Genomic DNA, 288,358 nt, shown 5'->3' with positions numbered 1-288,358 from the left:
AAACTTAGGGCTGCCGATCTTACATGCTTCTTTGCATCACGGATGACATCGACATCATTGGTGTTGATCGCAGGGTAGTAGAAGAGACATTCATGTCTTTCAAACGAGCCTGTTGAATAAACAATTCTTCTTTAAAAAGGCAGGTTGCGAGAATCAGATTGACTATGAACTCAGGCTGACATTGGAAGGCTGATAAAAGGATTCAAAGAGTATAGAATACAATGTTGCAGTCTTTTAATTTTAAAATTAATGACTCTAGCACTATAATAGCTGCAGTTAGTAATGGTTGTATACCAGAAAAACAGAGGCTTTGAATTGGCACACCGAAAAGTTTAGCTGTTCAAAGTTAATCGAAATTTTAAACTACTGTTAAGTTAGTTTAATAACCACTGTAAGAAACCAGTCTACATCTGATTGACCACTTGAAATATATAAATTATCTAATAGGTTGAGCAAGAAGTTGAAGGAAGGTAGTTTAGAAAAACGTGGAGTCAGGATATTTTGGCATTTGAAATGTGAATCAAATGAGGTTAAGTCACCGGGAAACTCTAAGCTTGCTCATATGTATCTATACCACACTTTTATCAACTTTCTTCCTTCAACTCCTTGCTCTCCCTTGAGCACTATGGCTCTTAATATTGAAAAATATTTCACACCTTCCAGTCCCTTTTATGTTAAAACATAAAAAAAGAAAACTGACTCAGTCTTAGTCGTTAATAAAATATAAAAAAAATTAAAAAGGTTGAGTTTTCATAAATTCATTATTTTTCTGGGCAGTATCTTCCAATACCGTTCAATGGAACGCAGGTCGGAGATATGAGCTTTTAGGCAAAATTGAAATTTTAGCTTTTGAGCAGCTCCAAAATTGCCGACGCATGATAAACAGATACTAATCTGGCAAAAACATTGCATTCGATACCCAGATAAAACCGAACAACTTCTGCTGCCACATGAACAGATCGCTTGCCACACTAACACTTTTATTGGCGAATTTTTTCTAGCGTTATCTGGAACCTCGTTCTTTTGCACAATGTAATAAAATAGCGAACCTGGCATTTGAAGAAATCTACATCCTGTTATTTTTAACTCTTTTTTTCCCGTAAGTCTTTAGTTGCTCCTCTTTTTAATAAGTAAGTAAGTAAGTCTTAAGTTGCTCCTCTTTTTATTGTTTTTGCATTGTCTTTATGCTAAAATCAAATTTCTTAGCAATATCGCGAACAAAAAGCGTCCTGCTTGCTGTTAATTTTGTTTTGTGCGTTGCACGGATCAGTAACTTGGCCCATGCCAAGCTAAAACACTGCTTAAGACCAATTACAGTGGGCAGTGATTGTAATAGTGATATTTATTGTTCCGTTCAAATATGTGCGGGTGTAGGGACTTCACGATCATCATGTATCATCGCGATGGGCTCGAGCGTTTGTACGTTATCGTGTTCGATCGCATGAGCGTTTTCATGCCGCTTGTGCGTGTATAAATTCTATTTTATAATCATGTGTCTAGGGGACGGGTATAGCGTAGTTGGTGAATCTTTTGGCTTGTACGCAGCTCACCTGGATTCGATTCTCAACCCCGCACATAGGGTCAAAGATTATTACAAAAGAGATTTCCCTAACCCTCAAGAAGTCAAATGATCCTTAGGTTAAAATCTCTATAATTAAAATAAAAAAACATGTGTCTATTCGCACATTCGCGTGTTCTTGTATGGATGCGCTAACTAACGGCATGGGCCTAAGCTGCTAAGGATGAGAGTAGGAACTTCCGAACCTCCGTATCATACCTCCGTATCACTAGAGTTACCGGTCATGTCGCCGTGGAACGTGTTGTGTAGTGGATAAAAGCGATATTTTGATGATTGGTCCAACTAAAGTGTGTCTAGGCTACTCGTGCCGAGGGTAAAGACTACTGGACGTGACCGATCTATGATCACGCGAACGGTGGGTTAATGCTTGCGTTCGCGTTTGTAAATTTCTAACTGCTAAAACGTTCACTTAATTACCGGGGTGTTTTATGTTGGCGAGAACGCTGGCGTAAGTATGCGTGAATGATTGCATTTGCATGTTCGTGTTTGTGACCAGGTTTGTGTTATCGCAAAGGCCATGACCGTTTGTACGTTTAGAATGAGAGAGATAGTGAGTGCATATGAGAAAAAATGCAGTGCTAATATGAGTCTGATCCCTTGTAACAAGTGAGGTTTTATGGTAGTTTTAAAGCCACTCATAAAACTTAGATTGTACTTGTAGCATGTAGGATTAAAGATGCAAAGAGAATAAGTAGAAATGTATAAATAGGCCGATATTATTTTAGTTAACATAAGTAGTGAAAAAGTATACTAATAGAAGCCAATAAAAGTAGACTAGTGAAGTAGAAGAAAAAAAAAATGAAACACAAATTCAAACCAGGGGCTTACTGAGAAATTCAGTTTGGTGGGGGGTTCAGTAAAAATCGACGATTTTTCGAAAATGCTAGAATTTGATAAGACTTTAAAAAACAGTCCGCAAGCAAAAATAATCAATAAAAAACAGCTTTCAAACCTCCATAAATAACTTGCTTGTATAAAGTTTTGAAATTTAAAATATATGCACTTTTGAAGAATAAATGCTCGAAATCTTTTCTCAAGATTAAAATGACATGATTCCGAAACTGTCATCTATGAAGGTTTAAAATTTCCCAAAATAAACCAGCAAATATAATAATAATTTTAGTATTTAATTCCACTAGAAGTAACAGTGGAGAATTAACTCTTTAAAAAATAGTAAGAGACTTCGTGTCTTTATTTATTTTTTTTTTCCATACGTTTATTTGACACGGCATTTGCAAAAGCTTTTTACGCCAGTTTCTTTTTTTTACATAGCACGTTACAAAAATCCTTAAGACTAATTTTAACTATACTAGTACTTTGTCTAAAACTAACACTGAAATCACTTTATTGTTTGCTTTTTTCCTTACATTGTTGTATTTCATAATGATCTAGTATTTTCGGGTGTATTTATTTACTTTTTTTTCTGTTATTGTCTAAATTTAAAAACTAAATATTCTAGGACACTTTAATTGGTGAATGATTAGCCTTGGATGAGAGTATGAGGAGATGAATTTAATTAAATTTTGACAGACGCTGTTTTTAGAAAATGATAGATAAGTTCCATGTATAGAGGATCGCGATACGCCAGGATGTCTCTAACAGGAACATGGATTGGTCTTCCTCGGACTTGTAAAGAATCTACTAATTGTGATCTGGCTTCACGATATTCAGTGCAGGACCAAACAACATGCTCAATGTCATGGTAACCTTCTCCACAAGCACAATGATTACCCTCAGCGAGCCCAATACGACGGAGATGCGCATCTAAAGTATAATGATTGGACATGAGCCTAGACATCACACGGATGAAGTCCCGACTTACATCCAATCCTTTGAACCATGCCTTCGTTGATACTTTAGGGATAATTGAGTGTAGCCATCGTCCCATATCTCCATTGTCCCAAGATGTTTGCCAACTAGCAAGTGTCCTCTGTCGAGAAGCGCTATAAAATTCATTGTAAGCGATGGGTCTTTCATATATTTCACCATCTAGTGCACCAATCTTGGCTAAATTATCAGCTTTCTCATTTCCCGCAATAGAGCAATGGGCGGGGAGCCACACTAGGGTAAATTTATAACATTTTCTTGTCAGGTTACTCAGAGATTCTCGTATCTTCCCCAAAAAGAATGGATCGTGATTATCAATCCTCTTTGAGCGTAGAGCTGCAATTGTGCTGAGACTATCAGTGAGGATAAAGTAATGGTTCGGGGGTAAAGTATTAATTATTTGAAAACTATAGTGAACTGCTGCTAGTTCCGCTATATAAACAGAGGCGGGTTCTGCAAGTTTGAGAGAAATTGAAAAATTATTGTTGAAAATACCGAAACCAGTGGCCTCACTGATTCGTGACCCATCAGTGTAAAACATTTTAAGGCAGTCTATGTGTTGATATTTACTTGTGAATATCTTAGGGATCTCCCGCGAGCGTAGATGATCCGGAATTCCACGAATCTCTGCTTGCATGGACGTGTCAAAGAATAAAGTGGAATCAGGAATATCTAGTATATTGACGTATGTGGGAACATACCTAGCAGGCGTTATTTCTTGTGACATGTGATTGAAATACACTGTCATGAATCTGGTTTGGGGTTGAAGCTCGACAAGTCTTTCAAAATTTTCAATTACCAGTGGGTTCATAACCTCACATCGAATAAGTAAACGAGAAGAGAGATCCCAGAATCGGTCTTTTAAAGGAAGAACTCCCGCTAGTACTTCAAGACTCATTGTATGGGTCGACTGCATGCAACCTAAGGCAATTCGTAAACAGCGATACTGTATCCGTTCCAGTTTAATAATGTGAGTGTTCGCTGCTGAACGGAAACAGATGCACCCATATTCCATTACTGAAAGTATTGTTGTTTGATACAATCTTATCATGTCACTTGGATGAGAACCCCACCATGATCCAATTATTGTTCGCAGAAAATTTATCCTTTGTTGGCATTTCGTTATTAGATACCTAATGTGGCCTCCCCATGTGCCTTTAGAATCGAACCAAATTCCAAGGTATTTAAAAGTCAGGACTTGGGCTATCGTTCTACCAACCAACTGAAGCTGAAGCTGAGCTGGATCACGCTTCCTTGAGAAAACGACCAACTCTGTTTTCTCCGTAGAGAAATCGATGCCCAGCTTTAAAGCCCAAATTGATAAATTATCCAAGCTATCTTGCAATGGTTGTTGTAAATTTATAGCTTTTGGTCCTGTGGCAGAAACCACCCCATCATCTGCAAGTTGTCTTAAAGTGCATGGGCTGACAATACAATTATCAATGTCATTCACGTAAAAATTATAGAGAAGGGGGCTTAGACAAGAGCCTTGTGGGAGGCCCATGTAACTTATTCTGAATGTCGCCAAATCGCCATATGAAAAATGCATGTGCTTTTCTGACAATAAATTGTATAAATAATTATTTAATATCGGTGAAAGACCACATTGATGTAGCTTCTCCGAGAGAACATCAATGGAGACTGAGTCGAATGCTCCTTTTATGTCTAAGAACACAGACGCCATTTGTTCTTTTTTTGCGTAAGCGAGTTGGATTTCTGACGAAAGTAGCGCCAGACAATCATTCGTTCCCTTTCCCCTCCGAAAACCAAACTGGGTATCTGATAGCAAGCCGTTCGCCTCAACCAAATTGTCGAGACGTCGTAGGATAATTTTTTCCAACAATTTCCTGATGCAGGATAGCATTGCAATCGGTCGATACGAGTTATGGTCGGAGGCTGGCTTTCCCGGTTTTGGAATAGCGATAACTCTCACTTGTCTCCAGTCGTGCGGGACAATGTTCTGCTCAAGAAGCTTATTGAATAAATTCAACAAGCGTCTTTTTGCTAGGTCAGGCAGATTCTTCACCAAGTTGAATTTAATTCTGTCTAGTCCCGGAGCATTATTGTTGCATGAGAGGAGTGCAATTGAGAATTCCATCATTGTCAAAGGCGAATCTATGAAATCGTTACTTGTGGGAGCATCGCGAGTGATTTTCTGCGCAGGAGCAGAATCGGGACAAATTTTCTTGGCAAAATTAAATATCCAACGATTCGAAAAATCTTCGCTTTCATTAGTCACGTTTCGATTCCTCATTCTTCTGGCTGTGTTCCAAAGAGTACTCATTGATGTTTCTCTTGACAAGCCATTAACGAAGTGTCTCCAATAACTAGATTTTTTGGCACGACGTATACTGTCAAATTTGTTTTGCAAAATGAAATAATTTTCAAAGTTCTCACGTATACCCCCTTTCTGTTTCATAATTTCTTTGTAGGCAACTTGTTTAGCTTCATATGCATCAGAGCACTCTTTGTCCCACCAAGGATTAGGGGGCCGTCTATTTATTGTCATTCCAGGATTGCATTTCGTTTGGGCTTGTTCTGCTGCTTCAATAATTAAACCCGCTAAGAATTCATATTCTTCGGTAGGGGGTAGCTCTTCTGTCGAAGCAAGAGAAGTGGAAATTAATGTTTCGTATGTTTTCCAATCAATATTTCGTGTTAAGTCATAAGGAACATTGATTGAATTCGTAAGGCCTAATTCACTGTTAATTGAAACAACGATTGGCAAATGATCGCTACCGTGAGGATCAGGTACAACCTTCCACGTGCAATCTAACCGAAGTGATGTCGAGCACAGAGATAGATCTAATGCACTTGGACGTGCAGGAGGTCTGGGGATGCGTGTTGTTTCGCCAGTATTTAAAACTGTCATATTAAATTCGTCACATACATTGTATATCAAAGAGGATCGATTATCATTGTAGAGGGAACCCCACAATACTCCGTGCGAGTTGAAGTCTCCCAGTATCAGACGCGGAGCAGCCATGGATTCCACTACCTCAAAAATTTGACGTTGTCCAATTTGAACTTTGGGAGGTATATATATAGAAGCGATAGACATGTCTTTACCTTTAATGTTCGTTTGGACAGCTACAGCCTCAATGCCCGCAAACAAGGGGATGTTAATTCTATAGAAAGAATAGCACTTTTTAATTCCTAGAAGCACTCCTCCATACGGGGTGTCTCGGTCTAGGCGAATAATGTTGAAATCATTTAAGTTGAAATTAATGTTTGAGGTAAGCCATGTTTCACATAGAGCAAAAGCATCGCATTTTAAATTATGCAGTAAAATTTTTAAGGAATCAATTTTAGGTATGATACTTCTGCAATTCCACTGTAAAACAGTGATGGAATCTTTCATTGGAGGAGGTGAATTACCCATTGAAAGATACAATCGCTGCAAGGATGGGCCATTGAGCAATCAGCTGCTCTAAAAATGTTCTAATTGTTGGGAGGAAAGCTGAAAGTATACTCTTTAGTGGTTCAGAAATATTGAATGCTTTAAAAATCCAATCAACAATTTCAGAAAATTTCAATAATCCTACCCCCGGCTGAGGCTCAGAGGAAGTCGAAATTTTATTATTTCCAGTAATGGTGTTCTGTTTGGATTGTACGTTCCCAAAACCGGGCGGAATTGATTTCGGTTTTGAATCGGAATTTTTCGGTTTTGGGCGCAGTTTATCTATTGGTGGAGAAATTTTAAGGCCCTTTCTTGGCAGCTTGGGAAAAGAAGACTGTTTTCTTTTTCTGGAATTTCCGGGTAAAACAAATGATATACCTTCGCACGCTCCGTCAGAGTCAGACTGTTCCGAAAATAGAGATGTGTAAGTGTTTTCCAAGAAGATGGGTTTAGGGGTAGCATTTTTCAACATTTCTGCATAGGAGCGCTTAGACCTCTCCTTCAAGGATCGTTTAATTTTATCCTCACGCAATTTATAAATGGGGCATGCAGGGAGCTCATGTGAGTTTTCTCCGCACATTAAACATTTTTCTGAATTTTCATTGCATATATCCTCTTGATGAGAACCCCCACATTTGCCACACCGTGCCTTATTGGAACAGTAAGTGGCTGTGTGGCCAAGCTGTTTGCAATTAAGGCAATTCATTACACGAGGAATAAAAAGGCGAACAGGGAGACGAATCTTATCGATAATGACATAGTTGGGCAGCGCAGACCCAGCGAAAGTCACTCGAAATGAGTCAGACAGTCGATAAACTTTTTTATCTCCTTCGTGTGATACTGAATGCAATTGCTTGCATTCAAGTATTTTTACGTCTTTAAGTATGGTGTCTTTGAAACGACCAACCCCATGCTTAATTATGTCATCAACAGTCAAACTCGATTCTGTGATGACCCCATCAATTTCAATTTCCTTTGAAGGAATATACGCTCTATACTCACGCGTAAAAAGCTCGCAAGAAGCAATTGCATTGGCTTGTTTGAGACTACCAACGACAATGCGTATTTTATCTTTATTGACTTTGACGATCTCTTTTACATCCGAGAATCGCGAAGTCAAATCTTTAGAAATTTGAATAATATTTAGCGCCTTTACTTTACGCCTAATAAATACAATCCATGGTCCCGTTGACGACTCTGGGTAAATTTTAATTCTAGTCGGATTTACATTTTCAGCATAAGGTTTAGGGGGAGGGTCTGTTACTCGTTCTCCCATCTCTTCATCCATTTTACCTAGCAAGAAAAACTATCACAAAAAGGAATGAAAAATATACCTGTTATACCTGTAGAACACACCTCATGTGTTACGTTGTAAACTCGGTGCCCGTTGTTTGACAATGTGACACTTGCTGTCCTTCTTCGTCGCGTTGCTTCTTCAGTAGAGAAATAGGCCTACCTGCAACACTTCAAAACTCTCTCCGGTTAAGCTGCTCGTCGGTATCACCACCACAAGCGCGCTCTCTCCGTTTCCACCGCCGCGGTAAACAAATGTGGCTACCTGTGGCTTGCTGCGAAAATCCCACTGTCGATGCGGCACTTTTCGGTGCCACTTGTTTTCCTTATTCGTCGTACCACTTCTGCGGTAGACGAATAGAGCAAATGAGTCTACCTGTGACGCTTCCCCTCTCGTCGATTAGAATTGCCCGACGACACCAATACAATATATTTTTTCTGTGTGTACAGGCACGATCACTGTCGATTTCTGCCACCGCGGTAGGCAAATTCGTCTACCCGCGGTTTGCTGTCAAAACACCGAGGATGTCGTTGACCACGCCTCCGACGTATCAACTGTCGACTCACACTTAACAAACTGGTCTCTCTCTCTCCCACAAAAACGCATACAGCGTCTCGCACTCCGTCACTCTCTCGAGAACAAAACCTTCCACCTGGAGGCACAACCGTCTCGGCCGGTTGCAAAAACTGTTATGACTTCGTGTCTTTAGCAAAGTGTTTGAGAATGTGAATTTTATTGCGTATGAAGAAACAAAAGATATTTCTCATATATAGTAATTTCAGAATAACTTGTTTTAAAAGTTTTCTTTCATAAATAGCCTAATACATTTCGATACCCTAAACGGATGGATTCTTCATGTCTTCACGAAAGTTGTTTGTAATAGCACTCTCGAAAACTTCATTGAAGAATTTACATCCCGAGCTTAAGTTGTTTGAAAAGTTAATTCTCAGTAGCTGCTTCTAGGAGGATTTAACGCCAATTTGCTGTTTTACGTTTTAAAATATTTCGAAGATGCTAAATTTCAGTGAGCAGTTCTATGTTTCATAGGCATTCAACCTATTCGAACTTCTCTTTCCATTCGAATAATCCATATTCCGGTACCGTCCTTCACAAGTGAGTTCAATATAATTGAAACCCCGAGGTTTAGAGTTTGTTTCAGAAATAGGGAATTAGTTTCTATTGGAGTTGGAGAGTGCAGATATTTTATACGATATTAATATGATGTGACAACTAGGAGAATAATTGGTAAAATGAACATGTTAAGCAAAGTCATTATTTTCTAACTAATAATTGATTGAGTAACTACAATTACTTCATATGTTTCTTATTTGAACTTATTTTTGTACATATTTGGTGAAAATACTTCGTCATAAACACATTTTCTCAAAAATTACTATTGATTTCAAAACATGTACAAAAACGAGTGTGGGTAAAATAAACATCTTCTGGTGACCTGCAACATTTCCTTTATGTATGCAATTCTTAGCGTTGGCAGAGCATTTTTCGAGCAATGCTGATGTTCCAGCGGATCAAGAGCATTGCATACACACAGGGCATTTTGTAGACAAAAAAACTTGTCTCGAAAAAATTGAATTTTCATGACGTAATATTAACCATTTTACAATCCTACTGTATCGAAACACATCTACAGACTTGGTTTAAGCATAGGTATTTAAACTGTTAGGATCTGTTGGAGAACGGTGAAGATATAACAACTTGAAGTTAGCGTTCCGACTAATTTTGAGGCTTGGTACTTAGAGTGGCAAGATGGTTCATATTGCCCCAACTACAACCTGTTCATTTTACCCCCTAAGATAATTTATCAGACTTCCGGTGAACATCGAAAAGTGTGTACCTGTGTACAAAACTTCGTGCACGCGTGCAACCTCGAACAAGCTTCGTCTCGATGTACAGGCTCACGAACCCAAGCGAACGATGTATGAACTCGATTTCAAACATCCGTGTACGTAAACCGGGTGCGTACACGAGAACGATTCGCACAAGGCAAAAAGAATCAACGCTAGTGATGATGAGAGTGTGAAAGAGGTAACTGGTGCTACGAACCTATGTGTGAACTCTTAAAGAAGACCAGCTGTCGATTTATTAGATTATTCCAATTCAAATTGTGGTGCTGGTAAAGCTGAACATAATTTTTCCTACGCATATTACTAAGCGATCAATTCTTAAACATGCTCAAAAAGGTTTCTTGAGCCATAGTATGACCACCAGAACCAGAGCGAACATAGGATCCCATTCATTATAATACTTAAATAATAGATCCGCAATGTATTGACCAGACAATTCTTATTATTATAATATAAAATTTAATTAGTCACCCTCAATACATTTCTATTTAATATAATCAGATCCGTTTTAATGGGGGCTTAAACCCCCAAACACCTCCGCCCTCCTTTGCTACGCCGCTGAATCAAACTACTTGAACTATCTAAATTGCAGCAAATGATATTTTTTTACCATTAATGACAATTGCATTCTATTAGTAATTTGTCATACTATGCTGACCGGGAATGGATGATTCCCGTTCGTGGCTACATTAATCGAACCTTGATTTATCCAATCCGATTTTCCCGAATGAATCGAATCGAATGCGTGAATTGAACACCGGAAAAAAGGGACCAACGAATCCTACGAGGGAGAAACTGCATGCGAAATAATAAATTATCCACTATTCTCTCATATACGCCAGTTCTGCATCAATTCCCTCACCCAGTTGTCACAAGTACTCAGACGAACACTAATGGGCACATTTTACATTTCTTTAGTGGTTGATCGTTAGTTTTGGCATATATTGGCGAATCAATATTGTCTCATTTATCACAATATTAAATGTTAGAAAGCAATATTATAACACATTGCATACTAGTATAGTTTCGAAAAGTCTTTAACAAATTTTGATTTTTTTCTAAACGTTGTCAAGATAGATAATATATTTTGAGGCATGTATAAAAATATATAGCTAAATTAAAGATTACAATGTTTTTGATTTTGGGGTTTTGTTCTAGTTACACATCTGTGCGCAGTTACTGGCAGTAGTGTGTGTGTGTGTGTGAACCACTATCATGAGCAATGTCGTATATACAGGTCTGGCGAAGATGGCACTTACATAAGGGGTGTGAGTGAACACAGTATAAATCGACTTGCGTTCGTCATAGCGGTCGTTCCACTCCCATTGAATCGTGTGACCGCTATGACGTCGTCCCGTTGTGCTTCTGGATTGTTTACAAATTTTTGGTTGCCAACACTAACAAAACGTGTGTTCTGCCACACCTATATATACCGCATTGTACCATGAGTCGTTTTCATTACATTACTTGAACTTCACTCCAACAGCTGGCTACTTCAGCAGCTCTCATCCGGATTCCGTTGGTTCTCAGCCAGATATCGAAAACAAAGAAAGGAAGTAAGTACATACGCAAATCGATTGAACGATCTGATATCCGCTCCGCGTGGTTGTTACTTTCCGCAGCTGTAAGTAAAACTGGCCGGGGCAGCTGACAGTGTACACCAAATTGGTCAGATTTCAATCTGTATGCGTCAATCGTCATAGGAAACTCAGCAACTCGTTTTGGTAACGTCTGTTGAATAATTCAGTGCCTCACTTTTGCCAATGGGTTTCGGTAGATGGATCGCTGACTACCGCGCAATTCCGTACACTACAGATGAGTTCCATTCGGGCGTGAGTTAGTTATCCACCTCACCCTTTGGTCACGGTATACTCCTCTTACGTTAGCGCTATCACCCCCTACGCATGGTCATAACAATGATATTCGCGAACGAACAAAATTACCATGCACTATGTTAGGAAAGACATTGCTTATGCAAGACATGTGCCAAGATTTGATTTCTGCTCAGCCAGTACAGAGTGCTTCCTGTTTTGTCCTGTATGAGACCCGCAAGATTTCGCGAACAAAGCAAATAGATTCGCCTCCAACTTGGTCGCAATTGATGGAAAATTAGGAATTCTACCAGCTCGTCACGCCTCATATCAGGTTGTCAACATTACGGCATTTCAAGAGGCTCAACCTCGAAACATGTAGCCCAGATTGTATCCTTATGTAATTAGTCTACGGGTAAGGCCAATCACCCTCCGATGGATAGATCCACTTATCACTTTATTGCAACACAGTAAAATATTGACGATAACGGGTGTTCAGGAACGCCATAAATTCAAATCGATACTACTGATTAGCTTCCGGGTTTGCTTCAGTTTTCCAGACATATGCAGCCCGGGTGCCACCCGCGTGTCAAATTCAAGGGTTTTTTTGTACCACAGCGGTTGAAAAAAATTAGCTTGTTCCAAAATCGCTCAGCAAGTGTCCAACTTAAATTATGTGGAAATTGATCATTATTAATAATTACTGTTTCTTTCAAATCGCAAGTTGCCAAACAGGTTGAATTATATGGCGATTGACTTGTCGATTAATGGATCTATGCATTTATACATTCAATCAATAGAATTGAGCATTCACCCGGTCATCGAGTCGCTGAAACTAATTGTCCAGCTCATATATGAAATGCTATAATTTACGCTCTGAACGTCCGTGCATCGATCGACGTCGCCGCCGTCTCACATTCTCGTCCCCCGCACTCCCACGCAGAACGCGGCGCCGACGTCGCCGCCGCACCAACCGGAGCGTAATCGGCTAGATTTGGTGCATGATTTTCCGCAATTATTTCACCTTGCGTTTTAGAACTGCGGCACGTGCTGGCTGGATTGAGATTTCCAGCAGCGGGCTAATTATCGTTTAAGCTGTGATCCGCAAACTTCTCGCCCGTCGGTCGGCCATGGATGGTGGGGGAGGCGGTGGTGATGGAGGATAATTTCCTGCATAATGATTTGTATTCAGTGCGTTCCGACGAAATTGATTAATGCGGTAGTAAAATAGTGTTTGACTAGGGACGGCTGTGTTTCCTGCTTGAGACACGTGTAAGCTCATTTGCGAGCGAAAATTCAAAACTTCCAGTGTATGCTGATCAATATAAGGAGAGAGATAGAGAAACACGTCGATAATAATAACTGTTGTCGGTTGAAGTATAATTCGATCAATAGGGCAACTCATGTCATAGTCTCTGTCGAATGCTTGTTTATTATCGCTTCGCTGTGTCGAGCCTCATAAGCTACACCGGCAAGTGCAATCTTCGTGTCGAATTTTCCGACAAGGCTGCGGGGAATTTATTTCGGAGAGCGGCAAAACCGGCTGACGCAATCGATGAGATTATCGACATCCGCTAGTAGAACATAAAATCTATCTTTTCACGCGAGTTTGCGATAAATAGAGTCTCACTTGCAGAGCGGTGTCAAACAATAGTATCATTTCGTCAGAGGAGCAGTAGGATACACGAAGAACGGCACGTGCAGGGCAAAGCTAAAAATTCAAAGAAAATATAGCTTTCGTGATATTGAAACTGGTCGGAATTCTTGGTGTAGAGTTCCAACCAAATTGATTTTTTACCACATCTGATTATATTACGAATTCATCCTTACGAGTTGCGGCTTAGCTTTATCCCTGCCCTCCAAAAGTCCTATTTTGCACTTGAACCAAATTATTTAATGACGACTTCTTCGTCATTTACCGATTAACAAACCACATAACTGAAGCCATAAAAATTTATCAATATGTTGAGCACAAGTTGATGCATGACTACATGATACACTATTAGTGAGATAGTACCTATTAAAGCGATATAGTGACCATAGATATTGCTGTTAGCACTCCACCACAATAAAAATTTCGATTTTAATAATCCTGTTGACTAGGAAGGAAGACGGTCACCTGAGGAAATAAGAATAAGCATAAGCATAAGAGATCGCCCGTAGTTGCTACTCCGTTACATGTTGCTACTAAAAACCGAGGAATCCTCTGCATCTCCACATGTATCACGGGAAGTGGAGAGTTGTTAGTAAGTGTACCAATAGGGTTTAGGGACAAAATGTCGAAAGACAAAAGGTCGAATGGACAAAAAGTCGAAATGGACAAACGGTCGAAATGAACAAAAGGTCGAAAGGGACAAAAGATCGAAAGGGACAAAACGTCGACAGAGACAAAACGTCGAAAGGGAGAAAACGTCGAAAGGGACAAAACATCGAAAGGGACAAAACGTCGAAATGGACAAAACATCGAAAAGATGCAATATTGAAAGGCATTAAACTTAAGGGACCTTTTCACGCGGTTTCTTATTCCATCGCAGTATTTCTTAACATAGTGTTTTAATTAGAATCATAACTGAATGTAAACAACCAAGACGATCAATTACTGTTTTTTACTGTCTGTTACTTTTCAATTGCATTTCATTTAATAACCATGTATTTCTATTTGCTTAGTTCGTTTCTGTGTTGTGATTAAAGTAGTAGACCATTCCTTTTTATTTTTGCCTTCTCTGACTACTATTAACTGTGTACTATTCTGTTTTCATGGTGATTTGGGTCCTTTGAATTAGTTCGGAAATCTGCGATAACTGCTTCTTGGTATCTATCATTCATCAGCCGTTTCATACGCTGCTATACTCTCTTCAAGTAATATCTCCTCAACTTTGAAACTTGCGCCGGTCTTGGCAGTTTTTAAATTTAAAAATAATCTGAATAAAGCTATATTTTTGAAACTACTGAAAATCAAGTTTTGTTTTTTTTGTGTTTCGAATTCATCTCGTCAGTAACTAGCACCATCTGGGTGTCTAGTTAGACGATGTATCTAAACTAGTACCCAGATTAGCACTAGTTAGACACAAAAAATTCCAAACAGTTCACACGACATATGTGAACGCCTAAAGCCACATGTCCCAAGGGATGTCTCGGGAAGCAAATATAGCTCTGGTTTGCTGACGAGAAAGCGAAGACGAACTCTTGTCTTTTGGTTCAAGAAACCTAGTCTAACTAGACACCCAGATGGTGCTAGTTACTGACGAGATGAATTCGAAACACAAACAAAAAAAAACAAAACTTGATTAAAATTAGGTCTTGTGCCCTTAACGCGCAAAACGGTTTAGTCCAATTTTTATTGCATAATACCAGGCGTTTGGTTTCTTGAACCAAAAGACAAGAGTTCGTCTTCGCTTTCTCGTCAGCAAACCAGAGCTATATTTGCTTCCCGAGACATCACTTGGGACATGTGGCTTTAGGCGTTCACATATGTCGTGTGAACTGTTTGGAATTTTTTTGTGTCTAACTAGTGCTAATCTGGGTACTAGTTTAGATACATCGTCTAACTAGACACCCAGATGGTGCTAGTTACTGACGAGATGAATTCGAAACACAAAAAAAACAAAACTTAATTAAAATAAGGTCTTGTGCCCTTAACGCGCAAAACGGTTTAGTCCAATTTTTATTGCATACTGAAAATCGATTTTAACTTATATGTTAATGTTAAACAAATAATGAATTCTACCATGAACTTTAATTTTGCTATAAAAATTTTAAATCATGAAAGACAATGATTTGAATTTTTATTGGTGTTTTTCCTTCTTTATAACATGAGCTGTTCCTTATATGATGATTGATCTACCAATTATATTCCTTTCTCAGTGATGATTTGCGATTTGGGGTTGAACACATTGTTGATCGCCTGTCACAATTAACTGTACAGAAAATAGTACTGAAATTTTCAATAGTGCCAGGCACAAAATATGTTCTATGAAGCTAGGACGGAACTGCTTTAAAGTTGATTGTATAGCCAGCGTAATGTGGTGTAACCGCATAACCGAGGCCAAGGAACCGAAGCGGCGCAACGCCGCTAAGGATCCGCTGGACGAGGTGGCCGCAGACCCGCAGTCGGAAGCGGCGGCCCCTCGCAAGCAAACCTGTGATCCACTCGTTTGCCCGGCTTACTCAACCATAGGGTCGATAAATTAGTTTAGATCCATACGACAGCACACGAAGTAAAGCGATGTGGCGTAGCCACATTAGGCGGCAGTTTTGATATATTCATTTAGTTTACTCTTCTGCTTTAAAAATGATAAACTAACTATGATTGGTATGCGACATTTTTATTCTATATATATTATTGCTAAACGATTTTTGTTTCACTATAATATACAGAGAAACATAGAATTCTAAATATAATATAAACTATTTTCCTAAGAATAAATGATATTTTCAAAAATACAAATTCACGTTGTTTGAAGTGTAGCCTGCAGGATATAGCTACTGGTTTAACGTTTCTCAATTCACTGAACAAGCGCTTTAAGCGCCACCTCTTACGAGGACCACTTGTCACGTTCAAGGTTGCCCGACCAGAAATCCAACCTCAAGGCGGGTAAGCTTGGCTAAATTTTGGGGGAAACGAAGCGGCAGACCCAAAAGCCAAAGGGTACTCCGTCTCACGGAATGACACCAAGCAATAATTAAAAGATCGCGACTAGACTACTGGTTATCATCACAGGCAGAGTCCCCAATAGCTACCAATAATAAGTCAGCTTCCGAAACAAGAGTGGCTGTTAGGCTGTTCACTTCACTTCACTGTCACGTCACTGTCACGACTGCTGGTACCGCGTTGCTAGCACCAATTTTGATGAAAGCTATTCGAAACCGATGCGGCTGTTTTGCGCTGCCTTGCGCGAGGGTGTTGTTAAGGTCCTAGCTTGGAGTTCGGTAACTGGTGGTAGTGTCGGATCTCCGCACAGCGTACCAGAAACAAAATACGGATGCAACGATCCGGCGGACGGCGTTTTGGTGGTGCCGCCTTACGTACGTGGCGGTGCGTCTTTGTCCGCACTGCGTATCGCCTGTAAGTCCACAATCCGCGCTATAGCAAACTGAAAACGACATGGAGAAAAAACGTCGTTTGGCTTGTACGCAAGCAGAACATTTGTTCTAGCCGCCCGGTATTCACACTTCATCTTAGGAGATGGAAGAAGTGAACAGCCTATATTTACAACAGGGAACTGGAGTTTCTGAATTGGAAGCTATTTGAACTCTGATACACGCGATTGCTACAGAACATTGGCAATCCTTTAAAATTTTATCCATAAATATATTGGCTATGATATTTGATTTTTAGTTCCTAGAAGAATACTTTTTAAATAATTTAATTTATAAAATTTGGTTTCGACTTTAAATTTATCCGACCTTTCGTCTTTCGACTTTTTGTCCTTTCAACCTTTTGTATTTTCGACCATTTGTCTTTCGACCTTTTGTCTTTTCGACCTTTTGTCTTTCGACCTTTTGTCCTTTCGACTTTTTGTATTTTCGACCTTTTGTCCTTTCGACCTTTTGTCTCTTCGACCTTTTGTCATAGATTCGCCAATAGCGTTATCATGTAATAATTACTCTGGCAGCCGGCTGCCGAGAATATGGGAAATTTATCATTTGTTGTATCAATACTATTAGCAAAATAAGCAACTTAAATCCGAATAGCCAGCTGTAAGGAGCCCTGCTTATATTTTTTAATAATATTCAATCACGCAACGAATTTTTTCGTGGTTTCTATCGTGTCGGTGCTGATTTTACCCGGCGATCGTTTGAATAAAATGCAGAATCTTATATAGAAGGTATTTGCCTGCGTATTTATTTTTTCTGTGTCGAGTACTATTCTTGTAGATAGTTGGAATTATAGATGTATACTGATTTCTTAGTAAGAGGGGCTTTTATTAATATTAAACTTTATTAAGAAGTATGAAAACAGGAATTTATTAAGAAGTGTTTAGTTTTTGGTTCTTTTTAAATTCTGGGTAGCCGGCTAACGAGCGTAGCCTGTTTTTTAAACAAAAGCAATTTCACTATTTATTGCGACATTATTTAGACTAATTTCGCTATTCCTTCTCTACGATATATTTTTGGGTTGCACACTACCGAGTGATAACACGTTATACAGACAAATTGTTATGATAAATCAGCGAAAGTATTTTCTATTTTCCATATCGGATTGTTTGTGAAATACACGTATACGAACGATTATATCGAACATTGAAGGGAAATACAAAGGATCGTAAATCTGATGCACGGAACATGTTACCAATAACGGAACTTGAAATTAATTTTATTAAAACAGACGCGGCGAATTTTCAATACGTATTGACCCGCGATCATCGATACCAGACAAATCAAAGTCCCATTGGAACCAACCTCCGAACAACTATTCGTTTTTGCTATATTGTCTTCTCGGCTAGATCCGTTTGCACCCTCTCATTCTGCCACTATCGGCAGAAGGCCGACAGCACCCAGTTGTCGCCGGTCTAAGGACCAAATGTTATCAATAGACCTAGACTCGCGTGGAGGCGTGACATAGAATTGAAAGCTAACCAATGAACATGACAGCAAAACACTCATTCTTCGTGCTGACATAACTGAAGGTAATTGCCAACCGGTCCCCGATCCCTCTCACGAATTGTCAATTCTCAAACCCTTTTCCCTATACACATTAAATGCTCTGTGGATCAGTTCTCCCGTTGGGAAAACAAACCCTAAACAAAGATAGAAATTAGTTTGTACTGTACTGTACTGTACTGTACTGTACTGTACTGTACTGTACTGTACTGTACTGTACTGTACTGTACTGTACTGTACTGTACTGTACTGTACTGTACTGTACTGTACTGTACTGTACTGTACTGTACTGTACTGTACTGTACTGTACTGTACTGTACTGTACTGTACTGTACTGTACTGTACTGTACTGTACTGTACTGTACTGTACTGTACTGTACTGTACTGTACTGTACTGTACTGTACTGTACTGTACTGTACTGTACTGTACTGTACTGTACTGTACTGTACTGTACTGTACTGTACTGTACTGTACTGTACTGTACTGTACTGTACTGTACTGTACTGTACTGTACTGTACTGTACTGTACTGTACTGTACTGTACTGTACTGTACTGTACTGTACTGTACTGTACTGTACTGTACTGTACTGTACTGTACTGTACTGTACTGTACTGTACTGTACTGTACTGTACTGTACTGTACTGTACTGTACTGTACTGTACTGTACTGTACTGTACTGTACTGTACTGTACTGTATTGTGTTGTGTTGTATTGTATTGTATTGTATTGGAATTGTTGTAATTTTTTGAATGGCATTGTTTATCGAATCGAAAAGGTATTAGTTTTGTACGCCAAACTGAGAAGAAATTACATGAGGTTTCACTGAAATTGGCAGTTTAGCTCTCAGTCACTCCGACGGAGAGATCACCGGCGGTTAAATTTCTCGATTTCTCGAACAGGGGGTTTAAACCCCCCAAGACCCTCCGACTCCTTGCGCAGGGGCCTGCAGTTTGTCAAGACCAGTCTGGAGACAACGACCAGAAGGGTTTCGTCATAGCAGGACTCAAAGCAATACAGAATCATGAACCAATCTGCAGTAGTAAGTGTCAATGAGTTATTGTGTTGCTTTGGAGAATACACTGACGATCGACTTGTTCATGATATTGTTCTTCAATTCGACAATGTTTCAGATGAAGACAGCCTTTTTGGAGTAGATTGAAAAGTACTGCGTGAACTAGCACTACCCAAAATCCTTGAAGAACAGCATGAACAGTAATGGTATCATATTGCTTCCTTGTGGCGCCGTTGGAGTGTTGCTAAATTGCAAAGCAGCGTGAAGGCCAACTTGCTTACATATAACTTTTCCGCGCAAATGCGAACGCAGACTGTCAGTAAACTCCCAGGATGCACCAACACGTAAAATAATAACTATTCGATAGTTCCGACGAATGTCGCCTTCAAATTGATGTTCATTGATATAGGCATTATTTCCAATTCCACAAAATGTATATTGACGTGAAATAAAGAACATTGCCGCTGATATTGTCAGCACCGATTTGTGATGGAAAGCTTATGTTTCATGGTACACATATCAATCCATGCAACTGCCTGAATTTCCGTCGAATCGAAAATAATTGGACCACAATCAAAAGAAAGTTATAGAAAATTGCAAATACGACATACGATGCTGCACAAAGGGCTCGATGTTGGAAACAAATTGTCACTGGTGTAACCAACCCATTGTATGGTATATGATGATAGAAATTTCATTAAAAGTCCGCGATTTCATCCGAATATCGTAAACTTTTTACCTGTAAGTACCATCATTTAGACTAAATTACATTCTGCTTACGTCGAATCGATCTAGTATTATGTACCCGGATACTAAATCGATCCGACATTTTTGATTTGACCAAGAAGTTCTATGCAGAACATCAAATTCGTTGCGTTACCTTGCGATATCGCGAACGTATTCCCGTTTTCTGGGGTGTAGTTCTTACTTGTTCTCTTGCCATGCAACAATAACGCTCCATAGTTTGCAAAATTTGATCAAGTTCAAGTTTCAAGAGAGAGCTTTCGACTCGGTTACTATCAATGTTGTTACTAAGATGCTGCACCTTTAGCCGATTTTAAACATGTGTTTACACTAATTTGTATCTTTAAACCACGTGCATCTTTCGTATGACGAATCTATAACTTTGCCATTCAGCTATTTTCCATATTAACTTTTGAATAGGGCTAATAAGATTTGTAAACAAACTTTTGTTTTGCTGATTTCTTTTTATTTCTTATAATTTCAATACAGAAAACATTTCAAATTGATTCTAACGAGGGTAAAAATGTTGATTCATGCGTATTTTTCTTGAAATTCAGCTCGGCAGCAGAATAATGAGCAAAATAAGTTTGTTTACAAAAATCTCATTAGCCCTTTTGAAGAATTACTATTGTATTGATAGATATACAGGGCATGTATTAAGCTACCTTCTCTGCAAGTTGTACCTGAATGATGTAGATAAATTACTTGTCAATTTCAAATAATTCATTTGTTTCGTTTTGGACGTAATTGCCAATGCCTTATTTAAGACTTTTTGGTGGTATGCAATGAAGAAAAGAGATGGAAATAGTGAGTGAAGTGGAAGCAATTATCTCCCCCAAAGGCAGGATTCGAACCCGCGATCTTTGGGACTCCGGCCCAATACACTAACCCTTATGCTACCCCTGGGATATAATGACATCCGTAAGTTGGATGCATTAGAAAATGTCATTTTGCCTCAAACAAATTTTCTGTGCTTCTGACTAGATGACGCTACAAGTTTACAAAACACGCATATAAGGCGTTCAGCTGCCAAATTTCCGAACAACTTGAGAGACAATTTAATCTGATTCTCATGGCACATGCTTTGACTAAGGGTATGAATCAGCTTATAAATCTTTGCGAAAAGTTCTCCAGGCTTACAAAAGTTGTGCAAAACGTACATCTTCATTAGGTTTCTTGAGCACGTTCCACATTCATCCCGAAAACATCTGGTCTCTTTATTCTATATGCTAACATCAATTTTAGTTCAGCAAATTCTTAAATGTTTGCTATCAGACGATTTCTAGATTTTAAAGTACGAAATTACATGCAACAAAAAAAAACGATGAATGGTATGAACTGGGACATGATTTGTACGAATTGCGAGATTGTTACAAAGAAACAAAGGATCTGACATATAACAAGGCGAATAAATTACATGTAAAATCCGATCAAAAGAATAAAGTAGAACGCGAGCTCCGCTAATCCTAAACACATGTTGTTTACCAGGACCATCCATCAGTGACATACCTTTGAGCGTTTGCCATTTCCTTTTATGGCATTTAAAACGTTAGGAAGCCCCAAAAGCATTGCATTATTTGCGCGTCAACTTCGGTCCAGTGCAGTGTCGAACTTTCCTGTCATATTATATGGGTAGTAAAGTAATACTCGTTTGCAATTGTGATTCATGTCACGTGACGAAGAAGTCCATTGGAAAGCAGGAGTTATGTGCTCATGAAAAATTTATATAGGCATTTGGACTACTGAACAGCCGAAATTTTCGCTAAAGTGCACACGCTTCTAGATGCAATCCAATTAATCAGTGCAGTGTTTTCGCGAAAAATCAGAGCAGTACCTATAGGTACTCAAAACTAGGACGTAACACCTCAACCTCTGCAAATTCTAATCCTATTATGAATACCCTGGTTGATGCAATCCAACGGAAAATGAATCAGCAATTAGCACGTATAGTGCAGTGCTACCATGTACAAGGCCGAGCACCAAAATCTGGTAAAGTCGATGGTAAAATGCAGAACAATACCCGGTTTGTTTGTTTCTCTTCTTCGACCTAATTGACCCGTTACCGTTTAAATACATTGCACTGTTCCTGACCGGCATGTGAACAGTTCGTGCTTGCTTTCTTCAGCGGATTAGTCGCCCCCTCATTTTTTTGCTGGCCTGAAGTAAACAAAATTGTTCGCCACGCTATTCTCGCCGAATCGTCGCTGAAAGCAATTTCATCCATCAACCGGACGGAACGACGACGATCACAAAAACGACGCCCAGTGAACGTACCCCTCATTCGTGACCTGATCATGGCTGAACAGTAAACAAACACTGCGTAAATCATTGGCTGGGGTAAGATGGGTGTGCTTGTCCCAGGCCATTCGGTACACAAATGTTACTGAATAGCAGTCGTGCGAAAGCATATTTACAAATATAGCGCACTTTCGAAGACGAAGACGAGATGAGTTTCGGCGAAAACGGGTCAGCGCTTCTGGGATGGTCGCTGCCGGGAGCGACACTGATCTGAATAGGTTCCCCAGTGTGTGTTCGTGTCGGCTAATGCTTCGCAGTGGTGATAATTGCTTTGGAAAACACCAGGCAACGTGTCGAGCAATGTGCTAAAATAACCATTTGAAGTGCATACAATGAAATCGAAAGTTTGTTGGAAACTATTGAAGAATACGAGCAGGGGCCTGGGTGACGAGCCCATTTTGACCATATTTCTATTGTCACCATATCCATTTGAAGCCGTTGGTTAGAGCAGTGTCTGTCATCTTTGTTCATCGCATTGAGTCAAATGGTAGCGCAACAATAGGGGCACTCGATTCGAGTTTTTGTTGCGCTCAAACACGAAAATTTCACTGTTTTCAGCGCATTTGTGTTATTGTATTGGTTTCGTAACAACGATGCAAAGCTGTTGATGTCAATTTTTAGGTATTTAATTGATTTTAGGCCGAGAAATTAATGAATTAGTGAAGCACCCTGCTTAGTATGGTGAAAATAGTCACTTTACCATATATCTTTTCGGTAGGGTCATTAAGCTATATATAGTTTTCCGTTCCATTCGATAAATTTTGGGTCCAATATACATAATATAACATTATTTCGAAAAAAACCTGTTTTAATCCACCTAGCGGTGCAATTGTGCCTTTCTCATTTCTCTAAACTATGGCACGGAGGCTTTTTATGTTCAACATAATTGTGGAAATGTCCATTACATTCTTAGTACACTTTGCACTTATACACAATGGCATGCCAGCCACGAACTTGATGAGCTACGTGTCGACGGTGAAACACTTGAAACAAAAAAATATCATACTCCATTAGCCTAATCATCATTAGATCAATGTTATCTGCTTGCTAACTCATTTTGTCATGCGGGGGTGGGTATGTGAGGAGGGCAAAAGTCCCATGAACGAACGACTCCCCAGCTTAAATTGGTATGCTTTGTGATACAGTGGTGGTTTAAAGATGATGGGGTTGAAAGGGAGGGGTATGAGGGCTGGATGGGGTGGTGGTCTGAGGGGTGATTTAAGGAGATTTTTAAAGGAGGGGCGCGAACAGTAGAGGGGGGGGGGGGTGTAATCCCTCTCCGTAAACCATCAACTACGCCCCTGTTAAAATCCAGAAACCCTAAACGAGTCGAAAAAAAATTTAGGTTGACATTTTTCAGAGTGATTGCATAACCTTTCTATATGAGAAAGGCAAAAATGTGCCAAAATCCAAAAAAGTGAATCGTAGTCAAATTTTTTTTTCGAGTTTGCATCAAATCTCGACGTTTCATGCACCTTGAACACATTTAGCATCAAAAATAAAAATTCTATTTTTAATTTTTCCTATAGTTTATATGAGAAATTTCTGTGTGGCCGCACTCTGAAACCCGTAATTCCGGAACCAGTATTCCGATCGATCCAAAATTCAATAGCAGCCGATGGGAAGGTTGCACCTTTCATTTGAGACTAAGTTTGGGCAAATCGATCCAGCCATCTCTGAGAAAAATGAGTGACATTATTTGACACATACGCACATACATACACACACACATACACACACACATACACACACACATACACACACACATACATACATACACACACACACATACAGACTTTTTCCGATCTCGACGAACTGAGTCGAATGGGATATGACACTCGGCCCTCCGGGCCGGGATTAGGTTGACGTTTTTCAGAGTGATTGCATAACCTTTCTATATGAGAAAGGCAAAAAATCGTTGTAATGCGTAAAAACGATTTTTTTGTTTTTTAAAATAAATCTTATGTAAACTTGGCAACCATACATAGGAAAACTGCGGTTGTTTATATCTGGCCTATCAGGACAACACCCAAAATGAAAAAAACTTTATGCAATGGATGGTGTTAATGTCAAATAAAAATAAACCTGCGGGAAACCCGGGAAAACATGCCTTAATTTTTTCTGACAGGGCTTCATTTGTCGTGAAATTCGATATGTCAAATCCTTCCTATAGTGTCAAATCCAGACTGTCAACATATTTCTTTACTTTAAATTTTAATATTATTTTCACGTTTCCTGAGTTGGAAAAAACATTGTTGCAATCGCGAAAATCAGCTTTATCGCTGTAAGTAATAAAAAAAGACTTTTTTTTCTCATTTAATGACCCAATTCAACAATCCATTACAAAATAACGAAAAATGAAATTTTAAAAAACTTTTTTTTCTTTACTGAAGGCCAAAAATCTCTATTTATAGTTCACTCGAAGGCATCAACCGTTGTTTGTGAATGACCCCTTCAAACCTTTTTTTGTCATAACTTCTTAAATATCGTAGATAAAACTTCAGAATATTACAGAAAATTGTTTTTCTTGTCAAGATACGCACCTTTTCAGAATAGATCATTGGTTTACCTCTTGCACCCGAGAAGTTATTGGGTAATTTTTGATAAAATTACCGAATGTTTCAAGAGTAACAACTGGAATTAGCAGTGCTACACAAACACTATAAAACTTTAATTGACATTTGAAAAGTTATATCAATGAATTGGCTTTTAAGGGGTCTTCAGCAAAGTTGTTGACAAAAGATTGCTCTACAACTTTGCTAAAGACATATTTTTTACAAAAGAACATAACATAGCATACCGTTGGAAAGGTCATTTCCTCTTTCTTTCCAGAACACTCAAAAAATTCAAAATCGGTTGAAAAATGTCAAGGTTTTGAGGAACAGCCGAACCACATGTACGTACGCGGTGTTCGTACACACAAGTTTTTGATACTAGTTTTCTCTTTCTCTCACTCATCATCACTAGCATTTTCTCGTTTTGTTCTGAATGTATCTTTCTTGTGAACGCACCCGGAGTACGCACACGATGTTTAAACCTAAGTTTGCACATCGTTCGCTTGGGTTCGATGTTCGAGGCAAACCTGTACACAAAAGCAAAGCATGTTTGATGTTCAACGCGTGCACGAAATTTTGTACATGGGTGCAAACGTTTCGATGTTCATGGGAAGTCTGCCTACAACCTTTAATAGTCCACTTTAAAAGTACATTTTTTTTGCAGCACCGTGTTATGATATAAATGTAGCGGCAACTAAATAACTGTCATTGGCGAACCCTTTTTGTCCGCTGCGAACTCATTTGAAGCAGTATATCGACTAAAAGAGCCGAGAATAAGATGATGTTCATGGTAGTCGCATTTTTTAAAATCTTTATGTTACGTATCGTGATAATTTATTCAATAGTTTACTGTCAACTATGCGGAGTAATGCGATTGATTCGCAGCTCATGATTTTAGGAGATTTGTCGTATGAACCAATTCACAACCCCGAAAACCAGGTCAGTATCAACCTGTTATGAATCATGAATCAGTTCATGTATGAATGATATTAAAAATATTTGATGTGCTTCATGAATAATGTTTTTGCATTTCTCATATAAAGAAAGGCTATGCTCACTCCAAAAATCAATTTTTCTACCGAGACCCAGAGGGCCGTGTGTCATATACCGTTCGATTTAGTTCGTCGAGATCGCCAAATGTCTGTTTGTATATGTATGTGTTTTTTACAGAGCTTTAAAAAAGTTTCAAGATAACCCTGAGATGGGAAAAATCCCCCGACCCCAACCACTGCTTTTGAACAGAACCTGATTCCTTCCCGGCACTACCTTACGGCATTACTTCGGGGGGGTGGGGAACCCCCTGCATGTGCGTAGCATTCACTCTAATTCAACTACTTAGTAGTTAGTTCCTTCAGCAGGGTTTCAGCACCCCTCCTCGACACACCACAAGTTCTCCACCATCCGCACAGATTGGAAATTTCTGCATGGCTGTCGAAAAGCAGGTTGTGAGTCGAGACTAGTACTCCTCTCCTACGAAGACAATCTGGGCGGCAAACTTCAGATTGTCAAATTCACCGAGCCCTTCGGTTCCCTTGTGCCATTCAGCACCACGACTCGGCTCCCTTGTGCCAGTTACAACCGCAACTCCCTTTCGCATCATTCAGCGCCATTTACTCGTTCAGCTCCCGACTTGTTCGCGAACTACTCGGTCTAGTCCCCGACGGTGGACCTTGCCTACTCAGACGGAGAATTTCTCGGCGAGAGAAGTTCTCCGAAAACCAAGCCAACCTACCAGATGTCGAGGTCAGTTCGGCAATTCCGGTGGAACATGGCGTCCGGTTCGCTGGTGCCCCGACGACCCGCGACTGGTGGTGTCTAATCGCGGTCTACTCAGTCTAGTCCCCGGCGGTGAATCTAGCTTACGTTCCCCGGCGAAGGAAGTTCTCCCGATACCGTTTCTTCATTGGTTTTAGCACCACAATTTCTTTAGCCTTTTGGCTCCCTCTCGTTCCATTTCGCTAAACTTCCCCGATGATCCGTTCAGCTCCCGGCCTTACTTGTTTGCAAACTACTCAATCTAGTCCCCGACGATGGATCTAGCCTACTCCGACGGAAAATTCCTCGGCGGGAGAGGATCCCCTAAAGCCGAGCGGTATATTCCTCCCGATACTGATGTTCATTTCCGTAAGTCATTTAGCTTCCCGCTTCGTCCCGATCTACTCCATCTAGTCCCCGGCGGTGGACCTAGCCTACTTAACAGGCCAGCCAGAAGGTGCTGAGGTCCATCCAGCGATTCCGTGTGGAGCGTAACTTACGGTTCACTGGCGCCCCAGCGACCCGCTGCTAGCTATTCGACGCGGTCTACTCGGTCTAATCCTTGGAGGTGGAGTTACTCACGAACTCCCTACTGTCGAGGTCGATCCGGCGATTCCGGTCAAGCCTGACGTCCCGTTCACTGGCGCCCCGACGACCCAAACCCGGTCCTACATCGCGTACTACTCAACTGGTCCCCGGCGCTGGGCCTAGTCTACACTGTCAGAGAATTCCCGGCGGCAGAGTTTCTCTCGAATCTCCATTTGTTGATTCACAGCGGCTTTCAAACCAGTGGCACTACTTTGTTGGTCACTTCGCCACTTCCACTTCGCACCAGGAATACCCCTTCGAACTTCTTCGAACCTAGTGCATTCAAATACCACGTGTTTCGATGTCCCTTGCACATCTACATACTCCGGGCAAAGGGGTGACGAAGCATGTCCAAACCGATGTAGTTACTTCCGGAAGCATCCGTGCCCGGACATAAAATGAGTCAAATGGAAGTTCACCACTCCATGCTTCCTATGCACCCAAGCCGACACATTTAGGATGAGTCGGTGGGCCCACCTTCCTTTCTCTGCGTTGTCCCACTCCTGCTGCCATTTAACCAACGCGTCCGCTCGGACCAGTCTTCTTGCATTACGTGCATTTCTCCGCTGATAGCATTCCACGTCCTCGATCAGAGTGATGCAGATGGGGATCATTCCGGCGATAACGCATACTGCCTACGACGGTATTGTTCTGTAAGCACTCGCGACTCATACGGCCATCAGCCGGACTGGCCTGTTCAGCTTTTCAAGGTTCCGCTTGGTTTTAGCGCAGCACCCCAGCCAGGAACCCCATATCGGAGTATCGATGACGAAGCAGCAGATAGCAGACGTCTCGTGCTGCTTTTCTGGCCGCCGATGTTTGGCATGATCCTTGCTATTGCGTTCGTTGCCTTTGCCGACTTTTGACAGGCAGGGTTGTTGAAGCTCAACCGGTCGTCGATTATCACTCCCAATTGCTTCAGTGCATGCTTCGATGCAATCACGTGCCCTCCGACGTCGATCTGCATCCGCTGAACCGCTTTGCAGTTACTGACCAACAACACCTCCGTCTTGTGGTGAGCTATTTACAGCTTGACCCCGTTCATCCAGCTCTCGATCGCGTCTATTGTCTCCGTCACCGACACCTCCACTTCTTCAAGTGTCTCACTCATCACCGTTCATGACACGTCGTCACAAGACCCCATCGTACATCCCTTTCCAAAGAGTTGGATCGAGAATGGATCCCTGAGGAACGCCCGCTGTGCCTCGCATTGACTTCTGGCCTTCGCTGGTCTCGTACAGCAGTACTCTGCTCTGAAAGTAGCTCTTCAGGATCTGGAACCCTCATTCTATGCAACGATGGCTTCCCAGCTGATACTGTTGAACGCGTTCTTCACATCTATCGTGACCACAGCGCAGTATCGATCTCCTCTTCGCTTCTGTTTAGATGACTTTTCAGCACCCTCGAGCATTGTCCGAACTGTCGATGATCCTTTGTGTAATCCGAACTGCAACTGGATAGTCCTTGCTCACCTTTCGTGAATTTCGTCAACCTGTTAAGGATGATCCTTTCCCGGAGTTTTCGAAGTGTATCCAGCAGACATATGGGCCTGTACGAGGCCGGATCGCCAGGTGGCTTCCATGCTTTTGGCAGCAACACCAGCTTTTGGATCTTCCACATTTCGGGGAAGTTGCTTTCATTTAGGCACTTCTGCATCACTATCCTGAACGTGTCCGGATATGCCAGGATCGCAGCTTTCAGCAGCACGTTTGGTATTTCATTCAGGCTTTGATTTCAGGCGCTTCGATGCTTCTGCGAGCTCGTCGTTAGTTACTTGCTGATCTGTGTTTGTTCCTTCTTCTTCGCCGTACGGTGTCGGTGGCCATATAGTTGGATCGTGCTTCGAGAAAAGACCCTCGACGATTATCTTCAGCTTGCTCGGGGTACATTTCGGCTGGCATCGTCGGGCCCTTCATGTTCGCCATCACGACACGGTATGCGTCACCCCAAGGATTAGCGTCTACTTCTCTGCATAGCTCCTTGTGGCAATCTGACTTGCTAAGTCTGATATCCCGTTTTAAAGCGAAGCTTCCCGAAACGCTGCCTTACGCTCTTCTCTATCTGGCTCCGACATTGCTCTTTGAGTCCGCCTTCTGGCTCTGAGACAAACAGCGCGTAGCGTACTAAGTGGCTCGTTCCACTAGTAAGCTGGACGCCGTTTATTGAGTGGTTCCAGTTGTCGCGGCATTGTGGCGTCACAAGCCGCCACAATCCTTCTTGTTAGGTCAGCCGGATCCACGTTCTCGGTCCCGCCGTTCGGCCGAAGTGCCTCAACGAAGAGGTCTTTGTTGAAGGTTTTCGTCTTCCACTTTTGCTCACCGGTCATCCTTCTCCGTACTGCAGCAGGATTCCGTTGGCCGATACGGTAGCGAATGGCCGGGTGGCCACTATGCGTATACGTTTCGCATACTCTCCAATCCATGTTCGCCATCAGTGAAGGACTACAGAATGTGACGTCGATGATGGACTCCCTCCCGTCTCTCCGAAATGTGCTAACAGAACCTTCATTGCACAATCATACGTCTAACTTCGCTAGAGCTTCCTACAGGATACACCCTCTTGTGTTGTTTACTCTACAGCCCCACTCCACGGCCCAGGCGTTGAAGTCACCACCAATGACTACCGGCTTTCGATCAATTAACTGCTCCGTTAACTGCTCCACAATTTAGGCTAAACTGCTCGGCTGTCCACCTTGGAGGAGCATAACAGCTGCACACGAAGACACCGTTGATTTTGGCGATTACGGAGCCATCGTATAAGAGTTCTATCACTTCTTGAATGGGAAATCTTCCCATAACCTGTATCGACATCACACATTGTTACTGTCGTAGACTACCATAAAAGTTGCTGTGCGGTGTCACAGAGATTCAGATTTATCTGGGTAATCTCCATTACCGTTGGCCTGCAATCGCCTTCTTATAGGCAGGGCATTTAAGGCCACCGTCTTGTGGTCATTTCCGTCCGCTATGCAAAGCAAGCACTTCGGTCTCTGCGTGCAGTCTCTCGCAAGATGACCCGTCTCCCCGCATTTCCAACATATTCCGGATCTATCCGGGCCTTTGCAAGATCCTGCCAAATGTCAAAAACCCAAACACTTGAAGCATTTCTCCGGTTGTTTATTCATTCGTGGGGTGGTTCTCGGTGGGCATCTCGACTATCCGACCGTAACATAGCCTACCTCCAGTGCCTTATCGACAGCGGTTATCGGTAAATGAATTATCGCTGCGTTCCCTTCTTAAACCGGATCGTCATGTGCACCTTGGCCAGGTTACACTGTTGCTTCAGTGTGCCTTTCAGCTCGTCTTCCGTTGTGATTTTATCAAGGTCATTGCACACAGTCACCATCTGCGGGTTTAGGGCTTTAACTTCTGCCTTGTCACCCATCGAATTGGTGATAGTCTTCAACTCGAAGAGCATTTCTCCTCTTTGGGTACGCCTGATTCTTACCACATTTTCCCCAAATCTCTCTGACTTTCTTGAGTAGCGCTGCATACGTCGCCGCGTCATTTGCTTTGACGAGCACGGCTTCTTTCTTTGGTATCTTCTGACGAGCCGAAGGTTTTACTTTTCTCCTCTGTTCTACTTTTTTCTCTTCCTCCTGCTTTTGCTGTTTCCCGTATTTCTTCTTCCGACCTACAACAGTACTCCTGCTTTCTCCCTGTTGGGTGACGATCTTTCCTTCGCCAACCACAGCGTCTTCGAGTGTCTGCCTCTTGTGCCCGCCTATTCTTCCTGGCGAGGTCCTTGTGCTCTTTAGAGTCGCGGAAACTGGCGTGTTCCCCACTCAAATCTGCCTCTCCTTCCGCTGCTTCGGGAGGGGGGGGGGGGTCTAGGAAGATAGTAGCCTTAGCCGACGCCAATGTTCGCTCAGCTACATCCGCTCTCCACGTTGCCGTGTCGTACTTGTTCACGGCAGACATCTCCTTGATGTCCTTATGGACATTGTTTCTCACATCCACAAACTTGTGGAGCTCCTCTACCAGGGACTTCGCTGTCACTACTCTGGCCTTCTGTGGGGTGTAATTCATCCCACTCTGCTGTGGCTGTTTGAACGTACCCGGAGACCTGCCAAGGTTTTGTTAGGACGGAGTCCCTTGAGGCAGCTTTTGTTCCACGGAAAACCAATCTATTTGACCTCCTCATTGGACAAACTGTTCCTAGTCCATGGTGTTTCAATGAAGGTTGTTAATGGATTGATCAGGTAACATACCTGAAAAATTGTTATTATAACATTGATTTAGATTAATCAGCATCAGTTGTATTTTTCTTCAAACAAAACAATATTAGGAAAAAATCGCTATATCGCTCTAAAAATATTAACAATCAGTTCTATTGGATGTTGTTCTAAAACAAAAGTAAAGTTTCCTTGGTATGAAAGCTGTAAACTATTCGACCATGTGTTTAGTATCTCTTATCTTATCATGCATCATTTGATTCATTACTGATGATATACCATTTTGCGATGTTTTTGGAATATAATAGTTTTCATTTGAACAACTAACGCTCTTGGGTTTGCCAGAATCGACTACCATTTCTGTAGTTTTAATTCATTCTTGATGATGTAACTGTTCTATAAATATAATTGAAAAAGACCCGCACGAAGAAATTCGTATGTTAAAGATTCCACAACCGTCTCTGTTTTCTTCTTATCCCCATTCACTATTTAGTTCCGACACAAATAACCACAACCAGTGTTGCCACAATTAAATCTGTACCGGGAGTTGAAAAATCTTTTCTATCTGTACTCTTCTATCGAAAAATCTGTACCGGATTCTGTACCCAAACAATAACAAGGTTGTTTAAAAAAATCATTTTGCTTATAAATATTTTTCATTCGGGGATGTCAAACCAGATATTCTGAACGGTTGTTTTATTTGACCTGGAATTCCGCTAGAAACCAGTTGGAATTCCGGATGAATTTGATTGGATAATGTCAATATCAGCTCCAGCTCAAATTCTCGCTGCCACTTTGTTTGCAACCACAGGTGGCCCACAGAGTGGCGTCGACAAGCTGAGATGGGGCTGGTAATATCAATAAGATGCGGAAAACCTGCTTGCAGGAGTTCAATGGAGTAGATCAGAGTAAACGTATGCACTCCGAGAAGATTCGCTCGGCTTTCATTAGACATCATCCCTTTGTTTTGCTGGAAGCAGGTTTCTCGCATATTGCATTCTAATGTCAGCTTCAGTTCAAGCTCAATCAGGACCAGCTCCACTTCAGATTCTTGCCATTACTGCTTCCTAACTCAACGTTTACCTGCTGTTTACTGGTATGCATCGCACGGTTAATTTTTTACCTTGCTGTCATGTAAAAAAATCTGTACCAATCTGTACTTTTTTACAAAAATCTGTAATCTGTACCGTACAGAATCTGTATCAAAAATACTTCAAAAATCTGTACCTTTCTAGATAAATCTGTACTTGTGGCATCACTGACCACAACCAAATTCTCCAACGTTGCTACTTCGTTAAATGAAACCTTCCGGAATCACGTCACACATCAATCAGTATTCCAATTCATCGCATCTAAACGATGTGTCATGTTTCCGCCAGCACCACAACCATCGAGTTCCTAAACACCAGAGAAACGCAGCAGCACCACATAATGGTATAGAAAAAACCACAATGGGAGTATCTGGGACGAGACGCCTTCCTTCCTTTCTAACATGTATGTATATGAACAGTTGGGTAACTTCAAAAGAATGAGCCCCCTTTTCTCACTTAGATGCGGTCGAGGCTAATTTCGGCCAAATGTGCCAGGCTGGTACATCCGAGAGACACCGAACAGTCATGATTTTGGATAATATATGTACCACTGGCAGGCGACAGCCTAACGGGAGAGAGCATATTGGGTGGAATGGAACAAAGTGTGGCCACAACCGGCTGCTGTTTCCCAAAGGAATTTTAAATACGTTCTACCTGTTTTCCCGTTGCATAACAGCTTCCAGAAGCAGCACTTTATGCGACAGTCAAAGCCCATAGAAGGACTTTGAGCGACAGCCAAGAAGGGATGTTTCTTGATAGGCCTGACACTAGCGATCCGTTGAACGAGCAAAGAGCTAGACCATACCAAGGACGTCACCGTGCAAAATCCCATTATATTTCCCTTGTTAGATTTTAATCCCTTCAGTTCAGCGGGCTGCTCACATACAGCGGTTGTCCGTGTACTGGAAAACATAACAACGGAAAACTACCAAATCCTTGTTTTTTTCATTCAAGAATGTAGCATCCTCGCGATTCTCAGAGATAGCTTGTCCTCGTGATTGACCCAATTTTTGGCCCCGGATGAAAGAGAGCAATTTCCCACACAGTCACATCAGTGTGAATGGCAGTAGAAGAGAGACAACGAGAGCGGTCAGAAGTGCAAAGGGATTGTACTGAAGCTTGCCCGTACGGTAACAACCAACGTCAACAGGATGCACTACCTACCGATGTGAAGGATGAGGGAAGGTAAAAGCTCAATTTCATTCAGATGTAAAGTTACTCGGAAAATTGAGCTGCAGTGATGCCGGAATTGGATAAGTTTGGTAAGAAAAAATTGTTACGTAAATTATTATTACACCACAGTTATTTTTAGAATCTTCCAAACATTCAGTGCGAGAATAGTGAAAGAAATGTCAATGAATGAAAATTATCTAGATTCCTCTAGTTATTGTATTGAGAAATTAAGAATTCTCGACAAACATATGATTACGGCCTAAAAGCCAACTGTCAAAATCCACTTTGAATGGAAATTCCGGACAAACCGTTACTAGTCGAACACAGTTCACAACAGTTTATGAAAGAGATGAAATTTCTCTTTCGTTTACTACCAGCATCTGTGATTGGCGTGTAACGGTTTGTCCTGAATTTCCATTCAAAGTGGATTTTGACAGTTGGTTTTTAGGCCGTAATCATATGTTTGTCGAGAATTGCTCTGTCTCAGCATACAATATCTTTCTATATATGTATTTTCATCATAGTAAACTTTTTTTAGATTAAAAATTTCATGTCCATTTATTTTCTACAGATGAAAAAAATTGGCATGTATTAATTTGTCCTTGATATTTTCAAAGAGTTCTCTGTATGTATAATTGTATTATCGCATTGTGCTTTATACTACAAGGTAAGATAAGAGGGAATAGGTTGGTTCACCCGCATTCTCATCACAAAACACTATTTGAGTTACCCGGAAAGTAGTTCTTCTATGTGTACTCTGTAATCGATTCCATTTCTAAAACATGAATCTTCTTATGCCAAATCATGTAACTTGATCCCGATTTTCCAATTGTCCATGTATATGAAGATCTTTATCTATTTACATGGATCTATCTGCGGCTTTCGCCAAAATCAATCATGATATCGCAGTAGCGAAGCTAGGTAAACTCGGTATTCATGGACAACTTCTGCACTGGTTTCGTTCCTACCACGATGGAATCATCATTCTTCGCTACATGTGGCATCCTACAAGGAAGCCATCTCGGTCCAGTAATATTCCTGCTCTACTTTAATGACGTGAATACCACATTACAAGGACACCGCCTTTCTTTCGCCGACGACATGAAAATTTTTCGACAAATACGGGATAAAACCGATGCCGAGCTTCTTCAGAGGGAACTGGAGAGCTCTAGTAAGTGGTGAGACCTAAACAGAATGGTTTTAAACCCGAGTAAATGCTAAATCGTTACGTTCACGTGGAAACGCCATCCGATTCATTTTAACTACCATTTCTTCAAGACACTTTCACATCAAGGATCTCGGAATCATCATGGCTTTTGCACTAACGTCCAAACCACATACTTTATACATGGTAGATAAGGCATCAAGACAGCTTGAGTTCATATTCCGAACAGCGAAAAGCTTCAGGGACGAATAATGTCTTAAATCGCATTATTGCGCGTTGATCCACTCAACGTTAGAATATTGTTCTGCTGTTTGAAATCCGTACTACCAGAATGGGATTGACAGAACCGAGGATGTCCAACGCCGGTTCATTTGCTTTGCCCTTCGAAATCTCCCATGGCGAAATGGATTCCACTTGCCGAGCTGTGAAAACTGTTGCCAGTTAATACGACTCGACACACTCAGCATTCGGAGGGACTGCTCTCGAGCCCTATCCGTCTCGGAATTGATCTCTGCCAGAGTGGATTGCACTACATATCTAGAACCGGACTTCAGCGAGTTTTCAATAGAGTTGTCACAGGATTCGACATCCACTGGACTAGAAATACGATTAAAAATAAGTTTTGGTCTATCCTTAAGTGTAACTAGGCTAAGAACCACCATTGGGGAGCAGGGGGTTTGTTGGTGTGGATACAACAAATAAACAAATTAGTTTCTAGTTAGCAGTCTGATTGTATTTTAGAATCGAATATCGAAGGCTGTTTATTGGGTTTGATTGCAGTAGGATTATTTTTCATAGCGGATTCGGTGGATGACATTTCACAATATGTCATGATTACATGGCACATAAGCGTTTGACTAAGATGGGTGCACGACGTTATTTGCTTATAGATCATATCTTCCTCTCATTTTGCATGAAATGCTAGACAGGAAGTAATAGGTTTGATAAGCTACTTTTTACAACACATTTAGGCCGTTGGGAATGCTTGGGAAACAGATCCAAGTATTCTTCATACCGGATTGCATTTCCCTTTATTTTGACATAAATTGTTTGATGTTCTTTAATTTAGTGCACGATGCTAAGTCGTGTAGACGTACTTCGATTTTATGGTTATCCATATTTGTTTATTTGTTTATTTGTATATGAAGCATTCATCTGACATATATTGTCTTAATGAATAAAAAACTTAAAACTAATTGTCACGAACAACATTAAAAAGGTCAAGTAGTCGCTGATGAAAGACCTTGGACGACACATTAAAATCGAATAGTTCTGCAAATTCGTTGAACCGCGTGCAAGCACTGAACACTCTCAAACCTCGCAATCCAATTAGCATGGTGAGGACACCATACAACAGCGTTGTATTCCAGCAATGAGCGTACAAGTGAACAGTACAATGATCGTAAGCATAGAGGGTCTCGAAATTCTGCTGCAATTTTGAAGATAAACCCCAATTGTCGGTTTGCTTTTGACAGGATATCGTCGTAGTGAAGTCAAAAGTCATTTCACGGTCCAGAGTGACGCCAAGATCTTTAATGTGCTCTACTCGTGTAAGAGGGCTTCGGCCATCTTCATTTCCGATGGAAAGAAATAATGCTGCATTTTGCGATACTTAAACACATAAAGTTCTTTTTGCACCATACCTCGAACATATGCAGCATATTCTGTAGCTCAAAGCAGTCTGAAAGGCACTTTATGGTTTTGAAAATTTTCCTGTCATCCGCATAAAAGAAGCGACAGCCCGGTGGAAGCAGCGTGGATACGTCGTTTATAAAAAGCGAGAACAGCAACGGACCGAGGTTACTACCTTGTGGAACTCCGGATCGGTTTGAGAAAGATTCTGATGTTTTCGATCCAATTTGAACTTGTACAGAACGGTTCGTCAACTATGACCTGAACCACGCCACAGCCATCGCTGATATACCGAGCAGTTCCAGTTTTTTAAGGAGAATCCCATGATCCACTCGATCAAATGCCGCCTTCAGATCCATATACGTCGCATCGATTTGCCATCCTGAATCCATAGTCCGTAGGCAGTTCAAGGTAAACTGCATAAGATTAATAGATACTGAGCGTTTTGGAAAAAAGCCATGCTGTTCACTATCTATATAACTCTTACAGCGAATGAACAGAGTATCGTTCACAATTATTTCGAACAGTTTTGAGCAGGCGCACAGAGTAGTTATTCCTCAATAATTGGAAATATTACGCTGGTCGCCTTTTTTGAAAACTGGGAACAAGTGGGAAAGCTTCCAGCGTGTAGGGAACTCACTTTGCTGAACCGAGAGATTGAACAGCCTAGCCAGTGGATTACAAAGAGCGACTGCACAGCGCTTTAGCACCGACGACGGAATACCACCAGGACCAGCCGCAAACGATAGATTCAATTTGTGCATAGCAGACGCTACCATGTCTTCTATACAGTATTGGAAAAACTAAATCATACACACACATATTTTCCTTCCTCGTGATCAATATCTCAGTCGGTTTTAATATTAGCAGTATAGTTTCATGGGAATCCTATAGAATTTTTTTTACATGAACATTTTGCATAAGAATTTGATATGAAAAATATGCGATATTACATGACTTCCTCAATATATATTTATTTATCATAAAGATATCTTATATTGATATGGACAAAATAAAACAAACAAATGATGTTTTGTGTTTCAATAACTTTTATCATTTTATTTTAAATTTTTCAATATTTGGTGTGTCCACCCTTAGCTTTCAACGCTGTTTCTAATCGTCTTGGTATACTTTCGACGTGGTTTTGAGATGTTCTGAATCAATTTCGTCCCATGCTGTCATGATAGCTTCAAGGTATGAATTTTTGTTGGAAACTGTCGTCTTGCCCTCTTGTCCATCCAAATAACCTCATAAATTTTCGATTGGGTTCGGGTCAGAGGTGGTGCGGGCCATTCAAGCATTTTGATCCGGTTCGATTTGAAAAACGCAGTACTTTCCTTCGCAGCATGTTTCGGATCATTGTCTTATTCAAAAATAGAATTGGTTTCTAAACCAGTTTTTCAAAAGTGAAACCTCCAAATTCTCATAAAGCAGAACAGACTTATATCAAGGGGATTATGACACTTCAGTAGTCATTATTTCCTTGATATAAGCTAAGCTTCCGACCATGCGAAAGATACCCACACCATGATGTTTCCAACTCCATGCTTAATCGTTCTTTGAATATAATCTTGCTTAAGTGTATCGCCAGAATTTCTCCAAACTCTCGATCGAAGCTTTTGTCCGAATAGCTTAAATTTACTTTCGTCCATCCATAAAACTCCTTTCCAAAAGTCTACAGACATACCAGCGTATTTTTCGGAAAATTCCAACCGCTTCTTTCCAAATTCGTTTCCTAATGAATGTTCGGTTAGATGCAAAAAAGCTGTTTAGTCCACTTTCGGTAAGCCGTCGACGAACAGTACGTCCACCAATGCTAAGATCCAAGGATTCAACAGTATTCCTCGACGAAATTTTGGATTTTTTTTTTAACCAATCGAACAATTCTGACATCATCACAATGCGTCATCAAGCTATGACGTCCTTTTCCGGATAAATTTGTCACAATTCCTTCTGTCTAGTATTTTTTTTCCAAATATACTGCACAGCGCCTAGAGAATAGAATATTTTTTCGCAATTTCGGGGGAAAAATATCTTTTTTACGGTATCACCAAACTACTTACAACGAGTGGAATCAACTTTCCAGACATGTTCGACGCATAAAACGGCACCAACTTCAAAAAATCAAGTAAACACTACACAGAAAACTTGCATTACCCAGCAATAGGTAATCTTAAATCTGTGCATCCTACTTCCTCCAACGAAAAACGAAAGAGGGTGAGAAATTCATAAGTTTTTCACATGAAACCCATATGAGATCTGTTATTGATTCTATAAAATTATATTTTGTTTTCATAAATGTTACTTTTGTGAAAAGTTCATAATAGTTTCTTATGACTTCAGTACTGGTCTGGACGGCCAACCAGGAGCTAATAGTTTCAGAAGTGAGATTTTAAGTCAAATTGCAACAAAATTTTAAATAATTGTTTTTTATGTTATTCAATAAATTACTGTGAGCATTGAATCAGTTTACATGGTTATGATTTTTACAGAAGATATCCCATTATTTGAAAAGAAATATGTTGTCTGATGCGTATTATATAATTATCAAAATCATTTGAGAAGTAACAATCATTATCATTCAGTTGTCAAATCCAGTTTCCCAGTTGTCTAAGCCCAGTTTCCCAGGAAATATTGACTAAGCGTTGCTCATTATGCACAAATTTTATTATTTAATGAGTTTTTTTTTCAATCTTCTGAAGGGATCTACACTTGGTGGTTCATTTGTCCCGAATTGAGTTCTACAAGATGACCACACGAATGGACTCATGATAAATGACGTTCATTTTTGACAATTCTCGGTGGTTTGTTTACTTTGTCAGTTGCATGAGTTCGAGTGCAAAGGGTGCCCATCTGTTACATTCAAACTCACGTAACTCCCATGTAAACAAACCACCGAGAATTGTCAAACAAGGTTCAACCGGCTCATCTTGTGGGGTTAAATCGGTTGGTGTAAAACCAACCAAGGTTGATTTTTACTATTGATTTTTTGTCTACTAAAAATACTCGAAAAATGTCAGTCATCTTCTATTTTTATATAAATGCACAATAATACCCATAAATAAAAAAACTTATGGTATTCATTCGAACATTGTGATGAATTTCATAAGACTGTTCTATGGAAATCATTATTTCTACTAAGTTTTCTGCTTATAATTGTCAGCAATTTTCATAAATGGGCACCTATGGCGTTCATTCGGACATTTTCATAAATTTCATAAGACTGTCTTATGAAAATAATAAGAGATGGATTTGGAAAACTTCCCCTCCAAATCATAAGACAGACTAATCTATTTAAAATCCTTATGTCTGAAAGTCATAAGACATTTTTATGGAAATTCAATGTAAATTTTGCTCGGTTTAGGTAATGGATTTTAAGTGTGTACATCTCTCCGGTTACCAAAACTGTCAAAGCTTACAGTGATGCCAAAATTTCAGAATTGCTCTAATTGGTTTTATCGTAAAATGTGAGTTTGGAAGTGTATGATTTATTTTGACCAACTTATAAAGAACAATTATATTTATAATAATTGGCAGTAGAATTTTTCGATTAATGACAAATTTTTAGTGTACTGTTTTCAACTGCAAAAAATGCCAAAACTTTTTCATACATGACGTCATGCTTAGTAAATAAATAGAGAGGATATGTACGAAAATACATTTTTAGAGTAGAATTAGAATATATTGGCTCAAATGGTACGTTCCGTATGTAGTCGGGGATTTGAGGTTTAAATTTGTCCAATACAGTATACAGGAATCTTGGTTTAAACGTCCGACGTCCGCAGTGTATGATGATGACGATGATGGTCCCATCTTATACTCCCACACAGTTGTGAACTGAAGGATTTATCTAAAAGATAATTAATATTTTGACTCATGACAAAACAAGTTAACAAAAAAACGGACAATTTGCAGACATAGATTCAAAATATTCCGCAAACAACCAGGGTCCATCAAGAACATTCCCATTCCGGGAAGATACTCGATAGAATCGTGAATTGAACCAATTCATTTCACCTGCTACGGTGGGAAGTGACGACGATAGTGGCAGTGCAGCACCCATTCGAGTTATATCATGCACATCAACCCCTTTTTTGAAACTTTCCTACCACTAACTCAAGGCAATCAAGGGATTTTCCAATCCGGAAAAATCCCAGATTAATCAGGAATTGAGCCCGATCTCTTGTTCCATCAGAGGGGCTCATCAAGGCCCATACTCAACGGATTAACTCCTTTATTACCACTATCACAACAATAACCGAGATTATGTCTAATGCTAGTTTATTTAAAGTCCATCGAAATTGTGATTTTCCGTTGTACTGGTACTTTCATTTTCTGTAGATTGCCCATTTAGTTGTGCATCGGCGTACACGATACTGTTGAGTTTGTCCAGTGGATAAGTAACAAAGTGCTAGGTACTTTTTGATTTCAAACTGACGCTAGAAAGAGTATTAAAAATCAAGGATGACTGTTTTATGTTTGTTGAAATCATAGCTCTTTATGGCATCCTTTATAGTGTTGATGATTTAATGATCGATTCTGGTCTACTGCAAGTCTGTCGAATTTTTTGTTCTCAGCGCAGTCTAAGCATAAGGGGTGTTATGCTTCCGTATAAGGGGTGCTATGTCACGATAGTTATATTTTTACTACTCCGACACCGTTGTGAATGTTGGTAGCAGCACACGAAGGCATGCGGTTGTACCTCGTTTTACTATCCACCGCATACGTTGGAATCTTGACTGTAACCTTAATCATACTCAATATAGTTTTTCCTATAGTTCCAATCGATATTTTCAGCTACAATTGTCCCTCGATCACATATATAATTGAAATGAGCGATTTCAAAAAATGGGACTGCCTTCGATCAGAAGTTTTTAGTAAATACTTAGTAACTTCCATAATTAGGTGATAGAAAAGGGGTTTAGGTCCAACATTCGAAAAACAAATGGTCGAAAGACATAAGGTCGAATGGACAAAAGTTCGAAAAAATAATCTTATGCTGTACTGTGTACAAACGGATCTGCGCAAAGTACATGAAAGGTCCGAATTACGCTAGCCCTGTACCAATTCGGACCACCCTTTTCTTTTCGATTTTTTGCAATAGAAATGAATTGCCATTTTGACCTAAGTAATAGTGGATAGTCTCGCCCAAAACAGGATTTTAAAAAAAATTATGCGACATCCAAAATCACGATTATGCACTTGATTTAATTAATTGTTATTGACAACGAAATTTTTTTTTCGGCTTACACATTTTTCAAAAAAGCACTCCGAAGCAACAATCGCTCCTACCACACGCACACGAAAAATGAGAACCGCAATCTTTTGTGAGACAGAACAGAGCTACATGACAGCCATGAAAATGATACGCAGCCATGAAAATATATACGCTTTTCATAATATTACCATAGCTGAATTGGCCAGCGGTCCGCATTGCCCCACTTCCCCCTAATATACAGACAAAAAATAATCCGCAGTATATTACAGTATTTTATTTGAACATTGCCAATACTTTCAAGTTTTATCTATGAATATATTAGCTATAATATTTGATTTTTCCTTCCTTGACGGGTAGTTTTAAATTTTTTAAACTAAGTGTTAAAAATTTAGGTTTGACTTTAAATTTATCCGAACTTTTGTCTTTCGATTTCTGTATTTCGACATTTTATCTTTCGACCTTATGTTCTTTCAACTTTTTGTCTTTCGACCTTTTGTCTTTTCGACGTTTTGTACAAGCCATTTGACTTTCGATTTTTTGTCTTTTCGACCTTTTGTCTTTCGACCTTTTGGCAAAGATTTCTAGCAAACGAACCAAATCAAAATCGAATGAATCATTTTTTAAATATATTTTTCTATCAAAAAGATTCAAATAAATATAAAAAGAAAATAAAAATGTCACCATTTTACTAGCCTAAAATACATCAAGGGATGATAAAAAGGTCCTTCACTATACTGCCTATAATCGCAAGTCAGTCCCATGTAGATAGGGAATCCCATAGAACATGAGACTGACTTGCGGTTATGGGCATTATAGGTATTTCATTTTGATTTTCACTCGTAGATTTGTTAAGGTTGCACAGAGAACGAGCAAAAATCGAAAATGAAAAAAGCAGTTTTTTCCACACCGTGTTAAGATCTTCATAAAAATCAATCAGCTTATGCAGAATGTTCTTACAGTACTGCTGATTAATTTTTATGAAGACTAAACACACGGTTTGGAAAAACAACTGCTTTTTTCGTTTTCGATTTTTGACCATTCTCTGTTCAACTTTAAGCTTACCCAGGTAACCAATAAGCATGCTGAATGCGTCTTAGCGGCTACTTGATAAGCACTTAAGTCGTTTTAAATGCTATTTAAAAGTCGCTTTTGGCAAAATATACGGCTACATTACTGCTATGCTATGAAAATGCTTTTTTACTACTGTTGTGCATTCAGAATGCTGCTTACTGGCAAGAAGTTTTTAAACAGTTTTTCAAATGCTGATTAACAACAGTTATGCATAACGAATGCTAGCATACTGCAAGAAGCATCCGGAATGCAAATTTTACGCTACTTTACTGCATACACTAATGCTTGTTGGTTACCTGGGTATTGTCATCCTTTACGTATTACAATCCCAGCAATTTTCTTGGCCTGACCAACAGTGTACACCAGCAAACTTATCGTTTAAAATAAAATTACAACCTGTAAATAACTTCTACACTGTCCGTCTAACAATATCCTTTACAGTGAAGACCCGTTTTTATCAGCCCCTTAGCGAATTTTAAGCTGATAAATCAGGAATCAGAATATATTGGCTCAAATGGCACGTTCCCCGTACATAGTCTGGGATTTGTGCCTCTTTGTCTTTTTAATTAACCGAAGCTCTTAAAATATTCTTCTTTGGTCCTTAGATATAGCCTTGCAACCTTTTCTGATTATTTACATTAAGTTCCCCTTAAGGGAGACCAGTGCAAAATCTAAAAAAAAATATTTTTATGTTTTGCATTTTTCGGATCTCTAAGATACGAAATATATGCCCAAAAAAGGATTTACTCGAATTTAATTTGGTTCGTTTTCTAGAGCCCATCAAACTACCAACTATCACTTTTCATATGAAGCTGATAAAATCGGGTCAGAAAGCTGATAAAATTGGGGGCAGATAAAATCGGGTGCTGATGAAATCGGGTCTCCATTGTACTTCATAACATCATAAGCGTCTCAAAATAGTGCTAACGACCTGCGACCAAATATTTTTAATCACCTATTTATTGCAACAGAAACCACAAAATCATTCTCAAAAGGTTTCTGACATCCCTGATCAGCAGGTCATTTCCCTGAGTAAAGGCAGCTAGTGAATTCTCACGACAGAGTGTAACGACTATTTAGACTACAGTTTCACGGAGTTTCTGACATTGAGAAATATCTTAAAAACAAACGTATTTTGTCAACATATCAAATTATAATCAGAAAATTGTATAGCTCTGCATTTATTTACAGCTCTCCTATCTGTTTAAACCAAATCGATAAATAAATAAATCGAGACACACGATATCTAGCAGCCCTTCCATGCTGGAGCCGCTCTCTTACTCTCTCGCGCGAACTGGCAACGAGCGAAGGAAAACATTGAAATCGAGACTTCTGAACCGGACTCATGTAAAGGACCAACACGGTGGGTAGAAAACCAACAACAAAAAGTGCACTGCAGATAAAGAGTGAAACGACCAGAAAAGACAGAGTTCAATTGAAACACAAACAGATTCGCACACATACATACACACACGAACACATTCACCCAATTCGATCAAGTTATGTAAAGAATCCTACTGATTACCTTTAAAATTTATCCATACATCAATGCTGTTGTCATATGTCAGGATCAACCGTGTCCGCTGCTTCAGTCACTCGAGGAATGATCTTTACTCTCTCCACTTCGTTATGATTTTCACTCGAATGTGCACCAAGATATTTAACAACAAACAGAAGGACGAGTAAAAATAAACAATTCGCGTTCTTTGATAGATATTTTTAGCACATCAACAGCAGGGATCTATTTCGCAGCACTTTTGCTTAGCTTTTGATTTTTCCTTTGTTTTCTTGGGCGGCTGTGATGAAAAATTAATATTTTCACTTTCCTTAGATCCGAACTCAAGCTCTCGAAAAGGCAGCAGATCAAAGGCGCTTTGTTCTACTCTTCTTTAGGCGTATTCTGTGGGTTCACGTACGTCACCCGCGAACCTTGCTGTACATCGGGCAAAGCAACATATACCTGTATCTAGATTGACCCGAGCGATTTTCCTCGCACTTTATCGGCAAGCACCAGATTCGATTTTTCACTGTTATGTATGCTGTTTCTTCAATTAAACTTTCATGGGTTTTCAGCACAAGCACATCTGCGCGAAACTCGTTGCAATTTTCGTGATCTTTGAGCTTCTTCTCGTTCAAAAGTCGACCCACCAAGCGAGTAATTGCCCCCCGGAAATCAAAACCAACAAAACAACACACACTTGTGATTTGGAAGTTAGACCTTGCTGGGAGAAAACAAAAATTCTACGCAATTACGAACTGACAATCGCCGACCGTACGTCCCGTGTGTGTCTTTCTATAAAAGCAGACAGCAGTGAACTGCTGCGATAGCTGCTGGTTGTGGCGTTAGCAGAAGTGTTGCAGGCAGGCAGGCAGACAGACAGGCAGAGATGCCTACCATGGTCCGACAGAGAGAGAGAGAGAGAGAGAGAGAGAGAGAGAGAGCGAGAGTCGCACAATCTCAGCTAGTTCTGTCAAAACCGTCAAAACGCTGTGCGAAGATGCGAATCAAAACAGAACGGTCGATAGGGAGAGCTTACGGGCGAAAAGTTTCGCCGAAAGGCAACCGAGATGGCGAACGGTTGGAGTCTTCAATGAAAATTGTTGAGGAAATTGGCTCAGAATAGTAGGGATGATCAAATGTGTTCTATTTCTTTTTTCAAGCTTTTTGTCTCACAGATGGTACGGGGTTAAAATATTTATTTTTCGAGACAGACTTTCTTTACTAGTTACTAATTTGGGTTTTTCAGAATATTATTTTTCAGTTTTCAAAAATTTTGTCTTTCCGTGTTTCCATCTATCGGTCGTTCTGATTTCGGGTTTTGGTAGTATAGTTCCGTGTTTTGACATTAAAAATGTTTTACTCCACTATCTGGGGCTAGGTGTCATTCTAAAATCTAAACTATATCTCATGTAACGAAACTATGTAAGGTTTGCACGCTTCCCGAATAGAAATGTACAGTAACAAAACCATGATTTTCACTGTGACAGTACAGTAATTTTACAATAATTTACAGTAAGTTTTAGTGTTATGATACAATACAAAAACAATAAACTTTAACGTTTTTACAGTAAATTTCAATGTAAAATAGACTTTTACAGTGAAAAAGGGGGGTGGTTATGTATCTTAACATTAAAAAAATCAATTTTTCTCCATACATTTTTTTCTCGAAAACAGTAAAATTTAATGTGAATGCACTGTATCAGTTTTTTGCTGAACAGTGAAATTTATTGTTACATGAAATTTTATTGCAAATCTACTGTGAAAACTTGGCATCGAACAACGTTGAAACAGTAATAACTATAATATTTATTGTTTTATGATTGTTTGTAGGGTAAATGCTATTGTAAAATTCTATCCGGGTTATAACTCCGATAGATGGATTTTAATCATTCATACACCAACCAATTCAGAAACACCTAACTTAAATATTGGTAATAATTTAATATCTCCCCAATAAAAGTAGACTTTTGGAAATTGGAAAGTTCATGAAAAACGGAAAAATTACTATTCGTGAGGCAGATTTCTCAGACACAGCCGTCATTAGAGGGCACCTTAGTGCAATGTACTGGATACTAAGGTGTGGCAATGCTGTATTGCTCTCTCGCTCAATTTCTGTAACTTTATTACGTAATAAAGTTCAACTCCATATATTTTCCATATATCTGCTGTCCACGTGCTTTACATAGATCGAGCGAGAGAGCAATAGCTTGCCACACCTTAGTATCAACCCTCATTGACCTTAGTGGCTCAATCAAACATGAAAAGTCATAAATAGAAGCGACGCATGTCCGTTTAAATCAGTTGTTACTAATATCCCATACGAGCAACATCGTCTCCGGGTGATGTAATAAGCGCTATCGATTTTCGGCAACGTTGGCATTTGCACACACTCGCACCTAAGTGACTAAACCATATACGGTTAGTTTATAAATAGAGGTGAGTACACGGTTGAATCAGTTTTTGTTCTTTTTGATTTTTCGGGCACCAGCACGGTGTCACAGAATGATTTGCAAAGTGGGTGGCATGGGTATTTTGGATTTAATTCCATAGCTGGAAAATGTCATGGTTATGACCAGTCATCTGATGACTGGTCGCATGTTTGCTCGTGACATGTACAAGTTGCGGATTCTTGCGACATGTGACACAAGCGCGTGTACTATGACACGATACATTTTCCCCGTGACATGTCATAAAATTTATACATGTTTCAAAACAAAACTGGTTTGTCAAGTGGCTGTACATTTACTGAACTGTGACATGTATGTTCGTTTGCGAACGGTCGCGACAATAGAAAAACAGGTTCGCTTGTTATGTGACATGTCGACAATGAACCGGTATTGAAAATGGGTAAAATATTGAATACCGTACTTTGGCGGATAATTGGAAATATAGAAAATGAGATAATTGTAGATAATTTAACATTTCACAAATAAATATTGTTTGTTATTGCGGTTTAGAGGTGTTCAAAGTCAATAGTTTTACACATTTTAAACGCACATTGGGAAGTATATGCGTCAAAATCGAAAAATTTTCAACTTTTCACAGATAAACATTGTTTGTTATTGCGAGTTAAGAGGTGTTGAAAATCAATAGTTTTAGTAATTTTAAACGCACATATTGTGTCAAAATCGAAAATTTTTCAACTTTTCACAGATAAACATTGTTTGTTATTGCGAGTTACGAGGAGTTGAAAATCAATAGTTTTAGACATTTTAAACGCACACTGGGAAGTAAATGCGTCAAAATTGAAAAAATTTCTACTTTTCACAAAACAATATTGTTATTACGAGTTACGAGGTGGTGAAATAGTTTTGGACATTTTAAATAGAGGTATGCGACGCGCCGCCGATTTCAGGTAAAACGGGCCGGAACTTGTATCAACAGATCATGTCAATTGATTGATCAAACTGGAGTAACATATGTGATGAATAGTATCATAATAGTAAGATCTTACTATTAGATGAAGTATATGAGTTTATGACTTCCCAACTACGTTGATGTAATTCAGAAAATGATTCTGAAAAGTACTTTCGAAGATTTCAAGTCTCCGTGTTGAACATATTCTTTACTGTGATATTTAGGGTTTAAATGTAATGTAAATTTGCAGTGTTGGCAAAAACAATAAATTTCTGCGATAAATTTAGCCATTCAACTTAAAATCGTGATACCATTTTCATTAGAAAATAAATATTAGAAAGCTACTCTTTTCGGCAATGTTACTCTAGATTCTATTCCTTCCTGCTTTTTCAATGAGTTTAAGTAAAATGCTCTACATTTGTGATTGACGCCCTGCATTAGTGCCTGTATAGTCGTTTCCAGTACGCTTTCTGAGTTTTTTACACTTCTTCATCGTTTCTTTTTCGTCCTCTCTTTGGCCTTTCGATGTTCGAGCTCAATGATGGCCAATAGATTTCGATTGGATGGAGTTCAGGACAGTTTGGTGGCTTCATGGCACAAAACCCATCGAATTATCTGCATACAACTCCTGTAAGGTTGTGCAATAGCGGTATGCCGAAAAATTAGGCCAAAACAGCTGTTTTTGATCGTGCTGCCCTCATTCAGCCGTTTTTCGTGACAAACAGTTTTATAAATCTCATATTTCATGAAGCTTTTGGTCACGAAGTCGTCGTCAACACAAGACGGAAGGCGAATAACAAGGATAGATCCGAAAAGCGAAAGCTCTTCAAGGGACGAAACAAAGGTGAAGCACTCGTAGTCAAAGTTAAGAAAATCAGGTACCGGAGAGATGATCCTGGAATTGAAAAAGAATCCAAAGTCAAACAAATCTGCTTATAACGAGCTCATCGAGAAAGCCATGGGCGAAGCGGTGGAAAAGAGTCTTGTGCCCGTAGGCAATCATCCAATGTAAGGATCTGGATGAAGTATCTTCGGGAGAAGAGTTAAGAGAGGCGCTGAACGAGCAGTACGAGCTTGCAGAAGAGCATCCGCTTCACCAACTCAAGTGGGAGTAGTTTATTCGAGGCCTTTGCAAAGCTGAACGTAGATGTTGCAAACGATGGTTCAACCAGAACCTACCACCGGAGAGGTCGTCAATCAATTATTGATGTTACCTTCTGCAGCCCCGGGCTAGCAGGAAGTTTGAATTGGAGAGTGTGCGATCCGGTAGATTATCGGAAGCAGTACACAGTCGGAAGCGCGTGTGACCTAATCAAACGAACGGAGGTGAAAACAACGAAGTTCGACAAGACAGTCCTCGTTGAAGCGTTGAGGTGTGAGTGTACTTCAGTGTAGATGAAGTGATAACAGTATTAGCAAGAATGTATGGTGCAACCATGCTAAGAGAGGGTAAACCAAGCTGCAGTCGCCACCCAGCCTGCTGGTGGAACTCGGCAATTGTTGACCTACGTGCATGTTGCCATCGAGCCCGCAGGAAAATTCAGAGAGCCCGCATTGTCGCTGAAAGAGCAGATCTAAGACCAGCGCATAAGGCGGCAAGATACACACATAACATGGAAATCAAGCTCAGTAAGCAAATCTGCCAAAGAGAGCTTTACCGCAATGCCAATTCAAATCCGTGGAGCGATGCCTATAGAGTTGCAGTGGCGAATATAAAAACCGGCAGTACCACCAGATAGGTGCCCGGAGAGGATGAAAGTCATCGTAGAAGCGCTATTTCCGCAGCATAAACCACGCCATATGTGACTCAGTATGACTACAAAGAAGAATCTCGGGTAACCATTGAGAAGCTAATAGTGGTAGCAAAAGCCTTGAGAATCAAGAAGGCCCCCCGGGGCCAGGCGTTATCCCCAACGTGATTCTGGAAACAGCAATCCTAACGAACCCAGATATGTTCAGGACTGCGTTGAAAAACTATATCGACGATGGTAACTTCCCCAATATCTAGAAGCCACGAAAGCTGGTGTGGTTGTTACCGAAGCCAGGGAAGCCCCCTGGAGATCCTTCAACATACAAGCCGATATGCCTGCTGGATACAGCCGGCAAGGTGCATAAAAGAGTAATCCTTAACAGGCTTACAACATACACTGAGCGAGAGAATGGCCTATCCAATATGCAGTTCGGCTACCGGAAAGATATGCCATATGGATGCCATACGACGAATGGTCGTGGAAGCTATGAAGGTTGCGCAGAAGTAAAAGAGAAGAGGAAACCGCTACTCCGGAGTGGTTATGCCGGACGAAAGAAACGCCGATAGTTGGATTATAATCGCCGAATCGCTACAAAGACTGAGAGCTTCAAAGTACCTCTGTAGGATTCTGTGGAGCTACTTTCAGAACCGGCAACTGATCTACGAAACTGACGCCGTAAAAAGAAGTGTAACCAAAACAGCGGGCGCTCCACAAGGCTCCAGACTTGGTCCAACTCTTTGAAATGCCACGTACAACGCAGTGCTGAGCCTCCCTAGAAGCGTGGAGATTTTCGGTTTTGCAGACGACATGATGCTCCTAGCGATCGGCCAATCACTGGAAGAAGTAGAAGTACTCACCTCGGATGCGATAGATGCTATGGAAGACTGGATGCGTGAGAAGAAACCGGCGCGTTAGCTCACCACAAACCGAGATGGTTTGGATAAGGAACCGAAATCCAGTGCAGCAGGGGAGAATTTCTGTCCGAGAGTGTACAATCAACTCAAAGCGGGAAGTTAGTCAACTGGGAGTGATGATAGACGATGACCACGCATGCGGGAGGGCCGTAAAAGTGATTTCGGTACTACCTCGGATCACACCCAACAATTCGGCGATCAGCAGTAGTTAAATGCGACTACTGGCGAGTGTCTCCACAATGGTGCTCAAATACGCAGGACTTGCATGGGTGACGGCACTGCAGACGAAGAGGAACACATCTCGACTGAACAGAACGTTCAGGCTGATACTCATGCGACTGCCTAGTGCGTGTCGAACTATCTCGTCAGAGGCAGCCTACCAGATAGCTGAAATCTTGTAAACGTTCTGTTCGAAGAAGATAGCGAGTGTTATAAGGATCGAGGAGCGGGAGGACTCCGTGAACGAGCCCGACGTGATACCTTAAGCAAGTGGCAACACCGGTGTGATTACACTGTAAACGACAAATCGACTAATTCCATTCCTGTCGGCGTTAGTGAACAGACCGCACGGCGAAGCGAACTTCCACGTGACATAGTTCTTGTTAGCTTTAACAGGTTCGACCACGCGAGATCGCCGTTTTGCGTCAACAACAACAATATTTTCCAAAAAATGTGTGCAGGCGACGGAACGAGATGAACAGTCGGTTAGAGGAGCAGGGTTCAGAGTTATCTTCTTTGTTCAAAGTCCCTTAATCTGGCACACGATGGATACAATCGGTAGTATAGCCTAACTACTGAACGTGTGCTAGGTCGCAGTAAAAGCTATACCATTAAATAAAAACACACAAGCACACACGCAGACATTTTTCGAGCTCGACGAACTGAGTCGAATGGTATAAGAGACTTAGCCCTCCGGGCCTCGATAATGATGTCGTTTTTCAGAGTGTGTAAGTAGCGGTTTGGCCACTACTCGGGTTCTTTTTTGCCCGGTTGACCCTTCCTTTCAGGGCGGCCTAGGTGCTCCTATCGGAATTTCGGAATGTCGAATGTAAACAAACAAAAAGGGGAAAATCAAATGAACTAAATTTACCGACTTTTATTCTCCCACCCTCTACGGCTGCTGATGCTGAATGTACTGCTGTCGTTGGCGGAATGGCGGATGGCCTCTGCTGCGTTCGACTGGCCGGGAATAAAACACCCAATTTCTATCGATTTTAGAGGTCTGCTCAGGCAGCGGTCCTTGACAATTAGCGGGAGGTGAGATTTGCTCTTTTGTTGAAACCTCCATAGCGACGGGGCGAATAATTGCCGTGTCCACTTACTCCTCGTGAATGGCCCAGGTAGGCACCGCCGTGATCTACCTCAGGAAGAACCTTTGTTCGCCCTGCTTCGTTCTACTTGTCGATTAACTGTGGAGGAGAGCTCGTTCGGCTGATCCTCCACAGTGATAACGGTACTAGTGTCACTTGGGTCCTTTTTATTTAGCCGGGGAAGCGAGTGGCTCCTTGGCGGTTAGCTTCTCGTTTCGGCAACCCCTACCAGGACTTTTCACGAATGCCCGGACCACACACCGACACTTTTGACGGATTTAATTTTCCGTCACATGCGCGCACTGAACTTCTGTTACGGTGGCGGGAATAAATTTCGAACATCTGTTCGTGGCTGTGATCCGTCACATTTCAAAATCGATAGACGCTTTCCAACTCGTCTAAAACAAACCAGCAACCGCACCGCCGCATAGCTGTCAACGCCGATGCACAGCATATTCAGCACACTTTTCACGGCAAGAGGAAAGTGGTAACCTATCTAAACCCTATGTTAATCATACAAATTCACGCAACAAAAATTATCTAACCTATCTGCACGAACAAAATCGTTCTCAAACGCGAAACTATACAAAGAATTACAATTTAAACGTAAACGGTACGAAACAGCGGTGAGAACTATGTTACGTAAACAATACACTCTGCGGAGAGAGTGTGCAAAAACAGGTATATTTCCACCCAGTGCTAAATTGTTTCCCGACGGGTTATAAGTGATTGCATAGTGCATAGTCTATCTATCCAGCTTTTTACGTGCCATAATGGCGGTCTAAATTCTTCAGTTCGTAATACGTTTAAGGCTCAAGTTACCTCAAGGCTTGGTAGTATGCGTAAGAAAAATTGTGTTCAGCTTTGCCACCGGATTATCCATTTAAACCTTTTTAAAACTCTAAAAGAAGAATATCAGTCGATTTATTAGATCATCACGATTCAATTCATGCAAAATACCTGCTGGAAAAACCATCGGCTTAGCTGGATGGTGCTTTTGAAAAAGTGGCTGTGATTTTTTATCACACTACCACAACGAGCTGGGGTACGCAACACAACTGCGCAATGAAAAAACCACAGCCACTTTTTCAAAAGCACCATTTAGCTAAGCCGATGGTTTTTCCAGCAGGTATTTTGCATGAATTGAATCGTGATGATCTAATGAATCGACTGATATTCTTCTTTTAGAGTTTTAAAAAGGTTTAAATGGATAATCCGGTTGCAAAGCTGAACACAAATTTTCCTACGCACACTACCAAGCGTTCAATTCTAACACATGCTTGAAAAAGGTAACTTGAACCTTAATGGCCCTTTTTTGACAATAATCGTTTACGTCAACCTCCCAGCGAGATTAAGTCATCCTACGTTAGTCCAATGCGTTGGATGTTTATTCAATGAACGCCCGACATCTTCAACTGGGCGTTGCTGTCAAACTGGCGTAAACGGTTATTGTCAAAAAGGGCAATTAACGTATTACGAACTGAACAATTTAGACCGGCATTATGGCACGTAAAAGGCTGGATAGAAGAAAGGCAAAACTTGAAATGAATATAAAACGCCTCGTGGTTACGTTATATGAGAATAGTGTCTTCTGCAAAGTGGATCCTTTATATCTAGGCCTTCGACTAGTTGCATTGACGTAGCTCGGAGCTTCTACGCTAGGGTAGCGATCCATCCAAATGTTTAACAAGGAATGATGGATGTCTTCGAAGGTGTTTCAGACAATGCTCTTCTGAGCAACTCTTCCGTCTTAAAAGTTTTGAGATAATGTGTCTTTCTCGAAAAATAATTTCAATTGTTGATTTTTTCCCATAACTTACTTAGTTTCAGTGCAATAGTATTGCTTTATTCTACATTTTTCCTCTCTAGAGACCACTTCAATGTATCATTTACACCACTTAAACCCAACAAACCTACTTTCTAAAAAAATTAAATATGAAGTAGAGAATCGGATATATTATTACCAACGACACGACCTGACACTTAGTGAAATTTATCGAAGAAAAAGTGTGCGAGTCATTTACTGCCATTTACCAGTACATTTAGTGACCCCTCGATGTGGTCAAAAAAAATAGTTTTCCAGCAGCACTTTCTTGTTTTGATTTTGAGTTGCTGTGTATGCTATTAGGTTTTACACCGACCGACGTAACCCCACAAAATGAGCCGGATGAACTTCGTTTGACAATTCTCGGTGGTTTGTTTACATGGAAGTTACGTGAGTTCGAATGTAATAGATGAGCACCCGTTGCACCCGCACTCACGCAACTGACAAGGTAAACAAACCACCGAGAATTGTCAAAAATGAACTTTATTCACCATGAGTTCATTCGTGTCGTCATCTTGTAGAACTCAATTGAATACTTTACGCTGACGTCACAAATGAACTGAGTGTTCATTTTTGACAGTTCGCTTGTACTGTTTACATGGACTTAGAAAAATTCTTTGCGATTTTCTTCGAGCGAATCTAGTCGTCCACAAATTTTTCTAAGTCCATGTAAACAGTACAAGCGAACTGTCAAGAAAAGTGAGGTTAACTGTGCCAGTAAATAACCTAATAGCAACCTTGTTTTGTTTATGTAAACAAGCAGTATGAATAAAAATCAGAAAAAAGAGGAAACACTTTTCCAACAAATATTCGAGTGAGTGCGAATTTGCTGAACTGGCCCTACTTCGGTGAAAAATCACACGTGTCGGAACATGTGGGAATAGCCGGTTCATTTGCAACCAATTTGTGACGGTGCTAACGACACAGGTGTTTGGTGGGCTATTTCGATCAACGCGGGAGATTTAATGACTGCATTGCAAGTCAGTTCGTACTTTTAATTGTTTAATATACAACTGAAAAAGCTGTTATCTTTTTAGGATTTCGAACGTTCTTTGACTCGAGGCCCGCTTTCATGACCCGTGGAATGACCGCCAGTGCTCGAATATGAGTTCCTTTCAGTAAGATGGATCAGAAACTAATTCGCATCACTCCCGAATCTCAGGTGAGGGGAGAAATTTAATTCGAAAGCGTATCTTTCATAAGACCAGAACCAGCGAGCGGAGCCCTTGCGTGGTCTTCTGGTCCCCAGGTATGCGTTCCAACAGAAGTTGTAAAACGTCCCGCTGACATAAGCTGGATAACTATGTAACTTCAGATAATTACATACCTACTGACTTGTCAAAGCAGTTTGGGTTAAAAAGCATTGAGACTGACGCCCCTTGCAGACCCCCAGCCTTACTATTTCTGCATCCAATAGACACCGAGGGCGAAATATACCGATGAAAAATGGAGCAGAATAAACACATCAGATGGAAAGATTTTATTTAATTTTACTTTAATCTCTAAGTACTGATATACGAGATGCAGTTTTGGAATGCTAGTGTCTAGTCGTGTCGTTGGTAAGAATTTTCGTTCTCCGGAACCTGCAACGGTTGTAGGAATGAAAAACGGTAATCCTTCGCAGTCTCCATCACTCGAGGTCAGCTAAATAAGGTAATGACGTGAAAGTTCTTTATTCCATGTAAAACTTAAACCAATGTTATCGCTTCCAGAAAAAGAAAACTAGAAGGATGAAGAATTAACTCGTACTCGTTCCGTTAGCCGAGGCAGCAGTCCTAATGCTAGAACCCACACTTCGGAAATCAGTAAGAATGGCGTTCCCTCGTCGTCCAAGATACAGGACTATGCGACGTTGTCGGAGTTGGAATTGCAAAGGGCGGCTTGCCTATCGCAACTGAACGAATAATTGGACGAGTGCTCCCAGTTAGTACTGACGGTTAACTTTCCCTCAGCGAGTCACAGAAGACAGTGATGCAGTAGCAAGTTAGAGGTACAAAATTGTATCTATTTGAACCACAGATGAAAAATATAAGCGGTTTATCAACAGTGAATGATGTACCTAGTCTATTTAAAAGTATCCAAAAATTCCACAGTTGAAGTACGATTATTATTAATTAAAATTAATATTGAATTTTTTAAGCTTGCATTTTATACGAATTTGAAAATACACGAAGGAAATAATCATGGTTATATTTTATGTTCGAACAAATAATAAAATCATGTCGAAGAAAAATTCTTCCATTCAAATTGGTAACTATTTGCTTTGTTTTCACAATGTATGCAGAAGGAGCTTCCTTTTTGCCTTTCTTATCGTTTTTAGCTAGAATGGCAACTTCTACCTAGATGGGTTTGGGAATATCGACGGTCTGTCGCAACATACTCCCCCCAAAACCTATGGTTTTCAGTTGCACTACGTTGTGGCCAAATGTATGATGGTGATCAGGTTCTGTAGGTTGTTGAAGGACGTTATGAAGACGATCTTGGTGCGATTCCTTCATTGTTGGTTGTAGACAATACACTTGGCACTTGGAAAGCAATTTCGCCAGAGCACTTGCATTAGATTGAACACACTCCAAGGCGGTGCAAATGGTAGAGCCGTTCCACAATCCTGGTGCAAGCTCGAAAGCGTAAAAATAGTGCACTCCACTACACCAGAGCCCTGCATTGAAAACGGCAATACATAACTGTGGTTCATTCGCCCATACGGAGCCAATTCGATCAATTTTCGTCATTATTTTCTATCTTACAATCGACTTGATTCACTTCACCAATGGCATGAAGATTGGCAAACGAAAAAAAATAGGGTAGTCATCAGCCAAAAAGTAATTTTTTATCCATCACATTTAGAGCAAGCATTACTCCAATTTTATTGTATATTCTATTAACAGTATAATAATTTTACTTACATTCGAGCCAGCCTAATAGTATAGAGAGATGACGCCGGCGTGAGTGGCGTACTCCCAAATCGTGTTCATTAACAAACTCACATTCTACTAACTGATCAGCCTCAACCTCATTCTGAAAGCGTTCATATTTTTCCTTTCAATGTATTGTAACTCGTTTTTCCTATATTGTATTATCCGTTTAATTTGCTTTATTGATCACTATGCTGGGATACTGATGAAATACCGAGTCATCGTACATTGTACACTAACCTGGCGACCACATCGGTTGCTTTTTTCGCCCGTGTTAGCCTCACAAATATTTGAAGGAACAATCTGCGAAGACTGTTGCATGTATGTACAACAATGCGTTAGGTAAAATTTTATAAGTTCTTTCTAATCGGAGTTCTTCGGAAACCGGACTGATAGCAGTGGGAAAACAGAGTTGGACAACCGCGGGTACAATATTTATTCATCTTGCATCATGCCAGATTAGGAACTATCCGCTTATCATCGCGGGGAACTGGAAAATCGTATACCAGCTACAATGTTTGTGAGGCAACCAACATTTTTTTCCACTTTAAATACTTTATTTTTGTCCTACAAAGGAAAAAGTAGGATATAAACGATGAAATAGATTTATAATTATTCGGATACTTACCATATGCTATCGGTTTATTTTGTTTTCACTCCCTTAACAACGATAACAACGGCGTCTAGACAACGGCTAACAAACTCGTAAGTGTTGCTAGTTTCGTGCGTTTTCTAATCAAATGTCAAATTTGACAGTACCAGTTACCTGAGTCACTGAGGGGTAGTCAAATTCGTGATACACTTTCTAAATGCAAGTGTCTAGTCGTGTCGTTGTTATTACTCTAGCTCCATTATATTTTTGTTTGTAATAGCATCTTTGGGTTTGCTAGAAACTAACTAAGACATTTCGTCGCTGTTGTGCTATCTTATGACAAACGCCATTTTGGGGTGAACTGAGTTAGATATGCCATGTTACTAAGTTTTAAAATCTCCATAAAGTCGTGTTTTCAGAATTTTGAAATTCTGCTGGGTTACTGAGATATAGCGAAACACGATTATGACATGCGCCAATTTCTCGAGTGATCGAGTTCTGCTATCTTATGACAAAGAAAAAAGAGACAACATTCTTAGTTTGTTGGCGTGCTATAAGCCGAAAAGCTTATAGCAAGCCAACAGATGTCTCTGATGACATAGGTAATTCCTATGCAGATCAACCATAAGCATCCCGATCAGAACATCATAACAGAAAGCTGTCAACTTTATATCTCATGTTGATATAAATTACTCGCTGTGTTATCTTTATGATATACCGATCAGAAATGCAAGAAAGCTTATATCAAGATTATATTTTCTGGTGCTATCATTGGATTAATAATATGATATTAATGTACGCATACAACGATGATGTTACAGTAAGTTATATATTCTTTCACAATTATCTTTGAACGCTAACGGTTACACAAATGACAGTATATTTGCTTATACACTGAGGTCTCTTTTTATGCGTCGTAATTCAACTTTTTAAAGCGAATTTTCTAAGTTTTTGATTTTGTTGATTTGGATTTTCAAAATTTCGCGTTTTGAGTGTGGACAAGTTGTAGATGCGATTAGACGGAGACAGTGGCGGATCCAGGGGGAGGGTTTTGGGGGTCCGGACCCCCCCCCCCCGAAATTTTTTTAACATCTTGATAATTTTCAAAAAAGTTTCTTTTTTAAATTCATTCTAGGTTCAAAATCTTTGCAAACCAGATTCGATTACCAAAACTGATTTTAATTAAATGAGGATATTACATATTACGTATTGTACAATGAACATTTTAAAGTCGAAATTTTGGACCCCCTCCGAAATTTTTTTCTGGATCCGCTCCTGGTCGGAGAACTTGTCAGTGAGGTGTTTGATTGACTTACTTGGTTACAGTTGGATTTAGAGATGAAATTGCCTATTTTCTGAGACACTCGTCTGACACATAACTTCGAGTAGGAGGCGTATGATTTAAATGTTAAAGCCATTATCATAACAAGCTTTGGAATCGTGAAGTTATCAAAGAACTTTTCTAAAGATTATAATTTTCCTATAAAATTTATTTCGAAGAATATGCAGGAAGTATCAAGCAGTCCAGATGAAATAAAGATACGCGAATTGAAATCAAGAAGCATTTTAAAACTAGTTTTCATGGCTTAGTCTAATGAGTATATAATTAATTTTCTTTAATGCAAAAATATTGTTAATTTCCTCCTTAAAATTTAATCAAATTTGGAAAAAATGTGTAACAGAAAAAACATGAAATATTCAAGAATCCGTCCCATCGAACAAACATCAACAATTTCTCGAATTTTCTCATAAATCTGTTATATTCGCAGTTGATAGATATAACTTCTGTGAAAAATTTGCATTTCTAGCAATTTATTGGGTGCGAAATAATTGTACTGGTTTGTTTAGTCTTCCCCTTATCAAAAATGCCAATAACAAATCCCCAAAAGAAACTTATTTTGAAACCTGAAAACACATTTGTTGCTTTGAATCTATGCGGAATCCTAAATAAGATTTCTCGTATTCTCCGTAAAATAATGTACGTAAAATATCCGTTCAATGTTACCATGTTGCATCGACATTATTTTTAAAAACGACGTAAAACACGTTAACGTACAAGAGAAGCGTCGTTGGTTCATGCTGGAAACTTCCCCATCAAACTCAGAATACCCCGGTTCAAAGCGGCAATGTCGACAAATAATAATCTGCATGTCATATATTCACAATAACAATCAGCCAGCAGGTATGCAATCATTTGGCAATGCTATAAAAGCTTTTGATGCATGAAGCTTTTTGCTCCCAAAGAAAAAGCGCCTTAATATATGCTTTATTTTTCTCGTATTCTATTTTTAGACGTGCACGCTAAAATCGTTGATATTATACAATAAGTAATACAAGCTATGTTGGGGTCAATTATGCTATCTCATGTTGTTATGATCGTGTTATATTGCTATCAACGTTTGTTATAAATGTGATATTCGTAGAGAATTTTTTGTTAGAATTTTTGTTATTTTAACACCTAACGGTTTCTGCTTTATAACAAAATTTGATAGGAAATTTTTCGTAACAAAATATCAGCATGAGTTATAATTGTGTTATTTCCTCCTGGTCGGGTATTGGCTTGTGGTAACATACGGTATCTCATTCATTTTCGAGCGCTTAGTCGAAACAAGTGTTTTGTCTCTAGTCCGTGTATACAAAGAATATGGCTAATCTGCGTTCAAGGTTATCTTACGCATTCTCCGCCTCGTCGAGGTTTCAGTTTTGTGTTTCTTTTCTGACTACCGTTAACCGGCCAGTGATCAGTGAAGCAGAGTTTTGCTAGTAAGCCGTCTGGATACCGTTATATACACAAGCTAAGTACCGTTATTGTTTTACGTTTTCCCTTTTTGGTTCTCATACTAACATGCACTGGGCAAAAATGATTTCCCCTGACGATGGTGGATGTCGAAACAAAATCGGCTTCCCGGTTCAAAGTATATCCAAGCTCGGCCACTGGACGACTCTTCGTAGCAGTTGTGGGAAATGCGGTGTGCATCATGCGGATGATTCCTGTGTAAGGGATGTCGAAAACTGTCTCTACTGTGGGGGAAAACCACATGATCTCCTGGCATGTCCCGCGTACAATCAGCGTGAGGAGAATCTTATGCGGTCCCTTCAGGGACGCTCTAAGCGATCTTATGCAGAAATGCTAAAGATAGCTACGCCATCAGCTCCTAGTAACAACCATACTAACTTGTCTGCTGACGAAGGAAAGTGTGATGAACCCCAGCAGAGAACATCTTCTGCTGTGCTTATAAGCAATAGAAAAAGGAGGAACATTTCCTCTCCCAAGCTTCGTCGTAGAGGTTTTTCAAGGTCCCATGAAAGTAATTACTCGAGGAAGTACTGGTGCAAGACCGAAGCAAGTCCCGGTTCCGGTCTCAGAAACCTGAGCTCAGAAAAGGAGTTCCCAACACTTCCTGGAACGCCAAAAATCCCAAGTGTTCCCATATCTCAGCTAGAGAAGGAAACTAGCGCTGGCTTAATTAATTTCTCTGACATTGTGGACCGTATTCTTACAGCATTAATATTTCTGACTCTCCTGAAAGCATCTTGATAACTGTCTCCCCGCAGTAAAAATATGTTTGATGCAGGTCCCTGCGAAATGGCCCCTCTTTTCAGCGATTGTATCCTTTGATGGCTAATTCATCGAACCAGGTCACGGATCTGGTCACTGTTCTCAGGTGGAATCGCAAAAGCATTATCTTGAAATTGGATTCTTTAAAAATTAATATAAATAATATGAAATGCGATGCTTTTGCATTGTGCGAAACATAGCTTACTCCAGAAATAAACCTCAACTTCCACGATTTTAATATTATTTCTAGTTACCAACAGTATGCGATGTTATAAACACGAATGAAGAGTTTGACTAAAGCAAAGAACTGTAGTTATTGGTGCCGGTTCGTTGGCGGATTAACAAGGGAAACATCGATGAGTAACATTTCTAGTTTTATAGCACACTTCAAGTGCAATGTAAGTTTTATTAAGGAAAGGCAGAATTAAGGGTCAGGAATGCAATCATCTGTGACCTGATTGATTGTTTACTACTTGACCGGTGAGGTAGTAATGTATTGCATTGTTGGCAGCGTCCATTTGATGAATGCGAACGGTAACTGAAAATACTCATTTGTGTTTTGTAGTTGTGTCATGTGAAATTCCTCCACAAGAGTTAGGATCAGGCCGTTCCCAATATATGAGCTCGAATAAGAAGCCACCAATATATAGGCCTTTTCAAGACCGTCTCGTTGAGTGAAAGTTGATAGTTTTTTGGATTTGAATAGTGAAATTGTTGAATGTAACTCCAGCTCCGAACCTGTCGTATACGCATCGTTAAATGAATTCAAATGGAAACCGAAAGCATTCCTTGGAGAGTTTCGAATGGCTATTACCGGCGTAAGTTAGTAACGGTAATTCCATTTGCATTGAAATTTTCAAAACAAGCGAAAATAAAAGTAGTAAAGGTTTTGAATTGAAGGAAGAAATACCAATTTAAATACCAATAAAAATTTGGATCAGAAAAGTTACCTGCTTTGGAATAAAACCACAGACTAACAGACATAACACTATGAGGAAATTTCAAAATATCGATTTGCCAAATTAACTAGAACACTAGCGCTATCTTTTATACGCGGTCCCTACCACTAATTTGCAAAAGGGTCATCCCTTAGGCTCGGGAACAATTTTTCACTGGTTCACTGGTGGTCTATCCCCCGTATGCTTGCGCATATACCAGTAGCGCCATAATCTCAAATGCGGCCACAGTCCCAACTAAAAATTTATTTAAAATGATCGTTAAAGCAGGCGAAGAATTGTTTTCGACTGTTATGTCTGTTAGTCTGTGGTAAAACACTTCTACCATTTCTATTTTCCTTCTTCAACCTGTAAGTCGGACAATCTGATTCATCACTTCGTTTCCTGTTTACAAAACTCCAATGACGAGTCAAAATGCATTTCTCAAAAACCAACAATAGCCAAACAAATTTTATCAATTAGTTTTATTTCAGTTTCATAATTGTTCATATAACAGTAAATATCAATAAGTGCCAAATATTTTTCTTACAATTTTCACCTTATTTAGATTTATAATTTTCGTTCTTATGCTAAAATTACGTTTTTTGTGTTTTTTTGCCTTTTTTCTGACTTTTTCATACCGTTTTTTGTTGTTTTGTTTGCCTTTCAACTTACTTTCTGCCGAATTATTTTACAATTTTGATAGATCTGTTACTATAAAAATTATATTCCTTAGGTACAAAAATCATCGCACGTGACTTGAAAACAGTTAAAATCAATTCGTCCAAACCAAAAGGTGGAATTTCATAAACACACAATTTTTCTCCGTTGGTTTGACAACAGCGTGCACACTTACTGCTTACTCTCCAATCAGCCCAATCGTTTTATTTTGGTTTTTACTCTTTTTCTTTAAATAATTGTGCCTAAATAACAGTTATTTTTCTTTCATTTGCCTAAATTGCATTTATTATTTTTGTTCGTTTTACGTCCAAGTCGTTATTGGATTTACCGCGTCTTTTCAGTTTAGTTTTCTTAATATTTTTCACTCATTACATTTTTTGTGTTTTGCGTGTGTGTGTGTTTTTTTCACTTCTGCCAAAGTGTATCTTTTACATATTATTTACTGCTAACTTACCAAAACTCTCGTCTCTATTTACAAACGGCGATACGGTCTAGAACAAAGTATAAATCAAAACGAAAGAATTCAAAAATGTCAACTGAGCTTCGACAAAAAAACCTGAAATTACTTTGATTATAATATTAACAGTACAAGTTGATATCACATATCGAAAAATTACATTTTACAAATATTTACTGTCCATTTGCTCTTCTTCTGTTCTCGGCTTTGTGACTGTCCACCTACGGTACGGTCGTTCCACAAGTGACCGTCAGTTAATAAACCAATCCTTAGACCGCTTTTGTTGCGTGTCTTTTGTTTCTCTTTATCATTCATTCATTAGTGTTTACAATGCAATACTAATTCTATTTTTTCATCCATTGTGTAGTTCAAGATGACTTTTGTTTTACTTGTTTTGTTTGTTTCAATTTGTTTTGTTTCGTTTAATGTATATGAAATTCAATAGATTACCCTGTTTTATTCATTCCGTTTTTTTTTTCATTTGATGAGCAGCTGTTTAATTTGTCGTTTTGTAGAAACAGATAATGTAAACAAAACCGTGTCAAACGGATAAACGGGGTGGTGCGCTGATTAGGGGGGAGGGGTCATATGGTTTGCTATTATAGTAGTTCCTGTTGTTTGCGGTTGAAGTCCGATTGTCTATTGCTGCAAATGGTTTGCTGAGGTTGTCGGGAGAAGATTAGCAATTGTTTCAACGGAGGTGAACGAGAAAATAACCATTATGTGGAACGGAATTCGGGTTCGTTTCCTGAAGAAGCAACACACAACAGGGTGCGCTGAAACGAAACTTCTAAACAACGGAAGTTTTGTTCCTATTATTGTAACTACGTTATTTTGTACATGTGGTTTACAGAATTATTTAATTTAGCCTATTACTTTACTTGTTCACTTTCCAATTTGGAATATGACGTTTCAAGACCTGTTTCGTTTAAGATTTTAATTTGTTCGTCCATCGTCGTGGATGAAGCAGATTTTAAATTTGGTGCACTGTTTACGCATTTGCACAAACCAATACAGCTTATCCGTTATCTTGTGTTTGTTCTGTTTTGATTAGATTCTGAGATAATTTGAACAGAGTGACATCTAGATCTCAAATCGTATACTAGGCAAAAAACATTTCTGTCGGTGAGATTTTCTACACGAAACGAAGTGAGGTTCGACGTTTTATCGTTAACAAAAAAAACTTCACTAACTTGGCTTCTTGGTTAGTTGGTTTCACGACACTCAGTTGTAGATTATTTTTTTGTACATCGCTTAATGTTATAATTTTCTTTGTTTGCTCTTTATAAATTGAATTTACAGCCGAAACAAACCGCTGAAACGTTTTTTTGCAAAATGACGTGCAGAAAATACCAGAAGTTGAAATTTGATAATCGTGCAAAAAGTTAACAAAATGATATAAGGTAGATGTTCTACATTCATACTGCCATGTTGAAAACTTTCCCCTTTTTTCAGCGTTAATTAATGCACTATTGTTTAAACTGTGGTTGCAGTAATTGTATATCGGTTGTTGTGTTTCACTGTAAATAATAAAAATATATGGTTTGGCTCTATTGGTAAGTTTCTGATTTATCACTGACGTCTGGCCGCCTCTGTCTTATGCTTCTGGTAGTGTATTTATTTTAATGTCCTTGGCGTTTGAAATAATCCTGACACTCTGTAGTTATTAGGACCTGGCACACAAACTAATAACAAAATGCTTCCATGTCTATTGTAGTTGTTGTTATGTATAAAATCGTTAATCGTTTAAATAAAGTGTCCTTGCATTCTAGGAGATCTATTGCATAGCTTCTATCTCGTTCAGTTCTTTCCAATTTGTTTTGCAAACCATTTTAGCCTTTAAAGGCCGTTTGTATTATCCTATTATATATTATTAGCGATTATCCTGTTATTTGTTGAATTTTTAAACATGAACAATTATTTTTTTATAAACTAAACAGAAAATTTTCGATCCGTGGGATGGGTTTGAAATGTTCTGGGGATAGTTTATTATATGCCTCACTATGTGTGCTACGTTCCGGTGACAAAATTAACCATTACCTTTGACAGATATCTTAGACCTTATCGGGGCTGTAATTTATGACGAATAACGCCATGACACTAGCGCGTGAAATCACTTCGAAGTACTTTTATAACTTGAATCGCAAGTGGCATCATGACCGATTATTTTCGAATAACTGCATTAAACTATCGAAAATCGATATTTTTATGGTTTTCGCGAGTTCGATGAAAGAACTAATATTAAAAAAAATTCTTTGGATTTTAGTATAATAATTCCCTAAAAGCTCAGCAAACCGGTCTCGATGTACGATCTCAATATTCACCAAAAATGTCAGGTCGAACAAAAGTAAATACAATTCACCAAAAATGCCAGGTCGAACAAAGATAAATACAGTTTAATACATCAAAACAGAAATTCAAAATGTGATTTGCGTGTGTATGCGTCAAATTCATGCGAGAAACTAGCTGCCAACTAAACAACGGCATTTATTCGACAGGAGTGCAAAATAAACGCCAAAAAGGATGGCTCACAATGTCCTTCTCTTAATTTCGATTCCAATATTTCTCAGAATTCTGATGGAATCTCTCTTAGGATTCCATTAAAATTTGAATTTCGGAAGCTCATTTTTTGATACTTTACTAATGTGTTGAATACTTCAGATTATACCGTTCATGTAATCCGCTCTAATTTTAGGGAACAGATTTCTCCATTTTGTGTTAGTTTCAGTTAATCAGATAGACACAATTCATGGTAAGTTTTTCTTAGACGGAATATTTGGCAATCTTTTATGAAAGACTACCGCGTGTACTTGCCCGCACAGCAAGTTGAGACCGACGGTGCGACCACCGATTCGAGTTTGTTATGCAAGGGACCTACTGAAGAACGGGGTTGGCTGTGTGACAATTGCGCGGAGAATCGCAAGAATGACTCATGCATTTGTTGCATTAGGTATGCTAAAAAGTATGCCTATTCTGGGCCGAGCTCATATGGTAAATTATGATAAATTTAAAGTATCCGCTTAAAATACGCTCTAAGCACTCTTTCGCAGAAACACTAAAAAGATTATGCTTTCTTGGTACAGGAAGAGGGTCACTCTGACGGTCCTCCTGTGTGGATATTTTTTTCTGCGTCTGAAACCCACAAGCAGATGGGATTCCTTGAAAAAGACGGCTTAAAATTTTCTCTTGGCTTGGCGTCAAACATAACAGCTAGATGAAACTCTGATACAAAGCCTTAGCAAACAGTCCCTGGTCTTAGAAGTTTGAGATCAAAAAAATAGTTTCCAGCGCTCCCAGGAACACCAAAAATCTCATGTGACATTTCAAACAAATTGATTCTCAGTGTAGTGTCCTCTGTCTTATGTGTACCTGAAATGGCACTGGTTCTACGTTAGACACCGGCAACGACTTCAATTCTCATGGTACGGCATGGGATTATCTTCTCGTCGGTCTAGTAATTGATTTAGTTTACTCCATGATCTTTGCCACAGTTTTTCAAAGCTGGTCATTACCTCATATTTATCCTATTTGTGTTTGTATGAAGCTGAGAAAACGAGCCATAAAATTTTCAATAATTTTCGCTATTTTTAATTTGAAGTTTCTGCAGGTGAAATTTTTATTGCCGTGTAACTGAAATACGTTCGTTATGTGTTCGTTTATCCACATTACATTTGAGAACTTTATTATGAGTAAATCTGCATGGAACTGACAAGTCCGCGACGTGGTCTTTGGTAGTGTCTCAGCTTCGCGCATCCTTAATGTTTACACAGTGGCGGCGCTAGGCTTTTTGCCGCTCGGGGCAAAAACTTAAATTTGCCGCCTCTTAAATATTTCTGACTAACCAAACTATCTCATCAATGCAGTTTTCCGCGTATGTTGATGAAAATTGTTACAAAATAGTTAACAACAAGGATTACTTTGAAATTTATCTATTTTTTTTACACTGAATGTATTCGTTTTATGAAAACTAATTAAACAGAAATGAGATTTGCTCAAAACATTACTTGATGTTAAGATTCTTTGAAACTTGGTAGCGTCGCTATGAATTTCATTTGTTGGCAAATTTTTCATAAACACTTTATAATCTTGCCATTTTCTCGATAAAACATATATTGCACCTAAAAATAATGTATTGGGTTTTTTTGAATTCAACTTTCAATAAAGAAATGGATATATAGTACAAAAGCCCGGACCAAATTAAAAGGGCGGAACTCCCTTTGTTTTTTATCAATTTGGAATCAACAGAATAAAACGCATTCAAACTTGACCAAGTAGCCTTGTATCAGCATTACGTATTAATCACGGTGAGTAAAGTGAGGCTACAACTCTGTTCATAAGATCGCACTTGTGTTGTGTCCGACAGCTTACTCTTTTGCAGATTTTAATTCATGAAATTCCAGTACTCTTTCCCAAATTGAAAATCTGCAACTTAGTTACATCTTTGAATAATATCAAACATAACTTTTGGGGGGAAAAAACAGTGATCGGGGGCTTTTGGATTTCTTTAACCCAGTAACAGGCCGGCCGGGTACCCGCAAAACCGAAATACTCATAACTAGTGCATTTTTTATCCAATCTGGACACATTAGGATGTTTTAAATTCCGGAACTCAACCACTTTTAGAATCTGTAAAAATGCATCTGGTTCCCGGATATTCGAATTCCAATACTGGGAATTCCAATACTGGGAATTCCAATACTGTATTATAATATAATTGACCCTGCAACTCTCTTTTCGAAGCAGGTACCTGCAAGGCCGTGAGTGACCGTTTCGAGGTCAAATCGTTGTAAAATCCCGTAAAAATAAGAAAAAACCTTCCGAGACAATTCCAAGAATTTTGATACCTATAGAATTTTATTAGAATTTACAAATTGTTTCTCAGTACTAGAATATCCTTCCGGGAAACCGGATTAGCGGGAACCAGATGCATTCGCCGGGTTCAATTTCACTGATTCTAAAAATGGATGAATTCCTGAATTCAAAACATCCAAAAGTGATCTTAATCGATTAAAAATTGACATAGCTAAAAATATTTGAATTTTCGGGTACCCGGGTACCCTGTCAGCCTGTTTTCTTTATGTTGGACACACAACGGATAATATGTGGGCTACCGTCACCTTCTGTAGCGAAATGAGAAGCCTCCGACCAGATAGGAGGTTTGTGCAGGTGTAACAAGCCGTCCGGAAACACAGCTTTGCGTACGGATCGGATCAATTAAGTCATGTTACGAAAAAATAGTGCTATTGGCAATTTGGAACTGTAAGTCGCTTGGCTTCCAGGGGATCGACCGAATTCTGCACGACGAGCTGTAAACTCGACACTTCAGAACAGAAGGTGTGCAAAAGCGGGCATCGAGCAGCCACATTCTATCTGAGCATCGAGCTGGGTTTTATAGTGCTGGACAAGATTCGCCCACGCTTGATCAAGTAACAGCGAGAGAATGTGTGTAGTGAGGAGCAAAAGCCCGTTTCTTCAACTACCGTATCATCAACGTTCACTGCCCACACAAAGCGAGACTAGTGAACGATAATGATGCATTTTTGGCCAGACCAGAAGCTGTAACTACAGCTGATTCGACTACAGTTTTTAGGAGAAATAACAGAGGCGCCTAACGTTTATCGCGATTAATGAACAATGATAATCTCTAATAAATAATTAAATTATGTTGAGCAGCGTATGCCGCTCCCAATTTTTGCCGCTCGGGGCGGCTGCCCCATTCGCCCCCTCTCCCGTTAGCGCCGCCACTGTGTTTACATCAGTTTTCTATTTCAGCTCGACTTTCGTACAATAATTGAGTGTGTACCTGAAATGGCACTGACTTATTTTATAGTAAAAGATCCTCACTCATTTTATATAGCAGATCAAGATTCCAACGCCCCCCCAGGGTTGACGCGCTTGACGCTGGTGGCCTAAGACGATTTCGCTAGATTTTCAGAACAGCGTGCACTCAATGCACTAGCGCGACTGCCGGAAGGTTAAAGCCACTTTTGTTAAATCGATTAAAAAAAGTTAAAGTATGTCGAGACGTTCGGAAGAATTATTGCAAAATGTCTTGTTTACAACTTTGTGGAAGACACCTAATTTCTATCTCCTTCCGTTGAAAAGTTAGTGTTAGCGCCTTCTATGCGGTTAAATGTGGAACTAAAATATTCTAACCAAAATATGACTCATTATTTACTATAATTCTTCTGAACCCACCATTGAACTAAACCGATTACTTCACAAAAATGTTTAGTTCGTGCGAATTGAGTACTGATACATAACCATGCACTCCTAGGCCCCGTGCAAAACTGGCTTAGACATCACTTCGTTAAAAGTTTAATAACTTCTTTTATCAAAGCCAGATTGACTAGCAGTCTTCGACAAAGTTGTAGGTAGATATTATCTTTCTTATTTTCGCTTACATTAATAATACGATACATACAGTGCCACCTAGTGGCAAAAATTCGAGCTAGTGGGTTTTTTCCATGTAAGCCAGAAGATACTGCAACCACAATATTCACGGATTTCTTCTTGGTACTTCCTGCGCTACACCAACTTATCCCAACTATCCGTCAAATCCATTCCGGAACCGGTTCGAAATCCTGTATGCATTCAGTATGGAATCTGGCTCAAAGAAAATAACCAATTCTGACTCAATCGGTTGATGCATTTGAGCTGGAATACATACTGAATCCACTCAGAAGTCCGAACCGGTTCCGGAATGGTTTGACTGGGTAGAGGTATAACCACTGTCAATTCAGTCGAACTCAGCCACTAAAAAAAAAACATGCCGACAGTACGCACCAGGTGGAGATATACCAACTACCTTAAAAATGTTAACGATTTTTACACAAGTTGAATGCTGAAGATGGACGTCTGTTCTCTGTGCCCACCACGTTCACTCCAATCACGGGCCTGCACAACAATATATGGCATAAAAGCCGAACAACCCTCAGCCCCGCACTGGAACGGCCATCCCGGCCAGGATACCTGGACTCAACCCTCCCACTGGAGGGCCCTCTGCCACTCCCGGATCGGGTGTTGGAAAGGCTTCCCGCGGACGCAAACCACCATATACCAACTGACCCCCGTATATACCAGAAATTTCTCGTAAACCCTAAATAAACAAACAAACAACTTAATTCAAATGCAAATGCAAACCAATGGATAGACTTGATACAAGATTCATAATTGCTAATTAAAAGGTTTTGCAGCATATGAGTAGCAACAGAAGTTTTGGTGTAGCTCAAACAATCATTGAATATTTATCATTTTTCTATTTCGCAGAATCTCTTTTGAAGCAGAATTCAAACGTTTCAATATAGGGCTCCCGTTTCAAAATTTTCTGCCGGCATTTCACCCGATTTTTTAAACGTGAATATCTGCCGTTGTACTGAACGAAAAAATAAGATTATTACGCTATCTGATTGGAAATATGTACAAAAAAATTGTATCCAAATCTATAGGATGTACAATTACCAAAAATAGCGGAAATTATGGATTTTATGAAAGTAGTAATTATCTGATCCTTGATTGGTCGGTACAATTCAACCAAGTAGCGAGCGTTGCTGGGAATCGATAGTTTGTATTCTGACGTTGTAAGCGTAGCAGCTTCTGCGTTTCAAGTCAGCTCGCATTCTTCGGTGGTAGGTAATACACCACCATGACTGCCGCCGGGCGCTGATAGAATTTCATTCTAATGATGCACTGGCATGTCAGTTTCATGCACAGAAGATACAACGATGACACACCACACCACAGAAGAAGCAGAAAGTTCTTTCGTTTGAAGCTGAATAAAGAGGTTGGCGGTGGGGTGGTTTGGTGCGAGAGAGCCGCGCTCTGCTGCGCTTTACATTATATGTGGCGTCAGGTGCGTGTACAAATAAATTCAACACGGCGCGCGTTCCAGAGTGCACTGCGGTGTATACATTTAAGTGTGAACTTTTGGTTCGTTTTCTTCTGGCAAGCGGTAGTGCGGGTGTGACTGACGATTGGATAAGCACTGGTTGTTTCGTTGTGTAAAGGAGATGGTGTTGGCTTAATGGATGCTTATGTTATGACTTTCTGTTTAAGACTTGATACGAGTTACTTCGTAAAGCTTATTTACGAGTTTATTTGGCTTTTGTACATTACCCGGGGAAACATAAAATATTCGGTTCTCGGGGAAAACTGGGTAAAGGTTTTACGTATCATGAATGTTTAAACACAGTTCAATAACGATTCGTATAACCAGATTAATTGTATAACAGGTTTATGCATGGCGGGATTTTTACATCCACCTTAAGGCCGGTTTAGTTTATATGCGGCTAGATGACGCAATGTGCATTTACGTATTATCGCAACTCAACAAATGAAAAGCTCCATTGAAAGTAATGTTCTAGTACTGCAGAGTTTTTGCGAAATTCCACTCTAAGAAACCTGCTTGGTTAAGTTTAGAATATATTATTATTTAAAAATAGATGTGGTGAAACGCGCCCATTAAGGAAATATGATCATAGCTTAGCTATAGAGAGGGGGAGAATTTAATAAATATCATTCATCTAACATTTTCCCTTGTAATCGCAATCGTAACGCTTTGCAATATGTTCAAAAACATGTAAAATATGCAATGTCTCAACATCATTATAAATTACACTTTTAAAAACGGGCAGGGCAAAACGAACTTGTGCAAGGGTAAACTTTGCCACACCAAGGAGTTATAATTCACTACAACAACAGGACAGAAAGCTCGTTGGACAAACACTTAATCATCAGAATCGGCATCTCACCCGCAATTTTGATGCGGAATCTATCCCAATTGTAGGGGAGAGATGCCACACGACGACATTTTTCTCTGAAATTTTGGATGATTGTACTCATGATCAGAATGCCTTCTAAAAGGCCCCAGATATTCAACCGATACATGATTTGCCAAATAAAAATCGAACAATTGAAAAAAACGAAATTTTAATGTAATACTGAAAATTTTTCGATGCTTCGTGATGCAACTGGATGCACATAATCAATAATAAAATTTTCGTGAGTTAATAATGATTATTTTACATCTCCAGTGTTGTAATTCTTCGAAAGACAATCTCACAATATCATATTACCGTATAAAAGTGACCCCATACACGAGATACAGAGAGCGCGACATCTCTCCCGAAATTACCCTATTAGGGTACGATTTTCTCCATTCACAGTTTTGCAGGCATTTCAAAATATTTACAGACTTTTTAAAATTCCGCTGCAGATATGACACAAAAGTACCTGGCATCCCTGCAGAGAATGGAAATATCTGTCCATGTGCCCAGCCCAAAGTCCTTATATAGGAAGGTCCTAGCATGCGTCAAAAAAAAAACTGCCGCTGTACTCGTATATGTGACAGTTTCTGCGGCGATTGATAGCGTCTACGTTATCAATACCACGTTTTAATAGCTGTTCACTACCACTAACAGTCTTGACGCGTGCTAGAACCTTGTTAAGAGGGACTTCGGATCCGGCCATCACACTTAAGTTTACTAGGCGCGCGGGAAAGTTTCGTTTGGATTGAATTGTTTTATGGATGTTACAACAGCCATGCTTACTAGAGTGACAGGAAAAAATGACCCCTATCGGCCCACCCCTGAGTCGATTCCTAGTCCCACCAATAATACCTGCATCAAATTTGAAGCTAATCGGACAAGTCTAACTACCGGACCAACGTGCTTGAAGTTTGTATGGGATTTTTCATCAATTTACATGGAACCACTAGTTGGTATTTTCGCCGATAGGTGGCACTGTATGCATCGTATTATCACTGTAAGTGAAAATAAGATAAATAATTTAGTTGGCTACAACTGTGTCGAAGACTGCTAGTCAATCGCGGGACTAGAGTACTGATACACATCCATGCACTGCTAGGCCCTATGCAAAACTGACTCACGCATCACTTCGTTAAATGTTTAATAACTTCTTTTAACAAAGCCGGATTGATTAACAGTCTTCGACAAAGTTGTTGACAATTAAAATATCTTTCTTAATTTCACTTATAGTGATAGTACAATGCATACAGTGCCACCTAACGAAAATACGTGGGTTTTCTCCATGTAAACTGTTGAAAAATCCCATACAAACTTCAGGCACGTTGGTCCGGTAGTTAGACTTGTCCGATTAGCTTCAAATTTAGTGCAAGTACTTCTGGTGGGATTAGGAATCGACTCAGGGTTGGGCCGATTGAGTTTTCAACAATTCATCATTTTTCTGGGCAGTTTAATGCTTACCTGCGCAAACAAGAACTCGTAAACCGCAAATTCTCGTACCATTCGTTGCACCATTCTTTTTTTACGTTGTCGAGTTTGTTTGTTCGAAACCATTCGAAATTTAAATTTCAGAATATTTTCCTGCGGTAAGTTTGCTTCGGTTTATGTTTTATGTTGACGCTGATTTTCTTACAATCATTAAATAAAAACTGCTTTAATAAAATAGGAAATTATTGGTTGTACTTTTAACATCCACTATTTATGAACAACAGACTCAAACCCACCCACCGGATCGACCATTCGAACACAAAACAGTGTCTATTGCGCTGGAAACAAAAACCCCTATTTGGCTTCTATTGTAAGTTTGCTGGTTTTGATTCGCAGGTAATCCAGTTGTATACCAATATTTGTAACTATGTGTGTATGTGGTATGGTTGAGGAACTATTGTTTTGTGGTTTCATTTTGCTTCCGTTTCCTTTTCTCTGCTTCGCGTTTAGGACAGAAGCCGCAGAATTGTAAGTAGAAATGTCAAAATTCAACAAACCAACCTGTTTGCGTTATTCTGTAAAATATAGTCTATTGTTTTCATCTGTAGTTTCGCTTTTAGTTTATTCTGCAAGTTTTCAATTATAAATCTTCTGCTTAACTTTTTGCATCTTGTCTTATTAATAGCTTGAGGTACTGAAACAGATCGGCTGTCGATGAGTAAAAGTAAACAAGGTAAACGGAAAGGCAAACGCCTAAATGTAGTCATTTGACGAAAGCTTTGCTCAATCTGTTTGCCCTACTAGCCGCCAATAAGTTCTAATAGCGTTCTAATAACTCAAGGATTCTGGCTTGCAAACCGATGTATGTCCTGACTGGTTCCGTCAGTACTAGTAACCTATGTAATGCGAGTTAAAATTAGTTCCATTCAGTTTTACTTATTACTGCGATTTTTGTTTTGGTTTTTTTTCGTTTTGGTTAGATGCTATCTAGCCTCACGTCATTCTCTAATGTTACACTGTTACGACTCTAACACGGTCGAACCTGTTCATCTTTATTTTTTCTTCTGCTGTTTGTTTTTACTCCGTTTGTTGTTCTGGTTGGTATTGAATACATAAAAAAATAAAGTTTTAAGATTGGCCTTTCAACTTACGCTTGGCTGTTTGGATGTGTCAATCTTACTTAACGAAATAACGGAACAAAAACAGGGCTTGTTCAGTCTTTCATTGATTCTGGCTGTTGGGTGTACGTGTGGGATCGTGAAATAAAATAGAAATAAAACAGAAAAAGAAAATAATTTCATGTAAAAATTGCTGTATTTATTTGATTAATACTGTATCGTTTGTTGGTTCCCGTTGCTTCTTCTTGGAAGTACGCTGGTGTGCGGAAAACTAAAATATACAACATATATATAAAAAATACCATTCTAGAGTTTGTATGTGTAGACCGAAAATAATACTAAATAACTATTAGAAGGAGAGGGGCGTGGATTGCCGGTAAAATAAAGTCTAGCTTTAACAAAAATAGAAATTATACTACTCAAAATAAAATACTGTGTGCATAACTGCTCTCGCGATAACAGCACTATGATTCACTTAGTTATGATTTATAAATAAATTAGCTATTGTAGTAGTATTTATGTGTCTGTTTACCACCTCTATTTTTTTCTGTTTTGCTGTATACTCACTTAGATCTGTTGTGTTGCATTCTGCTTAGTTCACTGTAAATGGATTTTAAAACTTATACTTTAACTTATATACTCAGGAAGCACGTTTGTTCATCTCTTAATTAGTAGTTCTATTGTTTTGTTTGTATTCCATCTGAAGGACTGCACAGTTTTGTTTTTGCTGAAGAAAAATCATAACATCTCGCTCGGTCAGTTTAGCTGAGTTTGTATCATTTGCATTCGTTTGGCTCTCGCAAGTAGAATGGAAAAAAAACCTAATTTGTATCCCATAAAGCACCATCTCGCAGAACTAATTCGCGTCGTGTTCCGGAAAAAAAACTTATCATAAACTAATTGCTGTGATTCTAATTGTATTCACACTCTCGTCGTCTTATCAATTTTCAAATATAAATATTGCCCCGAATTTGTTTGCGTGTGTGCTACTTATTAGAAGCTTATCAGAAAATAAAATAGTTTTCAACTTAGTAGGATAGAATTTGCGTTAAAATAAAATATTGCATTTGTTCTACTATAACATTGCTTTAAATAATGATTCAACTAATATACTCAAAATATAAAACAAACATATTTAGGAATCGTTCAAATAAAAACCCTAACACTATCACGTTCGTTTGTTGCTCGGTTCATCTAGCTTTCGTTTCGTTAGGTGGTGAAGCTTTTTGCAGCCGCCGAACGAAGCTTTATCGACGAACAGCGGCTATCGTTAGCCGAGACGCCAACCGAGTCGCCGCTTGACGTGTTCGTCTTTTGTTTTTTTCTTCTCGTCAATATCACACAGCCGAAGATAGTTTTTGAATTGCTTACGCTCTTTCACTTCCATTCTCTCGCAGTTGTTCATTATTTCGGTTTTACCTTACACTCGCTCGTTTCCCGCACTTTCTCAACCTACCCACTTGGGATACCGTGGCATTGCCTTGAGGCGGTCAAGAAAGTATAAATATTAGTCCTGTCCGTTCTGGTGGTAGATTTCCCTTCGACTGTCGCCCGGATGACCACCCGGTCCACTATCAGTCCGGTCAGACCCGGAAATGGACGATCGGTTCAGTGCCAGTGGCTGCGGGTAGTCATCATCCATGGACTGCTTGGATCGGTCACTTTTGCAGTCCTCGTCGATGCCCATCGCCAGCTGATGATGTGGCCCATGTCGGTCCGGTGGCAGCAGATTCAGCATACTCAGCGGGAGACCAGGAAAACCACCGGGGAAATCGGGATAGAATCCCGGCGGGAACGGGTTGAACAGGGGATTAGGGCTTCCCAGGAGGTCCGGCTCCGAAGACGCCGAGCGAGGTCCACGCTGATCCGATCCACCACCGGTTCGTCCCTCGTTCGGTCCACCGTTACCCGGATGGTGAGGCATATCCTTATCGGAACCATCCTTTTTATCTTTGTTGTTGTTATTGTTCATGCCCATCTGAAGCAGTTCAATCGGTGGACCGCTTATGCAATCCTTCCGCAGCTGCTCCAGTTTCAAGCTCTTGCCATATTTGCCCCGGACGTACATCAGCAGGGAATTGTACGGGATGCCAAAGATCCGCGATGCCTGGCTGGTGGTCATTTTTTTGTTCCACACATGCTGCAGGGCTTCCGTTAGTTCCGCGTTCGTCCATGATCGGGGTGGACCTCCGCGTGGAGCCGAGTGCTGTCCTTTCGGTCGATTCACTGTGGATTGAAGAGAGAGAGAGGAAAAATGATTAGATGAGTTGCCTTTCGATTCGAAGGGTATGATTAGACAGGTCAGTAGAGCCAAGGAGAGCGGGGTCATCGTCATTGGAGGGAATGAATCACGATCGCATAGCCCTCCCGCTGCCTGGGTTGGTCTTGAGTGAGGCTGATATTTTTTCTCCTAACATGCAAAGCGATGATTATCGCTGACTATGGCCGAGAAGATTTGATTTCAACCAGTTTGAAATAATCGTAAGATTGAGAAGAACTAAGAAACTATACTCCGATGTAGGTTACTGACTGTTGGTGAAAACATCATGGGAAATGATATCTTTGCAGGGGTGATTGATTGTGTGGCAAAATATTGTATTGCTACCAGTTTTCTTCTGAGACGACGAATCCAATGTAGCAGCGTATGAATTGTGCTCTGATAATCAAGTGCGTTCAAGTGTGCTCAGTGTTTATGTTTTATATATTTAGTGAATCTGTCAATCTGTCAATTTGTCAATCTGTCAGTCTGTCAATCTGTCAATCTGTCAATCTGTCAATCTGTCAATCTGTCAATCAATCTGTCAATCTGTCAATTTGTCAATTTGTCAGTTTGTCAATCTGTCAATCTGTCAGTGGCGGATCCAGGGGGAGGGTCTTGGGGGTCCGGACCCCCTCCGAAAATTTTAAACTTGTTGAGAAATTTTGAATTAGTTTAAATTTTATATTAGTTTCAAACTTAGAATCATTTCAAACCAAATTTGATCACAAATACTGATTTTCATTAAATGAGGTTTTGACGCATAACGTATTGTACAACGTTCATTCCAAAATAAAAATTTCGGACCCCTCCCGAAATTTTTTTCTGGATCCGCTCCTGCAATCTGTCAATCAGTCAATCTGTCAATCTGTCAATTTAAGAATCTGTCAATCTGTCGATTTGTCAATGTCAATTTGTCAAACTGTCAATTTGAGAATTTGTCAATTTGTCTATCAATTTTTTAATCTTTCAATTTGTAAAGATTCGAATCGACATGTTAAATTAAAAATTTTACGGAAAATTCCGAAGCAAATCGATTGACGCCAGTCAGCTGAACCAACTCGAGACAAATTTCTATAAAAACGATTTAAACGCAGCAGCCAAAGGTTATCATCCGAAATTAAATTACAACCACGATGCGATCTAACCAATTCTGCCATTTGAACCGTACCAGCTTCGCAAAACCCTGCCCGTCGACCCCTCGCAATAATTAATACGATCAACTAATTCGATGCTTGTTCATCCTAATTGGACAATTTGACTACTTTCTTTCGATGATGCTGCTGTTGCTGGCTGCTGCGCGGGTTGCGGGAGTCGATACCCCGCTCCGGCCACCCCGAACCCAGTTGGACCGAAACGAGGAAGATAAAAGGCATTCCTGCAGCATTTGACTGTTCGCCGTCCGGGTCCGACGATCGGCGGGAAGCCACGAGCGGCGGAGAGTGAGAAGATAAAAAATCACTCCGGTTCCTCCCCCAAACAATTGAAAAGTTTCTTCGAGTCACGACTTTTGGCTCGCTTTTTTTTACTTCTACTACGATCACTACTACTACCACTACTACTACTACTACTACTACTACTACTGATGCTGGGGCTGTTACGACCGGCGTGGACTCTGTCTCTTCCAAAGGCATAACGACCGATGACTGCATAAACGGGGAGATGAATCGAGAAACGAGCAGGAAAAAAAGCCAAACGAAACATGAAAAATCTCTTATATCGCGACCGGCAAGATACGACCGACTGGGGCGAGCCTGGCCCAGGTGGAATCGGTGGGTTCGGTAGACGCATCATATGTACACGCCGGGGCTTGTTTGTTTCAGAAGTTGATGTTTGTTCTCGAATATGAGGGATAATTTGTCGCGCTGCGTGCTACCTCCGGTTCTGGGGTATTAATCTTCGGTGGGAGAGCTCTGGTCCAGTACGTGGGCTCGTGCCCGACAATGGCACGCAGTTTACACCTTCTACTGGTGCACGGAGTGGAGATGAGGCTAATAAGAGCAGACATCGAGGGACTTGATTGATTGGAAATATTTATTCAATTAGTGATTGTCGTTTTTTGGATCATTGCAAAATCATCAGAGAAAAATGTCTGAGTCATTTGAAAATTATATGGGAATCACCTGTAATTAAGCATAATAGTAACATTAATAAAAAATCATTTAAAAATTACTGGAGAATATTAAAAAAATTAAAATCGCTATGTTTGAAGCCACATTTACGCGTTAAGGGCACCATACTGTGGAATTTGCATTTCCATTTAGTCTCATCAGAATCCTACACTAATGTAGTCACATGACTAAGCTCAGGCCGGATTGACGCTTGTTTCAAAAACAGACTATTCATGAGCCAACCCCTAGTCAAGCGTGATGTGCCGCAAGAAAAGGAGTTCATTTCTAATCTGATGAGCTTCCACTAGTTCTCATGAGTTTAAAAATGAACTAGTTTTCATTCTATAATTAAATAATAACTGTGAAAATTTCATTGCAAAATACTGAAATTTAAAAGTCGGACAGCTAATCTCCGGAGGCGCCTCATCGAAAACTAGTTTTGCAGTGTACATCATAAGTCAAATTATATTGAACCAATCGTTTTGAAAAGTTGCACAGATCTTTTCACAGGTAGAATAGCTTTTGTTTTTAGCGCAATTTTTGAATTTTTCATAATACTTTGAAGCCAAAAGTACGACGTTCTCTAAAAAATTATTACCGTATTATTGAGAAAAAATAATACTAAGTATTTTGCTTCTATAATTACCTGGACAATGATGAGAAGAAGACTGTGCAAAATTTTGGGAAACCACGAGATTTTCAGAATTTTGCTATGAAAATTCAGGGAAATATTGTTAAAATGTTGCATTATTGTAAGGAAGTGCCCCTCCCTTAGCATACATGTACAGAATTTGCCTTAAAATTTGCTTTTCATCAGATAAATTGAAGCGATTTAGTAGTACATTTACATAATGTGGTGCAGTTATTTAGTTTTTGCACTTATGAAGGTATTTTCCTAAAGATTCTTAGTTCAGATGAATACTTTCAGAAATTCTCAAAAAAATGCCATCTTCCTCAATGAATTATTTGTTGGTAACTGATAAGTTTTAGCCTTGCTTAAGGGATTCCATTCTAATGAGGAGTTTATTGTTCCACATTTTTTCACAACCCGAAAACACTTTCTCAATTAATCTACGGTATTCAATCCGCCGGCAAACATTCAACTCTACGTTTCCACAACAATATGTAATCTGTACCGTACAGAATATGTACGAATACTATTTGAAAGAACATTTACAGAAAAATCTGGGGCCAGATTACGAATTTGAATCGTTTTTCCCATTGTATAAAATAAACCTTTCGTTTCGAGTTGCGCAATGTCAACCCTTTACTTGTGACTATTAAATTGGTCTTATTGTGCTGGCTGTTTATATGGGGGTACTAGCTGTTGTCCGCATATCGTGAATCTCCGTTTAACTTCAGCCAATGCAACACTGAAGTTGGTTTGGTTTGTACTGCATGCTGTATCACCAGTGTGGTGATGCAGCATGCAGTGCAAACCAAGCCAACTTCAGTGTTGCATTGGCTGAAGTTAAACGGAGATTCACGCTATGCGGACAACATCTAGTACCCCCGTATAAACAGCCAGCACAATAGGACCAATTTAATACCAAAAACGGCAGTGATTCGTAAGTGCAAGAGACAAAGAAGAACATCTTATCGCCGGCACCAAGACAGTTTTAACGATGATGACATGGGCGTGATCCACAATACGAGAGAAGTGGATGATCCCCATGACACAGTAGGCGAGCTAACAAATGTTTCCCTGCCGCGAAAGATGGTCTCCGCGCTCATTAGCAAGTTACGTGTTTGCGATCAGATGTATCAAAACTAGGAATTAAAAAAGGTAAGTTAGGCCTGAGATACAGCTTGTCCGCTGTTTCTTTTGGACACTTTTCTTTTATTTGTTTTTGAAATATTTCACGTACTGCTGGAAAGTTTCACCAATCATACTCAAGCTCCAGTTTGTTATGTGGTACATGGTACATGGTACATGGTACATGGTACATGGTACATGGTACATGGTACATGGTACATGGTACATGGTACATGGTACATGGTACATGGTACATGGTACATGGTACATGGTACATGGTACATGGTACATGGTACATGGTACATGGTACATGGTACATGGTACATGGTACATGGTACATGGTACATGGTACATGGTACATGGTACATGGTACATGGTACATGGTACATGGTACATGGTACATGGTACATGGTACATGGTACATGGTACATGGTACATGGTACATGGTACATGGTACATGGTACATGGTACATGGTACATGGTACATGGTACATGGTACATGGTACATGGTACATGGTACATGGTACATGGTACATGGTACATGGTACATGGTACATGGTACATGGTACATGGTACATGGTACATGGTACGTGGTACATGGTACATGGTACATGGTACATGGTACATGGTACATGGTACATGGTACATGGTACATGGTACATGGTACATGGTACATGGTACATGGTACATGGTACATGGTACATGGTAGCAGGCCCGATGAGAGGGGGAGGCAGCCAGGGCAATTGCCCTGGGGCCCGGGTCGTATTTGGGGGCCCGAGATTTTACCCGGAAGATGGGCGAACACGTCCGGTATTCATAGAAGAGCTATAAAAATAGCAATAGTAAATTATTTGTAATCATTCGCCTTATTAAATTGTTATATGATGAATGCATCAAAAATGGAAACTTTATTTGATAGTTGACATTTGTTAAAACAAACGTTCTTAAGGAATTTGTCTACTTTGTGTACAAGTTTAAAAAACGAGTTTTTTGTTTGAATCGACGGAATACACTACAAAATATTGAGAAGCTAATTTAAAGTATTTTCGAAGAAAGCAATAGAGCGTCAAAGAGAAATGCGAGCGCACGGACAAACGCCCGTCCTCTTCTACGTTCGCTTCTTTGCGGGTGGTGCCGGTTGTTGGCATGGAGATACTGGGCGTGATTGTTGTTTAGTGAATATTTGTTCCGTCAATTTCACCATATTAGACATACCGTGCTGATTATGTTCCAGGCCATCAATCAAGCAGAAGTGTTTGTTTCGCGAAACGAAATATATCCGCTTACTGGTTAAATACAAACTCTAATTCCATCCGGGGGTTGGAATTCCTGCTATTGTAGCACCTGCAGATCGTTCAGCATCCTTCCGGGGGTGCAGAATGCTCTGTTTTAATTGTTTTGTGTCGTTACACATGTAACCATAAGTACTAATTTAAAAATCTAGATAAGCTATGTTAGCATTTCCATTGCTAACTAGCCGTATACAAGTATTTTTAACGCTTCACTGCACCTAAAATGTAATCTAGCACTTTATCGACATACAGAACATCGACATCATGCTAAAGAGCTTTTGAAGATAAATGCTATGAAGCTTTTATAGAAAACTCTAAGGGCTAATATAGAATCTTCTTATAGTGCTTTGAGACACCGAACAGTAACAAATATACGTATGCGTTCAAAAGTCACCTAAACTCGTATAATGAATGATGATGCAATAAACTTAAAATCAAAATGCAAATTCTGCACGATTTTTCGAAAAAATGCAATTGCAAATATAATCCACAATAGACGTTTGCGTAATTTAAACCAAACATCTAGGTAGAAATTGGATTAAACCAAGTATACATGCAAATTCTTCCATCCCATTTCTAGAGGAGGGGTGGGTGCGTTATCGAAAGCTATTTTTTTCTTTTGCGGCGTCGATAAAAAGGGAAGAGTTATTTTTAAAAAAAACACGGCTCTATGTTAACCCACCGGCACTCCCGCCGTTGTATTTAGTGCAACACCTTGAGAAACTCTAGCGAAATCTTCTTTCAGCACCAGTGGCTGCTCATTCGAGGAGCCATTCGCGCGAGTGCCGAGGGTTAACATTGCTAACATCCGTTAAGGTGCTTCTGAACTATTTCTATTCTGGCACACTATTCCGCTTTTTCCGACACTAAGTGTGCTTTAATGATCTCTATAGAACTATGAATCCGTAAAGAATATGTTCTGTTTGCGAATATAGAACATATCTAAAGCCATTAAATAATGCTTCGTGGTCTCTTGGGTATATTCATTACTCCTAACCTTACCACTTCCCCAATCCTTCCCATCAGGGAAATCATGAAAAGACGATTCATGGCAAGGCACAAATCTCCGATCAACATGGGGAACGTGCCAGTTGAACTAGATACTACTGATTCATGATTCCTGAGTACCCGTAAATTGAAAAACTCGTAGCTATGGCAATTTCACCCGACTTGGATACCACGGAATAAGAAGCTGTCAAAATTCTTCTGTCTGGCACGCTATCCATGGATGTGGCAATATAAGTCAACCGAAGACTAATAGAAACCACGGACTCACGAGTTTCCCATGGCTGAAGGGGTACTAACTCATACTGAACTAGAGGGCTTAGGTTTAAAAGGGCCCGGCAATAATACAAGCCTTGGGGCCCGACGCGGCTCTCGACGGCCCTGCATGGTACATGTTAACATGTTAACATTCTTGTACAATTTGGTAAAATGGCGTTGGAACAAGTCGACGTACGCAAATGATTTCTTTACGAAGCCCATAACAAAATGCTATCAAAACAATATCCCCCTTGTTACTTCTTATGATTTTCTGTTTTTTTTTGCTAAGGCATTGCAATAGAAATTTCATATTGTGACAAATCTAAAAGTAAGCTCAGATGCCAAATTTCATGTCATTTGGACAATTTTAGACTCCCGCCCACTTCGCTTGAAGTTTTTGACAATGACACTATGGGGAAATATGGGGGGGGAATATATTAAATGCTATAACTATTGAAGTAACATTCGGAAATTACTGTTTATATTTTATGTTAAAGGAAACATTCTTAGTACTTGAACGAAGATTTAGTCTCTCGAAAAATACGAAAAATTGAGGGTTTCAGGCATTTTGTCGCCAAAGCTTCTTATTTTTAATTACTTTACTGCTCTATGCTGTGAATCAAACATATTCTGCAGTTTTTCTAATGTGAACTCTTGCGTCCATTGTCCGAATACAAGAAATTGAGGTTCTAGAGCGTTTTGGAATTCATATTAAATTTTCCCATTTTCAACATATCTCCATTTTTTCAGTCAAGTTTCATAAAATGTACCCTGTTGGATATGTAATATTCTCAGAAACGAAATAAACATAGATTCATTACCGGTAAAATTAATAAAAAATAGATTTTTTGACATTTAGTCTCGATTCAACATTGTTATCATTAAATTACATATATCAACTCCATTTAACAATTAATTATTATTTAACATACTACTTATAGTGTAAATTCGCAGGGGTTGGAGATAGCGTAATTGGTAAATCGATTGCCTTGTACGCTGCTCACCTGGGTTCAATTCCCAACCCCGCATATAGGGTTAGAGACTTTGCTAAAGAGATTTCTTTAACCCGACAGAGAGGCGATTGACTCTGAGGTTAAAACCTCTATAATTAAAATAAAAAGTGTAAATTAGCTTCATTTATGGCAAAATAAAGAAGTTGGGGTATTGGGCCCTTTAATGGAAAAAAATGTGGTTTGTGGATCAAATGTCAAAAAATCTGATGTCTCTAAATTTTAATGCTAATTTATTATGTTTTAATTTTATTCCTGGGATTTTCCACGTTCAACAAGATTCATTTTATGAAAATTGATAGAGGAATTATAAAGATATACGCGCGAGAAAATGATAAAATTTATTATGAATCACAAAAAAAAACCCAACAGCTCGTAGTCGGACAAAGGTCACGAATAATTCGTTCGATTTTTGAGATTTTTTACATTAAAAAAGCTGCAAAATATGTATAATTTGCTGCACAGCGCAGAAAAATTATTAAAAATAGGGGATTTTGGGAACAAAATTACACAGCACCCAACTTTCCCAGTTTTTTTTCGAGAAACGGAAATATCTAATTTTTCGAGTGCTACTTCAAAAGTTATGGCATTTAATCTATTTTTCCACCATATTTTCGAAATGTAGCTTCAAAGGGCAGAAAATAAAAATCTGTTGTAAAAACATTGAAACAGAGGCATGAATTGAAGACAAACAAAATGAAAAAGGAGTACAATTGTGAGGATAATCAAAATTTCAGTCAGAAAAGTGCCTTTTAAAAAGCTTAGTCCCTGCTTTTACAAAAAAAATCAACTGTTTTTGGATCTGTATTTTTATACTGCAATGCAAAAGTATGCCTTTGTCGAGTATTAGAGGACAAAGAAACTGTCTAAATTCTACAACAAGTATTTAGTTTGGCAAACCATATGCGGTTGTAGTCACAAATCCGAAAGATTTAGCTGCTGTTGATAGTACTAGTCCCTACTAGTACTATCAACAGCTACCATTCATCGAAAGTTACGACACTCCAGGTCTGTTTTGCTCTGCCTTGCTCCCTGGTCACTATGCAAATTCCATCTGAAATAGTATAATGTGCAAGGGGCATAATACGTGTCAAAACAATCAATCAGTCAAATTGCACAGAGCTTCGCCCAATAGAAAAATAGCAGGCTCTGGTTTAGTGGAAACTATTTCAAACTAAAAAGAAAGTAAATGGCGTCAATGATTTTAAGGGGGAAGAGGGAGAAGCACCGCCGCTATTGTGTATAGGGGACAGGGTTACCAAAAATACAGAATAATCTTTATTTACGCAGATTTTTCAGCCATTTTTAGACCAAGAATCTGTATGTACAGATATACAAATTTTTGAAAAATGTTACTAAAAGACTGTTAGAAATTTTTTTTTTCTGTTTCTGTGAAACTTCCCCTCTGTCTCTCTCAGCTTAGCCCTCTATGTTTGAATTAACTTCATTTTCAAGAGTGGTAGCTCACACAGCAAGGTAAAGGTTTGTAATGCACTCAGGTTCGCACCCAACAAACGCCTGGCTACACCCAGAAACGTTAATTGTAATGTTTGTTAATTTGACAGCTACAATGGTTGACTTAATGTATATAACTTTAAATATCAACAAACTCCCTTGAAAAATTATTGAAAATGTAATGAAGAATAAAATTATTCTTCCATTGGCCATATCGAGAAAGCGCAACTTTTTTAATGTAAATTATCAGAAAGATTTGTATAGGTTTTTTACGAATATGTAAACAATTCTTCAACAGATAATCCAGCCAAAGGTTAAACAACTCAATTGGTTCGATACAGATTTCGACATAGAGTTTTCGAAAAGAAGATACAGATGAAAAGATTTTTTTGAATAAAAATACGGATTTCCTTTTGGCAACCCTGTTAGGGGATACAATAAAAAACTCCCGATAGGGCGTGCATCGCATAAAGTGTAGATTTTTTTGCGGATAATATCTCAGTTTCCGAAATATTTAACGTTTAATTGTTTCGATGTCACAGGCTTGTCAACTGTCTCTGGGTCAACGTGTACCTTGATAACATTGAAGGAACTCTCCAACCACAACATAAAAATTTTAGGGGTGGAAGAAGTTTATTTGCAAGATATTGTATGCCAGATTTTTTGCAAACTTATTTGTCAGACGTAGATCCAAAATACATGGCAGCACTCCCAGGATCTCAAGTAGAGGGTATCCCACATCAAATTGAATCACGGAAAAAACGCTGTAGAAAATTACCTAGTGGACCGGTCCTTTTCAAACTTTCAGACAATAAAATATAACCCATTGATAAGCTTTTGGCATATTTATTTCATCCAACTTTGATACCACAACCGTACGCTGACACCTCACGCTCTACTGCACTCATTAGGTTCTGTACAACATCTGACTGCAGTTTTTTCTGTACGGAAGCCCACTTTTTCTTCCTCTTCCTCTGTCTTCCTCAGATTGAACCTCCTTGGAATGCTTCCGTAGTGCCTGCTTCATAGTTGCCCAGGATTTTTCCATGAACCTTGGATCCGGTGCGTTGCGGTGGGGGGGGGGGGGGGAGGGGTTAATATCCTTGGATACGAAAGTTACCCCGTTGATATCGTACCACTCCAGAACAACATTTGAATAGGGATACGAAGCTTGATCCGGCCCGAAGTTCGTAGGGTCCTCGTGTTGCTTCAACAGAGGAAGCAGACGATTTTATAGACACTCCTTGAGGTAGATCTGCCAGCTTACAAACCCCGTAGTCATAAACGGCGAACTCCATTTGCAATGTGAACAGATCGCTTGCCAAATTATGTATTTATTAGCAAACTTTGAAAGTTTCGGTTACTTTACTTCCTGCAGAACATTAACCCTAGAGCGTTGCACTGGGGTACAAATGTACCCCACGCAAATGGAGCCGTGTGAAGACGATAATTCAGCGTTTACTGACCTGGGACCCTAACTATAATTCAATTTAGAGTTCCTAGTAAGAGTAGGAAAAGGTGGTATAACTAGTTTGCTTATAGCCTTCGCGGAAGCAGGTGTCAAAGTTGGTGTGGAGTAGATTTGTACCCCAGTGTACGGTTGCCGTTAGCGTTTCGTCAGGTTTCGTGCTGTCAGTGGAAATGTGGACTTGTGCCAATACCAGTTTAAATACTGATTGTTTTGCTACGTATGTAACAATAAGTATTATATAATCGTTTTTAATCATTTATTCAATTCATTTGATTTAATTTTGAAATAGAAAAAAAAATCGTTCTCATTTTTGCTGATTTTTATAAATTCATTGTTTATTTTTATAGTTTATCGAAACAATGGCTCGCAAGTATAATTTGCGCACAATAATTGCTGTAGCAGTAACGTTGCGTCTTACCAATGTATTACTGATCAGAAATATTTTTTTATTTCAATTTCTACCCCATTTCGTGTTGTTTCCCAAACCCCGATTTTAAAACTTTCACTCTTCCAAATAATTACACTTTTTCAAAAATATCGAAATTCCATTTTTTACCGTTTCTAGACCATTATTTCAACTTTTAGAATCATTTGATTTTTTTCAAATCGGTTGAAAATTCGCAGTTATAGTAATATTTGAGAAAAAAGTCAAAACTTCGATTTTTTCACTTCTTTTTTTGTAGAAACCAATTTATGTATCATTGATTCAATAAATTCCATACTTTCACTTACACAGCTGTTTTCGCAATTAAAAAACGAAGAAAATGATGTTTTATACATTTCTTTTGATTTCATTTTTACCTGCAAAAATTTCGATCAAACGCATGGGGTACATTTGTACCCCAGTCAACGTTCTAGGGTGGAAAACACAAGTGCAACGTTCTTGGGTTAAACTTGTAATGGGCGGTGAAGAACAGTAGCCCTGGAAGCTACCGGAAGTCCCCCTTGCGTAAGTCTCATCATCCATGATGAGACAATGAGGCATCGTCGGCATCTGGGTGTACAGCTTTACGGGCCCGTGACTTTGTCATCGTATTGCCTCCCGGTCCTTGCCTCTTTGAACGAAAGACTTGGACAAATTCAATTTTTTGGCCACATCTCTGACCGAACGGGAAAACTATGCGATCCTGGGTAGCGTATGTATAAATAAAGAAATCGGCAGCCATTCTTTTTGTGTGCTTGCCAAAGACAAAAATACCTACAGCAAAAAGATATACAACAACCGTAGCATAAACTGTTATTTAACAAATCACACCTGCTAAACGAACAGCAAATGTCTGATAAGCAACGCTCTATTCCATAGCTTTAGTAGAAACTTTAGCACCGTCAAGAAAAATATGTTTTAGTAAAGGTAGTATGGGTGAAAGCGTTACCCAAAGAAGCAGAACAAATGACGCTCAGGCGTTATTAGGTGATGCAAAAAGCACTCCACCACCCCGCACAAAAAGGTTCACATTTGTAAATAGCGTGTTTTATCTGAGGCAAAACCGATTCTGCTTCTAAACCTGTCTGTCAAAATGTTATAGATCATTGCACGAAAATGTATAACCTCACTTTTCTGACAGTTCACAGAGCTTGTTTACATCGACGTAGAATTCGAACCAAGTTTTTTGTACTGGGTGGAATCAAAAAATTTCTAACACCATGTAAACAAGCTCGCTGAACTGTCATTTTTTCGAGCATTTTTACTCATATGACGTCGTCTTGCAATGTCCCATGCTGATTAACTGACGTCACGTATGCATTTATTATATTATTATTCATTGGTTATAGAAAGACAAAATACAAGGCTCTGTCAAGCTCACGCTTCGAGATGTGTTAAATAAACGAATTAACGAAAAATAAATAGTAGGGGAATTGTGGGAAAAACCGACACTGTGGGTAAAACCGACACCCCACAACTTTTCCTAGAAATCAAATTTTTATTCATTTCATAATGATACATTATTATTAGTACGTTTATGTAGAGCATTTGAAGAAAAATTGGATTTACGTTAGTGCGCCGAATGTCATAAAAATAAACAAAACATGCGACAGCAGCGTTCATACTCGTCTGGATGTAAAATTTCGCTGGTAGATTTTAAGGTTTTAACCGAACAAAAGCTTTTCAAACCACCCCATTTTTCAGTACCTATTATTATCGGCCTTTCCTATGATCAACTAGGTGCATTGAAGACGAGTTTGAGAAATTCAATATGTTTAATTGCTTTTATAAAAAAATGTGCGCTGTTGGGATAAAACCGACACCCTTTGGTTAGGGTAAAACCGACACACTGTTAAGATGGTTGTGTATACTTGCGATTCATTACAAAAGGCTGGGGATCTTTGTGACACTTCAATTACACTATTAGCACACTATAGTAATAGCTGAAATACACAGAAATACTTTTATTGTGTTTATTTCTTATAAGTCTCTTTAAAAATCAAAAATTGGAATTTTTGCTTATCTGATTGTATCGTGCTTTTGCTATTTCTGCAAAAAGCTCATCAAACCGAATTTCTAGTGTTCTCTTGGTTTGTCATAGACGAACTTTATCACAATGAGACAATGATATTATGTATACCCCAATAGATCGTTGATAATCAGAGTCCGAAAAATCAAAGCTGAAAAAGATAGTTTTACTAAGAAGTGTGTGTGTGTCACTTATAAGTGAATGAATCCAATTAGCAGAACGTAGAACGCTTGCAAATCTTCTCTTACGAAATAAAATGACACTGAAGGTTGCAATGATGTGCGCAAGGATTATTTGGAAATACTCATATCAATAAATAATTCTATAGCATAAAATACTCTTATTTATAGTACTACGCTTTCGAACTTTCTTCCCCTCACTATATGATGAAGCAATTAAAAGCACATATTTGCATCATACATACTCACACTTTATTAATCACGCATATATTTAATTTTTAATAAAGATAAAGATTTTAATAAAGTGAAGAGAAAATAAATTGAAGGGGGTGTCGATCTTACCCCTATAGGGTGTCGGTTTTACCCGCAGTGCCTACCAAAAATTAACTTTGTTTTCCAAGTTTTACAACCAATAATTTTTAATGAAATTAATTTTTCGAAGCGCTGAAAAAATTAAGTAATGTTAAGAATTTTCTGAAGAAGAATTGTGCATTAAAATTATAATTTTATTGGTTTTGTGGCAACTTAGAAAATGTGTTAAGCTTAAGGTGTCGGTTTTAACCATAATTCCCCTATCATTTAAGAATTAATTAAGAATCTTTTGGAATAAATTTAAAATTGTCAATACAAGGTCGAGCGACCCACGATTTTTGCCTTTCTCATATAAAGAAAGGCTATGCAATCACTGTAAAAATCGACTTTTTAACCGAGGCCCGGAGGACCGAGTGTCATACACCATTCGATTCAGTTCGTCGAGATCGGCAAATGTCTGTGTGTGTATGTGTGTGTGTCATTTAAACTCACACAATTTTCTCAGAAATGGCTGAACCGATTTTCGCAAACTTAGTTTCATCTGAAAGGTATAACGCTCCCATAAGCTGCTATTGAATTTTAAGTTGATCCGACTTCCGGTTCCGGAGTTACGGGTTGAAGAGTGCGGTCACACAGCAAATTCCCATATAAACTGGTACCACCATGATGTTCAAATGATGTAAAACATATTAAAATTGATGTAACATTACTCTAGTTTGCGGGTCTGGATCACTAATGATCAATCAAAGCAGCTTTGACCACATTGGCCACCTATGACGGTTCATGACGCCCCCGGGGAACCCGCCAAGTTACTAAGCTAATATCACACCCATGCCACAACGAATTCTCTACCGATTTTTACAAACTTAATTTCAAATGAAAGATACAGTAATGCCATTGATTGCTGCTGAATTTCATTCGGTTCCGACTCTTGCTTCCGAAGTTATAGGGGTGTTAGTAAGGATAACTCCGATTCAAACCGATACCGCGATGAATGCACAAACGTGCTCTTATATATACTTACCAAGTGTAATAAGAATGAAAGACATTTTCATAATGTTATATTGTACGAACCAGCTATTAAATCATATTTTGTAGAAATGAGAAAGGCACAATTGCACCTCTTGGTGGATTAAAACAGGTTTTTTATGTTTTAGTTCATGATTTTCAATTCTGTACACTTCTGTGCACTTCAAATCTTCAAATTTCCTTTTGCAGGATAATTCTTGTCAAACGATTAAGCTAACAATAACAAATCAAACCTAACCTAAACAACCTTTCTTACCCGGTGAAGTACCGAAGAAAAGATGTCAATCGAAAGTGACTCAAAACCCAGTCATCGACTCAAACAACATTCTGTCATCACTGTCAATTTGTCAATAACCGCTGCTGCTGCTGCTACGGTAGCAACGTGTACCGGTGAATCGGTGGTAGGCATGGTGAGCGAGGGCGACCTCATCGTCATAGCCGTCGCCGTTCAGCGTGGCAAGCAAGTGTAGTGTTGCCCCAGCCGGTCGCACGTTGCACATGACTACCGACTACCACCGATATATATACACCTAGTCATGAAGGCGGCAGCAGCAGCAGCGGCAGCCGGGAGAACCGCAATGCCGGATCGGGGTGGAATTGTTTAATCGAAATTTTAAAAATAAAGCAACCACTTTGAACATGATAGGAGGACACAAAAAAACACGAGCACCGTACTCCGGAGTGCAGGTGGAAATCGAAGCCAACTCGGTTGAATGAAGTTATTCAACCAACACGGGCAGCACACAACACGTTTACGGTTCGCAAACGGTGGCATAACCTAAAACGCAAAAAAAAAATCGCTGCCGCATGATTTTTTTCAACCATTTATGATGCTTCCTCTAGATTTTTTTTGCGCCGGTTTCGCATGGAACCAGCAAAGATGCAAAAGTTAATCTTCTTTCTAAATGTTTTGATGCTTTGAAATAATTGTTCTGCCTTTCCCCCTGCCCAGAAGTCTACGACGGATCCGTCGTCGACGTAGTCATCGTCGTCCTCACTTACAAACAGATGAGTGAAGTAAGTGTGCCGAAAGGATTACCCTTCCGCTGAAATACGATGAGTCTCGGCACTCAGTTGCGAAATCAGGAAGAAAAAACTTTATCGTCACACTTGCGCGTATCACGGGAATACTTTTTGCACACTAGAGCACTTGATAAGGTTCATCGTGCAAGTTAGGGGATGACATGTCGTCTATCGTCGATTTGCAAGTGTGGAACGGATCAAAGGCAACCCGGAAGCAAGGCAGGAAGGAAGGATGTTTTCGGTCTGAAGTTTATCATCGTACCAAGGATGCGTTAAATCTGGTTGGCTTCAATGTCAATGCGTGCAAAGCTGATTTTTGTTTTTTTTTCAACTGGGAGGATGGCACTGAAAGGCAGATTGCGAATTGTTGATGATGTGCATCTCGTGAGGTTTCGTCATATATTTCAGTCATTAAAAAGAGACTAACGGGATGGGAAACGACGATGCAAAGTTTTCGTTTTGATTATTTCGTGGAAAATCTTTGTAAAAGTACCTTTGTAGAACTTTTGACTTGTTGTGCTCGATTCGAAATAAGATCCGTTTTTTGGAGCTGTTTACTACCAAGTTCGTCAACGCTTGGAATGTGTGGGAAGTTATACTACGCGGAATTTACGTCAAAGAAAATTCTTACGATAAAACCATTTCCACTCGTGCAACCGCGGAATGCAGCCACGACCGCCACGTGAAGCGCATCGCCTTTCCTGTTGACCTCTTTTACCGCGGGAGCTGTACCTTCCCTGGTGGTCCGCCCCGAACTTCAATTATTCGGCAAAACTGGTGTGGATCCGTTACGAAACAATTATCCTCACTTAGTCTGCATCCGACTTATGCTCATGAATGGAAGCGAAAAAAACCCTCACAACTTTAGTACTTCCTATGCCTAATCTAATATATGCTCTTATCATATCTTCACTCGCGAATGGAATTTCGCCGGTAACCTCCGTGGGGGCCAATAGGAAACACTTTACCGCTCAGGTGTTGCACGTGATGCGCCGCAGCGAAAATCCCTCCGAACTCCCAGCCCAGCTAATGGCCCCCTGTTTAGGGGTCCAGAGCCATATGATTTTCTCACCTTTTGTAAGCTACCGTTTTCTAACTGACTGCCGTTGGCTGCCACTGCCTAAATGAAACTAAATCTACACTGCTATTCCTATTCTGTACATTTCATCATCGCACCTCTCGGCTTTTAATTTACCAGCTTCTTTCCGAATTCTATCCCCCCCTCCGACAGATCCAATCCGAAAAAGCCTAATTGCATGTTTAGACATCGCTTATGCAAATCAATGGGCGGCTGGCTCTGCTCTTCGGCCCTCCAATGCTCGTCTCTAACGTGGGTGTGTGTTTTATCGGAAAATTCTACGCTTCAAATATTCGGATGCCGACTTCTCATATGGGATAATTTGATTACGATTTCCTGTTGGTTGTGGAGCTGGGTGAAAAACATACATAGCACTGAAGCAGTTGATGTTTAGCATGGCTGTATTCCATTCAATTGGAAATATGGAGTGGAATCGTATCATAAGTAACCGACTAGTTTTTATTCTTACTGTGAGTGGATTTTCGGAACGGTGTAAAAAACTGTGTCATGTCCAGTTGTCTGTAGCAAAACCTGTATGCAGATGGCATTGGTAGCGGTTCCCTTTTTTCCCGCCAACCGGATTGTAAGTTCCAAACGTTTCAGTAACAATCGTGGAACTGGAAGAAAAGTAGATAATTTTTCTCTAAGCCGATGAAAAAGGTGCGAAATAAAACGAAAAGTCCATTTGATTGAACGAATTGAAGTGCGTGGAGGGGGTGATTTGTTCTTCAGAATTTTGTGGATATGAAGAGAGTTTTTTCGCAGAGGCCGATTTAATCACAAGCGAACTACTCGTCATGTGATGTGCTATCGAGAAATGTGTTTTTATTAGATTATTATGACTTGGTTGGGAAATGTTATAAAGAAGTGACAACTTCCGATTCGAATTATTTTCAAATTAATCTTAAATGATTATCAAATAGTTTAATTAAATTTTTAAATAGTTTAACAGTTGACAAATAATTCTCAAACGATTTACACGTTAATCTCAAATGATTTTCAAATTTTCCACTTATAATCCTCGTATGATTTTTAAATGATACTCAAATTTTAATTAATTGATTACTACACAATTTTAAATAGATTATAGGAAATTTTCAAATTAATTTCAAATATTTCTCAAATAATTTTAAAATAGCTTTCGAATGATCCTTAAAAGATCCTCCTATGATTTTCAAAGGATACTTTAATAGTTCATAGATGATTCTCAAATGTTGATCAAATGATTTTAAAATAATTATTCAAACAATTAATTCATTTTTTAGCTTTCGACGTAAGTGCGAATTTTAATTTTTATTTAAAATTTTTGGTAGTATACAACGGAAAAACAGATCGAAATATTGAGGCAAACGGAAGCATTGTGACAAAAATCACCCCAGAGGCAGGATTTGAATCTGCAACCTTTGGGTATCCGGCCCAACACTTATGCTATCCCTGGGCTATATTGACGTACCAAAAAGAACACATGATTAGCGCATTGGCGATCGTGATTGTATTACTGCTCCTAAAGCGTGATCACTAGAGTGACAGGAAAAAATGACCCCTATCGGCCCGTGCCTGAGTCGATTCCTAGTCCCACCAGGAGTAATTGCTCCAAATTTGAAGCAAATCGGACAAGTCTAGCTACCGGACCAACGTGCCTGATGTTTGTGTAGGATTTTTCGACAATTTACATTGAGAAAACCCCACTAACTCGCATTTTCGCCGCTAGGTGGCACTGTATGCATCGTATTATCACTGTAAGTAAAAATACCAATCATGCTCTGCTACGCTCCATGCAAAACTGACTCATACATAACCTCGTTAAACGTTTAATAACTTCTTTTAACACTAGCAGTCTTCGACAAAGTTGTAGGCAATTAAATTATCTTTCTTATTTTCACTTACAATGATAGTACGATGCATACAGTTCCACCTAGCGGCGAAAATGCGAGTTAGTGGGTTTTCTCCTTGTAAATTGTCGAAAAATCCCATACAAATTTCAGGCACGTTGGTCCGGTAGCTAGACTTGCCCGATTTGCTTCAAATTTGGAGAAAGTACTCCTAGTGGAACTAGGAATCGACTCAGGGGTGAGCCGACAGAGTTTTCAAAAATTCATCATTTTTCTGGGCACTCTAGTGATCACACACAACCGCTCTCTTTCGCAACTTAACTCATTTGATTAACCCTAATTTTCCCGTTTGATACCGAGACTCGATTTTAATTCATCACCCATCGGACTTCAGTGAAAGACAGAGCCAATGTAGACTGTCGGTTTATGTCCCTCGCCCAGTTAACAGAGATGTGATGGACGCGAACCCGTCGTACGAATTCAACAATTATTCTTCCTAGGGCGTCATCATAGCCGTGGCACAAGGGTTAGTGCATTGGGCCGGATACCCAAAGAATGCAGGTTAAAATCCTGCCTCTGGAGTAATTTTCATTCTCTTTTCCGTTGGTAGTAAAATTTTCGAGTGATTAGTAAATGATTCTAAATTTATTCCCAAATATTTGTCAAAAGATGTTCAAATGATCCTCGAACGATTCTTAAATGATTCACAAGATAATCACAAATACTAATCAAATAATAATCGAATTATTTTGAAAAAGTTTTGAAATGAATCTCGAATTATCCTCAAATGCTCTGCAAATAACTTTCAAATAATTCTCAGATGATTTTCGAAATGGGTCTGGGTTCAATCCCAGCCGAGGTCGTTGAGCTTTTTTGGCGTGCAAATCCTGTTACGTTACGTCTTTCATCGAAAGCGAATTAAAGCTGTTAGTCCCGGTCCATGTGGTGATGGGCCAATACCTGGGGTCCAGATGATGGAATCACCTCTTTGGCGTCGGTGATTGGCACTCAGTAGAAGCAGAGACCGACGGCAAATTGCACAATGATACTCAATTTTATTATGGAGGGTTTTTAAAATTGTTCTTAAATGTTTCTCCTATAATTCTCCAATGATTTCAAACGAATTTTAAATGGTTCTCGCAACTTAAATGCTTCTCGAAGGACAAATGATTCTCATTCTGAAAGAGTTCATACCGTACGTTCGACTGTTTCTCGAAAGATTTAAAAATGATCTTCGAATGATTCTTCAATGCTAATCAAATGATTCAAAAAATGATTCACAAATGATTTTAAAATGAATCACAAATGATTACAAAAAGTGAATCAGAAAAGTATCAAATGATTTTAAAATCTGAAATCACGCGTAAGAGATCTGATAGACTCTCCCTAATTATCGTCTTTTCAGATTTTATACATCTTTTAAATATATAAAAGACCCGTGGCTCCGCCGAGTAACCGCATTTATTCTTGTCAAAAAAAAAAAAAAAATGATTTTTAATAGATTTCAAATGATTCTGAAATGTTTCTCAAATGATTGTGAAACAATTCTCGAATGGTTCTTAAATAATACTCAGTTTACTTTCAAATGATTTCGTAATAGTTCTTAAAAGATTTTTAAATGATTCCCAAATAATTCTCAAATGATTTTTAAATAGTTTTCAAATGATTCTCAAAGGACTACAAATGATTTTTAAGTGATACCAACAGGGGGTCACAAATAATTCTAGAATTAGTTTTGGAAATTGTGTTTCGACTTAGTCTCATCAGAATCCGACACTAACTTAGTGACAGGACTAAGATAGCGCCGGAAGGACGCTAGCCCCAAAAAAAACTAAAACACTACTTGTGTTTCTGGGCAAACCCATAGTCCTGCGTGAAGAGAAGAGTCGTCAATCCGGTGCCAGTTTAGCCCTCTCACTAAGTTAGTGTCAGATTCTGAAGAGACGCAAAAATGGGTTTAAACAAATTTTTCCTTAATGGGTTAAAAAGTAGTTTCCACCTATTTTTTCCTCCACTAAGGAGAAATATAGCATAGAACTCTCGAATGTTAACCAAACAATTATCAAATTTGTAAGTAGGGGTTTACCCACTACTCGAGTTCTTATTTGCCCGGCGGACCCTTCTTATCAGGCCGGCCAAGGTGCCTCTACAGAATTTCGGATTTTCGTAACAACCAAAAAACAAAAGTAAACAAACAAGTAATTTACTAAATTTACCGACTTTTATTTCGTCGCTTCTCCACTTCACTGCTGCTGCTGCTTTTGATGATGGCGGAAGGCGGGGGTTTATCCGACCGGCCGGGACTCCGACGGCCGAGTTCTCCTGCTGGTATCGTTGGCTGCTATCGCAGCGGTCCTTTTCAATTAGCCAGGGATGTGAGCAAGGCTCTTTTGCTGGAACCTTCCAAGCGACGGTGGTTACAAATCACCGGATTCACTTGCTTACCGCAAGGAATCCCGGAAGGCATCGCAGTGTTCTTCCCAGGTGGAGCCGTTGTCCTACCTGCTGAAGAGGAGAGCAAGGCTCGTTCGATTTATCCTCTACTGCGAGAGGGGCGGGTGCGTCGGATCCTTAACGGTTAGCCGGGAAGCGAAAACTCCTTTGCACTTAGCTTCCCTTGGCGGCGATCCGACACCACAACACAAAGAGCACCCGGACCACGGGCCGGCACCTTTCGACAGGATTTTCACTGTCACACGCGCGCACTAAACTCCACAGTTACGGTGGCGCAAAACTGTCCCGAAAGCCAAATAAAAATTCTGGACGTCTGTTCTTGCTCGTGGTCCGTCACTTTCTCTCCTTTTCTTCCGTCACACAACCAACACCAAAAAACGCACATCCCGCATAGCTGTCATCGCTATGGTACAGCATAGTCAGCAATCACTTTTACAGCGAGAGGAGAGCGGTGACCTACCTAAACCCTATGCTTCTTATATACAAACATAAAACAAAAATTACTACACCTATCTGAACGCATAAAACCTTTCACAAACGCGAAACTATACAAAAATTTACAAACGGTACCGAAACATCGGTGAGCATAAATATTCGTAAACAATACACTCTACGGAGAGAGTACGCACGAATAGGTACATTTCCACCCAGTGCTAAATTGCTACCCTGACGGGTTACAAATTGCTAAGAAATAATCCGCAAATGTTTCTCAAATGAATCCTACATGACTCTCAAATATTTCTGAAATGATTCTTAATCGAACCACCAGTAGCCCCTAAGTGATTCTCGAATGGTTCACAAATGACTCTTGAAAATTAATCAAATGATATTAAATTGATTTCGCAAAAGATCCTAGAGTGTATCTCAAATGGTACTTAATAGATTTACAAATAATTCTCAATTGTATATTGAGTCATTTTCGAATGATTTTAGAGTAGTTCTCAAATAATTCTCTAGTGAACATCAAATGAATTTCGAAAAATTCTAAATGATTTTAAAACAGTTTCCAAATGATTCACAAATAATTCTTAAATGATTCTCAAAGGGATCGCAAATAATTTACAAATGTTAGTTACATGCCTTTTTTATTTCGACTATGTTAGTCACATTTTTCTTTTTTACGTTTTAACGACATTCAATTAGCTAGAGATTACTGGGTAGGGAAAGTTATGAAACTTAGAGCCATAGTACTCAAGTGAGAGCAAGGATGTGAAGTAAACAGATCGGAAAACTAGAAGTGGCAGGGTCATTAGAACAGGCTTAATATCGTGCGGGCTTAATTTTTGCCTTCTGATAATGAGGGTCGAGCTTAGGCAGAATAACTACGAATCACCCGAGTTCACTATCATGTGTCCTTGATAAAGGTAGACGTATCTATCTTTACCGTGACAACCGGCCGGTTGTCACGGTAAAGATAGATACGTCTACCTTTATCAAGGACACATGATAGTGAACTCGGGTGATTCGTAGTTATTCTGCCTAAGCTCGACCCTCATTATCAGAAGGCAAAAATTAAGCCCGCACGATATTAAGCCTGTTCTAATGACCCTGCCACTTCTAGTTTTCCGATCTGTTTACTTCACATCCTTGCTCTCACTTGAGTACTATGGCTCTAAGTTTCATAACTTTCCCTACCCAGTAATCTCTAGCTAATTGAATGTCGTTAAAACGTTAGTTACATGATTATAATCATATATCATATATGAGTAGCTCCAAAACTAAGTCAAATGATTCAAAAACATTTCGCAAAAATTCTCAATTTATCCTCGTATGATTCTTGAATGATACTCAAACGAATCTCAAATATTGCTCAAAAGATTACCAAATGATCACAAAATAGTTCACAAATGATTATCAAATGTTACTCGAATGATTCACAAATGATTTGGAAGTGATAATCAAATGATTTTTAAATGGTTCTCAAATGATTCATAAACGAATCACTATTGATTTTTAAATTGTTTTTAAATGATTCCTGAACTCAAATTAATCCAAAATAGGTCCCAAATGTTCTTTGTTCTTATTAGTAAAGGTGATGAATGATTCTAAAGTTTTACTTAAATGATTAACAAATGTTCGCACCATATCTCAAATGAATTCCAAATGCTTTCCAAATGATTCTCAATTGATTCTCGAATGATTCTTAAATGATTCTCAACGGGTGCACAAATGAGTCTCAAATGTCAATCTAATGATTATTAAATCTGACCATAGTTTCTAATTAAATCCTAAATGAATTCTAAACGTACCCCAAATAATGCTCAAGTGATACTCAAATGGTTTACTAATGATTTTGAAGTCATAATTAAATGATTTTCAAATGGTTCTAAAACAGTTGTGAAATGATTCTCCAACAATTCTGGTTTACCTCATTAGTTACAGTTTTACGATAGAACGAAAGCAGTTTTAAAAATTTTCAACAAGTTGCATATTTCGAAGAGATCCGAATCCCTTCCCTGGATCCGACCCTGTCTAAATTGGCACTGGATTATAAACTTATCCTTAAGTTTCAGTCATCTAAACACAGTTACATCTATGTAAAGATTTGGGGTAAGTATTTAAATATGCAGTCAAATTCAAACCATTTTGTCTGCATCTGAGGTTCCAGTTCGTTTTCAACCTTCTTGAAGGTTTCGATAATTGTTTTTGTTTTGTTTTTATACAACAATCGATTGTCATCATCCGCATCCATCGTACTAAAATCTTTTTTTTCGAGAGTGGTCCCACTGGAGCTGTAGAACTAGGATCTCGGAAGGGCTCCCCGGCAGGATCACTCACTACAATTGCAGACGAAACGGGGAATGTCACCCACTAAAACACTGTTTAAGACAAATTTCAGTGGGCCGTGTTTCTGAATGTGATATTCATTGTACGTTTCAGATATGTGTGGGCGTAGGGGCTTCACGATCGCGTGTATCATCGCGAAAGGCTCGAGCATTTGTGCGTTAACGTGTTCGATCACGTGGGCGTTTGTAGGTTTGTATGCTTGCGTGTCTGAAACATTATACACGCGATATTTTGGACACGCAAGCATACAAACGTACAAACGTCCACGTGATCGAACACGTTAACGCACAAACGTTCGAGCCCTTCGCGATGATACACGCGATCGTGAATTTGATTTCATATCCATTCGCATATTCGTGTGTGTTCTTGGATGATCCCGCGCGGACCGTGAATCCGTGTTCCCTGCCATTTCGCCATGGAACGTTTGTCTAGTGGATATGAGCGTCATGCTTTTTATTGGTTCAACCGAAGACATGGACCTAGGCTGCTAGGCTCACTCTTGAAAACGCGTTTGTAAATTTATAAGTGCTAAAACGTTCACTTAGTCACCGGGGTGTTATCCTGTTTGGGATATCGCGGGTGTTGGTGTGCGTGGATGATCACGAAGGGATCGAGCGTTTGTATGTTAACGAGTTTGTCACTTGCGCTGGCGTATATGTAACTTCGCGTGGATAAATTCTATGTTATAACCGTGTGGTTATTATATATTATCGCATATTCGCGTGTGTCTTTGATTTATCGCGCGGACCTTGTATCTGATGCTTAATTTTCTGTGTACGGTTCAGATACTAGAAGAAAGTTTTTCAAATCACTATAGTTACCAGTCACGTCGCCGTGGTGTGTAGTGAATATGAGCGTCACTTTTTGGTATAACTGAAGGAATGAGCCTAGGATACTAAAACCGAGGGTAGACAGTTCCATACATGACCGATTCATGCTCTTGCGGTGGATTAATGCTTGAGACCGCGTTTGTAAATTTATAGGTACTAAAACGTTTACCTATTTACCGGGATGTTTTATTATTGATGAGATCGCTGGCGTAAGTATGTGTGAATGATTGCAATTGCATGTTTACGTTTGTGACCAGGTTTGTGTTATCGCGAAGGCTAGGGGTGTTTGTACGTTTGGAATGAGAGAGAGATTGTGAGTGTATATGAGAGAATATGCAATTGATTGTGTTAGTGAGAGTATGAATCTAATTTAATATATAGTAATAGAAGGAAACATAACATGTCGAATAAAGAAATAAATAAGCAAAGCAATTATATTGACCGATATTATTTTTGGTGTACATGAGTAGTGGAAAAGCAAACTCATAGCAGTACCGCAAAATCAGACTAATGAAGTAGAAGAAAACACATATAACATGAAATCAAACTACTTGAACTCGTTTAAATACCAGCAGATGATGTTTATTTGCCATTAACGACAATTGAATTGATAGAATTTTATCATGCTATGCTGACCAATCTGATCTTCCCGAATGAATCGAATCGAATGCACGAATTGAACAGCGGAAAAAAGTGACCAACGAATCTTAGGAAGGACTACCCACTATTCTATCATATACGCCAATTCTGCATCCATTCGCTAACCCAGCTGTGACCAATACTCAGACGAACACATACACAGATAAACATACGACTAGCACATAACAATTTTACGCTAGTACTTAAAACTATAATTATTATTACTCTAACACTAATAGGTTTCTACTTTAACATTTCTGTACTTAGCCTGTGCACGATGACGAAGCCGACCGATAAATCGACACACAATGACCCACACTGCGAGTCGTGTCCACCAACACAGCCATTAAGCTGTGTAACAATGTTTGCAAACACGGCTAACAGCAAAAGTCAATCCTCGTTGATCCGCCAGTCGACCACACCAGCGAGCACAGGTTGATCATTAGTTTGGACTGGTGCAGAGTATGTAAAAAACACAAAACATAAAAAACCCATAAGTCCTCTCGGCCACCTTGATGCACCACTACCGAGGTATACTACAACGACAATCTTGAAGCAATCGTCTGTCCGAGGTTGTTTAAAACTGATGCACAAAATATTTAACTTTTAATGGTGTGATATCTCAGCCAGATTTGCATTGGGCCCAACATCATAAGAAGGTGAATCAGTAGTCGATTCCCACGAACTATTTTTGGTGCTTCACAAGTGGTATTATAAATTCCGTTTGACAAGATCTCGATTCACTTCTTTATTGCGTATAGAAAAAATCCTGAAATATGCCAAACTATCCGTGTTCTACAGTGGTGTAACCCCTTAAGTTATAGAAAGTCTTCATTTGAAATTCGATGACTAAAACGAAGTCATTAATTAAAGATACCCGCCAAAAATGTATCCATCCCCGAGAGTTTTCTCGCACGAATGTTAATCCCAGTCTAATTTTCATACGGAAGTCGCCCATTCGGCGAAATGAAATCGTCGACTCCATAAGCGAGCCATTCAAAATTGACCCACTTTGCAGCGACGCCAGCCAACATATTTTTTCTAGTTATCCTTCAACGAAAAGAGCAGCGTTGGAACTGGTGCGCACCACGGGGAAAATTTGTCAAATCACAAATTGGTTCTGAACAATTTCCACCACCACTCCGATGAATGGACGAATGAGCGAACGAACGGACGGACGAAGAGCGCACATTCCGCATTCCAAAGCACGGCTGTTTCTGACAACAAACCGAGTGACGCAACGCTCGGCTAGTACCGTTTTTTGCCTCCTACCCTAATACCGACTAGACTTGGAAATTGCAACTAATTTCCCACCCCCATACTGAGTGAGCCTTGGTTTTGGTTTGCAGGCGCGTTCACGTTCCCAAAATTTCAGGCTTCCGAGCTGTTTCCAGCTCAGAAGCAAAATCGAAACATTAGAATCCGGCGCACGACAACCGCCCCGGTTCGGTAATGAGGAGGGCCGACAGGGCTAAGGACCCCCTCTTGTACTGCTTTGAACAATAACGAAACAAAAAAAACTAGGTGGAAAACAAATCGAAACGAAAAAAAAATCTGTGCGGCATTGCCAAACACGAAAATCAATGGCTTGTTGAGTCGACTGTGGGTCGTTTTCAGTATAGAAGAGGGTGGCAACAGCCGTCGGTCGGAAAAGCAAAACGAATAACAACAATTGCATAAAAATCATGATTTTTGACAGTGGGGATTGAAGCAATGTTCAATGGTGTTCTTCGATTGGAAGGGATCGAATCGGCCGTGCAGGGTAAGACAGGTGCAATATTATTTATAATGATTTTCGTCGGTAGCTGCTTGACGGGAGACTTCCAACGAGCATATAACTAATTCCGATTTCCAACTTGTTCTTTTCGTATTGTTCACAGCACAGCCGATTTTGAATGTTTGAAAATGGGGGGGGAGGTCGTCGTCGGGTGTGGGAAGCAAAAAAAAAAATAAAACAAAAGAGAAAATTTTCCCAAACCAACAACCACTCAACAACGGCAGATTTAATCCGCAGCAGCTGACAGTTGTAGTAATTGATTTAGTTTCGAATCTAGCCTAACTGCTTCTCCGGCAGATGAACGTCTGCCGGAAGGCCGTGAGCTGGAAAATTAAGACCACTCGAAATTGGACCACACCGTTGATTGGTTACCGCAACCGCTGATGTGATTTCTATTTTTGGAAAGAACTGTTACGACGAGTGACGGATTGGAATGAGTACTGCTACTATGGATGTTTAAACCAATCCAAATTAGTAACACCCTGTGCTTCTTGAAGCCAATTCTGAATTCAGTAAGCTTTAACCACAGACCGCGAACAAGCGATATAATAATTGAAACGTTGAATGGTCCAACTGGCATGGGAAAATTCTTTTGAGTCAAGGTCATACTCTTGCTGACCACACACACACATTTTTTGGGTGTCCACCAAATACCGGAATCGTCAAACGATTCAACATAACAGGTTATCTGTTTCGGCATCTAATATGAGTTGACTATCAAAGACCCTACCCATATCCTACCAATTAATTGATCACGTTCAAATGTTTGACCGAAAAAAAACTAGCCCCACCGCTGCACTATCCCACAATTAATCTATTCGCCACCGATTAGCTGATAGTGATCTCCCCCTGTGGTCGCAGGCGTTGACAACCAGTCCTTCGAGGTGTCACAAATGCTCACTCCACCCCGCTACCGATCCAGTTGCAAACGATGTTGCGGTCGTCTATGACCCCGTCCTCGAATCACCCGGCTAAAACTACCGGACCAAAGCTCGTCCCTGGCCGAAACAAGGCAAACCCTGCACCACTGGTGATTGATTTTTCAACCGTCACGCACTGGACCGAATAATGTAGTAATAGGTTACCATTGCGTATGTATGGTTCTTATCTATTGGTAACCGGCGCGGGTGAGAAACAGAAACCACAGCAAGCCGGCGCACTGCGACTCGTCGTCGTTGTCGTTTCTGTCACCACCACCATCATCGACTAACACCGCCGTAAGAAGCATATTTATGTTTTGAGGTCTCGTCTGTCCCACCCACCTGTCGTTCTGCCACCCCCTTGAACTGTTGTCTTGTTTCAAACCGTAAACAAATCAAACATCTTGGACTGTAATAATGGAATTAACCACCGAAAAAAAACACAACACCAACAACTACTGCTGCAGCTACCAGACGCCAACTACCTGCCTGCCGCCCGGTAAGACCCATTATGCTCGAAAACCAAAGAAGCAGAGAGATATTATTAGTCAGGTTGTCACATTGAATCAAAATCATGTATCATAACCGCGACCGGCAGCGTCGCCTTCGCTGCCGTCACCGCAGAAAAGATCTTCATCTTACTTCTTTACAGGAGAGGAACGAACCGGCGAACGAGAGTAGCAGCGAAGCTTTTATTTAGGCGTGTGATCCAAGGGCAAATCATGTTCCTTTTGCGGTGCCAGAGCAACAGCAGCAGCGGCAGCAGCAGAAGTAGTATCAACAAAACCGGCAATAAATCACATCAAAAAAGAATAAAATGATAATTTATTATCGGTGCTTCGTCTTCTTGAGTCAGCCTTGCACCGGTTGGCAGTCTTACATATATGCGGGTGCTGGTAAGTACGGATTTAGATGATACGTGGATCATCTTCAGGTCGCAGGGATTTGAACGAGTTAACGGTTTTAAGTTCGGGATGATTCGGAGTGTTTTTTTTCTTTTTACGGTCGACTGTTGAGTTCTGAATGACACTTGAAGATGGCTCATGAGTTTATGACTGTTATCAAAACAATATCTTCCATTGAAATCAGGAGCAGAAGAGTGTAGCATCATTAATAAACCAAATGCAAATATTGACGATTATCAACCAACATCTGTACTGCAAGGCTACTCCTCTGATTTAAGACTGACGATGTAAGCTGAATAATAAACTGGTTGAATTATTTTTTCTCTATACGGTTTAATTTACCATTCTGAACTCTAGCATTCGTCTATTTAAATTAGGTTAAACTTCATTACTCGTTAAAAATTTAGAATGGCTTCAATAGGTTTTGCATTGCAACACCCATACCAAATATTTAATATCACCTTAAAAGGTTAAATTCTGGATGCTATATCTCGGAGTTCTGCTTATCTGTACAGGTGCAGCCTTCAACAAACTTGTTTTAAAAGCCAAGGGGCATAGGTAAGTGAACAGTTTGAATAAGAATTTTGCCACTTCGTAGAACTAATCTACATGTACAATTGTGCATTATTGCTTGTTCTATGTTGTTCGAATGAACTCTTAAGGGGTTAGCGAGGTATTGTTTCGCACTATAAGATGCTATAATTATATCTTCCGTTATTTTATCCAATTTCATGTTCAAAGTTCACACTCATGCTTTTGAATGTATACGTAATTGAGCAAAAGAAAATCTTTTTTTTTTAAATTTTGTATAAGACCGTCCCCTTAAAAGTTCATGCGAGCAAGTTTCTAATTTGGAAAAAAAATAATGACTGTTATTTTTCAACCGATTTTGATCCTAAATAGGTTGATGGATGCGGAATTAAATGTTCTCCTAAAATTTTTATTAAAGCAAAGACGCTTTCTAATAGAAGTGTTGAGTATTTTCATATGTTTATGTTTAACAATAGCAAATTAATGGTTATTTTCATATTGTTGTCCCAAAACCGCATAGTACTTTTAACAAAATAAAATAACATAGCATATCATTGGAAAGGTCATTTCTTTTTCTTTCCAAAACATTCCAAAAATTAAAATATTGATTTATTTTATTGATCGGACTTCCGGTTCCGGAGTTACGGGCTGAAAAGTACGATCACAGAGCAAATCCCCATATAAACGGGTACCACCATGATGTCAAAATGATGCAATACATATTAAAATGTAAGCAACATTATTTGGATTTGCGTGTCCAGATCACTAATGACCCATTGAAGTCACTTTGACCACATTGGTCATCACCAATGACGGTTCTTGATTCCCCCGGGGAACTTGCCAAGTCCCTAAGTTAATCTCATACCTATTTCCCATTTCTTTACCGATTTGTACAAACTTGGTCTCAAATGAACAGTACAATATTCTCATCGGCTGCTGTTAAATTTCGAATTGATCGGACTTCCGGTTCCGGAATTACAGGGTGATGAGTACGAACACGCAGCAAATCCCGATTTGAATGTATACTGCGATGAATGTAAAAAGGTAAACATTTTTCCAAAATGTGACCACAACTGATTGGATTTGTAGTTCTATGTCACTAACAGTCATTTAAAGTCTCTTTGGCCACATCAGCCTCCATTGAGACAGTTCCGGGAGCCCCGGCGGAAGTATCCAAATTCAGAAAAATAAAGCTGCATCGATTTCTCGGTGATTACTAGACCGATTTGGCCAACCTTAGCCTCAAATGAACGGTGTTGCGTCTCCCAAAACTGTTATTAAATTGCATTTCGATCAGACTTCCGGTTGCGGAATTACGGGTTCTGGAGTGTGGTCACATAGAAAACTCCTATTCAATCCGATAGCGCGATGAATTCAAACAGGATTTTTTGGTTAAAATAGAAGCCAAACATCTTGCATTTGCAGTTCTTGACTAACGGCCCGTCGAGATTGTGTTGACCACATTTACCACCATAGACGGTTCTGGAAGTGCCCGGGAAAAGTGACACTCTTTCGAAATTAACAAACTCACATCAGATTCTCGGAACTGGTTGGGCCGATTTTCACAAACTTAGTCTCAAGTGAACGGTAAAACGCTCCCATAAGCTGCTGTTGAATTTTTACTCGATCCGACTTCCGGCTCCGGAGTTACGGGTTGAAGAATACGGTCACACAGCAAATTACCATACAAACTGGTAACACCATGGTGTCCGAATGATGTAATACATATCCAAATAGGTTCAACATTACTTGGATTTGCGGATCTAGATCACTAATGACCAATCAAAGTAGATTTGACCACGTTGGCCACCAATGACGGTTCTTGAAACACCTGGGGAACTCGCCAAGTCTCTAAGCTAATATCACAACTATTTTCTAACGAAACCTTAACCGATTTTTACAAACTTGAATTTCAAATAAAATATATAATCCCTAGTAACAATTGAGGTTTTATGGCATTCTTGAAGTCCTTCTTAAAATTTAGAATGCACTTGTAGTGTGCTATAAAACTAGAAATGCTACTTGGGAATACTCCCATTTATTGTTATTGAATCTCATCCAGTTCTGACTTTTGGTTCCGGAGTTACAGGTTGGTTATTGCGGTCACTTAGGAATTTCTCATATAAACCGGTACTTTCGTGATACCTCATAGGTTTAAGATCTATTGAAATGAACATCAAATTAATTCGATTCGCTGACTTAGATCACTGATTGTGAATCAAAGATTCTTGGAATACATTGTCTACTATCTATAATTCCGGAAGTCCCGGGTGCCGAGCATATTCCAGAACTAAAGCTACCTCGGGCTAGTCTCAAATGGAAGGATTAATATGAAGTTTGGTGTTGAACTCCCCATCTGCTTCTCCCTCTCTTACATCTCACACCCCTCTCCAACTCTCACCCCCGCCCCCCTCTTAGACCAACCTCACACCCGCATAACAAAATATGTTAGGTTATTCCCAACGCATCCTCCCCCTCTCACAAATTATCCCCCCCCCCCTTCCACCAACACTCCGCATTTCCCAATATGCTAACGTGAAGACAACATCGAACTCAGTAAAGCCAATTAACTATATATTTGTTTGTTTCAAGTGTGTCAGTGTTGACATATTTCTCATCTGGTTTGTGGCAGTTGTGCACTTATATACACTTACCAAGTTTAATAGGAATGTAATAGACATTTCTACAATATTATATTGAACGTAATCAGTTATTAAATCATAACTTTGATAAATGAGAAAGGCTAAATTGCACCACTAGGTGGATTAAAACAGGTTTTTATCGGTAGTTTCGAGATACAAGCAGTCCCTAAGTGCTCGAATCGGAAGATCCGAGGTGAAACTTGCCTTTTTCTCTCTTTTTATTGTTCGCCAAAGAATCAGGATGCTCGTCCGGATGTTTATGTTTACTTTCGGGGGCCCGGCAGCCATGTTTAATTTGGCAAGTATAAAACTAATACACTCTAAAATGTCAAATGTTCCCACCTTTGTTCCCCTTAATCAAAAATAATTGGACACAGATTTATGCATCCAGAAACATACATCAGACACCGGACGGTCGGACAGCGACTTTTTGACGAAAAACAAAAACTTTAGTAAGTTCACAATGTTATACCACGTAATTTTCATGTAGTCATGTTTTTATGTTAATGATTTCCTCTCTAATAAAAAAATTATAGTTTCCCTTGAGAAATCACCAAAATCACCAAAATCACCATCACCAAAAGGCCGAAACGTCGGGTAATAAGAAACCCTTGTTTTGATTTTTCAGAAGACTGAGACAGCCAACTTCAAAATCTCTAATTGGACACTACGATCTCCGCATCAACTACTCTAATTCATTAATATATTAGTAAGAAATCAGATCCAACTTATTTTTTTAAAAACATCCTAATAAAAATATTATTATACCTTTTTCAAAGAGCTCAAATCTAATTTTCTGTTTCACCCAGAGTAAAATGTGTCATCGAAATCCGCATTGTTCCGCATTAAGAAGCCCAGCATTCTGAAAGCCTCAGCAGTGATATGGTCGGAAAAGCTCAACTGCCTTTTGATGAGTATGCTATCAGGTTAGAAGTTGTTGATCGTTTCGTGACAAACTCGTATTGATACTCCGAAATAATGTGGGATGCAGCTGCATACGTGACATTGTAGACCAGCTTTTCGATAACTTTGGAGAAACAGTTTAATAACTATGAGGTAATGAGACAATAAGATACCTCTGCAATTTTCGACATTGTGAATATTTCCAGCCTTATGGATGGGGACGATTGCCGAAAATGATTTACGGCATCAGCTGGAGATTGCGCATTTGTTTTTCCAAAAATACGTCAGTAGGAGTACTACCGGATCATTTTCAGTTACGAAGTTGCAAAATGTTGCAGAGTAATCACGAATACTATTTTGCACACGATTCAAATACTCACGAAAGGTGGAATTCTGGGCAGTTTCGTATTGCAGTTCTGTCCGTCGAAGAGTAATTTTGTTTTAGTTTGATTTTTGGCGAAAAAAAACGCTTGCTTTTACTTGTCCCGATGAGGCATTAATCAGCAGGTAACATTTTAGATCGTTATCGAGTGATCACTGAAGGCGTGGAAAATTGTAATCCACAAAAACGAGAACAGTGTCAGTGCTGCCAGCATTGTATAGAATTGTTTGAATGGCAATCGAGTGCGCGTGGTACAAGTCCGGATGACTATTTGGTCTTAGATAAACACAGCTAATATACACAGCTTGATTCGGGAGGACAATTTGCTCCAAGCGTTCAATTCACAACAAGCTTAGCTGCGAACTGGCGAGTTTGTTTTTGACCGCTATTAGAACGCCACCGCCTCTGTGCAGATGGCTGGTTGTTTAGTTGCGGTCACAGCGTTATAGTACGTAGTTCAACGAGAATTCAGCGTTTAATATGTCTTCACGCAGTTAGGGTTCCGTTAAGATAATGACGTCGTAATCACTAGAAGAAAGCGCTAGATGGAATTCTTGTGTTTTCGTTCTCATTCCTCTCACATTCTGGTTGTAAACGGAAATAACTAGTTCGCGGGGGGCGAAGAGCAGTGGAGGTCATCGTTACTGAGTCGGGTGTATTCGGTTTCCAAAAAAAACCCTTTCTGGAATCCGACGTCTCTTCGAACTCACGATAAACAATTCCAACTGGCCATGTAGATGCCGTCATAATGTTATATTTGAGATCCGTGGGCATGTCAATTTTGTAGGAGACAAGATTCAGCGTTCTAGGATCTCTGCCACGAGGGACCAACTTAACGACAGTGATGTCCGATTTTTCGAGTTTATCCGCCGCTAGCTTGGGAACCCTTTCATCAGGAACATCGAACGAAATTCCTGACCGATACCACCAATACTTTTTTTTTAATTCGTTTATTTGACACCGCTCAATGCGTTAGCTTAGAGGAGCCATGGGTCTTTTATATATTTACAAGATGTAAAAAATAAAAATCACAACAAATTTTATTTCCAGTCTGTCTAACTTGATATTGCGAGCGGAGATCTTTTTTCGCGTCGGGAAGACGTTACTTCTCTCGCCAACTTCAGGGTTATCCATGTCTCTCTCGTTGTCGTTTACTTCCGTATCATCATCTTGATTACTGCCTTGATACTCGCGATCAGATGCTCTACCTGGCTTCTTGCCCATGCGGGTCACGAATGGTGGTAGCTTCTTCACTGGTGGTATTAGTTGTTAAATTTGAAGTACTTGACGCAGCTTTGGCAGCTGCCATTATTGCCTTAACTGCAGCCACAAATTTGGCAACCGTTTATGGTTTAGGTAAAGATATTGGAGCTTGGGTGTTGGCATTTTTTCCTGCAGCTGAGTTTTCCTCAGTAGTTTCTGGTCAGGGTTATCCGTAGTGTGCCGTTTGTTCACAAAATTGGCAGGTATTATTTTGTCCTTGATATGTACAAAGAGTTCGCTGTGTAATGGTATCACCCCCTTCTGTTTTGTACTGCAGGGCAAGGTAGAAGGGAATGGGTTGGTCAACCCGCATTCTCATCACAAAGACACCATTTGAAATACCTGGAAAGTAGTTTCTCCATGTGTCCTCCGTAATAGATTCCACTGCTTCGAAATACGACATAAATCGTTTAATTGCCACTTTGCAAGTAAGTGGAGCCAAATCATGTAATTTGACTTCAATATTTCCTTTATCCATGTATATAGGGATTTTGATTTCAGCGTTGTCACAAATAAGCACGTTTTTTAAGTTGTTCTGCGAAATGAATCTTTTCGCCTGGACGAATTTGTTGAAGGTTATCAGCACCGCATGTCTGACGTGCTCAAGTTGTGTGAAGGTGACTTCCGAAAACCGAAGCTGCATTTTCACCTTCAGCGTGATGTTCCACATCACGAATACTTAGTCTTACGCGAAAAGACCTGAAGTCACTGTGTTAGGCCGAATAATCACGTTTTGTTGATGAGACTCAGTCATCTTGATAGATTACGCAAGAATAAAAATAACGGTATCCTTTGTTCTACAGACAATGCAAACAAGTACCTAACTGTTCTTTTCGTTCGCTTTACACTGGCTCGGACAGAAGCAGGAGCACACTGAGTATCGGGACCGATGTCTTTGATGGGTGAAAATAGACTAAATACTTTTTATCTTCACGATTCATAGCGATGGCTGATGTCAATGAACCGGCGGCATCAGTACCTCGTAGCAGCATAAAATGGTTGGAGGCTGTATCATCGTTGTCTCTCTATCTTGTAGCAGAATTAAAGAAAAATTGCCGTGATCCAGATCCCGGCGTTTTCGGTACCGTGTCGATCAACGTTTTGAAGTTGGTCTGAATTTCCACCTTAAATTCGACCAATATGTCGTGGCGAATTGTATTTTCAAACTTCTCGATCTTTTTTTGGTTTGCGGACTCTACGAAGAGTAAAAACTGGTACACTTTACAGCATTACGAACATCGGACAAATTATCAATGAAACGCTTACAAAATCCATGCATGTAGTGTAAGAGTTATTAGTTGGAGTACTCAGTAACTGATGGCGCGACTTACATACTACAAGATGTTAACAGGTATGTTTTTGGGTTCGAAATTCATGGTTCAATGAACAGTTGGAATAGGTATAATGAAGTTAAAAAGTAAAACGTTTGCACTAGAGTCTTGGGTATCTGACAATTAACAATTGAAGTTTTATAGCACACTACAAGTGCAATCTAAGTTTTATGAGTGGCTACAAAACTATCACAAAACCTCAATTGTTACTAGGGAACCAATATCCTACACGGATGCGATAGTTTTTAATTGGCTAGAACCAAATTCGACAATTCGAAAATCGGAAAAAAAAAAAACTCGAAGCTTTCCGAAAATTCTGAAAAGTACCTTTCGTTTTTGTATAGGATTACGATTTTATATCTGAAAATAATGATTTTCATTAAGCACGATTTTTGGAGTCTTGATACCGGGTGTTACTTTTTGGGTGTGGATAACACTCATGCCACTTTTCCGACTGTTTCGATCGTTTGACCCACTAAACAGATCAATAGATCCTCGCAGCCCATTCCCACAGTTGGTGAAGAATACTACTCGGAACCAATCGAAATCTCCGCCAATAAATTGAGCCATTACTAGCTCCATCGAATGATCATTCAATTACTCGTAAACACTCATAAAAATATCACTGGCAGCTAGCGGCAATTGCGGGAGACCTTTGCCGGAACGGCCCTCCGGCGTTGCACAGTACGGCTAGGTAAATGGCACCAGAGTCGAAAATGCCTGAAACGAACAAATTCTGTAGATGCGCCACCATACATGCCACATTGCCGCATAGGTCGCCCGGCGCTTGATAATAGTAATTTCGTCAATATTTACCTAGCAGTCAGTGCGGTGCACGCCGAAGATCGATGGGCCATTCATCGATTGATGATTTTTATCTGATTTTACAAGCTAACCTATCGCGGGTCCACCCACTTCCACCCGTGGCAATCGATCGGTGCAATGCAGCCGCGTATGCTGGCAGATTGTGTAAACAAACGGCGCCGGGCAAGGTTGGGTGGAAAAAGTTAGTACCGTTACAGGGGGCTACCTTAATCGATTTAAAATAACAAATTTTTGAAGATTTTAAGTGGCTTTCAGTCTTATTTTCCGTGGAATGGTAATTGTCGACGAGAGATGCTCACCCAGCTAAACAATGTGACAACCGACAAATCGTAGTACGAACGCGGATCAAATACACCCAGTTGCACCGTACCTAAATTGCCGCAGTGCACCGACCGTCCATACACCCAAAAGGTAACCTTTCCTATTGGCACACACCGGCGAAACAATAGTCGATTCGCTGGTGGTATTTCACCTTTCACGTGCCGTTATTGCGCCATTATTTGCATATAAAACTCGATGGTGAGATCCTGATATTGGTTTACACTGTGGCCGGGAGGGTGGTTAGTGGCAGGCTGCGGTGGCGTAGGTAGGGTGAAGATCAACCCACCCAATGCGAAAACCCAGCATCAGCAGTCTGAAGCACTCAATTGCGCGATCATCATCTCGGATCGCATGCACGGCGTTCCTTCCTACTACCACTACTAGATTTATTTTGCATTGCTGCTACCATCGCCACCACCTCCTCCACCACCACCAACACTAGGTACTAGCAGTATCGCACTAATCCAATATATGTTAATCGATTAGTCTATTGGCATATTAGCATCATAATCCGGCTTGGCGCTTGGGTTGAATGCAGTCTCTTTTTTCGGGATTATTATCTTATTGCCTTGTCTGGCCTACGGGTTCCTCCGCGTCAAGCAGGTACTCGAGAAGGCAGAGACGGCAGGAAGCAAGCAGCACACAAACCAGAACTAATTTGCCTATGGAGATTTTGAGTTTTTCCTTGTGAGACTTGAAAACGGGTGTGTTCATGTCTGTGCTGAGAGCTATATGAATGGGCACACTGGGTTTCGTTTGTACCTGGTCGATCTCTCTCTCCTTCCCTTTCCCTCTGCTGTTGTTTGGAATACCTCCGAGATGTTAATCCTCTTTGCCCATTGATATGGTTAACTGCTTTATTGGTCGATTCAGACATCGATGGATTATTGTAATTACGCAATGTTTTGAGCGTAATCGTGTTTCATTTGGTAGTTTATCGTTCGGTAAATTGTTTTGAAATTAACTTAATTCGTTATCATATTATGTTTATATCAAGTCATATATGAGACCATTAGGAAATCAGAAAGCCCGTTAAGCGACGAACCCCACTCTGTTACAAATGCAACTATCACAACTCCCAGCTAATGACCTATTTACTACAATGTATCACACCAACTGCACGCGTTGTACAATTAGTTCAAAAAGTAAACGCTCGCAACAAAGTTCTAAACATCGAATTATTCTTCGGCTGTGTGTTGAATCTCCCACACATCCGATGCGACAACCGGTCGAATTCCCACGGATTCTTCGCACCGTGAGTGATCGATGTAATTCAACCTGCTTAACCTCGGCGTATCCTCTCTCCCTCCGGATGCAGACAACGCACCGTTCCAGCTGGATTCTCCCCCGCCTTCGCTACGATCCGATGCGAAAACCACGCGCGCGATTCGGGTTCACTTCGTCCGCTGTGTCAGTCAGTGCTGCTGGACCGCGCAAAAGACGTGTGAAAAACGGTCGGTGGCTTTCGATGCCTTGTTCATTTCGACTGCCCGACCGATTGACCGACCGCGACCGGTACTGCGAGAGTAAGGTGAGGCAGCAAACACCTCACAAGAGACCGGAAGTAGCGTGTTGGACTGGCTTTTCGCGGATGGAGGTGAACACCAGCGCCGCTGTTGTGGCGGGCACGTAGATTGCGCCGGTCCATCGATTCATCGGTCGGTCCCTGGGCTCGCGAAGGGTTCGGGGGAAGGCCTCTCGGTGCTGCTCGTTCGCTGCCGGGCTCTTGTGGTGTCTTAATCGAGCCATTAGATCTGGTGTAAAGTGTATATCATTTCGCGGTTGACGGATTGCGAGAATGGTCGTTTAGATTGTTGCGTCGGGGTTTTTTTTTTCGGAGTTAGGGCAGGTAATCATGTGTGATTAGAGAATGACGGAATGGGAAGTGATGCGTCTTAGGAATGTGATATGTTCAGTGTGGGAATGTCTCACACAATGTAAGAAAAAGAATTTGGGGGAGCTCAATTTAATTAGCTGAATCTTGTTAGCTTTAAACATTATATTATAAAGTATAATGTAATGGAAATTTATATGGCTTATTTTCGTTGATTCTCACATATGCTATATCTGATATCTTCAAATACTTTTATCTATTTTGACATTTAATGTGCAGTGTTCAAAATGGCAAAGAATGAATTACACTAGAGTGAATGGATTTAACACGTTTAAATTATTATTTGCAACCAAATTATATTTTTCAAAATACAAAATAGTAGTAATCTCAATTTACTAACCAAACCCGGTGTTCGTAAATTGAATTAGTTCGTAAAAAAAGTGTTCGTTATTTTGGAATTAGTTCGTGAAAGAAGTTGAATGTGAAGTTCCTATTAAAATTCGTTGGTTTAGCAATATTCTCGATAACCCCAACAACATGGGTATTTTTGGAATGGGCTTGACAAGTAGATTATGAAAATGGACAATCGGAACATTTTTGATATCCAAGATGGCGACTTCCGGTTGAGCAATATTCACGATAACTTTAACAATATGTAACTTTTTTGGGACAATTTGGAAATTTAAACAGGAATTCGCTGTAGTGGGTTTCAAAATGGCTTCAGATATCGATTTTCGTCATATACTAGTCAACCCCGTGCCAAAAATTGCCTTATTGTTGAGTTTTTAGAAAATTTATCTAAACCGGAGGTCGCTATTTTGGATTATAAAATGGCTCAAGACAACGCTTCCCTTCATGAACTCGTCAACCCTATTCCGAAAATACCCAACTTTTATTAGAAATAGTTAGCTAAGGATATGTAAAATTGTATACATCTTCTTATTCAACTTTTATTACGAGCTTAGTTTGTATAAAAAGAGTTCGTTTCGTTTCGAATTTAGTTCGTTAAAAAAGTTACGTAAATCGAATGTTGCGCAAAAAGAGTTCGTAAGTGGAGGTTTCAGTGTATACCCAATTTGCAAAGGAAAACAAGAAGTTATTTGGTTGAAAGCTATGTTCATGAATCAAGATTCAGAATACATTGGCTCAAATGGCAGGTACCCATGTATATGTAGTTGGGGACCGTGTCCCTATTGCACAGTGGTCCAGAATGCGAATTTAGCAGGAATTTTAACTTTTTGCTAAAATTAAATGACAGCCTTACAACATGTTTGGCAAAGTTGTACTTTGCAAGGCCCTTCTTTTTGTTTAAACCGATGCTAGTGTGGTTCAAAATTTTGCATTATTTAAAATAGAACTTTTTAACGGTTTAAGATAGAGGTTTACTGTCTTCCATGAAGTTTTAGAGAAACACATTTTAGACAAATTTGCTGAAGACATGCAAGCTCTCCCCTTTATATTTTCTATTGCACGAGAAATTCAAATATAAGCTTTAGGGTGTTCCTTAAAAAACGGTTTTATTTCTATAACTTGTGAAGTTTTAATTTTACGCTAAAGTACCCTTTGGACAACTTGAATATTATTTTAGGGCGCATAATTTGCTTTAAAACACCAACTATTTAATTTTTTTCGTTTTAAAGCTATAAGAACTTTTATATAAAAAATATAACTTTTTCAAATAGAATTATCTTCGATTCGGGCACTGAACATTAAATACTGCTGCTTTCATATAAAACAGCATGCTTTGTAGTATAGATCACCATAAAATGGCAAATACGATATTTTTTTTATATCTTGCAATATTTACTCAAAAATAGTTTATGTTAGTTATATTTATTTATTTATTTATTCTTGATTTTTCAACGGACTTACAATGTCTTATTGAAATTTCTTAAAGCTATTGAAACAAATCCAGAGTAAACAATATAGTATAACAACAAAACAATGTATACAAAAGTAACAACACATTAAACATTATACAGCAAATTGAAAACCTAATTTTTACATAAGTCTTATGCCAGTCATGGTTCCTTCGTGCTGCCGTGGAGTCCAAGGAAGTCCGGAATGATTGCTTCGAAACTCTCGATACCGAATGCCGCGGGGCCATGTTTCTCGAGATAAAGCTTTTTCCTTCAAGGTAGCATCCAACTCGACTTTAAAAGAAACAAAGTCAAGGGTCGATGTGTCCTGCCAAACAGGAACAAGCTTCTTTACAATAACTGGGATTTCCGATTTCAAGCATGCAGTTTCTAGGTCGGATACCTGCTCTTCACTTACATCACTTCCAATATTAGACAAAAATAGCTTGAAGCTGTTATCATGATTCGTATGATCAGGCAGAGGTGCTTCTGTTCTCGTCGATGAAAGAGGGGTGATTATTTCTGGCGTTGAAAAGTTTGCAATGATTTCGGTTGGTTGACTAGTTTTTGCAAATTCAATCAAACTGCTCACTGAAGAGTTCAAAACATTGATGCTGGTTGTCAAACTTTCAATTTTCTCGTCGTGTTCTTTTTCACGGAGTGTATGTGCGGCTACAAGCGAACTAACTGTACTGCGGAATCTTGCGTTTTCCAGCACGTCAACGCATCTATCACACATCCAGAAAACGTTTGAGTTCGTACAAGCGTTGAGTTCATTATCAGTTAGACCGGTGCAATCCTTATGGAACACACGCCAGCCCGCACAAAAGCCATCACAAATAACCGATCCAGCCTTCTCAACAGCAAGGCTACACTTCCCGCATGCCAGCTCCATCCTTTCAATGATTTGATAATATAACGAGACAGACAGTAGTTTTTGCCAGCAATGAAGTGCAAAGCGCGAAAACAATGGAAGAAGTTGCCGCTGATGATTCGAAGTGAAAATCGAGCCTAAAAAAACTTCACTGTATCGATAGTTTAGGCTTTACGGAACTGCAAACAACGAATAAATATATTCACGATGGTTCTACACGATTGTACGTAAAAATAACTGTTGTTCGGGACCAAATTCAACGATATTTAGCGTTTACAGCGGAGCAGCGAAATAGCACAGCAACACGAGCAAAACAACATATGTTCAATATATTAAGACAAATTGTTCTCCTTCACAATATCTGAAAGTATTTCTAAAGTGATCTTAATGAAAAATCAAAACAGCCAAAGTTATGCAAAAAAAACCATTTTTTAAGACACACCTCAATTTTTTTTTTGGTAAATTTCTTATAAAATGAAAAGTACACGTTTCAGTGCCTTCGACAAAGTTTTTTAAAATTTCATTTTCTTCAATTTTCTGGAAGACAACGAAACTCTATCTCGAACCATTAAAAAGTTAATTTCCTGATTTAAAAAAAATTGGAACCACCCTACCCACTATTTAAACTAATAGAAAAGTATAGTAAAGTGCAATATTTTATCATGAAAACGAAACTACATTTTTTATATTGTTCATCGTGAAAGTAATTTAATCGTATTACAAAGAGTCAATTCATGAAAAACCAAGTTTTTAATATAACTTTTTAAGTGTCATTTGTTTCCAACCTATCCTTCAGATGTTTTGCAGAGTTTTGGAAGACGAACATTTTCTTCTAATAAATCAAAACTCTAGCTTTTATTGTTCAGAAGATATAAGCACTTAATATTTCAAAAATAGATTTTTTTAAATAAATTTTATGAAATTTAAAAAAAATATCGTATTCGCCATTTTTGCTCAATTATAACTCTAATCATGACCTTATTTATAGTTTAAAAAGAATTATCTTTTATTTGCCCCAAATGAGCGATATTGTTTTTCCAAACAACCCCATTTTTGGCGAAAAAGTGCTCATAACTTTTCAACGGAAATACCTAGATATATGGTGCCATGAAACAAATAATTCGCCTTAAAACAATCGTAAAGTTTTCGGAAGACTACTTAAGTTTTAAATGAATACAGCAAAAGTTATTGGAATAAAACTGTATTTCGAAGAAACACCCTATGCTCCGACGTTAAATTTGTTGTAAAATAAAAAGTATGACAGATAGAGCTTACATGTTTTCAGCAAACTTTTCCAAAATTTGTCGTTCTACAACTTCGCTGAAGGTCGTTTGGCTCTAGCTAGAATGATTGAAAAGTTAATTTTTTTATCTTGGTAAAACTAGAACCACCCTAACTGTTGTTTTAGCAAAAAGAGGGGGCTCATAAACTACGAAAACTTCTCCAGAGACTTGATAAGGCTGAGTTGTTTAGTTTTAGTAAAATCTCAAAATTCCTGCTAAATTTGCATTCTGGACCACTGTGCATTGGACAAAAAGAACCAAGGGAGGAGTAGAACAGGAAATATGGTAAATACAGCAGCATAACACAAACAGCAATTAAGTTAAACTCACAAGTAGTCGTCATCGCCTGTAAGAAAGCCTTAAGCTCTTCATTGCAGTAATTTTAGTATGATCCAACGTTACTACTATGTGTTCATCCAGAAGAGGGCGACGAGAATGGAAGTGAGAAGAGAATGAGAAGGATGTTGTGTGAGATGTGGGTTTGAATTGATTCAAATTAAACATATTGCTAAAATTCAAGTAAATTCAACTATTTAATTAAAACTATTAGTTCTGCATCTTCAATTTCATATTTATACATATCAAACTGTTAACAAATCAAAACTTCATTTCAATTCTATTGAGAAAATATCATGTAAACGATCTTGTAACACATAAACGCTATCGTAAATAACGCGAGCTGCGTTTTAGCTGCTTGCTAGGTGGATTTAGCTCCTCGATGTCACGCTGTAAATCATCGGAAGCTTTCTTTCCAGATTATTCCAGCTCTGAATAACGATGTAAACAGTACTTTTAATCGTTACGAAAATAAACTGCTCGTTCGACGTAGGGATCGTGAGTCAAAAAGGAATTCTCACCACACTCTTCTGAAAGAACACATAAAAATATTTTTGCGTTTCGGTGGTTACCCTGGGTTTTTAATGCGGAAGATACTACGTCAATTGAAAAAATCTTACTGATTAGTTCAAACTTTTGATGAACCGGAAGTCCCCATTTTGAATGTAAAAATGACGTCAAAATCGTCCTTTGTCTAATACTTGTCACGACCATTCCGAAAACACCCATATTATTGAGAAGCGGGCCATAAGGAGTCTTCTGGACCCGTCTTTTCCATCTTTCTGAAAGTCTTTTAAGTCTTTTGCATTCAGAGGATTTATTTTCGCAAAAACCGTGTAAATTGCGAAATCGGTGCAAAAAAACTTACTAAAATATTCTTAGACTTTTGCTGTGGGTTTCTCTAAACAGATTTCTCAACTAGCGCGGTTTTTTACGCGGATTTTCCAATTAACGCTGTTTTTATACGGTACGTAGCCTCAGCGTAAAAAAACCTGGGTGTTTATGAGAACTTTGATCACGGATTCCGGCGTGTCATTACCAAATTACCGGCTTTCTTTGCTAAATTAGTACACAACATGTTGATCATTATTCATAACACCAAAGGTTAAATTATGTTGTTATTCATAGATTTAGGAACATTAGTTCACAAAATCAAAACTCTGGATAATTCCTCGTAAATTATTTCACGAAACTTGGAATCTTAATCATGAATCCATTCAAACCTTGTGAACTATTTCGTGATTCCTAATATATTGGTTACGATCCAATATCCGTGCTCGAGAAATGGTCCATGATTCCTAGTAAAATAGTCACGACTAACTATTCGTGCACATGAAATAGATCACAAATTCATGAAATATTATTCATAGATCCGTGAATTAGTTCATGATTCCTAGTACTTGACTTGCGATACTTAGGATATCCCCCTAATCATTTTCAATTTCATGCAACATGGTCATGAAATTTTCACGTGAACTATTTCACAAAAGTTGGAGCATTGAATCATGATTGTTCCATGCACAATTCCATGAAATGTCATATATATTCAGCCGCTAGCAACCAGCAAAATGCACGAGCAGTAGATATAAGAAAACTATTAGGATCTAGAACATCGTTATTCATTTAATTGGGCTCAGTGTGATGTCTGGACAGGAAAAGAAAACTGCGCTGAGCTCCAAAAACACACCATAGAGCCACAAATCTAGTTTGTGGTGTAGTTCATAGAACAAGATACCGCAAATCAGTCACAGTTTTATGTTCCTGTTCATATTGTCACGTTACTCCGAGAAAAAAAAAACAATTTCAGAACGCTATAAGGCAAAGAGAAATTACAAATACTAAAACTACTGATGTCATGAACATGGGTCATTCCACGTGTCAAATTCGAAAGTAAGCTCTAGAATAAAACATCAATATAACGTCCAAATAAATTACGAAAATCGTGACTAAGAACATAAATCCCTCTACTCGTGACTAAAATATGACGATAACGATAAACGATAAATTACGAAAATCGTGTCTAAGATCCTGAAATCATGATCAGAAATTACACTCTACTAACAGGAAAATCCGATAAAAAAACTCGTGAATAAAATATCACAGTAACTTGATGAGAAATTCCAAAAATCTCGAACAACCTCTTGCAATCATGAACATCGTTTAACTGTCAGCTGTGCATTTTCAAACTATGAACAAGGAGCACAACAAAAACTAAACATGTCCAGGAAACAACCACAGTAACCCAACCAAACATTCGAATTCAACGCCATGTATATATTCGACGTGAACTAGTTTTTTTAGAAACACTAATAGGTTCATGAAAAGTAGATTTATTATCCATAATTTCTGGAACTTGGTCAAGGTTTTCGTAAATCGTTCAGTTCATGATGTCGCGATCTCTTTTTCAAGAATTTTTGAACGGATTTTTTTACCGTGTAGATGCTCCTCTTTCGTTTGAGCATAATTTTGAAATGTTCTATCGGGGGATCCCGAACATCTATATTTTTTAACATTCAAATTCATTGAGTAGTTTCAAAAAGATATCTCATTTGTAGGAGGTTCAATTAGTGAACACACACTGTCAGAGGAACGGACGGAGGATTTTATTAACGAAGATACCATTTACACCATTTAGCCAGTTTCTGGTTGGTAATTAGGTGTCTTGAAATTCGCTAAATCGAAAGTTTCCTTCATCTTATTTTTTCGTGAATAATATTTTTGATCGGGGTTCCTATGTAGCCAACGTTTCATTCAGAACTCTAGATTCTGTGGATTCTTCAAACAATATTACCTTAATATTTGATTTATTTTAGTTTTCAGTTTCGTTGAAAATTACAGGATTTAACATGATCCAAAGACTTTTCTTTTAAAACCACATGCGAGCTCCAGATTTTAGCAAATTTTCCGCAAAATCATTTCATCCTATCAAAAAAATGAGCCGAGATGGCTTCCTTGAGGAACTCCAGATGATACGGCGCACATTTCACGTCCAACAAGATATGATCGATGCCAGGATAAGAAAGACCCATTATAACCAAGTCATTCAAGTTTGGCGATAGCAATTTGATGATTTATCTTATCGAACGCTGCAGATAAGTCAGCATCAATATGTTGCCTTTGCTTGAACGATAGAATTATAAACGCTGCATTAGATCAGATTTGTACATGTTGAACTTTTGGGAACAATTCCATGTTGTTCGTTTACTATGTAACTGAGGCGAGTATGAACAAAAAAGTCTAACACTATGCTTTCTTGTCGTCCAGAGTCATTGAACTTGGAAGTACGGTTTCTTTCCTTTGTTCATTAGCAAAGTTCCAAAAGCCTTTGGGGTGATGTTTATGTTTCCCTTGGATACAGCGCAGATGATTCAGACACGTAGCAGGGGGGGGGGAGGTCTAGGGGTCTAAAGCCCTTCCCGAAATTTTTCAGAAAAAAAAGAAAAAGAATGTTTTTCAGTGACTCTTCACAAATTTGTATCTTGCTTGGTTTGAATAAATTAATGTTGAGGAAGATTGATGTTTCGAACCACCAAACACACCGGTCACGACACCTACTCACAATGATGAGTGTGATAAAAACAGTTTCTTTCATATTGTGTGACTCGTCGGAAGAACAAAAAAACTGTTACTTTCATTCTTGCTGTGGTCGAGATGAGTGAGTCGCAGAAGCAATAGGTGGTGTTCCTGCCAAATACGGAGGCTATTGACTTCCGGCCTTTTCGCATAAGGTATTCGTGATGCGAAACATTTGCTGAAGGTGAAAATAGAGGATACACCCAAAATGATTCTTTAAGAGCGGAAATGCATCTGTTTTTCCGCCCTCGAACTGTGAGCGAAAAGCTCCCAAACGATACGTTAGTATTCAACCAAGCTCATACTTGTGCATAGATACACGCTGTTGGCTCATGCAGTGCAGAGATAACTTGAATAAAAAATACCATCGTCTCCATGCTGTCCCATTTGTGATCATTGCTGCAATTATATAGCTCGTTCGAATGACTACTCATTATGAGTCGTTATGGTCTAAGGTGTAAAATATGCGTTTTAGCGAGTAGATGTTTGTCGGTTCCAGTCCAGATGCTACCCGTTAATTTTTATTTTCTAGTAAGACTTAGTTTCGAACACATGCATACGAACGAAATAACAATAACAGCGGTACAAAGCAAAATGCGTCAATGACGATGCTGAAATACTGACTCAGCGGCGGGGAGGCAAACGATATTATCTCACTCATCATGGTATAGATAGTAAAGAGGTGTTTTTACCAAAGAGAAGTTTATCGGTTCTAATCTAGAATCTGATATCAGGATTTTTTTACTAGAAGTTTCAGGTCACGAGCTATTTGTAGCTGCGGAGAAAAGAATGAAACAAAACAAAATGCAATGCAGCAGCAATGATGATGGGGTTGCTTGCGGTGGATGGGTGGGGGGAATGTAAGGTGTAGAAGAAAGATACGAAACCAAATACTAACAAAGTTTCATTGTGTGTGTGTGTCATCGTTTTTTTTCGTGAGCGTTGCGCTCAGTTCGAATTGTGTGCGAACCGCTCAATGTTCAAAAAGGATTGCTTTTGGGAATGAGATTGCGAGTCCAAAAACAGAAAATCTGAGCGCGTCGTTTTGAGTGTAGTACTCAACCAAAGGCACGAGACAAATACGCTGCGGCCCTGACAGTCCCATTCGTATCTATTCACAAGAAATGGTTTTGTTCTTAAATACAATTGTAGCCTATACAAGAACTCTCATCAGCCTATAATTTTTAGGAACAGTTACAGATGTCCTCACAAGGGGATCGTCACAGCCGCGCTGTTCCTGTGCCAAGATAGCATAACGATTTGTCGTGGTGAGTGACGTAGTTCTCTTTAACATTTCTGCGAGAGAGTGCTTATCTTTTAAGAGAACGCATCGGATTCTCCAGTCCCGGTTTGCACGCGGGGCATGGCAACAGATGATGTGGATGCTTTCCACAATAGGCACACTTTTCAGCATTTCCAATGCAAAAGTCATTATCATCTTTTTCTGCGCACTTGACACGTCGGGAGCTTATTGTTACAATGTTCCACTCGTTTGGGTTTAATGCAATGCAAAATGCGTGGTACACATAGTGGAACAGGCAGAGAAGAGGCTTGTCGAAAAAGACTTAATTAGAAATAACAGTTTCATCCGTCGCTGCCACGGTCACCCGAAACAAATTTGAAGGGACATTCAGTTTTGTTCCACCCTGTGCGATTGCCATTTTAAACCACGGGGGTCCTTTAAACAGCGCAATCGAATGGGTCAACACACACCGTCGATCTCAACTTCGTGAGCGGGTATGTAGACGCGGTAGCCCTTCGTAAAAGGCTTGCCGCCGGTAACATCATTTGCTTGCTTAAGAACTTTTGAGATATCTGTCACGGCTGAATATTTCTGCGTCAGGTCTCTCCAAAATATTTAGAACATTTGGCGGTTTATCTTTGATCTGAAAGAAGATCAGATATCGTTCGACCGAGTGCAATGTGTACGATTTTGAACGGGAAATCGAGATCTTTTGTGATGCACCTTGTTCGACATCCATTTTACCACCAGCTATATTTTACCAGAAGAGTTTATTTTTGTACAGATTTCGATTCCGGCGCAAACTACAAACGTAAAGAATACGAAGGAAGAAACAGAAATTACTGGAGATATAATTAAATAAAAAAAATTAGAAGATATAACAAATAAACTCGTTATACGACTGGCACTTGAATTGGTAATTCAAATCTATTAATATACTTTGTAAAGGGTGAATTATTGCGACACTTTCAAACATGCGTAACTATTTTCATACTTGGCCTAAATAAACCAAATTTGGCCCAGTTTCTCTTTAGAGTGTATTGTTTACATTTGCTAAGTTTTTCAGTTGTCAGTGAGAATCCGGTCGACAAGGAAGAAAAACAACAATTCCCCAATCATAGACGGCGCATGTGGTTGAGTGGTAAGCGTGACCGCCACTCATCCCCGGGGGTCTTGGTTCAATCCCAGTCGAGATCGTTGAGATTTTCTGAGGTGAAAACCTGTGGTCACGTCGTTCTTCGGAAGAGACATTTTCATGCATACGAGGTATATGGTCTCGGGAGCTTGAGTGCGATTTTTGTAAACGGGTAAATTTTACGAAATCATAATTTTTTTTCAAAAATTTATGAACAATTTTTTATGGGGAAAAACAATATTTCTCATAGGAATAATCCCAACGTTTCGCAATTGGACACTTGTGTGGCGGCACAGAGGATAAATTTCAGGTCTCATAAGTTATTCGTCGTGTGGTCGAGCCCTACCCAGGAAGGATTTTAAGTGTCAGTGGCACCAGCCAAGTCTGAATAGGGTGCCGATATACGCCGGCGACCCGGCGTACGACAATCATGAACTAAACGGTGTAGCGATTTGGCATTTCTATGCGATATGCTGTAGACTGCAGCTGCTAAACGTGATAGAATATTTAAAATATCACTTCATCTAAAATTCATAATTGCCATCCTCACATCAATTTATCACCTCACTCTCCTTAAACATCACTAATCAAACAAACGTCATTTTGTACGACCTCGCTTGCATGGTAAAATTATTCATATCAGCTTTATCACAACTCGATCAAGTCACATAACTCGCATCAGAGCCAACCCGACGAGAAGCTTTTGCCATTCGCTCGCATATTAATATTAGCAACCACCCGAAGCTCATCTGCGAAGACGTCGTGAACTGCCACAACCCCATCACCACTACCATAATCATCGTGATCCAATCGTGTATCGCTGCTGTTGCTGCTGCTGCTGACAAAGACAGGCCTTCACTCCCCACTCCACCAAAATGCGTTCCATGTACGCGGTTTAGCTTCAGCCCCAACTGATTAGGTATGAATTACGATCATAAATGACGACGAACGAGACGGCGTGCAAACCCTTCCGATTCTTCTTCTTCTTCAACAACCCGCACGGGGTCGAACATGACAACACTCCCAATAAAGCAACGGCACAGACAGATGGTGATGGCGATGACGAAGTTGAAAACAAACAACTCTGCCGCTGAACTTTGCTAGCTGCTGCGTGGCTTTTCGGAAGAATAACAGAGAGACCCGGTTTGGGGCGGCGCAAGGGGGAACTTCAAAGTTCATATGTTAACTGAAGCGGGTGGATCCCGCTTCGCGGCGAAAAACTTCCGAGTCGAAAGCAATAAAACGCTCGATTGAAACCGTTTCAACTTTTACCGGGGTGCCGCACGCGGAGACAAATTTCAAATCTTATCCTGCTGGAGAACCGGGAAAGGGTATGGGGCGCGCAAGAAGAGATAAATGATCTCGCCGGGCTCACATGACAATGTGGGAAATTATTAATCATCTCACCCGCCCTAGTCGATGGCCCGATTCCGTTTATCATCATCCGTGGTGGTGGTGATGGTTGTGGCATGCGGATTGCCCGAGTGTCGGAGATAAGCGGCCGGAGAAAGGAATCCACGACCAATATTTAGTCGATCAACGCAGCACAATGCGGATAGAACCGATCGCCGTATAAACATGTGAATTGTGGGGCGGCTTCGGATCAAAGTCGGAGGCTTCGATGCCGGTTTGGGGCTCGAGTGCCAAATCGGTTGGATCGGGAACCCTCGTCACCGATGGTGCGGAATGAAGATACACATTGCCGAAAGTCGTGAGCTGCCTGGTGTTTTGGATCAGAATTTGTGACGGTGAGTGATTACAAAGACTCATACGAGTCTTAGTTCAATCGTTATGGTTGCTAAACTTGTGAGAAGCATAGGTGGCCTCCGGAAGGCACCATCGTAAACCAATCTGTCATAGATTCCAATCCTTAACCTAGATTCAAACAGGCGACAACATATTTTTCCCAAAACTTTTCCAGTAGATAAACCTAGGATCGTAGCTTGAATCCATCAAGCAGCCTACCGAAAGGAAAAAAAACACAAACATTTAACCGCTATTCATAAAAATAACTTTTCGCAACTCTCTAAAAGCCCTCACCGCGCAGCGGAGGCTCCCACGGGGTAGTGTATCATCTTTATTTTTTTCCAAAACGCCATTCCATGTCATTCCATTTGCAGTATGTATAGGAACTGAAATGAGCGCCCGTAGTCTGCAGCGAAGTGTAGGCACTTGGCCAACTCTGGCTGTGCCATATTTATGAAGAGCTGCTGCCAGTGAATAAAGTAGTCCCGCGAGGACGTTATGCACATACACACACACCCAAACGCACACAGACACATATACACAAACACACATGTGAGGCCGGGTGTGTGGAAACCGAATTTATTTGGCGAATTTCCGCCGAAATACTTTTCTCTTTCTAACTTGGTTGGTTGGTACAGTTGAACTTTGAACTTCTGGCGGCGATGAGAGACAGAGACATTTGCAAGTGGGAATGGTTCCTGTGGCAGCCCAAAAAAAAATAAAAGGAAGGAGACATGACTGGAAGCTATGCTGCCAGAACCGTGAACCGTCGACCGACACACAGGGACATGTAAGTTTATAAACATCGTTATGAATATGAGCATCCGCCGTTGCGACAGGCTGGAAGGCACTGACGTGAGAACTGCTGCCAACATCAACGAGGCTACCGAAAAAAAATAAAAAAAAAATAAACGATAATTTTATATCCTTGCATCGCTATTCGTTGTTGGTCTCATCGTTGAAGACTTGGCGAAAAGTTCGACCTTCTGCTTCTGGAGTGGGCTGGCCTGCCCCGCTGTTTGTGTGTACATACTATAGTCAGTCGTGGATGGACTCGTGGCGAAGCTGGCAGACCGACATGTGCCGCGTGTTGTAACTTTTTGGCTTCTTTCGACGGTTACATCAATAATAATGACGACCGGTCAGGCTCTGGAGTAGAGGCAGCAGACAGAGGATGAGGACTGCAGCAGTGAGACTTTGAACATCACAGCATTGCGGCAGTTTGAAGTGAATCGTACAGACAGACATACCGACTGGGGCTAGCTTGTTTCGTGGAGATTTGCACAGGATGATAGTAATTAAATGTACTTTGGATGGGAAGGAAAATTTAGTCCGGTTTGTTTTCCAAAGTGAACTTAGGGCTCATGGTAATCTAATTGGCAGGCTAGGGTTGAATCGGTACTTACGTTTCTTTTTCAGAAAGGGTGGTCCATCGTGATGCATTCCTCGCGGGTCGGACATCTCCATCAGGGGGCTGTATATTTTGCCCGGATCCATACCCGGTGGAAAAAGGCCGAGCGGGGAGTCCAAACCGAACACTGGTGGAAGAGATAATAGAAATAGTTTGTATAATTTGATGAAAGGAAATTGGATACATTTTGTTGGAAGCTGAATAAACTCTATCATCTCCCCAATGGTTTGTATCATGTTGTGTTCCTGTTTCTATGTTTCAATTAGTTAAATTTAACTAGTAGCTGGAAGCGGTTTAGTTTAAATTCAATTAATATTTTACTAAGCAAGTTTTTCAAGTTTAGCAGTGGATTTTATTGAACGGCAAAAAATAGAAATTAAACTTTCGACTATGTATGTGATTGAAGCCTGTGACTCAAAAGATGTTTTTAAGAAAACAGATAATAAACTGTTTCCCATTTCGTGTTTTAAAGGATTGGAAGTCAGACTTCACCATTTAAACCATTCACTTTCCTACTTTTTCATAAAGGGTTTTCATTTTTGACAAAGGGTGCTACGATCAAAATTTGATGAACCTCAACTTGTCGCGAAATTTTGCTCACGCATCACAAAAATCCTAACTACTCGCAGGCCAAGTTGGCGAAAATATTGAATGTGGTAAAATCTACTGTCAACAACATAACAGAAATGTCCGAAAATATTTCTCGGCAAACAGGAAGACTGGATCGGGGGATATCAAAAACCGGAGGCCACAAAAACGACGAAAAGAGTGGGCAGCTGTTTCAAGCGGAACCCCAATATCTGCATCCGACATATCGCTAGCAAGCTGGGAATGTCATGTCATACAAGAAGGTGGTGACTCCAAATCGTGACGGTAAGCAAAACAAGTCGGCCATAGAACGATTGCGCGATGCTAGACAGGAAACAACACTTATTGTTCTTACTAACTATACACTGATAGAATATATTCGTAAATCGCAAGGAATTAGATTCGTACAGAAATTTTCATAAAATATACGAATTTTTCGTACATATAATGAATCGTTCGTAGTTCTATTGAAACACTTTAATTTTTTATTACGAGTTTTTCGTGAAAACCACGAAACGACTTTCGTTGGCTTATTACGAAACAGCTTCGTTCGGCAAACGAATTGTTCGCTGCTATATACGAATATCTCTCTTATATTTACGAGCACCATTCGTCAAACCGTCAACGTCAAAAGAGCTTCAATATGGAGTCTATGTTGCTATACGTCAGATGATTGTTGATCATCACGACGGTCTCGGTCTGATTATTTAGTAGCCGTATCTGTGTCCGCCGGTTTCAGGAAGATTTCCTGAACCTCTTTCGCTTGATCCAGAATCCGGAGCAGTATAGATTTAGTTGAGCCGCCGCGAGCTGCTCGTTGGCTTTGAATGAAGAAGTTTGTGTTTTTCTCTGCCTGAGCAAAATAAAAAATATGCTATTAAATACGAAAGCTTTTCTAACATGAACGAAATGCATTCGTACGACCAACGAAGTCGTTCGTAATATACACAAACATTTATTGAAATAAACGAATCATTTTGTTTCATTCACGCAAAATAATGTCGTTATCAACGAAAACATTCGTGCCATGTACACTAAATAAGTAAAATTTACAAAAACTTTTGTTCATCAAGGGTCCATTTCTTCACACCATAATCAAGAGGTGAGCAAGTTGAAAAATCGATTTTACCAGATCGATCCTTTTGTTTAAAAAAACTCGTTGTTGCCAAACATCGATCCTAAAAGATTGATTGAAAAAAATAGTATGCTAATAAATACGAAAACTTTTCTAAGATGAACGAAATGAATTCGTGCGATCAACAAAATCGTTCGTAATATGCGTTTATTAAAATAAACGAAACATTTCGTTTCATTCACGAAAAATAATGTTGTTATCAACGATAACATTCGTTCAATGTAAACTAAATAAGTAAAATTTACGAAAACTTTCGTTCATCAAGCGGCCATTTCTTCGTACCACAATAAAATCGATTTGGCCACATCGATTTTTTTAAATTAAAAAAAATCGATGTCGTCAAAGATAGATCCTAATAGGCTAATATATACGAAAACCTTTCTTAAACAAACGAAATGAATTCGTGCAGCCAACGTAATATACACAAACGCTTATTAAAATAAATAAAACATTTCGTTTCATTCACGAAAAATAATGTCATTATCAACGATAATATTCGTGCAGTGTACATTAAATGTGTAAAATTTACGAAAGCTTTCGTTCACCAAGCAGGCGTTCTTGTTCATGAAATGAACGAAACCCACTATTTACAATGCACGAAAATACTTCGTTGCAGAAAACAACGAATGAATTCGTGCATTGCATGATCGATTTCATTATATTTACGAATTTATATTATCAGTGTAAAAACGATTAAAGATGTACATTCTGTCGACCGGATTCGAGCTCGACGTTACCCGTTATCCCACATTTGCTCGGCCTTTGTCCTGGTCGGACAATAAGTGTTGAGTCCTGTCTCACGTCGCGTTTTCTTGAGTGTGAATCGAAACCTTACGCTGGCACTGTCTCAAAAAACAATGTATGTTATTCATGTTCACGATATCAGGAGCTTAAACACGAATTTCGTGGTTTCACTTCGCGTTATCGCGATATTTCATTCATGAGTTCACTCTCGGTTATTGTTCAGCTTACTATTGATTTTTTGAAACAGAATAACATAACAATATGAACTGTATCATGTAAGTTTAATCGATCGGCGATATTGTATGGTTTTGTAAACTATTTCACGAGCACCACTGTATCTCTGTAATATATTTCGACGCCCACTAATCAAGTTGGTAGTAAAGATTATTAGTTCACCAGCCAGTATGTTTGGAAGCACTTGTCCACAGTGAAGCCATTTTTCATCAAAATTAACACTCATTACCAAATCAAGCCTGATAGTAATCCATGGTTTCGATGCACGACGATGTATACAGACGTAAACTTTCCATAGTAACCTATTTTCAAGTTGCAAACAAATCTCAATCGACGAAACGCGCAGCCAAGTTTGCTTGTTTGCATTCCTTCCATTCTTTTATTCCGCGTGATTATTTTCCAATCTGAGTATGCTACACTATCTCCGATTCTGATACATTCAAAAGTGAGGCTCTTGCTCCATAATATTTTTCGCATTCAATCGATGTGATTGAGACAGTTTTGACGCTCTAACGCTCCAGAAGGGCATTTTAAAGCTATATTTACTGGCCTTTATGGTACTAGAGCCTCAGCTAAAACTATTGATGCCAAAATATTCTCATTTTCAAGCCAAAAAAAAGCAACGAATGCTATTTGATTCATTCATCAAGCATCGAAAGAAGTCGATTGCGATGAGAAAACATCCGAATTGGCTCGATCTTCACTCAATGCTGAGTTGCCTTTGATAACACGTAGTACAGCATTTATTGACGAATGAAAAGTTATATTTGGCGCGTTATTTATTTGGATTTGATCGCCTACTACAAATATGATGACCTGATAAATAAGGACGATTGGTTCAGTATACAATATTCGAATTTGATGTGCATCATTTCGGATCATCAATATTTTCATCAATCACCATCACTGCTTGTCCATTTTGTTCAGTAATTTAAATATTTGTCGTTGGAATCCCCATCATAAATTGGAAATGGAAATGATCGTTATTTTGACAAATGTGGTTTTGATCTAGATAAGCAGAAACTGATCTAGATCAGTTCCATCTTTTGACAGAAGTGTTCCATCAAAAAACTTTCTTCGGCAAAGTTGTTTGTTTGATATTTTTAACACATGTACTGAAGACATTGATACTTTATAACTCATGTAGATGGCGCTACATGTCATTTAAAAAAACTCGAGAAAATGAATTTTAATATTTTTTTATGAAAAATATATCTTTAAATGAATGTTTTATTCCTAAATCTTCGAAAATATACGACAATAAAAAAGAGTGATGAATGCTATCATGACATTCGCTCCTGGGATTGTTATCTTTCCTTTCGTGAATATTAATGAACAATTTTGTTCAAAAAACATAGCTCTTTTGAAAAATAAATACATTTTGTTCTCCATAACTAACCAATCGTCGATCTTCCAGATGGAATTGAAAGATTAAAAATCAAATTGCAATGTTTGGAAATAGTTTTGAAGAAAACTATTATTGTTATAAAAATCACTTGCAACTGCCCAAACAAAAGAGATTGAAGCATCAGTGCTATGGTGAAAATGTGCTCCAATAAAAGTTCAAAAAATCTCTAGAACAATGCATTTGCGAGAAATTAACACATCAAGGGATAATATAAGCAACCCTATTTTTCAAGAGCTACCCTACCTCAAATCTTTAAAAAAAATCATGGTAAATTAACCATTATAGATGGCCTTATTCATTCAGCAAACTTGCTTCAATTCATTTGTGTTATAATATTGTAGGGCATTGTGCAGGTAAACTTCCCACATCTAAACAGTCGAAACTTTGAACACCTCAACCACAAGGATCACCCTAATTCAATTCATTTGAAAAAATCGCCTAAAAACTAACAAATTTGCCAAAGACATCATAAAGCTAAACCAAATTATTATTTTGTATTCCTTTGGGACGCACTATGGTCAGCTTTTGATATGTACTGGAAACTAACTAACTAACTAATTGAAAATTTACTCCAGAACTAGTCTTATCATGCAGTGTGGCGCATTCCTCTGTACTTGACTCTTGAAGTGCACAGACTCTGGGTCTTACTATTAAAATTAATTCTGTCAGACACTAGTTACACTATTACCAGTTATATTATACATAGGGGGACCCGGGGCTATTAAGATAGTGGGGGTAACTCGGACCCCCTCGATTTCTCAGAAAATGACAAAACTTTCTAACTATCGTACATATTAGTGGAACCGCTATTCTAAAACATTAGTTTTGAGAGCTGAATTTGATTCTTTGTTCTTAGTAGAAAAAGGGCCGTCGAGAGCCGCGTCGGGCCCCAAGGGTTGTATTACTGCCGGGCCCTCTTAAACCTAAGCCCTCTAGTTCAGTATAAGTTAGTACCTCTTCAGCTATGGGTCTCCGGTTGCCTCATATTGCCACATCCATTGATAGCGTGCCAGACAGCTTGCGGATACTCAGGAATCAGTAGCATCTAGCTCAAATGACACGTTCCCCATGTTGATCGAAGATTTGTGCCTTGCAATGAATCGTCTTTCATCCTTCCCTGATGGGAAGGATTGGGGAAGTGGTTAGGTTAGCAGTAAGTAATATACCCAAGAGACCACGAACCATTATTTAATGGCTTTGGATATGTTCTATATTCGCATACAAAACATATTCTTTACGGCTTCATAGTTCTATAGAGATCATTAAAGCACACTTAGTGTCGGAAAAGGCGAAATAGTGTGCCAGAATAGAGCTAGTTCAGAAGCACCTTAATGGCTGTCAGCAATGTTAACATAGAGATGTATTTTTTAAAAGTAACTCTTTCTTTCATTATCGACACAGCAAAGAAAAAATTAACTTTCAATAACGTACCCACCCTTCCTTCGTTTTATATGCCGACTGTTTAAATTGACGATTTAGTGCCTATAGAAATGGGATTCGATCCGCAGTAGAAAACCTCGTCTCAATTTGAAATATGCGTCTGATCACTACGGCATTGCAATTTTTTTTTGACGTAGGACTACGTCTTTGTTTTCGATATGGGGGTGCACGCTGCAAATTCTACAAAAATGGTATGTAACGAAAAGTGGTCCAATTTTAAACGCATATAATTCAGCCATCTCACGATAAATTTTCAAATTTTTTGCGCATAGCGCCCCGAAATACTTCTAAGAATAGATTCCAATAGATAAACCCAAAGATTTTTGATATCATGGCATTAAAAATTTAAATAATGAACAACCTAGTCAAAATATCACGCATTTACACACCGAAGATAGCGCTTCCCTAGTCCAGCACGACAGATTTGTGTACCTAGCGCGCTACGCTTCTATGAATGACGTCATCATCGACTATTTAAACGGACGGATTTCGCCGAAGCAGCTCAGTCGCTTGTTGAGCGGCAGGCGAAGCAGATCACTGCGCTGTGTGCTTTTACAGCCAGTGCAGCTGAGTTAGAAGTCCGTTAGACTGCCTGTGGAGGTACGCTACCCAGTGAATGCGAATGAGCTTGTTCGTATGCTATCTTTTGTGTTGTGCTCGTTTCCAGCACATTTTTATGTATAATTATTCGTACACAAAATAGTTTGCACATGCGAGCTCCATTTGCAAACACGGTTAACATAGTGTCGTGGTATTAGTTGTCTCTTTCGCTCTACCCATCATCATCAGCGTAAATTAAATTGCACAACGAAAGTTTATTATTTACGTTCGATCAATTCATTTCCCCATCACGTGATTCATTTCCACTCAGCCTATAGTACTTTGATTCTACTAATAGGTACATACTACAAAGCCTATTTATGAATGAATACACTGCTACTTGAAAAACCGTTGCAAAAACGCATCTTGTGCATATATAAAATTGTTTTAGATTCTTATAGTTTCGATATATGATTAAGACCACTGCATTCGCTATGTTTGTATGCGTACTTTAGGAAAGTTATAATAATGCCAAATATAACTAGAATACTTGGTCTATACATGAAATGTGATTATATTGTCTAAAATTTGATTTTTCTTCACTGGTCCGGGTTTTTTACCACACACAATTGAAAAGGTTTTGCAAGCTAATCTTATTCTATAAAGATTTAGTTCCAGATATTAGTTCGGGCACAGTTTTCTGTACTTTCTTCAGATCTTCTTAAATAAGTTTAATCGGATTCGATCACCTACTACAAATGAAATGACCTGATAACCAAGAAGGTTTGGTTCAATATGTAATATTCGATGTTGCTTGGTTGTGATTAAACCATACGTAAGAAATATGTTTGATTTATTATTACTATTAATGTACTAAGAAAACAAATATTTTACATTAAGTAGTATAGTCCTACGTCTACAGCTCGTGCAACCCCATAGGGCTGCCCCTTGTAATTTTTTAATTCTCGAAGGCCCCCCCCCCCTTTCATATTGTGACAAATGTCAAAGTAAGCTCAGATGCCAAATTTCACATCATTTGGACAATTCTAGACTCCCGCACACTTCGCTTGAAATTTTTGAAATTGGTGCTATGGGAAAATATGGAGGAAAAATATATTAAATTCTATAGCTTTTGAAGTAGCAATACGAAAATTACAATTCATACCCCTTTTTAAAGAAAATAACGTTAGTATTTGAATGGAGATATTTCTGTTTCTAGAAAAATAAGGGAAAGGGGGTACTGGGTCATTTTGGACCCAAAATCCCATTTTTTTAATGATTTTTCTGCTCCCTGATGCAAATCGTACATATTTTGTAGTTTTTGTAATGTTAAAAAATCTCAGAAATCGAACGGAACCTCTTTGATCTTTGTCCGAATTTCTCGTGCATATATCTCTATTATTGTTCACTCAATTTTAATAAATTGTACCTTGTTGAACGTGGAAAATCTTTAATAATAAAATAAAAATAGATTCGTTTTCGGTAAAATTCAGAAACATCACAGTATCTGACATATAGACTCGACTTCACATTTTTTTCAAAAAATCATATATTAACTCTATTTAACAATAATTTTTTTATTTCATTTACTACTTTTAGTGTAAAATACACTTAGGGATCACATGAGAAAAGTCGCATTCCTGGAAAAATAGGGGAAGTTGAAGTATTAGGGCATTTAATGAAAAAAATGTGATTTGTAGAGTTTATGTCAAAAAAATTTATGTTTCTGAATTTTACCGCTAACAAATCTATTTTGACGTAGGACTACGTCTTTGTTTTCGATATGGGGGTGCACTCTGCAAATTCCACAAAAATGGTATGTAAGGAAAAGTGGTCCAATTTTAAACGCATATAATTCAGCCATCTCACGATAAATTTTTAATTTTTTTGCACGAATCGCCCCGAAATACTTCTAAGAATAGATTTCAACAGATAAACCCAAAGATTTTTGATATCATAGCATTAAAAAATTAAATGATATACAACCTTGTCAAAATATCGCGCATTAACACACAGAAGATAGCGCTTCCCAAGCCCTGTACGACAGATTGGTGTACCTAGCGCTACGCTTCAATGAATGACGTCATCATCGACTATTTAAAGAACGGACTTGGCCAGACACACTCAGTTCCCTGTTGAACGGCTGCACAGTGGTCCCAAAGAGCAAAAAAGGGTTTTTTTTAGATTGCGTCAAAACGATTGACTTTAGCAATATGGTGTCTTTGAGAAAGTTTCTTGGAGTAGAACTCCCCTTCTTTCTGTCTTATCAGATTAATGATTAATCCCCCTAATAGTGAGTTACGGAATTTATTTTCTCCAATAATTCAGATAGACAAATACTTACTTCAGCAAAGTTGTAGAGAAACTCGTTACAAACATTTTACCCGAAGGCTTTAACTCTCTATCTTTTAAGGTTTTTGAGATATGGGACATTATTTGTAAAAGGCCCCTTAAAAACAGTTTTTTCATCATAAGTTTTCTTCTAGATTTTTTCCATTATTTAAATGTTCTAGAACATTATTTGGACTATTAAACTGCATTACTTTGCCGAAGACGGAAACTTGCTATCGCTAGTATGTGTGGAGATATTTACGTTTTTTGATTGAAAATAGCTCTTTTTCCAATGTCAATAACTTTTAAACGGGCAAAAACGGCAAACCACTTTGTAAACAAATTAAAGTGGAAGAAAAGCACAACAAATGCTGGAAAAATCAGATCTCTCAATTTACCCACGTTTATAGTGGGTAAATTGAACATGTGGCGGTGGTAAATGAACAGCTTCTAGTGACTTGCAAAATGTCCTGTATGTATGCAATGCGCAGTGTTGGAAAGCATTTTTCCGATCAATGCTAATATCCCAACAAATCATGAGCTTTTCATACACACAGGGCATTTTGCAGGCAAAAAAATGTCACGGAAGAGTTGAATTTTCATGACGTAATATTAACCAATCCTGTGGCATCGAAACACATCTACAAACTTAGGGTTATCCAAGGGTGTTTGAACTTTTAGGATCTGTTTGAGAGCAACTAAAAAGCTTGGTCTATACATGAGATGTGATTATATTGTCTAAAATTTGATTTTTCTTCACCGGTCCGGGTGTTTTTCCCACACACTAAGTACTAAGAAAATAAATATTTTACATTAAGTAGTATAGTCCTACGTCTACAGTTCGTGCAACCCCATAGGGCTGCCCCTTGTAGTTTTTGTTGTATTCCTAAGAATATTCTACGTTCAATAAGTTACATTTTATGAAAATTAATTGAAGAATAATACAGATATATGCACGAGAAAATGCTAAAATTTAATATGAATGACAAAAGACCCTTTAACCGCAACTTTTCGTATTCGGACGAAGGTCAAAAAGGTTCCGTTCGATTTCTGAGATTTTTTCACATTACAAAAACTGCAAAATATGTATGATTTGCATCACGAAGCAGAAAAAATATTCAAAATGGGGGATTTTGGGGCCAAAATGACCCAGTACCCCACTTTTCCATATTTTCTAGAAACGGAAATATCTCCATTCAAATACTAAGGTTATTTTCTTTAAAGACGTATAAAATGTAATTTTCTGATTGCTACTTCAAAAGTTATAGCATTTAATATATTTCCCCCCCATATTTTCCCATAGCACCAATTTCAAAAATTTCAAGCGAAGTGTGCGGGAGTCTAGAATTGTCCAAATGATGTGAAAGTTGGCATCTGAGCTTATTTTGACATTTGTCACAATATGAGAAGGGGGCCTTCGAGAATTCAAAAAAAAATTGCAATGCCCTATTGATCACTGATCTGTAAAAAGATTTGCATGTATACTTAGTTTAATGCTAACTCTACCTAGATGTTTGGTTGAAATTACGCAAACGTCTATTGTGGAATATATTTGCCATTGAATTATTTCGAAAAATCGTTCAGAATTTGCATTTTGATTTTAAGTTTATTGCATCATCATTTATTACACGAAGGCATACTAGTTTAGGTGACGCATACGTATATTTGTTATTTTTCGGTGTCTCAAAACAGTATAAGAAGATTTTATATTTGCACTTAGAGTTTTCTATAAAAGCTTCACTGCGTTTATCTTCAAAAGCTTTTTAGCATGATGTCCATGTTCTGTATGCCTATATAGTGCTAGATTTATTGCTTTACATTTTAGGTTCATTGAAGCATTAAAAATACTTGTATACAGCTAGTTAGCAATGGATTCGCTAACTTATAGCTTATCTAGAGTTTTAAATTAGTGCTTGTGGTTACGTGGGTAACGATACAAGACAATTAAAACAGAGTATTCTGCCCCCCGAAAGGATGCTGAACGATCTGCAAGTGCTGAAATAGCAGGAATAATACTTCTAACTCCCGGAGGTATTTCGAATTTTTATTTTAACAGTCACTGTGAGCGGATATATTTCGTTTCGCGAAACAAACACTTCTGCTTGATTGATAGTCTGGAACATAATCAGCACACTATGTCTAACATGGTGAAATTGTAGAGTGTAAACATTGGCCATCTTTAGCGCCCTTTGTACTTTTAACAATAGATCTGAAAGACCGTCTCTAAAAGTAAACAGGAATAGAGTTTGACTACAATAGGCCACTTTCTTTTTGTAATCGTCATTCATATTTTTCGACAGTGATGTCCCTATCCTCTGTGCAGTAAAGAGAAATTGAAATTACTCCTCACACTCTGGCAAGCAACACGAGAGCGCTTCTCTTTCGTTCATATACACCACCGTATTTGATATGTGTAAGCGCATGTTGATGACAGAGATAAATTTTCATACACCCAACACTGGAACGATCTAGAGTGTGGAGAAGAGCTCTTGAAATTCTCTGTGGCGTGCTCAGATAAATTCGCCACCGCGCGCGCCACAGAGTCGCTGCGGTGTATTCACTGGCGTGTGATCTTTGGTTTGTTTTCGTCTTACAAGCGGCAGTTCGGGTGAGATTGATTTAATTTGCACAGGTTGTTGCGTTGTGTTGTGTGGATGGTGGTGGCTTATTTCAAGCTTATATAATTTTCTACTGAAGATTTCATACAAGTTGCTTGGTAAAGCTTACGAGTTTATAGAGAGTTGTTACACTACCGTGGGAAACCTGAAGTATTCGAGCCTAGGGGCAAACAAGGAAAACATCTTACGTATCAATGTATCGGCTGGTATAAACAAAGTTTTATAATGATCTGTAGTATCAGATTAATCGTATACCAGATGTGAGACGGGATTTGTACATCCACATTAGGACCGGCCTATTTTTTGTTCGACTGAATAACTCAATGGTAATTTAACTTATTTTGATTGCGAATTTGGCGACGCCAAAAAGTAAAGTGATCCATTACAAGTAATGTCCTGGTATTCAACACGTTTTCGATTATTATCATACGCAAGCGTTGTAATTCTCTCTCACTCACATGAGAAGAGGCTTATCCGATGTCCAACTTTTCCACATAAAACAAGATAAATTTCACGAGAATTCACATTGTTACTTATTTTTTTCTGTAGCGCGTTATTAAAAATAATGACGTGCCAATTTAGAAGCGCTTCTATTTGACCGGTACAGTGCTTTCAAGGGGTTACAGCAATGTAGATTTTTTAAACCATTTCATTTTTATTTATTGGTTGAATTTTGTTTACTGGTGCTTTAGGATGCTGAAAATGATATTTCAAAAAATGAATCGCGAAAACAATAAATAAATATTCAAATTTTTCGCAACGCCTCTTATGTATACCCCGAGTATACTAAAAACGTTAACCGTGTTTTTCTCGAAATATTTTTTTTGATCTGGCCGGAAATGTAACTCGAACAAATGATTTTTGATCAGCCTAAAATTTGAATAGCATGTTCAAGATTACTTTCTCCAGCGATGTACGTGGGATTTAATTTTTTCATTGCATTATTTTTAATAAGCAATTTTGTGTCGATTTTTAACACATTTTCAGCGTTTTTCGACTAAAAAATGTGCCATTTTACGAAAAATCAAGACATAGAAAAAGTCTTACGTACGCCGCTTGCTGTCGTTCAAAGAAGTTTAAAAAGCTTTGGTTTTTGGCTCTGGATCAAAAATCACGGGACATAGAGTTTCGGCCGTGGACCCCTTTCAAAAAAACTCCCCGACGGGAAAGTGCTGCACAGCCGCAATTTTTTGCAATTCGTTACGTTTGAACGAGCAGCCGCTGATGCTTTAAGACGATTTAGATTTTCAGAGCAGCGTGCACTGCCGGAAAGTTAAACGAGATATCGATTCATCTCATTATTGCGTCAAGATAAATTCCCGAAATATGCCTATTTTTCGTGCTCTATAGTGGTGTAACCCCTCAATAATTAGTTCTGGAATCTTTTGATGGCATTTTTCTTCTGTGCCATAAATAAATTAGTTGGTTTTCTCTCGAATTTCCACACGATGGAATAATAAGAGAGAGAATTAAAATTAAAACCTAACATGTTCGGGTACGAGTATAGCAAAGAAGTTCAAAATGGCAAATCCACCGTCTTTGCAGTACAAACTAAATTGTTCCAAGGAACGTTTATCTGTTTACCGTGATTTTATAATTTGTAAAACTTATAATATTAAGTTTATGTATCAGAGGATGTTTATAACCTCACCGAATAAAAATCTTCTTGTGTAAACCTTGAACCTATAGTTGATTTCGTGACGTGAGATGTGCTTTTGTTTTCATTTCGATCCCAAAACGAAATACGATCTACGTTTATCCCAAAAATTAACGTAAACTTCGTATTCTATACATATATTAATCAATTCACCTGTATGTATTCATGCATACACTTCGAATCGAATACACTTCCGTGATTTTTATTCTTAGTCCAATTGGGTGATTCAAATTTTCTGATATACAGAAATATAGGATTTTATTCATGATTAAATAAGTTTTTATGGATATTTTGTAATATTTTATCAGACAATACTAATTATCCTCAACATATTCCATTTTCTTCTCAAAATTTATCAATTTCGAATGCTCTAGTGATGCTAACAAAGTAAGTACGTAATAGTTTAATAGTTCTGCACTTTACGTGTGAGTCGCATTTTAGTCATGCTTGGGTCAGTAAAAGCCAAATATTTTACGCTTTTTTGGCTATTCTCGAGCGACGTAGCGATACAAAAAAATATTTCGTTCTAATTCTAATATAAAATTTTTGAAAATCTACACTTGTACTGCATTACAACGATAGCATTAATTAGACTAAAAATATAGTGCAATAAAAGCAGAATGTTGAAAGTTGTTCTACGTGGCTTATGAACTGCCCTTGAATTTTAATTGCAAATATGGGAAATCGTTCAACGTATCTTTGGTATGTGTGCAAATAACTAGAATATTTGAGTGAAAATTCTGCTAAAAAATCGATGAAAAGTTATATGGGCGATGTCAATATATTAAACAAAAGCTTTTAATCCCAAAAAATGTTAAGATTGTTTATTAACCAATTTATGTATGTGAAACTTCTTGTACCATTACCACTACCATGTATCATTAATGTAGCCATTGCTAATTACGGCTCCTATGGGACAAGCAACTATAGATACATTAGCTCAACTATATGTGCAAGGGAGCTCAAAATTCAACGCATTGTTTTTTTCAACTGTTTTTTTTAGCAAATTTCCAAGCTTGCAATTGGAACTTCTCATTGATAAAACACCTCATCCAAGAAAGATATAATGAGGAATAATTTATCGCACAAAAATCGCTTGTTTAAACTTGAGGAAACACCTTACTTGTTACTTGAAAATACGAAAATTTCATAGAGATTGAGAGAGATTCCGACAGATACTACCAGATACCTAATACTTTGTTTTGCTGTTGATATTACGTGCAATGAATCCGTGCATTATAATTACGGTCTAAAATGCTAACTGACGCAAAAGTCTAGAATACGTATAATAAACATTGTTGCTGCTGACAAATTTATGGAACACAAGATTCATTGTTCATTTAAAATAAGCATGAACACTAGTGGCCTTTTTTCTTGACCCCGAAACTGAGCCATTTTTTTCGCTCATTGACGCGCAGAATCCCTTCCTAACTCCCATGCTCTTGAAGCATTCGCTTTCGCCTGCTGTTTAAACGATTTTCACGCAAAATAATAGAGAAATGAACAAATGAATAACGGGTGTACGCTCAATTGTGATGATGTATGTAAATTAATTATCGCCACAAGCGTATACTTAATTTTACTGAATATGTCAAGCCTGTCGACGAAATCTAAGATTTCGTTTTAAACTTGTAGGATTGAGTTATAATAAAACTATTAATACTTATAACACGAGTTTGCATATCAGGTGCCTCTGGTCATTATAAAACTCTCTATACGATGATACGTAAAAAGTTTTTCTAAATTTCTCCGATGGCCGAGTACTTTTAGTTTTGCAGGTAGTGTAACAATACTTTATAAACTCGTTCGCTTTACCAAGCAACTTGTATGAAATCTTCAGTAGAAAATAATATAAGCTTGAAAAAAGCCACCACCATCCACACAACACAACGCAACAACCTGTGCAAATTAAATCAATCTCACCCGAACTGCCGCTTGTAAGACGAAAACAAACCAAAGATCACACGCCAGTGAATACACGCCAGTGAATACACCACAGCGACTCTGGGGCGCGCGCGGTGGTGACTTTATCTGAGCGCGCCACAGAGAATTTAAAGAGCAAGAGAGCACGGTTATCTCGCACCCAACTACCTCAACACCAGCGCACACTTGAAATCGGTCTATACAGCCCCGAAAGAAAGAGCGTTCTGCTTTTTTCTGTGGTGTGTGATCATTGTATCCTCTGTGTAGGCATCACACTTACGCGCCAGTGCATCACTAGGGTGAAATGCCATCACTGTTTTTCGACATAGTGGGATAGAACACGATATTTTGCTTCTACTGTGCAGAAAAAGCGACACACGGATTGATTTATTTGCTGGTAGCAATGGAGTAGTTTCTAGCTTTTGTTGTAAGCAAAATGAGAAGGTAGAAGAAACAGTTCGAATTTCTCGTTTAAAATATTTAAATCAAAAAGATTTTCAATTTACATAAGTTTATCTCATATTTAATCCAAGAAAACCATTTCTAATCGTAGATTTTATGCAGATTTAATTAATAAACAATGTGATATGTCTAACGCAGAAGCCAGCTTTGATATGCCGTGAGAATATGTAGGACCCGACAACAATATAGACACAGAACGCAATAATAAAACTCAAATTAAACAACTGCGAGTACAGTGGGTTATAGAGTACTGCTCCTATTGGATGAACAGAACTGATTTGATTTCTTTATTTCGCACATTATAATAAGGTTGTTATAGATATCACACGCATCTTTGGCGAGGCCCAAAATCACCGTTCTATCTCAACACAATGCACTTTTAGAAGAAAAATTCCTTGAGCTTGCTATAAAAATACAAAAAACATCCATTTTAATCACCGGTTAATTAAGATTGGTCTACCTTCTCATCTCAATCAGAGTAGAAACTAAAAACCGTTCCGCTATAGTTACACGGCAAAAACGACTGCAGACGAATTGGGTTACTATTGATTTTTGGAAACGTCCTGTAAGACCAGCTTCTCGAGAAGTGACACAATTACTAAATATGCAGATTGTGCTCAATCCGGGCGAAGTTAAAGCCCTGCAAATGCACCATATCAAACATTAGTCGTTTGTTTCGCGGAACAACGTGCAGCACACCAACGAAAGCTGCCACGTTAACATCATCCCCGTATATATATATATATATATATATATATATATATATATATATATATATATATATATATATATATATATATAGGCAAGGGTTCTAGAGAGATGTGCTTACACGAATTATCTACACACGCACCTGACGTCGTGATTAACAAATGTATGTCAAGATACGGAGTAATGGCTTCCATAAGAGTTTCAAATTCGCATTTTCCCGGGTGTCCCTAACGTTGTTCTTGTGGTGAAAATGCTTCAGCACACCGGTATCTTATACCAAACCACAAACGGCTACAAAACAAATACCTACGGGTCTGACAGGAACAAATATTCACTCAATAACAATCACGCCCAGTGACTCCAAGCCAACTACCGGCACCACCAGCAAAGAAGCGAACGTAGAAGAGGACGGATGCGTTTGTTCGTTGCATCGCATTTCTGTTTAACGCTCTATTGCTTTCTTCGAAAATACTTGCAATTGGCTTTTCAATATGTTGTAGTGTATTCCGACGGGGCTATTCGGACCTCCTATTCCGTCAACCACCGTTCAGCGGCTTGCGGCTGCGCACACAATTGCCCACGCCACAGCAATGATAATACATGGGTCGCCAAATCGATAGCTGTGACTTATCAGGTTTAGTTTTTGGAAAGGATTTTTTTTTATTTTGCTTCTTAAGGAGTGCCTCTTATAAATATTTCTAGGTAAACATAATTCCATTGTAAAAAAATTGAAGGGAAATGACGGTCTGAATTGCCCCGTAGGGAGGTCCGAATTGCCCCTACATTGTAAAAGGATGGAAAAACGTAGAGGTTTACAAATCATCGCCTAGCGCTGCCATTAAGCGGTGCAAATGAACCTTTTATGGCACTAAAATGTAGCTGAGGTTTCAAACTAACAATTAGGACCTTAGACCGGTAATTTTTTTCACATCTAACCACCTAAAAGGGCAATTTGCTTAAGTAGGTCCGAATAGCCCCGGGTTCCCCTATATATTTTTCTAAGATACAAAAAAAATACTATTGAAGCTGCGCGATTAATAATGTATGACCCCACCAACTCTTAATCCGCGTTGAAACGCAACCACGACCCTCCATTCTCCATCCGAGTTTAAGATTCATGAAACATTAGTATCTATACAATTATAATTGAAAAACAGCATAAATCTAAACAGAGGGAAAATAAAAAATCGCTTTCGAAGAATCCCGTCTAATGACTCCCACGGTGCGCAAGTTTCTCACATATACATGAACGCACAGGGTGACCGGAGCTAACTGCGTCGATCAACTGGCCGCTGACTGCCGAAGAAGACCATGTGATACGCACGCATCTGACCGTCTCCGTCCGAGGAGGGTCATTCGGACAAACAACGCAACGGCAGAAATTCGGTAAAATTCTCACATATATTAGAGTGCGAATTTTTCCATGGTTCAAAAGCAACTCTGTACGGATAAGGCGAACCCGCACACGACAGCTGACCGCGCAACGTCCGTATATGTAAGTGAATCATTAGCACGACTCGCACTCGACTTTCTGGGTGGAGGGTGATATCTCGAAATCCGAAAACAAAAGAAAATAATTTCATTCGACAACGAATTGCCGAACTTTCCCGCCTTAATAAAAATCAGAGCCAAGCTAGCTGCGGGAGGAACTGGATGCACACGCCACTTTCTAACGGTGCTTTTCCGCGAACACCTAGTGGGGTCCCCTAAAATTAAGCCAGATGAAATGGAGATGATATCAGTAGACTTCCCTCACGATGCTAATCTTAATGCGACGAGTCTCCGGCTGACGGACGGTGTGTTGGTTGCGTGTGGGGGAGTACAACATTCTTTGGTCAGATTTTTCATCTGCGACCACAGACCACCGCGGCCTCAATCGAATTCGGTGGTATTTTTTTTTTGGTCGACCAACCGACAAGCACAAATGAATATGTATATCTTTATATGGTCATTGTTTTTCCCAAGACATTTTCCTGTGACTTTGAGCGAACGAATACAGGTGAAACCTACTCGCCGAACAATGGAAATATCTTAATTTTTATTGCGTTCATATAGCTGATGTAGTTTTTTTTCGCGCCCGTTAGGTGACCCTTCGGCAACGCGGCTTCCCGGTGGCTAAACAAAAAACGAGTGATTAAATTTTTCGGACAAATGGTTTTTATATGGAGATGTGTGACGTTGGGTCATCACCAGAGGGGGTGTAATTAGCAGTTGGCATTGTATTAAATGTAGGTGGCCTTTATTCGAGCGTGGATGTGGCTCCGGATTCGTATGAAGAATGTTTATCTCAACTGGATTATTGTGGAATGGTTGAGCGGTCGATCTTGAGATTAAGATTTAATTACTAGTCGAGTAAGAATAATTTAAAAAATATTAAGACGGTCGATTTTTTTTTATATTTTTTCGAACTTACTAGAAAATCACAATTCTATATTAATTCGTCAAAAGGGCGAAAGTGTTTTTTGTAAACAAACTTGTTTCGCTCATTAGTCTGCTGCAGAGTAGAATTTCATGAAAAATATGCGTTAATGTAAATTTTTATCCTTCGTAGAAGTAATTTGAATTGTTTTCTGCTTTGAAATTATAGTAAATTAAGAGAAACCATCAAAACAAAAGTTTGTTTTTCAAATCTTATTTGCCCTTTTGCAAATTTAATATGGAATTTAAGAAAATAACGCTAAGAAGTTTCACTTTCATGCATGTCGTCAAATTTCCACGTTAACTATTTCATTAAATTTGGGATATTAAACACGGATTCAATTGGGACCCGTCCCAACCCAAGAAATGTAAAGACTCAAGCCCATACCGAAAACAGGAACCAAGAATACTCACTGTGCGGTGGTGTCAGCGTCAGCGACGAAACCGACGCCATGTGCGGGAAGGACAGCGGCGAGTGCGGCGGCCTCGGTGGCCCATCCGATTGACTGAAGAACGGCGGGAAGTTCAACGTTGGGCTGTGCAGAAAATCCTTCGGGCCATGGGAACGATCCTTTCCGAGACTGCCGCCGGACGGGAGTCCGTGTTCGCGGCCATTGGAACCGTTTCCCGAACCGGAGCTGCTGCTGTTGTTGTTGTTGTTATTATTTTTGCTACTGCTGCTATTGTTGTTATCCCCATCCGGGGTAAGACCCGGTGGTCGCAGCTGTGGTGAGGAGTGATGATGTGCGAGATGTGCAAGCTGGTGCTGGTGGGAGGCCAGAGCAAGATCCATGTGGTCTAAAAAATGGGATCCTTCGTCGTCACCGAGGCGGTCATCGTCACGATCTTCCAGTTTGACGCGTTTTTCGGCATGTGACATGGGTGGGTTGTTGTTTAGGTGAAACGAGGGTGGAGGCGAGAGGGAACTCAACGAGCGCACCAGCGAGGAGCGATTCAGATGTCGGATGTCTTTCAGCGAGAGCCGACCGATGGTGGATTCCGGGGGACTATCTTTCATGTTCGGTACATCCGATAGCCGAGAGTCTTTGTTGGAGCCGCTGTTGTTGAGACTGCTATTTGTTAGATTACTGGAGCTACTGTTCGAAGCCGTCGCCGAGGATTTTTTCATGCAGAGATTCTCCGGTCCGTCCAATCCTGGCAAGGTAGCCGTCGACGCCGCCGAATTATTTTTACTGTCATTTTCGTTGTTTTCACTATTACTCGTATTCTTTTGGGGTCTCGTTTCCTTTCGGTCTTCACTTTCACTTCTTCGCAAAATTTCCTTAATATCATCGTCCTCGTCTTCAAGCTCTTCGTCATCTTCGCGTTCAATTTCGTTGTCTGCGTCCTCCTTACCGTCCACACTGTGGGGTACCGGAGTGGCAGGTTTACTGCTGAGATCCTGGGGGGCACAATCACCGGATCGTCTTCGTGGACGGGCTTGCTTTCTCCGTGGCATAGGAGAAGTACAGATGTCCGGATTCGGCAGGTTCAGAGCGGGATCGGCAAACACCTGCGGTGGCAGCAGTAGCTTTGGAGTACTGGAACCCAAAATGCTCGGTGCGGCTGAGTTCTGATGCGAATGTCTAGCGTGGTGGTGGTTGAAGTTTGGCGATGGTAGCGACGGTGATGTCGGAGATATCAGCGATGAATCCAACAGGCTGAAGTCTTCTGGGGACTGTGCTGGAGTTGGCGTGTTTCCCGCTACCGGGTGATCGACCAGCCCACGTACCTGCAGCGATTCACCGGCCTGTATTAGTACCGATAACCGTTCCTGTGGGACACTGATTTCACCACGGTACATAAAATCCACGATCGCTTGCACAACCCATCCTCGGAAGTCTTTCAGCACTATCACAGGATGTTTGCAGGGCGTTTCGGAGAATACTCGTTGGAAGAAGGGCGAGCAGGCGGACAGGACGACTTTGTGTGCCCGGATACTCGTTTCGGCACAGACCAACGTGACATCGACGAGTGTCTTGGTTTGCAGTAGGGTATCGAACGCTCGGAGAATATGATTCTGGTGGTTGTTCCACCGAAGGCTGTAGTGCTCTTGGTCGGCCATTATTTCAAATTTTTCTTTCATGCCACTCTCCGGACCGGAGAGCAACTGGTTTGGTTTCGCTCTGCAGATGGATTCTACTCACATCCGTACCCCGTCTGGTGGTCGTTTGGTGGGTCTTCAGTTGTCCTTGATGAAGATGGGTCGTCTATTTATCTGTAAGAGGAGAAACGAAAAAAAAGTTGGTTGATTAATGAAAGGTGCAAATTCAATCACCGGAAAAAGAAGCATCGTTTTAAGGTAAACGTAATAAATTGGATAATAGCTCTGCCACTGGCAAACTCTTCCACGTCGTGTAGGAACTCGTGAAAGCTGTGATTTAATAGCTCTATTTTTCAATTTGTTAGCCAGCCAGCAGCCATTTACAAGCAGCCGGTAATTTGCCTACACGAATCACCCCCCGTTTAGTGACACGCTTCGCCCGGCTTTCGTACCATTGAGCACGCAAGCTGGGGATCGAGTTCAAAGCTTATACGCGTCAGCCAAAAGGAGCATGGAACTCAACCTCTGCGCCGCTAGTAGCATACTCACGAGAAGCAAGGATCAGCCTAACCGCCAGTTGAGGATAAACAGTATAGTGGTGAAAAAAAAGTATTCAATTTGCTTCCCCATGATGCCACCGGGCTGCCCCGAAAGCCGGGCGTTCGTCTCGTCATTGCTTCGTAGGGCGACAGTGGATTTCAATTTCGTTCCGTGTGGAGGTTTTTTTCTTCCTTGGTGAACAGTTCACACGACCAGTAAACAGAGGGCGCCAACTACAGGAAGTTTCTTAAAGATTCGCCTTGGCATAAGAAGAGAGTGGTGGAGCTTTAAAAATGGTTATTCTGATGAAAGTTGACAGCGGGAGTTTAGAGTACTCGCGGAATCGCGAGAGGGGTGATTTATTTGGTGTTTTCAATACATGATTCCGAAAATAATAAAAAAAATATAACAGATCACCACAAATTTGTAAAATCAAAATCTAAAAATATTAATTTAGTGTGTCATTGTGGAACTGCTCTCCATACAAAAGTTATAGAATGACTTAGATCTTCGTTTGTTTGTTGACGTCTCAATTTAGCACAATTTTTCGCAAAATGAAAAATATTTATATTTTACAAATGTAGAATTTTTATTCTACATTTTCTGTAAATGATTTCTTCATTTAAGTTAACAGTTTTGGTTCAGACACATTTCAAGCCTATTAGATGTATTACCAACTGCATCCAAATATTGAAAAATAAAGCAAAATAATGAAATAATAATTAATTATTGAAAACATGCAGTATTATGGACACCATCCGTATTACGTTTTTGATTCGGTAACTCGTCACAGCACACGAAAAAACTTTCCCTCGTTTTAGATAGTTTCCGTAATGCTATCTTTGATAATGTCAAGAATATAATCATTGAACTAAATAATATGGGACATTATCAATATAGAAACAGCAATATTCGTATATTCGTTGAATGAATAATAAAATGCATCATTCTTCCATTCATGAGTTGTTCGCCAAGGCAAATATTTTCTTCTTAGACAATAGCACCATGCATGCATGTAAGAACTAATCTGAGTTAATGCGATTGATTTTAAGGGGTTATATACAAAGTTGTGGCGAAGAAGTGAGCTAAGTTCGTGATTTTTTAAAGTGCTTTATGCAAATTTTATTGGAAAAAGCGAAAGACAGTTCGTTGGCAGCATTATCGAAGATTGAAAAAAACAAGTTGAACTAGAAAAAATATTCAAGGTTGTCGGAGTTAAGACCCATCCCCCGAAGCGTGGTTTTTTGGTAGAGGTTTGCCGTGAACGCTCTCCAAGCCGAACCGCTCAACTGAAATTCAAAAACTAAAAAGATTATTGAAGAGAAATGTATTTTGGTGTACTTGAATGGATCGGTTTCCCAAAAAAAAATTTTTCTTGCATAAAAAACATGTTGACTAAAAAATTTAGTTTTGTGGTGTTCAAAATTTTAAACAAAAATTCATTGCAAATAATCGATTTTTTTATGAAAAAGGAACCGTTCAAGTACACGAGAAAATAAATTCAAACAATAAATATTTTTTTTAAGCATCGGATGACTAGTTTTGAGATATCACATTTACCGCAACGCTACTTTTCAAAAAACTCTATTCCGAGATAATTGCGTTTAAAGTTTGGTGTTACCTTCATTCGTGGAAGAACCAGCGCGCTGCAAACGACTGTAATTTAAAATCTAGCGCTCCGATCTGGATGAAATTTCAAAAAAAATCATTTTCTTTCAGAATATGCAATAAAAAAAAATCGATTTTTTGAGTTTCAACTTTGCACCCTTAAACAAGAATGTTCAGCCTATTTCAGTCATGTGCAATTTATCGGTTGTAGGTCCAGAAATTAACGCAAATTGATTTTCCACATGATAAGCATTCGGTTTGCTACTTTTATTTGAACCAGTGGCGGATCCAGGGGGAGGGTCCTGGGGGTCCGGACCCCCTCCGAAATTTTTTAACCCTTTGAGAAATTTTAAATTAGTTTTAATTTTATACTAGTTTCAAACATAAAATCATTTGAAATCAAATTTTACCACCAAAACTGATTTTCATTAAATGAGCTTTTAACGTATAATTTATTGTACAATGTTCATTCCAAAATCAAAATTTCGGACCCCTCCCGAATTTTTTTCTGGATCCGCTCCTGATTTGAACAAAGTTTTCTTTAAATATATGCATCAAAATAAAATGTTAATTGAGTTTGTCTAAAATGTCAAAAAACCGTTTTGATATTCACGATCTTCCCATCCGAAGCTATCGCCGCCAAAATATAAATTCCTTGAAGCGATACTTAAACATGATAATTTATGCCTAACCACCATTATACCTAACGTCTTTATGCCTAACGTACTTATGCCAAACGTCCGTATGCCTAACGTATTTACGCCTAATGGGGCGCACTCGGTGCTTATTTCGTAATATAAATTGCATGTCACTTCTAAGTACAATTTTAAGTGTCCTGTATGGGTTGGATAATCGGAGACAAATAACAACTTTACTGTTGTGATGCTTCGAGTATTTACATTGCTTCATTCTACTGCTGAGTATATCGTTTGACTCCCGTTATTACGGGATAGTCTGCAGACGGCGACCTTTTGATTATCGTCAAAGTTAACTCTAGATTAGATATATTCTTTATCATAAATTTAACATAGTGCCGTGAATATCGGTTGCCAATTTATGTTCCGGTATTACGGTACCAAATATGGGTCGGTATTCCCAGGATTTTTACTGGTGGCATACCCGAGCAAACGCTGTAGACAATTTCGAGACCTTTACTTTTGAAAACTTTAGAGCGATTTGGTATCAGAGGGATAGCACATAAGTGGTTCGTGATTTTTGTGATAGAACTCAGAAAACTAGTTTTAACGATTTTGTATCTAGTCCTCTCGACAATCCTCTTGGAGTGCCGCAAGGTAGTGTCTTAGGTCCTATTTTATTTATTATGTATATAAATGACATTAGGCGAGTTTTACGATTTTGTGACTTAAATTTGTTTGCTGACGACACTGTTCTGTTCATTGCAGCTAAGGATATAGATGAAGCCGTGGCGCATTTGAACGAAGATTTGCATTCCCTTGCTCGTTGGTTAAAATTTAAACAATTAAAGTTAAATGTTGCTAAAACTACATATATGTTTATCTCTTCGGCTAATACTAGGCCTGACGTTAACGTTGAAATAAATGGTGAGACCATTGATCGCGTTAGTGAATTAAAATATCTTGGAATTCATTGATGATAAGTTAACCTTTAAGTCTCACATCGACAATGTCATCAAAAAGATTGCTAAAAAGTATGGTATATTGTGTCGTCTGAAAAATGATTTAATAATTAGTAGTAAAATTTTATTATATAAATCTGTTGTTTCACCACATATTGACTTCAGCCCGTCCATTTTGTTTCTTGCCAATCAAACACAAATATTTAGGTTACAGCGATTGCAAAATAGAATCATGCGATTAATTTTAAAATGTAACAGATACACTTCCTCTCTGTGAAGCAAAGAATTTATTACTTAACAATGGTGTTCATTTTTAAAATTATTAATGGAATGCTGCCTCGATATTTGTGTGATCGAATTGAAAGAGAAAGTGATGTGCATAGGTACAATACTAGAAACGCGTCTGATGCAAGAACACCTAACTTTTTATTTAGTAGATCACAGAACTCCTTGTTGTACAAAGGAATAAGTTTTTTCAATTCGATGCCTAGGCATATTAAACGTGCGGCAACATTAGCGGAGTTCAAAACACTATGTATTTCACACGTAAAATCTGCTTTGTAGACAGATTTTTTGAATTTTTATATTTTGGAGTTATTTGAATAACTATGTAATACCACGAAGATTGTATTTTTTTTCTCTTCTATTATTTGCATTTAGTCACACTAAGTTATTATATTCGCTATGATGATGATGGATTTTTGTTAATTGTTTATTATCGTTTTTAAAAAATAATGAGATGTCTACAGAAGTCTGAGCCACGTGCGCGATAAGCAGATAGAGACTAACTTGAAATCGAACATGGTGACCAGTACTAAGAGCTCATCGGGTTGAATTGAAGCTTTTAGACTTTTGTTGTGATCAGGGTCTGATTTGATGATGGAGTTGCTTGCTGGCTTTGCTCGACAATAGAGTTAATCTCGGTTATTGCTGCCATAGCGGCAATAACGGAGTTGGTTCGTTGAGTGGGGGGCTTGGTGACTTCTTCTGATAAAACAAGATATCGGGCTCAATTCCTGATCAATCCAGGGTATTCCCGGAAAGGAATATCCCTGGATTGCCTTGGGTTAGTGGTACGCAACTTTCAATAAAGGGGCCTGATGTGGATGATATAACTCGATTAGACTCTGCACTGCCACTAGGCTCGTCACTTCTCACCTTAGCAGGTGGTAGTACCGATGTCTTGGTCAGGCGGGAGGAGTCTTACAGAGAATTATCAGAAATGGAAGCTATTTGGTTCAATTCCCGATTCTATCAAGTATCTTTCCGGAATGGAAATTTTCTTGATGGACCCTGGTGTTGATGGAATATTCGAAATATATCTGGTTACGATCTTTTGAAGGAAAGGCTATGTCTGTAAATTGAACCAGTCCGTTTTTTTATTAACTGGTCTTGTCATGATTTAAAATATTAATTATCTTCTAGATAAATCGTTCAGCTCACACCTTTGTGTGGGTATGAGGTGGGACCATCATCATCATCATCATCATCATCAAGATGTTTTGAAAGTGTTTGGAATGGGTTCAATCAATGAAAACACCATCACCATGGTCCGGAAGATCCCATTTAAAAATCATATTTTGGTGCATTTATGGGCTTTTGTGACCATTTTATGGTATTTTGATAGTTGCGGACCATGTTAATGTTATTGTTATGAGGTTGTATGGTGTTTGAACCCATCCGAATTTGCTCGGGCAGCCCATAAAATTGTTCCATAAACATGATAGCGCACTTGATGCAAAATAAAAATTTACACGACATGACATGACACGCACACAAAAACTGAAAACGTCGAGTTTTGTTCGTTAAAAGAGAGTTGCATCGCAGCCGTTAAACGATATACCGTCCGAATTGGATCACGCCCCCTATTAATTTATATATTTTTATATGTTTCAATTGTTTGCTTAATTGTTTTATATAATAAACTCATTTTGTTTCGTTTATTTTGTTGTTCATTTTTAATAAATATGGAAAAAATCTTAATTCTTTTAATTTATTATTTAGTTTATTTTTATTCATCTTGGTAAACCCTTCGAATTGATTTCATTTCTTTAATCTATGTAATTTATTTAGCATATTTAATTTATTAAAGAGGTTACATACCTTTTCACTCTAATAAATCGAGGAAAGTTTATAAATCATTTTATTGCACCAAATTTACAGTTATTTTTGAAAACGAAAACAAACGTAAGAAATGAAGTCAGGTTTTTGTGTTTCGAATTCATTTTGTCAGTTACTAGCACCAACTTGGGACCAAGTTCTTTTAGCGTTCACATGTGTGTGTGAGTAACTTTTTGGATGATTGTGTCTATGCTAGTGCTCATTTGGTTACTAGTTTAGATACATCGTCTCACTATACCACAAGGTGGTGTTGGTTACTGACGAGATAAACTCGACACATAAAAATCAAACTTAATTTCACCTGTTTTTGTGATGTACGTAATGTAACTATTCAGTTAACTCCTGGAACATTTTTCCAAATTTGGATAGAGATCCGAGCTATAGATCGACAGTTACTGCGTTTGGGAGCGTAGCTCGTCACAGTCACATAGACTAAGTTTGAAACTTTAAACTTGATTATCTCCAAATGGTGCCTTTGGCGTGATCGGGAATGTCGAATATTCAAACCCCTTTTCAAAATTCCGGATGAAAAGTCGCGTAAGGCTTGGAACGCTCATATCTACTGTGAAAATATGTTCAACAATGTTGAATTGAAATTTGGAGTGTGAATCTTTCAAAAACAGCTCGAGAATTGGGAAATTTTCAGCTCATCACGGCCAAAGCCGCCAATATGGTGCACCAACCGAACGCTTTAATTATGAAAAGATTTAGAGCGAAGGAAGAGCATCTCCTCGAAGGACTGTACAATACCGAGAAGCAAATATTTGCCAGCTGTACACGGCTGGTGGATGAATCAGTTTGTGTCGTTACCTACTACTAGCAGAGGCAATTATTTTCATTTCTGATGGTTAGAGAGTTGCATACACAACGAAAAACCGGATTTTAAAACAGCCGACCGAAGTCTGTGCGTGATTGGTTACGGCTAACGGGAACATTAGAATTCAGCCGGCTCCGAGGACTGACTGTAATCATTTGTTTGTATTGCTTCGTACTAGTAACGGTGGCCAATTGGAACAAAGATATCCCACCAAGAGAACATTTTCTTTGGAAAACAAATTAGATCTTATCAGAACTATCAAACCATCAACCAAAAATTTCAACTTTTAAAATCTTTTTCTTCAGCAACTATTTTTATTTCCGACGGGTATCAACCCGCAAGGCACACGATATTAAATCATTTGTCTGAAGCTCGTTCATGAGTGGTTCCCGCTAATTACATGCACCGAGCCACAAATCTGGAACAGTTATCATTCGATGCTCCGCCTCTTTGACGATGAGAGTAAACTGATTTCGTTCGATGGCCAGCCGAACCGCCAAAACCGGGGATCGAATGCGGGTGCGGCATCTTTTCGTGTGTTACATTCGTACTGGCTACATCCCACATACGCTCGCTATGTCTGGACGGGGTAAAGGAGGAAAGATAAAGGGAAAACAAAAATCCCGCTCGTTTCGTGGCGGGCTCCAGTTTTCTGCCGACCGAATTCACCGTCTGCTGCGGAAGCGCCGGAGCAACCGGCTAGTTTGCGGTCGTACTAGTATATCTCGCAGCCGAAATATTGGGGCTCGCAGGAAACGCAGCCCATGCAAACAAAAAAAAATTGAAATTTTTAATGACGAAGAGCTGAACAAATTACTCTCCGGCGTGACCATTTCCCAGGATAGTGTGTTACCTTACACACATACCAATCCGCTGCCAAAGAAGACCGAAAAGAATTACGTTTTTTTTGACGGCAAATCAAAAGATGACGAAAAAATTGAGCCAGCCCTTTTCAGAGTGACCATTGTATTCGCATGAATTAAACTACAACTTCCTTGAAAATAACACACACACACCTAAGAAACCTTTGGGCAAATGCGCACACTTTTATATTTTCAATGTGTTATTGGAGTTCCAGCAAACCAGTACCGCCGCCGCGTATTTTCGAGATTGAAAATAATTTAAGTTGGCAGTAGAAAAGGGCGGGTGAGGTTTGTTTTGTAATGCAAAATAAAATAATTTCAGTTAAAAATTTTAACAACAATAAAATTGATTTATCCTGAAAAGAATCGTTAGTTTTATTGTTGGAGACACTATTTAAGTCCATTGACGTCGGATCCAGCAAATCGGCCAGGTAGGTCTGGCTGGCTTCTTGAGAGCCATTATGGCTGTGCTCTGCAAGCGTAGATTTTGATTTCTGCGCAATCTCACGAACCAGACTGGAAGGGCAGTTTACGGATTAGTAACTCGGAGATTTTTTTTCCAGGTATTTCCAACGGTGTTGCTGTGGTGGAAATGCGAGTGACAAAACATATTCCTTCCAACCTAAACATTCAATACGAAATATAAATAAAAAATATCGGCGAATGACCCTGTGTGGTTAAAGCCCAATAAATAATAATAATAAATAAAAAATATAAATAACCAAAAATATTGAAACGTGTGTTTCAACTAAGATTTGAAGGTCGTGTATCAGAGAACTCAATTCTGAAGAGTTTGTTTCAATTGATCAATAATGTTCTTCGCCAATTCGAAAATGTATTGAAAGTGAAATATGAAAAAGCTATTCCACGATATGCCGAACAGTGTTCCGATCTTACTACGCGCTGATGAAGACTTATCTTTCAATAGATGCAAATTATTGAGATTGTTTAGTTGTTTATTTGCCATGTCGACATACCATGAATGCAACTCCTAGTATCATTGCCATCTTCGATATAGCACCCCATTACGGGACAGAAGCTGCTTGGAGCCGCTCCTAGCATGGTGAATAGACGCTCCTACAAATTTACCACCACAGTTAGATACCGGATCTTCACTAGGATTGGTCGTACCCCAGCTAGTGTCGCGTACAGGTGAGGATAGGAGTTGTGTATCAAAGGTGAATGATCATACAATGGGATCCCACGTTGCACATGATACAGCTTCACTAACCTCAAAGGAACTGGAGACTGGCGGCCTAAGATAACTTGGAAACCTTACATGCCCGGAGTACCAGGATTGTTAAGTAATTCTCTGTATTGATTTATTTTGTTTTTTACTTTTATGGGGTCCGGCACTCGAAGTGTAACCAATTGAAAGGCCATAAATTTGGTTTCGGATTTTTTAGTTACTTTGAATGTGTGAAAAAATTAAAAATTCAGGCATAATTCACTTTTGCTCGATATGATAACCTTTTACCTGGACTATGACCTTGAGACGGTCAAAAAACAAATCACAAGTTGCTCGAATATGACTTGCCGGAGTTTGGCCCATTCTCGAGACTGGAGCATTTTCTACTTCGGGCCTTACTCTCTAAAATAGCCCAGAGCATGCATTGTATTTCTCTCTCACTCACGCGAGAAGAAGCTTATCCGATGTCCAACTTTTCCGAGATAAGATGAGTCGCAAAATTCTCCGTCTCCACAAATAGCGTGAGAATGATTTTCCGGATAAAATTTATTTGGCTTTTTCCTTCTCACCGGGGAAGGTGATAAAATTTTAATTTCGTGGAAATCAATTAAAACTTCAAAAAATGCATATAATTCCAAAAAAAGCGGCAAAGAAGTATGATGGACTTGTTTTTTCGTGTTTTGGAATAACGACAGCAAAGCAGCGAACGCTAAAAGGATACGGTGATAAACTCATTCTCTTATTCTCCGGCTGTTTTATTTATCCGGAGAAATATCACGTTGTATTTATTCGGAGAAGTTTTGTGAGTGCCAATAACTTTTCGTGTGAAAATGTTTTTGTTGTCGCAGTAGCAAACTATCCGGGCGCATTTACTCATATGAGCGATAAATGCAATGCCTGGCCCAGAGAGAAAAATCCATTGGATTCGTATCTGATGTATTCGAGAGCAATTGTGTGGTCGTAATGAAGTTCGAAACGTTGATGTTCAGCCATTCCTGGTTTACTCGTACTTTGTGAGACGGTTCCGAGTCTTGTTGAAACGTCCATGGTTTGCGACCGGAATGTTTGTCTGCCCAAGGCTTCAAAGCAGCGTTCAGAACCGATTATATGTCGCGCTTACTTTGACTTCGGGCTCGATGAAAGCGTTTGGAGAGCGCCCATCTGCGGTTACAGCGGCCCAAACTATTATTTGTGGCAACACCCTATTGTTTTGAGAGCTTACGAATTGCTCAATTTGAAAAAAAAAAATCAAATATGTGATATTCGGAATTTTCCCACTTTCTGCCAAGCGAGGCAACTCCTTCTTTTGAATTTCATCACAGATCACCTTTTTGCGCTCACTTTTGGCAAAATTATTTTGTACGCTTGTAAACAATAATCTGAACTGTCATTCAGCCAATTTATACACAGGTAACAATTGAAGTTTTATAGCACGATACAAGTGAAATTTAAAATATATTAATGGCTACAAAAATATCATAAAACGTCAGTTGTTACTAGGGTAGGGCTGAGTACCGGACCATGTGCTTTAATCATTACATTTGTTAAGTTTATTTCGCATGTTAAATTTGTTTTATTTACTTGATAAAATTCATTTTTCATTTTCTCGCAGTTCTTTCATTTATTTTTTAAATTTTATTTATTTCAAATAATTCGTTTATTTTATTATTGCGATTATTCAATATATTTAAAAATCCTAATAAGTTATTTAATATATTTTTTTTGTACAGTATTTAATTTATTTAATTTGTTTCACTCAGGCATTGCATTTATCGCTCATATGAGTAAATGCGCCCGGATAGTTTGCTACTGCGACAATAAAAACTCACATTTTCACACGAAAAGTTATTGGCACTCACACAACTTCTCCGGATAAATACAACGCGTTATTTCTCCGGATAAATAAAACAGCCGGAGAATGAGTGAATGAGTTTATCACGGTATCCTTTTGGCGTTCCCTGCTTTGCTGTCGTTATTCCAAAACACGATAAAACAAGTCCATCATACTTCGCTTTTCTTTGTAATTAAGTGTATTTTTTGAAGTTTTTATTGATTTCCACGAAATTAAAATTTTATCACCTTCTCCGGTGAGAAGGAAAAAGTCAAATAAATTTTATCCGGAGAATCATTCTCACGCTATTTGTGGAGACGGAGAATTTTGCGACTCATCTTATCTCGGAAAAGTTGGACATCGGATAAGCTACTTCTCGCGTGAGTGAGAGAGAATTACAACCCCTGGTTTCACTTTTTATTTGTTTCAATAATTTCCTTGATTTTTTATATCAGTTTACATCATATGTTTATTTCATATATTTAAAAATAAGCCGAATAATTACCGTATACTCATCGGTCAATATCGAACGAGTGACCAAAAAGTCATCGAGTTTTCGCGTGGAATTCGCCCAATTGGCAATGAAGGCAATTTGAATAACATATATTTTACTATGAATATTCCACATGCAGTATTGAATCTAAAGAACTGAAAAAATATGCGTATTTTCTATTAAAATAAAACAGTTTGTCCAATCGAGCTGTGCAAACTTGCCCCAAGTCGTGAAGTTCTGGAAGCTCCACATGATAATCATAGATTCTTTTTCTTCCTCGTTATTAACAATTTCGACTTCATGTCTTACGGTCGTATGCCTAGTCGACATAACGTCGACATAATGTCCATAGTGACCGTTGGCCAAATGCCCAAATATCTATATATGAATATATATGAACTAGTTCACGAATATATGAATAATATTCAATGATTTCGTGAACCGTTTCACGAAAACGAATAGTAAGTTGTGACTATCATACTAGGAATAATGAACCAATTCACAAATACGTGAATAATATTTCATGATTTCATGAACTATTTCACAAGAACGGATATTGGATCGTGACTATTATATTAGGAATAATGAAGCAGTTTACGAATACGTGAAATATTATCATGATTTCGTGAACTATTTCACAAGCACGGATTTTGAATCGTAACTAATATATTGGAAAGCATGAATTAATTCACGAGGATTGAATGGATTCATGAATAAAATTCCGAACTCGTGAAATAGTTCACGAGAAAATATGCAGAATATTTTGATTTTGTGAAGTAAGGTTCCTATAACTATGAAAAACATCATGAGTCAACCTTTAGTTTTATAAATAATATTCATAAAGTAGTAAACTAGTTCGCGTACAGAAAATAGAATTAGAAATGAATTGGCGGAAACCGTGACTGAAGTTCGCAAAACAAAAACCAGTGTTTCCACTAATAAAAGTGTTATGGCGTTACTGAATGGAAATTGAACATAATTATAAAACACATGATTTTTGTACATGGTCCTGTTTTCATAACGTAAAAGCGTGATTGTTCCAGGGTTCATGGCATTTTATTCACGATTTAAGGAACAATTTTTTCCGTGTTCAAAATCATCAAATGGACGATTTGGCGATTTTCTACATTCAGTTACTTTATTATATGTCAAAAATAAGACAGAATATTTAATTATTTAGCATGACAGAAATGCGGCCAAACAGGTGGTTGGCACTGAGTCAAAAAGGTTAGTACATCACATTTCAATGCGCGGGATGCTTACAAAGAATTCTGACAAACATGCGTATATTTTGTGAACCCCATTACTCGAATAGTTCCAAAGTGTCCGTAGGAACATGGAATTTACATAAGGCTTAATTGGTTATTACTTATACAACTTTAAGTTTTCAATAAGCTTTCACTTACCAAAATGCGATAAAACTATTGCAAATTTTGACTTGCTCTGCTCGCCAAAACGACAGCATCATCTTGGGATTCCAAAAACGACGAGAATTTTGAAAAATTGGCGGTTATACGACTGTGATAACCATTCATATCTCTCAATAGATAGAAATTTTTTAACTTGTTTAGTTGTTTATTTGGCATGCCGCCTTACCAGGGCTGTACGCCTTATCTAGTCTCGTGATGAGGCTGCCGTTTGAGATAGAGCCACCCGTTTCGGGATAGACGCTGTTTAGAGCCGTTCCTAACATGGAAAATAGACACTCTTCCAAAGGTACCATCAGGGTTGGTTACCGAATCTTCACTAAGATTGCTGATGCCCCAGCTAGTGCCACACAGAGGTAAAGATGGAAGATATGTATCAAAGGTGAATGATCACGCAGTGGGATCTCTCGTTGTACATGATCCAGCTTCGCCAACCTCAAGGAGACTGGGGGCTAGCGGCCCAAGATCAAGAAACTTGAAAATCTTAACCTGCGGTCTTGATTCGGAGTACCCGGATTGTTCAGTCATTTTATACATTTATTTATTTATTTTATTTATCTCATTACTTTATTCATTCCATTTGTTCAATTTATTTCCTGTTTTAAAGTTGTTTTTTTTACTTGATTTAATTAATTTTTCATGTTTTCAGTCCTACATGGAATAAAACAGTGAGAGATTTGTCCAATCGAGTCATGAAAATTTGTCTCAAGTCTTGAAGTTCTAGAAGCTATTCTGCCTAATGCCCAAACGGCTTCATGTTTTTCAGTCTTATGCTCAGTCGACATAACGTCCATTCGGCCTAATACCCATTCAGCAGTAGTTCAGTGGCCTTTGGCTAAATGTCCGGGTATCTTTCTGACATTGCTACTACTTCGTTCGATTCTAGCTGCGAATAAGCCGGGTAAATGTAGCAATTACAATTTTTGAAAAAAATTAAAAGAACAGCTCATGTTTTAAAGAAGGAAAAACACAAATCTGAAAAATCAAGACTGTCATGCGATAGGTACTATAATAAGATTTGGTATGAAATAGTCTACATGATGATTCACTGATGCCGCTAACTGATACGGACCGCAACATAAGTTAGGCCAAAATGAAGGCAAAATATGGTCCATTCGGACTAATGACTCCTTAGGCGTTATAAACCTATTCCGCTTAATGGCTTTTGGCATAATGTCTCTTTCGGTCTAATGACGTTTGACCGTTTGACTCACACGGTCTAATGGAGTTCAACCTAACAGCTTTCTGCCTAATGACCCAACAGTCGCTACGATATTAAAGCTATTCCACATAGTATGAACCTAAATAATTAGTCGAACAACAACTTAGTAACAACAAAAAAGCGCCTATTTAGATGGCATCATATGTAAAAATATAATAATCAGCATTAACATTATACATTAGTAGGTCATTGGATTAACAACCCCATAAAACAAATATCTTCCAATGTTAAGAATCTTTACGTTATCGGTTTATTTGCGATCATCTTTCCCCAGCAAAGCTAGAATAAAGCCGCTGGCATTTAAAAAGCACAATAATACAGTTGGCACTCATCTTAGCCGTAGGCAATCTTTCACAGGTGAATATTTAAAAAGCATGGCGGCGAGCTGTGAAAAAGCACCGTCTACTAAAGCGCAGAATGGCATTCGCATTCTCGTACTCACTACGACGCCCGAATACCTACCGATACCTCCTCCACCACCACCACCACCACCAGGCAGAGATGCACTCGCAGTCTCAGGCCATCGGGAAAACGAAGAAAAGTGTGACGAGAAGTTTTTTGCTTTTTTCGGCCTTGGCGATCCTGTTTTTTTTTTTCTTCTCTGCCCGACAGCAATGGCGGGGGCAAAAGAAAAATCTGAAACGAATATAGGAGGAAAAAAGTCCTTCGCAGACAACAAGAGCGAAGGAAGAAAAATTGTTCAAGTTAAACTGCACGTACTTTAAACTTTGTCCTTCGCGTTCACGTTCGCGCGGAGGTCCTCGTTGAGACCTTTTTTGCGAAGCGGGGGATTTTTCTATTATTATTACAGCCAACCGCTCAGGACGCTATTGGAAGCAATCTGCTTTAAGATGTTGTCACGAGTTTTTAAAAATATTCAACGCTAGGTTTTTTTAAATTGATATTTTTTCCTGGTCCTCTGGCGAGCTTTAAAAGCTCTTTTATTTTTCGGAGGACATCTGGATCGTCTCACAGGCAACCAGTAGCTGTTACCCAAGCGGTAAAAGGCAATGAAAAACCCGACCCATACACCGAGCTCCCAAGAAAATTGGGGAGAAGAAACTCGGCAGAGACACAACACAGTGTTTGTGTTTTTTTCTGCTCTTTCTTCCCACGGGCCGATCCGGTAGGTGTACTGTGTACTATTCAAATTGAAGTATTGCAGCAAACATCATACCTACACCCAGCCGGGAATGACGAACCATCAGCCGGTGAAAGATGCTGGTGAGCGCGAAAGTCGATTTTACACTGCTTTTTTTTTGTTGGAATCCTGAACATTTTTCCTTTGAATTCTGCGCAATATCTGTGCTATTTTGTGCTCGACGGCTGGCGTGGTTTCTTTCGGTTTTTTTCCGAGAATTTTTCAGTTTAACAATGGAAATTATAATAAATCTTGTTTTTGTGTGAATTCATGTGAGGGAGTATCTGGTGGAGCAAACGGAGTGCGAAACTGCAGACGTACTAAAATCACCGCAGCGCGCTCGGCTGGCAGATGGTGGAATGCGGTCAAAACAGCAGCATAAATCGATAGCTGAACTTGTCTGGCAGATGTTGGATATAAATCAATAAGTTTAAGGATTCAAATGTGCATTACAGTTGTCCTATTTTAAGTTCGTAGTTTGACTGGCAGCTAAAAAACCCAACGCTTACCCCAATTATAGAAATGAATAATCATCCAAATGGTTCAGTTTAAAAATTTTTCAACTGCTCACATTTATTTCAATTCATAGTTGACGCTTACTTTTCCTTCCTCCCGACACCGACGTTTCCGAGCAAGGATCAAATTAGGAATGCACATGTAATTAAATAAAATAACAAATTTGTACATGCATGCAAAATAGGTGCCGCACACGGGAGACGACAGGAAACCCGGTTGTTTTCCGTTGCCCCGAAAATCCCATTTCCCGACCGCCACGTCGTTGACGTCTTTCGGTCTAACTGCATGAATGCTGCTGGCTTGTACACTGGTCCTGGGTTTCCTTTGGAGACTTGGTGGCACGGAAAAGCTTCCACATGAGCTGGTTCTCCGTCGGCGTACGGAAAGGAGCCAGTCAACGTGCGCGAGGTGTGTGATGCGGAGAACGAATGAAAAAAAAAAACGCGCAGCAGAATGAAAGACGCTCAAGCAAGTGGAAAGAAACGTACAAACGACACTCGTTGTAATTATTTTCCGCTACACTTCCTTCCCGGGGTGCCGCACATCGAGCGGCGACGTCGAGGTGTTTCTATGGTCGGGGTTGGAAAGGTTAAACGGTGGTGCAGGAAAGGGAGGGCGGGCGGAGTATGTTTCTGTTACTGAAAAAATACGATTTCACAAACTTGCACCCCAATACAACACATACCTAGCAGAGCTGAGGCTGCCATTCGTTTCCGGTTGCGTTTTTGCCAGCTGTTGAGGAAAATTCAGGAAATGTAAGCGTGTGTGGAGATGTTCAAGAAGAGTGGATGTTTGTACTTCGATTAATTAAATAAATCGTTCGACAATTGACCTGTACGGTTTGGTTTCAGCACCAAAACTTCTTGAGCCGTTAGGTTTTCCGTCCGGTGCCATTTAACACCGCAACTCCTTTAAGCCCTTTGGTTCCCTTGTCGTTCCATTTACCACCACTTCCTCAATGAGCAACTCAGCTCCCGACTTGTACGCGAACTACTTGATCTAATCCCCTACGATGGATGTAGCTTACTCCGACGGAGAATTCCCTAACGAGAGAAGTTTACCCGAAACAGAGCCCACCAGCCAGGTGCCCAGATCAGTTCGACGATTTCGGAGGTGGAGGTGGAGGTTGGCTGGTGCTCCGACGACTCGCGACTAGTGATCTCTCGCCGCGGTCTACTCAATCTAGTTTCAGCGGTGAATCTAGCTTACGCCGACAAAGAGTTTCCCGGCGAAAGAAGTTCTCATGATACCGATTCTTTGTAGTTTTCGATATATTTCTTTCAGGTCAACCGGTAGGGTGCTGTGGTAAGTCCGGCGATTCTGGGTGGAGCGTGGCGTCCAGTCCGATTCTTGCTATCGCGTTCGTTGCCTTCGCCAACTTTTCGCAGGCATAGTCGACTTGATTGTTGAAGCTCAATCGGTCGATTATCACTCCCAATTGCTTCAATGAATGCTTCAATGCAATCATCTGTCATCCGACTTTGATCTGCATCCACTGAACCACTTTGGAGTTGCTGACCAGCAACACCTCCGTCTTGTGGTGAGCTATCTGTAGCTTGACTCCGTTTATCCAGCTCTCGATCGCGTTTGTTGTTTTCGTCACCGACACCTCCCCTTCTTCAAGTATCTCACCAATCACTGTTAGTGACACGGCGTCCGCGAAGCCCACGATAATCACTTTCTTAGACAGCCGCAGTGTTAAGACCCCATCGTACATCCCGTTCCAAAGAGTTGACCCGAGAATGGAGCCCCAAGGAACACCCACTGTGACTCGCATTGACTTCTGACCTTCGCTCGTCTCGTACAGCAGCATTCTGCTTTGGAAGTGGTCCTTCAGGATCTGACTTAGATAGTCGGGAACCCTCATTCTGTGCAGCGCTGCAGCGATGGCTTCCCGGTTGGCGCTGTTAAACGCATTATTCACAACTATCGTGACCACAGCGCAGTATTGATCTAGTCTTCGCTTCTGTTTAGATGCCTTCTCAGCACCTCAGCTCCTTTGCGAAATCCGAACTGCATCTTGGACAGTCCGCACTCACCTTCCTTACATTTCGTCAGCCTGTTAAGGATGATTCTGTATAAAAGTACGGCATATACCAGGCCTGATTTGCGATCGTAGGCAGTGTAGCACTATCCTGAACATGTCCGCACCAGCTTTCCATTTCGCCATCACGGCTCGGTACGCGTCGCCCCAGGGATTGGCGCCTACTTTTCGGCGCAGCTTCTTGTGGCAATCTGATTTGCTAAGCCCGATCTCCCATTTTAAAGCACCCCCAGCTTCCCGAAACGCTGCCTCGCGCTTTTCACTATCTAGCTACGATATTACTCTCTGAGCGCGCCTTCGGGCTCTGAGAGAAGCACTGCGCTGCATTCTAAGTACCTCGTTCCACCAGTAAGCTGCACGCCGTCTGTTGCGTGGCTCCAGTTTTCGCGGCATTGTGGCGGCACAAGGCATCACAATCTTACTTGTTAGATCAGCCGCATCCACGTTCTCGGTCCCACCGTTCGGCCGAAGTGCCTTAACGAAGAGGTCGTTGTTGAAGGCTCTCGTCTTCCACTTTCACTCGCCTACCAACCTTCTCCTTGCTACAACAGGGTTCCGTGGACCGATACGGCAGCGAATCACCTGATGGTCGCTATGCATATATGTTTCGCATACTCTCCAATCCATTTTTACCGTCAGATAAGGACATCAGAACGAGACATCGATGATAGACTCGCTCTCGTCTCTCCGAAATATGCTAAAGGAACTTTCATTGCACAATCATACATCTAACTTCGCTAGAGCTTCCTGCACCTTCTTGTGTTGGTTACTCTACTGCCCCATTCCACAGGCCAGGCGTTCAAGTCACCACCAATGACTACCAGCTTTCGACCGATCAACTACTCGGTTAACTGCTCCAGCATTAGGATGAACTGCTCTACTGTCCAACTTGAATGGGTGTAACAGCTACACACAAAAACGCCGTTGATTTTGGCGATCACGAAGCCTTAGTATAAACGTTCTACCACCTCTTGAATGGGGAATCTGCCCATAACTTGTATCACAGCCGATCTGTCCGCCACTCCTGATCTGTCCGCCACTCAGTTACCGTTATCAAGGAGGACTTGATACGGCTCTACAATTAAAACGACGTCACTCATATGTTCAGTCGTAAGCTGCCATAACAGTTGCTGTGCGGTGTCATTGTGATTCTGATTAGTCTAAGTTATCTCCTTTAATGTTGGCCTGCAGTCGTCTTTTTGTAGGTTGAGCATTTAAAGCCACTCGCCTGATGGTCGTTTCCGTCCGCTGAAGTGCAGTAAAGCATTTCTTCGCTTGTTTATTCACTCGTGGGGCTGCTATCAAAAGGCATCTCGACCATCCAACCGGTTACCGAATCATCGCTGTCTGAGCTCCTCGGTATCCCTTCTTTAACCATATCGTCATGTGCACCTCGCCCAGGTTATACTACTGTTTCAGTGCACCTCTTAGCTCATCTACTATGGTGATCTCATCCAGGTCCTTGCACACAATCACCATCTCCGGGTTTAAGGCTTTAACTAACTGAGCTCTTAATCGTGGGATCCTTCTTCAACTCAAAGTGCATCACCTTTTAGGGCACGCCTGATTCTTACCACGTTTTCCCCGAAATCCCTTAGATCCAGATCCTCTCTGACCTTCTTGACCAGCGCTGCAGATATTATTAAGTAACTAGCATTGACTAGCATCGGCGCCTTCTGACGAACCGGAGGTTTTCCTTTTATCTTCTACTCCACTTTTCTCTCTTTCATCCGCTTTTGCCTTTTCCCGTATATCTCCTTCCGACCTACAACGGAACAACCAACAACCAGTTTTATCCCAGTTGAGTGGTGTCCTCTCTTTCGGCAGTAAGAGCGTCCTCGCGCGTCTTGCTCTTGTGCCCTCCTGATCTTCCGGCTGCAGGTGAGGTTTTTGCCCTCTCTTCCAAGTAAACAAACTACCGAGAATTGTCAAACAAAGTTCATCCGGCTCTTTTCGTTGGGTTATGTCGTTTGGTGTAAAACCTAATTGAGTTCTGCAAGATGACGACACGAATGAACTCATGATGAATGAAGTTCACGTTTGACAATTCTCGGTGGTTTGTTTACTTTATCAGTTGCATAAGTTCGAGTGCAACGGGTGCTCATCTCGAGCTCACGTAACTCCTATGTAAACAAACCACCGAGAATTGTCAAACAAAGTTCATCCGGCTCATTTTGTGGGGTTATGTCGGTTGGTGTAAAACCTAATTGTCTTGAATGGTTGCTATGATTACTGGTGCTACGTCCGCAATTTTTTGTATAAAATGTCATTAATGCAAAATATTGAAAGTTAATTGAATTCATTTTTTGCACAAAGTTTAAGAAAAGTGATGGGTGGACCGAAATGTGCGGTATCTGGTTACTGCAACTCCAGAAATGCCCCGTCATCTTTGTCATTCTTTCGGATAAAGGCTGTAAATAGGTATTTTAAAGTAAGACACCAGAACCAAACTGGATTTACATTTTTGAAATACGGAAAAGCCGATGCCTGGTAAAATTTTCTGCAATCCTCTAAGCAAAATAGCGTTATTTTCTCCCTGCATTTCCGGGATTCAGTGACAGGGGTAAGCGTTAATTCATATTGATTACACGACTTTGCATTAATAAAATGATGTTCATCTTATGGAAGAATTTTAGTGTAGTCGTTCACATCTGTTTCGAAGACGCATTGCACATGAAATGGAAGTGAGGCTTATCCGAGTTGAAGAGCAGAATCGCGACCTTAAAAACAAAGCAAAATGCGGAAAAAGCAAACACAATTTAGCGTAGAATTCGTACTCTTACGAAAGAGAGAAACGAATTAAAAGTCTTCAAAAGGATTTAAACAGAAACAAATCTGCTGACTCAATTTATCAGGGATGCTAGGTAAGATTTTTCTAAATCTTTGCGTAGTATATGTAAAAATCTGTGCTTAATACTATGTTCACATTTCATTTGAAATTTGATTTGAAAATATCAAGTGTCGTTAATTTCATCCAATGTGTACATAAATGGTTGCCATATGCGGAAATGATTTGTGAAACGAATTAAATAACTTCGATAAATTTTAAAATATTGAACCAACATATTGATGTGATTCCATCTGTAGCTACTCTAACGTATGTTTATCTCAAAACAAGTCGCGATATTTTTGTTTGTTCTAGTAACACGGGGTCAAAATCTGTGCTAGCCCGTGCATTATTGACCATTGTATGAAATGCCTTAACCTCACAAATTTGACAGGTGCTGGTCCTTTTGTTTACAGTTTGGACTTAACAAATGTGGAATCCATTACAATAAGCTTAATGCCAATAATTAATTCCCAAGAAATTTTACCGCAAAACTACCCGATTCAGAGAACACTAGAAGTAATTGATAAACAAATAATTAGTTCACTTATTTGATGTTGCATATACATTTTCCTGCAGTAGGGAATAGGACAATTTAATTGTATGACGTTCTATAGAACATTTATACTTCCAAAAACATGATTCCCAATATATTTCAAGTGCTTCCCAATATATCTTTTTGAGAATATGAATAATCTCTAAGTTCAAGATGTAATCAACAGGACCACCACCTGTCACATTTAGTACATGACGTCACTATGCAATGACCAATAACAGAACACTGTGGAAATCTGTACATATTGCTTGCAGGGTTACCATATTTACAGATGTAGTACCCAACCTATCAGAATTTCGAATAACACTTAAAAAGCATCCTATACAGTTCAGACCTTAAGCAACCGCTAAGGCGGGGAACAAAATGGCCAAATTTAGATAATCAATCTGATTGTTCTATTTGTTATTCGGTTATCACTATTAATTTCTCGTTGTTAAAATATTGTCTTTTGGGAAGCTTGTAGTTAATTTTTGAATACAGATTTTCGATTCAGTATTTTTCTCCCGCGATGCAAAAAATACAGATTTCAATGTGGCAACCCTGATTGCTTGTGGCAATAAAAAGTGGGTTTGAACCACACTGCGCACCAAACACTCTTCTAATAAATTCTTCTCATAGACTGGTTCGCTCGACTGGCCTGACTATGAGAATACCATGTCTATCACTTGACATTTATGTGTTTTGACAGCTCGCAATTTTTATTAGCAGTTTGATTTCTCGCACTTTAAAAAGGCGCATTCCAGGTTGGTGGGAAGTGCGCATCATATGTTTGCCGAGATCTGTGGAATTATGTGCAGTTTTAAAAATCTGTGCAGCACATTGAAAATCTGTGCAACACAGAATCTGTGCACCTGGCATCCCTGCAATCGATTTCATTTTGGCAGGTTCCCGGTCAAAAAAAAATGCGGACGGCGATTTGAACAGTTTGACGTTTAACTCAACTCGCCTGTGGTAATTGCCCCTAGGAACAAATGCAATTTGCGAATGCTATTTAAAGGTGATTTCAACACTTAGACAAATTTTCTGGCCGCTGAAAAAGACTTGGTTGTTTTTGCGTTTTTCAAACATGGCGGATCATGTTTGGCTTAAGCTTAAAATAGTTTTTTTAAACGATTGGCGTGTTCTCGCTTGTATTTTGTTTGTCTTGCACTTCATTTAGCCAACGAATATGGGAAATTGTGGAATCGTGTGTAAATATAGCGGAACAAGATATCTGACCTAAACTCTTAATAAAAGTCAGATTGTGGTAAGTTTTGGTGTGCAATGCCAATTTCACCATTGATTCTTCCTATAGTTTGGTGCTGTAGTGTAGTGATAATTTTATGTGAGTAGATAATGAATCCGAAAATAAGTAATATTTGTAATTTTCATATTAGGCAAATATGGCGCGTTCCCTGGGCGATTTGGGTGCGATTTAAGGGCGGGTAGAGCGGCTAAAAAATGACGGCGGCAAATCGCCCAAATGTTGCATTTGAAATAGCCCCCTAATTGCCAGCAATTTGCTGGCAAATTGAAGGGCAATTAACGCATCCGAGTTGGCAAATAGCCCCCCGTTAGACAGAAACTTGCCCTTTTTGACTGGGTTATTTCACGGTACACGCTAAACGCAGGTGAGCTAAAAATGATTGATTAGAATGCTTTTTCGTCGCGAGATGGCGTATTTTTTGTGTCTTCTATGATTCGTATGAGATTTGCAAGCTTGGACTGTATTGTTATTTATAATATTTGGCTTAATCCTCACCGAAGCGCTGTGATTTCGCAAGGAATAACAACTCGGTCCTGAAAGGATGAAATATCGTGGGTCCATCAGTATAGGAGAGGTGCTTTTGGCTTGCTCTAGAAGACTTTTGGATAATTCACCATACCTGATTCCAGTATTCGATAAAAACTCTTCCTTACGGGAATTATCTAGTAAAATGGAATTGCGTGCCATTTAATCTTTTAGATTCTGTTAATTTTGTCTAACGATTCTAATTTCAATTATACTAGCTTTCGTTACGACGGTTCGAGTAGAAATGAGTCTTCCATTTTTCTAGTCCCAAGCGCAACCTCTCCCTACACAGAAAAAAATGTTTTGTAATTTTAAGTTTATTTGCACATATTTGGAGCATGAATATAAATGTAGAATTAAGTTCCACCACAAATACACACGGCTTATCGTGCTTTCTTAAAAGAAAATTTCAATTATTGTTTTATAATTTTACTCGCAGATTGAAAATCACAGTTTCTTTAAACGGAAAACCAATGCACTTCATTGTATTTTTATTCGATTATTGTTGTAAAATGAATGAAAGTGTAAAATTTTATGATTTTTTGCATTGATTTTAACGTAATTTTCAATCATGGGGAGCACTGCCGAACCGCTCGGGCGTGTCTTTCTGTTCGTCCGATATTTTCCAAAGTTTCCCTATAGTATATAATGTGTTTTATGGATAATCGAAGTCAATCCTTCACATAGTCACTTCTTCTGTACAGTTAAGTGTTAATAAATGTGAATACCGTGAGAATAGAGAGATTGTACGTAGTGATTTTTTCATCACATTCTGATAACTTTGCAATGCACGCGCGTGAATCTAGCCGCCAAAAATACACCCGCTCGTTCCGCGTAACGCCATCTATAAATGACTACTTGATGCAACAATTTTACTGATGACGGAAGAGAATTCTTACACCCCAAATAAATGAGAGCAGATGAAATTGCTTTATGGTATTTTTTTCAATGTTTATATTTTTTATCCAAATAATTTTCATACTGTAAATACGGGCCAAACAAGGTAAGTTACATTCATTTTGCATTGAAATGTTGTTTAATAAGCTCCCCATAAATAACCTATCCTACTAACCCAAACTCCTATTCCTGAAACATATATTAAAGTAGTATGGGTTCCCTGCACTTTCGCAAGTATATGTAGAACTAACGTTCCTTCCCTTCCTCGACGATTGTAAGGCCGTGGCCAGATGTACACTGTGATGCTTTTCCACTATGAAGAAAAATCATTAATCCCAATTTTTTTTCTTGCGACACGGTATGGTGGATATCTTGTTAAATATTAGCTGATCATTGCACAGCCATCCACGATTTGTGCAATCGTATATGCTATGCTATTGATTTTAACGTAATTTTCAATCAAAATTTTTATTAAATCTTTGTAGATTTAAATTCCTATTGATTTACATATCGTTTAAATTTCATTATTTTTGGTGTGTATGAGCTACGGTAGTTCTATCAATTAGTAAATAACTCGGACACTTTATGGGATGTTTGATTATGTATCAGGTCGTGTTGTTGAGTTTACATATTCTATAAATGCACTTACAGTTTATCATGGTAAAGCAGGACGATGGTGATTGAGTTCGAAGACGGAGCAATTGATTAAACAGATCATGGTTCCGTGTCAACACAAAGCGTTTCGAAAATTCAAAAATTCATTTTCAAAATTGTGAATCATCTGTGAAGCAGAAAGTCATTCTCCAAACAGCTGCGCTTCAATGCTACGTGCTCAATTTTGCATGATCTACCTAAATCAATAAGTAATAAATAAACTTAAATTATTATAAATTTCCTGCAAAGCTACTATGGGACCTATAAAAGGATTTTTTTTCCGCTGGGTACTCGCCGTAGCTAATTCTTTTCAAATTTTGTGTTTTGTTGGTCTCGCAATGTTATTTTTGTTCTCAGCATTTCCGCGATTCGTAAATTTGTTTTGTTGTGCTGCCTTTTTTGAACGCTGAGCAAGAGGGTGAATGTTTCGACGTATCTTTGAAAAGTGAGTGAAGCCAACATAAGCTGGCTTCCTGGCTCGGTTAGTTGCCAAAAATGACAGCGAACGCGCTTTAAGCAACGTTCACATCGCTACGAGCCAATGTTGTAACTCGACCTGAAACTTATCGAATGCAAACAAGCTTCATTTTGAAGTGATTAATTGGTACTCAGGTGATAAAAGCGTTCGGATTTCGTGGAGAAGAAGCGATGCAAGAAAAAGCGTGATTTTTCATATATTGTTAATAATTACTTGTTTTGAATCCAACTTTTATTCAGTGTTGCACAGTTGATATAAACAAACCATGAATATTTGAAACGTAGCTAGCGCTACTGACATTTGATGGCAGCAAACAGTTACTCGGGAAGTGAAACAATTACTAAACGGGCAGATTGTGCTCAATCCGGGAGAAGTCAAAGCCCTGCAAAAGCAACAAACATTAAAAAACACAACCAGACTAGGCAATGGCTCTCGAGAGATGCGCTTACATGAATTATCTCCACACACCCCTGACATCGTGATTAACAAATTTATGTCAAGATACGGAGAAGTGGATTCCATAACAGCTGAAACTTCGCATTTTCCCGGGTGTCCCTAATGTTGTTCTTGCTGTGAGAATGCTTCCGTACAAACCAACTCTTTCATACACCCAAAACGTACCCGATAAGATTCGCTTACATTATTGCAATAAATGCGTGCGAAAATTGCAAGCGTTCTGGTAATGTGCAAAAATTGCAAGAAGCTTCCTTGCATGTAATGCAAGAAACAGAAAAAACGAGTTTTGCTATGTATTAGCGATGTATGTGTATTGGTGACCAATATGCGTTAGATAAAAAAGACAGCTGGTATTGAAAAACGAACACTGCACGAACAGATCACTAATCAATACCTTATCCATCCAACTATGCTATCAGATAATTATAAGTGGATAAAAGTCATATATAAACATTTGGATGAATTCACGATTAATGAAAAAAGTAAAGCACGCACCCAGATTTGAACTCAGGCCATTGAGTATCGTAGCACAGACTATAGGCACTGATCTATTCTTACACATAAAAGTTGAGCGTTAATACTCGTACAATCAGCACATCCGGAATTCGAGGCTGCCTCGTGTGTAATGAATAAGCAACAATATTGCGTTTGAGGATGTTGGTGAGAAAAGAATAAAAAGCAGACGGTAAATAAAAACTCGGCGTGCGTTGCCATACAAACCGGCATTGGCACGTGAATGTGGTTGCAATCCTGTGACAGTGTGTTGAAGAAACGTATGTAAATATAGCAAGAGATGAAGTGTTTTATATGCTTGCAAACATTGCAAGCGGCTTTAACTGCAAAATTGCAAGCGATGCGAACATTATTTGCAAGTGATTGTCGCTTACAATTATTGCAAGAGGTTTTTGTTTTGGGTGTACGTAACCATTTCATGCGGATCAACCGAAAATGGGACGTTTCATCAAAAAACACTGATTATGCACCCATGGTAGATTCCTACGCGCGAATTCTACAAAGACACTTCACTGCGGAAAACTTTGTGCAAAAACAGCTAAGAAAAGCCCACCTACTACACCTACACGCAGTTGTCTTATGTCAAACCACAAACGGTTACAAAACCAATATCTACGGATCTGACAGGAACAAATATTCACTCAACGAAAATCACGCCCAGTTTCTCCAAGTCAACAACCGGCACCACCAGCAAAGAAGCGAACGTAGATAAGGACGGATGCGTTTGACCGTGCGCTCGCACGCTTGACGCTGTTTGACGCTCTATTACTTTCTTCGAAAATACTTTGAATTGGCTTCTCAATATTTCGTAATATATTCCGTCGATTTAAGCAATAAAACTCGTTTTTTTAACTTGTACACAAAGTAGAAAACTATCTTAAAAACGATTGTTTTCACAGATTTCAACTATCAGATAAAGCTTTAATTTTTTTGCGCTTTCATCGTATAACAATTTAATAAGGCGATTGCAAAGAAATTACTATAGCTATTTTTATTACTCTTTTATGAATACCGGACGTGTTCGCCCATCTTCCGGGTAAAAACGCGGGCCCCCAAATGCGACCCGGGCCCCAGGGCGATTGCCCTGGCTGACCCCCCCCCCCCCCCCCCATTTCATCGGGCCTGGGTATTAATACCGACTGGACTAAGTCGCAAAATCTCAAAACATGAGATAATTATAACACTGGATGAAGAATTTTTTCAGCTACATACAACTTTTGCTAGCTTTGGAAATTCTACAATTAGAGAAATTCATTTCGAATTAGAAAGTAGATGTTGCGATTAAGATTTCAAACTCGTTTTTCTCGAAATCAATATGTCACTTAATCCGGGCTAACTTAACACCGACCAATTTTACTGATTTTATCGATTGCTGCGATTCAACAATCTTTGATAAAACCAATGAACACCGCACTAGTACAAATGTTCTTCCGGCTCCGACCAAGGCATCGATGTCACCTAACTGAACATCCCTATCACATCCCCCGTCCGTCACCCGAGGATACAAAATACCAAACGGAGAGTCCTGGAAATTACTTGCTTCACGACGGCGGCCGTCTTTGTGAGACTCAGATGCAACCATAACGAAGGGTGACACATATTAACACATCACAAGGAATATGTTATGCGCCAAAAGGTTGCCCTGGTGCGGTACCCGGTCGGTTCCGGGTGGCAGCTCGCGCAATGATCCCATTCAACAGCAGTGTGGTGGAATGTGGTGTTTGTTGGGCGATAAAAGGTTGCAGTTACGACATGGTTGCGTCCCTTTCATGGTTGACTCGTTTGTACCGCAGGTGTGTGTGGTCTAGCGCTGGGCTTTGTGGGGACTAGTCGAGTAACGGTTTCGTTGCAAATTGATATGGTTTAGAAATGATTAGGTGCTTGTTGCTAGAGTCCGGTATTAGTAAAACATCAAATGCAGATGTGGATCGTAGGGATGGCGTCTTGATTCAGAACTACCATAACTGCCACTATACGCATAAATACCCCATGTTCTGTGGGATTCACTATATACATAGGACAATTATGCGTAGAACGGGACATTGATATGAATCTATTTTTTTATTAAATATTTAATCTAGCTGTTCCCACGTATTCTATTAATTGGTTATTTTCACACGATTAGTCGTATGAGATATGAACACGATAGATCCTTGTCTGGCGATATACCTCCGAGTGAGCATCGTTCGTTCACCGCAGGTGCGATTCATTACATGTAAAACTAGCCTTTTTAAATGAATGAATCTGATATAACCACATGCGCCTGTACGTTTCTCTTCCCCGACTGGTAAAAATTTTGATCCTGATAAGTGTTATCGCAGCAAGGTGACAAGTATCATTTTCAACCCCCTGCTCAATCCAAATCGCAACCCTCACCCTACTACTAACCTGAAGGGTCAAACCTAATTAAAATACAATACAGTGGTGTAATGTGTAATTATAATTGCCGTCCGGCACGCAACGACCCCTCCGATTTTGACCGGCACCAGTGGTCAGATTTTTATTTCCATCAAGACCCGAAAATAACACATAAACACATGAACAGAAAATAATGTGATTAGGTTGGCTGGTCCGACGGGATGGACGCGGGGTAAGCTCAAGTGCACGCTACCCACTTGATAGTTTCCACCTTTCTCCTCGCCAATACCCTGGATGTAGTTTATGAGCATTAGATTGACCACCGCGCCACTGGACGCTACATCGTGCGAGAAGTGGTGGTGAGCTACGATCGCTGCCAAACAGAAATGACCTGTTTTTGATTTATGCGGCAACCGAGCCTGGTCAGCTCGCTCTCGCTACATGTGGAGTGAATCGGAAGGGTTTAAATTTTTCACACCAGATTTTGGGCTGGGTTTTCTCATTGTTACTTGGTTGCAAAGCAAGTAAACTATTGGAATGGGAATCGTTTCGAGGGAACATATGATTGTTCTCGTCATACCGCCCTGGTGAAGGAAGCAACCGACAAATGCTTCCGTACGTAGAGGAGATTAGGGAAAGCCTGGGATAGAGGCCTAACGAGGTAAAGGGTTAGAGAATTAATTTCCATAATTTATGCCGTGACATGATTCCGGTGGGAAAATACCACTTGCCCTGCTCCTCGTTGTCGTTCTCGTCATCATCATCTTAGCTCCGAAAGAAAAAGGTGGCGAAACATACTGCGGGAAAGTTTTGGTAGTTTCTCTAACTGTTTGATGTATCAACATTGTTTTATGGTTGGCTTAATTGAGCTAACCAATCATCTAGTGTATCATCTAGTGTTATTTTCACAGGGAGATTTAAAAATTAAAATTAACAGCATTTTTTAATGCTTTTCAGATTGAACACATCAAGCACATTTTATTGTGGGTCATTTTTCTTTTTTCTTATGAGATTTACAAGTTTTTATGGTTCACATACTTCTCATGCTTCCGGATGACTCACAAGGAAGCAGCATAGGCTCACTGGAAGTCACATTATACTTAAAAGGAACACTTTGTATATATATAAGCTATTTAGTTTACTTTCCTTGAAGACGCAACTGCGAAATACTGCGTCGCTAGAGCCAGTACAATGTTCAAATGTCCAATAAAAAGGACGCGATATTGATAGAAATTTAGTCGATCCCAAAATCAACGCAGTAAGAATCACTTACGTTAATGCAAGCAAAGATAGCTAAGATTATAAGTGTTCTTGCAATGTGCAAAATAATGCATGCAATGCAAGAAATAATGAAAAATCGCTATGTGTTGAAGATGTTGTGTTTCTTAGCCCAAACATTTTTGAGAGGAAAGAGTTTTAAACACTATATTTGCTAGAAGAAATGGGCGTGAAAGTGTCAATTCAAATAACAAAGTAAGCCAACTTATGATTCGCATAATTTGCTGAAAATTTCATGTTAAATCCTGAAATCAGTATTTCAAATATCCATCGTCGAAAAACTTTATTAATGAGAATTGGAATTCAAATTCTAAACAGAATTTTGTAATTTAGCAATAATGCAACAACGTTTCAGAGTCAGAATTAACGAACCAGGACTAAACATGACAATCATACAATCTAGGAGACCTTAACGACAAAAATTGATTTATCTGGGTATCCAAGATCTCAGGAATCAAGAAAACTAATGAAACTAGCATGCATTGATTCGGAAGATTAGTGATCACATACCCGACCGAACAACGATCTACTAAGAGCTTCGGGGATCCAAGAATTCAGATACTCTTGGAATTGGAGTTTCAGAAAAGGAACGATCAAGGAATGGATTCATGTATTTGGATACCATGAATTTATTCCATTTTCTTTTTTATTGACTAAGATAAAGTCACATCTGTATGGATAATTTCACGTCAGATTTACAACCCAAATTTTGATTCCTTCTAAATTTTTTCTGGCATTATTAAGCTAAACATAATTAGCACCTATTTTTTGTTTTGGCCGGAAATTATTTTTTTTAAGTTACGAGTTTTCTAACTTTTGAAGTTTATAAAATTGAACAGTCTTCAATCACTGCTAACTCGCAAACTATTCAGCGTATAGGAAAAATATAAATAAAAAAATTAAGTTTTTGTATAACCTTACCGGAAAAATTTTCGCATTTGTTTTGTTAAATAACGTATCCTGCAACTTTTATATACAAATTGAAACTTTTTAAAGTTAGACGAAATATTTGTTGCTCATTTTTTCAAATATTAATATTAACTATTCACCGAAAATTAATTATCAGATTTGCGTTCCGCGCGCGATCGTCCATAAACAGGCGAATAAGCGGTTTAAAAATAGAATTTATACACGTTACTTACACGTCAGCACACGCGACATTCAAACCCACACGCGATCGAACACGATAGCGTACAAACGCTCGAGTCCTTCGCAATGATACACGCGATCGCGAAGTCCCTACGTTCGCACATATCTGAACCGTACAACGAATATCACGTTCAGAATCACGACCCGCTGCAATTGGTCTTAAGCAGTGCTTAGTGGCGGCAGTACCTGTCTCGTCTGCAGTTGTAGTGAGTGATTTTGACGGAGAGCTCTTCCGAGAACGTAGCTCGGCAGCTCCAGTACGACAACTCTCGAAAACAATATTAATATTAAATATAAAATATTAAGAATCATGCTAAAAATATTGTGTAAAAATTTTGGAGTGGATCTCAAAAGACTTTGCGAATTATTACAATTATGTATACCATTGAAAACGCAATTTAGCGCTAAACGCCTAGTATTAGACCAATAGAAATATCTCGTACAGTACTTCTAAATTCATGCTGAAAAAACTCTGGCCATCCTTAAAAAAATATATTTGCTTCTAATATTTGCAGAATACATAACTCAAATAATGAAAACAATTTTTTTTTTTGATAAGCTCATGCAAAAACGCAACTTTTATTATCAATTGATCAATTTTATAAAATTCAAAAGTTCAAAAACTCATAACTTGAAAAAGTATATCATATTCAACCAAAACAACAAACACGTGTCAATTATTTTTAACTTAAGATTGCAAGAAAAAAAATTGGAAGAAATTAAAATTTTGGTTGTAAATATGACGTGGAGTGACCCATATGATACAAAGACCTTTTACTTGCAAGTGACTGGAAGATATGAAACATTTTTCTTGCTAGCGATTGAGCGATAATCCAAGGTTTTGGGCCGGGTCGAAACGTTGGCGAAGATAAAGAAATAATCGACGCAAGATATTTGACTGTACTGCCGAAACGCACCTTAGATTATTTAATCACCATTCACCATACTATCGAAACTGGCAACTCACAGGAAACTGGCACACTCACATTTTGCGACGTTTTAACTCTTGAATGAACTGTTTTTGCTCCCTTACATATTTCAGAGCCATCATTGCTTACAACACGACGGGCATGACTTCTAGCAAATAGAGATATTGATGCATGCTCATATCGGAGCTCACAACTCGCAGTATCTGTGCAGTCACAGTTACTCTGACTGTCGGTAACGTAGACAAAAAGTATATACACACTTAAAAATATTTACATTTCGCCAGATGCACATAAAAGGAGCGTAACAATTCACTGGAATTTACATTCAAGAACATGTAAAAATTCGCTTTGTTTACAATTCTCCATCTCCATTCAACTGAGTTCTACATCAAAAGAGACACAACATTTAATTTCACATGTCAATACATATAAAATTCCATTATTAGACAGCAAAATACGTCGCAATGTTGTTTACGTCATATGTAATTTTCATTTTTTCTAAGTGTGTAGGAATTGTTGAGCATATCTGCCGCATAACGAGTAATTTCCTTCTAATGATTTCAAAAGCGTTGTAGCAGAAATGGGCTTCCGCTTATCACGGACAGTGATGCAACAGCTCATCACATCATTTGGGGTAGCTCAGATAGCAATCTGAGAGACTCTGAACTGATGGAGTATAAAGGGAGTGCAAATCTACATATTCTGAATGTAGGAAAGCGACCAACTTTTGCGAGGTCTGGGTGAGAGGAGGTGTTAGACATAACGCTTTGCTCTGAAAAAATCTCACATTAGCTGGGAAATTGGCAGGTTCGAAATGAAACTGAACCATCTCTGTCCGATCATAAATAAATATTTTTCGATCATTTTGATGTCACCGTCAAAGTGGTAACATATCGTAATCCTAAATCTACAAATTCTGACCTCATTTTGGAAAACTTGCCGACTAAATTTCATGGATATTTTCCAACAATTAGTCAAACGACTTAGATGGCATAGTGGATACGACGAACTCATTTGTAGTAGAAGCCTACGAAGAAGCTTGTCCACTTCGTACTGTTAAAACGACTAGGGGAACCCCGTGGTGGAGGGCTGAGCTTGAAATAATGAAGAAGGATATGAGATGAGCTTGGAACTGGCGTCAGCGTGACGATTCCAGGGCTTTCAGGTCAGCTCGTAGTGCATATAAGAAATGTCTTAGATCTTCAGAGCGGGCTGGCTGGCAAAACCTATGCACTAGGGTCTATAGTCTGAACAATGCTAGCAGAGCAAATAAAATTCTCTCCAAATCGAATGATTTTCAGATGAACTCCTTAAAAACCAGAGATGGTGTTTATGTAATGGACGAAAAATGTTCTTAATTGTCTCTTCGACACACACTTGCCGGATTGTATCGATCCGGAGCTGAACAATGTTCATAGATCTCATTCGGGTGATTCGGACTCGTGGGCGTTAGCATGCACATTGGTTACCACTGAATCGGTCAAGTGGGCAGTTGATAGCTTTGCTTCATACAAAACACCCGGAAAAGATGGAATACTTCCCATGCTACTGCAAAAGGGGTTTGATATTCTTAAACATGTCTTGAAAAAGATTATGCTTTCCAGTCTTGCCACCGGATATATCCCGAAAGCATGGTCAGGATTAACTGTTAGATTTATTCCCAAATGGGGACGCGCAAACTATGAAGAAGCCAAGAGTTTTAGGCCTATCAGCTAAGTTTTTTTCTTCTGAAAGCTTTGGAACGGATAATCGATCATATCGATCATCATCACATCAGGAACGGTAGTTTAGTTGAATATCCACTGCACAAAATGCAACATTCATATCAGTGTGCGAAATCCACGATCACTCTGCTCCACGATGTTGTTTACAACATTGAAAAGGCCTTCTCGCTCAAGCAATCTAGCTTGGGTGTATTCCTAGAAACTGAGGGTGCTTTTGACAATGTGTCCTTCCAGTCTATTCTGGAAGCGATGCGCGGTCATGGAGTATCGGGTTGGATAAACGCAATGCTTAGTAACCGCATTATTTGCTCGTCACTGAGACAAGAAAAGATAAGGAAGTTGAGTATTTGCCGCCTTTGCTATAGAATCTGGTTGCCGACGGTTTATTGAAGAAACTCAATGAGCTTTGACTGCTAACCTACGGTTTTGCTGACAATTACCAAATACTGATTACTGGACTTTACATCGGAACAATATTTGACTTATAGCAAGAAGCATTGAGAGCTGTCGAACAGTGGTATCGACAAGTTAAATTATCAGTGATACCAAACAAAACTTCAATGGTTCTTTTTACGAAGAAGCGATAACAACCAGTGTTCATCCCTTGCAGTTCTTTGATTCTGAGCTGTTGTGTGCAGATTCAATCAAATACGTTGGAAACTGAATTGGTCTGCCTAATTTGACTTCAGAATCAAAAGAGAGTGCATGGCCTTCGGGCAGTGTAGACGTACTTTTGGAAAGACCTGGTGTCTCAAACCCAAATACATTTATTGGATTTATACGACAAAAGTACGTTCATTACTGTCCAGTGCGGTAAAATATCAATTTCAAACGAAAATATTCGTTTCAAGTTAAACTGCGAGTCTTTCACTGTAAGCATACCACCACTATATCAGTTGAGTTCTGCTGCCGTCTTCGTTTGAGTCACTCAGAGTTCACTGTCAATTGAATAACAGGTTCTGGTCATTTGACGTTTTTACCTGTTTAGTTTCTATTGAAAACCAACCCCACATTAGCACGGTCTCAGCTAATGGAAGTGAGCCATTCCAATGAACCACTCACAAATCAATATGAATGAACACTCACTGATATGAAAATAACTCTGACCAAGGTAATAAATACATACAGGGTAAAGGATATGGTAAGACGAGGCAACTCAAGACGGATACAGGTAGGAACATTTTTTCTCTGTATGAGTGAGGTTGTCATTTTTTTCGATGTAGCAGATAAATCAGGAGGATATGAAAAAGAAATTACTAACGTCTGTTAGTACTTTCAGGATAAAAAGCGTCCCTAAGTAATTGAATCGGAAGATCCGAGGCGAAACCGCCTTTTCTCTCTTTTCATCGTACGCCAAAGAATCGGGATACTCGTCCAGGGGCCCGGCAGCCATGCTTAATTTTACAAGTAAAAACCAAATACACTGAAAAATGACAAATGTACCTAACCTTTCTTTCTCTTCACCTTGGAGCAGTTGTTTCTGTATTTTTAGTTTTCTTGCCTTTCTTGTACCTTGCTGAATAATTGTTGACAGATGAGTGTATGCAGCTAGCAAGGTTGGCAGTGCAGCCAAATTCTTTGTCATATTTAGATATGTTAATAATACACATAATAATGACCGTTTTATTAACTCACATTTCGCCAAAATGTATCTGGAATTAATCAATCAAACATTTTTATCACATACTACATGTTTCTAGCAAATTTGGCCAGCATAACAGATTCATCATTCATTTTAAAATCAGAAATGAGGGCAACGTGGATACCATTTAAAAGGAAGTGAGGCCATTTTGAAATCCAAGATGGTAACCTTTAGTTACCAAGAAACAGTGAAAGCAACTATCAACATGGGTATCATTTAAAGTAGTTATAAAATATCTGAATTTTTAAATTTAGGCCATTTTGTTAACAAAGATGGCGGTCTCCGGTAACCATCAAAGTTTACCATGTCATCGGAATTGTGTACAGGAAAATATTGGTGGAGGTGGAAAGAAAATAGCTGAATTACATATTTGATTTCAGCAATGAATTGGGTCATTAAATGAGAAAAAAATCTTTTTTATTACATACATCGATAAAACTGATTTTTGTGATCACAACCATGTTTTTTTCCAACTCAGGAAACGTGAAAATAAAATTTAAATTTAAAATAAAGAAATATGTTGACAGTCTTGACACTATCAGAAGCATTTGACATATCGAATTTCATGACAAATGATGCCCTGTCAGAAAAAATGAATACATGATTTCCCGGTTTTCCCGCAGGGTTACTTTTATTTGACATAAACGCTATCCAATGCATATAGTTTTTTTTGGGTGTTGTCTTGATAGGCCAGATGTAAACAACCGCAGTTTTCCTATGTATGGTTGTCTATGTTTACAAAGGATTTATTTAAAAAACAAAAAAAAAATCGTTTTTACGTATTACAACGAAATTTTTTTGAAATACCGTTATATTATGTATATTGGACCTAAAATTTATCGAATGGAATGGAAAACTATATATAGCTTACCCAGGTAGCATTTCTCGTTTTATAGCACACTACAAGTGCATTCTAAGTTTTATGAAGGGCTTCAAGAGTGCCATAGAACCTAAATTGTTACTAGGGTAATGACCCAATTTGACAGCTTCGTACAATTATGGTAGCATACTGCGGCTATCATATTTTTTTTTCAAAATTTCTTAAATTCGCAGATTTCAGACGAAAAATAATGAATCTAGTAATATCTCGTAATCTAGCTTATATGAACTGGTTGCAATGAAAAACGTTATTTGGTAGTAAGTTCATCTCTATTATATTTTTGTTGCAAATTTGATTCTGATGGATAGGCTGTTATGCTGGCCAAATTTGCTAAAAATATGTAGTATGTTATGAAAATGTTGGATTGATTAATACCAGATAAATGTTGATGAAATGTGTGTTAATGAAACGGTCATTATTATGTGTATTATAGCAACATATCTAAATATGACAAATAAATTGGCTGCACTGCCAACCTCACTAGCTGTATACACTCATCTGTCATCTGGCACAAGAAAGGCAAGATAACCAAAAATACGAAGCCAGTTGTCTCTTCTTCTCTTAGTTTTACCCGGATCTCATTTGACTGGTACTCACTGGGCAAATTGAAAGCGGATCTATTCATTTGAGAGCATCAAACGAAGAAGGTTGAATATGAATTGCGACTCATTTGAAAGCAACGGTGAGTGAAGTGCCATGAACCAAGGTTCAGATCAACAGCAACTGATGCGTTAAATGAATATGAATGCTACCGTAGACGACTGATTGACTGCGTTCATTCAGTTTCAATTGAATGAAATGAAATTTTACTGCACTGTTACTGTCACACGGACTAGAGATGGTCAGGTTCGGGTTTTTGGACCCGAAGCCCGGACTCGACCCGAACCCGACAGGTTTCGGGTCGGGTTTGGGTTCTGTAAATTTAAGCTTCTCGGGTTCGGGTCGGGTTCCGGGTTTTCAAATTTGAATTCTCGGGTTCGGGACGGGTCCGGGTTTTGAAATTTTGAACTTTCGGGCTCGGGTCGGGTTCGGGTTTTTCAAATTTTTAATTATCGGGGTCGGGTTCGGGTTTTGAACAAAACAACCCAACCATTTCATGACACTGTTTGCGTCTATACACAAAACGCATTTTTTTGTAGTAGTGAATTATACTTGGTGATGCGAATGGATGACACATATAACCGTACCAAATGTTAGCACCTCTGAATCGCTAGAATTCGTCGTATTTTCTGGTGTTCAAATATTGTATTTTATCATTCTTGCATTAAATTCCGTCTCTTCAGATTCGCAAAATGCCCGAATTATTTAATTTTTTAAACGAACATTTATGAGAGAGCATTCGACAATACGTGTTTCACACCTATAATCTAATCTAATGTGATTTATTTTTCATGATAATTAGTAATAAACCAAGTCAACAGGAATCTATCGGAAAATATCGGTTCAACTTTCTATAATGGAATATAAATTTCGACAGGTACTTTAAAACCGATACTTAGACCGCGGCGACTTTCTCTCCATGTAAACGGTTTTGTGGGGTACATTCGTACCTCAGAACTAAAATCGATCTAATATATCTAATTTTTATTAAATTTATAATTAAATTGGATAGTTTTATGCATTTTTTGATTAATTTCTAAAATCATTCATAAATTAACCTGTTTTTAAAAAATATTCGTGTTTTGACTATTTAATTATGTAATATTTCATTTTGTATAGAAAAAGTCTTTAAAATACATCAAAATTCCCCCTTCGGTAGTTTCAAATCGATCTTGGCCATTTATACGACGTTGTAAATATTATTAAATTTCCTTTTGAACAATTTTTTTTCGAAAACCGGTTAAAAAGGTGTATTTATTACGATGCTTTTTTGAAAACCAAACGACAGTACAAACGTTAAAAATACAGCAATATGCAGTAACGGAGATGAAACAGGAAGGCGTCGAAGGAACAGGTAGTGCCGGTGCATTGTGCGTGTATATAAAGTAAGTATGCTCCAGAGCCTGGGCTGCAGAAGATAACAAATCGAATGATGCGTCTTGCATACTATATACAAATCATATTCACGAATGTATTTTTCCTCTTTCATTCGCAAAAGCAAAAATTACGATATTGATCCAAGCGCATTTTCTAGTTTGCATTTGCTATAGTGCTTTGTTATATTAAATAATAAATACTATTATCCGGCAGAGTTGGAACTTATACAATTTTACACAAGTTTCTCGTTTACTATGCATCGATATTTTGCTTTTAAGAAAAGATAGAATACATTTTTTGAATTATGTACACATGACAAAATACTAACGCAAACGGTTTAGTGGGGTACATTTGTACCCCAAACAAACTTTAAGCGAGCACTGTTAAGTTGGTTAAATGACACAAATAGGTGGGACTGCTTTAACGGAAGCTTAATAATCAAATTGGTGTATGATAAAGATTGCTTGCAATTGAAATAAACTGTAACGGAAAAATAAGAATTTGAACTCACAAATTTGGTGGTACTTTGGTGTCATTATGGCGGTTTAAAAAGGGCACATTATTTTTTTAAAAGCAGATAGCTTAGGCCAAATTTATTTTCTAGAGGCTGTCTTTGTTCCATCAGACCTAAACCTAGCTTCACTTCCGCCAGGTTTCGTTGTTCATGACACTCATATGGTGATGGTATAATAGCACCACTATCAAATCAGTGGTACATATATGAAACAAGCACTTTCTGTCAGATTGTTTTCGGGCTGAGCTGTTGCATGATCCGGATTCCTTCATGAAAATACAGGAATGTCCACGAACTTAAGGAATTGATCGCAGAAATTTTGTGTGTTCTGTTAAAGCCATTAACGGATTTTTAAAAGTTTGGTGTCGTTCCGAGAGCTTCATCGGGGATGTCGAAGCATCTCTACTGGCGCGCTTACCGTATAATCTGAAGCATAACATAACTTAGATACCCCATCATAGATCGTCCTAACGCTAATGATGGGACATCAAGAACACGTCAGAAAATCTTAATTGATATCCTTCTATACAGGTTTGACCGTACCAACCAGTAACGTGGGTGACATCATGTAAACTGTCGAATACGAATTACCTTAATTTAATTAATTTAATGCACGTAATGAATTATACGAAACTGCTATGCAGTAATGGTTTCTGATAAAAAATTAGATATTTTGGTTAAGTACGATGGGCAAGGTTGTTGAAAACTGTGACCATTAAGCTTTCTGTTAGCCGCCGATTTAACTTAATTTCCGGTTAAGATATCGACGATTTATAAGCTACTCAGAACATTACAAATTCGACGTTCAATAATAGTAAATATAATTGCGGATCTACTCGGCAGTGATTTGTTTTGCCATATACAGATATAACTCAGATTTGAGTGATTCTACTATTCTTAGATGAGCCTAGGGTGCAGCTCGGGTGCCCAGAATTAAAAATCTTCGAGATCTTTGGTTAATTTTCCGTATTAGCAAGTTGGATCACCTGAAGCAAAAATTGTTGGATCACCTGAGGCAAAAAATGTTGTAGAGATCTGGTGGGTTTCATATTGAAATCCAGAAATTAGCTTCACGCCTCGTGATCGAACAGCATAGAAATGAGCATCCCATCAAATCATTGTGCCTATTAAACTGAAATGTAATCAATGCAATCCTCTGACATATCAACTCGACATCAGTTGATTCAGTCTGTAACGTAACTTCTATTGATAAAAGTCAAGGCAAAGGGATACAGTATGTTTTATTTCATCGTTACTATTATGCGTAGGACATTGTGTAATTGTTTTGAAATAATTCATCTGAACATTCCAACTCGACAACATTTCAGTTCGAATTTCTACATATTAAAGTCTCCCCCATCCCCCCTCACCCCTCACTACGCCCTATTACTCAACTACCTACGTTCATGAAATTGATCTAAGGCTTTTGAATAATTCATTCAAACATACCAATGTGGTAAAACTAAAATATATAATATTATTTCGGAATGCTATATGAAATACCATTGCCGGTGTACCAGTGTTGGCAATAAAAATGATTTTTGGCATTTAATTCGATGTGTCGAACTTTGAACAGCTATAACTTGGCTTAGAGACATTCTAACACCATACATCCTTCGGCAAAGTTGTTCAGCATATCCTGGACTACACTTCTATCTAGTTGTTTGCATACTAAAGGAAGAATTGTAGTCTGTAGAATTAAAAATGCAAAAATGTAGGTTTTCCCATACTAACCCCCATACAAATTTTAATCGCAATGCGCTACGCCGGGTCAACACCAATCGACCCCAAATTTTGCACAGTTGTTTGGGACCCCAAAAGGAACCAAAAAAGTGCTGTGCTCGTTTGATGTGGCTATGATTACATTTTTCCATATAACAATGCCCCACCCTAATATGTAGTTTTCCTTACAGCACATTCCATGTGAAGATTTCCTAGCGCGAGGAGTGGTTGTCTGTCTATATATGGCAATATGGCCTATTACTGCTGGCGCCCTAATGGAGGGACGTGCTGGTGTAGGTGTCTACTGTTGTGAAATGAGATTGGAACAATCTCACTCAATAGGTGTAAACTTGTTCTCCGATATTCAGGCTGCAATCAAGGCCCTTAGTTCAGATAAATCACGGCCCAACCCTAGTAACAATTGAGGTTTTATAGCACTTTTGAAGCCATTCTTAAAACTTAAATTGCACTTGTAGTGTGCTATAAAACTTGAATTGTCACTTGGGAAACTAGCGATCGCGTGCCGAACTCAAATCGAAAAACTAGGCATTGTCAACACTACCTACCTTGTCCGGGTGCCCGAACATTCCGGTATTACTGAAATTAAATGGGCTGACGAATTGGTCAGGGCAGGTGAAGCGATTGATTTCGTTGATATTGAGCTCGCCCTACAAATTTCGACAAGTTGGATAAGACAAAAAATACGGTTCTGGGCTTCGCTCGAGCATCGCAATTATTGGAAAATTTTCAACAAGCGTGTCGCCAATCAAACGCGTGGAAAAGCCGCTTGTGGATGCGGTCAGCTTTGATAAATTCACCTGTGATGACGAAAATTGTACTTCGATCTACAGGTACAGATCGCCTGCCAATTATGGCAATAATATATTAATATTAATGTTAATGTCGATATTGTGATTCACCGGTAACCAATCCTTGCATCTTCCTAGTACTTTTGAGATGATTTAAGTCGAAGTTTTGTTTTCAGCATTTTTTAAAAGTTCCGAATTTGCCATGTGAGTGCATAGTTTTCTTTTTTAGCGGCATCGATTGGTTTACTTTTCTACCTTCACTGCAACAGACCACACAGTTTGTGAACCAACAGAACATAAAAAATAGATTTCAAAGTGGAACTTTGCAAAATTTGATTAATTTCCGTCTACTGGTCTCCTAACGGGTTGTAAATGTTGCAAAAACTTCGTGTTTGATTTTTATCAGTCAGAAAATTTAATGTTCACATTAGAGGGGGCGAACATTTGTATGCAGTTTACTTGAGTTCAGTTGTCGTACTATCATGTAATTACATATCTTGGAACACATATTTGCATACAAAAACCAATTCTGATGAATACATTTCAGTTTTTTAAGATAATTCCTAAGTTTTGACGTATTTAGGCACATTCTACATAGTGCAAAATGCAACTACCGCTCATCTGCGTCATATAATTTCTCTCAAGTAAACGCAGAACAATGCACGCATGCTCGTCAAGTTATATTGTTGTGACAAGCGGTTGGTTCGAACATAGCCTCATATTGTTGTATCAATAAAATATATCTCTGAGGAAATTTTCGTAAAACATCTCAACGACAAATTTTTGTACTACGTCCAAAACGTACTCTCTGCGTGACGTTTTATTATATTTATTATTAGCTTTGAAGCAAGCTATCAATTGGGTTGGTGTCAATTTTGTGTCATAAAATGACAATATATTAGCAAATGAAGCTGTCAGATTTTCATCGATGGAAATATTTGGATGACAAGTCCAAATTCACGGTTGAACGACGCTGCTCTCTATTATCAGGAAATCGAGATAAATTTACTTATTTGCGAAAAAACCCTTTACAACAAGTGGCTCTAATGACGATAACTCTTACATCTGTTTGGCCTTCTGCAAAGTTGTTTAGAACCATGAAACACACATTTGTCATCAATTATATGAATCTCTAAAACTTACCATAGAGAAGTTATAGTTAAGAAGATGGTATTTAATGAATTACGTTAATATTGATCTTTATCTCGATACGTTACATACATATAACTCTTATTTTTCCAACAAAGTTGTTTCTAATACCATTATCAACAACTTTACTGAAGACACACAATTTCTAGATGCTTTTCGATGAGTTGATTCTCCTTAATTACTCCTAGGAGGAATAATAGCCAAAACTATTTGTTCAATACATGCGCTGCAGTTTTACTTCCAAAGTCTACGGTTTCTACGTTTTGATCGCAAAAATACTGTTTTTGAAATTTTAATACAGTATTACGAACTTTATAAGTGCATAAATGGAGAGCGAGACCTTGTATACAATAATTACGCTATTCAACTCAACACTCTCTTGAAAACCATCACAGTAAACACAAGTTGTTTTTTTTTCGTCGCACAGTGTAGTAGTAGCATAAGCTTACTCAACCTCTCTGTTTCGCACAATTTAATAAAATAACGCCGTTTGACATCAGCAGAATATGGTTTCAATTTGAGCTTCAGTTGAATCTGTTGTTGAGTTAAAGTTGAATTATTTTCTCATATTTTGGACGTGCTGGATTGTCACAGTAAATTTATAAACAAGGGAATATATATATATATATATATATATATATATATATATATATATATATATATATATATATATATATATATATATATATATATATATATATATATATATATATATATATATATATATATATATATATATATATATATATATATATATATATATATATATATATATATATATATATATATATATATATATATATATATATATATATATATATATATATATATATATATATATATATATATATATATATATATATATATATATATATATATATATATATATATATATATATATATATATATATATATATATATATATATATATATATATATATATATATATATATATATATATATATATATATATATATATATATATATATATATATATATATATCTCTGATGGTTGGAAATAGACCTCTCCTCAAACTTCGTGAAACACAACTTTGTTGGGTGCAGCCTAGATACATATTTTTCTATGATTTTCTGTTCTGAAAAATTTCGAGGGGAGAGCTTTTCCCCCCACCCCCTGCCCATCTCTGATTTACTCACGAAATTTTTAACCAACTCCATGCAACCATGGCATTTTAAAGCAATTTGAACACTTTTAGATGATTTGGAGTCGGGACCTCAACCGCTTTTAACTTTGGTAGAAATTAACCGGAACACTGCTTAACACTGGTTCTCGCAAATCCAATTTTTGCAGGAACGTTCCAGTACAGAACAATTATTTGGGAATGTCGATTAGCGTTAAAAGTTTTGAAATCACCTCAGAAGATTGTATCTCATCGTACTGGGAGCATGTGATGATTTGATCCGGGAACGTTTATGCAGTGGAGCGAATTTCCGTGGGCTACGCCAGTTAACCCTCCGGCACTCGCGCCAAATTTTGTAACACGAGCACTCCTGGGTTGTACTTTGTACAACACAGATAGTCTTTAGAATACTTCGTGATCCGTATCATTTGGAGCTAACATGGGCAGTAGAAAGTGGCCTTTCAGATACGTTAATGAACATGACGGAATTCTACCGCCAGGTGGCGCTAGTGAGCATTATTTTTTTTATCTATTGTATCTAAAGTGTCTGATTTTTCAGAAGATATGTGTCTTCGCGAATGTTGTTCTGGTGATCAAAACCTACGTGGTGGTATGCAAAATAGTTTGACATTCTGCCACTAAGAGGCGCTAGTGATCATGCCATTTTGGCCTGCTGTATCTCGAATTCTTGATTTGTAAGTAGGCTGGTGTCTTCGATATAGTTGCACAAGCTATACAGTTTAGTTTAGCGTAGGATTCTGCCACTAGGTAGAGCTAGTGAGCATGATTTATGAATCTTTATGAAAAATTGCGACTATTTAGAAGTGCAGTGTCGTTGCCACAGTATGATAGTATAATTCATGTCATAAGTGAGCTATACGATTGAAGAATTGCTTGTTTGGCAGGAAGGTTGTGTCATTACTATTATATGTGTTATAGGAGCTCCTTTTACCGATTACCATCGTGAATAATTGATTGGTGTTACAGAAATGGTACAGAGATGTTTACGACTTCCAAATCTTAATTTCTTTGCGTACACATTCCAAAATCATAAATGAAAAAAACAGTTTAGGTGAGTACGAGGAGCGTCACCTGACAATTTATTATTTTAGGAATATCATCGATTCATTCTTTCCCTTGTTGGCATTCACCATTTTCGGTTTTAGTTCGAAGCAAAAAGAGAACAGCGACCTTCCAAAGAATCGGGAAACTGAGATACAGTAGGTCAAAAAAGTTACATGCTCAAGTTCACTAGTGCCTCCTAGTAGAAGAATTCCATATTATGCGATATACCACCTCGACGGTTTTGATCTCGTGAGCAAGTTGGCAGAATGCACTGACTCGCTAAAAAATCAGGAAATTGAGATACATTAGGTTGAACAACTGACATGCTCACTAGCACTGCCTAACGGTAGTTTTCTGAAGTAGCCGTTATGCCACCTCATAGGTTTTGATTTGCTTAGCAACTTCGTCGAAGATACTGACTTTATAAAAAATCTTGATTTTGAGATTCAGTAAGCTGAAAAAATAACACAGACGTCACCTAACGGCAGAAGTTTTTTTCAAACTATTTTATCTTCCATTAACAATCTCTTGATCTTCTGAACAAGTTTGCCGAAGGAATTAACCCTCCACATGATCGAGATCACGAGATATATTGAACAGAATATTGTTTGGTCGAACTTCCCACATCGCGCGTTCTATTGGTCTGGTTTTATCAAACAATTTCAGATTGTATTTTTGCACTTGAGTAATTAGTGTATCTTGTCCAAAACATGGTTTTTGAGGAATACATAGTGGTTTAGCATTGATAAATGTCTTTGCAACTAAATGATAACGAAAAATCCTAAATTATTGTACAAAGTACAACAGCGCGAGTTTTCTAGGGTTAAAGGTATTTCTTTGGACACAAAACGGTTGAAATATTTTCGCAATCTTTGAACATATTTAGACTTAAAACTGTTTGTTTGTTTGTTATGAAAATCGGTTGTAACTATCCAAACAAGAGATAAAAACTTGATTATAGCCGTGAAAACATCCACTATTAAAAGTTCAAAGTTTCTTGAATACTAACATTACGAGAAATTATTACACAAAACGAATTTTTCAAGCACAATCCTCTCTTATATACTTAAAGAATCAATTTTCCCTCCGTGAAATTATTTGTATTAAGTGTCTAATTGGCAGCCAAAATGGTCTGTTAGCCGCTGATCATACGAAGTTTCAATTTGATTGTTTTCCATCTTTGTGGAATTTGCCTTGGTTTATTTCGCATATATAAAAAGTTTAAGTACTTTGACACCTTAAATACTTAAAACTAAGACGGCATATATCTGAATTTAAAAGTTAAAGGCGCAAACAGATTAAATGCGGCTTTGAGATGCAATGGTGGTAAAAGAGGATATATTTTTATATTCTTTCTAAATTTTAAATCGAGTAAGTCGAATACAACACTTTATTTTTTTCGAATCGTATATATGGGAAAGGAGTAAATAAACTTTACGATTCAAAACTTAAAAGGGTTAAAAATCAGGAAAAAACACTCTCGCCACTACAGTTTTGGAACAACCGAACTCAAATACAAGCCAATTCCTGATACCACCAGACTTAAAATATAATCAATAGAAATCGTTTTGGTTATTATAAGAGCACTTTGAAAGCCCTACAATTTGACGAAACAATTTCAAAGCTTGACTCCGGACCTTTTTTCACAACACATAAAACGTCAATTACAATACTTTATCTATTGACAGTTCAATTTAATTTCCAAATATTCTAACAGTTATTTCTTCAGGAATTCAGGACACTCCAACCATGATTGTAGCTCTTAACATATGAAAAAGATAAGTGAATATCACAGAGATAACGTTTTTATCAGGTTTTCACCACCTCAATTAAAATATTCGTGAAAAAATTTTTTTTTTTGATTTTGAACTTAACACTAGCGCTTCAATAACTAGACTTGGGATTCCCCCAAAACATCGACATACCTTTTTTGCAGTACTTCCTGTGCTGGGAAGGTATACGGTTTTAAAATCCGGTTTGATGATAACTGGTTAGCGGGCAGAGTGATCCACACAAAAATCTCACAAATATTTCTTTTATTCAATTTCAGACACCGTTTGTTTTTTTCCGCCGTTTGCACACAAACAAATCTAGTAAATGTAATTTTGTTCTACGATTTTTTTTCTGCTGAATATATATCCTTGACACTAAACATAAATATTCACAATTTTGTCTGACACTTCAGCTTCCCAAAAAGTGTGCTCCTTCTACAATCCGAAATGTAAAGCTGATTCGAAGTAATTTTGTTATTTCTGTCACACCTTCAACTATTTTGACTCACAGATAAGAAAAAAAATACAAACTAATATTTTCTATACTTTAATCACTTCTTCACTTTTATCCGAAAAGTTAAATTTTTTCAGTTTCTATTTTTTTCCGTAATCACCGAAAAACTTCAGTCCGAAAAGCGACAATTTTGAACGATCCGAAAGGTTCGGTCACCAGTAACTGAAACATGCAGGCCACGGTCTCCGTTTAGGTTAATCGATCATCACCGATCCCGGGTCTGGCAATCTGGAAGCTACTGCGAAGATTGACGATACCAGTGGGCATGGTCTTGACGGTATTCTTCCACGGGCACCAGGAGTTCCCACAGACGCGGAGCGTAAAATCATACGTAAGAGGGTGATAAATGTTTATTTTACTTTTTTTTTGCTTTAGTCGTCCTCTTGTCGGGTCCTTCTTCTGTTTACGGGTTGTTGTTTACGTCGTCCTGAGCTGTGGCGTTCAAGGGGTGGAAACGCTTTTACGATTACTGTGAAGGTTCACAGGTAGCTATCGCCGGGATACCTTTCCTTGACTGGATGAAAGAACGGAAACCTGTGCTTTGTGTGTCCTTTGAACTTTCAATGCCTCGGAGTGGTACAATAAATTAGATCATGCATCGGTTCACGTGTGATGACGCTGATGGTGTTGTGTGGGAAAGGGTCCCGGTTTGCCAGGCAAAGGGAATTTCCAAGCGTGATTCCCGGCTTTCTGACGAGGACCTCTTTTGTTGTGCGATGCTAAAAAATTACCGGGTTCCGAACCGTTTCTCGAGAAATGTGTAACCGGATTGCTTGCTTTGCTTTTTGCTTTCCTAGAACTTAACTCACTTTCACAACAAGTTGGTTGAGAATAAACTAAAATTGCACTTTTTTCTCGTACCTCGAAACACTTTGTCGGTTAAAATTAAACTTTTTATTTTTTGGTAGCCAAAACGTTTTAAAAATTTTCTCCTCTTCCGTTTGCGGTAGCTCATCCAACTATGATCTTCGCAGGATTCTGTGTTTTGCTCTCGTTATTCGTCGAGTTAACTGCATTCGAACCTCGATCAGCGAAAACAGATCATCATCTATTGAATCACTTCAGCGACGTTTCGGAACCTGTACGTCCGGATCACGAAAGTGGGGGTGCAATTTCAACTCTTTTCTGTCCCAAACAGTATGTCCAAAAAACTCTAAATAAACCAAATTTCAACTATCGAACCGCACATTTTGAGGTTTACGCCGTGACTGCCTGAGACCGACTGAAAAGTTGTAGCGCGACGGCCGGAGTCTCTCAAACATATATCGCAAAACATATTCGGAATCATACACCAGCCGCTGGCATGAACGAGCGAGCACTAGCCTCCGTAGCACACGAACAAGCGAGAAGCAAAGGCGCCCGGTAAACACTCTCCACTGGCAACAGAACCTTCCTTGCTTCCTTTCTCACTCGTTCTCTCTCTCGTTATCATTACCCGCTACTCTACCCTGTCCATTGGAAAATAATAAGAGTTGTTGAATTTTTGATTCCTACAATTTATTCTTATGCTCACACACTCCCCCGCATGACCGCAACCGACCTAGCAGAGCATGTGAGTCCCTTCGCGAACACATTCGCACCCATCCATACTCACACACACCCACACGTATGCTGGGTGATTCATGAGCTTTCCACGCTCCCACAAACCCTTCACAACACAAACACAGCTGAAAGTCCTAGCTCTCAATGGAGTACATAAAGCAACCCGAATGAGGTAGCATAAGGAAAAAACAAAAACATTACCCCGTTTTTCTTCCAAACAGCCCACTCACCAACACCACCACACATCGTTCCGAAATTCTCTCAAAGCTCCCGTCAAGCGGAGATAGTAGCTCACTTTCCAGCAGCACACCACTCGCGCACTCATTCTCACTCACTCTCGTTTTGCGTGGTGCAACATAAACACTCACCGAACAGAATACATAAGACAGCCACCCAGCCATGTGAGTGGTCGCATATGACACCCGGACTCGGAATCCGTTCCTATACACCCGTCAACGTCTCACAAACCGAGCGACGACTACTAGTAGGTATCCTTTCGCGAGTCGTCCTTCCGCAAGCACATGCGCATAATTAAATCTACCGAATTTTCCCTCTTTGCAGTGGGCCACACGAATCCTAATTCCTAATGTTGCTAACCGGCGCGGTTGTCGGTCGGACGATCGGAAAGGGATGGTGAAACCGGGCTGAACCTATAAAACGAGTGATGGTTTTTTTTCTGCTTCTTCTTTCGGGAGAGGGTCGCATCAAGCGGAAGGGAAGAACAAGAAAAATAGTCCTGGATTAGCGCTATAATAACAGCAGAAGCGTGCGGTAACTGAACTCGCAACGGATGGACGAACGGGGCCCTTGACGGGTTTAGGGTGACCCTCGAATTTCGGCCGAATGAACTGTTTTAGAGGGTGCTGCTGCTGCTTCTGCCGGCTATGTTCGGCCGATGCGACGCTCGGCGTCGTCCAGCCTTCTTTTTCGCTCTCTCTCCGCGACCGTTGCCGTCGGCTGGCGGCAACATACGTGGGTTCAACTTCACATATGTGAGCCACACACCATGTGCCGGATATGAGGCGTGTTTGTTACCGCACTCATATGGGAAAAGCGACGGGTTTGAGAGGGGGCCCTTCCGACTGTCGAGATGTGTGTGGGGGGAGAGAGAGAGACGCAAGAGTAGGAAAAAATAACAAAATTTAGCCAATATCGCTGCTCGATGCCGGATCGGTGGGAGGGGATCGATGTGCGCTGGCTTCGGAATGACGTGCTTTTATGTTGTGTTTATGCTATTTTTCGCTATATGTGTCTATTTTCCTATTTGCTAGCGTACGATGTATTGCTTGTTGTGCTGGGGATTCGTGGTGAGGCCGTTGGCTGGTTCTTTTAAAAACAAAATGGAGAGGTTTTAATAGCTTTCATAGTTTTGCTAGAAATTGTCATGTCTATAGTAATTTTCGACTCCATTTTTTCGATACTGAATATGGAACTCCGAGCCTCCGTTGACGATTTTCGTCGGTAACGATAAAAACTTACGACAGCTGTACAGATATGTAAGGAAATCTCAATTATCTGATAAAAAATCATACAATTCGATTTATCCGGCAAATAAAAATTGAAATACTCGAAACATTCTTCTATGCTTTATCTTGGTTTCATATAGGCTTGCGATGGAGTCAATGCGATCATAAATAAATTTTCTTCGAAACATGTGCTCGAAAAAACACTCAAGCTGCTTCGAAAAAACGTCATTCTTAAAAAGTATCGAGCAAAATTAGCGTGCATTTTTCATGTTTAGTGCGACTCGAAACAGCGTTTGTTTCAAATCAAGCGGCCGAAGAAGGAATTCTTATTCTTTTCAAGCTATCAGAGTTATATTGATGGTGTTCCAAATTATCAACAGACAACGCATAAAATTTTTAGAAATCCAGTATACATAAAGGTAAAAATCAGTGGAATGTAGCTCGGTCCATTTCCACTATCCTTACATTTTTCTTCAGGCCTCCTAGCTGATTTGCTCACATATTTAGCAAATCATAAACATATACGGCATTTTTTCGCATAAAAAGATATATCTCGGTAATGATTTTAATAGGACCTAAGTACATTGCGTGCCGTGCCTTACACGTTGAAAAAAATCATGTTAACTTATATTACAAGCATCACAATTGATTTAGTTTTTTTGCCTTTCTCATATTGGAAGATTATGCAATCACTTTGAAAACCGTCTTTGCATGAGAGACCCGGAGGTCCGAGTCTCCTGTACCATTCGACTCAGTTCGTCGATTTTGGAATACGTCTGTATGTGTGTATGGGTTAAATAATGTTACTCGTTTTTATCAAGAATGGCTGAACCGATGTGCAAAAAATTAGTTTTAAATAGGCGGTATAACGCCTCCATGGGCTGTTGTTGAATTTTTAGCTGATCAGACATCTGGTTCCGGAGTTGTGAGTTGAAGAGTGCGAGCAGCAGCAAATTCTCATATAAAGTGGTACCACCATGATGAAGTGCATGAGAGATGCCATGAGAAAGCGGCCGACCGCAAAATAAACTTTGCAGTTGTGTTCGGTTTATGAATCTCCATAATTTGCTATGACAACTGTAATATTTTGATACATGAGTCGTTTTTTAAAAGGACGTAGACGTTTCTACGTGAATTAATTTCAAAAATTTTAGGTCGATTTTTGCATTTTGTACTGCAAAACTATCTGAGTACGAGTTACAGGCAATGAATACTTCTTCACGAAAAAAATACACTCTGAAAAAATGTGACTTTGAAAGACATATTGTTATTGACGGAGAAACGCGAATAACTTGTGAAAAGGTGGTAATAAAATATAATAATTGTGTTGTTAAAAATATCTATATATATATATATATATATATATATATATATATATATATATATATATATATATATATATATATATATATATATATATATATATATATATATATATATATATATATATATATATATATATATATATATATATATATATATATATATATATATATATATATATATATATATATATATATATATATATATATATATATATATATATATATATATATATATATATATATATATATATATATATATATATATATATATTTTTTTTTTTTTTTTTTTTTTTTTTTAATATCTCGAGAACTACCACATTTCAGAAAATTTTTGTTATAAGCATTTTGATTTAAAATGGCGTTTAGAATCATATTCAAAAATAAAATTGTATTTTTGACCACAAATAGTATGAATTATAAAAATATGTCAAAAGTTGTTGTTAGGAAAACTTTTTTATTGAAAGCTCCATGATCCAAATACACTGAAATTCTTTAGTCTTTAAAACGACAAACATTAAATTGTGGACATTTTATGATGGGGCAACGCGGATAACTTTTAAAAAGGGCATAATCACATGAATTAATTGTTTTTGTTGGAGCTAAATTCCAAATACCTCGAAAACTATTGCATTTTGGAAGATTTTTGTTAAATGCATTTTGATTTAAAGTAATTCTTAGAATTATATTCTGTGATAAAATTACAGTTTTGTATGTCAATTAGTATGGAATTTAAAAACATGTATAGAGTTATTGTTAGAAAAACTTTTTTACCGATAAGTTCTCCATCACACAATCGCATTCAAAATATTCCTTTTCTCTTTAGGTTTTCGTTGACAAAATATAAAAAATTAGAAAAAAATGGGTTTCTGGAATATAATTCTTTAACACATTTTTTTGTTTTTTCAGCGCATATTTTTTTCGTACAAAATATTCAATTCCTTGTAACTCTTTCTCGGAAACTTTTGCTGTATAAAATACAGTAATCGAACAAAAAAAAAATTAAAATTAATGCACGTGGAAATGTCAACGCCCTGTTAAAAATTTGCTCTTGTATCAAAACATTGCAATTATCAGAGAAAATCAAGGAGATTCATAAACCGAACTTAACTTCAAAGTTTTGTTCGAATCGACGATGGTCATATTTTGTGGTCGGCCGGTTTCTCGTGGAATTCCTCAGCTGAGCCTGACCTATACAAGCATCACAATTGATGTAGTTTTTTGCCTTTCTCATATAGAAAGATTACTCAATCACCCTGAAAACCGTTTTTGTGTCAAATCAACTATACCATTCGACTCAGTTCGTCGATTTTGGAGAACGTCTAAATGAGTGTGCGTGTGTATGTGTGTATGGGTTAAATAATGTAATTTTTCTCAAAGATGGCTGAACCGATTTGCAAATTAAATTAGTTTTAAATGAGCGGTATAACGCCCCCATAGGCTGCTGTTGAATTTTTAGTTGATCAGACATCGGGTTCCGGGGTTATGAGTTGAAGAGTGCGGCCAGCAGCAAATTCTCATATCAACTGGTACCACCATGATACACAAATAATGAAGAACATATTAGAATTCTTGTAAGATTAATTGTATTTGCGAGTCTAGATCACTAATGACCAATCAAACTGGTTTTGACCACATCGGCCAACTATGACGGCTCTTGATGCCCACTTACCAAGTTGCTAAGCTAATATCACACCTATTTCTCTGCGAATTCTTTACCGATTTTTACAAATTTTGTTTCAAACAAAAGATACAATATTCCCATTGACTTCATTCATTTTCATTCAGATCTGACTTTTGGGTCCGGAGTTTCAGGTTGATTACTGCGATCACGTAAGGGTTTCTCATATAAACCGATACAACTGTAATGCCTTAGAGCAGTGATTCTCAACCTGGGATCCGCTAGGGGAACGTGAAAGGGTTTATGGGAGTCCTTGAAGATCTTTTCTGGTTGGACATTGAAATTTAAAACTTTTTCGCATTAATATATTGATATCAAACAAAATCGATCTTCACAAACAGTATTATATCGAATAAATGAATCAACCATAACAAAGTGCCTGTAAAGTGGGAAAAAATAATTTCGATTCACTTAACATAATCTCTTTGACCTTCAATCATGTAATGTTGAATTGTTACTAAAAGTGAAAACGGATCTTAATCTCAACGAAGTTGTATACACATAGGTTTTTTACACTGTGGATATGCACCGTGTAAAAAAAACTGTGCAAAAATTGTGAAATCCGTCTAAAAAACGTGTTACACAATTTTAGGAAAAGGGGTGATTTCGGAGTTTTATCCAAAAAGTCCTTTAGAAGGCAAAAGACTTAGACGATCTTTGAGTAAGCTTTTTTTGCACGGATTATGCAAGTAGCACAGTTTCTGCTTTGATTCTAATTCCTCAGAAGATATTGTGAAGAGTGGAAACGTCGGATCTTGAGGTTTCCTTTTGGCCCGCACTCCAACAATATGGTTGTTTTCGTAACAGTATCAACAAGTAGACGTCAAATATCAATGTAATTATGAAAACTAAGATGGTTACTTCCGTTTTAGTGGAATTCTTTGAAACCCCATCAATATGGGTATTTTTGGGACTGGCTTAACGAGTAGATGCCAGTTATCGATGCTTGAGGCCATTTTGAAAACCAAGATGGTGACTTCCGGTTCAGTGGACCTCTCTAAAAACCCCTCAATATGAACATTTTTGCAACGGGCTTGACGAGTAGACGCCGCGAAATTAATGTCTGAAGCCATTTTGATATACAAAATGGCGACTAACGGCTTAGCGATATTCTGCATAATTCAGACAACGTGGAGTGTTTAGGAACTTAATTGACAAATATACAGTTGCCAGAGGTCGGACGTCATTTTAACACCTAAGATGGTTCTAATTATTAAGTATAAATATCCAGTGTAAAACAAGAAGATACATTTTTTATTTATTCTGCAGTTATAAGATAAGAAAATCTTGCTCATGAATGGATTTACTCGAATTTGTATTGGTTCGTCTGCTAGAGCTCATCTAGCGGACTTTCATGCGAGGCTCAAAATCGAATCGAAAAACGGAAAAAAATAGTGGGAATCATAAAATCATGTCTTCTTTGCATTATTAAAATGAATTAGATGTCCACTAAACTGGTAGTCACCAACTTGGATAAAAACTTGGACTTCCGGAATTGACAACCGGTAGCTATTCATCAACGCTATTCCAAAAATTCTCACATTGTTTCGGTAATTGAAATTTTTTACTAAACCGAGAAGGCTCTCTTGGCTTTTGAAATGGCCTCACATATCGATATTTGGCATCTACTCGTCAATCCCGTTCCAAAAATACCCAAATTTGTGGGGTTTTACAGAAATGGCCTCTGACATGGATATTTGGCGTCTACTCGTTAATACTGTTCAAAAGCAACCAGATTGTTGAAGTGTGGACTAGAAGGAATCTTCAAGGTCGCCTTTTCCATTTTTCCAAAAATTTAAATTTAATGCATTCAAAAAGTCTTCGAATAAAAGCAGAAACTGTGTTAATTGCAAAATCCGTGCAAAAAACCTGATCAAAAATCGTCTAAGTCTCTTGTCTTCAAAAGAATTTAATTTTTTTTGAGAAATTCGTGCAAATTAAATTGTTGAGGTATCGTCTAAGTCTTTCGGCTTCAAAAGAACTAAGATTTTTTTGCGAAAAATCGTGCTAAATGCGAAAACCGTATGAAAAATTGTGTAAAAAATCTTAGTGTACAGTTACACCATGTAAGAAACTGTGTTTAGATAACGTTTAAAAGTTTAACCAAGTCAGCGAATTTCATTGCGAAGAACAACGACATAAAATATGACATCGTTATATCCAAGAATATATGGATGACGATAAAATTGAGGTGCGGCTACACTACCTAAGAACCAGAACACATTAAAAGATTTATGTCAAAATACGGAGAACTGGAATCCGTTATCTGAGGAGCAAAATTTTAGTGTCATTCCCAACGGCATTCGTGTTGTTAAAATGCGGTTGACAAATAACGTGGTCAGATTCTTACGTGCCAGTTTTGTAACCAGGCGGCACAGGGCGGAAAACAATACTCCGAAGTCGCTAAAAAAATCAGCTTACTACAACCAACACCACAAACAGTTTTCAACAGAAGTTGATAAAACACAATTGACCAATAAATGACTGGTGCGCATTGTTATCGACACTAACTTCCTGTACCGACAACGAAATAACAACGATTGACCCAATTTCTCCGAACCAACAACCAGTACAATATATACCGATAAACACGAGTTTCCTACAGCGACCCGTAAGAGAAAGAAACTAATAAGAACTTCGAACATCCTGAAAGTTGTACCAATCAAGACATGAACGTGAAAAATAAAGCAGGAGAAGGCTATTGGATTGACTCCCAACTTGCGGACATCACAGTTAATGCATTAGCGCGAAGAAAAAAGCTCTGAACACGCAGCAGTAAGCTGCATCCACAAGATCCTCGTGTACGCAGTAACTTTGTGTGGATGCGGAGGTCCACAACAACCTAGGATGGTTTAGAAGAAGGTTAAAAACCGCTGCCTTGGAAGTTAAAAATCTATTGAAATGGACATTAAATTACTTCGATTGGCAGGTTTGGATCACTGATGGCCAATCAAAGATTCTTGGCATACACTCGTAATTTTTTTTGCGACGATCGACTTTTTGAAACTTAGCTGATTTTGCACCGTTTTGCCTTTCATATATACGATGGTAAGAAGGACAACCACTTTGTTTTTAATATGAAGAGATGGCTTTTTGGTCACGGGTTTCATACGACAATATCTATATTTCGTCTAATACCAATGTTTCGAAGGTCTACGCCTTCATCTTCCCCCCCAAAATTTCCAACTTCTTGAGAAAATTTTAAATAATTTTTAATTTAAAATCGCGTTAAATTCAAAATTATTTCCAACCAGATTCGACCACAAGAACTGATTTTAATTTAATGATTGTATTGTACAATGAACATTTCAAAATCGAAATTTTGGACCCCCTCCGAAATTTTTTTCTGAATCCGCTCCTGAACAAAATGAAGGTGTTGCTACTGAATTATGGTCAAAGGTTCGTCCTGGCAAAAACAGAAAGTACCAAATATGGTTTATTCTCTATCTTAAAGTCAATCGTAAATTATATCATAAAATTCATAATGAATGAAAGACTAACCAAAAGAAAACTTTGAGAACTCAAAAACGATTTTAACGTGCAGTGCAGTTGGCAAAAATACATAAGATCTTTTTTTTCTTGTAAATTCATTTTCTGTTTTATACCTTACTATAATTATTTGATGGAATTTAGCCGACCATTTAAAAAATTCTGAAGCGTTTTCAAGTTCCGGGCTCTCGAAAAATTAAGCTATACTGTCGAAATAGAATCATTAGTCTAATTGCAATTTCTTATATTTTCAGGACGATATGTGACTTCTATTTCGACTTACTTTAATCCATCGTAAACGCTAAATGAATCGCGAAAGTATCTATTCGAATGAAGAAGAAAACTCAGCAGCCTTCTTTTGGAGTGCTCAATTGGTTAAATAGAACTCCAGAAACGAATTCTGAATAACTTGAAAAATCAAGAAAGAACAAGAAAATTTAATCGTAATTTCGCGTGTTCACTTAAAAAATATTAGTAAAATACGAGAATTATACTATTATATTAATTTAAGTAATTTGTGCCATTTTTGAATATTTTCTGAGAAATTTTACATTCTTCATGTAATCTAGAGTCTCCAATCCAATTTTTTGTGTTTGGTTTTTTGTTTTTTTTGTTTCATATTTTAATTTTCGGCATTTTTTTGTTATTTTGTCCATTTCATCCAGGTTTTTAATCTTTCTATTTCTTCCATGTATTCTTATTTTATGTTTAAATTTAAATATTTTGCTCTATATTTATCTTTCTACATTTTTTTAATTTTTGCTGTTTTTTTAAATTAGTCCATTTTTTATATATTTCCCAGTTTTTCGACTCATTTTATCTTTTCATGTTTTTTTATTTTTTTCTTTTTATCTGTAGCTTTATTTGTTTTATTTCATCCGTTTTTTCAGTTATTTCCATTAATTTTTTAAATTAATTTCACTAATCTTTTACATTTTTTTGGTTTCAATAATTTTAATTGTTTTGTATTTTTTCATGTTTTTCAATAACCTATTTTAGAATTCTTTCCATAATTTTCATTTTTCTTTTATTATTGCTCTATTTCTGAAAAAGATTAATTTTTTCGTAGTATTTCTATTTTGTAGTGAATTTTTCTGTTCTCCGTTTATTAGTTTTGAAATTTATGCTTTACTTACATATGGATATTTTTCAAGCTTCATTTTTTTCTTTATTATTGTGTTCCAGTACTTTTAGCATTTTCTTTTTTTTGTCCAATTTTGAATTTCAAGTTTTCAATTTTTTGCTTTTTATCATTTGAACATTTTCTTCATTATTGTATTTTAATCTCTTTGTGTTTTGTGCATATTTTCTATTTTCCATTTAATTTAATTTTAAGCTTTATTTTATATGAATTTATTTATTATTTAACCCATTTATTTGTTTGATTTTCTTCTATTTGTCCATATTGTAGTATTCATATTTTTCCCATTTCGTCTAGCGTTTTCATTTTTGCTTATATAAACCATTTTGATTTTACAGGTTTTCTATCATTTCACTTTTGTTTGTTTTTGGGCTTTTCCATTTGTTCCTGTTTTCTATTTTTTCTTCAATATATTCTGTTCAGGTGTTCCCATTTATTTCTATTTCGTATATTCCATTGCACTTATTGAGTTCTAAATTAGTTCATTCAGAAAATAAAAAATTGTCTAGTTTTTTTGATTTTTCATAGCCACTATTTTATTTATTTATTCCATGCTCGTTCTTTATCATTTCTTCTATTTATAAATACTTTCAACATTTTCCTCTGTTTCCTGTGTTTATTCTTTCCATTTTTATTTTTTACCAATTTATATATTTTAAAATTTTTTGCATTTCTCATATTAAAATGTTATGCAATCACTCTAAACATCGTCAACCTAATCCCGACCGGCATTATGCTGAAGCTTACTCCTTAACCTGAAAAATAGCAGTCAACTCCACGGTTCGGCTGATTTTCTTGATTTTCATTGTTCAGTACACTCACGATAGAAACATAAAACAGGAGCGCCGTCAAGCGGCTGTCAAGGAATCGACGAAACTCACTGCAGAATTGCAAAATAACCCAATGTTCTATAATTAATTCATACGATTTAGCGTAAAATGCCTATTTTCACCATATTAAGGAGGGTGCCTCACTAATTCATTAATTACTCGCCCTAAAATCAATGGAATGCGTACAAATTGGTATCAACAGTTTTGCTTCGTTTCTAAGTACCCTGAAAATAACACAAATTTCAAGAAAACGGTGAAAAGCTCGTGTTTGAGCGCAATGAAAACTCGAATCGAGTGCCCCTATTGTTGCGCTACCATTTGACTCAATGCGTTGCAGACGCTTCTCTAACCAACGGCATCAAATGGGTAGTGTGATAATAGAAACATGACGAAAATAGGCTCATCATCCTACGTCTTTATTATTCGTCTTTGTATTAACCGTCACGTTCTCTTGGGGTTGTAAAGCAACAAACAGGGGCGGGTCTAAAAAAAAACATATAGGGTCTGAAATTTAGATTTTGAATTGAACAGCAAACAATACGTAATACGCAATAGCCTTATTTAATAAAAACCAAAAAAAATGGTTTTCTGAATTAAAAATTGAAACTAATTTAATTTTGTTTTAACAAGTTGAAAATTAAAACTCCGGACCCCCAGGACCCTCTCCCTAGATCAGCCCTAGCAACAAAAAACTAACTATTATTCTGCATAAAACTTGTTGCAAATGGTCGGTGTTAAGTCAGACCGGACTAAGTGACAAAATATCGATTTCGAGAAAAACGAGTTTAGAGTTTGAATCGCAGCATCCTTTACATTATGATTGGAAATTAATTTTTGCCATAATTCTTGTTTATTGTTACATATTTCAAATCTGGCAAGAGTCGAATGTAGGTGACGAAATTCTTTATCCAATGCTATAATTATCTCATTTTTTTATGTTTTGCGACTTAGTCCGGTCGGTGTTAACCAAATGTTACTTGAAAATGTTGTTATGGACTGCTATCAACCATCTGTGATAGATTGGTCGATCTACAAATTGCTTGGATGTTGATATCATCTGTCGTACTGGGAATCGCATGATAAGTTGCATCAGTATTACTTTGTCTTCAACTTTTGATTTTGTTTTATAGCTTTTATGCGAAATCCTAATTATTTCAGCTACAAGCTAATATTTGCATATGAATACATGTTCCCATATAAACCATACAACACAACTCAACACGCCACTTGCAGCCTATTTTAACTGTAAGATTACTGTTCTAACGATTTTTTGCCTCCGGTTTTTCGAATTATATTGTTAAATTGCATGTCACAGGAGTCTAGAGTGGTGGAACCTCAAAATACAAAACGTAAAGATTGTTCTTTCATGTCATCCTTTTTCCTTCGTAGCCTAGCGGAGACATAAACGAATAAAAGACTAAATTCATCCGTTTTTGTGAAAGCTGAACGTCCTTAATTACAATTGTAAACATGTGTCCTTGCCAAACATTGAACTCTTTCCTTGGTTCGTGTGCGCCCAAGTCTATTGTGAGTGCATGTTACCGGCCAACCCGAAAATATAAGAAGGCGGTATGTTGTCATAAAAGAACGAAAGTTTAGCCGTCCCCCCAGAAAAAAATCAGCATGACTGGGACAATGGATCGCTCAAAAACTGGAACCCGCTTTGTCATTTAGCGTTCTTTATTGCAGCCTTGCGGCAGAAGAGACCATTTGAGGCAAATTTCCTACCCAGTTTTGTCGCATAGGGCAGGTAATCATTGGGTACTAGTTGAAATATGTTGAAATGAATACATGAATATACATGCATTGATCATTGGTTGAGGCTAACATTGACTTAGATTTCGAACCTAACTAGGAGAAGATGGGGTAAAATGCACTTCCCAAAGAAATATATACAAAGGAAAGTAAACAAAAAGGGAGACTCTCTTTTGGACTTATGCCGTTTGCACGAAGTTGTCTAGAAATATTCACGCTTGAATTTTTCAATCATAGCAAGCTACAAGCTCTCTACACTCACAATAGCCGTCAAGCCCGAAGAGACTAATCAAAATTTATCGTCAGTGACTCAAAAGTCCCTCAAAATGTCTGCGTTACCCCGTGACATGCTGATCCATACGGTCAACGTATGTATCCAGATAGTGCAAATCGCCTGGAAGGCCTTCCAATTTAAAGGAACTGTTCCCAGCCAAGGTCTGGCCGAAACACTGCATCCGCTCTACACCAAACTGCGGACCGTGCTGCAGTACACCGAATCAACGGCTACTCCTCGCTCAGCCGTGTCTAGTCCAGCATATTCCAGAGGACACCAGTCGGAATTTTCTCAGGGGTCATCATACCACCAAGAATCCACAACTCACGGCATGGGAACACCCGAATCTATATCACCGGTGTATCGGACGCAAAATCCGGATTATCTGATGGCGGGCAAAAATGTCGGGGCCCGCGGTCGCACCCGAAGGAAACTCCAGTATGATGACGAAAGCAGCCCAGGATCGTACAGCATGCGGGAATCGGTTACAACGAGTTCGCCGAGCGGCGTCAGAAGGCATGTCGTCCGAACAGCTTCCGGGCCGGACTGTTCTGTTTTGAAAACCGGTACTGATCTGTCCTCTTCCGGGATCGGAACGTCAATGTATACGGATGAGGATCAATACGAGTAAATAAATTAAATGTGATTGAATAAATGAATTTTACTTGCGTGTTACATTACTTGGAACGAAATGCAGGTTGTTCTGAAGTTTATTACCGACTCTAGCTGTGAGTAAGTTAAGTATTACATATTTAAAGTACCTTGCTTGCATAAAAAATTAACAAATTTACGAATGAAATGTTTCGGATGATAATCATAGATTGAAATTATTCATTTAGATTTAACCATGCTATTGAATACTCGAATACGAAAACAACTGCTATGAAAGTTTTATGCATCACAAACTGTCTTCATCGCTGGTTATATTGCAATATTACAAATCAGTTGGAATTTGAAAGCCCTCTATGTTATTCTAGTTATAAGAAATTGTGCTTCAAGTTCCTAATTAGCTTTGAACGCATTTAAAACAAGCTTTGCGTACCAAAGAAAGCACTGATTTCGATTGGTGAAAAATATAAATTTTTTAGTAGGAATATTATCATTATTGTGTAAAGTGTAAGGGGAAGTGGGCCATTTCGGACCGCTGGCCAGTTGTTTCTTAGCTATGGTAATATTATGAAAAGCATATATATAATTTTCATGGATGTCATGTGGCTCTGTTCTATCTCACAAAGTTTTTTAAATGAATGTTGAGTAGGATGTGTCCAAAATCATTAACCCATTATAACCCAGCTATGTTAAAACTTTTGGTAATTTATAAAATACTTCGTGAGCTCTCATATTATGTCGAATTAAGTATGGGAAAAATAAAATAACCACTTTGGACCGTTTCGTTGCGAAAAAAACTAACGTATGAAATTTCATACGCTGGGCTGATAGGGTATCAAAAAATCATTACAGAGAAAATTCGGCTAAAATCTTTATACTCAGCATAAAATCGAATAATATCTTCAACCTTGCGAGATCATTCATTTAGCAGCTTTTTTGAATGATTTTAACACTACTCTCCTCTCTCGTGCCGTTTCGTCTCATGATTGGTTCGTTGCATCAAACCATCTTTCCCTCAAACTTAGTAATTATTTTAAGAAAAAGAACATTTTCTTACGACAATTTACATAAAAAATATTCCGGGTAGAACCAGGTATGATTTGCTACGTATTAAGCATTTGTTAGCCTTGAATGTACTGATTCAACTTTAAAATCAGCGTGAAAGTTGTAAATCTCCTCCTAATCCTAAAGAGGAAATAATTTTGCCTTGGGAAAAAAGATATCGGTTCAGCCTAGCGTATGAAATTTCATACGTTGAACTACCAGCAGAATGTTTGCAATTGTTTCACCAATTTCTTCCATTTTTTCGCACTGAGCCACATCTTTCACATCTCTTATGGCCATTCGTTCACAATCCGAAACAAGAATTAGTGATTTAGAAGAGAAAATTAATAATATGTATTGTTCACATTTTGGTTTGAATTTTATCCAACTTTGACATTCGAAAACACAATGGAATTTAATAAAAAATGATTATTGAGCATACACATTATAAACTATAGGGTATTAGTTAACATTCACAGAAGACCAGAAGTTTGAAAACGGCTTTATTGTATAACAAGTATGATCCAGAAATGTGTTGTTTTTGCGTATGAAATTTCATACGCTAGGACATAATGGGTTAAAAATTGATAGTTTTCGGAAGGGATAAGAAAATATCGGTAGTTTTGCCTTGGTCGTCTGTGAATCGGTAGGGAAGACCAAAATCGGTAGGACTACCGATAAATCGGTAGGTCTGGTCACCCTGACGTATATGGCACACCTATCCCATTTGTATTGAGCTAACATAAGTCAACATCTCTGCGGGCACACAAATTATGGGCCCCACTGACAGTTCAAATTGTTCTGCTTGTTTTACTCGACACTCGATTTTCACTAGTTAGATACCATACGGCATGACTTAATTTTTAGACATTTGTTAAAAAGTGAATATATTGGACAACTAATTGAAGAAATGCGTTGTTTTGGACAGGTCAGTGAATAACAAAAAAATTAAAGGGTTGTGTGCAGGACACGACCACGGCGACATTGAAAATGTAGTGTGCAATATAATTCGCGGCGTTCGCGGTAAAACATGATGATCAGTTATGTTTTATCAACGACCATGCGGTAAACTTGGGCGGAAAGCCCAACTCCTACCAGCAGAAGGCAATGGATTCTTCACATTTCCTTTCGATCATGGTCATATGAGCCTGTCTAGTTCTAGTTTTCCGTTCTAAGTTTATAACTGATTCGCTCTGGAATACCTAACTTTCAATTTCATTTCTTTCGTTTCTCTTAGTCTTAAATTTGCCGGAAATAGCTAATAAAATCGATACAATAATCGAAACATCGCATGTTTACTCTCTTCACGGATATGGTCGGACAAAGTATTCCTTTTGTCGAGTAGTCGTTGACAACCGGGTTGTCAAACATCAATTGTGTTAGTTGATGCCAACGCAACGTGCACATATTTTATGTGTTTGTATATATACAATCATACGTGGATTAATCTTTATGAATTGGAAAAAACAGCATTATATTTTACGAATACTTCAAATATTTTACAACGTTTGTGATCATATTAAAAGTATGTATAGTTTTTCCGCACATATATGAAAGGTACTTAGACAGTGCGCAATCATTCATATAATATGCATTTATTTAAAAATTTATTCATCGCTTATTTAAACAATTGCTTTGAAACCTACCTTTTTTGAGTCGATAAGGTTCAACCTCGAGTTAAATTACAATATATTTCTTTCGTTTTGTTTAAATGACTTAAAATTAGCGAATATTTTAGTCACGTTTCGATTTTTGCTTTACCATTTCGATCAATGCATACCGTTTTAAACAACAGCCAGTACGGTGCCAGGGGCTATGTATATATGACGTAGCACTTTAGGGGGTAGAGGGGTGTAGCAAATTTGTAACGATGCGTGACGAGGAGGAATATTGTAACAAAATACTACGAGGGGTAGAGAGGGGTCGAAATCCGCCAAAAAAAAAAAAAAATTCATAATTTGTGTACGGCAACGATATGGGTCGAGCTAACTAGGGCTCAACATTTTCGATACGCACAAATTTTAATCTTTTATGCGGAACGAGTACCTAAATAAATCGAAAAGCGAGAGAGTGTTCCGGTGTAAATACGCTGAGTTTCAAGGTGTTCCACGAAGCTCAAAACAATCGGCTTTCCAAATTTAAGGACCGTCGGTTTGTTTTTTGTTAGTTTAAAAACTCTAGTGTCGCGAAAACAACGCGGTACTATATCCATAGCAACGTCATGCTCTCAATTAGCACTGACACTGAGTGTCAGTGTCAGTAACTCTCCAGTTGTGGTGTGCAAAGCAGTACACAGTGCACTGCATAATTTAAATATATCTGTTGGCTACTGCTATCGTCTCCGCTCCGACGTTCAACCAGACATTGAGCTCGCCCGAACAATGCTGAAAATTATATATATATATATATATATATATATATATATATATATATATATATATATATATATATATATATATATATATATATATATATATATATATATATATATATATATATATATATATATATATATATATATATATATATATATATATATATATATATATATATATATATCCGAGGATGACGTCATCGGCAAAATCAATACAGCCAATCAGAGCCATGGAGAATGAACTTAATCATGAGGTGATAAAGTTAAAGTAAAGTGCTGGAAAAGATATTCGAAACAAGCCATGTCTCAACTGGTTTCGAGAAGCCTGTAATTTTCCGAATTGAATGAAAATTTGAATAACAAGGCTAACTAACGTGTTAAAAGAGTGTTCAAATAGTTTAGTTTCTCAAAAGTATGTTAATTTAAATAACTCGAACAGCTGGTACTTTGTAGATCGTTTACGCCTGAAACGTAAAAGAGATAAAAAGTACAATAAATTTTGCAGGACCAATAGTGAACGTCTTAGGAACGAATTGGAATTTACGAGCTTTGAGATCGATCAACATTAAAATAGAAGCAAAAAGTTATGGAAAATCCTAAAGATTTTATTTAAAGCTCCTCGAGATACACAGCTTTTAACGGGGTACAAGAGCAATCTGAACAAATAATAACTGAAAAATTGAACAGTTATTTCGTTAACAGTGTGCAACTGATCAATCAAAGTATTGAACTGGTTAGTGAACCTGTGGAAATAACACAACCGATTAATATTAACTGTAGATTTGATGGAATTCACCCAATCACTTTTGAATGGTTGAAAGAAATTTGTTTTTCTTTGGGAAAATCGACTGGTATTGATAATGTCAACGTAAAAGTGATACTGGATTGCTTTCTTGTCATCGGACACGATCCGCTGGGCATTGTAAATGAATCGCTACAAACTATGCACGTGCCGAAAGTTTGGAAGGAATCACTTGTGATTCCTATTCCCAAAGTTACTGGGACAGATAAAACCGAAAAGTACCGCCCCATTAACATGTTGCACATATTAGAGAAATTTTGAGAACTTGTTGTTAAGGGCCAGCTGATACACTCTTGCGAAACCGCTTTGAATATATACGGGAAAAAATTGTTCCCAAAATTGTGAATAAAGTGACATGGATTCTGGAACAATCACGTCTTTACGCTACGAAAACAGAACAATGAACAAAAATCATTTGTTTTATAATGACACTTTAGTAACGCCAGCATAACGCTTTTATTAGTGGAAATATTGGTTTTTGTTTTGTGAACCGTTTCCGCTCTTTCACTAGCAAATAGATTTTCTGTACGTGAACTAGTTCACAACTTTAAGAACATTATTCATAAAACCAAAAATTGACCAATGCTGTTATTCATATATTTAGGAACATTAGTTCAAAAAATCAAAACATTCTGAATACTTGCTCGTGTACTATTTCACGAAACTCGGAACCTTATTCATGAATCCATTCAATCCTAGTGAACTAATTCAAAATTCCTAATATATTAAAAAAACTAATATATTAGTCACGATCCGACATCCGTGTTCGTGAAATAGTTCACAAAATCATGAAATAATATTCATGAATTCGTGAACTGGTTCGTGATTCCTAGTACAATACGACCATGCTTACCAGTGAAATAAATCACAAAATTATAAAATATTATTCATGTGTACTGCCATGATACGCATAACAGTCCCACCTGCATATGAAACCCATAGCAAATGGGACTGTTATGCGGATCACGGCAGTGTACGTGAACTAGCTCATGAATTCTAGTATAATTGCCACGACGTATCATTCGTGCTCATGAAATAGTTCACAAAATCATCAAATATTATTCATGTATTCATGAATTGCTTCATGATTCCTAATATATTATTCACGATCCAATATCCGTGCTCGTGAAATGGTTCACAAAATCATGAAATATTTTTCATGGATTCGTGAACTAGTTCATAATACCTAGTACAGTAGTCACGGCTGACCATTGGTGCTCGTCAAATAGTTCATGGAGTCATGAACTAGTTCATGATTCCAAGCATATGATTTACGATTTATTTTGGAAGCGCTTGTCAAAAAAAAAAATCAAATTATTTTCGATTTCATGCAACATGGTATTTAAATTTTTCCGTGAAAAATTTCACAAAATTTGGAGTATTTTTTGTGGAATGGTTTTCGTTTTATGCATTTTTCATGAAATGTCCAGCTGCTAATGACCAGTAATAAGCACGAGCAGTAGATATGAGAAAACTATTAGGATTAGTGATGTCTGGAAAGGAAACGAAAACTACGTTGAGCACCACAAATCGTGTTCATGATAAGTTTCATAGAATAAAACTGCTGATATTATGAACATGGGTCACATTACTTCACGTGTCAAATTCGAAAGCCATCTCTAGAATAACGTGAAGAGAAAAATCGAAATAAAGATCCTGAAATCACAAACATTAATCACACAATTCGTGACAAAAATGTCAAAAATCGTGACTAAGATTCTGATATCATGGACATGAATCACTCTACTTATGACTAAAATATAACGATAACGTGAATAGAAATTACGAAATTCGCGACTAGGAGTTCTTGCAACAAATTTGAAGCAAATCGGACAAGTCTAGCTACTGGACCAACGTGCCTGAAGTTTGTATGAGATTTTTAGACAATTTACATGGAGATAACCATTACTGCGCAGTTTCGCCGTTAGGTGGCACTGTATGCATCGTATTATCACTGTAAGTGAAAATAAGAAATATAATTTAATTGTCTGCAATTTTGTCGAAGACTGATAGTCCGGCTTTGTTAAAAGAAGTTATTAAAATTTTAACGAAGTGATGTGTGAGTCAGTCTTCCATGGGGCCTAGCAGTGCATGATTCGATTCCCACGAACTATACATTTTTGTGAAATAATCGTTAGGTTTAGCTCAATATTATGTTCAGAAGAATTATACCACATAATACGAATTATGTTTTGGTTGAAAAATTTTAGTTCCAACTGTGACTGTATAGAGGGGGCCAACACTAACTTTTCAATGAAGAGAGATAGAATATCAGGATGTTCGGGAGAAATATTGCAAAATGCCTGTTCTACAACTTTGTGGAAGACACCTAATTTCTATCTCTCTCCGTTGAAAAGTTAATGTTGGCGCCCTTTATGCGGTACAATGTGGAACCAAAATTTTCTCAATAAAATATGACTCCTATTATTTACTATAATTCTTCTGAACATACTATTGAGCTAAATCTAACGGTTATTTCACAAAAATGTTTAGTTCGTGCGAATCGAGTACTGATATAGAACCATGCACTGCTAGGCCCCATGGAAAACTGACTCAGACATCACTTCGCCAAAACTTTAATAACTTCTTTTGACAATGCCGGATTCACTAGCAGTCTTCGACAAAGTTGTAGAGAATTAAATTATCTTTCTTAGTTTCACTTACAGTGATAATACGATGCGAACAGTGCCACCTAGCGGTGAAAATGTGAGCTAGTGGCTTTTCTCCATGTAAATTGTCGAAAAATCTCATACAAACTTCAGGCACGTTGGTCCGGTAGCTAGACTTGTCTGATTTGCTTCAAATTTGGAGCAAGTACTCCTGGTGGGACTAGAAATCGAATAAGGGGTGCGCCGATAGGGGTCATTTTTTTTCCTGTCACTCTATTATGCGAACTAGTTATTTGGAAACACAAATAGTTTCATAAATACGAGGTTTATTATTCACAATTCCAGAAACTTTGTCACGATTTTCGTAAATCGTTCAGTTTGTGAAATAATGATATTTTGTTCATGAATTTATTAACGGATTTTTTTTTGTGTAGTGTTAGTAAAATGGAAAGAAAAAATCGAGGTTAAAGAGACTAGTTTTGCTGTATTTTTGGATCTGAAGCGCGCTTTTGAGACAATTTCGAGACCTTTATTTTTACGAACTTTAGAGCAATTTGGTATCGAATGGTTAGCACATAAGTGGTTTGAATACTATTTATGTGATAGAACTCAGAAAACTAGTTTTAACAATTTTGTATCTAATCCTCGCGGCAATCCTTTTGAAGTACCGCAAGGTAGTGTTTTAGGTCCTATTTTAATAGTTATGTATATAAATGGCATGACGCGAGTTTTACGTTTTTTGACTTAAATTTGTTTGCTGACGACAATGTTCTGTTCATTGCAGCTAAGGATATACACGAAGCCGTGGCACATTTGCATGAAGACTTGCATTCCCTTGCTCGTTGGGTAAAATTTAAACAATTTAAGTTAAATATTGCTGAAACTAAATACATGATTATCTCTTCGGCTAATACTGGGCCTGACGTTAACGTTGAAATAAATTGTGAGACTATTGATCGTGTTAGTGAATTAAAATATCTTGGGATAATCATTGATGACAAGTTATCATTCAACAATGGTATTCATTTTTTTTTTAAATAATGGAATGCTGCCTCGATATTTGTGTGATCGAATTGAAAGAGGAAGTGATATACATTGGTACAACACTAGAAACGCATCTGATGTAAGAAAACCAAACTTTTTATTTAGCAGATCACAGAACTCCTTATTGTACAAAGGAATAAGTTTTTTTGTTCTGTGACATCGTTCTCTAGAAAAAAGATTCCATTGAGTTTGATTACAACTTGTCGTAAGCTCTTGTTCTTCGAACTGCGTTAAGGATCTAAGCGTGATGCTAGATACGAAAATTACATTTAAGAATCACATTTCGTATGTTGTAGATTGTAGCATCGCGAAGCCTGGGTTTCATTTTGCGCATGGCTAAAACCTTCAAATACATTTATTGTCTCAAGGGCCTCTACTGCTCTTTAGTGCTCTCTACGCTGGAGTATTGTTCGGTTGTTTGGAACCCGGATAACATGAACAGCAGCGACCGAATTGAAAGCATTCAACACAAATTTATACGGTATGCTCTCCGATGCCTCCCTTGGCGCGATCCTGTTCGTCTTTCAAGCTACGAGAGTCAGGATCAACGCCTCCAGCTCGATACCCTTCAGCGTCGTAGAGAAGCTGCACGAGCCTTATTCATCTCTAATATTTTATCGCGATTCTCCAGTTTTACAAGAGCCGGTCAACATTCAAGCAAGTTTTGAAATCCCTTCGTTATTTTTAATGTAGAATACATTTAAGCTTTCAATATAGGGATCCCGTTTCAAAATATCGGCTGCGGCGCCGCGTCAGATTTTGAACGTTAATAACTTTCATCATACTTAACAGAATGATTTGATTTTTAGGCCAATTTGTTGAAAATATGCTCTTCTATGCAGTATCAAAATTTGAAGTATGTATAACATGCACTAATAACAAAAAATTGTGTTTTGAAAAATCTTTCGAAAACTACTCGGAAATGGTGAAAATTTTCCGAGCATCTCGATCAGAGCCGTCTATATGGTGCACCAACCGAACACTTAAATGATGAAAAGTTTTAAATATAAGTCCGTTACAGATTTGTTTCTATTTTCATTCGTATTAGGCTGCTTGGGATGAACGGAGGACTATACAATACCGAGAAGACAATATGTGTGAGCTGTACAAGGCTGGTGGATGAATCAGTTTTGGTCATTACGTGCTACTTGCAGAAGCTATCATTTTCATTCCCGATGGTTTGAAGATAGCATACACTCACAGACACACGAACGATCCGATTTTCAATCATCTGTCCGAAGCTCATTTGTGATTAATTCCCGCTAATTTCATGCACCGAGCCGCAAATCTCAGAAAGAATTGTGATTTCATTCGGTTACAGCAAGTCTTGTCAAATGTCCGAAGACTGTATGTCAACACCGGGAGAGAAGCTCATTATTAGGATTCATCTTCGTGTATTAATTTGTGCAGATCCATGCTAGTAATCACAACCAATTGGAACAAAAATCTCCCACCAGGAGAACATTTACTTTGGCAAACAAATTAGCCCTTTTCAGCGCTATCCAACCTCTCGAATGAATAAAATTTGAAAATATTTTCCTTCGTCAACTATTATTATTTACTACGACTAACGGCTCAATACCCGACCAGGAGAAAAAATGTGGGCATTAACCCGAGCATACTATTTTTTGGTATTCATACCAAAACTTGGTATTAATTGATTATTAAACCTCATTGAGGTATTAAGCAGGTATTGAAGAAACATTTTTCAATACCTGCTTAATACCTCAATGAGGTATAATACTTTATTTTAGTATTATTTATGTATTTCAGTAATTTTTTCAAATACCAAATCAATACTTTATTGAATACCTCCATAGTGTGAATTTTGTAGGTGGAAAAATGTTTTATTATTATTCAGGTATTATAATAACTCGTTTTATTATCAAATAGTTATTTATAGAACATATCTGTGTTTTTTTTTTTTGGTATTTACCTCTTATGTAGAGCTCATTAATACCATATTGTGGTAAACAGTCGTTGGTATTGATACCTACATTTAGTATTCCGCAGTTATTTTCTTCTGCTCGGGTATAGGGACCCCATTTCAATATTTCGAAAGAAACAGAACAGAAGGTCGAGTTTTGAAAGCTTGTAACTTTCATTGTACTTGACCAAATTACACTAATGATTCAGAAATATGATCAGGAATCTATTAGATTTGTAAGTATGTAATAATTACATGAATAAAGAAAAATTGATTTACAGGAATCAATTATTATCTGTTCTGTCATTGGCGACTTGCTCATGCTAGCAATTCATTTCATCGTTAGCCACGCCTTTTTTGCGACGTTAAACAATCCAACGATTATAAGACACAAGGCCTGTTTGAATTTTTCGTCATTCGTTTACCTGCTGCCGAAGTGCCGACAGCAGTGGTTGGAAAAAAAATCGAAGCAAAACAGGAGCAGCTTGAAAATGCAGCGGCAGCAGAAAACTAGCAGCTTGGAAAGCGCAGATGAGCCAAAAGTACACCCGCCGCTAACTACATGTGTGACAACGCCAGGCTGGCTTCGTTTCTCAGGCATGAAGGATTTCAATGCGGGTGCCAAAAAGGAAAAAATATCACAGACCAAGAGTACTAGCGCTTCCTGATCGTTGAAGGTGACGGTCGAGGATAAGAAACCGACTGGCGATAAGAAGCCTGCAGCGAAAAGAGACCACCGCGCCCCTATCAAGAATGCTGCCCCGAAGATCACCGCCAGTAAGAAGTAAATTCGCGCGACCCAAATGTATCCAAAACAGTCCTTTTCAGGATTAACAAAATCGGGTGAAGAGTTCATAGTGAAAGTTTTCCGTTACTGCTTTTTCTCATGTTTCTAGCTTGAGCAGTGTAAACCTATTCAAATTGTGATAAATACTAGAGTAAAAAATCGAAAAAATCTGATATTGCAAAAAAGCAGTGTAAATGGCCACCCTGTCATTCAGCAAAAACAACAAAAAATGGGAAAAAATATTTTTTTACATCGATTTCACGGACCATACGTTGGAAGGGCAGCTTGCGGAATAGTAGCTCCGTAGTAGCGACAGTTCCTATTTCGTAGCACTTGGCTTCTCAACGCCACCAAGGGGGTACGTTTGCGGATGGCCTTCTTTGCTAACTGCTTGCGGACGTTCTGTTTGGTACGGGCCATGGCGCAAAAATTCCTGCTGTTCTGCTGGCTGGTAGCACTTCCAACGGTGGCCACACGAACAGGGATGCCACATTAAAATCTGTGTCTCAGTCAAAAAAATCTTTTTCCATCTGTGATGACTAAAACAGGAATAAAATCTGTGAAAATCTGTGATAAATTCCCAAAAAATCTGTGAAAAATCACAATATTTCCAAAAATCTGTGAAATTTTCATCAAAACGCCAAAAATATGTCATCTGTGAAAAAGAATCTGCGATCAAAAATTGTGAAAAAAAATCTGTGACATTACAGAAAAATCTGTGAATATGGTAACCCTGCACACGAATGATGACAAAAACCGACCGGCAAATACGCACTACTATCTCTCTCTCGCTCGCTCGTTTTCGGGTCATGTGCCTTTTCATTCCTTTCTGCTACTAATACTAGCATAATCAAAACGAATGTGCGTTTTCCATCCATTTAGTGAGCAGTGTTGTCAAACGCATTTTCAGTTTTTCATCAATATCATTCAACAATATTTTCAAAGAATGCTGCAGATTCGAAAAAAAGAGAAGGTCGAGTTTGGAAAGTTTGTAACTTTCATTGTACTTAACCAAATTACATAATGTTCGCACTAATGATTCAGAAATATGACCAGGAATCTTCTATTAGATTTGTAAGTATGTATAATTTACATGAATAAAGAAAAAATGATTTTCAGGAATCAATTATTATCTGTTCTGCCATTGGCCAGTACTATGCGACTTGCTCATGCTAACAATTCATTTCATCGTTAGCCATCTCTCCCACCAAGGCCAACAACGCCAAGAAAAACGGTCCTTTTCAGGACCACCATCATTTTTGTAAAGAATTATTTGAAATATTCCTCGCCCAAATCACCTTTTGTCCGAAAATTCCAATGAGTATCAACATATTTGAAGAACGTGTTCCTTATGTATTCTACATCTCTCCGGTTATGTCGCAGACATTACCCACCCATCTTTTTCATCTATTTTTGTGTAAAGCCATTTGAAGGCGTTGGTCGTTAAAGGGTTAATATACACGTTAATAATAGTAAATCTAGAACTAGTTAATAATAGTAAAACTAGAACTACTTAAAATCACTAGTTTGTCAGTAACATGATGTTGTTTAGGCAACCAATTTGTAAGAAAATTTATAAACTACAGGGTGTCTCCATACGAGTATTTTCAAAAACATAGATATAGCAACTTCGGCGCAAAAATGCGCAAGTTGAGGCCTATATATCTTAAAACAACACTAAATTTTGATTGAGACTCAAAGATAAAATAAGTACAGGTCGGACTCGATTATCCGGGATTTCAAAAAAATCTCACCCTGGAAAATCGAACCAAACTTTTTTTGTTGTTGGATTTATTTCGGCTAAGCAATCATTCACTATTTTTTAACTTCGTATTTATTTATCCGACGTTTCGGCACTGTATAGCGCCATCTTCAGGGGGAAAATAATACAGTTCGTACACAATTTTTAATTTTTTTGACACTAGCTTGTCATATGAATTTAGCGAGTAGTTTTTCATCAAAATAAATTATATCTCTCCTGCGGTTCTTTTGGAAACAATTTGTTTGTGTTATTTTATGTATTTAAGCTTCATTCGCGTAGAAATTGGAAATAAAATGGTCAGGGTAAATTTTCTTATTATGGTAAATGTAACTAATCTATTTTGACCTTAGTCTATTTTTCAGAATTTCAATGAGTGATTTGTTTTTCAGTTGGTTTTCATTTATTATTTGTATTGGAAACTAGTTAACGGTAAGTATCAATTGTTTATAGCTATTTGTGCAAAGTGTGTGTCTTTTGTAAAACAGATCAAACTCGAAACCCTGGGCTTCGATTTTCTGGGGTAAATGATTCGATTACTCGCATACTAGAAAAAAAAAATAAAGTTAATAAGTAAGCTGGAGGTCGTCTGTTTCTTGGCTCCAATTTAATTTAAGTGGTAGTGTAGCATAGCATAGCTAAAGTTTCTTGTGTAACCCTTATTTTAGTTAGAAAAGTGCGCATAGTGCCTCCACAAAGAGATCCTTGTCCTTTTCTTTGTAGCATCATTTAGTTCACCAATGCAGTACCGGATTGTCTGGTGATCACTACGCATGTAGCCTTCGCAAACTCTCCCACTCATATTTGTCACCAGTGAAGGACTACCAAAGGTTACGCAGATGATGGGTTCCCATCCACCTCGGCGAGAAGTACTGCTGGCGCCCTCTTTACATAGCCTAACATCCACCTTTACTTGAGCAACCTAAGTATTGAAATCTCATCTAGTGACTGCCGGATCTCATATCAGAATCTTGTTTACCCTTTCTTGACCAACTTTTTTTCTATAGGATTCGTTCAGAAACGTGGTTGTTTATCAACCACATGCCATTGTAATATTCTGACCAGGAATCAATTGTTGATGGCGACAATGGGAGAAGAGCAATATTGTGTCAAAGTCCACTGGAACTCAGAACAAGATATTTATCAGAATTTTACATCGGATTTCATTGGAAATAGGAACATGATTCTATCAGTATCTTAAATAAATCATAATCTGCAGCAGAATTCTTGAGAAGGATTCCACCAGACCGCTGTTCTCTAGAATCTTGCATGAAAACTCAGAGAAAAACCGTAAAAATATGGATAAGACTTCAATAGAAATTCTGAAATAGATTCCATTGGAATGCCAAAGTTGGTACAATGACACTTTCTGTGTCAAAAAGGCCTGCAGTAACCGATATGTGTATTACGAGAAAAATGCATTTGTATTTTAAAACTAAAAAGTTACATATTTGGCAACACTGCCGTTAAAAACTAGTATTTTTTTAGCTTCCTTGAACAAATCAATATTAATTCGTCAAAAGGGCGAAAGTGTTTTTTGGAAACAAACTTGTTTCGCTCATTAGTCTGCTGCAGAGTGGAATTTCATGAAAAATATGGATAAAAATATTTTTATCCTTCTTAGAAGTAATTTCAATAGTTTTCTGCTTCGAAATTATAGTAAATTAAGAGAAATCATCAAAATAAAAGTTTGTTTACAAATATTATTCGCCCTTTTGCAAATTTAATATGAAAATACTTGAAAAATCATATCGCTGATTGATTTTAGTGCAAGCAGTACTAGAGATATAATCCGAAGATAAACAAATTTTTTGAACAATTTGTTAAAATTAGGAGTGTTACTATAAACCGAGGGGTGGTTCAAACGACATAATAATTTAGTTTATTGTATATTCGCTCTAGATTAAACATTTCTGCAAAACTGGTTCCAATCCGTGAAGGTTTTGTTTTTTTTTTTGGTCAACCCACATATGAACTATTTTTGAGCAAGGCCAAAATTTGAGAGAAGGTTAACCCTAGACCCCCATTCCACAAAAAAGTTCTATTGGCTGCCATGATCGAATTAGCACTACACTGATAGAATATATTCGTAAATCGCTATGCATTAGTTTCGTACAGATAATTTTCATAAAATATACGAATTTTTCGTACATATAATGAATCGATCGTAGTTCTATTGAAACACATTTATTTTTTATTACGAGTTTTTCGTGAAAACCACGAAACGACTTTCGCTGGCTTATTACGAAACAGTTTCGTTCGGCAAACGAATTGTTCGCTGCTATATACGAATATCTTTATAATATCTACGAGCACCATTCGTCGAACCGTCAACGTCAACAGAGCTTCAATATGGAGTCATTGTTGCTATACGTCAGATAATTGTTGATGATCACGACGGTCTCGGTCTGACTATTTAGTAGCCGTATCCGTGTCCGCCGGTTTCAGGAAGATTTTCTAAACCTCTTCCGCTTCTAGTCCAGAATCCGGAGCAGTACGGATTCAGTTGAGCCATCGCAAACTGCTAGATGGTTTTATATGAATAATTTTGAGTTTCCTCTGCCGGAGCAATGTCAAAAGAATATGCTATTAAATACGAAAACTTCTCTTAGATGAACAAAATGAATTCGTGCGACCAACGAGATTGTTCGTAATATACATAGATGTTTATTAAAATAGACAAAACATTCCGTTTCATTCACGAAAATTGATGTCGTTTTCAACGACAACAATCGTACAATGTACATTAAATAAATGAAATTCACGAAAACTTTCGTTCATCAAGCGACCATTTCTTCATATCACAATAAAATCGATTTTGCCAGATCTGTTTTTTAACTAAAAAATCGGTGTTGTCAATCATCGATCCCAAAAGATCGAATGAAAAAATAAGAACATAATAAATACGAAAACTTTTCTAAGATGAACGAAATGAATTCGTGCGACCAACGAAATCGTTCGTAATATACACACACGTTTATTAAAATAAACAAAACATTTCGTTTCATTCACGAAAAATAATGTCGTTATCAACTATAACATTTGTGCAGTATACATTAAACGTGTAAAATTTACGAAAGATTTCGTTCACCAAGCGGCCATTCTTGTTCATGAAATAAACGAAACCTACAATTTAGAATGCACGAAAATACTTCGTTTCAGAAAACGACGAATGAATTCGTGTATTGTATGATCGATTTCATTATATTTACGAATTTATATTATCAGTGTACAATCAAACGTTCTAGTTGAAATTTAATTTTTTTTGTTCGAAGCACCCGGATAATCGACTCATTTTCCCCGGATAATCGAATCACGGATAATCGAATCCCCGGATAAACGAATCCCCGGATAATCGAGTCCGACCTGTATAAAGATAAATTACTGATGTGACATTGAAATTCTCAATTGCTTTTTCTTGATGCAGAACAAACCCTAATGATATCAAATGCAAAAAGCTCACATCTATAGTTTAGCATATTCATTCTTCTTTCCAAAGATTTTAAAACTACTTTAATCGGTTCTGTAGTTTGAAGTTCGACTGTACGAACAACTCTCATGAATTAAATTGAACAGAAATCATCGACATCACTTGCTTTAACGACATGTTAAAAATTCATATTCCATCCGATTATCGTAAAATTCTTCAACATTTTTTTTCAAACTGAGAAAAAAATAAATATTTACAAGCCTTGGTTCAGGGGGATGGATGTGGGTCGGGATTTTATTCGTGTAATGTCCCGACTTATGTCCAACCACTACACCTTGGATGCGCATCTGCGGCGTATTGGGCTTGCGGAGAGTCTGTGCGCTTGTGACGAGGGCTATCACGACATCGAGCACGTTGTCTGGGTATGCGCCGGGTACTTGGACGCCAGGTCTCAGTTAAAGGATTCCCTTCGGGCCCGAGGTAGACCACCCAATGTCCCAGTCCGAGATATACTGGCAAATCGTGATTTCCCCTATATGTCCCTTATTTATACTTTCATAAAAACGACAAATATCCCAATTTAGCCCCTCTCTTTTTATTTCTCGTTTTAGAAGCTTTCTCTTGCCTTGTGGGACCGATCAGCTCCAGACTGCAACTATGTAACCGCCGTCGCACTTACCACTACGGAAACTGAAGCGAGAGCGACTCAAGGTCCGATGACTTTTGAAGGATTCCCCGCGGGTCCGAAGAATACCATCCGCTAATCCGACCTACTAGACTGAGGCGGTAATCTTTCGCTGATCTCCCGTTTGAGCGAAAGTTGCAAGTTTTGCTCTTCTCTCCTGGTCACCATCTACGCTTTCTCTCCCCTGTCCTTGATACAACTGCTTCTACAGCCCCCCTCTGAATATCTTGACCAAGCATAAGTCTCCGCTAAAAAAGTTCAAATTTGTATTCTGTATTCCTAGTTTTAAGATAGTTGTAATTTTACCTCTTTGTTAAAACTATTGTCCCCCATCTTGTAAATAGAATTGTATCCCTAGTCTTAAAACACCTGCGAATTTTCTCATAAATATTTGTTCCCCCTTTTGTGTACCAAACTATATTGTTAGTTTTAAGATAACTGTAAATATTTCCAAAAAATTATTACTATTGAATTCCTTGTTTTAAAATTTTTTCATAAAAAAATCTTTCGCCCCCTCTCTTGTATATAGAATCTTATTTCTAGTCTTAAGATAGCTGTAAAATTTTTCTTTTTTAAAAAAATATTTCAACATTGTAACCTCCTAGTTTTAAAATATACAAAATGTAAAAACAAAAGAATTTGGCACCGCCAAGCTAACGCATTTGTGCCTATCAAATAAACGAAATGAATAAAAAAAAAAAATATTTACAAAACAATTACAAGACATTGATTTTTGGGGTTTTGTCATCCGTCATGCCACTGTGCGCTGTACGGGACTACAGCGCCTCTTCAATCGTGTGTCGCACTTATTCGACTTTCAGTCTTCTCGGATATTATTAGGGATTCGATTCCTGAAGTTTTTAGAAGTAATTAGTTTAAGTTTCCATCATTGTGGCAAAGTGCAGTCTATTGATGTTAAATAAAATGTGCTTTAAATAAATTAATAAATGAAGGTAAAAATACCTTATGTATAACTGAACGCAAGAGATGTTGTCTTCAGAAAACTTCCTTGGAATGAGCTACTCACCAACTTGGTCGGAAAAAGTGCAGTTCTATTTCCAACAATTCAAATGTTAGTTTTACAGAATTAAAGGATGCTCTTATGAATGGATTGTTAAAGCTTTATTGAACAGTTTAGATTTGCTCTAGTGGGATTTATGTCTCGTATAGCGTTAGCGTGTTAAAAAATTACGAGTTATACATATCCTATACTTTTCCAAAAAAAAAATGATGAAGTTCCTGTTCCGAATTTTCTAGATTTAATTTTTATAAAGCTGTACACTCAAAAAGAACAACTTTGACGAGAAGCGGATTATATATCCCACACTCTTTTAAACCCGATAACGGCAAAGACATTATCTATAAAAATATCCCTCAACTTGAATAACTCTCTTCAGTCTATGCTCATTTCAGCGCACTGCAATGCCGACCTGATAATTACGGGCAAACCGTTTCGCCGATGATGCATCCCTTCCCAAAGAGTCATCCAGTGTTCTGCCGATGCAGCAAAAGTTAAATAACGAACAAAAAACTATCAACATACATAAAACAAGACGAATTTATTATAAATTAAGGGAATTCCAGCGATGATGGCGAGCTGGTGTCGTTCGTCTGTCGTCTCATTACCTTGAAGATCCAAATCATGCATCTGAAGATTGAGGTTTATCACGAATCAGGATAAGAGAGCCGGTCGGTTGTTGCTTCACAACCGCTCACTGCAGCGCTGCTGACTGTGATGGATATGGACGAGCTGGGGATGCAGCTTCGCGGTCTTTTTTCTTAATTATATATAAGTTTTGTTTTTTTTTTTTTTTATTTTGCTCCACCGCTACCACCGTAGCTAAGGTAACGCGCGTCACCGAAAGAGATAGTGAAAAAAAAGTTCTGCGACCGCCACTCTGTGGTCTAGAGAAAATTGAACCCAAAGCTGTTGGCAAACTGAGTTGCAGCGAGTTCGACAACTGTCGACTGCTATGTGGTATCGTATTTGAATTTGGACGGACGTTTCCAGGGTTGCATTTACATTTTGGAATTTTGCAGTCCATTTTATTTTTTTTAAAGGAAATTTAAATCAGTTGGGAGGTTTTTTATGTCCCAAAAAATTACTGTGAAAAATTTCTTACCACGCGATTTCACGTTTGTCCGAAGTAAATCATCTACTTTTCCTCACGTGTCACGTCCGTTATCCACCTAGCGACGCCACCTTACTGCGAGCACGAGCTGGTTGGCACGAAGTGTATCGTCTACTCATCCACCGGTCTAAGGAGCAAACGAGATGAGATTGGCGTAAATTAGAATTAAATTTTTAACTCATTAATTTGTTGGTGTAGACACATCACCAGTGGCTGCTATCACCTTCGAGAGTGAGAGAAAGGGATGGTATACGAAAGAAGAAGAAAAAAAGCCGGAAAATCGAATAGCTTGTCTTGATGGGTTTGTTGAGGTTTGGTACGGGTGCGGGAAAACTGTTTTGGGACCGAAGGAAACGAACTTCATTACCGATGTCGAATAGTCCACCGCACCCACGCCGGAGAAATGAAAGTGTGGGTGGATTTTGCAAAGCGTTGAAGGAATTTAATCATTAAGGTTCTGCAATGGCCGACGGATGGCGATGCGAATTTTAGCTGCTCATTCACAACTTTGCCGCTGGCCTGATTAAGTTGGTTTCGGTGCAACGAAATGGTAGCTTACCGAGCAGCCGGCCAAAAGTCGATGAAGTGCATTGATGACGGCGGCGATGGTGAGCGCAAGTTTTGTAAAATAATTAATCTTGCCTTAGTTTTAATTCGCCGCCGCCTCATCCAGCCTCAATCTACTGTTCCACTTGTAGAAAATCATCTAATGTGCTGGTGAATATTCCGCAAGATTCTGTAATTAAATTAAAACTCACTTAATCCTTCGCTATTAAAATTTAGCTCGTTAGATAAATTTTCCTACCACGATCGTGTGGCCATGGCACAACTATTATTCCAGAATCCCATAAATTATTACCAACCTCTACCCATTTCATTTCCTGCTCTGAGCTTCCTCTTCTCGTGCAACAAAAAATGTATAGGATAAAATGAAATTGAAAGTTTCGACATGAAATCTTCCCCGGAAAAAAAGCGAATCGCGAAAGAACCTTTAAGAATATTGATCAATTTTACTCTCACTTGCCGAGTTCGTTTTCCCGCGAGGGAGGGAGGTGTGAAAGCCTGCAGTAAAACTGACCAGCTTCCACAAAAGCTGCAAGACTTTGACTCTGACCTTGAAGTTTTTCTCTTCTGTTTTTTTAGTCACAAGCCAGACACAAAGACACAGACGCTGACTGACCGAAACCCCCTGGCTGACGGCCATTGCATTTTGTCGTTGGTTTATTAGGACCACCGTCGCGTCAGTGGAAGATTTTACTGGGAAGTGGGGGCGTCGTCGTCGGTATGACAACAACAAAAATTATTACCGCTTAATTAGTTCAAAGTATCCGAAGGATGATTGTTGTTGGGCAGCTTTTCAGAGTCCGAAATGGTAAGACGGTTGCAGTTCGTGAAGTTCAAAATGTTGGGGGCGAGTTCCTGAAAGGAATTCCAGGTAAACATCCCTTCATTGAAATAAAAAATAGGATCTCTAGGATACGTAAGACATAAAGAAGGATTTCTTCTGCTGTTTATAAGTAATCAAATTCACATTCTATTCAAGGTATAAAACTCTAAAGTTTACGATAATAAAATTTTTTTGAAGAGAGCTAGCTTTAAGAAAAATAATTAACTTTGCTTTGACACTAAATTAGAATTTGAATAAACTTTGCTGAAGACACCAAGTTTCTTACAACTTTTGAAAAGTTAATTCTCCATAGACAAATTTTGCGCTAAAGCGTATTCAGAGTTGGCAGCACCCTGTCAGATTTCAATAAAACTTTCTGTACATGAAGACTTTGTTACAAAAAGCCACTTTGCATACTGTGTGGGTTATTTATGAGTTATGATTATAAGATGTATTATATCATAAAGGAAATATTATCTAGAGACACCACAGTTTTCATTTCTCAAGGAAATATCGGTGACACCATAAGCGCTATCTATCGGTAAATGGGTGTGCAAATGAGCCCGTAAGGCGAACAGAGTCTCTGTTCTTTTCAGAAATGTGTAGTTTCAAAATGTATAGCGTCGGCATGGTTACCTTTTCGGTTTGTTATTTTTCATTTCGGCATCGTAAACACATGTTATGTTTTGAACTTTCAATATCGCTTGATAAGAGAAGTGGAGTTTTTACCAGTGTCTCGATACTCAGCATTTGTGTAAAGTACATATTCTCCATTGCTCACGCGAACGAGAAGACGTAGTCTAATTCTAGCTGTACATATATCAGTATAATTATTCAAAATTGCTTACCATCAACGGGTTTGCTCATGCTAAGGTAATGTAAAACGTCCAAAACGCCGATCTTACGTACTGTTTGCTTAAGAAATGCTGATTTAATATCAGGATATTATTTTCAGGTAGTTTAAAGCAATTGTACAGGACATTGAAAAGGCTGGTGCAGCGGTTTTACTGATAGTAATTCTTCGAGTCATTTCGGTACCATTCGACGAGGTTTCGAATAGTTGAAAAAATCAATTTTAGTTATATTCAAATACTTTAATAAGTTGAACATGGAGATGGTGACGTATTTATATGATAAATCGCAGTAGAGTGAATTTATAAACCAACCAACATTAAAATTTATCTCCATGTAAACCCTGGTCTGATGATATCGAGAAAAGGCCATCAGAAATATTTTTGATGTCCATAGAATCATTGAACTGGTCTTGTAATTGTGCTGTATGTACGAGTATCAAGACTATGATGTGTCTTCACCACCAATTCAGCGCTCGACTCGTATCTACCAAAGATGACAGTAAATTAATGTATTTACAAATGATTTCAAATATCTTGGAATATATTAAACATTTATTTATTTATTTGTCTTCAAATGATTTTGTTATTGTACGGGCATTTAATACGACATTCAAACTTCGAGGAAAAGGCCTGCAATAAATTTTGAAATAAATTACCAATGGAAATGCTAGAGACTGCGAACGTACTTTAAAAGCTCGATTTTTATCAGGCTGTAGTTCCTGATTATTTTGAAATATTTAGCTTTTTAGATTTTTCATTTTTCTTAGATTTTTTCTTTGTGTCACTACTAGCTTGGAAACCGCTGTTCATTTGTCCGAGTTTGCAGGAAATGAGCATGTTTAAATACTTGTCAGTTATAAGTATTGCACACGGGACACAGAGAACATCCATGATTAGTACATTGTCTGCTTCAATTTCATCCGCTTCATCACACACTGAATCTGTGGATACTTCTACATTTGGATATTTGAAAAGAGCTTGAATAATATCAATGAGTTCTTCTTTGACTCCGACAGTATCTAGTGCAAGTAACTCTTCGAAATTGTGTTCAAATATTTTGCACACGGCTTGAAAATATTTGAAAATTTCTTCACCAGGTGTTTTTATTCGTACTCGATCGTTATAACGTTTAAAATCAGACAAAGCGGAATGGGAAGAGGAAATGTTTTCGTTGCTGCTGGTTACCCTTTGAAGACAAACGCTGTGTTTTAATTTGCTGCAAGCCCATCCGGTTGTCCAGTGTATGCTTGATAACTGATTTGTATCAAATATATCTTCTTCTACGTTGACCATTTCCTTGTCAGATTGCACACGTAAATATTTTTCACGCACAATCTTTAACTTGCGAATATCGTCATTAGCCAGAATATGTTTGCTTATATCTGGCTCTACATTTCCGATTCTTTTAGGTGCAAGAAGTTGGTTAATCACTATCGATTTATAGGCTGATGCGAATTCCGAGCAATCGGGGTGATTATTGTTCCCGTTTCGCCAGCGAATGATTGAAAAAAAATGTTCGAGACAATCTTGAGAAAGATTTCTGGTTCTTAAAAAATTGTACTTATGGATTGTACTAAGCTCAACCCACAGTTCTCTTAATTCTGATATATACATGAGCCAGCCTTGAACAAAATAGGGTTGTCTTGAATGTTTAATCAATCTCTTGAATTCACTTTCCTGTTAAAAAATTAATTGTTAATTTAAAAAAAAAATACACATATTTACAAAATATTATGTTTGGGCATATCAACTGCGGTATTTTAATCAGCTACTGTAGATACTTGTGCTGGATTTGTACGAACCCTATTGAAAACCTCTAGTTCGGGCAATCAATTTAGCTCTAAACTCGTTTTTGACTATATTGATTCAGACCTAAAGTAGCAGATTAATCAGTAGACACAAAACATGCAGGTTGACCATTTGGCACATATCGCGCAATTTGAAGCGATATTACAACATAAAATTTAACAAAAAACGATTTTAATGTGCAAACATATATATTCAAAAGTTTGTGTTCAAGATTTGAAGTTGAAGCTCGAAGAAATACGAAAGTTGCAGAACTTTAAACGATGTATGCGATAACTAATTGGGACTCTCTCTTCATAAACTATAGCGAAATTGCTTTTGAGTATTAGCGACGTTTTATATAGAAAGCTAAAAACGCCACTGACGGATTGTGTATGAGAGAATGCAGTTTTTGTGAAAAGTGAAGCCGATTGTAGAATGTAATTTAAATGTATTTTTTGATTAGTGTGTAAATTTTTATAGAGTATATAAAGCCGTTTAAAGTTTACTCAATATATCTTACTTGCGTGATGTTTGTACATTCTTGATGGACAAAGTAAAGTGCTTGCAATTTTTGTTCGATTTTGTTTAAGAAAATCCACTGAGCAGAGTTTGATGTAATTGCACGTTTGAATTCCTACAAAATAATTAAACATATTTGAACATAAAATATGGCAATTCCATCCATTACCTTTTTCTCGTTCAAACTCAATGAATTTGCTAAATCGAATAGTTGGTCAAAATCCTCACAAAATTCGGCTGTATTCAAAGCCTCTTCTGGTAATTTACCAGTACGAACATAATCCTTCAGCCCAGCTGTCACGGAGTGACTGAGCGTTTGGGCTGCTAATCCTACGTTCATTTCAGTAAATTGGGCTAGTCTAATATGTTCATATTTCAATCCTGGGACTGCTCGTGGAACATTTTTCACGTCTTCCCAATACAGATCCACGATATGTTTAAAAGAGCAGAGTTTTCCATTCCAGACTGCGTTGTGCTTCAGTAGATTATTTCTACATGATTTGTGAAGATGGGGTGCGTCATACATGCAATAAATTCGATTCGTTCTATGATCGCTATTCTCAAGGACCTGTGAAATGATCAAATCAAAATATGGTTTCTTCTCTGTAATGCCAAACTCTTTCGTGAAAAACGCTCTATTAGTCGAATTTTGATCACATGTTATAACTTTTGGGATAAATCCAGTTTTGAAAATCAGTGAAATTGCCTCATCAACGATTCTTTTCAATTCGGCTGATGTGAGATTGTTGCAGAAAAAATATCCTATAGCCTGCTTAAAACCACTTTTAAGTGTCTTTATCATCAATGTTAAAGACGATTTCGCTCTAGTTTTGACATTTAGCGTCTTCTGACCAGGTATTTTGGTTGGAAACCCGGTGAAATAATCTGGCTTAGCATTGGGAATATAACCAACTCGTTCGGTTATAGCCATCTCATCCAAGAATAGCGTTACCAATTTTTCGTCTTCTGGTAGGACAGATGATTTCATTTTAAGAAGGTTTAACACCGTCAAAGAAAATCCTTGCCTAATATCAATTTTTGATAGCCATCTTTGGATTGTGCTTAGTCCTGGCAAAGCAAAAAATTTCCGCATGTGCCTGTAAGCTTTAGTTGAACAGTACTGAAGAACTAGCGCCATGTTCTTCATTGCTTCCGAGTATCTCGCCCCACGACACTTTCTGTTTTTATTCCGCTGTAATTCAACTAATATTGAGTCGTTCAATGACAGGCCCGTAGCCAGGAGTTTATTTCGGGAGGGGCTTAAAAAATTATTGTATAAAGCTTTTTTATTTCGATTATACAGGTTTTAACCTTATGGTTATTCGCCTCTTTTTGGGTTAGAAAATTTCTTTAGAAAAATTTCTAACCCTACATGTGCGGGATTGATGAACGAACCGTGATGAGCTGCGTAAAAGGTAATCAATTTACCAACTACGCTTTACCCGCCCCTGCATAAAGCTTTTAGTTCTAATTACTTCATATTGTCACTAGAAACTAAACGAAATTTTGAAAAGTTCTTAATGAAAACAAAGCCAAATCTAAGACAATCCATGTTCTTTGTCACAAGAAAGGCTATAGTACATCAACGAATTATTGATGTTTAATTTGATTTTTATTATTTATTTTTATTTACAAGTTACAATTTACTCTCGTTGCAACAATGGATATTCTAGAGTTCTCAGTATTTATGCGCTAACCGAATATGACAATCCTTGACGGTGCTGGAAAACGCAAGGTGTTCTAAGCTACACGTTTGAAAGGTGTAGATGACGCTAAATCGAAATGAGTATTTGTATTTGTATTTGTATTTGTATAAAAAAAAGTCCAACTGACAATTTGTCTTAATGAACTATACTAAACTAAGGTAGACTAAACATAATTAAAATAGTGACAATACACGACGACGAAACTGCGAAGAGTTCATGACGAAGTCAAAAATTTCAGCAAACTCGTTGAAGCGACGACTCATTGCTAAAATTGGACTATTGGTAGCGTAGTTAGTGCTGCGCATTTCAGAATGCAGCAGGGCTCAAGGGCGAAGAGAACGGGTAGGCGCGTAGAGGTTGATTTGCGCTAGTAGCTCCGGATCATCATATTCAGCCAGCAGAATCTTAGACACGAAGGTAGCTTGCGCTGCATGTCTCCGGCGTGTTAAAGTATTAAGTCCTAAAAGACGACAACGGTCCTCGTACGGTGGCAGGTTTAATGGATCGTTCCACGGCAATTCACGTAACGCATATCGTATGAATTGACGTTGGACTGCTTCGATCCTAAGGCTCCACGTAGCTTGATACGGGCACCAAACGACGTTTGCAAATTCCAACTGCGGGCGCACCAATGAGCAATAAAGAGCCTTGAAGCATAGAGGATCCCGAAATTCGTTGGATATTTTGAAAATAAATCCCAGCAAACGATTGGCTCTGTCGATGGTCGCTGAGACGTGATGAGTATACGTTAGCTTATCATCAAGAATGACTCCTAGATCCTTCACGTAGAAAAATATCCATAAAATGTTCGATCGAAGAGAATGTCGAAATTTGCACAAAATCTTCTGATTTAGCAAACGAATTGTAGATGGTTCAACTTCTATTTTCTTGATCTGGCGTCCTGTAACTATTACCAGTTCTAGTGCATCATGCTAACATAATTTTTTGGCATACCCCAGTTAGGAAGGAGGATCTTTGGTGATCAATAGGATCAAAATATATGGGTCATTACACGTCTGATTTACAATCAAAATTTGAATTCCTTCCATTTTTTTTTCTTGCATTCATTAGTTAAAGTAATTGACACGTATTTTTTATTTTGGCTAAATATGATTTTTTTTTCAAGTTATTAGTTTTTGAACTTTTGAAGTTTATAACATTGAACATTTTTCAATCACTTATAACTCGGAAACGATTCGATATATGGAAAAAAATATTAAATAAAAAAGTTGTGAGCTTACTGAAAAAAATAGCAATTTCTTTTTGTTATATAACTTATGAAATTTGCAATTGTTTGAAACAAATTGAATTTTTTAAAGTTGGACCAATTTTTTACTTATTATTTTCTTTAAATATTAAAAATCATGTTAAAATAATTGTGCAAAAATTTGGGAGTGGATATCAAAATACTTTGCGAGATATTACAATTATAAACTTAAAACAAGGCAATTTTACACCAAACGCCTAGTGATAGGCCTATTGTAATTGAAATATCTCGTAAAATACTTCGAATTTCTTTCTGAAATTTGTACACAATCTTCTCGATATAATTATAAATTATTTGAAAAAGCTAAAAAGATTTTTTTGGCTCCACCCTGAAAAAAATTTGTTACTAATATTTGCATAATACATAAATTATTTAACAAAAACAAATATTACAAAAAAAAATCCGCCGAGATCTTCCGAAAACGCAGCTTTTATAATTTAATGCTTTTTTCCAGAAATCTAATAGTTTCTCAGTTATGAGGGAATGAAAAATGTCCAATTCTATTAAATTTATAAAACTTTAAAAAATCACTATATTATTAAAAGGCGATATTTGTATGTATGTGATTTATGGACTCGCAAACGGCTTAACCAATTGCCGTAAAAATTTATGCATAGTAGGAATTTGTTATGGAGCGTGTTTGTGTGCTATTGGTGGGGATTATCTGCCTACAAGAAGGCGCTTCGGAACAAATTATGGTTTCCTCCTATTTCGTTGAAAGTCGCATCAACGTGCGATGGGTATTAGCTAGTACTTTATAAAGTTCAAAAACTCATAAGGCCATTACAAATCTTTTTTAAAAATTATGTCACCCCCCCCCTTCAAAATCGCTGAAAAAAATCAGGGGGCAAATAATTTTTTTTATAATAACCAAAATTCAAAAAATTGTCATGTTTTATAGAACAACAACAGCTTCCAAAGAGTTTTGCTTTTCGTCACTGAAAACTATTATGGTAGTTTTAGAAATTACCATCCCATGATAGTTTTTATTTTGACCATTCTCGGGTAAATATGAAGTTTAAATGAAATCGTCAATCCAGTCCAACATCAAATGAAACGTTTGCTGGTCGCGGAAGGAAGGACCCGCCAGTGTATTATCAAACAAATATCTCATGGAAAGGCTAATACTGACCGACTTCTGAATCGATTCCATTTTAAACGCAAAAGTCGATAGAGACAGAATCGATCGTTGCATTCGAAAATAATTTCGATAAGGAAACAATCTGAATTCAAATCAGACTCCTTGAGATTTATATGTGGTTCAATATTCAATATACATAAGCTTTACCGAAAGGTTTTTGACATTTAAAGATTTCATATGGGATCGTAGTGTTCATACCGTATTTCCGCAGCCATATGTGCGATTCGTATGAACTTGACCAGATCAAAATCTGCTATTAAACCTTCCATTTAAGACTAAGCTTGTGAAAATCGAATAAACCGTTTTCCAAGAAGCCGAAGAGACTTTAATTCTGAAATATTCCAAGAACCAGAAACATGCGAAATTTTCGAGATAGACGCTGGAATCAAAAGGACTTTGCCTGGCCATCAGCGATCAAGAATGCTCCAGCAAAGCTAAATATAGATCTTACCAATAATGGTATCATCGGTACTTACCGCAGGGAGAGCCGGGAATCCATTATCGATGTCAATTTTTGTAGCCTTGAAGTAACCGGAAAGATGGACTGAAAAGTGTGCGAGGATATATCCATAGCGACTTCCAAGCGATCTGGTATAGCATTGATTACAGGACACGGTTTGAATATGTGGGAGATATATAAACGAATGAAGTTGGAAAACACCGATCTTTCACAGGAACGTGTCCGTCGAGGAACTTGAATTTGAGGGTATCCTCTTCAACCTAAATGCGAATGAGTTCACGGAACTACTAACAAGGGCGTGTATTGCGACCATACCAAGGGATGGGAAACCGAGAAACGGTCTCCGGGTGCAATACGACGATTATCGATCTACGTATAAGTTGCCTCTGAGCTTGGAGAAGAAGTCGGAGATCACTTCGGTTTCTCATCTCGCTCAGTTCAGAAGCTAGAAATCGCTTCGCTGCTATAGCAGGGCAAGTAATCAAATTTACCCGCGCGACGTTTAGTCTATTTGCAAAGGCAAAAATTGATTCCTTCTGCCTAATGTGTGAAACGTCAACAAACAATGAGTGACAATGCAAAGCAAAAGTATATGACGGTGCGGGCAAACTGTGTTGCTGTTGACTACTTGAAATGTCCGGTAAGACCATCAATTCTGGCAACAAGGTTAGTCAATTCGGTTGGTTGTTTTTATTTCTCTGTGCTAATATTGTGTTTTTTATCGTTTTTTCGGATTTATTCGTTGTGGATTACTTCATATTCAACGTATTTTTCATCGCTGCATCGGTGTGGCTTGGAGTACAACGTTGTTTGTTAAATTACATCGACAAATCGCCAAAAACTGCACCGCATTCGCTCTGTGTTGAGATCGTACGGAAAAAAGCAATGGAGCCTTTTTGTTGTGCTTGTACTCGCAGTATTGACGAGGCAGATGAAATAGTTTGCAATGGCTTTTGTAAATCCTCTTTCCACCTCAAATGTGCTCACCAGTCAGCGGAAATTCGTGACGCTGTATCTGGATGTTCACAATTGTTTTGGATGTGCAAAGCTTGTACAAAAATGATGGCAAATGCTTGTTTTCGTCAAGTTATTGTATCGACGAACAACGCAATGCAGTCAATGGTTGAAGAGCAAAACAAGGTGCTGGACGAACTGAAGAATGAAGTTGCACTCAACACCACGAAAATCAATACAATACTTCAGCGAACGCCCTTTCCCACCACACCACGTAGAACACAACTAAACCCAAATTCACGCAAGAGACCACGGCTATTAATCCCGGATGAACCACCGCACCGCGATAACATTTTTGAAGGTACTAAAGATATTGAACCGGATGACGCTATACCATTGGTGGCAGCTAAAAAGGATAAACAGTTTTGGCTGTACTTATCTGGTTTCGATCCTCAGGCAACAGTGCATCAAATCGAAAAGCTGATCAGGAACAATTTGAAAACAGACACAGCTGTGAACGTTGTTAAACTCGTACCTAAAGGCAGAACACTTGATGAACTTTCATTCGTATCGTTCAAAGCTGGTATTGATTTGCAGCTGAAAGATTTATCCCTATCCAAATCAACATGGCAGAAGGGAATTGTTTTCCGACCATTTGATTTCCAGCCCTCGTCGAACACACGTAATATTTTTCGCTTCTTGCCAACACCAGCAGACACTAAATCACAATAAGCCACTCTTCGCACGTTCCTACTGTCACACAGAAAGTTCTACTGATGCTCAAGAATTACCAGCGGATTTAACCTGCATCCGCACACCTCCGTCTGCACATCAGTTTTCTGCTACCAACTCCAACAGACGTGGTCCGAATCGTGAAAAAAGTTACCGTCCAATCTCGCTTTATTATCAGAACACTCGTGGAATCCGGACGAAGACAAATTTATTACTATTAAATATTTCTCAGTGCGATTATGACGTTATTGCCTTTACTGAAACTTGGCTGAATAATGACGTTTCAAACTCTGAGCTAGCTCTGAACTATACTATTTACCGTTGTGATAGAAACCCCCAAACCAGCCAGCACAGACGAGGAGGGGGGGTCCTGATAGCAGTAAAAAACGGCCTTCAGAGCTCTACTATTTGTATTGCTGACTGTGATCAATTGGAGCAAATTATCGTTCGCATCTCATCACCAAACTTTGATATGATAGTGTGCTGTATATATCTGCCGCCCAACAGTGAGCCCCTGTTGTACGAGCAACATGCAATATGTGTGAAAAAATTAATTGATCTTGCGGGTGATCGTGGTGTGGTTTTGACTGTTGGGGATTATAATCTCCCTCAATTACGTTGGATGTCGGATGAAAATTTGAACTGTATGATACCGGTAAATGCTTCATCTGAACAGGAAATATCCTTGGTTGAGTCGGTTTTGGCAAACGGAATGTCTCAGATAAACGATCTCGAAAACGTAAACGCGAGACTTCTTGACTTAGCGTTCATTAGTGACACTGATTGTGTTGAATTGTGTGAGCCACCGTTACCATTGCTAAAGATCGACCAACATCACCGGCCTTTTATCTTGCTATTCGAGCTTGACGTTATTAAGCAAAACGCTCCTGGTATTGTTGTTGATTCCCTTGGCTTTGATTTTACCCGCTGTGATTTCGAGAGGCTCAACACATTGTTCGCCGAAGTTCATTGGGAGGAATTTCTTGTTGGTTGCAGTGTTAATGAAGCTGTGACAAATATGTATGACAAAATGTATGCAATATTTCGTGATGTTGTTCCTGTGAAGCGACCTCGTCGTCCGCGTGGTAAAAAGCAGCCTTGGTGGAATAACGAGCTACAGAATCTACGGAACCGTCTTCGCAAGGTTAGGAAACGATACTTTCGCTGGAGAGATGATCGGCACAAAGCTGAGCTGCATGCCATTGAGAGCGAATATAACTCTTTGCTTGCGCATTGCTTTCGTTGCTATATTCATCGCACGGAGGAGAACCTGAAGCAGGACCCAAATTCATTTTGGTCATTTGTAAGAAGCCGTAAGCAGTCGTCCGGAATCCCACAACGTGTTAGTTACAACGCAATTACAGCCGAGTCCCCGATTGAATCGGCAAATCTATTCTCATCCTTTTTTCAAAGTGTGCAAAGTAATAACCGACCACCTTTGTCTGAAGCATATTTGAATAGTCTGCCGTTGTTCGATTTGAATATGTCGCTATTCAATTTCTCGCCGCGTGATGTGGAGCTGAAGTTGCAGTCTATTGATGGTTCTAAGGGTGCTGGTCCGGATGGCTTACCACCTATCTTCTTCAAGAGCTGTGCTGTAACGTTGGCTGTTCCTGCGAGTATAATTTTCAACAGGTCATTGTCCGAAGGAATTTTCCCGAGTGTCTGGAAGACAGCATCTATTACACCGATCCACAAGGCAGGTAGCATCCACGATGTTGAAAATTATCGAGCCATTTCAATTTTGAGCTGCTTACCGAAAATTTTTGAAAGCCTCGTTCATGATTTGCTGTACCCGAAGGTTCACCACATCATTTCCGAGTGGCAGCATGGATTTGTGAAAAAACGTTCGACGAGTACTAATCTTATGGCGTACGTTTCGTCACTTAGTAGCGCGCTTGGAAAACGTCAGCAGGTTGATGCCGTTTACGTTGATTTTGCAAAAGCGTTCGATAGGGTGCCTCATTTGTTAATCGTGGCCAAATTTGAGCGCATGGGACTTCCTGAGTGGTTGACACGGTGGATAATGTCATACCTCACCGAGCGTAGTGCTTTTGTGCGCATAGATGAAACGAGATCATCTCCGTTTGTGATAGAGTCGGGTGTGCCTCAGGGTAGTCATTTGGGCCCGCTACTGTTTATTTTATTCGTAAACGATTTGTGCTCCGCTATACAGTCTCCTAAGTATATGTTTGCTGATGATCTGAAATTTTTCCGTGTAATTGCGTCGGCAGTCGATTGCTGTGCTATTCAAGCTGATATTGATATGCTGCTAAATTGGTGTATTCAAAACGGGATGGAAGTAAATGTGCAAAAGTGCAATGTGATATCGTTCTGTCGAAACAGGCACGTCCTGACATTTGATTATAGAATGGCAGAAAGCAGTATCAACCGAGTTAATACGATAAAGGACCTAGGCATTCTCATCGATAACAAACTAAATTTCGCGCAGCACATTGCAATGACTACAGCCAAGGCCTATGCCGTACTGGGGTTCATTAAACGAAACACGCAGCAATTCAGCGATATTTATTGCCTAAAAACGCTATTTTGTGCACTCGTGCGTAGCATCCTGGAGTACGGCGTGCTTGTGTGGGCACCCTATCATGCTGTTCAAATTAATCGCATCGAACGAATTCAGCGTCACTTTGTTCGTTACGCTCTGCGGTTACTACCTTGGACTGATCCTATTCGTCTACCGCCCTATGAACATCGATGCAATCTTCTACGTTTGCCAACTCTTGCAAGTCGGAGGATAATGCTGCAACGGCTCTTCGTGTTCGATCTTCTGGAAAACAATATAGATAGCCCGGAGTTGCTGAGCCAGCTCCGATTCAACGTACCACCTAGACCCACCAGACGAACTGATTTCTTTCGGTTACCGATGTATCGTACTCTTTTTTCACAAAACAATCCGTTCACTGTATGCTGTCGTAATTTTAATGATGTAGCTGACAAGTATGATTTTAACATTACTAAGACTACCTTTAAACATAGAATTATTATTAATTAAGGAACTGTCTGTACGAGAAAATCGAAGACCAGTATTTAAAAAAAAAAAAAAAATTCGTGAAGTGGAGCAAATGTTGAAGGTGAACTTGAAGTTCAACGTAGCTTGCGGTACTCTATGCGGTAATGTAATTCCACCATTTATGTCATGCGGTACTGATTATGTTAAAAAACATTAGTCAAGCAGAATCATTCGCTTCCCAGAACAACATGAAACACGTCATCGAATGTAATGACATTTTATACAGTATACCAACGTATATAGATGTTGACAGCATTGAAATAAATATACATGACCTGGCACCACGTACTAGTTCCTCCGCTATCAAACAAATCATGTCAAAATACGGAGAAGTGAATAGTGTTAAGGAGGATACTTGAAGGAACTTCTTCCCAAGACTCCGCAACGGCGTTCGTGTGGTAAGAATGCGTCCGACAAAACCTATTCCCTCTTACTTGACTTTCACATGCAAATGACCTCATGATGTTGAATATTCTCAACGAACACTAGTCACGCACCTGTCAATATTGTGATCATCCGCTACACCACAGGAAACCTTGCGCAGAGACTGCTAAAGAAATTCCACCTGATACGACCAAAGCCGGTATACAATCATCGTATGTTAAACCACAACCAGTTGGTAAACCAACGACTGCAGACCGGGCATTCACAAACACCAGCTCAACAACGATCGGCTCCAGTACCACTAAACCAACTGCCATTACCAACATCGAAGTAACAACGATTACAGCAAATGTTTCCAAACCAACAGCCAACACCACCAATAAGGAATCTAATACCGATGAAGAAGGATTTACAATAGCGACCCGTAAGCACAAACAACAAATAAGAACATCCAACGATGAGCAAGATGAATGCAGTACCGCTAACGACATGGTCGTAAACGAAAACGCAAGAGAAGGCGGACCAAATGACCCCAAAGGTGCGCTCCACGGCTCAGAACCGCTCTCAACAAAGCAGTCAAGCTGAACAAGAAAGCAAATCCAACGCGAATTTCCTTAGGAGACACCTACAAAGTTGGCATAACAAAGATAAAAGGCTCAGCTGCACCACCTGAAAGGTGCCCGGAGAAGATGGAGGTCACCATCGAAAGGTTTTCCCCACAACATGAAGCTATTTTCGCCGTACAGTGGGGAGGATGATCACAAAGATGAAGATCGATTTACCAACAAACAGCTGATCGAGATGTCGAAAGTCATAAAAATGAAGCGATACATGAGAGCCCGGATATGTTCAAAGCGATCCGATAATTGAAAGCGACCAAAGGTGATGTTGCTTCCGATGCCGGGAAAACATGGAGATCTTTCAGCGTAGTCAATATATACCTTGGTAATGTTAGAGAGAGAGAGTAATCCTGAACAAGCTAACGAAGTACGCGGACCGTGAAAACGGCATGTCATGCAATTCAGCTTCCTTATAGGCAGGTCTACAGTGAATTCCATCCAAACGGTTGTGGGAGCTGTGGAGACAGCAGTGATAAGGATATCGTTATTGCGTGGTGGTTACCTTAGGCGTGAAGAATGCTTCAATAGTACTAGCTGGGAAGCAACCGCCCATTCGCTGTACAGCATGAGTAACCCTGCAGGATATTATAGATCTACTTTCAGAGCCGAACAATCTACGAGACAGACAAGAGAGAATCACAACTACAACTGACGTTCCTCGACTCGACGTTGTGGAACGCAGTGTACGATGGAGTATTAAAGCTGAACCTTCCCAGAGATATAACGATTTTCGGCTTCACGGATGATGTGGTGTTCCAAGTAATCGGACAATCGCTAGAAGAGGAGACACTCGACACGGAGACGATTGCTCATCATAAAGCAGAGTTGGTGATGACTAGCAGCCGAAAGACAGCAACAGGCGAAAATCGCGGACGGAGAATATATCATCGACTTGAACTTTTAAAGTCATGACGATTATGTTAAGGGGAAGGCTGCGAGAGCAACCACAGCTTTGCTTGAGGCGCCAGTGTACTGGGCACCACGAACCAGCTGGAATCGCCGGACCGAAGCATGTGAGCAGACTAGTTTCACCGTCAGGGACAAGATCGAGTAGGTCGAGTGAAGCACCAGCGGTGGGTCATCGAGTTTTCAACGAACCAGAAGCTACGCTCCATCCGGTATCGCCGAACCGTCCTCGCCAAGTACTGGTTGGCCCTTTGAGTAGGATTTATGGACTATGCGAGTAGATTGCGATAAAACTGGGAGCTAAATGACTCACGCAACGGGCATCGGTATCGGGAGAACTTCCGCCGAGGAATTGAGATGGCTCGCGAAAACAGGAACTAAATGGTTCACAGAAACGGGAGCCAAATGGCTAAAGGAAGTTCACCACTGGGATTGACCGAATAGGTGTTCGGAGCTAAACCGCTCTAATGTATCATTTTGTCTTAAGACTGAATCAGCCTCTCCACGATATAACGCTTCGATGCAGTCTCGTGGAACAAAAGGAAGGAAGAAAAGTAAGGACTGTTAGTAGTGGTTAGGCACAAAAGTGAGTCCCACCTAGGGCCAATGCACTTTTGAAGCTATTTAACCATACTATAAAACATACAGATATTTTCAGATATCGACGAACTGAATCTAGTAGTATATGACACTCGACACTCCGGGTGTAGCTTAAAAAGTCGAGTTTCAGAGTGATTGCACAATCTTTCTTATATGAAAAAGGCAAAAATGAACTGATGATTGCTATACATTTCATAAATCCGTACGATTGTCAAATGAATTTCTCTGATGTGGCTACCTACTACGCAACAAGATGGAGAAAATGCAAAGATTTTGAAGATGTACACGGACCCGAGCCGAATTACTATTATGTACCAAACAAACAAATCTACAAGTCTTCAAGCACAAGCGATAAACCAAAGCTGATGTTTCCACTAGAGTTAGAAAAATTATAGTATGCACAAGATGTACGTTCGCCAGGCTACTGTATACGAAATACGCAATAGAAAAAAATGTCACGGAAAACCATATCTGAGATAAATAAATCCATTGACGCATACTCTACCTTAGGATTCATTCCAGAATGTTTACCAAAAGTCCATAAGTGAAATGTTGCAATCCTGTTTCTGTACATTGTTAACAAGCAGGGTCATCTTTGACCTATTTTCATGCCTTGTGTGTAAAGTCGGTCCGTGTGCCGCCACGACGGAACGAAAACTATTCTAGCAACCAAAAGTTAATACCTTAAAGTACTCTTAAATGTTTACATTAAGTTCTTAGAGAATTTTCAAGCTTTTATTGGGAATTTAGAAATGGCACTTTTCGGAAAATTATTTGAAACGAAAACTTTAGCATCCCTTTCTTATATGAACTTTTGATTGATTCAGTAATATTTGCTTGAATTTTTCAAGTAAAACAAATAGCTCAACCTCGCTACACGAAGTCACCCTGCGGAAACGTCCACGAGAACAATCGAAAGAAAATGTAAAAAAAAAATATGTTTATTAAAATAAATATTTATTTTTTGTTTGCCCCCCCCCCCCTTCAGAAAAAAATTTGTACTTGGACATAATTTTTAAAAAAGATTTGTAATGGCCTAACTTGAAAAAAAAAGTCAAATTCATCCAAAGTAAAAAAATCGTGTCTATAATTTTCAGCTAAAGAGTGCAAAAAAATTGAAGGGAACTAAAATTATAGTTGTAAATCGTGGAATGACTCGCATTCTGCAAATTTAAGACTTTTTTGGGGGTATTCTCATGTCAAAAGCAAATATTTTCTAAAGTCCCCCGAAATCAAATTTATTTTGATTACATAACTATATTAAGAAGATTATGTGAAAAATTCAGAATGGAACTCGAAGTGTTACGAGACATTTCAGTTATAACAGGCCTTTCGCTGGGCGTTTAGTGTAAAATTGCCATGTTTTATGTTTATAATTGTAATATCTCGCAAAGAATTCCACTGCCAAATTTTTACACAATCTTTTTAACACGATTTTAATACTTAAATAAAATAATAAATAAAAAATTTGGTCCAGCCTTAAAAAAATTCAATTTGTTTCAAGTAATTGCAAATTTCATAAGTTATATAATAAAAAAATTGTGATTTTTTTTGGTAAGCTTATTTGAAAACGCAACTTTTTTATTTAATATTTTTTTCCATATATCGAGTCGTTTCCGAGTTATCAGTGATTGAAAAATGTTCAATTTTATAGACTTCAAAAGTTCAAAAGCGAATAACTTGAAAAAAATATAATATTTAGCCAAACCAAAAAATACGTGTCAATTATTTTTAGCTAAAGAATGTAAGAAAACAGTTTGGAAGATGCTTGACGTTTATATTAAGCGCACATTGCTCTAATCTATTACAGAAATTCAATTTGCGTATGATTTAACTAACTTTCTTTATTCAGGCCAATATCTAGCATAAAATGAGTTTTGTTAGATACCATTACTAGCGATAAATGTTAATTTTGGGACAGTTTTTGTACTCAGTTTTCTATGAAACTTCTAATTTTTTATTATACAATTCGTTTACTTGAGTCGGTTCAATGCATTAGCTAAATGAAGCCTTGAGTCTTTAATATATTTCCACGATGTAAACAATGAAAATGATAAAACGCTAATGGTTGTCCAACAGATCTCGTGCGATTGACCTGTTTACTGATTGAGAAATATTTTTCATAACCAACCGCGTCTTGGTGGTCGTTCATATCTATCTTGTACACTTCCGTATTATTATCGTGGTAACTGCTATGGACATGGCAGTTCGCGAATATCTGATTTCATTTTTGTTTTGTCCCCTTACGGGCCACCAGTGTCGACTTCCTCAATGATGATGCTGACTGTTAATTTTGAGATACTAGACGCAGTTTTTGCCGTCAATATTATATGAACAGCAGCCACAAATTTGGCAATTGTTTGTTTTTCAGGTAATCGTATTGGAGACTATGGATGTGCAAAGATGTAACGTGTATGATGATATTATCGCATTGCGTTTTGTGCGTGCAGGGTCAGCTAGGACGAAATCCTAGCTGACCCTACCCGTCTAATTCCTAGATGAGTCCTTTATAATAAATTACATTTTTTCCAAATGTGACAGGAATCTTTTAATGGCCACGGTTCAAAGAAGTTAAGTTTGTTTATTGGGGCTTTAACCTCCTGGTCGTTCGCCCGCGGTTCAAGTAAGAGGTATCAGATCTTGTAGACGAACATTGATTTTCTCATCATCCATATATATGAGAATCAACCACGTATTACAAGTTGCAAAATGACTGGTTTCGCCTAGGCTAATTTGTTGAGTAACATAAGTACTGAATGCCTGACAAGGTAGAACTCGTTAAAGGCGATGTTCGTAAGCATAACCTCTATTTTCACCTTCAGCAAATATTCCCCATCATGAAATTCGGTTATGCAAAAATTCCAGAAGTCAATAGCCTCCACGTTTGGCTGGAGCACCACTTCTTGCTTCTACGATTCAATCATCCGACGGATCACCCCAGCAAGAATTAAAGTAACAGTTTCTTTTGTTCTTCCGACGAGTCACACAATATGAAAGGAAGTGTGTTATCAGACTCGGCATACTGAGTAGATATCGTGACCGATGTCTTCGGTGGCTCGAAATAGCAATCTTCCTCACCATTCTCCCATTAATTTGTTGAAACCAAACAAGATAAAATTTTTTTACGAGTTACCGAAAAACATGTTGCTTCTTAAATTTATTTTTGAAAAGTTTCGGGGGGGGGCTTTAGCCCCCTAGCCCCCCCTCTGGCTACGTGCCTGTTCAATGAACTCGTCGTATCCCCTGTTACTTTTTTCAAAACTGTCAGTTCTTCGCGAAGCTTTCTCATAGCTATTTTCTTCCTGCTCATATTTTGTTTTTGCTTTCGTAGTTCCGCCTTCATTTTCACATTTTCCTCGGTTAACTCAAGGAGTTTCTCCGCCATGTACACATACCGCGCAGGATTAAAGAGGTAGTCGTGTTCGTTCTTTATCTGCTGTGTTGCTGACCTAGTTCCTTGTCTTTTAGCGTGGATCTCCAGTACAGCATCAGCCTGCACTGCTGAATCATCGATCGTTATTTCACCTGCTACTCCATCTCGTCCCCATTGAACATAATTGGTTCAGTTTCCATCGGTGTGTCTCGAACACAGGTATCCACCACAGAATAATTCATATGAATGGAAGGAACTGCCGATTCTTTCAATCTATCACAAAGTTTAGGATATATGAATGTAGTCATAGTGTAAATTGCATTTTGTGTTCAAACCCTTGGCTTCTATTCATCGAATTTTTGTAATCGTTCTCTGTGAAATGAGCCGAGCACACGTAGTCCTCCGTGGTGAAATGTGTTACACCACACAACGTTTTCCATAACGCGATATTCCGTGTTCTGCAGAACCAAATCCTTGTAACTCGGGAAAACGATAAATACAAATTATACCTATTTTTCGGCAACACTTTATGGAACGATATCGATGAGGGGCCGGATGTAACGCTACTACAATTACGCACTGCGCATCGTCTGTAAACCATTGTGGAAACAACAACCGAAAATATTTTCGTTTTGATTTCAGATTGTCAACTTCTTCAACAGACACGAAAATAATTGTAGTAGGCGCATGTTTTGTTGGACGTTGGAAACGTTTATTGTGAAATGCGCACGGTATGTCATGCGTAGTACACCCAAACGCCGCAGTCACAAAAGGATTGCGCTGATATAATGTTATTACCAATTCCCCACAGTGGGGTCTCTAGATAATATTTACTTTATGATTATATACAGGACATCAACGGAATCACCCTATGCAATTACACTCATCGTGAGTGCCAGCATATGGAGTTAATCAAAGCAGTCTTTGACTCAGCCTTTTTCAGCTTTCAAGCGTCATACAGATAAGACATGATTTCTTTCTGGGCTGCAGCTTAGACATCCACACATACCTTGTTTTTCCAAAAAAAAATCGAGAATGTCTTTTGAAAAGGGTCAAATTTTTTTACCAATTTTTTTTTTCAAATGGCTATTGTCTAGAAATAACAAATCCTACAAAAAATGTTGTAGGAGTGATTTTCACAAAATTAATCCATTTTTTGAACAAAAATATTAAAAAAAAATTTTCATCGATTCCTACACTGAAAAAAATCGATTTAAAAAAATTAAAGTTGATTTACAAAAAAACCATCTTTGATTTGGATGAATAACCTAACTTTCAAGGAAAATAGTTTTTTGAAAACAACATTTCCTTGTCCAAACTGAATTTTTTTTTCCAATGTATTTTTATCGAAAACTAAATCAATGAAAGTCAGTGTAGTAGTTGATACTAAATATTCAACTAACTAACTAACTAACATAACCAACTAATCTAACTAACTAACTAAGTTACTAATTAACAAACCTAACTTGGTAACTAACTAACTAACCTAACTAGCTGAATAACTAACCTCACTAACTAACTAACAAACCTAACTAACCTAATTACCTAACTAACCAACTAAATAACTAACCAAACTAACTAATCAAACTAACCAAATTAACTAACTAACCTAACTAACTAACTAACTAACCTAACTAACCAACTAATCTAACTAACTAACTAACCAAACTAACTAACTAATTAACTAACCTAACTAACTATCCTAACTAACTAACTAACTTTACTAACTATTTAACCTAGCTAACTAACTAACATAACTAACTAACCTAACTAACCTAACTAACCAACTAACCTAACTAACTAGCTAACTAACCTAACTAACTACCTAACCTAACTAACTAACTAACTACCTAACATAACTAACTATTTAACCTAACTAACCAACTAACCTAACTAACCTAAAAAACTAACTAACCTAACTAACTAACTAACCTAACTAATTAACTAACCTAATTAACTAACTACTTAACCTAACTAACTAACTAACCTAACTAACTACCTAACCTAACTAACTATTTGACCTAACTATTTAACCTAACTAACTAACTAACTAACCTAACTAACCAACTAACCTAACTAACTAACCTAACCAACTAACCTAACTAACCTAACTAACCTTACTAACTAACCTAACTTACTAACCTAACTAACTTAACTAACCTAACTAACTATTTAACCTAACTAACTAACCTAACTAACCAACTAACCTAACTAACTAACTAACCTAACCAACTAACCTAACTATCCTAACTAACTTAACTAACCTAACTAACCTAACTAACTAACCTAACTAACCTAACTAACCTAACTAACTAACCTAACTAACCAACTAACCTAACTAACTAACTAACCTAACTTGAATGATCTTGACCTAATATTGTATATTAAGGCGTATTTCCTGAGTGTTGCTATGTGGGCATGAGTACCTCGTTTTGTCCTACCCTTTTAGTTTATATTATCCACCAGTTTCTACCACTCGCTCATTTGAAAGTATACATTCCAGTTTGTTATGAAGAATTTTGGATTCTGAGATGATTATGACCTTCATTGGCTTAGTTTGCGTTAAAAATACACTGAAAAAGTTCAGCTTGGGCAAGGAAAAGTTTTTTTTAAATAACTTTCATTCTTTGAAAGTACTCAACTTGAATTTTTGACGGTAGGTAAGAAACAAAATTACCTATCTTAAAACAAAATTTCATCCAAATCAAAGATGGTTTTTTTGTAAATCGACTTTAAAATTTAGAAATCGATTTTTTTCGGTGTAGGAGACGATAAAGAATTTTTGCAATATTTTTATTCAAAAATTTGACTACTTTTGTGAACATCCCTCCTGCAACATTTTTTGTAGGATTTGTCATTTTTAGACTACATATAGCCATTTGAAAAAAAAATGGTAAAAACAGTTTGACCCTTTTCAAAAGACAGTTCAGATCACTTTTGGAAAACAAAGTATGAAAAGTGGATTTTTGTGACAAAGGCTTCATGTACAGAAAGTTTCATTAAAATCTGAGAGAGTGTTGCCAACATTTGCTCGAGTTGGGACGAAGTTCGTCAATTTACTTCTAGGGGAACTTCTTTGAAGTTGAGGAATTACATGAAGATCCGTCCGAAATTCTTTAAGGTTGTGACCGACCATCCTAGATTCCGATGAATTTTTACACGTTTCACCGGCATGGAAGACAAAAAACACAGTCAATAAGACTATTTTGACTTAAGAGCAATTTTTTAAAAATGCGTGCTTGCGTGCATAAATTTCATTTTTTTTTGTTCGATTACTGTATTTTAAATAGCAAAACTATCTGAGAACGAGTTATATGGAATGAATACTTCTGTACGAAAAAATATACACTGAAAGAAAAATGTGTCATTTTTCACAAAAACGAAAATTTGTGTTAAGGTTGGACATAGAATGAGCAAAAATCGAAAACGAAAAAAGCAGTTTTCTTTCACGCCGTGTGTTAGATCTTTATAAAAATCAATCAGCTTGTGTAGAATGTTGTTACAGTACTGCTGATTGATTTTTATGAAGATCTAACACACGGTATGGAAAAAACTGCTTTTTTCGTTTTCGCTTGTTACCCTTTCTCTGTTCAACCTTAAACGTTTAAATTGCGAAAAACTCAAAAGAAAAGAAACATTTTGAAAAGTTGCATGATGGAGATCTTATCGGTAGAAAGTTTTTCTAACTTCATACATGTTTTTAAATTTCAAACTAATTGACATACAAAACTGTAATTTTATTACAGAATATAATTCTAAGTATCACTTTGAATCAAAATGCACCTAACGACAGTTGTCGAGATATTTACAATTTTGCTCGAACCAAAACAATTAATTCGTGTAATTATACCCTTTCCAAAAGTTATTCGCGTTACCACATCACAACATGTCAACAATCTCAAGTTTATTGTTTTAACCCATCCATGCCCATGTTGTTTGTGGACAACAATGTTTTCAAACATTACTTTTGATTGATGCAAGATTTTCTCACAAAAACAAGTAAGGCTAATAAATGTGACTCTTGCCTTTTATTTGAGCATTAACAATTACAAGGATCAGCTCTAGAACTGAAGTTATTGCAATTAGCATGATTGGATTCCGATGGAGCAGTGCTGCCAGGGACAGTTTATGTTGACGTCGGAAAATGAATTTTTCATATATCTTCGTTATGGTGCAATATTTTTGAAAACATATAAAACTTGTCAATTCAGACTATCTATGGCTACGTTTTCCAGGCAATTGTACATTTGTAAATATAGTAGGAGGATTGTGTTGAGTATTGCAAGGTAAAAATTCAGCAACTTCTAGCACTGCAAGGGAAGCACCTATCTATATGAGAAAAGGCTTTTCGTGTTTCTTGATCTCACCGTTCTCAAGAAAAAATAGTTTTAAAACCCTATATGCACTAGAAAAAAGGTGGGCGTAAAAGGGTTAAAGACGTAAAAAAACTTTTTCAGTGCATTTGTATCATGGAGAAGCTTGCAATAAAAAAGTATTCTTAACAACAATATTTGGCATATTTTTATATTTCATTCGACTTGCAGTCAAAAAAGCAATTTTCTGAATAAGTTTCTTTCACGTCTTTAAAACAATAAACATTAGATTGTTGACATTTTATGATGGGGTAACGCGAATAACTTTTAAAAAGGGCACAATTACACGAATTAATTGTTTTTGATAGAGCAAAATTCCAAATTTCTCGACAACTATCGCAATTTGGAAGATATTTGTTAAATGCATTTTGATTTAAAATGATACTAAGAATTATATTTTGTAATAAAATTGCACCTTGGTATGTCAATTACTATGAAATTTAAAAACATGTATAGAGTTACTGTTAGAAAAACTTTTTTACCGATACGTTCTACATCATTCAATCACATTCAAAATATTTCTTTTCTCTTTAGGTTTAGTTGACAAAATATAAAAAAATAACAAAGGGTTTTCGGCATTTTTTTTTGTTTTGGTGAAAAATGACACAACGTTTTCTTCAGTGTATACTTTTTCTCAGATAGTTTTGTTTTTTTTTTAATATATAGTAATCGAACAAAAATATCTAGGAATTTATGCACGTAGAAACGTCTACACCCTTTTGAAAAATTGCTGTTAAATTAAAATATTGTAATTGTCTGAGAAAATCATGGAGATTCCTTAACCGAACTCAACTCAAGGATTCGTTTGAATCGACGATGGTCATATTTTGCGACTGGTCAGTTTCTCATTGAATTCATCAGTTGTTAAACCCGCGTGTGATATCATACGGCATCTCCAGACATGACAAATGTCTTCAGACATGAATTTGCAATAATACACACATATTAAATAAAATACATATTCGTGCTGATTCTCCATTTACAAACTCTTTTTTTACGAAATATTCCATTTACGTATGTCTCGATAACCTCAACAATATAAGTATTTTCGGAATAGAGCTGATGAGTAGATGATGGAAATCGATGCCTGAATCCATTTTGAAATCTAAAATGGCGACTTTCGGTTTAGATAAATTGTCTACTAGCCTGTGGACGTTGACGAAGTCGACATAAATTTACTTTTACTGCGAGCCATGTTTACCAACGCTGCCGCACAGCTTAATGGCAGTGTTGGTAAACACGGCTCACATAAATGTCATGTTATATCCATTTTCAGTCGACTTTGTCAGGCTACATAGGCTAATAACCTCGACAGTATGGGTATTTTCGGAATGAGGTGGACGAGTGCTTGACGGGAATCAACACCTAAAGCCATTTTGAAATTCAAGATGGTTACTTCCGGTTTAGATAATTTATCTATAACGTCAACAATATAAGTATTTCCGGAATTGGGTTGACGAATACATGGCAAAAATCGAATTCTGAAGCATTTTAAAAATCCAAGATTTCAGCTTGAATAAATTTTCAATAACCTCAACAATTTTAATTAGGTTGACAAGTAGATAACGGAAATCGATGCCTGAAGCTACTTTGAAATTTAAGATGGCGACTTCCGGTTTGGATAAATTCTCTATAACCTCAACAATATGGGTATTTTCGGAATGATTTTGATGAGTAGATGACTGAATTCGATGTCTGAAGCCAGTTTGAATTCCAAGCTGGCAACTTTCAGTCTAGACAAACTCTATAACCTCAACAATATGTGTATTTTTGGAATTAGATTGACGAGCAGATAACGGAAGTCGATGTCTGAAGCCACATCCAAGATGGCGATTTCTTGTTTAGGTAAAATATCCGGCGGCTTAACAATATGGATATTTTCGTAATGGTTTCTATAACTCAACAATATTCTTGTAATTGAGTTGACGAGTAGATGACGGTTATCGATACCTGAATTCATTTTGAAATCCGAGATGGAGACTTCCGGCTTAGGTAAATTCACTATAACTTCTACATTATGGGTATTTTTGGAATGAGATTGAAGAGTACATGGCGGAAACCGATGTCTTAAACTATCCATCCATCCAACTATCAGTGACTCGACTTCTAGCATATGACACCGATCAGTACAGGGTAGAGGGTTGATCGTAACCCTTCCAAAAAGCAAACGTAGAGCGAATCGGTGAATTCTCTGGTTGATCGCTTGATGAATCCTTGATGAATGCTGGCGATTGGCGCAGTTGATGATATCCGTCAGGCGAGAATTAAAAATTACGATGATTTCGTTTTTAGTTCAGAGCCGCTCTAGGTTCGCTCGAGAACTGTAATTTTCATATGGATTTTCTAAACATTAGAGCGAACCTAGAGCGACTCGAATCTAAAACCGAAATTAGCATTAGTCGATTATCCAGTAGCACCCCAAGTCGCTGACATGATTAACGCGGTTTATCGTAGAGTTGCCGATACAATAATTTGCGAGTAGTGGTACTGCGCATAGACAAAAGCTTAGCTTAGATTATTATTACTTCCTCAGAAAATTCCGGAATCGACACTAAGCATAAATGTAGCTAAAGTTGACAACCTGTTGTAAAAACAAGCAACTAAGGATATTTTACTACCCATTTGAACACAATTTTGTAAAGATTAACACAACCAACTTCACGAATAGCATGCAACTGTATTTCAACAAATTCCTGCGGAACGCCATCTGACGTGGTCACTGTACCCAAATTGTGTTTGGTTGTCTATTAATACCCTAGCACTAAAACTACAAGCAACTTCAAATGCGTTTTAATAAGAGTTTTATCATTCATACATCAAATTGTACCGATTTGAATACGTAAACAAATGTTACTGCACTTTCAGACCGAACCTATGGAAATAGAAATCCAATTTAAATGAAATTCAACAGGATCGTATGCGGATAATTTAATTTTCTAATGAGCATAAGCAAGTGAAAATCGATACAGCCATATCTAAGCTATCGGAAATTAATTTTGGTATTTGGTGACATCATCCGGGACTTCCGGAATCGGTAGAGGAGGCCAATCTGTAGAAAAAAAAATCATCGATAGGTGTGTGACTGTGCTAAATATACAAGTTCAAACAATTTGGTATACATTTTAATGATATTTTTACGATCGATTTTCTATGTGATCGCATTTATCAAGCCGTAACACCGGAACAGCAAGTCGGATCAATTTGAAATTGAGTAGTAGTTAATGAGAACGTTTGAGACTAAGTTTGAGCAAATCGGTTTAGTATGCTCCGAGAAACCGGTGTAGACGAATGATATCTAGATTTTATATGTGATCGTACTCTTCAACTCATAGCTACGGAACCGGAAGTCGGATAGGAACATCAATAGCAGTCGATGAAAATGTACCTTTCATTTGTGGCATCCGTACATATGCGCACATACTATAGACATCGACATTTTCCAATTTTGACAAAATGAGTCAAATTGTCACGGTGTCTCTGGTAGAACAATATTTAGAAAAAAAATCAGTATCGCTAAAGTACTCACTAATCGAAAGCTTAGATGCTCCTTTTTCATCTGAGACCAAATTAGAAATATTCTATCGGGGGGTCTAGAACACTTATTTTTACATTTCTTATAAAAGAAATGTATACAATTCGCTCAAACTTTCAAGATTTTTTCCGAGGCCCGGAGGGCCGAGTCTTATATACCAATCGACTCAGCTCAACGATTTGAGACAATGTCTCTGTGTGTGTGTGTCTGTGTGTGTGTATGTAACGGACAAATTCTCATTCGTGTTTCTCAGCAATGGCTGAGCCGATCTTATCCAAACCAATTTTAAATGAAAGAACTAAAAAACAGTATGACCGCTATTAATTTGTTTTTGATTCTGATGTTTAGTTTCCAAGATATAAATGTTTGAATGCGTAAAAATGGCGTTTTTTGCAGTTTTTTTTTTAATATCTGCCGAAATTGACAATATAGATTAACAATTTATATGTTTTTAGACAGCTTTAACGAATACCTTTCTAACAAGCTATAGATTGTTGAAATTGGACTATTATCAAAAGAGATATTTAACATTAAATGCGGACGAAATATTTTATCATTTCCCATTGCCAGAAATATGACCAAAAATCCATTATGCAAAATTCCCAAGTGGGAAAATTTTTTTGGACAAGACCAATTTCTTTGTGCATGAGGGCACATGCCTTACATGAAGTATGGTTTTTTTGTTTTAGTGTTTCGGATTCTCCTCGTCAGTAACTAGCACCATCTGGGTGTCCAGTTAGACTATGTATCTGAACTAGTACCCAAATTAGCACTAGTTAGACACTAAATTCCAAAAAGTCACACGTCTTGCGTGAACACTAAACCACTGGCTTATACCGAGTGATGTCTCGATAGTAAGCACAGAGGTTCTGTTTGCCGACGAGGAATATGAACCGAAACTGTCTTTTGGTATGAGTACCAAACGCCTGGAATTATGCAAAATTCCCAAGTGGGAAAAATTTTGGACAAGACCAATTTCTGTAATCTATTATTAATGCTAAAACGGCTTATTTTAGGTCAATAGTATGTTCGGAGAATATAATGGAGGCAATATTCCCTTTCTTTTGGTATTGTGCATTTGCTGATTAATCTCCCTATGAGTGAGATATTTTCACAAATTTTCTTGGAAGTGACAATATCGAAATGATGCCTTCAGCAAATTTGTAGCTCTTACTGTTGCGAATAACTTTACTGAAGACTTTAAATATCTATTTTGAATACTTTAAAAGTTATGGCTTGTTGTTTGTGGATTACCTTTTGTCGCCTATTTATTGTTCAATATTGTAATAATCCATTGAAATAAACCAAGGAACTGGAAGGAACTTGATAACTTATCAGTGCAAAAATGTTCATTTGTGCGAACCTTCTGACTGCAATTTTTCTAACTTATGACCATCGAATCTGAAACATATCGGAAAATGCAAAGCGAAATAAATAACTCTAAGCAACGGCGTAGCCAAGAGAAGGTTTTGGGGTTTAACACCATACAACCCTCCCCCCCTCTGCCACACCCAAAAAAAATTGGATTAAAGTTGAAAATTTATTGATGCAGACTGATTTAATTCAATATTACAATAACAATGATCTGATCCGTAGATTGATAACCTATTGTTGTAAACATTATGAGGACTTCTGATAAATTGTCGGATTGGGGTCCTGATATGTAACTGATCTATTGGTCTTGATTTCACAGTTGTTTAATTGCATCAATATCAAATTCCTGCCTGAAAACATTCCAATAGAAAATTCCAGAGATCTGTAATCAATAATAATCCTCAGATTTCTTTTCAAATTGAGCTCGTTTTTGTAGAGATGTACTGTAATAAGGGTCTTTATTTAATAGGAAGCGAAGTTAAAATTGATTTAATGTCTATGAAACATAGAACTGCTCACCAAAAAAATGCATAACTTTCAACATTTGCTAAAAATGTTTTTGCCTTTCTCTTTCACTCTAAAATTCGTCAATCTAATCCCGACCCGGAGGGCCGAGTGTCGTATGCCAATCGACTGAGTTCGTCGAGATCGGAAAATGTCTGTGTTTGTATGTATGTGTGTATGTGGAAAAAATGTGACCTCTGTTTCTCAGAGATGGCTGGACCGATTTGCACAAAGTTAGTCTCAAATGAAAGCTACAACCTTCCCATCAGCAGCTATTGATTTTTTAATTGATGGGACTTCCGGTTTCGGAGTAACGAGTTGAAGAGTGCAATCACACAGCAAATTCCCATATAAACTGAAATGAAAAATTTTAAAAATCAAATTTGTATTTTTGATGCCAAATGACTTTAAAATGCATGAAACATTGAGATTTGATGTAAACTCGAAAAGAATAATGTTTGACAAAAATTGACTTTTTTGGACTTTGGTACATTTTTGCCTTTCTCATATAGAAAAGTTATGTAATCACTCTAAAAATCGTCAATCATACCGGCCCGGAGGTAGTATGCAGTGAGGGGTTGCTACTTTAAAATTAAAACTAGTTTATAATTTCTTAACAAGTTGAAAATTTTCGGCAGGACCTGGACCTCCCGGATTCTCCATGATCCGCCGCTGGTTTCAAGTGATGTTTCAATATCACATAGTATCTCAAGATCGTGGCTGTCGATCCATTGTATGTATGTGCAAATCGTACTGAACATGAAATATTCATTTCCACCATTGTATTGAACATAACCAGCAATGGAATCGTAGTCTGCACAAATGAGACAAGCACAATTGCACCACTGGGTGGATTAAAACAGGTTTTTATTTTGGGAATGCGTCGAGTTGAAACGAAAACGTAATATGTATGATTGATAACGAGGATAACACTTTCTGAATGTAGAGAGAAATTTATGAAAAATGACGCTTTCCATTCGACTCTAGCAGGTCCTGATCGATTTTGATGAGCATTTGATTTTTGTTGTATGACCAATTATATGTATAGGTCAAATGTGTAAAAACAGTAATTTAAGGTCAAGATAGCATCATTATGAAACCGCCAATTTCGGAGGTTTAGTATCTTCGATGAGTTTTACAAACGTTGAACAGCGCATCATTTGATAAAATAATTTTGACGGTATATCGTCCAAGAAGTATTTATGGTGAATTTTCTCAGGTTGATATTCATGACTACAATAAAGTCTCAACAAATTCGCTAAAGACACGAACTCTGTCACTATTTTCTGAAAAATTAATTCTGCATAATTTTAAAACTTCAAAAATTACGGTTTCGGGATTATGCCGTTTGGACAGTATGATCGATTTTCACCAAACCGGATTTCTGGCTACGCCGCTGTTTTCAAGTCAGTAGAAACAAAGTCGTTCTACACTCGTTCACAAGAAACTTTTTTGAATGCTGAATATCTATTATAATACATTGAAACCCCGATTTTATCAGCCAAATATGAACATACGTTTGATGGGCTCTAGCAGACGAACTCTGTCACTATTTTCTGAAAAATTAATTCTGCATAATTTTAAAACTTCAAAAATTACGGTTTCGGGATTATGCCGTTTGGACAGTATGATCGATTTTCACCAAACCGGATTTCTGGCTACGCCGCTGTTTTCAAGTCAGTAGAAACAAAGTCGTTCTACACTCGTTCACAAGAAACTTTTTTGAATGCTGAATATCTATTATAATACATTGAAACCCCGATTTTATCAGCCAAATATGAACATACGTTTGATGGGCTCTAGCAGACGAACAAGACTGAATTCGAGTAAATCCTTTCTTGAGCATGTTTTCCTTATCATGAAGATATGCGAAATATGCGAAAATTAAAAGTTCATCATAATCAGAAATAGTTATTAGACTACATCAAGGGACGAGAAGAATATTTTAACAGCTTCAGTTTATTATAAAGAAAAAAATTGCCCGATTTAGTCAATGTCCCCATTTTGTCAGCCTAAAATACATGCCATGAGGTTGATAAAAATTGGGCTTTATTGTATGTATTATTCGCTGTGTTTCACATTAATAGGTACATTTCTTTTTTGGAGATTTTTTTATTGCATCGAACTACAACAATTTTTAGGTAGTTTTCAAGGGGTTATTTTATAGACTTCTTCCAAAATTCGGCGAACCTATTCCAATTCGTATACCAATTAATTGGTATACTTAAGGCTTTATATGTTGCAGATAGAGAAAATACTGAAATTTTCAGCTTTTCCCGACGCAATATTACGAAAGCTTATTAAACAATTTTTCCTAATAAGTTTGTGAAAACTATAAACTATTTGAAATTTTTTAATAGTTTAATTTTTTATTTAACCGTGATTTTTTAATAAATAGTGACCATCGCTTCACAACGTAGTCTATTTTTCATGGCTTGCGGTGAGCACGATCTCTCGAATTGCTGAACTGAAAATTATGGAATAGAAATTAATTTTTAGTACTCATTACAGACCCGCTGGTGCCCTAAGACGATTTCGCTAGATTTTCAGTGCACTATGCACCCAGTGCATTAACGCAAGTGACGGAAGATTATCGAAAAGTTTCGTGAAAAAGAAAATTCCAGTAATGATGATGATTTTCCCAAACGGTTCGTTTTCGTGAGGTTTTTATTTGTTCTTTGGCATTAGGATTAGCGATAATAATTCAAATCAAGGATACTACTGGAAAGTCACCTTTAGAAAAAGTCGATGTCGAAGTAAAATTTGAAACTATGTACGCATGCACTTCAGAGATAGCGTGATATCAGGAGCTGCGATTTCATTTCAACGCTTTTTTGTGAAAAGGGCGATACTTACAAATGTAAACATAGGGCTTTTTTCATACATGCGAATGAGGGCTTTGAAACGCAACAAATTAACCTAAAAATTTTGATTCTACGCTATTGCTTTCTTAAACTACAGCAAAAAATACAACGGGCTAAACTGTATTTTTGTTTGTTTATTTAAAGTTTCGCCCTCCACGCTCCATGCAAACAAACAGGGCGATACTTTTTTTGCTAGCAGTTTAGAGACGAAACTGTTATTTTCGTATTTTTTTGGGATTAACAAGCTGATACCAGCTGTAAATAGTAACAATGATCTCTATTAAAAAAACACAAACGAAATCGGTGGTGTAGAACGGTAGTTATTGTAAAAAAACTGTAAATTTAATAATTTGAAATACTTTATGAAATTTTGGGTTTCGATCACTGAATCATGCAATCTAGGATGCAAAAACCACAATAGTTCTTAAATAGGAAATAAAACCAAGTCTGTTATTCACTGTTGATTTTCTTTGAATGGTATCACTGCTAGTATCGCCCTTTTCAAGAAAAAGCGTTGATTTCTTAGTTCTCAGTCGCGTTGGAAATTTGAGTAAAGTATGAACTTCAAATCGATTCAAAAAAAAATTTCTATTTTTTTGGCTCAGTACAATATACATAACCCCTTTAGGAAAATTCAGTTTTCCCACCACAATTTAGATATTTTATTAACAGAGCATTAACAATAATTCGTTGGTATGGGCCATTTTTTCGCTTTCCCATTGATTTGGTTTGAGATTTCTAGCACTGATGTTGTCCTATGCTGATTTGAGCGATTCTCTGAGTCCTGCCACTATCCCATGTAGTATGTGTTATCAAAAACATCGCGAAGCATCAAGTTCTAAATGTTCTCAAACGATATAATATCCGAAGAGAGTGATAAGAGTTATAAGAAATGTCTCATCACACTGTTAGGTGGAATAAAAACGTTTTTTACATTTTAATGACTATTTTTGAAGATTGCGTTTCAATGAATAGCTCTCAGAATGCATCTAATTTTTAGGGGGATCAATTTTTGGACATGAAGTATCAAAAGGAAGGGCTTGTCACGTTCAAAAGTACCTTCGACGACAGCAATGACCGACATTTAGCCAATTTCACGTCAATTCGAATTTTATATTTGAATAATATTTTTACTCGTGTTTTTTTGTGTCTCTGGTGAAACAATATTAGCAAATTAATATCACTGATGTACTCACAATCCGGAAACTTGCTTGCTTTTTGAAAGAGACAAGATTTGAATAGTTCTTTCTAAGGATCTAAAACTCTTTTCATTTTGGAAAAATAAATAAATACCTACTCAAGGCGAATGACCTATGAGGTTAAAGCCTTCAATTAAATAAACAAACAAACAAACAATAAATACCTTAGTTTCTATACATATGGATAATTCATTACTTATTTATACATCGACCTCAAAAACTAACTTTTTTTTTAAATTGATGATTTATAGTTATCAGAATACAAACATTCAGTTAATGATGTATTTGCATTGTTTGAATTTTACTAGTTATGTGTTATGTTAATACTTAAATTTTTGGGCTTTTTCTCAAAGGAACATCATTGAAGTCGATACATATAAAAATGATTTCTCAATAAGAGAAAAGTCATTTTATGTGCACCGATTTCAATAATTACCTACAATGTTTGTTAGTGCATATCTGCTTCCCTCTTTTCTAATATCTGCTTCCTACTTGAATATGGTAAGCGAGCTAAAACTGTTTATGTAAATTAACCTTCCGAAATTGGTTGAAAGTTATTAATATTTTATCAGTTTTTAGATTTGTGTGGGGTCCACAGGTTAAAAAGTCGTTTTGCAAAGACTCACAAAAATTGTTGCGTTTAGTTGAACAGTGTATTCAGATGACTTTAAGTGTTTACAAAGTCCCCTTTTAAACGGATCAATTATATTTTTAGATGCCGTCGGTTCTTGGGCGCCACTGATATTTTATGAACATGGAAGTATAGAGAAATGCTGACTAGACTTCTTCGCTACTCTTACCTTTTAAAGATGTTAATTAGAATAGCAAAGAAATTTTATTTTTTCAATTATATATTCGTGTGTTCTTTATAATATCTATTTTCATTCTAAGAGAGGGCTAGTGGAATTTAGAATTACCCTTCTTTCTGATCAAATCCTGCCTGGTAAAATACAGTTGGTTTGAATTCTTTTTCTCTTAGAATGAACTTAATCAAATAATTCGGGGCATTGTATCAGATTAACTGTTATGAAACTTAGTTTCATAATTCCCTGTATGAAGAGCACGGATCATAACAGTAAACGAGCAAGAAAGCATTACGCTGAACCATAGATTTAGTAATTTTTTTGACTAATTTATGTCTGTTGACTGAAGATTTCTCGCATAAGATAAGAGCGAAGAGCGTATATCAAGACAACTGGAAACTCTGTTCAGAATTTGGAGACAGTAACAACAACACCTCTTTCGGGTAAAAATGGTAATTTATATATCTACTTTTATATTGAGCTCCCTATTTTCGTACAATAGACAAAACTTTTATTTCTCATTGACTATTGCTATATTCTGTTCAGTGTATAGCGATTCTGGAATTTCTTCTCAATGAGAATTAGGGCAGTAGGCTTTAACACATTTCTCCTAGGTTTTGTGAAATTTGTTCTTTTTAAAGCCAAAGTGTGGTTGGAGAAAAAGCCTTGTAAGTATATCGATGAACACGAATTTTTCCAAAAAGTTAACAAACTTGAACCTAATTCTCAAAGAATTATATTTTCACTTATCATTTTTATACTAATTTTGAAACGGTCAATCAGGATTTTCAAATGACTAAATATCTAATCGAGTTTGTTCAAATATAGAGGTTTAAATTTAAACGAAATGTATCTTACAAGATGTTGATGGAAAAGCAGGTTGATTCAAGATTATATCAGCCATCCTCCAAAACGAGGAAAGAAATGAAAAAGAAAAATCGAATATAGTTTTGACATAAAAAACTGTTCTTTTTTACAACATTACCCAGCATCTTTGAAAAAAGTACCAGTTTCATACAAATTTTATTTATTCTTCTATAAACCTCCTTGGTCATAAGATACCATTGATACACAAGAACCGGTGGAATCTGGAATTATGTTTTTTCCACATTTAAGTGGGAATTAGTCAGAACTCAGATTCCTCTGAATACACTATTCAATGAAAGCAAACCATTTTTCACAAATGAAAATATTTTTTGATATTGGCTTATTAACCAGTAGGCCCCGTGTAAATCTAAAATCTTGACAAAATTTTTAATCTTTCCGGGCGATTTTAGATCGATTTCTAGTATTCTACATAATTGTAGACAATGAAATTCCCCATTAGAGTCTCACATTTAGTAATATTAAAATCTTGAATGAATGATAAAAATGTGCAACAGTTTCATTGCAAAACCTAACTTTTCAAACAAAGAGTCTTTATAATAAAAAGTTGTTCTGGAGCCCCCGATCGATTATTTTAAATTTGGTTGCAAATGAACTAGAAAAGTTCATTCTATCCGTGAATACAATAAAATGTCGCTCGCCGGTCGACCAACAAATCTGCTATAGCAAAATCTTTTTTTTCGTGATTTATAGTAACCGTACATACAAGGGGATTAGATTCAAAATTGGTATACATATTTCCGATCAGATAGCATACCTTTAGCAATTGCGTTCAGTAAATGTTCAATAACTCGTAAATTATTCCGGCCGGCAGTTTTGAAAGGAGACCTCTATATTAACACGTTAGAAGTATTCTACTTCAAAGCGTTAGACCATATTCTACTTAAAAAGAACTTTTCTTCTTGTTTCAAACCAAAACCACAGTGTATCGTTCGTATTGCAAATGTCTACCATTCTTTCCGTAACTAAAACATTTCAAAAGAACTTTGTTTCTAAATCAAGCAAACTTCCCATACCATTTCCATCACAAGTCCTACAATTGCCTACAGGCGAGCAGGGGCAGGAAAAAGAATCCTGGTAATCGTAAACTTTCACCTTATTTCCCACATCATCATCATCATCACATCAACAAGCTTTCACCTATTAAAAGACTGCTGACTGTTGCTGGTTACTAGCCCGCAACCGCCACCACCGTACGTCGCCACCGCCCTCCAGATATGTGCCCACTTTTCTCATATCCTGAAAGTTTAACTTCAAGCTAACCGTTCGTGTGCCCTCTCATATCCGTATCCACAGCCAGGTTTCCATGTTTGCCCTTTTTGCACCTTTCTCTTCTGTCTCAACCATCAGCAGTAAGGTAGGTGAGGTAAGGATGATGAAAAAAAACCACCGTTTGCTTTTCCAGACCCGGCGGTACGGAGATTCGCACATCCGAGGTCTAGCTAACTTATGCGATAGAGTCTACACAGAACGAACGTCTAACGGTGTGTTGATGTTGTTCAAAGTGCAGCCAGAAGCCGAAGGTTGAGTGAGCATATACTTACCTACCTACCTACGTACAGCAAAAAAATCGCTTGCAGATGAATGATATGGTGATATGATGCGAGTTTGGGTGCTCTTTTGCTCGCGGAGCGTGGTAGCGGGAAACCTCTTGCTCTTAGGACAAAAAGAAAAGTAATGAAATAAAATGATTCGTATAAATGAGATGAATGTGTGCTTGCCTTCTTGCGAGCTCGTGAGGTAAGCGAACCTACTAACAGCAGGGATCTACCGTAACGTTTCGGAAGAAAATTATCGGCAGCCCTAAGTTTGCGCCGCCAAAACAACAAAAATGATCCATAAAAAATTGAAAAACGATCCATAAAAAAGTTGTCCATGTTCCATAGAACAAAACTGAAAATCCATAAAAAAGTGTGAATGATCCATAAAAAAAGGTGATTTGATCCATAGATTATGTAAAATTGAACCATAAAATAATCGCAAAAGAGCACTAAAATAGTAATAAAAGAGCAATTAAAATGAACCAATGCCCCATAAAAATATTGGAAATGTTCCATAAAATGATACATTTTGCGCCATAAATTAACTGACATTGATCCATAGAATATTAACAATGTACATTAAAACACGTCGATATGTTCCATAATATCGACAAAAGTGTTCCACGGTATTACAAAATGGAGCAATAAAATGTCAGAAAAAGTTCCATAAATTTGATGAAAATGTTTGCTAAATAATTTTTCTTGGTCCATAGAAGATGTAAAAATGAACATTAGAAATGATTCATATATCGAACGTTAAATTATGGTTCATGGATATTTACAAAACGATCCATAAGAAAATAAAATGTTAAACGATCCATTAATATGTGCTTATGCCCCAGAAAAATTAAATTTAATGAATTCATGCGAAATTTTTGCTATTCGAACTAATAATAAAGTTTATTACATTTGGTTGTAATGTCAAACTACAACAAACAATGCATACATTATAGTTAAACTTCAGCTTCCGTACCCAACTAGTCAGCTAACTGACCTTAGCTAACCTGAAATCATTATGGCAACTCTTTAAACGTCAGGGTATTTATGATATTAGAGCGCTGAGTGTTATTAGACCACCTATACAGGCTGGCATGAGTCGCAAATACTATCTGAATAACTATCTGAAGCGAAAACGGACACTTTATACACGAACACTGACTAATGTGGCTACGCCACATCGCTTTCTTGTGCACTGTCCGACTTCGCTGCCGCTCAGTCGGCTTTTAACTAGCTATAGCCCCTATGTTTAAGTAAACCGGGCAAACGAGAGGACCACAGGTTTGCCTGCAATTCCAGCTACGGGTTAATCAATGCCTCGTCCAACGGATCCTCAGCGGCTTTGCGCCGCTTCGGATCCTTGGCCTCGGATATGCGGCCAAGCCGCATCACACTAGCTCCCAGTATAAGCTCACTTGTTAAAACACTGTCACTGTTATGAGAATTATTAAGCACAACTTATTTTTTAAGTTTACCATAAAATTTCGCATGAATTCATTAAATTTATTTTTTCTAATGCATAAGCACATATTAATGGGTCGTTTTACATTTTCTTTTCTTATGGATCGTTTTGTAAATATCCATGAACCATAATTTCGTTCGATATATGAATCATTTCTAATGTTCATTTTTACATCTTCTATGGACCAAGAAAAATTATTTAGCAAACATTTTCATCAAATTTATGGAACTTTTTCTGACATTTTATTGCTCCATTTTGTAATACCGTGGAACACTTTTGTCGATATTATGGAACATATCGACGTGTTTTAATGTACATTGTTAATATTCTATGGATCAATGTCAGTTAATTTATGGCGCAAAATGTATCATTTTATGGAACATTTCCAATATTTTTATGGGGCATTGGTTCATTTTAATTGCTCTTTTATTACTATTTTAGTGCTCTTTTGAGACCAATTTATGGTTCAATTTTACATAATCTATGGATCAAATCACCCTTTTTTATGGATCATTCACACAGTTTTATGGATTTTCAGTTTTGTTTTATGGAACATTGACAACTTTTTTATGGATCGTTTTACAATTCTTTATGGATTATTTTAAATATTTTATATGCAAAAGTACATTTTCCCAAAATTATCCTTGTCGTCGAGCTGCCTGATGATCCTGTATGGCTGAATGGGTCCTCCGGAGTGCGGGAGAGATTGACACTGAAGGGCAATGGTTTTTCCTTCTTCGGTCATATATGAGGAGTGCTTAAAGGTAGAGGGATATTGGTAGAATAAATGCAATTTTGAAATACTATAGTGCAGACAAATAATTTAACAAGTAAACACAATAAAATAATTAGAATCAATAATAAAATATATTGAACGCATACATTCTTGAGATTTTCGTGTCCTACTGTGATTATATCTCATTTTATTTAGTGTTGTACGGTTAGAGCAGCTCAATTTGTTGTAAGTAAGAAAAATGTGAAGAAGTCTGAATAATGGTATTATTGCACTTGATGAAACATTTATAATATTATATCAGAATGGCGAATGGTCAGATGGGGTGAATTCAATACGAATAAATAAATGTGTGTTCATTTATTTGGGGGTTTAACCTTCATGGTCATTCGCCTGGAGTACTTAAATAAATAAATACATAAATTTGAAATTAAATAATAAATTAACGTTCCAATATATGAATAAATTACTTCGACGGTTTTTTTTGGAAAACCGTAAATTTATTCCAATATCGTGCTATCCTCTGTGGTTTTTCAGTTTTAGCGTCAAAATGATCCAAGATAGGGTCCCATTGCAACATTTCGGAAAAAATAGTGCAAATTTTTGAATTTCAATAATTTTAGTTGCAATGAACGGATTTACTCATTTTTGGACAATTAGAAAAAAATTGGTTATCAATTTCTGTTGAATTTTGTAGGGGGACTGGGCCAATTCGGACCTAGTATGGGCTTATGAGCTATAGAACTGGAACGAGTCAGTTGCAAAAGTCTGTTCCGTTGGCCCCCAAATTTGAATGAACACAGTTTTAAGTTGAAGCTTGGACAATAAGGAAGAGTTTGAAATATAGTTCTCCTGAAGAAAAACTTTGTTTTAGATTTTATGGAGTATTCTCAATGATCTGTCACGTTACAACCAGAATCTGTCACGTTACAATTCTGAATTTTTATTGAAGCAAGGATATCAAGACAGTCGTACACAAATCATCTTTGATCTAAGAACTGAGTATCAACGGGAAATTTCATGTTTATTTTGAAAAACATATTGGTTTTGATGAATAAATGTGAATAACTTTTGAAAAGGTCGTAATTTCACGAAGTGACATATTGTCGAAAGAAAATCCAAAATAAATTGAAAATATGAGCTATATAACTGGAACGAGTCAACCGATCTGCAAATAAATATTTTTCCTGAAAGCCTGATCAATTGCGCACATTTTTTTCTAATGCGACTTTTTCCGATCTTTTACCGTATTGTATATAAATGGTTCTGCACAAAAGCTCACGAAAGGTACGAATTACCCCAACCCTGTTCCAATTCGGACCACCCATTTCTTAACGATTTTTTGCAATGGAAATGAATTTCAATTTTGGCTTAAGTTATTCCTATTTGATGTTCACTAAATTTCGAATCGTGAAATAAAAAATTTCTTTGATATAATAATCTGTAGTAAATATACAATAAAAGGTAAGAGCTGGACCAAATTACCTAAAAATAGGTTATGAGCTATACCGTCGAAATCTGTCAACTGATTTGCGAAAACTTATGTTTTCCTGAAAGGTCAACCGACTGCGCACACTTTCTTGTTAAACGGTTTTTCGCTATTGCGTATCAGATAGTATATACGGCAAAAGGTTGGACCGACCCATATTCAATTATTCACACATCGATTAAACGAAAACAGTTGATAGTCTCGCCCAAAACAAGACATTAAATAAAAGATAAAAAGGACATTACAGGATTTGTAATGTGAATACTAAAAGACGTTCAAAAAGATTTACTGTATTTTCAAGAGCAGGAACCACAGCAAAAAGTATTAGATGTCGTTTTATATATGAATAATTCGTAAGATGTAGATTACAGATCTGAGAGCTTCTGATTTATTTGTGTATTTTCCAATGATTTTTTAGAACATTCGACACATAGAACAAATCGCTAAAAAAGGTATGCTGAAAAAGCCATATTTATTTTGTTACAGAATGCCAATCAAACATTTTTGGAAAGTATTTTTATATACAGGCCCGTAGATTCCCGCTGTGACTAGTTTTTTTTCTTGTAGTACTTTTTACTGTCTTTCTCATAGAATCAAAATGTCTTCCACATATTTCTACATCCCTTAATAATTAACGTTTTAATCCTCTTCATTTAACACATGTAATTTCTTAAATCAAACTACTGAAGGAATTGCTAAAATCGCAGAAAAATCCCACTTTTGGGTGGATCCCGCATCCCACTTTTGGGTGGATTAATAACAAATATGTATACATTAAAAGAAGGGGGTTTTCATTCAAAAAAAGTGTTCCTAACAGACCAAATCACTAAAATCAACTTCTAGAGCACCATTAATTAAACGCACGTTTTGGTACCATTGCAAGTACTGTGTAGTGCCTAGAATCTATAGGAAGAGGAATAATATTTCCTCGCCCAAAATTTCTGGTAAAACCCAAAAGGCTTCCCATTAGGAGCAACCTAATATTACAGATCAAGGTCTAATAACTCCTAGTCTTCGGAAATTTGAAATCAAACAAAAAATTTCTAGTGCTTTCAGGGATAGCAAAGAACCCAAATCACCACAATCCCACCCTAGGTTCAACCTAGTGCTAAACTAATGAAATTTTTCAACATCGTGGACGTGATATCTTTTAATATTCTCAAATAACCCTATTGGCTATACATTTGCTCTAATGTTGCATTGAAACTCAATTATAGCATTAACAATGCAATCAAACTCTATATTAGCATCATGCGTACAGACATGCACAGCCGGAATATAGCAATCTCGCTTGCTTTGTATACGTATATGAAGCTGATATAAGACGTACATGCTTCAAAGATCTTTCAAGCATATATGCTCTACATGTGCATTTAATGCCACTATATAGCAAATATATATCCTGATTGCCAAACTGAAAAAAACTTGGCTGCCCGACTAGGTTTTGTGAGTGGCTTCGTTCATCGTCAAGTTGCTGTTTGTATTGGCACTGCTCAGTCTGATTGCTTTTCGAACAACTCTGGAGTTCCTCAAGGTAGTACACTAAGACCGCAGCTGTTTTCGCTGTTTATTAACGACGTTGCTGGTATTTTAAATCCTGGTGGCAAACTATTTTTCGCTGACGATGTTAAACTATATTTCGTATTTCTGGTATTGCAAGCCCTTCTGGACACTCTTAACGACTGGTGTGTGCGGAATATAATGGTTTTGTGCATTCCCAAATGCAGTGTCATCAGCTTTCACGCACTAGGAACACCATCCCTTTTGATTATAATATTTCTGGAAATCAGCTACAACGGGTTGACTACATCAAAGACCTTGGAGTAATACTGGATTATAAGCTAACTTACCATCGTCATTTCTCTGCTACAATCGAAAAGGCCAATCGACAACTGGGATTCATGTTTAAGATATCCAACGAATTTCGTGATCCTTTGTGTTTTAAAGCTCTTTACAGTTCATTAGTGCGTTCGATACTAGAATTTGGCAATGTCGCTTGGACTCCTTACCATGCTGTTTGTATCAATAGGATCGAAGGCGTTCAGAGACAGTTTGTCCGGTACGCTCTGCGTTTCTTGCCATGGAGTGATCCGCAGAACCTGCCGCCGTATGAAGATCGCTGTCGTTTGCTAGGCTTGCACACCCTTGCTGAAAGGAGAATGACATCGCATGCAGTCTTTGTGGCCAAAATACTGCTGGATGAATACGATGTGCCTGACCTACTAGCACAAATGCATTTCTATGCGCCATCTCGTACTCTTCGCCTAACATTTATGCTTGTTCCTGAAATGAGACCAACTGACTATGCTGCCAACATTCCTGTCATCGCAATGGTTCGGAGATTCAACGAGTTTTCCGAACTATTTGATGTCCCCTCACCGCATCTGGATTTAGAAGACGAATTGAATCGCACAAGTTTTAGGAAATTTCATTAAAACATTAAATGTTAGATGAATAATTTTTTTTACAAATGCAAATAAAGCCTAAATAATGCTATCATAATGCTGTTGGTTTACTCGTTATGCAATTCCTCTTCAAGATTATATTCGACATGTTTCATTTCATTCGAACACCCCCTTAATTGAAAAATTATTTCAAAAACTCGATGCAGGGGTTAGGTATTTTTTACATAGAATATTTATGTAAAGTTTGAAAGAAATCGGTTAAGCAGTTTTTGAATGACAGGTGACACCGCAAATCATGTTTTTGTTCAGAGGTGTTATACAAAAAGCTTTGTCACCGAGTCGTTTGTCAATATTTTTATATAGGAAAATTACAGAATGTTATTGAAATGACACAATATAATGTACAAAAGTTTTGATCAATTCGCTTCACGAAAAGTCCCCTTTGCGACGCGAATATTTCTTTATTATTAACACTGTTATTTTTAGCTTTATATAGATTTTCCAGGTTGCAGATTCTGATTCTGACGTCGAAAATGTGAAATTCAAAATGGCGAATCAAATACGGTGACTGTGCTTGGCTAAATTTCATGTTTTTTATATTGGCCTAAAACGTTTTACAAGAGGTTTTTAGGGTCACTGATTCTGATTCTGGCATAGAAAATGTTAACTTGAAAATGGCGGATCCAATATGGCAACTGTGCTTTGCTAAATTTCATGTTTTTTTTAAATATTGGCCTAAAACGTTTCACAAGGGGTTTTTCGGTGTCACTGATTCTGATTCTGAAATCAGAATCGTAATCAGCGACACCAAAAACTCTCGTAAATCGAGTCTTATGCTCATTGTAGCAAAATTCGCAAATATCGTAAAAATGGCTGCCATTTGAATTTTCAAATCCTGTTATCAGAATCGTAATCAACGACCTCAAAAACCACATAATCTTTTTTGAGAAGTTATCCCTGTCTCTCAGAATCTTTTATAGCCCAACATGATAAAAAACTCCATTTTTGAATATTTTAATAATTTTTTTCGAAAAAACTGGCCTACGAAAAAATGTGCAAAAATCTATTATTTAGTTGAATGTTTCAAATACCTGCAAAAAAAATTTTAGATCTCTAGGAATTTTAGTTCAGACACAGCCGAATTTATTGTATAATAAACGAGATTTTCGAGTTTATTTGTTTATAACTAATTAGTAATTAACAAATTCACGTAATTTCGAGAACATGTTTTCTGAGGAATATGCATTGGTTTAGCATTGATAAATGTCATTACAACAAAATGATAACGGAAAGTCCCAAAGTGCGTTGTGAAGCACGGCGCTAATTGTAGATTGCATACTAACGATTATCATATTGCCTGTAGGTAGTCGAGCTCATCTTACTTGTAAGGAATGAGTGTTATATCTTTCGGGTTCAATAAACCAATAGCATAAGAATCGTCATTGCCGACCACGGCCATTTTTACCAGTACTTGAGGTTGGATAGGAAATGTTGATGTGATACCTGCTTAAAGGAAGTCCCCCGACTCAGTGACGCTTCCATAAGTATCACAGAGTTGAATTGAAGGTATTGGTCGAGGGCTCGCTACAAGCCGGCAAGGCGTCATCGAAATGAGTACGTTTTATGTGATGGGTTGATTACCCAATAAACATTAGGAGCTGAACTATAAGACTACTTGTCTGAGTAAAAGCAGATTAAAGGCTATGAAAGCTGAATAAAACTTTCGCTGAATCATTTGAACATTTACAGTTTATTCAGCTTATTTAAACTCCAGTATTCGCCAGTTGAAAATAGGCTGAACTATACTACTACAAATGTAGTAGCAATATTAATGCTTTTATTCAACTATTCCAATTAGACTGAATTACGAGTTGAATAAATGATTATGTTGTCTATAATATTACCTTTATTCATTAAGCTGCACTACATGTCTTCAAATGGTTGATTCTACTTATACATTTGCTTTTATACCATTTTTGACTTTTAGCTGAATTGTGTGTTTTATAAAGGTAATTGTTCCTACTCTAAAAATTGACACGATAAGCAAACCATGACTATTGGTAACCGACCTGGCTTCGAGTCCCAATACACACACATTATTTTTTTTTACTTTTAAGTGAAGAACTTCTCAAATTAGCACATTTAGAACCTTTTTCTTATTCTATTTGTTGCTTCAACGGTTTGCTCTTATAACATTTATACAGTTTTTTTTTATAATTTCATGTAGTTGATTTGCAATTTCAATTTCGTCCTGAAAAAATGTCATTGCTAACAAAAAGAAGTGATCAAGTTAGCTCGATGCATTAGCAAACCTAAAAAAAATCATTCCAATGACTTGCATATACATACACACTTAGTTGAACTCAGCTAAATCCCCGCACAGCCGAGTAATAAATAAATTTTTCAATGTGCAAGCTTACCAAATCACACGCGCCCTTGTGTATGTAAATTTACTTATTAATCGAAATGGTTACTTGTAAAACATGAATATTCTTATATGGATCACAAGAGAAACTATTTGTTCGAACGTTGCTGTAATTTTTTGATACTAGCATTGTTACCATGGATTTTTTTACTTATTGACTTGCACACAAAGGTACAATGAGTTTAAACGTATTTTCATTCCAATAAAAAATAATCGATATAAATATATAATCTATTGAATTCGAACAGCGACTTCCGCTTACCAAAAAAAAATCACATTGAAAAGGAAATCATTTGGCAGGGAATAGAAAATAAATCGATGAGATTGCCACCTTAGAATTATAAATGGCTTCAATCCATCATTCAGTTTCCACCTCTTTCATATGACACCCATTTTTACTTACCTAATGTTTTGTGAGAACTGTAAGCCCTCATATTGAATACAAAAACGTCTACAATTATCAGTTTTCGAAACTAGTAAATTGTCTAATTTGAAATTCCCGAATGTTCTAAAAATTATAAAAAAATAATCGAATAAAAAAAATTATCGGAGGTTGGGATTCGAACCCAAGCCAACTAGGTTCACTCAAGTCTATAAAAGGCTACTATAGGCCTTTGCACAGACTCTATTCAGCAGCCAATACTTTTCGGTACATCAGTGAAATCTTAAGCATTCGATATATGCAAGATTGGTGCAGACAGTAAGGTAAGTGCTTAGTGTTCAACAGGTTGCAGGTTCGAATCCGGGTACGTGATATGATATCCAACAAGGTAATGCAATTTTTCTCTAACTGTAACGTAACATAAAAAGAAAAAGATAGCTCTTTGGATTGAAGGCGTGTGTAACTTAAAATTAAATATCTTTTTTAATATTTTCCTATGATAATTCTCTCAGCTGAATAGCTGTAACTAAAAGGTTTATTGATAAAGCTGAACTGTGGTTTTCTTCAGGCTGTATACATGCTGAAGAATTGTTCTTTAATGTGTCTTAATCAAACAAGCTGAATAAATTCTCCAAATCCAGATGCTTAAGGTGGAATAAACGAAATATGATTACGCGTATACTTCCTATGTTCAGCTAGAGCTGAATAAAGCAACTGTTAAAACGTTTATAAAACCACGAAATGTTTGTTGAGTCTCCGAGTAAGCTATTATTCAGGATAAGAAAATATTTAGTCAGGTTTTTCTTGAGTTTAAATTCTGGATATCCGACCACTGAGAGTGATTTACTTGTTCTTTAAACTACAGCGGTTTTAACTCCAAACAGCCGGACGAGGGAGGATACCAGAGATCTAACCTGATATTTATAGTCGATTGGGAATTGACCCGAAAATCACATGATAAAAATGCTTTGCTCGTTACACCGTTAGGTGGCTTGAATTTTTTAAGCTAGTTTAAAAAGCAAATTTGAGAAAATTTTAAAGCAATTTAGAATGATATTTTGTGGTGATTTAGAAGATGTAAAATCCCAAGTCTATGGGGTGCATCAAGAAACCGAAAGAGGCTAAATAGATTTATCGGCAGTACATGGAATATGATGATCCGGAAAACATTCGAATGAGTTCGACTCTCGCAGTCTGATTATGCAAATGAAAATTCATTCGCTTTTAAAAGATAGGTCAAAAATTAGATGCGCCCTAGATGATGGAGGAGAAGTATTGAACACATCAGTAGCAGAAGAAATTATTATTCCACTGGAATATAGGCTTGCCCATGTTGTATCCCAGTTTTAGATAAGCGTAGATGCTAAACAGTTTTTGTTGAGTATCTTTCGAGATGAATGTCCTTTCAAAATGTTGTGCTACTTTACTGAAAACTCCAGAGGATAAATTTTTCCTGAAAAAAGATGCTGTCGATTCTCAATCCTCATACATGATTCGACAGTCATCATTCCACTCAGAAAAGACCATGCATATTCCCCACACACTTTGATACCCTGTAGATTAGTTCCCTAGTTGGTCAAATAAACAAATAAATAAGTTTGCTTAATCCAAGGAAATCTCAGCTCTATTGTCATCACCCCACGTGTTCTTTCACGATGCCATAAAATCAACGAAACATTTAAAATTACATACGACAAAATGTGTGCATTAAATTAAGATCGGAAAATAAATTAGTCGCTTAACAAAGGTTCAAAGATAGCACTGTTGATGAATCACTTTATAAAAATAGGTGATAAGAAACGGGGACGAGAATAGCTGACGAGCGTCGATAACGGAAAGTTTGAAAGTGTGATACAAAGTACAACAGCTCGAGGGCTAAGTAGTGCAAAAATTTAAAAAAAACCAGTCATTATTTTTTGACATATTCTGCCTCTGCACGTCGCAATATGTATTTGAGTGAGAAAGTTGATGAAGTGTCGTTGTTTACTTTTTTTATTTAATTCATTTACTTGACGCGACTCAATACGTTAGCTAAACAGAGCCGTGGTGTTGTTGATTATATTACATGTTATTTCACTATTGAGTTATGTCGCTTATTTCAATATAGGTTTTCAAGAATACAACCTAAACAATAACGTATATTATGTTTATCGTGATGTAAAAACAGTGCAAATTCTAAACGATTAGTGAGATCCCTCCAATAAACAGGAAGTCGAGACTACGATGATGAGATAATATGATGTGTTTCTGTACTCTACCCGTTTGTATCAACAAGCGCTTTTCTTCGGATCCAAACAGTGCAGTTTTTATCTCAAACAGCCATCAAAAACCACCCTTTTTCCTGAACTGCATAGAAGCACACGGGCAGAAAGTGGAGAAAAATCCATTCACCAAAAAGCAAATAAATAAGTTAAGTATAAGTTTTACCGAGTTTTTCCAACGAAATCAAGGGAAGGCTTTTGGGGTGAGGGAAAAAGGAGTGTGTTTGTGATTTTATTTTTCCTTTCTCTGTGAGTCATTCCTCATTCGATCTCGGGCAGGAAAAGTGTGAGGCGGATGCACTTGATGTGTGCATCCCCCCGTTCGCCACCACCAGTTGGAGTCACATTTCCTAGCCGGGAACCCTGCTAGCAACTGGGATGGGGGAAGGGTTTGAGCAAAGTTGCATGCGGTTTCGAAATAGTGAATGTGAAATGTGTGTGAGCGAGCGCGTTCGTTTGCTTTTGAAATGTGTTCCACCGCACAAAGAAACGTGTTGCCAACCAGCCAGCCAGCCCGGGTATATCAAGGACGACAAGGATGCTGATGAGGATGCAAGACGTTTTACAGCTCGTGAAAAGGATAAGGAGGAAAAAGTATGAATGCACGAGCTGCCGAGGCGGAACATATGTTTGTTGCGATGGAAAAGAGTTTTGCACTTGCGGATGCAAATGCAGATGCGGTAAAAGAATAAACATTTAATGGTGGGGGTGTCGGGGGAATTGGAGTGCAGAAAATGTGAAAAAGTGGGGTTTATTAAAACAGAATAAAACATTTCTAATTAAGTTTATTTTTCTCAACTCGACTTGAGTGTTGATGTTTTTCTTGCATGAAGAAGCTTGTTAAGTATGAGGAAATAATGTTTTGATTGATGATGCTTCTGGTGGAAAAAAAACTTTTCCATGTGTCGTTTCCGTGGATGCATGATTGTGAGGTAGTGAATCATGGTTATTTACGGGATCAAGCGTAATCTAACATAGTTAGGATTTATCGTGCGAATTTAAAAAAATTTAAATACTATTAAGCAATAAATAATGACAAACATAAAAATAAACGTAGGCTCGGATAGATTCCGTGTAGATCTTTGCAGAACACGTAATTATTAATAATTCTCCTGATCCGCTTGAAAATGAATCGCCGAGTAAAATGTAATTCAATGCATTCCAGCCTTAAGTGTTAGAGACTACATATACTTAATTGAATCAATTTTTATCATTTTTGTTTTTATAAGTCCCGAACCCTCGTAACAAAGAAATAGAAGGAAACATTTAACAATGCTTCTCTGGAACTAGTGCACTTATTTCTCGAAACTTGATTTCACCCAACCATTCCCCTACTTGTTCGTCTTTCCCGCTCAAATCAAGAAATCTCGATAAGTAGAAAAACAAGTAGCAAGAGCAGAAAAGCATTCTCACTCATATGAATTTATGTACGTTCGATTCATTTATTTCCATTTATCGCATATTTATATCCCAGAGCGGAACATGAGTGGTGATGCAAACAGAGGACTCTGCCGCCTCCATTGTCGTTGTTGTTGGATCAAGGGAAAAAAGCGAGACTGGCTTTTTCTGGTGCTTAAGCCTCCTTACGAAAGGAACGTCTTCCTCCAAGTTAGCAAACAAGTAGAAGAAAAAAAAAGCGCGCAGCAAAGAAATCTGAAGCAGCACGAGGAAGGATCCCTGTAAGGAAACGGATCCCTGCGACTAAGAAATTAGTGGAAATGAAAGTATGCATCGTATGTCTGAATGTGTCTTATGGGAGATGGGATCCTTGGTTGAGAGAGTAAGCAGAAAAAAAACCATACTCCCAACCGTTTTGACGATGAATTGTGTGCTGCTACTGCACGCTAGTCTCGTTGCGGGTGGGGAAAATCTCTGGCAATGAATGTGAAAAACCTGCTGGTGCGGCTGCCACAGTTGCAGCATCATCCACCCAACCCAACCCACATGTATATATGTTGTCATCAACATCCTTGCCTATGGTTTTTGCAGCGCTGCGCCCGCGGCATGCAACCCACCTACCCCGGACCAGCAGAGCAGAGCACCCCGGCCCATGGTTCAACGGCTGCTTTTGTTACGAGAAGAAGTGGAGTAAGTGATTCTTAAAAAATGAAATATTCCCCGTATGAATGCTTTCTGCTTGCGGTATGATTTATTGATTCGACCGAGTGTGAGTGGTTTAAGAGCCGCCACTGGAGGATTGAGGGAATATTTTGTTTCTGGATTAAGACATTTGTACTTGGGAGAATATAACTTTTATTTGATCGAAGATTGGCTGTGGTTAACGAATTTGTACAATGAAAGATTTTTTTTTGACGAGCCTGAAGTCTCGCAAATTATTTATGAACTTATTGCGATATCCTGAAATTTATTAATTCTCAAAAAACACAAACTTTGTTTAATTTCAAGTCTACTGTATTCTCAATTCATTGATTTGGAGAGTTTTTGTTTATAAATGAGTTTCCATTCCTTGTAAAGATTTTCTTGAAAGAAAAAAAAAATAGTTTGTTTCTATTATTTTTTCAAGTTGGCTCCATTCAAATGTCATAATTCATAGCATTAAACACTGTTTTTGTCAAAATCATGCGACTAATTATTAACGTAAAAACTGCTAAGATTCAGTTATATACTCTTAGAAAAAATGTAACTACATTCGCCTTAATAATGTAGTGTGACGTATTTTTCTGTCTGTTGAATAAAAAATGAAAATTTTTCAGTCATGTAGTTAAAAAACAAACAAAAATTTCAGCCAATTCAGTATTATTTATTAAAAACATAATGTTTATTCTTCGAAAAACATCAATGAATATTGGAGAAGGGGCCCTGGTCAGCCATACAACGCAACTTAGTCGCGATGCGCTCACAAAAGCGCTGGACGGCACTGACGTCAATCTTCCGGATCCTGGTGGTCAACTGCTTCGTATCCTTAGCCCGTCAATTATTTTTGTACACTAAGGCACTGAGGGAGCCGAAAAAATCCTCAATGGGGAGGCACTGGACCAAGTTGCTCGGGTTCCTCTCTTTCGGCACGTACGGTATTTTTTTCTGCTCAAGATACTTCAGCGTTTTCTTGGCGTAATGGGTAGACGCCTTGTTCAGCCAGAAGACGTACTTTCTAACCACATGATGTTACTTTAAGAACGGCAGAAGAATTTTCTCAAGACACTCCTTCTGGTACACTTGTTGATTGATGGTCGGACCGCTCGGCTTGAAACTCAGCTTTGAAATCCCTCTGTTCGATATGGCGATGTACAGCATAACTTTTTTTTTTTTCAAATTATTGCTTAAACTTATATTTTACTTCAGTTGGTGTAGCCGACCTGGAATAGTAGCTGCCATTTCCTGGAATGTGGGTCTTCGATAGCGAAAAGTAACTTTCGTCATCCAGCACGAACGACGTCCCGCGATAATTCTTCGTCATCCAACGGTACTGCGATTTCACGATCGTTTTCTGTTCGTCCGTGTACTCGGGGGACCGAGTCTTCTTCCGACAGATGATGTCCTCCATCTTGAGGGTTCGATGAATCAAGGTTTGGGAGCTGTGATATTTTCGGCTGGCGTCATGCAAACTCGTTCCGTCCTTGTTGTCGAAGAGCTTTTTCAACGCTTCCTTCTTCTTCTTCGTCTTCAGACGGCCGCTACTTTCACTCCACGCTCAGGGATGCCAACTTCCGGTAAACTGTATACACGGACACGTTTTCGTTGCGAAAATGGTCTACCGTAAACATTTTTTCACGATAAACATGCGTTTCGTAAAACCGTACAACACTTTCGCGGAGTGCTTACTGTTTCGACGCCATCTTCGATTAAACTGACAGCACCCGAGCGAAAAGAAACATGCCACCCATTTCTAGGGAGTCCAGAGAGCAATTCTCTTAGAGAGAGAGAAAATTACGCTCTTTACTTTAATTACAGAAATGTATTGAAATTATTCTCATTTTTTATTGAAAATCCGTTAATAGGATTTTACATGTTATGATATATAAAATAATTATTGTGATTTTTTTATGTAACACTCAGACTGAATGACCTAGGAAAAGCCAGCAACTCACATTTTTACATGTAATTGAATATAAATTTGTGTAAATTGGGACGCTCCTTTTATGTGCATCTGGCAAGATGTAAAGTTATAAGATTTTTTGACATTAAAAATGTCTTACTCCACTATCTGGGGCTAGGTGTCATTCTAAAATCTAAACTATCTCCCATGTAACGAAACTATGTAAGGTTTGCACGCTTATAACTCCGATATTACTAGATGGATTTTAATCATTCATACACCAACCGATTCAGAAACACCTAACTTAAATATTGGTAATAATTTAATATCTCCCCAATAAAAGTAGACTTTTGGAAATTGGTAAAATTAAAAAGTTCACAAAAAACGGGAAAAATACCATTCGTGAGGCAGATTTCTCAGACACAGCCGTCAAAAGAGGGCAGCTTAGTTGCTCAATGAAACACGAAAAGTCATAAATAGAAGCAACGCATGTCCGTTTAAATCAGTTGTTGCTCTTATCCCACACGAGCAACGTCGTCTCCGGGCGATGCAATAAGCGCTATCGATTTTCGGTAACGTTGGCATTTGCACACACTCGCACCTAAGTGACTAAACCATATACGGTTAGTTTATAAATAGAGGTGACGCGTACCAGTTTGAATCAGTTTTTGTTCTTATGTCGAACGGGTAAGATCATGGCTGCAGCGTCTGGGCACTACAATAAGCGGTAGACGCTATGCATTTTCGGCAGCGGTGGCCGTGTGCGGATTTGTCGGGTACCAGCATGGTGTCACAGAATGATTTGGAAAGTTGGTGGGCGGGCGGGTAATCCCTGTCAGGTACGCGGGTGGAAGACCAATCACTTCGACAGCGAAGTTTTCACCGCGGCCCTGGGACTGGAGGCCAACACCGACAGTCTAAGCGGGGATGCGCTGGTAGCTGTTCTATCACGCGCGTGCGACGCCACTATGCCGAGGAAGACCCTGCCAAGAAATGGCAGACGCTCGGTATATTGGTGGAGTGCTGAGATCGCAGCCCTACGGTCAGCTTGCCTACAAGCTAGACGTAGGATGCAGCGAGCCCGCACTGAGGAGGGTAGAGTGGAACGACGTGAAGTGTTTCGTGCTGCGAAATCGGCCCTTAACAAGGCCATCAAGCGCAGCAAGAGAGCGTGTTTTGACAAATTGTGCGAGGAGGCCAACGTGAATCCGTGGGGCGATGCCTACAGGATCGTGATGGCAAAGACCAAAGGGGGCTCCTCACCTCCTGAACGGTCGCCAGAACGGTTGGCGAGAATTATCGAAGTACTCTTCCCGTCCCGAACCATAAGTCCCTGGCCCCCAGCGCCGCAAGGCACGGCGGGTACGGACGACATGGTGGCCCCGGTGACGAACGAAGAGCTACTTGCAGTTGCTAATTCTCTAGCGGTGAATAAAGCTCCAGGGCCTGATGGAGTTCCAAACAGCGCTCTCAAGTCAGCAATCATGGCGAACCCGAACATGTTCAGGTTGGCTATGCAGAGATGCCTTGACGAGTGCCGTTTTCCGGATAGATGGAAAAGGCAGAAGCTGGTACTGTTGCCGAAGGCCGGGAAGCCACCTGGCGACCCATCGGCGTACAGACCAATCTGTCTGATTGACACGACGGGCAAATTGCTTGAGAGGATTATCCTCAACAGGCTAACTCCATACGCAGAAGGTATGGACGGCCTGTCAAGTAATCAGTTCGGTTTTCGAAAGGGAAAGTCCACGGTGGACGCTATCAACTCAGTGGTAAGGACTGCCGAGATAGCGATCCAACGGAAGAGGCGGGGCATTCGATATTGCGCGTTAGTGACACTTGACGTGAAGAACGCATTCAACAGCGCAAGCTGAGATGCCATCGCGCTCTCGTTACACCGGCTTGGCCTGCCGGTGGGCCTGTACCGGATCTTGGAAAGCTACTTCCAGAACCGTGTACTATTATACGAGACCGATGCCGGTCAGCAAAGTGTTCTTATTACCGCAGGAGTTCCGCAAGGTTCAATCCTGGGCCCGGTACTATGGAACCTTATGTATGACGGGGTTCTGAGACTAAAGTTCCCTCCGGGTGTGAAAATCGTCGGTTTCGCCGACGATGTCACCCTGGCGGTCTACGGGGAGTCAATCTCAGAGGTAGAACTAACGGCGACACACGCGATAAGCATAGTGGCGGAATGGATGAGCGCGAGAGGCCTAGAGCTCGCCCATCACAAGACGGAGGTGGTTGTTGTCAATAACCGCAAGTCGGCACAACAAGCAGTTATCCAAGCGGGAGAAGTTAAGATAACTTCTAAGCGGAGTCTGAAGATTCTTGGGGCCATCATAGACGACAAGCTGACCTTCGGCAGTCATGTCGACTATGCGTGCAAGAAGGCTTCGGTGGCTGTTGCGGCATTATCGAGGATGATGTCCAACAGCTCCAAGGTGTGCGCCAGTAGACGCAGGCTACTGGCCGGTGTCGCCGTATCTATTCTTAGGTACGGTGGACCGTCCTGGGCGAGGGCACTGGGAGTAACCAGTTACCGTCGCAAATTGGAGAGCACCTATCGCTTGATGTGTCTCAGAGTGATATCTGCCTACCGCACGGTATCACATGATGCATCCTGCGTGATAGCGGGTATGATGCCAGTCGGGCTGGTCATCCGGAAAGACGAAGATTGTTTCGAATTGCGTGGCAATAGGGGAGTCCGTGAGCGTGCCAGGGTGACCTCGGTCGCCAGATGGCAACGCGAATGGGACAACTCGTCGAGAGGTAGGTGGACCCACCGGCTGATACCCAACATATCTAGCTGGGTGGGAAGACCCCATGGGGAAGTTCACTTCCATCTGACACAATTCTTGTCAGGCCATGGCTGTTTCCGACAGTACCTCCACAGGTTTGGGCACGCTGAGGCCCCAGTCTGCCCAGACTGCCCAGGTGTCGACGAAACTGCGGAGCACGTACTATTCGTATGTCCCCGCTTCGACGTCGAAAGAGGCGCTATGCTAGGCGTCTGCGGCTTGGACACAACCCCTGATACCCTTGTACAGGGGATGTGCCAAGCGGTAGAGAAGTGGAACGCAGTTTCGACTGCCACCACTCAGATTGCCTGCCGGCTGCAGAGAGCATGGAGCGCCGAGCAGCAGGCGAGGAGTTAGAGTGAGTGAATTGGCGGATGATAGACGAAGGTATGGTCTACCCATGCCAAGATGGGAGTGAGTGTGCGATAATGTAAGGCACGAGTGAGAGCGTACGCTAAGTACGGCCATCCCCCCAGAAGTAATGCCGAAAGGTAGTTCCTGGGGATGGATGGCGGAGCCCAATGGAGTTTAGTCGGTATTAATGGCTGGTCACCATTTGAGTCCGACACGCCCCCAGTGCACCCCGTGCGGTAGATTGGACCCTACCAATAGCACGTGTACTGGGTTAGGACATAAAGGTCTTCTCCATTGTTAAAAAAAAAAAAAAAAAAAAAAAAAAAGTGGGTGGGCGGGGTGGTTTGGATTTAATTCAATACGGTGTGTGCTGCTTAAGAGTGTTGCGTTTGAAAAAAATATATTTATTTTTATGCATGCGTGTGCGTTGTAACTTGTTAATCCATGTTTACGGCGCTTTGTAGCTGCGTAGGGTAAAGAGCCAATTGGTTTTCATGTTTCATATTTCGGTTATGTTTTTTATCAGTAAGGCATCTGACAACGTGCTTCTGTTGTTATTGCACTGTTCAGCAGCGTAGTATTTTATATAGGAGAGTACACTCAGGTTTTTTTACGCGGATTTTGAAATTTACGCGGATTTTCATTAACGAGTTTTTTTTTTTTAAATTTACGCTGTTTTCATTTACACGGCCTGTATCCCCTGCGTGAAAAATCTGAGTGTAATTGCATCGGAAACAATCACATTCCCAGCAGAACTTTTTGTTTTCTAATTTCAAACACTTTTGTTTCGTACTGCACACAACGGAATATTTTAAAACAGAACTTACCGTCCCAGCAGCATTTGAAGCGGGTGTTCTTTTTCGATTCAAATTCAAGCCATGTCTTAAGCGTTACTGGACTTAAAATTGTTTTCCCAGTTTATCCAGTCAGAATATCTGTCCTACCCTATGTATTTAAAACACAGTTCTTATTGCGTTTTAAAGTATACAACATATAGAACGGTTGGGTATACTAATTTAAATTTTAAAATAAATATTTTAAATTATGAAACAAACCGCTGTACTGAAGATATAATTATGTCAGTCCTATTACCACATAAAACACCTATATAACATAAAACGCTGCAGAATTGGTTTAATAATACAATGTTTACACTACAGAGTTATAGCACGTTTTAATAATTAGCAACAAGAAAAATGTCACCAAGATAGCATAAAAACCCGTTTTAACTGGTAATGCGAACGTTGCATAACAATGTAATTTATCAAATAATTTCATTTTTCCACCACTAATCGATCAAGAAATACTTAAACTTAAGATTGTTTACTTAAGTTCATTAGTACATTATTGAAAATTTAAATGGAAAATGAAATTTCATATTTTACGGAGAATCTGTATATTTCCGTTGGCGGGCGTGGGTTTCCTTATCACAGCTCTCAATATGGAACTTTTCTTTTGAATATATTTTCTGGACAGACCAGCCTATTTTTACTAGATGGATCAGCCAAATAATGCCAATCACCTAGTGAGATACTTGATTAATTAATAGATTACCGTTAAAAGACCTTCAATAAATTATGTTTTAATGGGGAGGGTATATAGCAAATTGTAACATATGAAAACAGGCGAGTGAACAAGAACGTGTGTCGATATGTGATAGATAAAATTCATTTGCACGCTCTTGAAAAAAGCTATATTTTTAATGTCACCGTGGTCGTGTCCTGTACACAACCCTTTAATTTTTTACTGTGTAGGTTCTTTCGGTGAAGTTTGTGTTTCTAAATGAACTATAAGTCGAAATAAGTGTCGAAGCCATCTGGGTATCGCTGTGCCGCATCCTCAGCCAAATTACCATTGGTGCATCTTCCAGATCACATTGCTACTTTAGCGCACTTCTAGGCTCGTCTTATGTTGTGTTCTCGTTCAGGTTTCGGCATTTCACCCCTGTCTCGTGAAGTAGAGTCCTTACAGTTGCGAGTATTCGATGAGCGTCTTGAATGCTAAGATCCTGCTCGCAAAACCCTTCTACAGTTCGAAGACCATCTCGTCTTTCTGATTGCGGCAAAATTCAAAATCTTTTCCGAGGCCTAGAGGACCGAGCCTCATATACCAATCGACTCAGTTCGACGAATGTCAATGTCCGAATGTGCTTTTTTATATTAAGGGTCCAAAAGCTCCAAAAGCCTGGCATGTAGTGCATTGGCGCATTATGGGGCTCATGGCCCACTTTCGTGCATAACCACTAAAACACTCTTACCCTTTTTTAGTATTTTTCCCCTACGGAAATACATCAAAATATTACGGAAGGGAGGCTCGTTGTGCTTTCTTCGCACCTCTTTCTTTTGCTCACGAGTTTTCCGCAGATATTTCGGAGCCGCATCCATGAAATTGTTCGACATTTAAGCCATTCAGTTCTCGACTCTTTATTTGCTATTCGTTTCCATCCATTACGTCGCCATTTAGTTCTCGTCTCAGTGAGCCGTTTAGCTGCTGATTTCCTGTGCCATTTACGGAAATGGGTTCCGGGTCTCAGCTTTATAACTATATTCTCGATTAATCTTCTGCGGTGAACACACCATATTCCGACTGAGAGTTTCCCGACGGAGGGATTTCTCCTGACACTCGCTTTCTTGAGCTTTTAGCTCCCAGCTACCAGAATTACTCAGCTCCAATATCTTCTCGGATATAATCCGGCGGTGAAACTATTCTACTACGACTGAGAGCCCCTCGGCGACGGAATTTCTCTCGCTACCGATGTCTGTTTCGGGAGCCAATTTGAATCTACCCTATTATGAATTCCTCGGCGGTGGATTTATCCCAATTACGATGCTTGTTTTCGTGAGTCATCTAACTCCCCGCTTCGTCCCGATCATCTCGATCTACTCCAACGAGCCAGCCAGTGGGTGCCGAGGTCTGTCTTCCGGTTCACTGGCGCCCCAACGACCCGCTGCTGGCTATTCAACGCTATCTACTCGAACTAGTCCCCGGCGGTGAATATGGGCTGCTCATGAACTATCCGGTAGGGTGTCGAGGTCAGTCCGGCGATTTCAGTATAGCCTGGCGTCCGATTCGCTGGCACCCCGATTACCCGAACCTGGTGCTGTATAGCGTCTTAGAGTTCTCCTGGGGCCGAATTTTTTCGGAGACTATATTTTTTCGATTGCTGATCAGCACTGGGGGTAGTGGTGAGCCAGCTGTAACTTAACATCAGCCATCGAGCTTCCGACTCCGAGACCGACTGCCACAACAGCTGTTGGGCTGCTGCACAATGGTTAAGATTTAACTGTGTGACGTTCACGGCTTCTTCTTATTTGCCTCACCGAAGGGACACGAAGGTCCGCCCATAGCATGATTACGGGCTTGCTTCTTACCGGTGCAGATAAGGCATTTATGCGCCTTAGTGCATCCCCGCTCCTTATGCCCCTCCTCGCCGCAGCGACGACATAGTTTGCTCCTGTCTGTACCCTTACATTCGTACGATTTATGGCCGGACTCAAGGCACCGATAGCACCTATCCACTGAAGGCGGCTGGGGTATGCTGATCTTCAGTTTACCTATTACGGTAACCTTTTTGGCACGCAAGTAGCCTGAGGTAGGCTACTTGCGTGCCGGAAGGTCCCCCTCTCAAGCGCACAGAGGTCCGCTCAATTGTCACGTCGCATTGTTCCTTGACGGCTGCGACGACATCGTCTGCGGTCGTGAACTCGTCCAGTTGCTTACACTGGAAAGTCATTTACGCCCCCCTGCCCCGGTTGCGCCGAGTTGCTGGTACCTTCTCTCTGCCCGGCGGGGTCATTTTCGCCCCGGTTTACCTCGACCAAACGGCGTTTGGCCGTGACGGTTGAACGCCGTATGGTGTTGGTTTTTGCACCCTCGCCTGGTGACTTCCTAGGGCTCTTCGCGTTCGACGTTGTCTTGCGCTTGCCCTTGCCCTTGCCCTTCGAGGGGAACTCAGCCGCCGCTTCGAGCGACTTGGCTGCTCCATAGAAGGGGAAGGAGAAGGCCCCTGTCTGGGTACCTATGTCGGCCTTCTCTCTTCCCTCCCTCTTGGAGGCCACTGTCTGGGTTCCTCTGTCGGACTTCTCCCGACATTCCACCCTCTTGGCGTAAGCCTGCTGTTCCTGTCTTGCGACACGAACAGCCTTCCGGAGCAACAGCAGGCTCTGTTTCAGCTCCTTGCTGATATTTTGCTTCGCGTTAGTGAACTCGATTATTGTATCGAGCTTCTCCACCACTTTACGCATCGCGGTTATTGGCCCGTCCAGTGAAATGGTAGGGCTATTTTCTACCACTGCTGGGGGGTCACTGGTGCTGTCGGATGCAGCCCCCGTCGCTCCACTACTCTCCCCACTGGGGGAGACCTCATCATACCACCTTTAGCAAAGGGGTTCGGCACCTCCGATTGTTTGTTTTTATTATTTTTCACGTCGCTCATTGATCCCACGAGTCACGCGAGAAAGAAAGGTCCGCCACGCCAGAGCACCGCAGTAATGTGGTAAGGGACACTTTCTGTGGGGGTTGCCCAGGTACCCCACAGGCTCCGTTAACGATTGAGCATCTTTTTCACCCCCTCGATCACTCATCCCTCGGCACGGGTCGCTTCACGCCTTGGACTTGGGGTTATGACCTTTTTTGCTTTACGTGGTGTCCGCGGCCCAGATCATCACAACCATCCTCCTTTACCAGGGCTTTGGACCTGTAGCTCTGGTTCTCAATAGTTCCAAGTACGTAGGTTATTACAGACATGCTACTATTGAGATCCGTCATTCTCTAGCGGAGTACTCCTTCGTATAAGGCCCGTAGCCAGCAGTACTCAGATAGTCAGCAAACCGCATTTTGTGCACTGCTACGGCGATAGCCACCCCCTCCCCCCCAGCTAGCATTTTGAACGCATTATTCACGTCGATCGATACCACGGCACAATAGTGATTACACCTTCTCTTTTGCTTCAATGCTTTCTCCGTGCTCGCGATGACTGTGGGAATGGCCTCCACCGTCGAGTTTCCTTTCCGAAGTATGAGATGTCTCTGTGAGCGTCCGATCTCACCTTCAGCGTAGTTTGTCCGCCTGTTGAGGATGACTCTTTCCAGAAGTTTATCAATGGTATCCTGCAGGCATACAGGCCGATACGAAGTTGGATCTCCTGGTTGGACGAAGCCGTTATCCAGGTATTTATGTAGGACTATCCTGAACGTGTCCAGGAACGTCAGGGTCGCTGTCTTCAGTGCCACGTTAGAGATACGGTCCTAATCGGGAGCTTTCTTCGCTTTCAGCCATTTTGCCACTATAAGGAGTTCGTCGTTGGAGGCTCGATTATCACCATTTCCAACGTCTGTGTGGTGGCCGAGGTTCGTGCTTCGGAAAAATACCCTCCACGATAATTTTCAATGTGTCGGCGCACGTTGGTGGTGACATCGTTCGATCCTTGATCCTGGCCAGCACGACACGGTAAGCATTGCCCCAGAGGTTAGCGTCTAATTCTCTGCAAAACTCCTTGTAGCAGGTGGATTTGCTGAGCACTATCTCACGTTTAAAAGCGGTCATAGCTGCCTGTAATTTTACCTTACACTCTTCTCTGATTGCCTCAGATCTTGCTCTCTGAACACGTTTTCTGGATTTTAGGCAGGCAGCACGGAGGATACTGAGCCTTTCGTTCCACCAATACGCCGGACGCTGGTTGTTCCTTGTCTTCATTTTTCTGGGTATCGGTGCGTCATACGCCCTAGCTAATATTTCCGACGCCGGAATTCGGAATCGCAGCGAGGTTGTCAGCAAAAAGTGCTTCGAGAAAAAGGTTCTTTTCGAGGTACTTTATTTTCCCTCTTCCACT

General features: G+C 38.5%; 1 protein-coding gene across 1 annotated transcript; it reads right to left on the bottom strand.

Annotated features, from left to right (window-relative positions):
* Nucleotides 1-64,882: 64,882 nt before the first annotated feature.
* Nucleotides 64,883-195,972, bottom strand: LOC131694050 (protein jim lovell). The gene is made up of 4 exons (XM_058982406.1): nucleotides 194,363-195,972; nucleotides 146,909-148,712; nucleotides 128,284-128,415; nucleotides 64,883-76,189 (listed from the first exon to the last, which is right to left on the bottom strand). The coding sequence occupies exons 2-4, from the start codon at nucleotides 148,578-148,580 to the stop codon at nucleotides 75,471-75,473; spliced, it is 2,523 nt and encodes an 840-aa protein (XP_058838389.1). The 5' UTR covers nucleotides 148,581-148,712; nucleotides 194,363-195,972; the 3' UTR covers nucleotides 64,883-75,470.
* Between the last annotated feature and the right edge of the window lie 92,386 nt (nucleotides 195,973-288,358).

The sequence above is a fragment of the Topomyia yanbarensis genome, chromosome 3 (assembly GCF_030247195.1).
Source record: "Topomyia yanbarensis strain Yona2022 chromosome 3, ASM3024719v1, whole genome shotgun sequence".
In the NCBI taxonomy this organism is placed as follows: Eukaryota; Metazoa; Arthropoda; class Insecta; order Diptera; family Culicidae; genus Topomyia; species Topomyia yanbarensis.
Note: the sequence above shows the minus strand (reverse complement) of the source record. Positions and strands in the feature narration are given on the sequence as shown.

Excerpts from the sequence above, each read along its gene's own strand:
- LOC131694050 (XM_058982406.1), bottom strand. The coding sequence starts at position 148,580 with ATGAAAGAAAAATTTGAAATAATGGCCGACCAAGAGCACTACAGCCTT. Across the intron at positions 128,416-146,908 it reads GACGCTGACACCACCGCACA|TGTTCGGTTTGGACTCCCCG; the intron begins GTGAGTATTCTT and ends CTCTTCCACCAG. Across the intron at positions 76,190-128,283 it reads ACCCTTTCTGAAAAAGAAAC|TGAATCGACCGAAAGGACAG; the intron begins GTAAGTACCGAT and ends TTCAATCCACAG.